We start from the raw sequence: 258,524 nt of genomic DNA, 5'->3' as shown, positions 1-258,524 counted from the left end.
GAGCCAGCCCGTTCATCGTGCCCATGGAGGGACAGCTCGTGACAACCAATGAACTTCAAAACATCTATCAATCGACCGAGAACATGGCGGTTTTTCTCGACGTTTTGGTTGCGCCGACGAATAGAAACCGCGCATCCTTCATCCAACTGTGCTGCAATATTAACATTTCTGAATGTTCGGTATTTTACTGCATTGTCCAGATGCTTCATAAAAGATTGATGATCCCTGGCACGCTCGGAAAGATGTTTAAGACCTCTAAAACCAAGTTTACACCAACGTGAGTCACGGGCGGTAGCAAAAAATAGGCAATAAAAACAAAAAAGTGCATTTTTGTCCTCGCTGTAACACAACCATTCGTGTTTTTTATACCAAGTTTCTGCGCAGAATGTACGCCGACGCTTTCCTACGTCATGGGATTGTTCCAGTGAACAATTTTTTGGTTGATAAGGCCCAAGACGTTGTACCTCTAATTTTTGTTCCAGCGGCAGCTGCGAAAACGGAGTGCGAAGTAGTGCATCAACCTTATTCATTATGAGGTCTAAGGCTAAGAAATGCGAAGCCGGAAAGAAGTGAGGAGCTCAAAAGGAATGTGGAAAATCGAAAGCAAATGGACTAAAATTCTCGACGCGACGCCGATTTTGCCCCGGTTGCTCATTGTATATCGTATTCTCCCTTTTATCTTCCACTCGCCGCGTATGTCTCGTTTGTTTTCTGTTTCTTTTACTAAATCATCGGGGCTAGCCCCGAAATTATGACGACACAATGCCGACATTTCTTACAACAACGTGTTGACATATTCACGCATTCCTTCTCGTTCGTTGGTTGCTTGAAGAGTTGATAGTTTCCTCGCCTTCGTTTTTGTCGCTTGTTTCGCTATTTGAATCAGTTAGAGAATTTTAGTCATTTGCTTTCGATTTTTCACATTCCTTTTGAGCTCCTCACTTCTTTCCGGCTTCGCATTTCTTAGCCTTAGACCTCATAGTGAATAAGGTGGATGCACTACTTCGCACTCCGTTTTCGCAGCTGCCGCTGGAACAAAAATTAGAGGTACAACGTCTTGGGCCTTATCAACCAAAAAATTGTTCACTGGAACAATCCCATGACGGAGGAAAGCGTCGGCGTACATTCTGCGCAGAAACTTGGTATAAAAAACACGAATGGTTGTGTTACAGCGAGGACAAAAATGCACTTTTTTGTTTTTATTGCCTACTTTTTGCTACCGCCCGTGACTCACGTTGGTGTAAATTTGGTTTTAGAGATCTTAAACATCTTTCCGAGCGTGCCAGGGATCATCAATCTTCTATGAAGCATCTGGACAATGCAGTAAAATACCGAACATTCAGAAATGTTAATATTACAGCACAGTTGGATGAAGGACGCGCGGTTTCTATTCGTCGGCGCAACCAAAACGTCGAGAAAAACCGCCATGTTCTCGGTCGATTGATAGATGTTTTGAAGTTCATTGGTTGTCACGAGCTGTCCCTTCGTGGGCACGATGAACGGGCTGGCTCTTCTAATAGAGGGGTATTTTTGGATATGGTGGAATACACCGCATCCCTAGATACAGTATTGAGAGATCATCTTGATGCCGCAACTGTTTCGAAAGGGACATCTAAGGATATCCAAAATGATTTGCTCGACTCAATGTATAATATTTATATACAACATTTGGCTCTGGAAATTGAGAATTGCCAGTTCCTTTCGATTCAGTCTGACGAGACAACTGACATCACGTGCGTTTCCCAACTGGCTGTGATTTTTCGGTTTGTGAAAGATGGTAAACCTACCGAGAGATTTCACAGCTTTGTACCAATCGTTGATCGCACGGCTTGCGGGATATCGGCTGTACTGAAAGAAGTGTTACAGCCTTACAACGCGAAGTCAAAATTGATAGCTCAAACTTATGACGGCGCGGCAGTCATGAGTGGGTCGAAACATGGTGTTCAAGTTTATATAAAAGAAGATTTTCCTCATGCGCATTTTTTACATTGTTATGCACACCAATTTAACCTCGTTATTAAAAATATGTGTCTTGATACCCCTCTCGTCCGTATATTTATTGCAAATGTTTCGGGGTTTTCTTCATTTTTTTTCCGTTTCGCCGAAGCGCTCTGACCTCCTTCGCCAGATATGTAGCCACCGTCTCCCAGCTTGTGCACCAACACGTTGGAACTTCCAATCACGCGTAGTGCAGGGCGTGTCCAAAATTAGGTCTGAGCTCATTGAGTGTTTCAATGGCATTCAGAGCTCTCCGGTTTGGGAAGAACGCTCTGTGAGGGAGGCGGCAGGTCTAAAGCGTCTGCTAGAAGATGGTGAGTTTTAATTTTTTCTCGCTTTTTTTCTCCACAATATTCTATCACGTGAATGTATTATACGGCGCATTGCAGTCAAGGCTAATGGATGGAGCGTCTGTGCAGTCGTGTATTTCAGACTTCCGCGATGCTGTATCTCGTATCCGGGAAACTATAAAATACGACGACACATGGAGTGCTTCTTTACGCCGCGGGCAAACAACGAAGCGTTTGATTTTGTCTGCAAAGAAATGCTGTGACATTCTGGTGAATCAAATAGGCAATCGTCTGCGCACTGAACACCTTGCCGCGTTCTCTTTGATGAACCCCAGTAATTTTTCAAAATTTGCACGTCAATTTCCCATTCATTTGTTGGCTACTGTCTCCAAATTTTACCCCATGATAAACGTGGGTAAATTGGAAAATGAATTGCGATGTATATACACCAATCAAACTTTTTTGAACATCACATCAACTTGCGCGCTCTATGGGTTCCTCATAGATAACACTCTAGTAACTACCTTTGCGGCGTCTGCCAAATTTCTGGACATCATTTTGACGACGCCTATTTCTTCCGCCGACGCAGAGCGAACATTCAGCACGCTGAAGCGTATTAAAACGTATCTCAGAAACACAATGAAGCAAGATAGAAAAAAATTCCTTGGCTGTTTTATCCATTCACAGAGACGTTATTTCTGGGATGCATGACTTTAATCAGTGCGCTATTGAGCATTTTGCTTCCAAGAAACCGCGGCGTGTTGCATATATGTTCAAGCAGTAGAAGTCTAGCAGCATATATATCTATGAGTGAGCGACGCATGTCCTTATCTTTGCAATATCTTTGCTTTCTTCATAGTAACGTTTTAAACCTTATTTTAGGTTTTGTCTGCTTTCCCGAAGTTATTGTTAATATGTCATTGTATTTATCTGGGTAAATATTGCCTTTCCTTTTGAAAGAGGTTTCAAAATAAACTATGTCTATATTTATTAATCCCTTGACTTGGACCGGTTTTAAAGACACTTTCTTATCGTTAAAAATTGTCGCTTTTGTCGATTGGTTGTTACCGATGGAATGGTTTTTATACACAATTGGCACCGCTCGAGAAATCTCTTGTTGCAGGAGGTGGATTTGTCTATTGATTCTTTTGTATCACGACGCACTCTGATTGTTGCCAACTTAGGTATGTCTAATGGTATTTCGGGCATGGACTATCTCCTAGAACATGATTGCATTCTTTACTTATCATCTGGACATATGATAATAGGGGGTCATGAAATCAAACTGTTTACTGAAAAGTCTGTACCATGTTGTCGTGTAACTGTTCGAGAAGATATTACGATACCGCAATGTTCTAAGGTTGTTATCCCTGCACAACTTATTCACCCATGGCCGAAAAGCATTGTGTCTGACGTTGCAGCTCTCGTTGAACCGCTGAAATCTTCTATCCTTGCTGATGGCATTCAACTGATTTCTACTGTAGTGGATCCTGGAAAGTCCACTGTTCCAGTTCTAGCGATCAACCAGAAAGGCAGACAACTCAAGATCAAGGCTGGATCTTTGCTTGGTATTGCACACCCTCACCTTGTAGCACAGATTCAAGTTGACGAATCCGATAATCGGGTTATAGCTTCTGAATTACCAGAACATCTACATGACATGGTCAATTCCGTTGAGGATCTAACCCCGAGTCAACGTGAACAGTTGGTCAATTTTATTTGTGAATTCCATGATGTATTTGTAGGACCAGATGGTGAACTTGGCCGTACTACAGCAGCAAAGAATAGGATCATTACAACAACACCACAGCCGATTCGACATGCTCCTCGTCGAATGGGGTGGGCGCGTAGTGTGACGACCCTTTTTTTTATCTTTTAAATGATGTCATGTGATAATATTGCTATATTTTGTATTATTACCGCTGAAGACCCTGGGGGCGCTGTGACACTGTCGATCTGTCTTTTGGTATCCTGTTAGCCTTTGCTGTGGTTTGCAGCAGTGCAGTTGTGGTTGTTTTAGTTGGATTTTTAGGTTTTTCTTGTGTCTTTTAAGTTAATGTTAGTTCTTGAGAAGGGTACCAAGGGTGTTTATTTTTGATTTTATGGTTTATGACGGGTTTGAATATTCTAATATTGCTCAATAGAATGATTTTATTGTTTGTGTGTAGTGCAATTGCAGTTGTTTTGCTATAGGTTGTACCGGTATGTTAGTCGTTGGTTGTACTACGGATTTGGTTATTGTCTTGTCAGTGCTGTTCAAGTGTTGTGTATTTTTGTTATTTTCTTGTACCCTTTCTGTTTTCTTGATTTCATTCGAGTATTTGGTTGCATTAAGGATTGTAATTAATAAATAGAACAAAATAGTATAAATTGAAGTGAATATTGGGAGGAAACTTGACGTCAGATCATATTGGAAGATATTCTGAACTTGGATAATTATTACATATACTGCCGGTACGCTACAGTAGAAAGATAGCCGAAGAAGCTGTTGATAATATGCTGGCTCAGGGTGTCATAGAACCCAGTGATCCCCCATATTCTTCTCCCATTGTCCTAGTTCCTAAAAAGGATGGTTCTACCTTGCCGCGTATTGAGGATATCATTGAGTCCTTAAACGGTGCACAATGGTTCTCAACTCTTGATCTCGCAAGCGGATATTGGCAGGTCGAGGTTGACCCTGTAGACCGCGAAAAGACAGCATTCAGCATCCCTGGGCGAAGTCATTTTCACTTTGTAGTGATGCCTTTCGGATTAACGAATGCTCCTGCAACATTCGAACGGATGATGGACAATATCCTTGGTGATCTCCTGTGGAATGGACGTTTCAATTTTCTGGATGATGTTATGGCTCATGGCAGTGATTTCTCGATGGCACTTTCAAATCTTCGGGAAGTTTTTATAAGACTTCGCCGTGCCGGTTTACGCTTGAAACCCTCGAAATGTAAACTTTTCCGTCGAAGCACCTCTTATCTTAGTTATCTTATTTCATTTGAAGGTGTCTGTTGCGACCCTGGAAATGTTGCGGCTATCAAAATATGGAAAACGCCCAATTCTGTTAGCGATATTTGTAGTTTTCTTGGTACAGCGAACTACTAGCGAAAGTTTGTTCAAGAATATTCAACGATTGCTGGACCTCTTATTCGATTGACCAGGAAGAATATTGCCTTTGTATGGAGTACTGAATGTCAAAAGGCTTCTGAAACTCTGAAACACTGTCTGACATCGTCCCCGATTCTTAGCTTTATGAGAACAATCGGCGAGTTTGTATTGGATACTGCCAGTGGTTTTAGAATTGGTGCAGTGTTATCTCAAGTGCAGGACGACAATGGACGTGAACTTTCTTATGTCAGTAAGACTATGTCTAAGTCTCGACGTAGATACTGTGCAACACACCGGGAATTAATAGCTGTGGTGTAGGCTGTTCGTCACTTCAGTCCTTTTCTTCTCGGGAGACCGAGAAGAAAAGCTGCGTGAACCTCAAGGAATGTTGGCAAGATGGATATAAACACTTGTCGCTTATGACTTTAAGATTGAACACAGACCTGGAGTGAAACACGGCAGTGCTGATGGATCGTCACGTCAAGTTCGCAAATGTAAACAAGAAGATTGTTCTGATTGTGATAGTAATGGAGATGTAACTGTGAGTAAAGTTATTGTAAGTGCAATATCAAAACAGCCCGGTCAATCATCATCGGACAGTTCCGATTGTAATTGGCTAGGTACATACACGGATTAGCAAATTAAATCTTGGCAAAGTGAAGATCCAGATATTTCTGCTTTCAGTTCACAAACCTGACACTCAAGAATACATGCCTGAATCAACAGTGACCAAACGTTTAATGTCACAATGAGATTTTATTTTTGTAGATAATGGACTTCTCTATCGTCGTTGGATTCCTGATTGTAAATCAGAGGAATCGCATATCCAATTGATTGTTCCATAAATTTGAGGCAGGATTTGTTCCATAAGCTCCATTTTTTGCGCACTGCAGGTCATCTTGGTGCTAATCGAACTTTTAAGAGTATAAGGCCCAGATTTTATTGGCCTGGATTCAAAAAAGACATTCTGAAATGGTGCAAATTTTGTAAGTCTTGTGCTTCAACAAAGATGCTTTACGGAAGAAGACAGGGAGATTTGAAACAACTTATATCTGGAGCTCCTATGGAGAGAATTGTCATTGATTTTCTAGGACCATTGCCAGTGACAGAAAATGGAAACCAACACATTTTGGTTCTGTCGGATTCTTTTTCTAAATGAATAGAATGTTTTGCTTTACCAAATCAGCGATCAGACACCACTGCTGATGCATTGGTTACTCAATTCTTTTCAAGATTTGGGGTACCAATAATTCTTTATTCAGATCAGGGAAGAGACTTTGAGTCGGATATGTGCAACTTATACGGTATTCAAAAGACTCGAACAACTCCATATCATTCCCGTTCAGATGGACAAGTTGAACATTTCAACAGGACTATACAAGAAATGTTGAAAACTTTTGTAAATGAGAATCGAAATGATTGGGACGACCATCTCCCATATCTTTGCATGGCATATCGCTCCACTGTACATGATAGTACAGGATATTTACCGAAGTTAATGTTTGGACGAGAAATCGAGATGCCTGTTGATGTTACGTTTGGCAAACCAGAACCATCAACTCATTCTTGTTACACTGAGTTTGTCGAATGGTCTTCCTGTGCAACTGAAAAAGCTTTTCTTCATGCTAGGCAACATCTAAATGCTGCTGCAACCAAACAAAAGCGAAATTTTGATCTGGGTGTAAAACCACTTACTTTCTAGAGAGATGAATTGGCGTGGTACTATTATCCACCTAAGCATCCTTGGTATTCCTTGGATTGGACCTTATCGAATTGTGGACTGTTTATCTAATCATTTGTATAGGATTCAGAAGAATTCGGGAACACGTTCTCGAGTTGTACATGTTGACAAACTGAGACCCTACCTTCAAGAAGATGAAGAAGACAATAATAATGATTTAACTTGATTTGATATTTTACCTGATGTGGAACCTATTATGGAAAACAATGAGCAGGTTGCTCATGACATATTTAAAGAATTACCTTTTTCTTCAAGGCCAGGCACTGTACCAGAAGAGGTTACAGTGGATGCGAACTCTGAACAACGTACTAGGCGAAGGCCTAGGTATTTGGATGATTACATTTGATTTAACTGTGATAATGCTTTTATCAAGCTTTTAACAGTTGATTGTTTGGATTTTAGATAAACATGTCATTTGAGTGTACAGTTCTTTTTGTCCATTACAGTTTCTTAACATTTTCATGGATTTTCAATTTTGAAGATGGAAAATTCCTTTGTAATTTCCCATCTGAAAAAGGGGGTAGTAATGAGACGACCACGTCTATAACTCTGTTTTGTTCTGTATGCCCATATTTGTTCTTACTACTTGAGTCACTAGAGAGCAGCTGAGTATCTTTCCCTTCTAGCTGTTTGTCAGAGTGCCGGCAGTGTGGAATTTCCTCTGTGTATTAGGTTAATATTATAGTGTTTTAATGCCTTAAATCTGAGTAATTCTTGTTGTAGACTGTTAGTAGTACTACAGGTTAACTGTTTCCCCAGTTTGGCATAGTTCTGTTCACTAGTTATCGTGTATTTAACGTTTCCGTAACTAGTCTACTTTCGTAGTTAATTTCCTGTATTAGGTTTTTGTGGATAAGATAGGATTTGTGTGGTATCTTTAGTGTCATACTAGTTATTCTCATGTATTTCTATGTTTTGCCTGGTTTTTGTATATTCCATTACAGGGTCAATAGTTCATGACTGTGACGTCATAGACCAATTCCTATTTGTGTTCTGTATGGTATCTTTTACTGTATTTTTATTTGTTTATTGTATTTCTTATTGGAGTATTTTGTTGTATTAAGTTCTTACAGGTGTATAATTAATCCAATTAGGTAACTTAGTTACTCTGCTGTAATTGGAATCGCAAGAAGATTATTTTGTGATCGACATCTATTGCAACTTCAGTGTCTGATGAGCTGGCAGAAAGAACCTGAGTGGTGATACCAATTACGCTACACAACCTAGGCTAATAGAAACCGCATTCGATTTTTTTATTTTTTTATGGTGCCGAAATTGTTAGCTTATATTTCCGACCAAAACGGTAGAAAGCCGGATAACAGTTTAGAGACTGCCAAGCATACAATTCTACTTCTCTGGTTGCACAAAATAATGAACAAATACTTGCCGACCAGCTGGAACAGTTAAGTACTACATGAAAATTTTATTGAACATTTTCGGCGCCATTTGGCCAAATTATTGCTGAAAATCCGAAGTTAGGCACTTTTACGATACTTGGCGACCAAAACAAAATGCTACTTTCCAATCTTAGTCAGGCGACGCCGGAAAATTTTTACGCGACCCACAGTTTGGGAACCACTGTACTAATGGTTGGCATGTCAAGGCATTGGTCAATACCGTGCCTGTTTTGTTTTCGATTGATACCGGTGCGGGTTTCTCGCTCATTGATACCGCTGTTTATTAGATGTTACAGGAAAATTCGGACATTCCAGAACTGCATCCTTTCCAAGTACCACTACGTACTGCCAGTGGCGTGCCTGTTTTGTTTTTGATTAATACCGGTGCGGGTGTCTCGCTCATTGACACCGCTGTTTATTCGATGTTACAGGAAAATTCGACATTCCAGAACTGCATGCATCCTTTTCAAGTATCACTGCGTACTGCCAGTGGCGAGTCATTAGTGTCTCATGGTGCACTTGATGTCAACCTGACAATTGAAAGCTGGTCTGTGATGCATACCGATGTTGTCCCCGATCTAGGGTCACGGTTGGACATTCTAGGTATGGACTATCTTGGCAAATAGGACTGTGTTCTGTATTCCTCGTCGGGTCGCTGTCGTGTGACCAACCCCGTGTAACTCCGAAAATTTGGTACCGGTGTTGAATTCGCCGCCACGCTTAACTTGGTGCTGACAGTTTATTATTGCTTCGAAAATCATCGTGCGACTTTCTGCGTTTTTCTGTGTTCTGACGGCGCTGTCTCGCGTCAAGATTAAGTGAGTGACTTATAAATATTCAAGTTAGTTGTGCAGATGGAATATTACACGATATACTTGACTATAGAACTGATAGAATGCAGATTACAAAACAAAATAGAAGAACAATCAATTGAGTGGGAAGGCCCTAGGACCGGTTCAGCCCTCGAAAGCACATTGACAATGAGATTTTAAATTCACTTTAAAACTCCCATGAGTAGATGTAGTCTAGTAGAGAGCCGCTTTGTGCTACGATTGCTCAGCATAAAAAAGAGTAAGTTGTAAATGTTCTTATAGGTACCCAATACAGTAATGATTTGTCAAGGAATGTAAATTTTGATAAGAGATATGTATTTTTTCGGATCATAAAATAGTTGCAGTGTGAGGATTTATGCTGTGTGATCAAAGCAGTAAGCAATAATATAAATTGACTGATAGGTGATTAAAATTGTGACGTCTATATGAAAAACATAAATTAAACAAACATATTTTAACTTCAATTAATTAGTGTTTTATCATGGAGTTCTACTGATTTTGATAATTTTTTCCCAGACTCATTCTGTCATTGTATACGAAGTCACCAGCTGCATATTACAACATAAGAGGTGTTTTACGTTTGCCATGATAATCCATTTTGCTTGATTTCAGGCTGGTACTAATAACTTTTTTCGCATAAATTAGATACCTAGTATTGCTATTATCTAAACATGGCTTCAACATATTATTGATTTGTGATCACTGGCAATAACTTTTTTGCTACTGCAAAATCCACCACATTTATTGAATGCATTAATATTTCTCATGGAACCGTTGCATTTTATTAATTCCAATTTGTTTTGTGGGGTATTCACATTTTTGTTTCAAATAATACTTTGTCAAAGTGGCTGTTATACTTATATATAAACACATACATGCTTAGATTGTAAACAAGGTTCAATTGTTGTGGGCAATTTATTTCAAAATACCGTAACTAAAATATAAATTTTTGCAGACGTCTCGAAACTCACTCTTGAAGAATGATTTGCTGTCACCAGATGGGGTTTTGGCATGGAAACACATCTAGAGGGAATTTATGAAGATATGTCTAAAAAAATACATTTGAAACAGCCATGTAAACTAACATGTTTAACTCAATAGCTTGATAAAAATGTCTGTTAAATATTAAGCACAGGTATAGCACAGAGAATTGTTTTGGGTAATAATTCATTTGTATTTTTTTATTAGATCTATCTCCTATTGAGCATTTAAATACTTGGATCATGATTATTATTTCTAAAATTAACAACAGTATTCAGGTCATTAATAACAGATGAACCGGGGAAGTTTTTCTTTGTAGGTTCTTCCTGCATCTGTTGCTAGGATTTCGGAAATGTCTGAATTTTAAGCAACTGCCAAGTTTTGCAAACTGCAAAATACCTTTTTTGACATATGCAACATCACTACTGACGTGGTACTACTCTTTGAAACATCTGGAGAAAAAAGACTGCAGTAGATCAGCTAAAATTTCATAAATTATTTTACACACTGGAAGTCTACAACAGGTGATTAGCTCAAGGGGTTTTTAACAAAATAAATGTTATACAGCTACATGCAACACATTTGGTAGTCATATTTAAAAAACAACAACATTTCATTGCTTCTCCAGCGTTTGAAGGGATCCAAATACTGGTACCTTCAACATGTCCACGGTGAGGGCGAAGCGCAGTTTAGTTGGTACTCCCGTATTCTGTGTACCAGATTGGGGTTAGGCCATAACTTTATTTCAACTTTCCTTATTCTAGGATAGGATTTACATATTCATCCCGGGAGGAAGGAAAGCCGATAAGACGGCTTATCCATATGACGAACCACAGCCTCTCGTACGGTTACCATTCCATATCGGGTATGGGATTAGTTAGTTACTTGTTTTTCGGAAGCATGGACTTGACGGTGGAGGAAGCCGTAACTGACCAGCAGTTACGTGAACCGTCCTACGGCGGCGAGGAGTCCAGCAATCCTCTCGCACTTAACCAACCCGCATGGGATTCGAACCTGCGAACACACGCAGAGTAATTAGAGGTGCGGTGGCGAGCGTATTCCTAACGCTTATCACGATGAGCCACACCGCCGCGCCAGTTCTAGTTCTATTACGAATTCGGGGATTGTGTGTGCGTTAGCCAAGTGTATATATCCTGTGCCCATGAGTTTCTGTCCCTTTACACAACTTGGTGTAATCTAGGCGAACAATACTAGTTACCTCCATATTAGTACATGCACTTATGGAGCGCTCTTTAGTTATATTTATATGTACAGCTGGGGTACTGCGAAACCAGACCACGCAATGAATTTGAGATCGCTACGCAAAATACTTATATACGGCGATAAAATTAGGCCAAATACAGGTAAATGGGGAAGCGATTCCGATGGGCCATCTTGCTAATTTTTTCTGGTCGTTTTTGTTCGCTTTTGACTAATACGTTGGCAATATTATTAACCCACGACTTTCGCAAATTTATAAAATTGCCAATATTAGCACCGTATGGTGGGCTGGGATATACTAGCGTTTGATACATAATGAGAAACTAATCAAGCTTAGGAGAATATGCGAGAAAAATCGACGCAAATGATTGATTTTTGTAAAATCCTATAAGAAATGCATTACGCGCCTCGCAAATATTGGAAGTCTATCGTTAAAACGAGAGAGCCTTCAAATGGTCCCGCGGAAACGAGAGAGAAGCGCACTCTATTTATATATATCTGTGGACTACCCTTGTTTTATCTGTTAAATAATGTCATGTGATATTGTTTCCATATTTGGTATTGAGGACACTGGGGGGTGTTGTGACACTGTCGGTTCTGTTCTTTTGGAGTGAGCCTGTTAGCGTGTGATGTGGTTGGTACCGGTACAGTGTGGTTGGATTCTGGTCATGAGTGTCTGTGGGAGTGCCCCTGGTCTCCGGTGGGTTATCAGTAGACTTACCACACGTCCCGCTTTAGGCGGGACAGTCCCGCTTTTTAGCGTCTTGTCCTGACAAGTCAGCCAAAAAATTCCGTTTTTGCGTTCAGCCATCCAGCATAATACACGAACATTGTAAAATTGGAACGTGAATTCCAATCCACTCAACGTTGTTGTAGTGGAGTCCTATTTGCACCCGTACCCGCCTTGAAGAAATATGCGCAATTTCCCAGCTTCTAGTAACTGCACAACCAAAGTAAAGAGGCAACGATATCCTTAGAAAACGAACTGTATTCATCAATCTCCACATATGAGTAAAATGTTGCTACAGCACAGAAACTTGAAGACCAACGATAAAACTAATTTATAACGACACGGATGCACTACAAACAAGCAATGAAAGAATGACAAAATAACATTCACAATGACAAGCAATAATAACCAATACTAAATAGGACCTAACTGAGCTAAATTAATATAACAGATTTCACGAAATCCGCACCCCTAATGTAAACTATATCCAAGACAAATCTCAATACTAAACGACACTTTCGCAATTCCACCGTGCCGTATAGAAAGAACAAAGTATCAGAAAAGCGTTATCTCAAAACCCGGGGAAAAGTTTCACTCGCTATGTCGTCTTCACTATGGCGCAATAATGAGTCACTGTCAACAGGAAATCAAGATAATGGGGATAGTACATAATTTGTCTGGGATTGTTAATATAATAGAGAAATATAAATGGACAAAAGTGTGAGGCGTGCGAGATCAAATCTAACACTCCGGCCCCAGATAATTTAGACATATAATTATCTCAATAAAAGAGGTGATCGAAGTAGCCGAACACAAAACATATAAGTGAATCAAAAAAGCAAATGATAAATACGAAATTGTGCATGGAAAAATGTGACCAGTGTGAAATGTAATATACAGAAACAAAATGAATAATCATCAATCAGACATTTAATCAAGTTCAAGTGAACTTATCTTCCTAACATCACGCATGAAGGTAGATTTGGAGGTTCGTACCTTCACCCTACGCACAATGCCTAGTCTATCAGGATAAACCTCATCCACAACAGCCATTGGCCAACTACCACGGGGAAGTATGTCATCACACATAAGTACTAAGTTACCAGGCTTCAGGTTAGGGGAGGGATGAAACCACTTTGAGCGTTTCTGAAGCAGAGGTAAATATTCCCTTGTAAATCTCTGCCAAAATATGTCCAACAACCGCTGGACATGTCTATAGCCTTGTCTATACTCATCACCTCGCAGAAAAACATCAGGGGAGAGATCAGGATCTAATTTACTTAGTAAAATAGAGTTAGGTGACAGGGCATGGAGGTCTCTGGGATCATTACTTACTCGAGTAAGGGGTCTGTCTTTTAAGATGGATTCCACTCCAGCCAAAAAAGACCATAGTGAATAATCGGTTAATGGTTTATCATCAAGCATATTCCTCAGAATCTTCTTAACTTCCCTGATCAATCTTACAACAACTCCATTCTGGTGACTTGCAAGAGGTGGTGAAAAATGCCATTGAATTCCATTTTGTGCAAAAGCATTGTCAATTTGTTTCCCATTTCAATTTGTAATTTCATCCTTGAGAGCTTTACTTCCAGCAATAAAATTCGTACCATTGTCAGAGTACATGTGAGCTGGTCTTGCACGTCGCGAGACAAAACGAAAAAAGGCTTGTAAAAATGCAGAAGTATCCAAACTTTCTGCAACCTCCAGATGAATTGCTCTAGTAGAAAGACAAGTGAATATAACTCCGTAACGCTTACGTTCGCTTCTGCCCAACTTGACCTTTATAAGACCAAAATAATCAACGAAGCTGTGAAAGAATGGTCTATTTCCTGCACAAAGTCTAACAGCAGGCATATCTGACATCCATTGTTTACCAGGTCTGGCAGATCGAATCTTGCATGGCATGCATTCTCTAAGAACTTTTGCCACCGCTGACTGAAGATGCAATATCCAATATTTTTGTAACAAATAAGCCTGTACTTGATTGCTTCCACAATGTCCATGTTCACAGTGGACAGTATCGATCAGAAGTTTAGTGGCATGGTGATATGGTGGTAAAATTGCAGGATTCCTATGATCAGGTTGTAATTCGAATTGACGAAGCCTGCCTCCAACTCGACAAACCACATATCGATTACACTGCAAGAGTTCTTTAGCAAACGGCGATTTAAGTCTTTTTCTGTCAGAAGGTGGAGGGCCCGAACTCATCATATCTTTAAAATAGCAAAGATCAGCAGACAACGAATCTGTTTGAATAAGTTTCACAATATCTATAGTTGCATTTTCCCGTTCTGCAACAGTAAAACAACCAGTAACTGGAGAATCAGAACGATGTAGCAATTTCCCAATCATGTAAGTGTAAGTCTTGAATCTTTGAAGCCATATCACAGAGGAAATAAGTCTTTCAAATTTAGAGTAACGTTCCAACAACAGCATAAGTCCAGGTTGTTGTGTAGTAGAATTCTTGTCATTGTAGGAAATTTCATTATAATTAACTTTCACTTCAGAACATATTTCAGAGTCCTCAATTGTTTCAGAAATATGTGATTTTCCCAATGGTTCCTTGCTTCTCAGAAACGGAGGTCCTTTGAACCAGCAATCAGCTTTGTGGCACTTATCGGGCATTAGTCCACGACTGGCAATATCTGCTGGATTAGATTATTCGGGATTATTCGTCTCGTAATAGTGGTAAAAAAATAAATGAACGATTATTATTATGTAAGACGGGATGCATGCACAAGACCGTACTGGCCTAAAACACAAATGTGCGGCATGCACCCTTTTTAACAAATATAAAACAAAAAACATTAGATTAAATATGTATAGTATGGTCCCTTATATAGACAGTTGTGCAAGGTGGGGCAATGGGTCGTTTGGTGTGGTGAAAGTGGTAAGGGTGGAGTATACAAAACTGTTTATACAGGGGAGTTTATAAGACAAGACAATATAATATATATAAATAGAGATAACACAACACCAAATAAACATATACATAACAATGAAATCAAAATTTAAACGCAAATACAGCGCCTTTGAGTGGTGAGACCATATAGTATGAATGGGCGAAGTATAAGAGATAAATTTGCGGTTCTTATGCCTACATGGTATGCGTCACTCAAGAGTGCTAGTAGAGTCTTTGATGGAATATATCCATTTCAGCAAAATGTGAACCATACAGATTTTGTTGAAATACTTCAGTTCGAGTGTCAAATTCTTAAGTATTCTTGTTTTATTTATAAAATTGAGGCCGAATGTGGTAAGAATTAAAGGAAAAATAAACTTAAAGAAAAGCATTTCAACAAAGCCCGTCATGATTGCATTTTTGCCAGAAGAAAGTAAATGTATAAAAGTACTATTTAATTAAGGCTAATATTTTATAAAAAGAAGCATTGTTTCCATGTCATGGATTGCCCTAATTGTATTAGGATCACAATAGAGTAATATGGTTTCATGGGGGGAAGGAAGGGAGAATATATTTGATTTTGTGCTGACCTATTTGAGAAAGAAAGGGCCCAGCATGTTACTTTGACGAAGAGAACTCTTTCTATTGATGACTGGATTCAAATTTGATGTAATTGTAATTTGTTATCTTTACCCTAATTTGCTGTTTTTATTGTCTTTGTCTAATTAAGCATGATAATAAGATTAGAAGGGTGAGTTAAAACATTAATTCAGTTCATTGTTTCATATTGCATCCCGCTGAGGTAGCCTGCGGAGTTTGAAGTCGCCATCTACTGTGTGGTGATTTGATATCCTTCGGAGTTTCCTGTTGGTGCTTTCAGTCCAAATAGTCTCGAGTAGCCCATCTTAGTAACCGAATTCCCTAAAAAAATAAACTCCGAAACAGTAATATGTTCAAAACAAAGATTTTGGTTAATATGATGATAATAAATGTTGTATAAGTTTGGAATGAAATTCTGAGTTTGATTTTGATTTTTTTAAGCCATTAGATAGGGAATTCCAAGCTTTTGGTCCACATACTGGGATAGGGATATTAAACAGGATGTATTTAAATTGTTGGCTGTTTTTGTAATAGCACCTAGAGATGACCTTGTTTTAGATAGAATCAGGTTTGTGTGCTGTTTCCAACACAATTTGTCATCAATTATTACACCCGAAAAGCGCGTCTGGTTAACCCTTTCTATATTTATTCCAATCAATTCCAGATTTTGTTGCGGCGTTAGACACTTTTGCTTTGGCGCGCTAAATACCATATATTTGATTTTTTCTAAATTAATAGTGAGTTTGTTCGCAGACAACCAAGCTTGAATATTTTCCAAGTCAGTATTTGCTTTGGTCAAAAGTTCAAGCAAGTCTTTGCCTCGAAGATATGGCGTTGAGTCATCAGCAAAAAGTATGGTATCAGAGTGATGTAGAGATTTTGGAAAGTCGTTAATAATGATTGAAAAACATAATGGAGCCAAAATAGAACCTTGTAAGGTGCCTACAGTCAAATTACAGTATGTGCTAGATCAGTGGTTCCCAACCTTTTTACCCCGGCGGACCGGTAAAATTAAATGTACTCGCGGACCGGCAAAAAATCGAAATGACCGGAACAGGAAAAGAATAACATATATTTGCGTAATATAAATGCAATGTCGGACACTCAATTGCTTCTAGACAAAAAAGGCACACTTAAAAATATTGCAGTGCTGTGAACTCATCATGCGTAAGAAAGGCACGCATAAAACATCTCACATAAAAAACAGTGCTTGCCAAATCACGTACAAACATAATTAACTCTAGTGATAATTTGGCTGCTGTTTTGTTTCCAATATATGTTTGCAAACGAGGCCTCAAAAAAGTTTCAGCAACACGTAGCTCTGCAACGGCGTGCAGCCGATATCTTTGCTTCATTTTGAAGCTATTGATGAAAATTTTTACGCAATAACTGGTTGAAAATACGGACAGGACAACAGTTTGATTGCGCGACTACTTAGCGATGGGTATTCGTTATCAAGAGATATCCGAAATTGTGACAGTGATTCGTTTTTAAATCTGGACTTTAAAGTAGAATCACAATTTTAATCAAGCGTTATCTTTTTCGTCGGGTTTATCATATTAATCCCTCTGCATCGACGCCTCAACCGAAATGAATTTACATTTCAATGACAAAGTCGTCGTTAACTTGGCACCAGGCTCAAAATCCTATTGTGTCTGCTCAGAATACTGGAAAAGATCTCGGCGGCCCATGCGTCTTGTGACCACCTGCAGGCTCGCAACAAGTTTATATCTTAATCGAATATTAATTATACTGTTCTTGAATGTTTTCTGGTTTACCAAAGAAATATGCATAACGTTTTATATAGATGGTCATATTAATCAGGAAAAGCACACAGAACAGAAAAAACACGCGTGCCGATTTTTCGTTTTCTGAATCTTGCGAGATTTGATGGAGCGCATTCGCGATGAATCGGAGCCGAAAAAGCGAAAAGTGTGAATACTCGGCGCCAAGATGTCGCAATATGTGTGCGAAAGAGAAAGCGTAATAAACAAACACAACCTCGGCTTCGGTAAAGCGATTGAGACTACACAACGAAATTTCTCGCGGACCGGCAAAAAAGCTTCGCGGACCGGCGGTTGGGAACCACTGTGCTAGACGCTACGTCATTGTATATTACTACTTGTTTCCTTCCTGATAAGTAGCTTTCAAACCAATTATAACTATGACCTCTAACACCAATATGGTGCAATTTGGCTAGTAATGTGTCATGGTCAATACTATTAAATGCCTTGGAAAGGTCCAAGAACATACTAAGAATATACTCGTTCTTTTCAAATCCTTCTAAAATTTTACTGACAAGTAGAGATGTTGCATGGCATGTTGAGTGATTTTGGCGAAAGCCAAATTGCTGGGAATAAAAGAAATTTTTTTTTGTCTAGGAAATGATTGAGTCTCTTGTACATAATTTTTTCTAGAATTTTGGAAAATGCAGAAAGTGAGCTGATCGGTCGGTAGTTTTTTACATCCTTTGCGTTCCCTTTTTTGAACAATGGAATAACTTTGGATAATTTGAACTGGTCTATGTATTTACCAGATTGTAAGGAGCAATTAAAGATATGCGTGAGAGCACAAATACAATTCCAGGGCATCATTCGTATAACTTTAAAGGGAATTCCATCTATTCCACAACTGGTTTTGGGTCAAAAAGATTTCGGAATATTTTGGACTTCGAAAGCTGTTGTCGGGACAAGGAACATAAATGTTTTACTGGGATGTCCCATATATTGCTTAAAGTCGTCCTTTCTGGTATGAGTAAACCGTTCGATCATTTTATTTCCAATTGTAGAAAAGTGCGAGTTAAAATGATCTGCTATTTTGACAGGATCCGAGGTTTCCTGGCCATTAATAGAAAATACTTTTGTTAGATTCGGTTTTGAATGCCAAAGCAGATCGTTCATAGTACGTCAGGTTTTCTTAAGGTCATTACGATGTCTACCTAGTAATGACTTGTAATAATTTTGTTTTTTAGCAGTTATCAATTTCTCATATGTTTTTTTGCATTCTGAATATTTGAATTTGGCCCTCTCTGATTTTTTAGTGAGATAATTTTTTATAGCCTATGCTTTTTTTCTGCATTTTTAAGAGTTCCTTGTCAAACCAATTATTGATATTTTTAATATTTCTTTTCTTTAGAGGAAAACAAGTGTTAAAAGATTTAGAAAAATACTCTGAAAAATACTCTGAATAAATTCTGAAGGCTATATCAGGATCTGTTTTGCTGAACACAACAGAAAAGTCACTTTGTTCTAACATGAGTTTAAAATTATCTGAATTTGAGACATTATATTGCCTGAAGTATTCGTTTTCTGTCCTGCAAAGTTTTTTTCCTCAATAGAATGCAAACCAGGACTGGCAGGTGTTCTGAAATAGGATCAACTATTATTGCACTACGGGGTTTACAATCAAAGATGTTAGTCCAAATATGGTCGATGATTGTAGAGCTGCTTTGAGTGATTCGAGTTGGCTTTGGCACTACCGGGTAAAATGAAGCCGAGTTCATCAGCTCACAAAATTCATCTACAGTCTTGTTGTTTGTTTCCAGAAGATTATAATTGAGGTCTTCCATGATAATACTATTTTTCGATAAATTTTGGATGAAATTAGTAATTAAATTTTATTAAATTAATTAAATTTTATTAAATTAATTAAATTTTAGATGAAATTAGTTAGCTAATTAGTAAAACTTATATGGTATCTAATCGTTGAAACTCTTCTCCTCGATCTGTCAAACTAGGTATTAGAACCTTGGGTGTCCAGCTCGATAACCAGTTTTGGTTCCCCGCGGCTTCCCTTCCCCAGTAACTTAAATATCATTTTTTCTTTATATTTTCGCATGTTTTTTTTTGTTTTTTACTGGTTGGAAAAAATAAACTTGACTTGACTTTTGGAGTGTCGATTCCAGAATACCAATAAATTGATTATTGCTTTGACTATCTGATAAGGGAGATCTGTAAATTGTTCCACAGGTCACAATTCTATCTTTCAAATAAATGTCTACAAAAATGGATTCAAAAATTCGCTCATTCATAACTGAAATGCCAGGTCTAGTCTTGAAAGTAATATTGCTTTTGATTTATAGGCCAACACCTCCACCCTTAAATCCCAATTCAATCCTAGAGTACGACTCACCGCATCATCGCCTAGTTCCAGAGCATGAGCAACGGGAGCCTTGTCCTCTTCAGGAACACTTTGTAGAACTTCTGGTTCATTGCTTAAAAATTTAGTCAAGTGAAAACCTCCCGTTGCCAGTACATCAGTAGTCTGTCGAACTAATGTAGATGTCTCCTCTACTGTATCTTTTGAAAATAATCCGTCATCTACATAAAAATTAAAGCAAATGCATCGAACAGCGGTCGGATACGCATTAGATAAATTATCTTCTGCAACCTTTCGTAGAGCAAAGGTTGTAATAGAAGGTGAGCAGGTAGTACCAAAGACATGAGATAGCATTCTAAATTGAGAAACAGGTTTTATGAGACCATGTGTAAGAAACCATAGAAAACGAAGTGATTGTGTATCTTCAGGCTTCACGAATATTTTGTGAAACATCTGTCGAATGTCACAAGACACGGCAATGGGGTTCAAACGGAAGCGTAGAAGAACTCCAACTAATGAGTTATTGAAATAAGGTCCTGATAGTAAATTCTTGTTCAGTGATTTTCCATCAAACTCTGCTGAACTGTCAAAGACAACACGAAACTTCGATTGTCTTGTTGCATGGTGTGGAATGAATCAGGTTCTCTCTGTAGGTGCCAATTCAACTTCTGGTATCTGTTCAGCATATCCATTCTTTATATATTCATCCAGTTTCTCAATATACTTTGTAGCAAATTCAGCATCCTTCTCCATTTTTCGCTTGACAGACATGAGACGTTTGAGAGCCATGTTATAGTTGTACGGTAATTTAATATCATCCTTTTTCCATAATAAACGAATTTGCAATCGTCCGTCAACACGCTTCAAAGTATCATTCATAATTTTCGTAGCTCTTTCATCATCCAAAGAAGGTTGTGTTGTCAATGGATCTGCATTCATATCAGCAAAATCATTTCCACAAGTTTGACAGACAGCAATTTCACGGTTAACATCATTCTCATCCAGGATATCATCATGCAATGTGGAACAAATAAAGAAAAAATCACAACCATTCAATTTGCTGCTAACCGTCCTCTGACAATCTGTCACTTCCGTCTTGGTATTGATTTTGCGATATAGTTCATGTTTGTCAATTGTAGGTGTCTGTGAATTATCACATGCAATTTATTCCTCCTGCAAATTGTGATCTTCTTCTGGAAGACTTTGAGATAACATGCAAGTATCGCATGAAGTGTCATTAAATGATAGCAATGGAAGAGTAGTAGAAATAAAATTCACGGCTACATCACTTTGTAAATTCTGTACATCAGATATCATAGGCACAGAAATGTTAATATAATTCAGGGAATTATTATCAGATTTCATTGAGGGATCTTTGCCAAAGAGACACCATCCAAGGCATGTAAGCAAGGCTCCTGAAGTGCCAGGAGGTCCGACTCGGGAATCAGTAAATAGACAATTACCCAGGGTATCTGCCCCAATTAATAGTTCAACATCGCCATCAATATCTGGGAACCTCAAACCATCCAAATGAGGATATTTGTCAATTATATCTGGCCTTGGCAATGAATTGCTGACGTCAGGAATTTTGTCAAAAGTTAAAGCATTGTGTACCTCAACAATGTTAGTATTATTCACGTTAGACGAAATGATACTCTTTCTCCAGTATGAACAGCAACGCCATTTGTAGTGCGTATCATGCAACGCTCTGGTTTACCAGAAAGGCCAATAGATTTCGCTAGACGAGTAGAGCAAAATGATCTTTGAGATCCTAGATCTAAGAAAGCAATTGTGTAGTGTATTCTGCCTTTAGATCTTTATAAACAAGCACCAAGTTTCCATTACAACACTACTTTATTATAAGAGTCGAGCACTTCAACATTAAGACACCATAGCAGTAACAGACTAAACAGCATGTCAGCACTTAACACGTGCACAGATAGAACAAGAATGACAGCCTCGGATATACAAGGTCAAATCAGTCTGGGTCAATAGCGTCACCTAGCGGTATTACATCATATAATATACAACACTTTTTCCCCCCTTCAAAAAAAATGAGAATGTCATTACATTTCATTTACATTGTTTCAATCAACCGCTCAGGCTTAACCCTAAGACGTTTCGGATAACGTGAAATTTCAACAGATGTTTCATCAGGGCACTGGGTTTCACTTTCAGTACTAACATTAGGATTAACAGGTAAATTTTCATTAGCACTAGGGATATCAACATTAGGATCAATTACATCAGTATTTGGAAACACAGAAGGCAATGAAACGTCATCATCCAAACTACTATCATTTGATTTCTCTAATTTCACTTTAGACATGTCCAATATTTGATCAATATGTCTTTTCCAGGTCATTGAACCAACTTTTACACGATAGGTTACAGGACTCAACTTCTCTACGATTATTCCATGAATCCATTTTCGGTTTGGATCTCTATAATCACGAACTTGAACACGATTTCCAACTTCCAGATTTCTAATAGACTTTTGCACTGGAGTTGTTCTTTTCTGCATCGAATTACTCAAATTAGGTTTCAATAAATCTAATCTTGTTCTCAGTCTTCTTTTCATGAATAATTCAGCTGGAGTACATTTCGTTGTAGAATGTGGCGTTGTTCGATAAGTTAACAAGAACGATGCCAACTTCTGATTCAGTGTTTCAGGTAATTTCTTTAAAGTTTTCAGTGCAGACTTGAAGGTACGCACATTTCTTTCAGCCTCACCATTAGAGGACGGATGATACGGACTTGAGAAGATTTGACCACCACGACCACCACCAGAAAATTTTCATTCATTATTGGACCAGCATAGTCAATATGAATTCTTTGCCATGGCTTCGTAGGCCATATCCATGGATTTCCAGGCGTTTTATTCGCAGGACTTCTTACTTCCTGACAATTTGAACAATCTCTCACTTTCTGTTCAATTCTTTCATCAATATTCGGAAACCGAACATGCAATCTGGCTAATGATTTCATCCGAACCATACCAGGATGATTTTCATGCAGTTCAACTAGTACTTCTGCAATATACTTTTCAGGAATAATAACTCTTATTCCCCACAGCAATATTCCTTCTTCCACAGTAATTTCATCTTTCCTCCTGTGGAATGGCAACAATTCATTTGTAATTTCCTCCTTTGCAGGCCAACCATTTATAGTATCAGCAACACTCGTGAGAGCTTTGGATCATTTTCAGTTGCATGGCGGAGCTTTGCAGGAGTTATGGGAAGCGTATGAACTTGGTTATGTTCATAATCGTTGCCTCTTCTTCCCAACAATCACGTATTAAGACTGATCTGTTTTCATGGGCAATCGGGATAATGCATCTGCATTCCCATTATTTTTCGTGTTTCGATAACATATTTCATATTTATATACAGACAGTTTTATAGCCCACCTTTGCAATCTGGTTGCAGTTAAAACAGGTATACCACGTTTTGGACTCAATAGCATAGTTAAAGGTTGGTGATCAGTCAACAATTTAAAATTTCGACCATATAAATACACATGAAATTTTTTACACCATATACAATTGCTAGTGCCTCCTTCTCAATTTGGGAATAATTTTTTTCAGCACTTGTTAAAGTACGAGAAGCATATGCAATAGGTTTTTCAGCACCATTTGGCAGTATATGAGAAATTACAGCACCAATACCTACAGATGAAGCATCAGTGGCAAGTACTAATGGTTTTTCAGGATCATAGTGTACTAGCACTTCAGATGACACCAATATATCTTTCAATTTCACAAAAGCTTTTTTACAGTCACTATTCCAATTCCATTTCATACCCTTTTTCAGTTTTTTATTGAAAGGATCAACAAGGGTAGACATTGCCGGAATAAATTTACGATAATAATTTACAATACCAAGAAAAGATTGTAATTCTTTTACATTTTCAGGGCTAGGGATTTCCATTATTGCTTCAATCTTTTTCGGAGAAGGGTGAATACCTTCTGCATTAACAATAAAAGCAAAATACTCAACAGATGGTTGCAAAAAACAACATTTAGAGCGTTTCAATTTTACACCAAATGAATTCAATCTATATAGGAGTTTATCAAGAAATTGCAAATGACTATCATCATCTTCTTCTGTGACAATCAAATCATCCAAAATACAACCCACATTTGGCAATCCCTGGGGAATTTTCTCCATAGTTTCTTGGAAAATACTAGGACTAGAAGCTGCCCCATATGGTAACCTTAAATATCTAAATAACCCCATATGAGTATTAATAGTGACATATTTCTGAGATTCATCATCAAGTAAGACTTGTTGATAAGCTTCTGATAAATCAAGCTTTGAAAATTTCTGTCCCCCATTCAATTTACTAAATAGGTCTTCAGGTCTAGGCAAGGGATATTCAGGGACATCCAATTCAGGATTTATAGTTACTTTAAAATCCCCACAAATTCTTACTGAACCATCAGCTTTCAATACTGGAACAATGGGTAAAGCCCAATCAGAACTTTCAACTTTTTTCAGGACCCCCATATTTACTAGTCTTTTCAGCTCATCCGAAATTTTATCACGAAGAGCAAAAGGAACAGGACGTGGCTTGTAGAATTTCGGAATGGCACTCTCTTTCACCCTTAGTTTAGCAGTTATACCTTTTATAGTACCAAGGGAATTACTTTTACAAAATATTCTCAAGCGTGAGCTTGGAACCAATATGACAAATACGATGCCAATTCAATTGCAATTGGGATAACCAATTTCTACCCAATAGTAATGGACCATTGCCACGAACAATTTGCAAAGGTAAATTTACACACTGTGACTCATATTCAACAGTAACATTCACTCTACCTAAGACAGTAATATTTTCACCAGTATAAGTTGTCAATACAACATTAGATTTCAGCAAAGACAAATGTTTAAAATTCTTTTCATACATGCTTTCAGAACTGAGTGACACCCCACTACCAGTATCTAATTCAAATTTACAATCACAATTTTCAATTCTCAGTGGAACTACTACTGGACCATAAGAACTAGACTTAGTAGTAAATACAGGACACATTTCATTTTGAAAACAGTCCGAAGACAGGTTATCATCATTTCTAGGTTGGATGTAGTCACAATTCGAAGACTTTTTACTTTTCAGAAGATTGGAACCTCGATAGAAGTTACGTTGCATTGAGCATTTTCGACTTATATGCCCAATTCGTTTACATTTATGGCACTTTGCATTTCTGTAGAAACAGCTTTCAGCAGGATGATTACTTTTCCCACATCGAAAACATTCTTTAAATTTTCGAATTTCAGAACGCTTTGCAAATCTTTGATTATTTTGTACTTTATGAACTTTTAGTTTACTTTCATCTACTGGCAATTTTTCAAATTTGCAACTTAATTCATTGACTTGTTTTTCTGCCAATTTCATACCAGTAGCAATTTTCACAGTATTCTGAGTTAGGTCAACTTCAGTTAATAATTTACGTTTCATTCGAGTTGATATTACTCCACTCACAAATCTATCTCTTAGTGAATCATTTAAGAACTCACCGAATTGACAATGTTCAGATAATTTCCTGAGCTGTGCCAGGAACTCATTCACAGTTTCTTCATCATGTTGGATTCTTTCATGAAATTTGACTCTTTCTGCTATCACCGATGGTTTGGGGTTGAGATGCTTGTTCACAAATTCTTTCAGCTGGACATAAGTTTTTTCACCAGACTTTTCAGGAGCACATAAGTTTCTGATCAAACTGTATGTTTGAGCCCCGCAAACGCTTAATAATATGGCTTTCTTTTTATCAGCACTTTCAATCTCGTTTGCTTCAAAATAATGTCCTAGGCGTTCAACATATTCAGACCAATCTTGGCCATTTCTATACTTTTCTATTTTTCCTAAAGTAGTAATTTCAGGTATAGTAATTTTTCAGCTATGGAATTTCAGGCTCATAAATTTCAGTCTATAAAGACAATTTCATCTGCTTATATTTCAGACTCTTCTTTTCAGGTACTTGTAATAACGTTGACTTGAAACAGTTACTGTGACACCGGCATGCAGCAGACCGATCCCATTGTAACAGTTAACGATATACGGCAGCAGACCAATCCCATCCTCGTCGCCAAATTGTAGTGTATTCTGCCTTTAGATCTTTATAAACAAGCACCAAGTTTCCATTACAACACTACTTTATTATAAGAGTCGAGCACTTCAACATTAAGACACCATAGCAGTAACAGACTAAACAGCAAGTCAGCACTTAACACGTGCACAGATAGAACAAGAATGACAGCCTCGGATATACAAGGTCAAATCAGTCTGGGTCAATAGCGTCACCTAGCGGTATTACATCATATAATATACAACAAATTGTTTTCTTCTTCTTATCACTTGCGTCAGGTAAATGTATCTCAACAGCAACAGCCATGAGTCGAACAAGGCACAAAGTGTTGAGTACAGACATAGAATTCACAGAAGTTGTTTCAGTTTGAGGTGCATGTAATGGTTCCTTAGAACGCGGCTGATGCAACGCAGGCTGCTTGGCTACCTGCTCCAAATCTAACAGAGTGTGGTGAAGTCCGCCACACCCTTCTTTTAGACACCTCTTCTCTGAAGTACAACTGCTAGAAAAATGTTTCTTAGATGATATGCAATTGAAGCAAATAGACTGGTCCTTTACAAAATATCGTCTGTCAGAAATGCTCTTTCTTCTCATTGAATTTGTTACAGCGCATCAGAATGTGATCGCCTTTACAAAGATAGCAAAACAAAGCAGATTTGCCATTCTTGCCAGAGTTAGTCGTTTTGTTGTAATTTTGTTTGAAATTAGGTTCCGATTTTGGCGTCCTCAAAGTGGTAAATGTAGAAAACTTCGATGGACGCTTGTTAATGTATCCTTTATGACCAGTTGATTTTGTCGCCAATTCTGCCAGAGTTCGACCACAAAATTTGTTGTACAAACGAGCTCTAGACTCAATGAATTTCAGCAAATGATTGAATGACGGGATTGTGAATGCCATGTGCCATTCATGACATAGCCAGTACGCATATTAGGAGGTAACCGTTCAAAGGTAGCAACCAGATATGCTGGAGCATCAAGTAAATTCCCTGCATTCCAATTGTCAAACACAATAGAACAGTTACGCATCTGTGATGATAATCTTCAAAGTCCTTTGACGTCATTTACACGAATTTTTGGTCCTTCAGTTAGTTGCTTTATAAATGTGCTGATGATCAGTGATCGATTGCTAAAATGAAATTCTAAAGTCTCCTTAGCTGCATGAAATGCTTGTGCTGGATCACCAGCAAATTCTACTTTATCCAATGCTGGCAAGCGGAATTCTTGTTGAATATTTCTTCCCAGAAGGGACAAATCATCTTTGCTGGCAGCTTGATGATGGATAACGTTAGAGGAAGGTTGTCTCATGACGGCAGGGTGAGGTAATTATGAGCTTGACATATAAGGAGGTATGAAAGATAGAATTGTGGCAGTATTTGTGCACACAGCATTTGAAATGGTAGGATGAGGAAAATATGGTCTTACAGGTCTTGTTAAGGGAGGTAACACGAATGTTATCTGCTGAGATGAGTTTGTATAAACAGGGCCTGGAGGCAAACTACTAACAGTGGTAATAGTATTTGGCCCAGCCTGTAGAAAACTACTACAAAATGTTGAAAAACAAGCACTAGTGTGGGCCTGCGATACAACAGGCATAGTTACATTAACATGAGAAAATATGTCTGGCCTATTGTAATCAAAAGACATAGTATCAGCTGGCGCAAAAAGCCGCTGTGGGACAGAAACCATAGATTGTGAATGCACCGGCCCCATGGACATATCAGGGACAGTAATAGCTGCTGTGCTAATCACAGTAGTAGGTATAATAGCAGAAAAATTATTGTCAATAAAATTAGGTGTAATGTATGGCAACTGTGAAATATTTGCATTAGAAAACTGATTAGAATCTACAATACTACATGGGGTTGAAGACTGAACTGCATTAACAGTATATAAAGGATAATACGATGGTTGTAAAACTTTAAAAGACGAATTCAAATAAGAACGTATACCTGTATTTTCCAAATTATTGTTAGACAAAAGTGGAACTGAACTAGGTCTCTGACTCACTTCAGTTTAATGCTGAAATGTTACATCCTGTGCTGAGATGACAGTGTCAGCATCCAAAACCGAATTGAAATTGGAAGAGTCTCTGTCACTTGCCAGTTCATCAAGTAGTTGAGCTTGTTGTTCTTTAAACTTTGCTTTCATCTCTGTTACTCTCTGCGTTTGTGTTGCTAGATGTGCTGCTAGCTCTCTTTCTTGTAATGCTTCAAGTTTTAACATTCTTGATTTCTCCAGTCTTCTATGAGATGATGAAGAAGATTTAGATTTCGACGAATGAGATATTGACAGTTTAGAAAAGTAGCTGATGTCGGCTTCTTTAACACAGGAGTCCAAATATTGGCGATAAATCTTGTCACATGATTTCAATTTATCCACAACCTGAGTCAGATGTAATTTTACGACATGTTGATCAAGTCCATTATTTGAAATATAATTCTCCAAATAAATTTTCCAACTGTTCAGATGATCGCATACTTTCTGATAATATAAAGTAACACTTTGTTGATTTTGCTTATCCCGAATAAGTTGTGCAAAAATGTTATTCAAATCCGTAAAAGTTTGTTCATAATGGTCATTTGCTTGACGTAGATAACCATTCTTTATTGTTTGACCCAATGAAAATTGTCGAGCTTGAACTGCAGGAATGGTGATGTCACCAGACGATTCATCAATAATATATTTATAAACATTTGAAGCCATTGTTGAGAATAGTGGTCAGATGTTTTTCAAAGTAGGTCAATCGAATATTAGTTTTATTTCAATATAAAATTGGAACGTGAATTCCAATCCACTCAACGTTGTTGTAGTGGAGTCCTATTTGCACCCGTACCCGCCTTGGAGATTTGCGCAATCTCCCAGCTTCTAGTAACTGCACAACCAAAGTAAAGAGGCAACGAGGTCCTTAGAAAACGAACTGTATTCATCAATCTCCACATACCCGCCTTGGAGAAATATGCGCAATCTCCCAGCTTCTAGTAACTGCACAACCAAAGTAAAGAGGCAACGAGGTCCTTAGAAAACGAACTGTATTCATCAATCTCCACATATGAGTAAAATGTTGCTACATCAAAGAAACTTGAAGACCAACGATAAAACTAATTTATAACGAAACGGATGCACTATAAACAAGCAATGAAAGAATGACAAAATGTCATTCACAATGACAAGCAATAATAACCAATACTAAATAGCAGTGGCGGCGCGTCAATAGGGCCAACCGGGGCAATGCCCCAGTTGTTTTTTCGGTATAATAAAAAATATTCGAAAAATACCTCATATCGGTTGCACAGACTGTCTACACTAGCCATATTCTCCCGACATGGTTCATTTTTCGCTCGCAAAGCCTTCGCCGAACGTCGACGGGGCGACGCCGATTTTGCCCCGGTTTCTCATTGTATATCGTATTCTCTCTTTTATCTTCCACTCACCGCGTTTGTCTCGTTTGTTTTCTGTTTCTTTTACTAAATCATCGGGGCTAGCCCCGAAATTATGACGACACAATGCCGACGTTTCTTACAACAACGTGTTGACATATTCACGCATTCCTTCTCGTTCGTTGGTTGCTTGAAAAGTTGATAGTTTCCTCGCCTTCGTTTTTGTCGCTTGTTTCGCTATTTGAATCAGTTAGAGACCTTTAGTCCATTTGCTTTCGATTTTCCACATTCCTTTTGAGCTCCTCACTTCTTTCCGGCTTTGCATTTCTTAGCCTTAGACCTCATAATGAATAAGGTTGATGCACGATTTCGCACTCCGTTTTCGCAGCTGCCGCTGGAACAAAAATTAGAGGTACAACGTCTTGGGCCTTATCAACCAAAAAATTGTTCACTGGAACAATCCCATGACGGAGGAAAGCGTCGGCGTACATTCTGCGCAGAAACTTGGTATAAAAAACACGAATGGTTGTGTTACAGCGAGGACAAAAATGCACTTTTTTGTTTTTATTGCCTACTTTTTGCTACCGCCCGTGACTCACGTTGGTGTAAATTTGGTTTTAGAGATCTTAAACATCTTTCCGAGCGTGCCAGGGATCATCAATCTTCCATGGAGCATCTGGACAATGCAGTAAAATACCGAACATTCGGAAATGTTAATATTGCAGCACAGTTGGATGAAGGACGCGCGGTTTCTATTCGTCGGCACAACCAAAACGTCGAGAAAAACCGCCATGTTCTCGGTCGATTGATAGATGTTTTGAAGTTCATTGGTTGTCACGAGCTGTCCCTCCGTGGGCACGATGAACGCGCTGGCTCTTCCAATAGAGGGGTATTTTTGGATATGGTGGAATACACCGCATCCCTAGATACAGTATTGAGAGATCATCTTGATGCTGCAACTGTTTTGAAAGGGACATCTAAGGATATCCAAAATGATTTGCTCGACTCAATGTATAAAATTTATTTACAACATTTGTCTCTGGAAATTGAGAATTACCAGTTCCTTTCGATTCAGTCTGACGAGACAACTGACATCACGTGCGTTTCCCAACTGGCTGTGATTTTTCGGTTTGTGAAAGATGGTAAACCTACCGAGAGATTTCACAGCTTTGTACCAATCGTTGATCGCACGGCTCGCGGGATATCGGCTGTACTGAAAGAAGCCTTACAACGCGAAGTCAAAATTGATAGCTCAAACTTATGACGGCGCGGCAGTCATGAGTGGGTCGAAACATGGTGTTCAAGTTTATATAAAAGAAGATTTTCCTCATGCGCATATTTACATTGCTATGCACACCAATTTAACCTCGTTATTAAAAATATGTGTCTTGATAGCCCTCTCGTCCGTATATTTTTTGCAAATGTTTCGGGGTTTTCTTCATTTTTTTCCGTTTCGCCGAAGCGCTCTGACCTCCTTCGCCAGATATGTAGCCGCCGTCTCCCAGCTTGTGCACCAACACGTTGGAACTTCCAATCACGCGTGGTGCAGGGCGTGTCCGAAATTAGGTCTGAGCTCATTGAGTGTTTCAATGGCATTCAGAGCTCTCCGGTTTGGGACGAACGCTCTGTGAGGGAGGCGGCAGGTCTAAAGCGTCTGCTAGAAGATGGTGAGTTTTCATTTTTTCTCGCTTTTTTCTCCACAATATTCTATCACGTGGATGTATTATACGGCGCATTGCAGTCAAGGCTAATGGATGGAGCGTCTGTGCAGTCGTGTATTTCAGACTTCCGCGATGCTGTATCCGGGAAACAATAAAATACGACGACACATGGAGTGCTTCTTTACGCCGCGGGCAAACAACGCAGCGTTTGATTTTGTCTGCAAAGGAATGCTGTGACATTCTGGTGAATCAAATAGGCGATCGTCTGCGCACTGTACACCTTGCCGCGTTCTCTTTGATGAACCCCAAAAAAATTTCAAAATTTGCACGTCAATTTCCCATCCATTTGTTAGCTACTGTCTCCAAATTTTACCCCATGATAAACGTGGGTAAATTGGAAAATGAATTGCGATGTATATACACCAATCAAACTTTTTTGAACATCACATCAACCTGCGCGCTCTATGGGTTCCTCATAGATAACACTCTAGTAACTACCTTTGCGGCGTCTGCAAAATTTCTGGACATCATTTTGACGACGCCTATTTCTTCCGCCGACGCAGAGCGAACATTCAGCACGCTGAAGCGTATTAAAACGTATCTCAGAAACACAATGAAGCAAGATAGATTAAATTCCTTGGCTGTTTTATCCATTCATAGAGACGTTATTTCTGGGATGCATGACTTTAATCAGCGCGTTATTGAGCATTTTGCTTCCAAGAAACCGCGGCGTGTTGCATATATGTTCAAGCAGTAGAAGTCTAGCAGCATATATATCTACGAGTGAGCGACGCATGTCCTTATCTTTGCATTACCTTTCCTTTCTTCATATTAACGTTTTAAACCTTATTTTAGGTTTTGTCTGCATTCCCAAGTTTCTGTTAATATGTCATTGCATTTATCTGGGTAAATATTGCCTTTCCTTTTGAAAGAGGTTTCAAAATAAACTATGTCTATATTTATTAATCCCTTGACTTGGACCGGTTTTAAAGACACTTTCTTATCGTTAAAAATTGTCGCTTTTGCCGATTGGTTGTTACCGATGGAATGGTTTTTGGAATGGCTCATCCTGTATCCGTAGATGGGGGTGACTTGGTACCGCAGTAGCTTGCCCCAGTTGTCAAAATGACCACGCGCCGCCACTGCTAAATAGGACCTAACTGAGCTAAATTAATATAACAGATTTCACGAAATCCGCACCCCTAATGTAAACTATAATCAAGACAAATCTCAATACTAAACGACACTTTCGCAATCCCACAGTGCCGTATAGAACAAAGTATCAGAAAATCGGTATCTCAAAACCCGGGGGAAAGTTTCACTCCCTATGTCTTCACTATGGCGCAATAATGAGTCACTGTCAACAGGACACAAGATAATAAGGATAGAACATAACTTGTCTGGGATTATTAATATTGTGACGACCCTTGTTTTATCTTTTAATTGATGTCATGTGATAATATTGCTATATTTTTGTATTTTCAACACTGAGGACGCTGTGACACTGTCGATATGTCTTTGGTGTCCTGTCAGCCTATGCTGTGGTGTGGAGTTGAATTCTTAATGTTTTAGGTTTTTCCTGTGTCTGTTTAATTGATGTTAGTTCTTGAAAAGGGTACCCAGGGTGTTTATTTTTAATTTTATTGTTTGAGTGTAGTGCAATTGCAGTTGTTTTGGTGTTTTGCTATAGGTTGTACTACGGAATTGGTTATTGTCAATGCTGTTAAAGGGTTGTGTATCTTTGGAATTTTCGTTGTACTCTTTCTGCTTTGTTGATTTTCATTGGAGTGTTTGGTTGTATTAAGATTGTAATTAATAAATAGAACAAAATAGTATAAATTGAAGTGAATATTGGGAGGAAACTTGACGTCAGATCATATTGGAAGATATTCTGAACTTGGGTAATTATTACATAGACTGCCGGTACGCTACAAAATTTGGCGAGAGCACGCCAGGATATCTTCTAAACATAATATGTCACGCAGAAATAGAAAGAACGCTCAAATGAAGGGAAAGGATGACTTCGTCGCTCAAATGAAGGTACTGGAGGCTAAATGGACAACAATGGAAGCGCGAGTAGAAGGGATCGAAAGAGCAGTAGATGAACTTGGGATGGATGTAAAACAGTGTTATGACAGTGCGATGGTACTTAATCAAGATGTGAGAGATTGGCGAGAGGAGCTGCAAGTGACACTGCATGGTTTTCAGTAGAACGTGATTGAGACATTAGTGAAAAGCAAAAGTGCCGAAGTCGGTTTGAACGAATCCGGAGGAATAGCTGAATGGGCAGGCGAAATGGCACCACAGAGATATGTGATGAGGGAGGACCAGAGTGACACGGCAGAGCACACTGAGTCAAAAGTCACACCACCTGACAACAACTGCGGGAGTAGACCGACGCCGGAAATGAAGTCTCCACCTATCATGCCCAGGTATCCGGTTGGTTTTTCTACCCCTATGACAAAGGGTTGTACTAGTGCATGTGGGATTATGTTCAGGGCAGAAAGACAGCCGGAGAAGTTTGATGGATCGGAGCCTTGGGGCTCATTTCTGTACCATTTTAAAGCTATAGCCAAGTCTAATGGTTGGGATATGGACACGATGGGTAGCGAATTGGGCCTTTGCATGGTAGGCAATGCCCTGAGTCATTTATTAGAATTGTCTATGGATGAGCGTAAATGTTTTGAGTCGATCGTACGCCATTTTGAGAAGTATTTTGGAGTGGAAGGTGGTATTGAAGCGCTTCGAGCCGCTTTTAGTCAGCGCGTAAAGTTGGCAAGAAAAACCTATAATGATTTTGGCGTTGCATTGAGACAGCTTGCTTGGCGAGCTTATCCATACTTGAGACCCGCTGACCGAGATGACTTGACAAAATCGCAATTTTTGCGAAGATTAGACGACAAAGTTCGTTTGCACATTGGTCTTTTGCAACCCGCCACATTGGAAGATGCAATGTCGTTGGCTACCAGATATCAATATTATGAGAAGTCATGGGAACCCGTGAAAGAGGTGATCAAACCAAGGGCTACTGTTGCAAAGATTTCTAGCGATAAGGCCGAGGTGACATTTGGAGCTGATATAATCCAGGAGATTTTAAACCGCCTGGCACAACTGGAGGCCTTAGTTGCGGAAACGTCAAGATCCCGCGTATCTCCGACTTCTCGTACCTCTTGTTTCAGATGCGGACAGGTGGGGCATAGGATCAGTGATTGTCGCAGTCCACAAGCTCTTACACTACCGTCCACACCATGTCCCCGCTGTAAGCAAACGGGTCATTGGGCTCGAGATTGTCCAAACAACACGGGTGCACCGACTTGTTTCCGATGCGGACAACCAGGGCATATTAGCCGAAACTGTTCCCAGACCACTGAACAAAGACCAGTAAGTAGTGCTTCCACTCCCAACCAGTCTTTAAACTTGGAACAGCAGGGATGAGGTCCGCATTCCCTGCTAACATGATTTTAGATGATGATATGGACCCACTTCTCTCTCGACTATGATTTCTTCTCTTACATGGACTAATGGATGGCATGTCAAGGCTTTGGTCAATAACGTGCCTGTTTTGTTTTTGATTGATACCGGTGCGGGTGTCTCGCTCATTGACACCGCTGTTTACTCGATGTTACAGGAAAATTGGGACATTTCAGAACTGCATTCTTTTCAAGTACCACTGCGTACTGCCAGTGGCGAGTTATTAGTGTCTCTTGGTGCACTTGATGTCAACCTGACGATTGAAAGCTGGTCTGTGGAGCGCACGGTTGTTGTCGCTGATCTAGGGTCACGGATGGGCATTCTAGGTCTGGACTATCTTGGCAAATGGGACTGTGTTCTGTATCCCTCGTCGAGTCGCTTTGTTCTTGAGGGACAAGATGTTACTGTGCAGCACCAAACATCGGTTCCTTGCTTTCGTGTAACTGTAGAGGAGGAGGGGGTTATACCGGCCCGCTCTGGAATTGTTGTACTCGCTCAGCTACAGCAGCCGTGGCCCGTCCAAAGACCTAACATAGTAGTCGTTGTTGAGCCAGTGGAGATAGGCAACATCAATTCGGTCGCTTCGCTGACGTTGGTTGACCCATCTAAGAAGGAGGTACCCGTTTGAATGAACAATGAGACGGACTATGATGCTGTCCTACCCACAGGATCTTTAATTGGCCTAGCTCAACCATACTTTGTCCGTGAAACAATGGTGGCGCCAGTCTCGGAAAAGGCGGAAGAATTCAATGGATTAACTGACCATCTTCAGGACTTGATTACATCGACGGAAGGACTTTCGGCTGATCAGTACCGACAATTGTCTTCTTTGTTAAGAGAGTTTAAGGACATATTTGTCGGCCCCGATGGAGAACTCGGGCGTTATTGAGCTGAGTGACAGTCTATACTCGTCACCCATTGTTCTGATACCAAAAAAAGACGGCACTACTCGTTTTTGTATCGATTTCAGATTACTTAATTCAATTACGTACAAGGACGCTTACCCTTTACCTCGTATCGATGACATCGAGTCCCTTAGCGGGTCAAGTTGGTTCTCGACGCTTGAATTGGCTAGCGGCTACTGGAAGGTGGAAGTTGATCCGTCGGACAGAGTAAAACTGCTTTCAGTCTTCCGGAAAAAGGACACTATCAATTTGTAGTCATGCCCTTTGGTCTATCCAATGCACCTGCAACCTTCGAGCGGATGATAGATCGAGTGTTGGGTGGAATTATCGGGAAAGGATGTTTTAATTATTTTAATGATGTAAATTTTAGCCCACGGATCCGATTTTGACACTTCATTGAGCAGTTTGCGGGAGGTTTTCCTTCGACTTCAGAGTGCTGGTTTGAAACTAGGGCTGGGCATTTCGAATCGAATATTCGAATCGAATAGAATAGTAAATTATTCGAATCGATTTAGAGCAAATTTTCGAATCGCCGCCATCTTGTTTTACTCTTTCCGCCAATGGTCGAGGTAAATTTCTCAATTTTATTTTTCATTGAAGCCATATTTTTTCAACACAATTCTGACTTACGACTCTTTTCTGTATTGAGGTATTGATGAAAATATTTTTTTTTTTTATTGTCAGTGATGTATTCTATGTTTTCAGTAATTTATGTGTCTGGAGGACCTAAAATACTAAGAAATTTACATACAATTTCATACCTTCCAAGTATTCGAGATTCGATTCGATTCGAAAAAATTATTCGATTTGATTCTGAAATCACCAGGTATTCGAAAATGCCCAGCCCTATTTGAAACTCAAGCCGACTAAATGCCAGTTGTTTCGTAGATCCGTTACCTACCTGGGGTACGAAATTTCTGCTGAAGGGGTTCGCTGTGATTCTCACAATGTAGCAGCTATAGTTGAGTGGGAAACACCTCAGGGGGTATCAGATGTTAGAAGTTTCTTGGGAACTGCCAACTATTATAGACGTTTTGTACCAGGTTATTCCACTATAGCGTCGCCTTTAGTCCGCTTGACTCGAAAGAATGTGAAATTTGAGTGAAGTGGTGACTGTCAGGAAGCATTTGGAATCATTAAGCGTCTTTTGACATCTGCTCCTATCCTGGCTTTTCCATTGGTTCAGGGAGAGTTTAGTTTGGACACCGACGCAAGTGGCTCTGGTACTGGTGCTGTGTTATCACAATTGCAAGATGGGGAAGAACATGTCATCGCTTATTTCAGCAGAACTCTATCCAAGACGGAACGCCGATACTGTACCACTGAAATGGAGTTGTTGGCAATGATTCAATCCGTACGACATTTTCGCCATTATTTGTGGGGAAGGCACTTTTTGATTCGCACTGATCAGGGTGCCTTGAAGTGGCTTTTAAATTTCCGAGAACCCGAAGGGAAGGTGGCTCGCTGGATCTCTACACTGTTCACGTATGATTTCAGCATTGAACATCGAGCAGGGACTAAACATGGTAATGCCGATGGTCTATCTCGTCAAACCAGACGCTGTAAGCGCCCGGACTGCCCAGATTGTGTGTCTACTTCACAGGAACCTGATATCAATGTTCGTGTACTAGCACCTCTGTATAATGCTGACTTGCCTGGGATACCAACAAGCTGTAACTGGATGGACAAATACACGGAGGAAAAGATTCGAATTTGCCAAGCCGAGGACCCTAATCTTTCTCCAGTTATTGCCTGGAAGCGCCGTTCATATCATAGCCACAGCCACAGGATTATATGCATGAATCTCTAGAGACCAAGCGTTATCTAGCTCAATGGCATTTGTTATAATCGACTGGTGAAATTTTGTATCGCAAGTGGTAACCCGAAACATTGACTAGTGCTCCCGTTTATCAATTTTGCATTCCTTGGGCATTGAGAAGAGAAATCTTCCAGCATTTACACAGTGCCCGTACCTCCGGACATTTAGGCTCTATTAAAACATTCAAGAGTGTTCGTGCTCGTTTTTACTGGCCTGGTTTTAAAAGAGATATTTTGCTCTGGTGCCGGTTTTGCAAACCTTGCGCTGCGGCTAAGATGACTCACGGGCGCAAACAGGGGGATCTACGACAACTGCTCTGCGGATCTCCCATGGAACGGGTCGACATGGATTTTTTGGGACCACTACCACGTACCAGGAATGGAAATGAACATCTTCTGGTGCAATCAGATTATTTCACCAAGTGGGTGAGGTGTTATCCACTTCCCAATCAGACTGCAGAGGTAACAGCCGATGTGCTGGTCACCCAGTTCTTCGCAAGATTTGGAGTTCCTCGGATTATTCACACTGATCAGGGTCGAGACTTTGAATCTCGGTTGTTCACCGAGATGTGCGACTTGCACGGTATAGTCAAGACGCATACGACACCTTATCACCCTCGATCCGATGGACAAATAGAGAGGTTTAATCGAACGATTCAGCAAATGCTCAAGCCTCATGTGAATGATCATCGAGACGATTGGGATGACCATGTTCCCTATCTGTGCATGGCTTACAGAGCTACAGTGCATGAAAGTACGCAGTTTACACCCAATCGTCTTATGCTTGGCCAAGAGATTGACCTACCTATCGATGTCATGTATGGGCGTCCGACTCAAACTCCTCTACATTCTTGTTATACCGAATATGTGGAATGGTTTAAAGATGTCACTGAGGAATCTTTTGTATGTGCCAGAAATCATTTGAATCAAGCTGCCTTGCGACAGAAGAGAAATTTTGATGTTCATGTGCAACCACAGAAGTTTGAAGAGGAAGACCTTGTATGGTACTATTACCACCCAAGAAGAAGAAGCTGAGTTCTCCATGGCAGGGTCCTTTTACAGTTAGGAGATGTCTCTCAAATCACACTTATGAGATACAACGGAATCCAGGCGACAAGACGCGTGTGGTTCATGTGGATAATTTGCGACCTTTTATTCATGAAGAGACCCAGGAACCAAGTGCTTTCTTAGATGATAGCCCGGCGGATTCGGGGGAAAACACACCAGAAGAGCCGGATTCGGGGGAACAGACATCGGAAGAGGCGAATTCTGCGAAACACACACCAGGAGAGGCGGATCTTCAGCCTTGTGAGGAAATAATACCTTGGTACGAGTTGCCCAATCCAGAAGGACAAATTTTACGGATGTCTAACCGTGAGCGTAGACAACCAGCATATTTTAAAGACTTTGTGTAAATATTTTGTGTTGACTACTGCTTCTTTCGTTGTTTAATTTTTCTAATGAAGATGAAAACATTCTTTCATAATGTTCCTTCTAGAAGAGGGGGGTAATGTGATTACCCTTGTTTTGTCTTTTAATGATGTCATGTGATAATATTGCTATATTTTTAACACTGAAGACCCTGAGGGCGCTGTGACACTGTCGACCTGTCTTTGGTGTCTTGTCAGCCTATGCTGTGGTTTGTAGCAGTGCAGTTGTGGTCGTTTTAGTTGGATTCTTAATGTTTTAGGTTTTTCTTGTGTCTGGTAAATTGATGTTAGTTCTTGAAAAGGGTACCCAGGGTGTTTATTTTTGATTTTATTGTTTGAGTGTAGCGCAATTGCAGTTGTTTTGCTATAGGTCGTACTACGGAATTGGTTATTGTCAGTGCTGTTAAAGTGTTGTGTATCTTTGGGATTTTCGTTGTACTCTTTCTGCTTTGTTTATTTTCATTGAAGTATTTGGTTGTATTAAGATTGTAATTAATAAATAGAACAAAATAGTATAAATTGAAGTGAATATTGGGAGGAAACTTGACGTCAGATCATTTTGGAAGATATTCTAAATTTGGATAATTATTACATAGACTGCCGGTACGCTACAATATAATAAAGAAATATAAATGAACGAAAGTGTGAGGCGTGCGAGATCAAATCTAACAAACATGTTCTCGTTACTGTTGTTTCTGTGTAGCGCAGCGCTAGCCTACTTACTGAAGGTGTGTGGCGTTTGTTTCCCGCTGATTCCCATTATTAGCGGACGTATCGCATGTAAAATCCATACCAATTAGTCTAATTTCGATTTATTTGTACCGGTATCGTTACCGTCAATTCTTTTCTTTTTTTCGAACTGAACCCGATATTTGTACAGTGAATATGCGCTAGAAATTTTGATAACAATATGGTCAATAAAGACAGCCGGGACAGCTATAAATGTAGGGCTATGTAGTAAAATAGGAAAATGTGAAGTTACAAAATCACAGCTAATGAGTAGTTGTCTTGTGAGGTGCCCCGCTTTAAAGTCACAAAAATATGGTAACCCTAGTTATCAGGGATGTTTGTTTGTGGTTTTGTGACTGCGGGATGGGGATTCGTTAGATGTTTTTATGCTAGACAGTAGACTGATATTATTGTTTCAGTACAGTGCCATTGCAATTTTTTTAGCGTTGTATTTTTGGTTGTTGTCAAGGAATTGGAGCCGCAAAGAGATTGATTAAAATATACAGCAGTTCCGCTGTTCAGGATGCTGGCAGAAAGAACCTCGGTGGTGATACCTATCTGCGCCCAATTGGGTACGCCACACAAAGCAGTTAATACGGGTCAATACCACACACATCACATAATAATACCTAACTAAAGAGCTTTGCTTTTCTGAACAAACCTTGGAAAGTATAACCTGACCCTTTCTCAATTGGTCATCCACACGCCGCAAACCATATTACAGAAAACCAGGCAAATCCGTTTTCATTTGTGTTATACAAATAAAACTTGATATTTATGCGCCATTGAAACTTCGGCACTAATCAACGGTACATTACTACTCGGGCAAGTTCCACAATTACCGTGGCTCGGACTGTATGATTTTTCACTCAATTTACACACGGTAGATGCCAACCCATGGCATATTATGTGAAATGCTCAAAATCTTGTAAATATGGTTATACCTCTCAAATTTGGACCGTTAAAAGAATATGACTAAATACTTCTATCGAAAAAGCATACTTCAAAGTCATATTAGCGATTGAAAGTGTGGGATATTTGCTTGCTGTTTATGTTTAATTCTATTATATATACGGTGGCGTATCTACATAAAATTGGGCCCATGGCAAAATTTGAAAATGCGCCCCCCTTGATAGTTAGTTCACAAATTATAATGACACTCAAGGGAATAAGTGAATTGTACGGTATTATTTGAGTAAAACTACGAGTTTGAGTAATTACCAATTCGAAATTATTTTATTGAAACATTTAACGATTGAAACTTTTCGCCCTTTTTGCGCCCCTGTCCAAACGGCGCCCATGGCACGAGCCATGGCTGCCACACCCTAGATACGCCACTGCGTATATATATATATATATATATACTATTACTCTGTATATATGTGGAAAGGCCTATTTTATGACAAAATAAATTAACAATAGCAGTGCATAAATTAAAATATATATGTCCTCGTCCTTAGTTACACAAAATATTTTCTACAAGCTGTTGGTCATATAATTAGTGAGTGAATATTTTATTAAAAAGTTAAAAAATCAAATTGAAAAAACAGTTTACTAAATCATTTTTAATACATACAAGTAGTATATGTGATATTTCTATTACAATATATAAAGAATAAAACTGAAAATTTTTAATCGAGAAAGTAATAACGCTGTTTCCATGGCGCATATATCGCCCGTACCTAAAATGATCAATGTGGTACGGACTGTGTGATAGTATAGGCAAAATGTACGGGCATTCCAGATGATCCATTACAAGTTGAATCCTAATATCTTACACTTATTCTTATATTTGCATCGCACTGATGTGTAAAATTATTAACAAAGAAATTGGCCATATTGGGTAGATAATTTGCCAGTCGCATATGAAAAAAGGGGAACATGGAAGGAGCCACCAGGATAATGTGAAGTATTCACATGCAAGAAGCTAATTTCCAAAACATAAAAAATAACTTGAGGTTCGATGAATAAACGGCGAAAGGTAAAATATTAATGAACGTGGTTCCTAGTAACATAAAAGCATTTTTGAAATATTGCTCCGAGCGCATGAAACCGAAGAGATTGCTTCGTCAAAGAGTTTCTTCGGATTCTGACGTAGTAGGCGACGAGGAATTTCTATCAGTGAACTGACATTCGTTTAACGCGAACGGTCTGTTGAGATCTATTTCCGGTTGTTCGCACCTTAAAAGTTGGCATATGTAATTATAATGTATTCAAGCATGACGATATTTATACCCCCAAGAAATGTAAATCAATATATACAAATTACTAGGTAATGGTGAATCAACACAAGGTTGGGCTACGAGAACCCTTTCCCGATAAGATCTGAGCTACAGATAGGTATGGGAAAAAATTAGACTCGTATCATTTTATATTTTTATAGGCTTTTCGAATAACAAATGCTGATTTTTGCACGTCCTATATTTCATGTTGTGGCTGACTATATATATATTCCGAAATAAAAGGAAAACATATAATCACTTACTTATATTTTCTATATGCTTTTTGTATAACAATTGCTGATCTTCGACGCTTAATGTATTCCATCGTATCAATAGTATCTCCCTCTTCTAACGGTTCTTTCGTTTTACATTTTAACATGAAAGATTCCATCATATCCTTTTTAAATGTACCAAGTTCTGGGGAGTCTCCAAGTACCTGCGGTGCCATACAAAATGACAAGTGGATGATCAAACTGTGATGTGTAGATTGTATACACTGTACTTCGATTTTTTTTCATATATTATAAAGACTTTTTTTACAGATATGAGCAATCGTTGCTGGGGCCTTGGAGATTTTCAAAATACGTGGTAGGATAGCAGCCAGTACGACCTATGTTCTGAATACTTAAGAGAGGGCAAATATTTGAACACCTTATCCAAAACTTATAATAACCATGAAGATATTCAATTGAAAATACAAATGAATCACTCGGATATCGATACCGTAATACCCGTGCTAGCGCTAGACTCGTAATTCAAATTAAACACCATCTTATGCCAGGTTAGTACAACAAACATATCAACACGTCGTACCTTCTTAAATCAGTGCACGTGACAGGGAGGCAAAATAGTGCTTATTATAATATTACTGCTGACTTTCTCATAACAGATGCATATCGTACATTAGATGTTTGAATTCCATTTCTACCGGTAACGAACAATTTTCTATTTAACCTTACCTTTTTTATAAGCGCTATTATTACTTCAAGACAGTGAACTCGCCCGTTTGGTGTAATTTTCATTCGAGCGTTAGCTATAAATGCCTTGTTGGGAAATGGAACTCGAAGAGGGAAGTCAAGATGATGTAGAAAATGTTGAAGTTGTTCAAATGTAATAAACTGTGACAGCCGATCGTCATATCGTTGCCATACCTGAAAATCAATTCGTATGTTGGAGAGCACAAAGAGGACACGGTCCGGTCAGGTCAGCTTCACAACTATCAGCCAGTTAAAAATAAAAAATAGAAATGACATCCAGCATTCTGATTACACCCTGGTTTGAAAATATTCAATATTTTAGGCCTGCTTTTTTCCAGGTATAGACGATTGGCTTTAGCCTAGCGGACAATCTTTGAAACTTCATTTCACGGAAAAATGTAGCATTATATACATCCATGTCTTCAGCTAAAACGTCACATCAGAATCAGGATTGTCACCATGCTTCCGTTCTCATAGACTTCAAAAATCAGATGTATTGTCTAACTATAACAATGCAGTATCTTTCTGACACTCTTATTCTATTTCAGTGTTTCCCAACCTTTTTTGGTCGCGGACTATTTTCTCACCGGCAAAACCCTTTGCGGACTCAATGTGCGTTTATTGCAACCGTATACTATGTGTGAACAGGCATTCAAAACGAACACAACAGAATTTTAACGAAATTCAACAATGACCTTTTCTGTCGCACAATATTCAATACATGACAACGACGAGAATTTAAGATGAATTCCTATTTTAACTTAATTGTGTTCATGATAATTCGCGGTTGCATCAAATTACGACAAGATGAAAGCATTACTTCTCTAAAATACAATTGCAATCTGTGAACATAATAATATGAGAATATATTTTCCGATTATACTTAGTTTTGATGCATATTTTTTGCGATCTTGCGAATTTGTTATCGCCGTTAGAAAAATCCTACTATCTGCTATAAATTTTTAGAAAGTACAACTTGATTTAGTACTTCTTAAAAATATATTTGAAGTATATTAGTAAATCAAAAATACATGTTCATCGCCATGGCTTATTATTAATTTTATTGTGGTCATTTTAATCTGCGGTTGTGTTTACAAAATAAAAGCAATATATACTACTCAGAAAATATGATGACAATCCGTGAACACTAAAATGCGTGGTAAAGTGCCCGAATATATTTTGTTTTGATTCGTATTTTTGTGAATTCGTCAAATCTGAGCTGTTTGTACAACACCTACGACAGTACAGTACGTACCAATGTGGAGGCAGTAAAGCAAAGAATCCTAAGGGAAAATGCCCTGGTACGGTAGCATCCAAAATTTCGGTATTTGCAATGTCTAAAAAGCGTTTTTAATCGGGCGCGGACCATCATAAAACAAAATTTATGGTGTTCTTCGTTTTATTTTTGGTATTTTGTATTGCCGCTTTTCTATTTAGAAAATTTGGGTTGCCACCATTGACACCAACCAGAAAAAAAAAATATTCCTCGTTGTGAGAACTCGCAAGAAACACCACTTAGGTATTTACCGAAGTGTGTGCAGATTCGTGTTCTCGTCGGAAATCCGCAAGTGAGTTGTGAAATCCGGTTCCATTACGTTTAAACCCACGTACATTTGAACCCACGACACTTGCACCTGCATACTATCTAACCTATGGAAATGTTGTTTTTGTTTTACGGATATTTGAACCCATGGGTTTAGCACTCGCATATAGATTTAACCCGCGGATATACACATGGGTTCAAATGTACATGGGTTCAAATGCACGGTCACCGTGAAATCCAATCGTCTGATTGAGCGCAAGTGACCTATCGCGTCACCTGTTACCAAATTTTCGACTAGTAAATTGCTATTCTAATAGTTGAATATTTGAATATATGCCTAGATATACTCAGTAACCAGTAATTATTGACTCGATTGATGTTATGTTACTAAACTTGCTTTTTATGTTTTATGTAAATTCTAGCGTAAATCGCAACGTGGCTGAATTCCTGGCTCGTTGCGGACTCATTCAAACGCTCCGCGGACTCATTTGAGACCGCGGACTCGGGTTGGGAAACACTGTTCTATTTGCTCATTCATTTCCTGCTCATCGACATCGACTCATGTTTCTAATAATTCAGTTGATCTGGGTAATTACTGAACCATTTCCCCAATTTTCATGTTACAGTACATGCAAATCTGATGTACCCAGAGTTTATAACAGGAACAGGTAACACCTGTTTTCGTAACTTACTCAACAACAATCTAGCGGCACTAAATATGCGCTCTACTGCTGCCGATAACACTTGTATGACCAATCAATATTCGCACACTGGTGAAGTGAAAAAACATTTAAAAGGTGAAAAAAAAGTTTAAAGACTAAGGTTAGCTCTGACGTAATCAAGTTGCTATGACATGGCTACTGTCCCACGGGGAATACAAATGTGTGCCATTCCCGGATATATCAACTATAGAATGAAGCAGGGCTTCTATCAGCTCGAAATCAATAACACGTGTATACTTTGTGATTTAACATTGAAATTTACGTTGATAAAATTTTCATTGATAAAATGAGGACGTAGCTCACAAATAGGAACAAATCTTAAAAATAAAACAAATTTAGTTTGCAAAGCGCAAGTCCAGAAAATAAGGATGTTGTTGGAGTAGAGCAAATAACTTAAGACACTCACTTCAAAAAATTGTTCGAAATCATCCGCAGTTAGCGGTTCGGAACTTTCTCTGGTGGCCACTTCAAAATTTTCCAAAATTATTGCTATATACATGTTGATTACTATCAAGAAGGTGATAAGGACGTATGTGACAAAATAAGCAACACCTGGAAAAATTGAATCGTGTTATTAGAATTGAGAAATAGCAATTATATCCCACAGACTACTGCTAAACCTTTCATACGTGTTCCAATGAGAGAATTTTGTAAATTCGTCTAGTCTAGTCCATTAAAAAGTTTAAATGCACTTACCGACCGTGGCATTTCCGCAATTGCCATTGCCGGTTCTGTTTGGAATATCAGGATCGCAAGACGGTGGCTTATCGCGTAGTATGGGCTCTATAAAAGTGTTCCAACCTTCTGATGTAGAAACCTAAAAACGATAAATCAATTCCCTAATTCTTAGCCAATGGATAATTACGTTACTGCTCACAGTACGGAACAGCATAAATTGGATATTGTAGCAAATTTATGGTAAGTTGGGAATTTCTAGAGTAAATTTTCTACTTGAGAAATTAGACTTCAATTAAATTTTGTCCACATCCGACATATGGCAAGTGATTAGAACGTCACATCTATGGAGGATTGTAAACTGCATGCCGGATGCCAAAAGCACAAGACAGGATCATTGCCGAAACACGCACACTTCGGCGAAAGTTCACTGTTGGTTCGACGTAGCTGCAGCATTTCCCACAATCAGAAGGTGGCCCGCTAGTGGGGATAAATTTTTGATCGCAAATGAGTGAATGCTGCCCGTCCGCTTTATTATGACCTTGCACGTAGAGTAGTCATATGATGGGGCTAATCAACCGAATGATATGAGTGGTAGGCTCACAATCTAGTTCCCTCACCATGCAAGCGTTATAACTTAAATTTAAAATCAAGTTGCAATAAAAAATGTCATAAGGCAGCGGTTCTCAACCGGGGGCCCTCGGCCCCTTAAGAGGGCTACAGGGGAGTTGGAGGGGGGCCACAAAGATGGGCTGAAATCTGAATTTACTTTTCACTTTAAAGAAATCTCACAGTTTTTTCTAGTTTGCTGCTCAACAAGGTTATTTCGCAGGGTGTTTTCGCTCTCTTTTGTGCAAATTGTTTTAACATCATGGGATTTGGAATCTATCAATGAAAATAACCCTATTAATACCTCTGGAATATTAAAGTGGGGGCCATGAGTGCTAAAAGCCTCCGAAAGGGGGCCACGAGTCATAAAAGGTTGGGAACCACTGTCATAAGGGATCATAGCCCTTCTCCGCACACCAGTAAACGTGGCGGTTACACTTACAGGTTATTTATAGTCGGTATATTAAACTAATAGCTGCAAATAGGTAGACACAGTTGACGCAAAATTGGATAAACATTATCTATGACACCCGCCTTACATTAGGCGGGATGCAAAACGCATTACGAAGACTACTTGCAGGCTCTAACAACTCTGGTTCTTCCACCAGAAAGACAAATTGACTGCTGAAAACCAATTGGTTTAATTCTCCCGTTTAAAAATACTTTACTTGAGCGTAACACCAAAGGGGAGATCAATAAAAAAGTAGACAGGAGATTTTAGTTTAAATTAATACATCTTTCGGTGAATTAAATTTACTTTTACAGCAGTCAAGTATTTCAATCAGGCAGAGAAGGCTTTGCAGGCGCTCGCGGACTCCTACAAGAAAAGCCATCTGCCTCGTTTTCCGGACAATAAAATTTAAATATTAAAATAGGGACTTACTTGAAAAAGTACGAGAAATGCGTTTGGAAAAGTTTCGAAATTAAGCAAATCATCAACACCAGCAATCTTCTGTACATAAGCGAACTGAGACATGCCCAAAATTGCATAGATAAAAATAACCAAGAATAATAAACTTCCGATGTTGAACAAGGCCGGAATCGACATCATCAGCGCAAAAAGAAGCGTGCGAATACCCTGGCAGAAGAAAATCGGTTAGTACAAAAATTTTTATTAAAGGTATCATAAAAAAGCTGAAGAGAACCGAGAGTCTGTAAAAATAGGGTGTCATCAAAATTTAGGTGCGATATCTATTACATTAGTATATTGCCATTTTTGTTGAGTTGAAGAATATTATTACCATCAAAATTGTTAGTCCCGTAAGAGTCTCTTATCTAGAACAAGTAGGAATTTGGTGATGTTTTGGCTATACCATTTTTAACTATGATCGGCATTCTGATCACAGGACATACATGCGTAACAAACGCGAATATACTGTATTGGAACAAATATCAAAACGATTGAAACAATTTTAAAAAAAATTTAGATGGTAATTAACTAATCACATTCTAGATACTACGTGACACGAAGCAAGTGGCACAATTGATACAAGAAGATTATAATTGATACAAAATAATCAAGTCCAAAGATTTTTACTTACTTTTGCTTCTCTGATGAGTCGCAGAATCCTAGTGACGCGAAATAGACGAATGATTCGAAACAGAGTTGGTTGCACGAAGTACTTCTCAATAGCGTCACTGAGCGCGCTAGCTGTGAAGAGGCATTTGACTGTGAGAGATAAGGCGAAAGTTGGGATTCCCGCGCACGCATAGAAATGTTAGCAAGTCGCAAATAAGATGCGGCGACGTGCGAAAAGACGCTTTACACGTTTAGTGCATGCAAGTGTTTCCGGCTACTCAATATAACAAATTGCGCCAAAAAGTTTGTTATTAAAAATGGCGACACCTTTCATGCCCAACGTAAACATGCAAAACAGAATTGTCGAATCAATTTTTTTGATCAAAAACGTGCACATTCATTGCTATAATAGCACCTCCGTCGCAAGCAATCTGACATTTAATAATTTATATAAAGACCTTGTGTATCACTAAGAATCGGTTCCGATAAATTCAAGACAGCTGAAAATTTGTCAAGTAAAGGCACGACGATATATGAAACTTTTTTTTTCGGCTGTTTAAGTTTAATGAAATTAAAAAAAGATATGCGACAAGCAGCATTATATGAAGAGATGTAATGAAATCACAGGGTCTACGTCTACGTGTTTGTTTGTTTGTGAAGAATGGCGAAAAGTTGTCCTATGATGTTACTCAACAAAAACTAATGTCGTAGAAACGGGCAGGGATTGTTAATATAATAATAGTTTTTATTTTCACAACTTGCCTCATCACCACACTTTGCAAAAATAAAATCATAGGAAATTCTAAAACGATGTCATTGGGAGTAATCAAATAAAGTTTATATGATTGTAACGACGAAATAGCTTATGCAATGTGCAGTAATAAAATGTAGTGTTGAGCAATGAGGTTTTATAAGAAAATTAAAAAGACGTATATCAACTAGAATTAGTAGATCATGCACAAGTTATAAAGTGTCATTGCTGATTTTGAACAAAATTATCGATCCTGTTCCAAACTCTTTAATGGGATAAACAGCAAATTAGATTTGGAAAAAAAAAAGTTTTCAAATGCAAATTGTGGTGCAACACGGCACGGCTTTGCGACAAACAGGACACTATCATTTTGCATGCAGATAGTCACATACATGTTTTAATCATGTTGAATTTGTACATTTCTTGAAATTATCATCAATAAAGTTTAGACATAGGATTTTTTGAAAATGACCCGAATAGCAATCAATATATAACTGGAGAGCAAGAGAGCATTCGTTTTAAAACATTCTCATCATAGCGGTTTTTTCTCTATTCACTAGATTTATGATGTATTTGTTTATTAGAAATAATAGGAAAGGGTTGATGCTTTCTAGATATTGCTATTGGCTGAAGGAAAAACAATCGTATTAACACGTTAATAATGCACCAGGCGTATTTTTTATACCTGCATAAATATTCCTATCCGAAAAGATGTAGTTTGCCACAATATCTGTACAAACATTATATTTGGTGCCGTTATCGCGGAAACAAAATTACTAAGAATACAGCGAGTGCAGTCTGCGCTACCGATGACGATGATAGTTATTCAAAACATTAAAATCGTATTTTTCGTGGTATGATCTATCTATGAAAAAAGCCGATCAGGGTATTAATCAAAGAAAAGCGCACAAATAATAAAAAAGTCAGGAATTAGCGTACACTTATTATTTAAGCATTTATGTTGCACCTGATGTACCATTACTATGCGATGCTATGGTGAAAATAATATATCTTGAAACCCGCAATACTTAGAATTACGAGTGTTGATGAAAATCGTTTACATAAGTTTTACATAGGTTTACATAAGAGAAACCATTGTTAGTATTTCTAGTCTTTATCATTGGATGCAAAGTTGTTGAACTTGTTGGGTTATCTCAGCTAATTCAAGCTAAGTCTTTAGGCTTGGACGTTCGCTCAACTCGCGTTGGATGGGGTAGCTTTTGAAGCACATTTGATCGCAGCCCATAACATACCCGGTCACCTTATTACGCAGTCAGGACCGTATTTATGAAGAAATTGCAAAAAAGAAAACGAGTAAATAAAATCCATATGGGCGACCGCTCGACTATCGCACCCATACATATGAGCAAAGAGGTATGTCAATTCCACAGTTGGAATGATATTAAGGCATATGCATACATCCACAAAATAACCAACAAGCAACAATAGAAAGTATAAATATAATATTTATGACCGTAAAAACTACATCAAATATTAGATGCAAATAGAATTTGTGACAATATTAATTAATGACATTTTGCTTTGTTCCAAACAGTGTTGCCGGTCCAAAACTAATGTATAAAAACGTTAGTCGTGGTTTATTAAGTTCAACGACAGTGCACAATTTGTGAATTGCTAATGCACGACTAAACGTCAAACATGAATTTTGGCCCGGTAAGGATCGTCTTAGTATGCCTCCTCTCGAGGCGACGATATACTTACCTATAATGGATACTACAACAACGATGATATCGAATACATTCCACGGAACCGTGAAATAATACCAACGAAGACCGATCAATTTTAAAACAGCTTCAACGAAGAATATGCCTGAAAACAGTAATATTACCCAATGTACAGATAGTTATGAAGTTATTCGAAAGGTTTGAGCCAGTTTCTGAACACCGACTGCCCATTGGCATATTTGCGATTCAAATAGAAATTAATGTATACCAGGCGGCACGGTATACGGTATAATCGGTAGCTCTTGGCATCTTCATCGCTCGCAACCTTTGTAATATGTTTTTAACTAAGAGTGAATGACCGACAAAGCCTAAATTATCGCAAGAGAATAGAATGAATATACTTACAAATGAAAAATAAATTGAAATTTCCCAAGACGTCGCTCATTTCCTGGCTCATATCATAATGTTCAACAGCCATTACTACCATGTTTAACAAGATCATTGCCATGACAACGATCTCAAACTTTCTGTCAGTAACTAAATCGTATATCTAAAAATCATGAAGAAAGACAAATTACATGCCATACACTACACCTTCGAGCCGTGTCATTATTTACGAAAACAAGTGGTAATTACAGTTGGTAATCTAGAAGCAATGTAGACTAAATCGTATTTAGGATGAGACTTCCATGCTACGACCTTGAATTTTATATACGATAACGACGTTGAAAGTCCTATATGCGGGAAATATTTTCTCAAATAATTTACACTGAATGGAAAATATTGTTCAGTTGTCGCAGAGATAGAACGAATACATCGGTAAATGGTTTTATAAGACAATTTTAATCAAGGTGTAAAAAATCAGTATCAAGTTGACACGTTGGATTTGTATATTTACCGCCTGTCCTCGGACAACAATACTTCTGATATTATGAAATCCTCACTTAAACATACCTTATTGGGGAACCATGAGTTAGGTCGAGGTATCGGTTTACTAGGTGCTTTTGCCGCCATTCTTTTCATTGCATTGTAGTAACGTTTTTGCTCATCCGTCAAAAAAACTCCGTCCTCTCCACCTAAACGAGACAAACGTAATGAAGAAAATGCCCTATTTTCGCATTACACGTGTTAGGCTCCGATGGCCTGTACAATCTCTTTTGAAAATATAAAGTATAGATTTAAATAAAGACTCCCGCGTCTAGGAATTTTTCAAATCTACATTCGTGTAATTTACACAAAGTATGAAAATCTGCCCGCACATAAAGGCAGAAAAACATCTTGGTAATACAGAGAAATCAAAATACCCAGCTTTGAGCAGACATGGATTATCCGATGTCCGTAATGACTCGCTGAGCAAAGTACTGCAAACGTCTATGCACTTGAGTTATTGCTTGAAAACAAATTGTCATCTCAGATACGATTACATAAAGAGGTGGAATCACAACGATGTTCCTGATTGATCCTGCCTTCTGTATTTGTTCAACCGAATTCTAAAGCATTTTTTTTTACAGCGGGAATGTTTACATTGTTTAATAAATACTGTAACCACGAAATGAAGTACTAAACATACCTGCACATTTAACTTTCTGCTGATTGAAATTATCTATGATGACACCAATGAATAAATTGAGGGAAAAGAATGCTCCAAAAATAATAAAAATGCAAAAGTACGCATAATTCTCAAATGAAACTTCATATGAAGGCTGCTGTTCAATACCCATAATATCTATTGCATTCGCCATAATTTCAAGCCATCCTTTAAAAGTTGCCACCTGTAATATTGTGCATATTATATGATAACTACCTACTAACATAACAGTTTTCGAAATTCATTGAATTTTTTGTAAGCACAAGCACGATACGCATTAATTCATTTTTTATTTAGACATGATTGATAATTAGGAAAATTTCTTACTTGCATAAGTGCCAAGAACCCTTGACCAACGTTGTCAAAGTTTATGCTCGGTACAATCCACTGAATATTCGATGTGTTCATTCTAGTACATGAAAATATTTCATTCGAATCAAAAAAGCGATGTAATAAATGAAATCAGAACTTTTGGGAAACATTGGTTATGGCAAGTATTGGGTTCATTATATAATGGAACATGCAGGCACAATTGCGAAGTCTTACAATGTCTGTTTTAAATCCCTTTTCCAAGAATTGCGCACACCAAAATTTACTTAAGATTTACAATTAATTTTTCTTTCACATACATGTGATATATTGTTGAAAATGGGAGAAATACATTGAAAGCCATACTTGAATGGTAGTAAAAGACTACCATTCCCATATGAAAACTAAAGAATGGTCTGGTACTTGGGATATTAGTAAATATTAATCATTATTGAGGGTGAACAATATACAGATTGTAATAATTTTGGACCACTGTACGATTGAAACAGATTTCTTTTTATGAAATTTTGGATTTTTTTACTCTCTATAAATAACATGATTTCAGACCTTGTGAAGCAGATATTTAAAACAGAATGAGACGATTGCCGATCCAAAAGTCATATCGAAATTCGAAACATTGACGAACTTACAATCTGGCACATTCCAAGCACTCTACTTTGTTCCTGACTGCAGGTATAGAAGAATCGTTGAGAGGGAATGTCATATTGGGGAGGCACATATCAGAAATTTCTAAAAAAACACTGTTGTTACTGGAATTATCTGGTCTTGGCAATATCACTCCTGAACTTCCAGTAAACATGACACATCTGCCAAATCTCCCACCAAAGAGATTTACACCAAGAATGCTGGAATTGTAAAAAAAAAAAAAAAGTCAGTACAAACCTATGGCAAATATAGAATATCCATGAAATGATAGCTTTCCCGGACAAGCCATGCATTAATAACATAAAAGTAGGAACAAGTCAATTATATAATATTACCTGAATATGAGCCATACGATAATGCAGACAAGAAACACATGGAATATTGAAGGAATTGCGCGAACCAATGCATCCACGACAACCTACAAAGCATTAACAAAGTATGCCTCATGTTTAAAACCTGTATATGCCCATCATATTTTTTACGTAGTATTTCTTGCTTAATTAATTTGGAATAGCAAATATTATTTTTAAGAAATATAATAAAGTTTTTATTTTGTCCCCGGTAGCGGTAACCGTCTCTTTTCAAAGACGTCGGTCACTTCGGCAACCTTTTGTTCCAAAATTCAATATTTTCCTCAGGATCTATAGTTTTATTTTATAGCACAAAATCACTAAATAAGTTGATATTACTGATAAAATACCTAGTCAATATTTTTAACAATTTTTCGTTGTCTGATTACTTTAAATGTTTCTGACACATTTTTTCAGTGTCACGCTAATTATATTAGCCGTCATTTTTTTCCAGAGTGGTTTCCCAAAATATAAGTTTTGATAATCAGTGATTAGGACGATCAAATTTTCCAAAAATTAAACAGTGCTCAATACCCGAGGAAAGCTCTGAGCATCCGGAACATACGGATTATTCCCTTTTAAAACCCAGTCAACAACTACATGGTTTTCATCCCATTTTACGGAGATAAATATACATGTCTGATGAACAACATGAGTCAGTTTACTTATCTAGCACGGCTATATCCCAATTGATGGCAAATTCAAAATAAATTAAATTTCAAATTCTGCTAACACAAAGTTTAAAATTTCACCAATTGCAAGCGAAATATGATATACTTGAAAGTATACCTTCTTTGAACGAATTAATTAGCTCAATATACTAAAACGGAAAAAAAAATCATAATGTTATACCATGGAAATCAAAGAATTGAAAAGTCACATGGCATTATAATCAATGCAGAAACGCCCCTAAAAATTTTCACAAAGACAGAAAAAGTAGCTAATAACGAGTGCGACTAATTTTGTTGAAATCGCCGAGTGTTTTCGTCAGCCTGACGTGGCTATTCGGGCCGTAAATATTAGTAATTTGTCTAACACTATTTCCTCAATTTCTCCCTATTTCACAAATATTTCTTTGCACATCTTGTGTCACGACGACATAGGTAATGAGTTAATATTTTTCGCCGGCAACTCTGTGTCCAGTGTACGTTTTTGAGCTAGCATCGGGGAAACACTGAAGAAAATTAAAGGAGTGAACTCAAATTTCCGACTGAAAATGAGTGAGAAGAAGTGAATACTAAGACTGTAAAACGGTTTTTTGAAATACTTCAAATAAAGCGAAAAACGTTTTAGAAGTTTCACGATAAATAAAGATTTGTATACACTGTTACCATGCTTAAAAATGACCGTCGCATCCGCACTTGATTTTTTTTTCAGATTATGATAATACATGAGCTAATCAATTTAGACTCAATGTATAGTATTTTCGATTAATTTTTTATTGTACTAAAATGAATTGTATGGCACATCATGGGAATTTTCTAACTACGATAATGAATGCACAAGATAGCAAAAATAGACATTGAAATTAAATAATATCAGCTAGTTTACACGCAGTTTTATGCCCGCATATTGCGTTGGTAATTTAGAATAGTTATGCTTTATTCGACGCAAATTCGATTCAAGTCGACGCAACCGCGAGTTACGTTGTACACAATTAGATTTTATTATAGCAAGATATTGTGAATGTTCATATCGGCCAGGGATTGAAATATTTTGCCCAACAGAAGAATAATTACCCGATTATTACCCACCAATTTGAATTCAAAATTCATTCGAACATCTTCTCTCCATTTATGGAGATTGCATTTTGGGTTTTGCATATATATTGAAAATTAGTATTCGATGTACAAACTGTGTAATTCTTTAAATTTATGAATCGAGGTGATAAAGTTTATGCACAAACCTTCATTCCCTGAAATCTTGATAGTGCCCTCAATGGCCGTAATGCACGAAAGGTTCTCAGTACGCGTAGAGACGCTAGTTGTTCGGACGCCCCCCCGTTCAATGACAGCCCGAGATCAAGAAGAGAAAACTGTAAATAATAAACGTAGTTGCATGAAAGGGTCTCTATGCGTCAATATCAAATCATGTTAAGTTTGAACATAGAAACATAGGTATCTGAACAAAAATGTATACTTACAAATACAATTATTAGGTCCAATATACACCACCCGTTGGTAATGTAATACTTGATACCAAATCCGGTCCATTTAATTAACATTTCAATGGTGAAGAATATGCAAAAAAATTTATCCAGGACATCCAAAACTCGAGCCATAGCTGGTTTATTCGGCAGATATATGTCTTCAAAAGCCTTATTGTGATAAAATATGAATAAAATATCAGCATAAATGTAGTTAGAGTTTTTATAATCTTGGTGCAGTGAAAGTGGCAGCATTTGAAAAATAAAATTACTTCTTTTTTGAAATTCATATATTGAATATTTAATATGTCTAATGTATCATTGAAAACTCACAAAAACATTAAATAACTCACCAAAGCAACGCTACTCAACATAATGAAGAAAATCACCATATTTTCAAAATATCGATGTACAGCAATATTATAGAACACCAGGCGAATTTTCCAAAACTTTCCATCAGTTTTATTTATCCAAAATGGAGGAAAGCACTGCTGAATTTCAATTTCCTGTATTGCAAGTTTTTATATCTCATCGTAATGAAGTGGTTAGAAAAAGTGACGGAGACCAGTAGCGCAGCCAGAGCGATTTTCCGTGCGATTTTCACAAGGATGATTTTGTTGAAATCTCCAATTGCTTTGGTCAGTTTGACGTGGTTATTCATGCTACGAAATACTACGAACAGGAGAGCAATGCTCAAATATATCGACACGGAGGCCAAAACGAAGTAGTACGGCCGCGGGTCACAGTAGACTACCGGTACCGCAGTCTTCACGACTTCGCCCGACCACCAGAACAAACGCGAACGCGGGATTGCCACTAGGTGCGAATTTTTTTTAATTTTGATCACGTCATCTCACAACGTAAAGGAGTCCCATAAAAACGAATAAATAAAAGTAATACCCTTCTAGCAAAAAGACAATCCTTAACCACTGAAAATTTTAATACAATTGGTCAGGCTGTTAATGAGAAAAGCGATTTTTTCACAATAAAAGAAGAAAAGAAATACGTTCAAGATGATCAGCAACAAAATTAAATTAATATAACAAGACAATTTAAATGGCCGAATCGGTCATGTATTAAAAATTTAGCACGTCAGAAAAAATCATCAACCGCTGAAAAAATCGGCTGTTTTAACGAGCGGCGCAATCGGGGAACTGTTTTCGTTGAGACATTGCATGGAATATATCGTATGATCCTATAAAAATTTAGACTCGAGTTAGTCTATGTTTGGATCGTTGTCGGGGTAGGGTGTGGAATACAGAAATAAAAAAGCCCATGAGGAAATATTCTCATCTGATCGGTGCTTGTATGAACAAATTCGAAACACCGCGGATAGCTTTAAAAATGTTGAAGGGAGTGTTTCACGTTTTTTTGCCAGCAGTTGTACGTTTGTTACGTGGTGAGAAATTATTCCTTCGCAAAAATGATATGGGTTCCAATTAAATAGTCTCTGTTCCCCAAGAGGTAGAAATGATTTATCTATGAAATGTGGATCAAGTGGTCATGGTTCAACGACCCTTCGAAATTTACTCAAATTTTGAGTGTAAAATATACCTTAGGCGTTTCTGATTCCTCAAGTTTTTTATCACCCTCCTCGAAACCCCTTTTATCTTTGCTGCGTCGAGAACGAACGCTCGAACTACTTTTATGAGATGATCTCGTTGAATTCTGGAAACGAAATATACCAATATTCGAAAGTATAAATATTCAAGTGAAATAATGGAACCATATATAGATCAAAGGCAATTCTATAAATTATGAGGTAATACTACTAGCTCTTCAAGTCACCCAAACGCAATCAAGTACTACAGCGAAGATCAGCTGAAACTATTTACATATGCTCAGTCATAAAGAAAGTCATGGCTGGAATTAAATGGCCGTCCTTGACTCAACCTCAACTTGAAGAGACAATTTTGAATGCCTAGTCACATCAGACTTGTAAAGCATAGAAAGAGTCAATACAGAGTTTTTATTACATGCGCATGAAGTGACTGTTGTTGTTCTCTTCTCATGTTATCATTTTCTTTTCATTTATTTGCTTTACAGATAATATTTCGAACTTACTTGCTTGACGGACGTAGATGGTATAGATTTGTAGCCACATATCAAAACATCAGTTTCTTCAGCACCGCTATATTTTCGCGCCACTCCGGCTACATTTTCAACTCTAACCGGGTCAGGAATGGGCGACTGTTCATTTTCAGACTGTCCACTTTGGCAGCGAGATCTACGTAAGAATAAATGAATGTGAGTAATAAGCGTATATTCCACGCATTAAATTTAAATATATTTTATAATTATAGTTCCAGTACTCATATTAACACTAGAATGTAATTGAAAAAAGGTTACCTGTTTTCTACAGAACTCGATTTATCATTTGCTACGTTTTCTTCATTTGGTCGAATTCGATCTTCATGCGAAGCTCTCGTATACTCGATGCTAGCTTTAAAGGGATGTCTTGGCAACCGCGGGAGTTCTATATCATCATCCCCATTTGACCTGGTCTCCGGCGGAGAAGGAGAGTCCACACGATTTTGAAATGCGGCGGCGGGTGCAAAGCCCACTTTTTCGCGGTTTCTTTTATCAGGCCGTATTCGGACAGCAGAGTACTCTCTATGACAACCGTCACACCTTATTTTCATATTGGAACTTGTCAAATCACGTCTGCGACGTTTTATAGTCCCGCTCGCACCCCGACTGTTGATGGAATGGCGATGAGAAGAGTGGCTGTGATGTTTATCGTGATTTTGGTCGTCACCGTCGTTAAGTGTTTTGATTAATTCTTCAGTTTTGTATTTTTCTGAACCGGAATTATCACATAAAATCCCTGTTTCGTCTGTCTTATCGCCACGCATACTCATACTAGAATGACAACTGTCTTTTTTCAATTCCGACAAATTTACTTTTCCTGAAAAAAATGCTTTCTTAAGTGCCATTGGTCTGTTAGAGCAGTGGTTCTTAAACTGGGGGGCGCGAAGTGCTCACAGGGGGGCGCGAGAGGTCACAAGATGAAATCGAAAATATCGCATGTAACTGCTCTTGAAACCGCGTTCGATAAAAAGATCGGCTTTTTCGCGGTATAATAAATTTTTCTGTATCGTAATATTCAATCTATGACAACTACAAGAATTCAAAATGTCTCACTATTTCAATTCATTTTTGTTCAAGGTAACTGGCGGTTGTGGCGACTCACGACAAAATAAACTCATCAGTCATTGCCGATCTAAAATACCACGCCAATCCACGGACATAAAAATGCGAGATCAACTGACCGATTATATTTAGTTTTGATATATATTGCGCTCATGCGAATTTGTTATGGTCGTTAGAAAGATCTGGTAAAATATCCCAGAAAGTATATCTAATTTGGTACAATGAAAATAAATATAAAGTATATTAGTAGATGAAAATACATATTCATCGACTCGAAATCCCCGCGGTACGGCTCCTGAGTCAGTCATCGAGATTACACCACTCGTCGAAAGACCCAACTTTTTCAATGGATATGTCATGTTTTTTCTGTTGAATAAAATATTTAATCCATGACCGATATAGATATTTAATGGTTGCTTTATTTATTTAATTGTGATAAATCAAATCTGCGATTGCGTCGATAAAATAAGAGCACCACTACCATAAAATACCACGGTAATCCGCGGACATAAAAAATGTGTGGCAAAGTGCCCGATTACATTTTGTTTTGATTTGTATTCCTGCAAATCACACCAATATGAGCTGTCCCTGCAATTTTTACAGCTTAAATAACGTCACGTTGATGAAAACAATCGAGATTTAAACAAAATGCAAATGCAAAGGCCTTAGCGACTTTATTTTTAGCGATCGAGGGCCGGGGAAACATCGACATGCATAATAACTAATAAAAAATGAACTGCTTTTGGATTTACATTAAACTTACATAAATTCATTCGCAATTCTCCATTTTGTAAACTGTATTTTTTAACCTGGTGGTTGTCCAAATGTATTGGTAGTGAATTTAGGAAACGTTAGGAAAGCTAAGAAGTTTGTAATTGTTGCTTAGTAAATAAACAGTAAAGTAAATAATTTTTGCATTGCTCAATAGTGATGAAGTAAACAATTGATTGAAATTTCACGTGTCTTATGTAAACGAAAATACATTTATGCATACGTTTATTGCGTGTTTAGTTTTACTTAAGAAATAGTTTGAATTTACCAGGTATTGCAAACTGAGCGGAAAAACGAGAATGTATGATGACCACTATTTGGCTTTGTGCATACGACAGTGAATGGCGAAGTTGTACTCCGAAGCGTTTTATGCCTAAACAATCCGAGCAATGACGCTAGGAGACCAACACTCGTACAGCACTTTTGTAATATATAGCAACCTGCCCATCACAGAAGCATTTTTTCAAAGCAAAAAGAGGGAGGACGCGAAGTTTGTGAAATTTTTCAAAAGGGGGCGCGGCTCAAAAAGTTTAAGAACCACTGTAGTTAGAGTGTTAAAATTCACAGCAAAAGGTTTTTTACCAGATTTTAAACTATTTCAAATATAAAATATGTGTACTTCAACACAGTACCGTAAATTAAAAACGTATCGTGTTCGGAGAACATAATTATATATCATCATGTCAAAATATATACAAATGGTTTACACATTAATGTTCTACTTTCAAATATGAATATTTAGATTAGAGTAACATAATTTGATACGTATTGAATAAACTAACATTACATAGATCATGTGGAAGTTTGGAATCCATATTCAATATCCCCGACCCCAGCATCTTTTTACCTCTATCTATGTGATTGCTTTTACGGAGTATAATAAATACCTTACCCAGAATTATACTAGGAGCAGTAACCGAATTAAGGCAATTGTTCTTAATTTCAGGCATATGTGGTTCGCATTCTGAGAGCGTCGCCGTTCTATTGGATGATAAATTCATTCCCAGATTTGTCCTGTATTCTTGTTCTCGTTTTTTCTTCTTCACAACTTCACACTTTTTGTTTGTTCTAGCTGTCTGCTGTCCCATACACAATTGAAGACGAATTTTATTGCAGCAGTGAGTAACGATCTGTCACAAAATCACACATTGATGTAATTACAGGTATTCCGCCACGAAAGCAATTTTTTTGAAAGCTATTCAAACTATAGTGTCAAAATCACGAAAAAATCAGTGAGCTTTATAATGTTTTCTATAAAAGCCGAAAATAACAGTCAAACTGTGAAGAATGTTCAAACCATTACTTCAGAGGCAATTTCAGATCTTGTTCTGAATTGTCCTATTTTGTGTAACGCAAATAACCGTGTTTTCGAATTTCATGCGAGTCTATGCCATTCCGTCATTCCGTTTTTAGCTTTCAATTTGAATTGGTTGAATTGCTACAGTAGAACTGAATAAAAACTACCGGAAAACTTGAGCTGTTCACTTCAATTTCGGTGTGACTTTTCGCGTAAAAGTGGGTACAGTACAACTGAGTACAACTGAGTTCAAACTTTGTGGTGGTATATGTTAATGGAATAAATTTATTCTAACCATTCAGACAATCATATTATGTTTAAATGAGAAATTTTTTTTTTTATGTAACATGGCTATCCTGTGTCATGAAGAATGATAACAGCCAACCAATGTCATTTGGTATGCCAATTAGGCTTCTCATCATAATTAACGTTTTAGGGTGATATAGAAGTATGAAGGAATTTTTCATAAACAGAATAGTCTTACGTTACAATGCCTTAGTGCTCTTCGCCCTTTTCCAATCCAGCCTAATATCCGTTGCCATGCTTCTGCTAAACTGTTTGGTTCAGCATCAGTGCGTTGTAAGGCATCACCACTGAATGAATTAAGCAATAATGCAAGAAACAAGTTGAGAATCTGAAACAAATTGAACTATTGTTTTAAATATCAATAATATATATCTAATTTTTATTTACGAATCGGTTTTAAAAAAATCTGAAAAATAAAAATCGGATAAAAGATCAATGTTTACATTTCACTACCACAGATTTTGCGAATTCGTTTTTTCATCGTGGTAAAACTAATTAACCTTAAAATGACTTGAACATCTATAAATTATATTCTAAAAAAAAGTATCTGAAATAAATTGAACTACTGTTTGAATATCAATTATATATATAATTTTTACTTTCAAATCGGTTGAAAAAAATCTAATAATAAAAATCATCGGATAGAAAGATCAATGGCTTGTCTACATTTCACTACCACCGATTTTGCAAATTCGTTTTTTTTCTCATCGTGAAAAAACTAACTAACGTTAAAATGACTTGAACTATGTTTGAACTTGAATATGCTGTGAAATTGGTGAAAACCATGTAGTAAATTCTTATATATCATTTACCGCACTGTTAAACTATTTAAATTTTCTCAAATTACTTATTGAATCGTCGTCGAAATTCCATTCATAGATAGAGAAATAAATTGGTCCGGTCCTAATCCGGTCATAAAAAGAAACTATCGATAGAGAAAGCTGGTTGACTAATTGACGTCAATTTGGTGGGGAAGATGTCAACACGGTTGTAAACAATTTTGATAAGATGCAAGCAATCCCTGTCAGCTTTCTGGGAGGAACGTTGGCAAACTGAATCCCCAGGTCCCGAATGGCAACTTGCAATTTGTCATATTGCATTAGTGAAAAGTTTATACTGCAAATATATTTTGTGTATGGGTGTTGTGTATGTGCCTCATATACAACTGACGCATTAATAATTACTCAACCGACATATCATATCATACAGTATTATAGATAAGGTTATACAAACCACTAAGTTTCCGATGACCAGTACCAAAATAAAAAGCGGAATACAAATTCCCGGTGATGCCACATTCATACAGGTGAACATATTCTCTATCCACTCCCCACACTGAATCCGAAAAACAACCATGAAAGCATGAGGGAAGTTGTCGAAATTCCATCTAGGCATATTATCCTAAAATAGTATTTAACAAATATATTAGAAATGAAGTTCGGTGATTCAATCGGGAAGAAATACAAACATGCTAGTTTCATATATCAGTTAAAACGTTCTGCATAGAGTTGAAATAAATTAACCCAAATTTAATCATCCAAGTGGCACAGTATGAAGCGGTTGGTGCGAACTACTTTATTGGGAATGGAAAACAAGTGATTTTTTAATATGAATTACCAAAATAAGGGTACAGTCTATCTGTGCAGCGATTAAATAATTACCGAAGGCAGATCTTCAAACCAGATACAACAACTTTTGTTGCGTCATTCCAGAGAAACTTACCCCAAACTCAGTTTTATATTTTTCTCTTAGTAATTGCATTCCAACAACTGCAAATATAAACAATACAAGGAGAAATACAATGGTGAGATGCCATAGTTTTCCTAATGTTCGTCCGATGATACGTAGGAGTTTGTTGAGTGTAGGCCACGATTTTGCGAGTTTTAAAATCCGCATCTGTACGAGAAAAAATACATACACGTCTTCATTGCAGTTAGACAAGCCTCATTCGCGAACTCTCAATATATAGAGGGGAATTAATCTGGTAATTCACTGAGGTAAGCGCGTTCGGGATAATATACAGCAAAGAAAATCTGATTTAGAAAATATTTGCATTGTCGAAGTGGTTTCCTTTGCCGAATTTCGAAGAAATTGAGCACAGGAATTTTGGATATGACTAAAACGATATTCTTATTTCAGAGAGGGCAATAAAGTAACAATTATTCAATTTTACATGCAATGGAGCGTTAAACCAGGTTGTTAAAAGGCCCTGTCTTATTTTCCTGGTGCTTTCAAGAAAATTACCTACGCTCACTGAACGGTAAATGCAATTAAATACGGCAAAATGTGACAATAACAAGCATATATACATGGCGCGCAAAACCTTGCAACTAAAGAAGTAAGGAATAAATAAAAACCTAAAATCGACTCACCAATCGGAAAGTTCGTAAAACAGATAGGCCTGGTATAGTTTTGAGAACAATTTCAAGTAAACTTGATATAACTACAACAGCATCAAACATGTTCCAAGCTTCTCTAAAATACGTGTGTGGACCAAGCCCAACAACTTTCAAAAACATTTCCAGCGTAAAGACAACGGTGAAGGCCTGGAAACATAATTTTTTTGTATCCAATATCTCATGAAAAATGATATGATTCCTTTCAAACGTATCTTACCATGATATAGATATTCGATTATGAAGAAACTTGTGAATTCACATAAAAAAATAAATGTATAAGGATGGCTTACGACGCATGATTTTAATAGGCGTATTTAAAGGGCAACTAACGGAGCGCGAAAAGAAATCACTAAAATCCAATACCAGAGGGGTATTAAATATCAAATTCTAAAACCACCTTGATAAAAACACTACGCGCCCCTACAACAAACAAACTTAAAAACGCAAAAATTGAACATGTGCTGTTTACTTTTCTTCATTTGCGGAATTTAACCTCTCTATTCATCTAGAAAATGTTTCTGAATTTTATTACCACAAACACGCAAATATTATCATTTATAAGACAGACATCACGAATTTAGTCTGTGACGTATATGAAATTTGAGCTTATTTGAGACTTATTCACGTCGCTTGAATAATAATAATTACGTGTGGTAATTTCCATATTGTGTACACATTGAAAGACAAATAATGCAAACAATCGACCCTCCGCATGTTTTACTGGTCTATTGCGTTTGGTACCGTGCCCAAATTAAATTATATTGCGAGTTAATTACATAGGTGCATCAATGCAAAAAAATGTCATTACAAAAAGCAAGTCTTACAAGATTAGCATTCTCCAACAGATTTTCGTGTGACTTCGGCATGGGGTGATATTCTGCCATCATGAACACAGTGTTAAGAAATATACAAAGAGTTATGAATAAATCCATAAACGGGTCTAGTACTAATCCTCGAACAAAACTTTGGAATTTCTAGAAAAAAAAACATAATTCAAATTTAAGAACAGAATCATTTAATAATTCGCATTGTATAAATGCCTGAACATGTCATTCACAACCCTTCAATCCCAACATAATATTCAGCCGTGGCACATAATTAATGTCACAATTTCAAATTTTGATAAACCAGTCACTATGAGGGGCAAATATAATTTCAAATGTCTGTTTTTTTCATCCACTCAGAATGCATAAAATTTTAATAAGAGCTAGGAATTGGAAACGTATGATTCCGGTGTTGTAGTTTTATATAATCAAATTATCTGTACAAAAAGCGAAATAAGAAATTTACTATACATTGATAAATTGTTCTGATCTGATAGTTTTCAACAGACTAATTATCCAACAAAATGTGAAACGTAAACAATATATTGTCCAAGCGAAGTCTACAACTGACGTTCTTTTAAAAATGTTGCAAACCCTTATAATTAGGCATGGGAAACATACCACCCATCGCGGACTGCAACAAGTCCACATACAAAAAACATCGATCCAACTGCGTTTGGCGCTCAATAAATAATGTCTGATAACTCGTTTTAATGGTTTCTTTCTTGTTCGGTTTCCATTCGTTTCATTAGAATCGACAGAAGCCAACGGAACGTTTCCTTGTCGCCCATTGACCAAAGGCACCTGCAAGATAGGAATACGAGTTATAGTCATTATAGTTTCTTTCCAAGCCATTGAATATGCTATATTTCAAAGTACCTCTTTAAATACTTCGGATATGAAGTCCGCTTTCGTTAGAATTTTAAACAATAATAACAATCACAAAATGATACAAGGTAATACGAGAATGCTGACATTTTTTTACACTGCTGAGAACGATAAATTTCAATGAAATCATCCTATTGTCATTCTATTTTGCTAAAATCTAGGCGCTTTGTCGGTAACATAAAGCTTATACACGTATATATGCATATACATCGTCTTTCTTCTTCGACCTTTTATTGGTGCTTTCTATTTAGTGTGCATTTGTTAGTTCAAATCAGGGGTGTGCAACATGTCGGTGGGTCATATAACCAACCTCAGACTTAAATAATAAAGGCATCGTCAAAACGCCTGCGGGCCGGCTGTTACACACCCTTGGTTTAAACTCCGACAACTCTCAATAATTATCGCGGCTTACGAACATGACTAGTCTAATTCACATCTGTTCCAGTTTCGCGGATCAAGAATCGTACCGAATGTCATATGGAAATTTGAGTTAAATGCCATTTGCTTGTGTTGCCATAACTAATATAAAAATAAAATCCAGGGTGGAATACACACCTCAAAATCGGCAATATCGTCATTAGCTGTCAGATTACGGTAAGGTGCAATAGTATCGGGTAAATCGTATTGTCCATGAATTTGCCTGTTACATTGACCTTTATGCTGAATCGCAAATGTACCAATGTCGACTGCACTGCTGCTGTCAGGTTTGTCTACAATGTTGAAAATATTCAATTTTATAATTTATAAAATTATGTGTTGAAATATGAAAAGAATAAGGATCATTTCTGATAACAACACAAATTTGAAATGCCATTTCAAGCTTATCTATGAATTTCTGTCGAAATATTTGCTTGAATACGAATGAATAAGCAAGAATACGATACCTAGTGAAGAGCGAGGATATGTCGCGCGGGAACGTCTTTTATAATTGTGCAGTGTCTGATCTTCTGCGTACGCAGTTTTCTTCTGGGTTGCCCTTTTCTGTAAAGTTTTGAAAGCCGAAGTGTGCATTCGGTCTATATCGTTCAGCGAAGTCACCGGGCCATATTCTTTATCGTTAGACTTCAATTCTGGTTTGTCCACGGCACCTGGCAAGGAATGGCGTGCCAAGGCAATCTCTCCGTCCGATTCCAGTTTGCCGCTGTTTTCGCAGGATTGGTCGTATAATTTAATGGTGTCGAGCACACCAGACATTGTAGAAATGTGCTCGGAGGATGCTGATGTCACTAACAGAGAAGGCACTTGTAGTGGTATACACGAATCGTTATCGCTTTTGTTTGTGTTACTTGCGGATTCCCTTGATCCGTCTTCCGAAAACTTTTTATTATTAGAAATAATGGTGGACGAACTTGGAGACGAACTCGAGGACGTCAATCTATTTGTTTTTTTTAAACATCTTGCTGGCGCCGGAGGAGATAACCAATGACACGTTGGGGATATTTCGGCCTGAACTACCTACAAAATTATAAAAATATTGAAAACGGTAAATTTACCCATGGATCTATTCTATCAATGAGGTTTTGACCAGTTCGAAAGGATATTGTGACAAACCAGGCGATGGGTTATTTTGTTTATATGTTAGTGAATATTCAATAAATACATACCCGTTCGGTCGCTTCAAATAAACCAGAAGTAGAAGATGTAGATCCACTAAAGCGACTTGTACAGTCGGTAGCAACTTGCAGAAAGCATGGTATTTCGTCGTTTGATTTCATGCAATCTGGAAAAAGATAACAGAATATCAAATCGACCTTTATGAGGATAATGGTCTTGTGAGAGTCAAGTAGACACGTTTGTAAATAAAATATTAAACAGGTTGTCCCATACCTTGATTACCTCGTAATGCTGGAGGGTCCAGTAAAGTAGTAGGTAAATTTTCTGAAACAGTACGGCTCCTGGGAGATATTCTGTTCCGCCTACAGTGCTCGCAAAATGACAGTGGGGGCAACATCACAGCCTCATCAGTTTTCGATGAAATATCGCTTCCAGAGCTGTAGATTGAGGATGACCTTCCCATCTCAAAATTTACATTGATGACGTCTAATTTTGTGTTACGAAGTTTCATGTCGACAGGGTCTGGAGTATTTTCAGCATATTTTGGTTCATGGACAGGTGTAACAAAAAGCGAAACCGGCTGTTCTTCTTTCTTTTTAACCGAAATGAAGTTCTCTGTGGAACCCAATTTTCTGTCAACATTATGTGAGCCACGACATCCTCGTATATAAGAACAACGATTGCGAAATGCGGGCATTTCAATTTGTCTGCTAGGATTTGAACAAGTAGTCTTCTCCGAATTTAAGACAAATGACGCTTCGCTGTGAAATACAAAGCATGTGTAAAACACAAGCCGGATGATAGTTTTGTCTGACAATATTATAAGAAATCGTGTTGAATAGGAATAAATATGGTGAGATAGGAGAATAGGCCACACTATTCCAGGTGCTTGAAAAATAAATCAATGTTATCTTTTATCAATTTAAGAGGGAGGGGTGGAAAAATCGTCAAGGTCATTAGACGAATTATGAGATTATATAGTAAATACAAGTGAATTGAAACGTTCAGTATAAATGAACCCTGCAAACTGCTGTACCGCATTACATAACTCAGGGAGCCATTTACAAAAATGTATAACACGAAAAAGTTAAAATAATAGAACATAACTCAAACGTCCTAGAAATGCCTTGGGTGCAGAATAATAAAATTTGTTTTATACAATATGAAAATTGTAGTGTTTTGCAGCAAAGTAGAAACCATTCTAAGAGTTAATCATTGCCATAAAATAAACGCACGTGGAGGACTTTATTCAAAGTTATTCATCTTATTAACAACCTAAAAGCTGATTTTGACGGAAACCACCTTGTAAAAGAATCTTGTCTATTTGGTTGTTTTGTCCTGCATGTTCTATGGTCCCTTCCGGAGGTCATATCTGAATGTTCTTTAAATAAACCATCTCCATACTTTTTAGTGTGTTGTCTGTATAATTGTTCTGATTCCTGATCTAAGCGAACCGGGGTCCTCCTATGACCATATCTAGAACGCTTACTGCTCCGATGACGTATTCGAATCCCACCAGCATCATTTATCGAAGTTAGCGACGTGGTAATCAATCCGAACCTACGAGTTCCTTCGGAGACACATCCACTACGTACACTGTCACATCTACTGCCACTTTCATCATCTTGTGTTCTAGAGCTGTTGTCATCGCTGCTTGCCTGTTGATTACAAACATAATTCAAACTAGCCAATTACCGTATTGGCATTCAAAACCGAAATTTATTCAATATTGAGTACTCCCGGAATGCTCAAAAGTAATCTAGTGATGAGTGAGATTATTTACCAATCAGTCGTTCTTATGTTTTCTCGAGATTTGTAAATAAGGTTCGGGCTTAAATTTTTACGATATAATAGTGGCATACTCTTGATCACACAGATATGGCCTGTGGTAGTCAGCAACCAACGTTTCGTTACCTTTTTCAACGTTTTTGTTATTTACCAATGGCATACTAGGTGTTAGGATTGTGTAGTTGTGACCCCATGGGTTACCCCACAAATTAATTCCATTTATTCATTTATGATTCATGCGTCTAGTAAGATTACCTAGCTATTCCGCGTCTATCTAGCTACCCTCATACCTCATGGCCTCTTCCGACAAAGACAATAATTAATTCACGGAGACAATACTCCTTCCGAGACAACAAATAATTCAAAAAATATATATATATATCTACCCTCCGTAACAATAATTAATTCGGGAACAAAATTACTTCTTAGATATTGGAAGAAAACCAAGATTTCAATTTAAGCTTACACTTAAAATATCAAGCCCTCTGAAATTGTTTCACTAAATATTACCTTCTATTTATTTTATGGAAAGTAAGGAGATAAACTCTTGGAAGCTGTCCGACAAACAATACCTAACCTGATCAAAACAATGAGAAATGTAAATTTCGGGCTCAGTTGACCACATTCTCCATGAGGCCCAATGTTAAAAATTGTTTTTGCCACATTATCTTTTCCCGCGTTGTATGTAATGGTAAATGACTGGTCTATTGCTGATGGGCAAAAATTTCACGAGATCTGATAATCTTCGCATCTGATAAAGGTTGATATGTTTGTGAAGTAACAGTAATAAAAACGAACTGTCATTGGTTGCCTACATACATTGGAGATACGGCAAACGACATTTGAAGGAGTATGCGGGTAACGAGAAAAAATGATCTGTTCACCCCGATCCCCCCACACATGATCCTGACACATGTGATTCGAAACAGCGCCTCTCTCGCGAGGCAATCCGTGTCTAATGCTTAGCATGATGTGCCAACAGTAACTTCTGTGTTTACTTCGCGGACCTAGTTACCGTATATTTATTGATGTTGTATAGGTTAGACTCGTTAGAGATCTCGGAATCAAGCACTGCACAGTAAGTTCACTATTAACCGAGTCCCAGTGTAAGGTAGTAAATAGTTTGGCAGAATTACCTCAAGTTCCCTTATTTCTGCCTTATGCTCTTCTTCTTCCTAAAAGAAAAATAATAAAAAAAAATATGACATTTTCTCTAATTAAATTTAGAATAGATAAAACAATATCTATTGAATTTTTCCGAATAATAACCACCCTTGAAATAAATATGAATAGATTTAATGTTTTACTCATTCTTCCCAACAACTGCTTCTCAATTAAAGTTATATTCAACTGGCTACGAAATGCAGCGTAGCTGTAAAGCGCAGTAACGACATTCTGGCCGTGGATTTGAAAGGATGTTTGTGATTATTCAATAGAAATGGACATGCTTTACAAACGTGTCACTGGTACATTTGGTTGCCATAAAATAATTGCTATATTTCAAACAACGAAAAAAATAAAAAAACCGTATGTTCGACATCAAATTATTTAATTCTATTTCAGTAGTTGAAGGACTTTCTTGATTGACCTGATACCAACCAAGCAAAATATTACCGCTCAGCGGTAATTGCCCAGTTCAAAACACGAGCTCATGTCTGATTATGAGTTTCAAATTTGTTTAGAAATATTCGTAGCATTCGCTTTCTACTCAGGGATATTGGCATCGCCCTTGACCCGTCTATCCAGAAAATGTTGACAGCATTTTCAGGTCGTCAGCATATGGTAAATTTTTAAAGTGGCAGTACATATCAGAGAATGAACTCGATAGCATACTAAAATCAATTTTTATATATTTCCTCAATTTATCACAGTCTAATAGTTTAAAAATGACTCACAATTTCTTCGTCCTCAACTACAGCTTGTTGCTCTTCATAAGCCATATATACAACAGCTAGTATTAGGTTAATAAGATAGTATGACCCCAAAAACATTACAATGATATAGAAGACAACGTAACTTTTCCCGATCGTATGAAGTGTCTGCATGAAATGGAGAGAAGACAGAGCGCTTTAAGCATGTCAATAAAACCGCAGTTTATATCTATTGTGTCATATATAAGGCGACTCGAAAACAAGTATTGTAACGCTAAATTGGTTGCCAAACGCGGTCCAAGGAACATTTATCACGTCTGGATTGTATTCGAAATGAGTGGCATTTCCGTTCGGATAGTTGCTTGAATTCACGTTAATAGCTTAAACTGTTTACGTAGCAATGCACATAGTTTGGCCTTATTTCGGCATGTAATATCCAACATATTCGATGACTTGTGTTCTTGTCTATAATTTGAGTGTTCTGGGAAGTCACTCAAATTACAGAAAAAAAAAACAATCATAAAACGTACAAATCAAGAAAATGAGGTTTACCACAGAGAAACATCGTCCTCAGGTTGCAACTATGTTTAAATACCATACATATTTGAGCACACGACTGAAATGGCATGTTTCGGTTTCGTCATAAAAATCTTACTCTGGCGCGCAGCCTTCACTTTCTTACTTACTTACTAATAAAAGTAACTTTGACCATTTTCTGACACAAATGTCGCAAAGATGTAAACCTCATGTAACTTATATTTTATCATTCGGTCTATCATTAAAAATAGGCCGATCTGAGGGAATACCACTCACGCATCATGCGCATTCAATGAACCGTAAAGCAAATACAGTACTTGTCGCAAGAAAATAATACATTTTTAAAGAGTTTTAACATGTGTGCCATACAAAGAATGTCGAATAAAAAACTTGTTCTGACATGCATACCACATTGCGCCCTTACAAAACTGGCTCCTTATATTTGAAAATCGCAATTTTATCAACCGGTAAGGGTAAAATGGACAATATTTAAACAAGAAGGCGAAGTCAATTAAAAAATTATCAAAAAATTAAATTAGTTTGCACAGCCATTTGCCAACGTCATAATAATTAAAACTAGCCTTATAAAAATTATTGTCATACCAGATAGAAGAGGCGGCTCCATGCATCTTGCGCAATGAGTCGGAATGACGTGAGGAAGGCCCAAAAAAAATGATCAAAGTTTGTATAACCGAAATCTGGATTTCCGCCAGCTTGCTTGCATTCGTACGCGATTGGACACACGGAGCTGTCAAGTATAAGCCAACAGTTAAAAAAATGACACCGTTCGCTATAACGAGTCGGTTAATTCCCAGGGTTCCTAATAAAAAGGGCCACTGTATTGTTATTTTTTTTAAATTCCACTGGTGAAAAGACGTTCGAGAGAGGGCAGTTAACGCTGAATAATCACGGTCGTGTCTTTTATATAGAAAGATTACCAAGAAAAACTTACTTCTCTCCTGACGTACAGTACAGTGGTTCCCGGTTCGGCCTATTTGATGAATTCTGGTAAAAATACATTCCACTATCCACTGATCTCAAGATGTAATTATTTTCATTACAATCCCATTCTTTCTCGACCTCTGTGCTCAACTCTTCCCGTGTGTATTCTCCAAAAATAAGGAAACCTTTTTCTTTGTTAAAAAATTTGATTGGATCCAGTGATTTCGTATCGGTCGCATTCGACCGGTCGGTGGAAGAAACTTTCGATAGTCGAAATAATACCACGCTTTTGCGGGCTCTCCAGCGAGGAATATTTGTTTTTCCATAAGCAATTATTTTCAACCATGTATTATTATGATAACAAGAATGATTCGAGAAGTCAACGGAAGAGTTTGACGACCTTCTCAATCTGATCGCCTCGTACATACAAGAAATATTACCTGCTAACACTTCAAAAGAGGTATTGCACGATACTGAAACTGCATGCATACTATTCCGTGTAGTTGCAGGACGTGCGTGAGTGAATGTGGTTGAATTAAGCATTATTTCGGCCGAGGGAACGTAAAATTTGACGCCATTGCTAACGCTGTCGATATATTCACAATTACTTTTAATTATGGAATCTCGGTGACTCATATGAATTGCCATGTTCAAAATAGAACATTGAGAAGTAGTCCGAATTTTTATCTGCTCGTACGCTAAACAGTGTTGGAAAACTGTATCACACGATTCTTTATATTCGTTTTTTTTCATTGTTGTCGCATTACTGTCTCTTGTTTTATTTATATTATTTTTCTTTGTACTTAAATAACCTCGATATTTTTCGGCCAAAGTTTCGTTTAATCGATCGAGGATAGTTGACGTTAAATTAGCGTCTTCGCTATTCCAATGTAAAGTCTCCACGAAGTTTGTAATTCCCTCATATATGGTTTCTCCTTCAACACGCGAGGTATTATAAAGTGGGATCAGTGCAAAAGGCGATACCCCCGGACTGTTGTATGATTGTTTGACAAGAGTATGTGTAAAATTTGAATCGTTTTTGAATGTTGAACTCGAATAGTCAGTTGAAGCTGCTACACTAAAATAATCTTCATGTTTCGGTGCCATATTCAAATCTACGACGTACATTGCGTCTGGCCCCACTGACAGAGAACCCGGTATTAAAACGCATTTATTTCGCAGAGTCCCGCTGAACAGTTGATAACCAACGAGAGCAAACACCGAAACACAAAATATAGTAAGAACGACGGCATCCTGAAGAGCACGTATCGATCTAAGCAGCGCCTTGACAATGCCTCGCAGCCCTGAAAATAAAACAAAAAGGTTTAAATGGCGGTTGTTAATGTGAATTTATTTACTAAAGATAGTAATTCATCCAACAGAGTTATGTAAGTAATACTTTATTGAAACAATTGCACTAAATTGGCACGCCATTATACAAGACAACTTTTCCTTCCATACCTTTACTATCGTATGTTACCATTGCAATCTCCGTAGATATATATATATATATATCGTATTCGACAACTTGAGACCGCTCCGGTATGTGGGAAAATCACAGATATTTCAAGATGCTCGCCCTGAGTAGTTTTTCATAATAATCGTGCTACAAGATGACATTTCGCAATCAATGCTATTACTAAAACAGTTTACGAGACCATATTCAAAATGGCGATTGTATGATCTCGTTTTCCTTGTGATAATAACTTAAACACATAATGTTTAAGAGTATTGTTTTTTGACTCAATAGTCAAATAATATATCTACTAATTATGGTGTTTTTGACTCCATTCATAAGTTATTCAAGCACAAGCTGCACTAGGCTGTAATGACTACGGAATTTACGCCAATTCCCACAGGATGTATTACTAATTCGTTCCAGTGTCTTCTCAAAGAAGAATCACTTCAACATGTTTATGGTTTTTACAGAACCGGTGCTCCATATTTTACACGTAATTAAGCTATGAAAATATTTATAGAAACAAACTTCTAATCTCATAACAATATCATCACGACATACGTGCGCGGAAAATTGAATATTTTGTCTGCATTCGTTATAAACGCGCTTTTAATTTCAAAACACGAGTTATTATTACACACCAGCAATTACGCACCTACTGGAGCTTCCTTTTTTGTATTTGTACAGTACAGTTTTGTGTAGTAAATTTTTGTATAACTATTTGTAATTTGTAACTATTGTATTTTGTATAATTATTATCTATATAAATACACTATAATAATATAGAATAACCGAAACTTTAAAAATGTTCGATGACGAATAAATTAGCGAATAACAATTGGCGGCTTATCACTTGAGATTTTGTACGGAATTAAATTATTCATTTATTATTTATTCAGGTATTTATAAAATATTAGTCACGGTTATACTTGCAAATTATAATATAATAAAAACCAAATTTTTAAATAATATGGATTTCCATATGGTTTTGAAAGTTCAGCTATCATTCTGTTATTGGGAAAGATTCTAGAATACCCTGTAGTATAAATAGAGAACTGTATCGAACTGCATCTCTAAATCAAAGCGGCGGTTTCAATATAAAACAGCATTATAGGGTGTCAATCAGGAATTCTGATCTGTATCTCATTGTCCACAGTAAGTTTGCTCGACCAGTTTCTAGTTTAAAGATTCACATAGGAATGGAACGCAGCGACCTTACATGGTTAACGTTTGTTGTCGTATTATTATATTTATTATGATTAAAATATTATGTTTATTTATTATTAAAATAATGCTCGAATAATTTATTATAAGTTTTAACCTCAAAAATGTAGTAACGAGGATATCACAAACCAATGCATTTCTAATTGATAAGTTTTTTGTCGACTAGAACTAGATTATCTATGAAGAAGTTTAACCGCAGGCGGTGAATGGCATGGAGCTTGCGTGTATCATTGGAAACAATGAATAACTATAGATTCAATTTGAACATAATATGATTCATCCAAACTTCGTTTTTAAGCAAGCATCACAAGAGAGAAGGTACAAAAAATTACAAAACACTGCAAATTATGATAATGTCGCATAGATGGTAAACATAAGTTGATGTCAATCTCTGCAACGTTTTTCTAGCTCTCCACTTGTTGTACATGGGAAATACATCTATCATGTATAGATATTATTTACCCTTTATATAATATACAGTCTTCAATAATCTATATCCATGCATCCAAGCAAAACTTACCAGGCACAACTGACATTGTTTTCAAAGCTCGAAGCACACGAAAAGCACGAAGAACGGAAAATTGTCCCACGAGATCTTTTAGTAATGCCGTAATTAATCTGCAATAATTATAGAATTGGCTTATTAACTTCGTCGTTCCTAAAAACCTGTATTTCCTTTTTCAAGATTATACAATTGTGTGGATAATGAAACTTGGCCTGGTCGATGTGATCTTTATTCAGTGTGTATACAGTAAATTTTCACCGACATTGCTACTATCGTAGATTTTTATCTTTTGGCTACAAATTCCATGAACTGTGTCGTAATTGAAGACATTGTTACAAGAATTTATTCGTTTTGTATCCCGCACCATCTTTTCCAACCTAGTCTTGACTCTTGAATACCCAAGGAGCTATGAATATACGAATACACTTGCAAACAATTCCGCGCTCAATATATCTAAACTTGTTTAGAAAAAGTCAATTTTTTGAATCGAAAGCTGACTCATGATAATATTCAATGAGAAATTTGAAAAATCTCAGCTTACCAATCCTCAAAAAGATAGTCTATCGTTTACTATTGATAATGACTCTGTAGCCATGAATAAATGGAAATGGGTATACGCCTGGTGAGGTACGATTTGAACATGTTTTCAGTTCGTTTATTAGCATGCGGTATTTAAAACATACTTACGCAAATACAATCACTATGAAATCCAACCAATTCCAAGGGTCGCGAAGGTATGCAAATCTATGCAATATAAATCCTCTTCCTATTATTTTTATTGCAGCTTCAAAACAGTATATGGCGGTGAAAACATGCCTATGGAAGAAACAATATGCAAACCGTCTGTTTAATCCAAATTAGTTCAAAAACAGTAGGTAAAATAGACAAGCATTCCAATAAACTTCATTTTCACCCTACGATCCGCATAACAGACAACATAGTCGTACTTTATGTAAAGCTCAATGCGTAGATTGACAACTATGAGCCCCATAACTTATCGTTAGTTTTATCAAGGTTGTTTGTGTCGCCACCAAAAAGATAAAAATGCAAGCCCAATTATACTGGGAATAATTTGTTACAAGGACCAAAACATATATTCACATGAACAATAAATTAAAATATACATCAGTTAGTCTTTGTCACATTATCGTTGGATGATGCCACGGGTTGACTGAGAATGAAATGCCATTGCATTTAAGCTGCGAACATACCACCTTTTCAAGACAAAATTTATGTTAAACTCAAATATCGATGACTTACCGGTACATTTTTTTACGAAGTGTCATAAAAAAATGTACCGGTAAGTCATCGATATTTGAGTTTAACATAAATTTTGTCTTGACAGGGTGGTATGTTCGCGGCTTAATGCAATGGCATTTCATTCTCATTCAATCCGTGGCATCATCCAACGATAATCTCAATCGTAATTTACTATCCCGATGTTAACAACCGCGGATGCTTCTAGAAAGAAGTCGATGGAACCTCATGAGACCAGTGCCTCAGCCATGGGGCCAAAAAAGTCACCAATAACGCGTGCGTCGGGGCCGCGCTCGACGATTTCCCGAATTATGATCATGTTATATACCAGAAGTGGCCAACCTGCTCTCGATCGCGATCGACTAAAATCTTCAAAATAGATCCCGATCAACTAAAATCTTCAAAATAGATCGCGATCGACAGATCAGTAATAAGGTTATACACAAAAATGAATGGTCACTGAATATGCAGATAACTGAACACACGCATACAAAAAATTCCACCACTGTCAATAAGAGGGATTTGTGGGCACATTATTATTAAAATCGACACAAATCGCGATCGCGTGTTGGCCACCCCTTTTTTATACCAATATAAAGTATGTTCAATCATTTTCTAGTATACTGTTACTTCAATTGTATTCTTTAGGATTTTTTCGCAGATCTTGAGATATTTCTAATGGCGATAATTGATTCGCCAGATCGCGAAAATACGAACCACCTCCCCTTCTCCTTCTTTAAAACCTCGGATATACCCCTATATGAGACTGTTCGGCACAGTATTCATTTAACCGCAGTTCTGACTCATATCGCACGGACAATTGAGGAGGCCGATCGAGATTAGGCAATGCAGCATGACAAATGGCAATTGTTACCGCAGGGACTAATCACGCAACAACTAGTGAAGAAGTCAGTATTTTCGATACAGCAGTTGTCCCAGCGCCAGTTTACAAATTATAGTTTTTTAATTGTCCTAAACCACTGACTTTACAGACTAATCCTATTGCAGTACGATGAGGTTTAAACCATTGTACCCCTCCTGAACAATGATATGAATGCCTGATGCCAGATCGTGGAATCAAGTCGTAGCGAATATGGTGAGAATGACTCGATTCCAGTGCTTACTACCAATTTCCGAGACAAACTAAGCCTCGACCGCTCAAGCTCTTATAGCCGATTATGCACACATTTAAACCATGCGAAGGCACTGGAAGTTATCCATAAAGTTTCTTGGGCTTAAATTTACGACACCATCAGAATACATGACTTTATGAAAATAAAAAAGCTTACTCCAGATAGTCTTCTATCCAGGGCGGAGGTTCCGCCAGCATCATACACACGCAATTGGCTAAGATAACCATCATTATAAAATGAGAGAAAAGTGGACGAATGAAAAGGTTGATGCAAAACTGTCGGATTTTACTTGTTCGATCAAAAATAAAGAGTGATTTTGACTCGCTGAAACGAAAAGTAGTTTCTTGCTGGTTGACAACGATGTAGGTCTGAAATAGAAAATGTCAAATATATTTAAATAACGATATAAATATTACACTGAGTACAGTACATTGCACGAGTTCATCAATATTCGACGTAATATAAATTTATATATGATAGTACCTATCACGGAATCTGTAGAAACAACGTAAACTAGATATGCCATCTGTTTACAAGAAGCAACTTATTTTGCCTCGAGGATGTTGCGCGATTTTGCGGGTCAATTACTCAAGAACGTGGCACGTTATGCGTAACCAGCGTGCTTAAAAATAACAGTCTTGGCAGCCAGTAGACTGAATGGTAAAAATAGTCTTGAGCGCAATTACAAAAGTCCAATTAATTCAATAATGTCTGAGCATACATTATGCAAGATATATGAGATTAAGATACCATACGTCCGCGGCGCCTTATAATTTGAAAAACGAATAAAAAATGATGAACTATATCTAGTTGACTAGCAACCCGTCATAAGTCATCAAGGGAAGGAACAGTTGTCACAAATATAGAATATTAAATAAAGATCTTCAGGTTTACAATTATCTACGCTAAATTACCATTGAAAGCGGAGGGGGGGGGATTTTTATATACAATCTGTGAAACTATACATTAGCGGAAAACTTCTAATCCTTGTTATGTAAATACAATAACTAACTTACTAGCCTACTTAACAATGACTATAACTTTAGTAAGAAAAGCCTTTCATCAAAAAGTAGAATATATGTAACCTGTCAACGAGCAAGGGAAGCCCTGAATACATAAGAGTCATATGGGGGCAAGATTATATTTTGTCGCCGACACTGAATACCTCAAACCAAACAATAAGTATTTTAAAATATATTTCCCGGGGCACAAACTGATCGCACTCAGGTGAAACCTGAAAGCATTGAATGACTATCCCTGTAGGGTGAAACGGTCACAGGTTTTTTGTATAAATATATGGTTTGAATTTAAGTTGAAACGATCAGTTTATATAATAAATTAAATAATAATATCCTCGAGGTTGAGGCACAAACGAATACTCCGACAAACAACTTTAGGCCGATGACAGTTTTCTTACATATTTATAGAATACCTTTTCGTCGAATAAGGAATGCCAAATATTTGTGACATTTCTGACAAGGCGACCAGACCTAGTTTTCGTTTCGTCGGACGACCACTTTCGTCTTCGTCGTTCTTGCAATTTTAGCATAGCTTGTTGGTGTTCATGCTGGAGGCGTCTGATTTTTTCTTTTCTGGCCCTTTTCCTTGCCGCATATAATTCCATAGAATCGTCGGATACTTGCGAATAGTGTTGTAATTCCGCCTCCGACTCGCTATCATTTTCACAGTATTTGGTAACTTCACCAGGGTCCGGCGAGATATCGAGTGCGGGTCCCATTATTGTTGCACAAACGTAGCATGGTTTTTTTTTCGGCGAATCTGTCGAGTCACCCAACATATCATCTCGGCGTAAGTCTTCTATACAGCCATCTGAGTAAGATCTAGTTCGTTGAAACCCTGGCTTCGGAGTAAACATTATCCACGATTTGTTTTCAAAATATATTACTTCTGGTTAGTCGTACTGCTTCTCCTGAATGAGACTCTAACCTTTCGTGCTTCACATGGCTTCTATAGCTTATTTGATAAGTTTTTATTTTATAACCTGTATGCTACACCACCTGGTATAATTGTAGGAATTAAATATCGAACATCCGTCTTTCGTTTCAAATCCAGCGAAGGTAATTATTCACGCCAACGACGTTTCGTTCAAAGCTCTGACGCGCGAATGGTAAGAAGCTCGTTCAGCCTTTCTCGATACCAGTTAAACGCATCAATGCACGCCAGCGCCACCTCTTCCATTTTTGACGGCAAGTCAGTCATAACAAGTGAGAGATTCGCCAACGGATTTGCTACGAAATACAATATCGGCCAGAAAAAAATCGAGATCGATGTTAAAATTGAGACGCATTTTCTTCGCTTATACGAGATTTGAAATAAATCGCATGTATATTTGTGGGTAACACTTTTCATGCACGAAATGTTATAAATTCCATCCTCTACCCCCAATGTAATCACAATGATCGAATAAGGGAGAATTAAATTGCTATTGTTTTAATCTACTCACTGTGTAGACTGAGTATTTACCGGGCGAGAGTAATTTTGGCGAGTTTTTTTTGTAATGTAGAAAATTGGAACTAAACGCAACTTTTAACGGCTTACGGCAAACCGAATATGCCGAATGAAAAAAAATTCGCTTGAATTTCTCATTTCACATAAGTCCGTCGGCATGCTACATTTACAATCATTTAAATTTACTTTTTTTCTATCGTTCCGACAGGTTCAATATCTAATATAAAGCATATAAGGACATCGAAAACATTTTATCATGAATTCTCGAGAAATTTACAAATTTACAATATTGAAGCAACGTAGTGTAACAGACGAAAAAAGTAACTGATTTCGTAAGAAAATCCGCAATAAAAATGAAATAACTCACGTAATACCCTCGGTAAGCCCACATTACATCGGAGTGGCAATGTAATACCAGATATTGAAATTTATGATATTGCATGGATTTATTGTGTACCTAGAATAGTCTCAATAGCATTTGATTAGATACTCAGACTAGAAGTGTATCAACCTGGCTCGCGTACCCCTTAGCAAAATCGAATTTTGGATGATCCAAAATCGATAGGTCCTATCAAGTTGAAATATTTGATCAGAAAAATTCTTCACATAAACTTCTTGAGATGTTATAGATTTGGGAATTAGCTCCGGGAGATGAAAATCTAAACGTACCATCGCCCCAGTGTGAATTCGAAGTGTATTCAACGAGTGTGATGTTAGACCATTACACTTTTTAAGCATCATCAAGAAGGGGGCGCCGACAATTTAGTGTACAAGAGGGTATTTTAAACTATAAAAGTATAAAAAGCGTGCTATATCGCCAAACTAGGAGTAAATATGACTTTTATTACTTTCACTGATTACGTATATTGTAGAGCGGGACAAAACGGGACACGCACAATTTCGCTTCCGAAATGCTTTAAAATACGAAAAGTAATAAGTACACAATTTGGTATTCCTATAAGATTGATCAGCATGATATTAGTAAAAAGATTGTTTGCCGTTTGAGGCAAATTCACGCAAGTCGCGGGTTAACCACCAGTAAAGACTACACACCGCAATTGCGGGGATCACGCAAAAATTGACAACATTTAAGTCGCGTAATTTAGATTTATAAAACGCGGCAGATAATAGTTCAAAGACGCTCTCACTCTCAGCTCAGGTGCTCGGAAAATTTTTATTATTATTCGCAGATGAATCTTGATCTAGGTCGAACCACCATAAATGAAACAAAAAAAAACAGTCGTGGGTTTTTAACACCAAAGTCAGAATACGAAGCGAAAAGCGTCCATTTAGACGTTTGTGAAGTAATATTTGAAGTCATTAAGTTAACATAATTCAAACCTAGCATATGAATATACGAAAATAATTTTATTTCACAACGGAACACAACAGCGATTTGCTTGAAAAGCAAATTAAAATTCAAAAATACTACACATATATCGATGTATTGAAATTCATGGCGGACATTGCGGCTAACTATATTCATTAGTTTCAAACTTACTCAGAGCAAAAACAAAACAAAACATGACACATTACTAATAGATCGTCATTTTTCCACAAAGTAATAGTCAATAACTTAATGATATAACCGCGTATTGACAACCTGGGCAATGTATTATTTGTCATCCCGCCTCTCAAATTCTTCACACTGACGTTAGCCTTAAAATACTAAAAGTGAACGACATATTATACTTTTACCGTTTTTTCAGCTTTTGAACACATTGGAGTAGATCTACACAAATAACAAGAAAAATAACTGAACCTTTGCCATCCATGGATGGACAATATCTGGCAAACATTTTACTCCATTGGGTCGTTTAAAATAAACGAATTGATGCCTGATTCGTCACGTTTTAATGAAAGGACTGATAAGCGGCATTGTTGTTAATTACACATAAAAACAATGCTACATTTTGAATCGGAGAAACTGCAACCACGATAATTGAACAACAATACAATGTCCTATCACGGATACGTGATCGTCAAAGGCGAAAGCACTCGGAATGTCGACAGAGAATATCACCTTTCAACATCTACTTTCATCACAATTATTAGCCACATAGAAAGTACATTTTTCAAGTCATCCGAATCACTAGGATTGATATACCGTTCACCATCGTTTAAATCAAGCCTAGACGTTTACAAGTATGGTACTATCACATAAATTAAGGCCTTAAAATACAGCCTATAAAATGCAGCACTCACTGTATTGACTTGTCTATCAACTTTTAAGCGCTGCTCTAGTACAACATAATCTCTGCGTACATTCGCCACTATGCGAAAAAATAGACTGCACGTAAATCGATTACACGATACGAAAATTCCTACATAAACTTTCCACCGAGTATCTTCTGTGTATAACTACAAACATCGCCATAGCCAAAGATAGAGTGCAATCTGTAAAGTATTTAAAGGGTTTTACATTACAGGCGAATGTTGGAGGACACATACTGAACACTTGACATCACATCCAAAACAAACCTCCTATAAATAATTATTGGTAAAAATAGCATCGATCAAATTATGGTTAATTTTAATAAAAAATATGTAAACCATTTTATGTAAGAAGGCAAAATTAGGAAAATATTCTTGCATTAAGTTAAATCAATATATTTTTCACGTATTAAATTTTGCACTGGCCCAGAAAAAATAACTTTAATCCTCAAATTACTTTCAAATTTTTGAGAAAAAAATTTGGGATGATGTTGGAACAATGATAAAATATTACTAAATAAATTAGTCTTACTAAAGTTATGTAATAAGTCCTCGTAGCCTCGTAGCCATGCTAATGATATTACAAGATGCAATGCATCCATCGCCGTTCGATTAGTTTTACTCATGCAACCCCCGTCGTTCATTGCTAATAAAGTTAAAATGCAACTTCGATCCGAATGATTTCAAAAGCTTATTATACAGCAACCAGTGATATCGCACGCTAGTAGTGTATTGTTCTTGGAATAATCCGAGTAACTTAATTACGAGGATAAATACGCCGTTCGTAAGTTTTAGGCAATTTTACGGAATAAACTTGAGTAGTTAGCGGCATCGTATAACCTTGTTTGAAACATCTTATCCTCGATGTATGTTGTCCATCAAAAACAACAATGTATATATCCGAAAGTAAAAGAAATGAAAACGTTCATTTATAAACTGAGGACATAAGATTAGAGGAAGCTGATAGATACTTGTAAAATTGCGAAAAAAGTTGTAAATATAGTCCTTGATAACCCTGAAACTTCAGTCTTGTTTCTGAATTGCTAATTGGAGGTCGAATGGATTTCATATTCACATAATTATTCGCCAGCAGTCAACAGTAATTCCACCACCAAACAAATGTTTAGATACTATCTATAGATATCTAATATGAAGTTGTAGGTGAAGAAGTTGGGGTTGAAAAACACATGACAAACCACTATTAGAATATAACCCAACATGTCCAATGTGGGTATTGTGTTTGTTGGCGTTCAGGGTTATAATGGAGAAACGGTGATTTCATGAGTATTTTATCATGTTATTGCCTTCATCTATATGATGTAAGTGGTTTCACGAGGTTCCGCCTAAATGCTTGAAAATAAATGAAAACCGAACTGAAAAGGTGGCGCCTGTATTCCGGATCTACGAAACTGCAGAGCCCGGGGCGTTAACCCGTGAGCGGACACGCAGGATTTATTTCTCTCTTGCGTAAGCAGGCGGGGTGGACAAAACGAGAGAACGATGTTGATGTCTAGGCCAGCGTTTCTCAAACTGTGTGCCGCGGCAATTATTGGAATTGGAATATTAGAAAATAAGCTATTCGTATTACACATAGGCATGCATGCATCGGACAAGCTTGTGAGACTCGAGTGCACACTATCCATTATTAGACTGATAATATTTTTATGTTATAATGCATTTGCAAACGAGACGTACACCTTCCGCCATGTTAACTTGCGCGCTTAGTTAGGCTAACAGGAAAGTAAGTTTGGACGAGTTTGTCTACCTGCTTACAAATTTCATTCTATCATAGGTGCAAAAGCTATCAAAAGAATCTAGCCATTTGCATCTCCATGGCTCTGTGAACACGTATTTTCGGCTCTGACTGAAATAAAACGCAAAAAAGTGATCGACGGAACCTCGTTTCTATTGTTTCTCAAAACAGGCACACACGTCGCATTTAAATTTGCAAAATAAATTTCGGATCAACTGAACAATCCCTCCTCCCCCCAGGGTACCAAACTGAAGAATCACCACCCCAACTAAGACCAACTGTAGAATCTCCATCCCAACTAAGACCATCTAACCCTAACCCTACCAAATAATTAGTCTAGGTCAAATGAAGGATCAACTGGTATGATCGGGTTAGGTGGGTTATAGGAGGGGGATTCTTCAGTTAGGAAACGGGATCAACTGAAGAATCTCCACCCCAACTAAGACCAACTGAAGAATCCCAGGGTGAGTCCAACTAAAGAATCTCCTCCTCAGGCGGGTCCGGAGGGGAGAATCTTCAGTTGATCCTAAATTTATTTATAGCACAAGTGTGCCGCAATTTTTTTTTTCTCAGTTCGCCGCGAGCCAAAAAAAGTTTTGAGAATTACTAATCTAGACACTTTTTACGGTCAGCAAAGCTTACTATTAATAAAGCGTCCGTTTACAGTAAAACGCTTCGCCGAAACGACAATGGCGTTCCAACAGTACATGTATCATTTGTTGTTGGGGATTGTATACTGTTGAGTTCACATAACCTCCTTCTTCACATTCTTAGTAAAGCCGTATCCCCGTGAAAAGTTAATGTGGAACTATTGCTCAAACGCGTAGCAGGAAATATAATGATAAAATAGAAATGCAACGGTATGAGAACAGACTTTAACATGTTACAACTTTTGCAGATAATCCACGGACAGGTTAACCAAGATAGACCGCAGTTACATTTATCGTTTTCTCAGATTTCCTAACAAAAGTGAACAGTTGTTGGTGTGATACACCTTGATCGTCCGCTGTTTACCCTACGTGTCCCACGTGATCGCACCTGGTTGAATTATTAAAATTTCATCGCACGAAAGCTGGTCAACCTTTCGATGAACAATCATTGCGTAGTGATGTCTGCTGTTAAAGACATGCAGCTTATGGAAGAGTAGTAGTATAATCCAGTAGCGACAAATCCTTCTAACGATGCCGGGCGATCGATCACGATCCGTTCACATGAATTAATTGAATTTGAAATGATAGCATGATTACCATTGGGCATTATGTCGCTAGGCCAAGTCAGAGTGTAACAATGCAGAGTTTTAGACAGCTCTATGATAGCACAAATGGAGTTTTTTATATAAAATAACTCTAAAGGTGTTTCGTATGACCTCTCAAAAAGCGCATTCGAACCTTCCCATATCCAATCCATTAGAATAAATAAAAATAGAAATACTGTATTGATTAGGGTAATACTATGCGATATGGTATGATATAAATATGTATAGTGAAAAAAAGGACATTCGTTTGGCCGTACAATGAAAATTCAATAATTGATGAGGCATTTCCGAACTGCACATAAATTTACAAAACATAGAAATTCGAAGAATCATAACGCTGAAATAAGCGACTTGATTTTTACATATTTTGTAAAAGTATGATTAAGGTATGGAGTATTAATATATATGTTCATCTGTTGGGTGTCAAATAAAATGTAATGTGACAGCCGACTTATATCAAAGCCTCAAAAGAATATGTTTCAGAAACAACGTGTAGGCCAACTTGATAGGAAATAATTAAAAGAAAATTGATACTAGGGGTAATTACATAAGGAATTATTCGAATTGGTTTACAAATATAACAGAAAGGTATACAACAAATTAGTGACAATAGAGTGACAAATGTTTATATTTCGGAAAGAACTTCCTTCAAACCATATATTGTAGTCGTGATTATGTGCGTAGAAATGGCGCGCTAAATTAATTCTGCCTAAGGCATTGCTTGTAAAACACAACATGTGTCTATCTCCGTTTATGAAATGTTTTCTAATGGAAAGGACTAGGCATGTAAAGTAAATCCTCTATTCTAAACTATAAATACTATAAAAAAAATTAATTACAACGAATATTTGTAAATGGAAATATTCAACAACAGTATAGCTCAAACATTGAACATCTTCCTAAAGTCTAATCCAACGCAAACATTATCTGAACACAAAGAAAATTGCGTTTACTAACCATTGAAGCCAAATATGGATTCTCAATATGCAACTTTATCATCTGTAACTGAAGTAATGCTTATTATTGAATACGTCATATCACTAGCATATACTATTACTCATCGTTTTGATTCTGGTAAAACTGAAAATACCAACTAAAAGTAGATATTACCTCTAGCCATTGCAATATAGTCAAAATTCGCCAGTGCAGTTGAGAGAGACAACGACAGAACAAGCGACGCACTACGCTACGCTTATTAACACTGACGTATACGCATTATAAATTCATTATAGTTTGTTTGGCTCGTACTCGTACTGACGCAGAGATGTAACCTTGTTTTACCGTAATTTGATAATTAGCCACAATTAGAATATGTACCCACTGCCTAAATACATTGCGTATGTCGGCCTCGCCAAGCTCAATTTTTTCAAATTCCAATTAAATTGCATGAAAATTCATTGTCTTTACAATGGATAAAAATATTGCTAAGATCTTGCACAAATTAGCCGCGCCCATATTAGCAGATTACCATGACAAATTTGAAATTGCGAAAGTGGAAACACCATATCGTAATAACAAGAGAGATATACTCAAATATGTGGACACGGAGGGCAAAACGACATATTTTATCATCAATTTCCCGAAAATCACATTCGGTAACTTACCAGCACCGGTACAGAGATTACCATCGCTTTTCCAGGTTCTGTGACGATGATCCATTCTTCATGATTCAGTCTCAACGTGAATTTAAATATCAAGCGAAGAGTCCCTTCTGTATCGCCAGCTCAGGTACTGCAGTCTACCGTTACCCATAAAAAACTTCCCTCTTTTGCTAAGCACGAGATCCGCCGACGTTCGCTGAGCACGAGATCCGGGGATGTGTGTTCGCGAAACCGCCACAAGTCGCGCAAATTTTGATGACGTCATAGCACAAAAACGAATTCCATAGAGCTTACAGAAATATTTAGAAAGTAAATAAACGCCTGGTGCTGTCGTGCAGTAGTGTGTTGTCTATCAATCCTGATATTTGACTACTAATCCGATTGGGTGTTACCGTCACGCTACGACATAATGATATTGTTATTGCCTATGTCAAATATCACTATCTCAAAACACGATTTCGAATTATTTGTGTGGGCATAAGATACAAATATTAATATTAAAACTTGATGCATTAGTTCAATATTTACGCTATAATTTGATTTCATATGCGTGAATCAACATCATCTCAAATTTTTTTCCCAAATATTTGAAAATAAAAAAATAAATATTGGTTTGTCATGAATTGTACGCCAATGTTGATAACTGAGGGGATCATATATTATATACAATCCCAAACTTGCCCAACGTGCCCAAGTACATTGGACTACAACGATTTGAATATAAATAAGGCCGACAAATGAATTCCAAGCGTTGTTTTAGGAATGCTAGTTGTGATTATAAGCAGATGGCAGCATTATGGACGAATGGTGACCGAACATAATGTCAAGTGACAGGTTACATTTAGTCAATAAGACTATGAATTACTTAGATATTCGGTAAAATTTAGATTCAGCCAACGTTTGGTATACTGTCTGATGGTACTATCAGCACGCTTTCATCTTAACGTTGGGTTACTCTGGAACTATTTCCGAATTTTCAAATCCACCGCATAGAAACAATCAAGAAACGCTTCTAAAAGGAGAGCGATATGATAACGTAAATACGCCGAGCTATGCGACAAGAGATCGCAAGTTCGATATACAAACATGGTTGGCACCACACATTCTCGTTTTCGTTCTATAGTCAAAAATGTTTTTTGAATGATGCTTATTTTCGACAGAACTGAATTGAATGGCTTAGCGAACTCTACGAGGGAACAAAAATAACATACTCGGAAAGGCACAATAGCATACAACCGGAGACTTTCCTTTGAAATAGGTTTTGTATGTACTTACCAACGTTAACAATAATATTATGATGCCAACGCGAATATTAGTTTTGTTTCGACGCGTTAAACGAAATTTTTTCGACTTCAAATATTAGAATTTAAATTTAAAAAATGAAAGGAGCATCTACAAAAGAATCGTAAACAAGTCTAATTCTTAATTGATATTAAAACAACTCTATTTAAAATTCAAGAAAATGAATCACTAAATAATTACGGTGTCTACTTCATTTTGGATTGTCGAATCAATGATATGAAAGGAAAATAATTTCACAAGACTCACCCCTTTCTCATAATATTTGTCTGGGTCTGGTAAAGCTGTGTATGCGCACGCAGGAGATCTATAGGTTTCGTTTTCTAAATCTTTAGTCAAGTAATCTGGTAATTTTTTCCCTTCTTTCAACTCAGATGTGGGAGTCTTTCCTTCGCCACTGGCTACGCTCAGTATTCCTTGCATCAATGATTTCCTATGTGCTTTGTGCCCCATAGCGTTTCGACGCTCTGAAAGTAAAAGTTCGTAATTTTTTTAATATAAGTTTGCTAAAATATTCAACACTTTGTCTACCAATAATTGCAATACCGGTATTGATATTGAAAAGCAAATGTTCTTACATTCAAGACGTTATTATAATGACAAACATAGTATAGGAAACGCCTGGTGTGAATAGTAAAAATTTTATATACATATTTTACATAATACGTAACCCATTTGTTTCGAGGATCGAGATCAATTAAACGAGTAAGTCTTCATGTTCGCTATGGTCGCGATCGAGACAGCGTGACGTGATTCGAAATTCAAGTAGGGCGAATTTTAAACTGTAATTTTATTAACCCACTACAGGTTGCTATGAATTATTATCTGAGCTTGGTAACTTGCTGGCAATGCAGAAATGAGGTATATTAATCAACTTCTGTTCCGATCGAGTGTTTTATTATTCGGTGTACGGTGTTAGTTGGGCTAATGGTGAAGATCCAGGTAATCACAGAAAACTTGTTGTCCGCAGAGAAGGGCGAAATATCTCACAGAATGAATATATATATATATATACGGCTATACACCCTCCTTTTCTATCACATTTCCATACAAAGCGAATTACACTCGTAATTATGGTTGGGATATGTGTTAGACATAAAATATGTCCAGGATTGTAGTCTACGACATCGTCCTACTTCGTAAAGGTTAAATATTGCCATATCTGTTAATTAAAAGGTGGAAACTATGCAAAGTCTCGCAGTTGGATTAAAATTTAGGTCCAGTTTTCAGTTTTGATTAAAGCAATTTCACATGAACAAACTTGCTTCCTTGCATATAATAATGAGATCTCTTTCAATCTTCGAGCTCACCGTTATAGCAAAAAATATTTTGTAAACAATGAGCAATACAACGAACGGATCGTCTAAAAGAAATACTGAAAGACGCGTTTAAATTACTGGAGTTCGTCGAAATAAAAACTCTTAATCTCACTCGCCCGAAAAGCGTAAAGCTGGCAACGATATATACATCCTACTTGATTTTAGCTCGTCGAAGAATTCTGATCTCGGTCAGATAAAACGTTACAAAAATACATTTGTGTCAGTGTGCATCGATATTCTTGAATAAATTAGTATGGCCATCTTTATTCTTGCTACAGCATCCTTGCATTATATGCATACGGATCCGCTTAGTATCGCGCAACCTCAACTGATGATCACGTTAGTTTCTTCGTGAGACTTCTGAATCCATAATGGGTCCTACCAAATCAGAACTCAACAACTGTCGCAAGAAACGCGTCTACATGTTTCTCAAAAAGGATTTGCACAATTTAATAAAATCACTCTGAAAGAAGCCCGACTAACATTTTAGATTTGTCTCATGAAGGAACTCCATGATCGGTGTTATCAAAGTTCTGGAAGGATTTATTGTGAAGTTGTTTAATTTACCTTTTAGGGATTATTCACTAAACTGCAAGATATTTATTCATTGATTAACATTTTAACTGGACATTTATTGCCATAGTTGAAATATGCTTGTCTGAAGACGTCTGATCTAGGTCAGACGAAACGTTACAGTGATACGTTTGTGTTAGTGTGCGACAAAACTCTTGAAACAGATAGTCATCTTATGCATTTCCATAATTCAATGGTCCCTTCCCTTCAAGCACATTTCCGTTGGTTTTCCTCATAAATATCGGATCATCTTCAACTCAGTTGCAGCCTCATCTGAGACTAGAGGGAATTTCAAACAATCCATCTCATAATTAAACGAGTCGTCGACGACATAATATGCATGTGACGTTTTATCTGCACTTCAATTACTTCATTCGAATGCGCGTTTGCCGCCGAACTTCGTTTTCGATACGATTACGACAGCCGTTGTAGTGCAATAATGTATCTTCGACGTAAAAGAAGAATGTACGATGTATCACAAATGTTCAATCGAAACATGATGAAAAGTAGTTTGCAAGTTATTTTTTCCTTAAAATACCCAAGGCGAAAAGAGACGCATGGAACCGGCTTAAGAGACGCATGCGGCTCGATAGCCTCGGATTGGCCACCCCTGGCATAGAGCAAGGAAGTTAGGTAGTTAGCCTGGCGTACCCCAATCGATAATTATTTAACATATATATAGCAATACTATTGTAAACTAAATAGGAATTGACGGATGCTCGGATTATTTTGTTTTGATGCGCTTGCGAAAAACACATTTTCGAAATAGGGGAATTTCTGCAGGACAATATTTGATATATTTTTCACACATGTAAATCAGAGAAACGAAAAGATTGCCAGCACAACGTAAAATTAATTTTTTTCTAAACATATCCCGCATCTCATGGGTATGTCACGACATAACATATGAGTTCCTCGCTTTTATTCAGTCCCATAGGGCAGTGGTTTCCAGCGAGGAATGGATTCTTCCGTATTGAGTAATTTTACAAGTACAAGGAAAGATTGTGATTCAAGGAAGTGGTTCCAGAGCCTTGTTGCATACAAACACAAATATATTTCCGTAACGTTTCATCTGACCAAAGGCAGACATTCTCAGACAAACATAATATAAAAATAATTGGAATTTCGTAACCAAAGCCAAATTATATAGAAGAAATAAATAGTCAGTAATTTATCCAAACTCTACCAATGGAATTATGAACCTACGCGTCTAGTAATGAAATATTGCCCTACTAATCGAGGTTTGTACAGATTTCTATAAAGTTAAAATTGGAATAAATAAGAATTCCCCGACTCTATGTAAAAGTTTCCGTCGCTGAATAGAAAATGGAAAAGGAAAACAATGAATGATGAGAAAAAGCTCGCTAGCTAATATTAAAGCTCACTTCAACCTATGAAACCCATTCAATACGTACAGATGTCGTTGGATGATTATTATTATTGAGCATACTCACATCTTCTGACGACAACAGGAAAACTAACATCACGCCAAAAATAAGATTGATCAGTAAACATGTAAATTGTACACATGCACTTACTTTGTAAAAATATTGCAGGGGAAATCATCAATGGCATGTTGACAAAGTATTTTGGGGTAGAACCATACTATCCAAACTCGTGTGGGTGATTGCTGCCGCCCTGCACGTTTCTTTTGAAGATATATTATACGCAATTGGCATAAGTAAAAAGACACGATTTGTCAACGAATCGAAACTCTATTCAGAAAAAGCTCCATTCGGCCAAAACAAAAGATAAAAACAATAGCATTTATATTCAGTGGGAAGAGACGATATATAGACTATAGTATATAATTGTACGTGAAATATAGCTTGTAATAACTGTTAACTATACTATGCCATTTGATGGAAGTGAAGCATATACCAATATCCATGCTCTAATTACCAAAGCAATCTTGGCCAAACTGTTTATGCGTTATTTTGTAAGAAAATTGAAGAGATTTGGATGAAAATTGAAAATAAAAAACTCAAGCAATTGCAACATTTGATTCCCAGGAGCTCAGAACGAACAATTTCGAAAGTCAATTCGAATTTCGAAGTGCGGTATTTACAAAAGCTAAGTTTAAAACGCTTGAGAATGTCCGGTAAATTAACCAAAAATCGAAAATATAGTCAGTCCTCTCTACACCTACACTTCCGGCAGAATACGCTAAAAAATATTCTGTATAAAGAAATTTTGAAATACACTTCACACCATGCGTGTATCGTGCGGTTCTGATTTCGAAAGTAATTACAATAAAAATGCTTTTGTTTCAGGATAAACAGACGTGGTAATTTGCACAAAACAGTTATTCACATTAAATCGTAATGTCTTTATGCACACCCACAAAATTTTGAGGCATATTCGCTATAACTTGAAATAGCTAAATTCCCTAGTCGTTCAATACGTTTATTAGGAATGAAAATTTAACGATTACTATTACCTCACCATGCATTGGTATGCCTGTAACAGTAATACGCCAAAGGGTGAATACGGTCGTACAGATCTAGCAATGTAAAATACTTAATATACAGACCAACAGTATTAGGAATGTATTTGATAAGTTAAAGTTTCACAAGCGGATACTGCAAAAACAAGTTTATAGGATTATTGTAAATTGTATTATTTAGACGGAGCGAAAAATGAGTATGTATTAAATGCACGTAGTATGTGTCAGGAAAAGAGGAAATAGCAAAAACAATATCAATAAAATCTGGATCTGAAAACATCGTAGTGCTAAAAATAGCCTATACTGTCCTTTTTGACATGAAAGTTTTTAAACAGAAGTTGATGAGCAATCAATCGCCCTGTGTTTGTCGAAATATCAATTTTGAGTGAGTCGCGCGGGAGTTACGCGATATTCGAATCACTAATACGTGCATAAGGGAGTGAAATATGAATCAAATTAAGGTCTTGTTTCATTACTCTCTACAACAGCCAACAGATAACTACGGCGAATGTGAACGACTAATCGCGGCTAGCTCACTAGGGCGGCACAGCACTATATTTAGAACCTCCTGATTGAAGTTGTCGCATATTTAATCTTTTCCGGTGAAAATTGCCAGATTTATAACCATTGCTGTAGTTTACGCACGATTTATCTAGACGCGAATATACAATAAATAAATATTCAACTGTATCTATGCCTGATGAAGTCAAACTTTGTTCAGTCAAAACGTTACAGAAATATATTTGAGTTAGTGTGTTGCAAGACTCTCATGGATAACTTAGAATAGTAAGTTATAATCACTCTTGCTACAGTATCCTTGCATTATATGCATACGGTTCCACCAGTGCAAAAGAATAGAAGAAGGATAAGTAGTTATTCCAACAGAAACCCAATTAATAGCACAAAAAAATAATCGTTTCGAAATTGATGTGGGCAATTTTCGGATTATTGGAAGCATTTATTTCACCGCAAAATTCTCATTTGAATATTCAATCCATGTTCATGCTAAATGGTATCATTCACTTCGCATCCATGGATGCATATACCAGATGCCTGGTTCACGAAAAAAAAGGTTAGGTCACTTTAGCAGTGCGATAAACACTGCTCAGCAAAAGTTAATTTCCAATTAAATAAATCAATTTCCAATGCTTAAATTCTCAACGTCAGTAGAAAAATAGCAGTTGCATTTTTAGGAATGTCCTACATACATATCTAAATAACGAAATATACAGATGCTGAAAAGGAAGGTAAGTACAGAACATATTGGGCAAAAAATATTTTAAATGAATAAAAATGCAGCTGCAAAGCTCAACAATTATATGGAATTGCTCATTGTGTAGATGTAAATGCCAGATTTGGCCAAAACTTCAGACAACTATTACACTTAAGAAAATCAGGCGATAATGTTAGAAACAGGTAAAACAAACAATTTACGTCTTTAAGATTTTAATTATAATTAAAATGTCATTCTTGCAAATATAGTAACGCTATGTAGTATTTGAAAAAAGAAGAAGATCTACAACGATTATATACATTTTATGCACAATGCACGTATGGTCGGGAGGCTTACTTATTATTAAACAGCAAAACCACTACGCGGAAAAATATTTAACCGACAGACAAAATAGCATATAACTGGAGAACTAATTTTCTTTTCGCCCTGAAAATCCAATTCCATAGGATGGACAGGATGCTTCCTTATTACATGGAAACGTAGGTGTTTGTTGCAGGCTACACTTGTAGGAAAGCAAATGCAAACTTTCACGACAAATGTTTGCGTCGACATCTAAAATAGTTAACAGACCAATACGCAACGCAACAGCAATTGTAACATTCAGCAGCACACAGGTAATTTCGATGCCCTATTTCACTGCAGCATTGTTTAATTATAGATAAATAAGTATAGCTGTGAAATGTTCTTATCAAAACATCATACAAGATGTATAATATAACTTACCAAAAGTAAAATGTAGAAGCGCTTCAAGTTTCCATAATGGATAATCATAACTGTCCTGATGTTTAGCTTTAATTCTCTGTCTGACCACCATATCGCAGTAATATTATCTTTCCAGTAGGCTTCGTTTTTATATCAAAGAATTCAATAGCAGGTAATATATCTGCTAGGCGCGTCTTGTCACCAGATATAATCTTAAAATATGCTCCAACCGAAAAATCTAAAAGTGTTTAGTCGACTATAAATGTTGGCATTTTGTTGAAAAGCTGGTTCAATCACGAGCCACATCCTTAACTATAATTGGTGAGTTAATGTTGAAAGCGATTCATAACGAAAATGAATTGTGTGAACGCCAGAGTAAATGACAATACCTAGAAATCCAAAATTTGACAACCAGCCTGCTGGTAATGAGAAATTGAATACTTGCCACTTCTACACGCAAAACTGTCAAATGACATCATTGGAGAATAAAAATAATCCGTGATTGGAGCATACAGAAAGCTAATTATTGAATCAATAAAATGAATGAAAAAAGATCCCCTGTGGCTTTCGTCTAAAGCGCGGCATGGCACACCATGGTGCGTAAGATTTAATGTGATTTCCGATCGATACAAGCAATTCAAAATCATTGTCTATGGCCGACTGAACCTATTTTAAGGCATCAAAACTGCACGATAGAGAGTGTGTAGTGGAGCATGGTGTGACATAACACATGATCCCTTTGCTCTGCTGCAAATTTCACAAGTGGTTTGTTTGCTCATTTGAAACCATATGTTGGATAAATGGGCTCTCTTGATAATAAAAAATTAAGAGAAAATCCAATGTGTAAAGAAGGAACTGTCAGGATGCAATTTGCAAGTATTTCTTCTGAAGCGTTTAGTGGCCCACCAAGTAATAAAAGTGACATCTTGTTATTTTTTTAATATATAATAATTTTACGATAAATTATGATAGGAAGCTGTCATAATTTAACGAACAAGGAACAGCATACCTTATCCAATCTAAATCTCCCTGAATGACGTTGAGGACTTGGAGTTAGAACCAGAAATCTTTAATCTACCTCTTCAACGTAGTCAATTAGTGCGACGGTGGGCGTGAAATGAATTTATTTGAGATTAAATGGAATTATCCGAGATTTCATCAATTATCACAATTGACTCAAGAAACTTGAAAAATCAGATATGCTTTTTCTTACAAGTATTTCGTTAGTCCAAATCGTAACAAAATATACCGAACGTTGAGGGTCTGCCCCTACGTAATTAAATTAACTTATTGAGTGAGGAATTAAATAATCGTTACATTGTAGCTGACTGTGTGTGATAGTTAAAGAACATGATATCGTCGAAATTACGGTCACCAGTGGTTGTATGCTGAATGGGTTTCTTGGCAGGGTTAATTTCTTGATAATATAATCATTATAATGGACAGCATACCAATTTAAATCTTTGATATCCCGTTACGCTGGCTACGCTCTCTGAAATTAAAATCAGCTGATTTTTTACTTTTTCTTTAGATGACTAGTCGAGTCCGCTAGTCCGAGTCCGCTGTCTCCAGAAACCATTAGTAGGCGATACTTCGCGACGTCGTCATACATATTCATGCCTGGGCAAACTACTATATTATAAAATCTATATACAGATTTCATTCAATAGAAAGTATACCTAGAATAGTGTATCATTCCGTATATCAGTGATGTCTCTGAGCTGTTGCCCTTCTCGATTAAGCGTCATTGATGATAGTGCATGGTCATTGTTTGTCAGAGACGACTATCAGTATTTCAGATGATATTTAATACATGTGTAATTGTTTAAATAACGTTGTTTGACTTTTTATTTTTCAGTACAGATCAGTTAAAAATTGTAAATTACGAATGTGGCGAACGAAACGTGGTTACGAAATGGCACAACTTTGCTGTTATTCAATAACAATCCGCGAACATAAAAATGTGAGGGATACTGCCAAATAATATTCAGTTTTAATACTTATTACCTATTATTGCGCCTTGCGAATTCGTCATCGCTGTTAGAAAAATCTCAAGTTCTGCATTTAATTTAGTACAATAAAAATACATAAAGAAGTATATTAGTGTATCAAAAATACATATTTAACGCCTCGAAATCTCCGCGGAACGGATTCTGAAACAGTCGCCTGATTACGCGACTCGTTTGAAGAGCCGACTTTTTCAACGGATAATGATCTATTTTGCGGAAAGTAATCAATCCATACGGGCATATTTAAAATGTTTTGTTTTATTAACTTAATGGTGTTTAATTTAACCTGCGGTTACTTCATCAAAAGAAAAACAATATAACACTGAAATACTACGGCAATCTGCAGACATAAAAATGTGTGGTAAAATGCCCGATTATAAGGCGTTTTGAGATCTCGTGATTTCCACAAACCTGAGCTATTCTTGCAGCACTGGATTCTCTCCATTTTGAAGATATTATCGTTAGATAAATTTCTTCGTCTGCGATAATATTCCACGGAGTAAAATTAATTTTAGTACAATAAAATATTGATTGAAATTATTTTACACTCATATACCAAGTCGCGCCAGGACCCGTCGGTAATTTTAGATTTGAGTAAAAGGTACTTTGCGCGCACAATTCACTGTGTTTCAATTTACAGTGGCTGTATCTTTCCGAAAATCGGCCAATCAAAATGTTGCCGAAATTTTCAGTTCACAATCTCTAATATAGTGTTTTTAACCTGTCGCGGGCCTCCTAAATCAAAACCAATGATGTTTTCGTTCTATTTATAGTATTTTATATCGCCGACTTTTATTCAAGAAAACATCCCGCCGCCGATGATTATACAATAACTCGTGTTCTCACTGGTTTCACAGTTCCGTGCGGGAAAAAAATACCATTGCCCCCGTGTGGCACAAGACATATATATATATACTTGAGAAAAATTTGTAATTTAGGGTGAGTAAACTCCGACGTAATGGTGTTTACGGCTATAAAAACACGTCAAGCTGACGAAAACAATCCGGGATTTTAACAAAATTGTTGATGGGGAATGCTAACGCCAAAACGTCGAATAATGCAAGTCACGAGAATGAAGTGTGGCCATATTCACTTAAAGTTTAAAGACCAACGATAACCATGTCCAGTTGTCCACCAATAAATCTAATCTTGAACTTAAAAAATATTGAAGACATTGGAGTTTCTAATCAAATAAAACCGAAGCTTCTCATTTTGAGAATTTTACAGTGGATGCAACACACCGCGCTGCTAGAGAATCTGTTTTCGTTAGTTTGCGAAAGCTGTAACGTGTTGACGAAGATTTATTATATGCCAATTTTTTGAGAAAATGAGAGAAAACGAATGGTTCACGAGAAGCAAATGGTTTAAAACATGTGTACAACTTGCGCATGTCAAAGTATTTAACGAAAAACGTTTCATATTATCCAGCACAGACATTAAATTCCGAGCTACATATGGCACGAATAGACGTCGAACGAATCTATACGTGTATTGGATACGTGTATTGGGTTTGCGGGCCGATGCCGATATCTATATTGCAATTCTTATTTTCTTGGTGTGGGGCATTTTAATATTACTTCACATTAAGTGGCCTTGCACTGCGCTTATTTTTTACCGCATTAACACAGTCGCAAAAAAATCTCTCCAACTCGGTTTCATCAAGCGGTCGTCAGACGAACACAATATCGTGTATGAATATAGCTTTTATAGACTGTAACATTCGGTACATTGAAGCACTTCATCTCCGATACGACTAAATAAAAAATACTTCTATCCACAGACATCACCAAAAACAAGTATTACAGATAACGAATTATCACAAAATACCTAGTAATTAGCCAATAAAGAACCTGCCATGATTCAAGCATCGACATGGAAGTGCTTAATTGCATCAAGTCGGTTATGAACTCTAGTGTACTCGATCAGCGCCCATGGCGACAGTTTCGGCTAGGAAACTTATAAAAGTTTAGGCAAGAAGATTAGGCAGCGATAGTGATAGAAACTTCCATTATTTTATTATTCAAATGTTCAATTTGAGTTTGGTGGTGATTTGCAACTGATTATTGGCCGTAACTGATACCTGCAAATCCTTTATTATCGCATTTCAGATCGAAGCTTTGGAAACTGGTAACTTACTGGTACTTAACTGGTACTTACTGGTGGCCAAATTCAATCGAGGAGGCATGATGAAATCCTCTTCACCGTCTTCCTTAAAGTCGTTGGTGGGTTTTTGCGAAGAATAACCGTCGGACCAGGAAACGTGTCTCACGCCTTCGATCGCTTGAGAAGGGGTCGGCAAGTACTGCACGCTGCTCTGGAGGCGCTTTTTAGTAGCTAAACGACTGAGATTCAAGCGTACGTTTTCCTCTCTCTTGGCAGAATCGATTTCTGCTAATCTTCTTTCGATTCTAACCCTATCCTGCAATAGCCGTCGTTGTTCTGCAACGGGATCTCCTTTTCGATTGAAGAAAAATCTGTGAAATGCCTGAAAAAGGGTATAATTATAAATACTGATTTCAATGACGCTAAAAGTCAATTTGAATTAAAAATAAGTTTTTAAAATAATCAAACTATGATTATTTGTGATTGGGATATGATACAGTAATTTCTATCCATTGCTAGTGAAATAATAACCAAATTTTCATCACGATCGAAGTTATGCGCATTGATATATTACAACATGCCATTTATGTAAAGTTTCTTTTAGTATATGGGATGTACTAAAGTTCCTAGGTTCTTAGGGTGTTCAGAGAACATATTCCGCAGAAATATGAGATTATCATATATAGGTTTTCCGTAAAGAACGGAAACCCACGAGGAATTGGAAACTAATTTGTAAATAAGTAATTCTACACTTTTACCATATTCAAAATGCAAAAAAATGGTATCGCAAATCTTTGACGTTGAGGAGGGCGCAGTTCAACAGGTCGCAATGCCAACTGACAAGCCTCGTTCAACCATTTTCACATTGAATGCTATTTATAATATAACTGAATATAGGATATACGAAGTTGAATGAATTTTGTCTCGCTCACTATTTTGTAATATACCGATCCGTGATATGTAAATTTGAGACAAGGAAAGAGTAAAAAGAACCGAAGCCTTAGAACATGTAAACCAGTAGTTCTCAACCGGGGGCCACGAAGCAGTTCAAGGGGGGCCACGACACAGGGCTGATAATTGATCATAAAGCGACTTCGTTTGCATATATTCCTTTCAAAATAAAATTCAGCGTTCACCGCTGTTTTATTGCCTGAATAGGTTATTTGAGATCGCAGGGTGTATTCACTTTCTTGTGTGTGAATTGTTTGATCCTAATGGAATTTGGAAACTACCAATCAAAATAGTTCGCCGGTAGGCCGTCTATCCTGTAGCTTTCACTAGACTGCGAGATAATCTTCGCTATCATAATATAGACGCAAGAACCCATTGGTAAATTCTTAATGCCCAAAATACGAAAATGAAACGACAACTACGTTGGCTTTGGCTTTACGAAAGTAAATCGAGATGACAGAGAATTGTCTCAATGCTTGCTTTGCCTGTATGTAATGAGCAAGGAATCATTGTGCCCGGTTTCTAATATAAGGAACCTCGTCCAACAGTCCCAAGCGCAAGATTCCCATTGATTGCATACTAAAAAGCTTTTACCTTCTTGTCTGTGGTTGGATTTTGCATTCCATAAAAGGTCGTTAAAAAACATAATACAATCCATCACGTTTCGTTTTATGGGATGGCGAACAGAGGGGCCACGAGAGAAAAAAGGCGCTGGAAGGGGGCCAAGAGCCATAAAAGGTTGAGAACCACTGATGTAAACAATAGACAAAATAAAGAAAAGTAGTTTAATTTAAATGTCACATTTGTCGATCTGTGCGCATAGACTTTTTACAGTAATTAAAAGATCGTGTGTGATTTGTCAAGCTTCAAAAGTTTGACAATTCTCTGCCGTACAATTTTACGACTAGCCTCTATTCCATGAATTTTATCTTCTTATTCCCACCATCTATCTCGCCCTACTAGCGCTGCGTTGACTTGAATTGTTTAAACTAGTCCCATGTCAACAGGTATATACTGACATATCTTCAGCAAAAGTTATTCTTACACATGTACAAGAGTGTCAGCGGTCGTTCTATTAATCAGACTTGAGTAAGAATTGACTTGGAATTTATTGCCATATGTAGAGATATTTAATACAATTGATTGACAATACAAAACAATACACAAAAAAGAAAAACGCAAAGAGTGGCGGTATAGTTACTATTTTTAGGTTTGGAAAACTTTCCATAAAACGATATAATAGTGCAACAGTCAGATATAACAAACTACCAATAGCTTTTAAAGGGACACAGTGATATACGGCACATATCCTACCCACTACTAGGGGTGGGTAAAATCGAACAATTTTTTCGAATCGAATAATTTGAATATTTTTAACGAATACCGAATAGTCGAATAACGAATATTATTTCCCGAACGTCGGTCGATACTCCCTTTGAAAATTAATGAAGACACTGAAAAATCGGCTACAAAGCGTTTTTTTACTGGTTAATTTCGTAATAATCGTTGATTGTTTTTGTCACCGTGGCCGTTTTTCCGGGGATATAATATATATATTACCGCCCCGTATTCGGGTCGGCGGACATCGAAGTTTATATTTCGGGTTTACCCGTGCGTTCACGTCGGCAACTTCTGTTAAAACCATTAAGGATTGATTTTGAAACCCAAAAAAATATTATCCTAATTTTTATCATTTGCGTTGGCTTTCATATTACTCATCAACGTTTGTAAGTTTACCGCCACAATATTAAGCGAACGGTGATATTATTATCGATACCGGGATGCAGATATTTATTAAGACAATACCGTAATTATTAACTTTGCTATGCTTTTCCATGGTGGGTATGTTACTTTACAGATAAACCTCGCAAAGCTGCGATTGCGTCAATCCCGAATGTTGATTTAAAATAGTGACTGAATAATTCGGCAATAAAGGCATTTCTGCATGGCCATATGACGAGATGGCGTTAATAAACACCGCTTCTTGAATAATAATTAACATATTCGACCTAATGCGACCTATAAAAAATTGCGCTTTTGTACTTTTGTGCCTAATAGATGGCCAGACGGTATTTATAGCCAACTCTTTCAAGTTCCGATGTTTTCTTTTAACAAACCCCGCGATCATTATAGCTAATATCGTTACCGAGTAATTCACAATTTTATTTACGGTATTTGCAAATTCACTTTTACTTCTCTTGACGATTTTGATAATGTCACGCCCCATTTATCAGTGCAAAAATGCTCAGAATATAACGAATGTGATAATTTTCGATGATACAACAATTCGTAAACGAGACAGTGCGCGCTGTTACATCGAAATTCACGATTGATTTTACGTTATGATTCCTACACTCCACCCACCATGCATCTCCGAGTGAAATGTTTACATTTTTTACATTACTTGGTCAAGAATGAAAGGAATCATTAAAGAATTATTGGAAAGTACATTAAAAGAACTATGTCCTGCCATTTCTTTTCTGGCCATAGCTTGTTCGTGTTATACTATGTATGGTTTCATTCGAAAGTTATTTCAACTTTTAATTTTCGTTAAACAAATTTATGTTTGGTGCATGCATGGAACGGCTAATCACGTGTCGCCAATCATACGGAGTTTAAAATCTGGGATATTTAATTTAAATACCTCATCAGTTTTGACGTTTCTAAATTTAGGGAACGGTGTCGGTACTTTTTTTGCAAAGTAGGGAATTGAAATGAACGAATGAAACGCAAAGAAAACAAATAACACCACAACGCAAAACGATTTTTCAAATTTGACGCTTTTGTCTGTTAGCGAGCGTTGTAGGTGAATTCTCGCGCTGTGTCCAAGCGAAGTGGCGCAGATCACGTGGTACCCGATATTCGTATAGTAAAATGCCATTCGAATAATTTAATATTCGATTCACTATTCGAATATTTTGCCAAGCCCTACCCACTACATATTTTAATAAAATTGGTTTATGATTGTTTAAAAAAAATGCTGGAACAGTCATCTAACGGCGTAGTATTCGTAAACCATTTGCAGAAATCTACAATGTCATAAATTAGGACATATCTAATCTCTGACTCTTATTACTCCCGTCCAAAGTTTTCGGATATGTGTGTTCAGCAGCACCTGACAATATACATGGCACAATAAGAAGCATAAGAGAATTTCGCTTCTTAACCCTAACTACATAGTCTCGTGTTTTTTTACCGAGTTTATCATGCTCCGAAGCGAACCCCGTGCATTCTTCGGAACTTTTCTATAGTTTTTTGCTCGTGTAACAATAACGCAATATGCTATTCAACAACGAATATAGAAAGATTTATTACTATCACATTATTTTCATGTGCCAAAAAATCGATGTCTTTTTGAAAGTCAATATATCCCAGTATGACGTTTGTCAAAAATTTGCAAATCTACATCGATACCAAACCTGATTACAGATTTTAAGGTAACTCCGCGTGCCATCCACGTTTCATAAACCAAAAAAGAAGATAATTGGGGATTCCTATTTGAGAAGTGCACTACTAGTTTCTCTAAAGTAGTTATGAAAATATTTTTCAAATATAGGTTCAAATATGGGAGTCGTCATAGGAGCATCATGGTTAGTCATTGGGGAAGTGGCATGTGCGTACAAAACAAGGGCAATTCATCATCAATAATGTATGAGAATTGCAAATTTCATCCTTTTTAAAAAAAGGTGTTATCAGTTGCGACAACGAAAAACGGCGTGATTCCAAGGTAAGTTTCACCATAGCTCCATGTCATCATAAAAATATCTGTTACATAAATGTGATTCAGAAATTCCTATTACAGCCAAGCAAAACCTCAATTTCTGGGGAAATGATTCACATCGTGGATCTATATAGTGAATAGAAACGTAAATATAGATGAGTCGAATGGGAAAGAGTCTGACACCTGTCTAGGTAGTAAAAATATATTTATATGTGTAGTGAATTTCCGGAACGTTTTTTGATAACCACTAGTTTTTGATGGAATTTTTAGAAAAGCGACAACAGTGTCACTGATATAATGGTTACCATACCTTATGTCCACCCGGCCCGCGTCTGTTTAATAACTATTTGGATTGTTGTTAATGAAAATTGTGACTGGTGTAAAAATATTCTAAACGCAGAGGTGCAAAGAAAAAGATGTATGATGCATCACTCATTTGGAATTAAAGTTGCAAATACTAAAACGGCTTGATATTGGATATTGGTATGCAGGGTTTAAGGTTTTCGTCACAACCGATTAGAGCAGGGGTCGGCAACCTACGGCCAGCGGGCCGGATCCGTGGGCTTACCGATTGAAATTATCACTACAAAATATTGGATTATAATTATGGTAGGCGCAAACGGAAAAGCACTTAACTGGTTTTCACAGCGTGCTTGCCATGGTTATCTCGCAGCACTGTAATCAATAAAAAAAACAATATCCAAGCGAACAGGCCGTAACCGCGTTTAAATTTTATCTTTCCCTCGCCACTTGAATGTCACTTCCAGCTTGTGTCAATTTCTTAGTAGAATTGTTTGGCGGTACCTTCTGTGGACTTCTGCCTTCAGTAAAATATTGAAGCAATCTTATGAAGTCGGATTTGTGACAAAACTAATAACAGGCGCGAAATTTTTTCTTGCAAACGCAAATTAATGTGCACAACACTCATGTGACTTGTAGTCTATGATTCTATAGAGAGAAATTGTACACAGATTATGAAAATTAAAAGTAAGAATAGGTAACATGTTCAAACCCCGTGGTCCTCGAATTGATTCAAGTTACTTGGTTTATTAGTTATGTGATTTCTGCAAAACTAATGTTGAAACTACTAGCCACCATTTCTATGATTGTAGTTGTTCAGCAGTTTAGGGAATCGCTAACTTGTGGATATAAATTAATGTATATACAATAATTGATTGTCTTTATACTATTATGCATGTGTATTTTTTATGATTGGTGTTGAACAATCCTGTAACTGCACTGATCAACCGTGTTTTTTATATTAATAATATATTAAACAACAAATGAAGAAAAACTGCTAGTCGACCTGACGGGTATACCCAAATATTTTCGGTTGAATAGCGCATCTTGTCAGGAAATATTCCTTTATATTAAAAGTTATAATTTGGTAAATGTCAAGATTTATGGTATAAACTGTAAACAGTCTCTTCTCATTGACAAATAAAGCATAAACAACGATTTTATTCTTCAAACGCGATATTGTCATACGAAATATTAAATTGCCATTGCCTAATATTCAAATGGTATGTGATAGTTCAAATGATATTTCTATCACATATTTTCATTAGACCAATAATTTCATGAGATATATGCACTGGATATCTTAAGCGGTGTGTGTTGACATTAAAAATTTCGCTGTATAAGAAACAAAAACTTACCGGGAATGGCATCCTTTCTCTCGATAGTTTGCAACGCAGTTAATAAAAAATAATTGTTGATCAAACCTACAAAAAATATTTTTATGGAACTATATAGAGCTGTAAGTAGAAAATAGGCTCATTTCATTTAATCCCAACGATAGTAGGTGATATAAGATAATTTTTAACGTTCGATTAGTTAACTCCAATAAATATAACAGGGTGATAAAATTTTGTCCTTAATTATATTTGTCTTCGACATACGAATGTGAACAAACATATTCATAAAATTGTTCATACCCGATAAATGCGATAGAACATATTGCAAATGAATCCACAGTCTAATTGTCATTGAATTCACGTGGGGTTGTTTGAATGGTATAAAATAGTTCAAACAAAATTTTCTCCTAATAGTTTATTTTTATTGGACAATAATTACATATTTCACGAGGTAGGTGTAATCAATTAAAATTATATAGGACGGTACATCTTTTACGATTTTGAAGCGACCATTTGATTTGAAACGGGTCATAGGAAAATAGGATTAGATGATGCGTCCTAGGTTAGCATAGGTGAAAATTCAATATAAATTTCCACCGTAAGCTTATGAAGTGAGATTTATAGATGTCTTGCGGAAATTCGGGCTTGCATGGACGGTTTTTGTAAACTTATCCATTTTCGGATATTTGATGGTCGTTTTTCTTTCTGGTCAAATATTTAGCTTGCTCTTATGAGCTTGTACGCCGAAATTCTAGAAAGTATTGATTTTTTAAACTTCCTTCATTTCCAGGCACAGTTTTTCATGCGGTTTAGTGCCGTAATTTTGAATTGTGCCTTTCCTGCTTATGCAGAGAATACGTATCTAAGTTAAGCATGGTTTATCGAATTTACATATCACGATATCTGCAGCAGCTATTCATAGATTTCATTGATTCTAGATTGCTATTGCTGTGAAATAGCATTTGACAACAGTAACCAACCCAGAAAATGTAGCTCCGAAATATTTTAATTCGCCTAACCAAGATATAACCTGATTAAAACTGCAAAAAGCAGTCGGCGAACATAATATTTGCATGTAGGACACTGTTCTTACTACCTGTGAATAAAATCGCATGCTCAACGTCAACTTAACTGAAATATCACAAATACGCATCATTTTAACCAGACCAGCCAGGGTTTGGGTTTCGCACCATTGTTCAGTTATTTTGCAGTTCCGAGTCGAGAGCCATATTGTAACTTGAAATGTCTAAAATAGCATCAATAACATACGAAGTAAAGTTAAATCATACTACTCTGAAGGTTAATTTAACATGCAGTAAATCGCTAGCCCTACTTTTAAGTTCAGATTATCTTTCTCTTTGACCATTAAACCAATCATAAACACAACGACAATAGTTCAACCCAACCAACTTTATATCCACGTACTTATGTGACTCATCCCAAGACTGACACATCCACCACAGTTACAGCAAAAGTCGGTCCCATGAGATTTCCCTTCACTAGCGTGTAGTGAGGTGCCAACATATCTTAAACTCACGTATGATCAAGCAATGCTCATTTGGATTGATCAGGCTTGGAACAGATAGAATAAAGCACATCACAGAAAAAGAATATCCACGTCTCGATATGGCAACTTTGACAAGTTAAAATTCTCAACGGTCGATTAGCCTAATTCACAACTGCAATGCCGCCATTTAATGCTATAAAACAAAGTATTTCTTTTTCACCTTTCAACTATTAACTATTTACGGTACATATATTGAATAAATAAAATAACGAGCAGTGGCGCACAAACTGAAAAATAATCCAATAATGACACGTTTCGGAACGGGTTATCTTGTATTCACGACAATTACAAAACGAAAATTGCCATGATTTTCGTGATGTCATTTACCACTCGAAGCCTATCAGTCTGTGTAGCATTGTATTTATTTTCCACGTATGAAAAACCACAATTATTTCGACTTCAAAAAACAGCGCAGTTTTTAACATAGTCAAGAAACTTCAATAATTGTCTTATAAAGTTATTGGATGAAGGATCTATCAAAAAAGAATAAACATACAATAAGTATCAACTGGCAACAAAGCCGATTTGTCAGATTTGCTTGGCGAAGTCTTGCTGGAATGCTGAAATGAGGACAGCTAAGAGTTTCCAGTTCTTAGGATAAGATAGGATTTACATATTTATCCCGGGAAAATGGAAAGCCGATAATATGGCTTGGCGAATCATATGGCGAACCACGGCCTCTCGTCCGGCTACCAGTCCATGTCGGGTATGGGATTAGTTAGCCAGTTTTTTTGTTTTCGGAAGCATGGACTTGTTGGTAGAGGAAGCCGTAACCGACCAGTGGCTACGTGAACCCCCCTACGGCGGCGCGTAGCCCAGCAAACCTCTCGCACATAACCATCCCCGCAAGGGATTCGAACCTGCGAGCCCACGCAGAGTAATAAGAGGTGCGGTGGCGAGCGTATTCCTAACGCTTAGCACGATGAGCCACACTGCCGGGCCTTACTTGACTGGTATCGTTTTATTAAACTAATTGAACAAACTTTGCTGCTGATGCTATATTATTTTCGAAGAATTGATGTGCCCGGTACGATAGCCAAAACAGTTCATACAGCTTTCAATAACGATTCGAGGTCGTGGGCGAGATCGCCGTTACCCTTGCCCAATATCGCCTACGACAATTCTGTAAGTAGAGTTGTTTCTAAGTCAATGAACTCGTCTCGAAAATTCTTTTCCGATACCAATATGACGTGCCGATATTGCGAACTGTTTTGCTTCGAACATTAGAGATAACTTGAATATTATTGTATTGGAATACACCTCATTTCCTGTAACAATTACAACACTCCACATTCTTCGTATAAAGATGTAACTCGTCTCGAAAATTCTTTTCCGATACCAATATGACGTGCCGAAATTGCGAACTGTTTTGCTTCGAACATTAGAGATAACTTGATTATTATTGTATTGGAATACACCTCATTTCCTGTAACAATTACAACACTCCACATTCTTCGTATAAAGATGTAAACCTATATTACAAACTTGCTGTAATGCGTCAATTGAATTTCCTTAATTAATCTCCTAAAGATTCAGATCTAAAAATAAAATCGTTGTCTAAGTAAAATATAAATGAAATAGAATTGAACGAATATTTTAATCTCTTGAATTCTTTCAGGTTTGAATTTGATTACACAGGAACAATCACAGGATTAACTGGATAAATATAACTGTAAATAGTTTTATTGAAGGGCACGCCAGAACTGATGGAAATTTACGTTTAGGAGCAGGTTATATTGTATTCGCAAGAATTAGTTACGAAACGAAAATTGCCACAATTTCCGCAATGCCATTTACCACTTGAGGCCTATCAGTCTGTGTTACTGTTGCATTTCTTTACCATATATAGGGAAAAAATGAAAAAAACACAATTATTACGATTTCAAAGCCCTGCGCCGATTTTAACATTCAAGAAACATCCTTAATCGTCTAATAAAGTTAAAACTACTATAGGCTATATATATATATATGGCCTTTTATTAGAATAATTATTTGGATATGACTGATTTGCAGATAAGGTTGTGAATTTCGAAAGCGTTAGTGAGCTACAACGACGCTGATTTTGTGATTGAAAAATTATTTACTACAGGGAAATATTAGACCGGATATGTATACCAATATATTCACGTTCGTTAGTGATACCAATCTGTATCCAAAATCTTCGAAACGTCCAAACAAAACGAATTGACTTTGCCCATAGCTGTTCATCGACACCACACTGCTTATTGGATTATATTGCACCTTTGAAATGTCATATATGCTAAAATATTATTATTTGCTAACACAATTTCACTCGATTCAACGCCAGCCAAATACACAATACAAGAAAATATATCTTATTCAACGATTTAAGGCTAAGCGTTAGGCACACGTTCGATATCGTGCGATTGCCAATGAGATGAAAGTTGGAATCTCCTGGTAATTGATTCCCGGTGTGTGCGGGAGGTGGTTCATAAACCGGTATTAGCCATCATGCTCATGGAATTAATTGGCCGGCTAACCAGTGCCACAATTTAATTGGTAACTATAGTTAGACAATAGATCAAGCCGTCTAGCCCTTTCTACCACCGCCATTTGAACATGAAATCATTTCCCAAACTTTGACAAAATCTTGAAGTGTCTTCACGCCTTTGGAGTGACAAATACTTGGTGTTGGTAGTTATTGTCTGGGGGTTCTAAAGTTGGTATCCAGCAACATACAGGTAGAAAACATTTTACCATAACTTCACAACTTTTGTCAAGTGATAGTAGAAGTTTTTGCCAACTGTTACAAAATGGTCTTTGGTAAAAAAAAATGTTATGCCAGGTGTTAGAATTACCCATTCGAAGTAAGTATATTTAGCATTCGTCACTATTGGACGAGAAATAAATTGGCAGAATTGCTAATTATCATAACCGAAGAAGCAAAAAATACCAACGTGTTCACTTATACATAATGAAGAAACCCTGGGGCATATCGAAATAAGTAAAATGATTATACCGTGTTTCCCCGAAAATAAGACCTATAGCCTGCATTTTAAAAATGTTTTAATATATGTCCTCCACTTAAAATAAGACCTAGTCGATAGCACGAATTTGCTTTGTAGCGCCATTTAGTACAAATACTTTGGAAGCACCTAAATTTCAGACCCCCGCCCCCAAAAATTCCTGATCGTAGCTTTTTTCCTTAAATTAACCAAGACGAAAATAGGCGCATAAAACCGGAGCAAGAGCCAAATGCGCTCGCGAGCCTCGGGTTGTCCACCCCCTGATCTAGGAGGGGGGGGGGGGGGGTGCGGGTCGCACCCCCTTTGGAATGTGTGAAAAACGACGACTAATAGGCGCGACTTGCCACGCGCCGAATAGAATAAACGCACAACACTTTATGGCTCCGGATGCCGTCAAGTAGAAGCGACGTGATTATGACCGAATAAGGCGATTAGTGGACCTTTCCCCGACCTTTGAAACACGTAAAATTCTTCCTATACTTTACCCATAGCAGAATTTTCGGTACTTATTTGGCTTTGCGAGTTGGCGCCTGTAAAATTGGGTATTTTCGTTTCAAACCATCATTCTGATTCATAGCATTCAACAATCTGTTTTTTAAAAGTACCGGTAAAGATTTTTAGCCTAGTCTATCGCAGCTATTCATACACTAATTTTTGATGACTGCAATTAAACTGGAACTCCTAAGAAGACAAAGTAATCATTGAATTATTTTATATACCGGTATATTTAAATATACGAAACACAACTAAGAACTAACGAATAGATTTCGAAAACGCGAAAACGAGGTAATGTTTACGACGACGCCTAAAAATCTGTCTGAGCGCGAAAAGTGTAAGCGGATGCGACTCTTTGCATCTTGCTGATTAGCCAATGTCACGAAGTAAACGAGGAGGTCGATGCTCGGGGAAACATCCATTCAGTCCGCAATTTCCATTTGAAGCCCTTGTTCCTGGTGAATCATGACATATTCAGTTTCGATATTCAAAAACATTCTGTATCACACATAGCAATTTTTAGAACATCAGTTTCTTAGAAACTTGAGTTTTGCGGCCTCCGATCAGACCACCTGTTACAGTCAAACTTGGTAATTACAAATTTCGGCGCTCCCGAGGTATGTGTACCAAGATGACGTACAACCTGAACCCTAACCGGTACACATACTGTGTTCAGGTAATGCGCCATTTAGTACACGTACTTTGGGAGCACCTGAATTTCAGAACCGCCCCCACCTGGCTACGCCCCTGATCGTAGTTCACAAGGTATTTTTTCCGTAAAATGACCAAGACGAAAATAGACGCATGAAACCGGAGCAAGAGCCAAATGCGATCGCGAGCCGCGGGTTGGCCAACCCCTGATCTAGCCGATAGCAAGAAATCTCTCCTACACGTTTTAAATGAGTAATAATCTGTGTTTAGCAGTTGTATATTTGAAAATCTCGTAATTCTCAACTTTGTAATGTTTTTTTGATAATGAGAATAAAAGAAATCCCCCCAAATTAAGCCCTAAGAAAACTTTGGGGAAACACGGTATTAACTCCCGCCTTCAATTCAAACAACGGATGGATATGCTGTTGTTATTTTTGGATAGTCGACACAATAAGGCTTATAAATATGCGAAGATGACGCACGAAACTGATATATAAAAATTAGTTACGATCTTTTTCTAAACTTCAATTTTCAATTTTTATGTGGAAAAATTTTGTTTGAATGCAGTCACATGCGAAAAACGTCGGTTGACTTGCCAATTGCCAAACCAGCGGAATTTAGAAATGACACAAACCCTAAGATTAAGTTTGATTAGTGAAATGCAAGCATTCCATCATTCAATTGAACAATATTATAAAAATTGACATGGTTCGCATTGGGATTGAAATATATTTGCTGCCACCAAGTCAACATAGCACTAATTAACATCATGCCATCAAAAGTCACAACTCATAAAGAAAGTGATATTGTTTTATTTCAACTACAATTTATTTGAGTATGTATACTCCTAGTCTCTTGAAAACTGGAAAAAAGTGTTCTATGGCTTTCGTATAATAGTTCATAAAATTGAAATAGAAGTTTCAAGCTATTTAGAAAGCAGACCAGGAGCGTCGATAGTCGAGCATCACAAACAATTCAACGCGACAAGCCAAAGTCTCGAAAAAAAAAGGGTCTCGAAATCTTACGCAAGGTTGAACTCAATCGATGCGACGTCCACAAACAACCCGATTGAATTAATGAAAAAAAAAAAACTAGAAGACGAATGTTAATACTTTTTGGCTGTGTGTCTTCGGGAATTTTGCGAAGCTGTCTTCATTCGCAAATCAACAGAGCAACAACATGGCGTAACAATATATGCTAGCCATTCGAAGATATTTAAAAATATGGACAGCGGAGTAAAACTAGTGGAAAATTGGAATGGCCACATGCCAGCAGCGCTTCTTGGGCACGCAAGTCTTCCGTATTACCGTCACTAAAAAGCTTTCCATTAATAGCTTGCGAAATTAAAAGTGTTTAAACTTCAAAACGTAATGATCTACGTTCAAATCGTCTAGGATTTATTATTTCGGTTTGTTTACCCAAACGTCTACCCATTTGTCGCCAATATTCAAATATGATTAAGCGAGTGAATCATTAGCCTGGGTAAAATACCTTTACATTTAACAGGCCAATGTGTGGGTGGTTTGTATATGTGGCTCATACCTACAATCGTAGTATAACTCTATGGTGTATATAAAGCTGTGAACGACAAAAAAGGGTTGCTTAATTGTAAGCACGCAACCAGTCATGCAAAATGTTGGAGCAATATATTACTTATATATAAATCTTTTTAAATTCCTGATGAAAGCCAAGGGATAATAAAGATAAACATATATAAATTAGAATACTGTCAATATTAGTCCAATTAGTTATGAATAAAATATAGTACTTACTTTTACTATATGTTTCCCAAAAACCTGATGCAACACTCGCTTCCAGTCAATTCCAAGACTCTTTAAACACAAAATCGTGCCGATTACCTGTAACAAAATTCAAATGTTTTTATAAGATATCAATAACAATTCCCAAATTTAGTAAACATCAAACAATAAACTGTTATATTTGTATAATACATAGGTAATGTTTACGACGCTATAGTCATATTATGTGAGACACATAGCAACGATACGGCATTAGTTCGTCGCGTTTGACATGAGTTATATTTGGGGATACTCTATGTCTGAATACATTCGTATAGTATCAGACGACCTCGATAAAATCGTAGAAATGCAAAACAACATTATTTTCATGTACGTCAATTCACGTCTGCTTTACGATATTTTCAGGTTCCAATTTCTCTTGTCCATTATAAATACCATTAATAAAAACCGGTAATTACTTGCGTATGTGTGACGTGGCTTGTATATCTGTCACCTCACTATTTTCATCAACTAAGTTTTTCCAACGGCTCAAAAACAATCGCTTCCATGAGGCGAATACAGATGGTAATCACTAATCAGTACCGAATCCTGCTCGCTTCGTCAAACTTTCTATATTGTTATAGTTATCATCTCCAAAGTTTCTCAAAAATTAATGCATATGTGTACGAGATATACGCAATTGACTCAACGAATTATTACATACAACGGAGTATCCCAGGCAAACGACATTGCTAAATGAATAGACGCGCTCATTGATGAAGAACTTAAATTTCTCTTTCAACTTCTCTATGATTTATTAAGTGGAATTTTCGAAACAAAATGCGAAATACATTGAAATCCTGGGCGAGTCGGACAAAAGAGGCTTTTAACTTTTGTTTTTAAGGTTAACCCAAGATTGCACCCGATTTGTAAAAATTTATGTCTTATTTATAGGAATGAGTTTCCAGAATGTGTCTTTTATGGTATGGTCCGATGACCAAATAATCGAGAATTTCAAATACCCCACGAATAAATGCAATATAAAAAAGGAAACTTGTTACCGAATGAAAAGATTTTCCTAAGATTACACTCTAAGTCAGGGGTGTTCAACCTGTGGCCCGCAGGCAACTGCGCCCACAGGGACATTTTTTTTTTAATTTAGTTCAATCCGGTACGTGCGATCAATTGCAATTCCTTTGCGTTGCAAAGTCTATGTCCGAGTCCAATTTATTATTTATGCCTATGGCGTTATAATGCCCCAACGTCTAGCTCATTGTTTTTGTGCCTGCCTGTATTGAATAAATGTGCGTCTCGCAGTTTCACCCAATTATTTGTATCTGGTATTAAAGGTTGCACAACCCTGCTCTAACAATTAGTAGGTGGAATATTTTTACACAGAATATATGAAATTGTATATATCACTCAACTGCCGTTTTCATATTCAATGTTCAAAATTAACTCGGTAAAGGTCAAAGTTAAATAGAAAAAGAAAATTGCGACAGAGTCAAGTCATGTCAATACTATGTAGATATAAAACAGACCGAAGGAAAGGCGCGAGACGCTAATAATTCGCATTCTCTAAGTCTAGATATCGAGGTAAACGAAGTGCTGCATGAGTGGTCAAAATTTTAGTGTTGGACTAGCCATAGAACATTGTAGTCATATTCAAACCAAACATTGTGCAGTATTTTATAATCATTATTACTAGTATTCCTAAATTTATTAAAAATTAAAAACACTGCATTGATAAACAGTCGCCTCGACTTAGTCAAGCCCAAAATTAATTCAATATTAGTTAAATTACAATTCATCGGATTCAAACTTAAGATCATTTATTTCCGTGGGTACAGACTCTAAATTCTAACCGCTTTTTGTACATTATCGTTAAAATATTACATACCACAAAATTTCGTCCCTTCCTGTATATTTCATTGATTATTTGTGCTGTGAATCCCTCCGGAATTCGTTTTGGGTTGTTTCAAAAGGAAATCGGAACAAAATTATGCCCTAACCCTGCTTCGAGAGTACAAAAATAAGTATACGGATATAAGTTAAGATTCAACATATCGACCATAAATGTGATTATACACTTGGTCTATTCACACTTCGAATGAGAATTTATCAGTAAATATAGGAAATTACATAACAAACCTTTTCATCTGTATGTTGAGAAAATATATTTTCTTACCAAAAACTTGCACCAGCTCTCGCTAGACCATGTAACAAAACTGCGAAATAAAAAAACGATTTAAGATATGTGTCCATTACATGAAGTACCAACCTTGCCGCAATAGCGTAAATGCAAAAACTCAATACTATCAGCATCAACCTGACGTTAAGTGGGCCTGATAAGCTCTGAAAATGATTGGTGAACTGCTACTGCTAAAGATACTGTTGTAACCCATGTCAAATACCGCCATGACGTCAGAGATAATGTAGGTATATTCAAGATTTCATTAGAATAGGAGATTTCGTGGAGCAAGATGAACACATAGAATTCCACAACACTTGAAAGTAGCATGCCACAGGCAGTGTATACTTGGGCTAAAAATATCGAATTGCGCTTTATTTCGCGATTGGAATAAGTGCTTATAATTAGTGTCTTCTATGCAAAATAAGAGGTGATCACATTTTCTTGACTAAATAAAACTGACCAAGAAACAGGGCAATGAGATCGACGGTTAACGTAATCGAAACGTGCTATGGGGGCAGAAGTTCGTGCATTTGAAACGATTACTTAAATAACTAATTGTCTGAATTACGAATAAAAAAATTACAATAACAATTCTTATAGCTCAATCAGTTTTTAAATTTCGGAAAAAGGGGGGAAATGCGACCTTTTCTGGCTGGTACAAAGGCGAAAATGGGCAAAACTCGATATTCGCCTCTCATATGTGACAAATCAAAGAGGGCGAAATGATGAACTATATTTGAGTTCCAATCCGGGTATGACATATACAATATATTCGCCCTTTAGAGTTAAATCTCTCGAATTATACAGACACATTATCAGAATTGCAAACCACGTGATGTGCCAGTTGAGATATCATCTCCACAAAAAATCGAAGATTTTTTTTAAAGTCTCAAACTTCGCCCACAAATCACGTTACCATGACTACCAGCAAAAATGTTTAGTAAACTTATTGCACCAGTACTTTGATAGAAAAGCGGGCAGGCAACAAAAGGTTGAAATGAATAAAACAAGAAATAATAATACGTGTTTGAATTACTCACTTCAATGTCTTGGCACATACTACAACAAAAACTCCCAAAACAGCAAAAAAACAGCTCAAACAAAAACGGCCGATCAGACTCAGATGTACACACTATCTCATTTGCGAGGACGTGACAATTAGCGAAAACTGGCGATGACTTTTCACAAGAGCGATCTAATACTATACCATTATGTTTGTTTGCTGCAGGATTCGGCAGAAAACGACTTCAGCGTTTAATAGCAAAACATGATACATCTAGAGCAGGGTAAACTCAAACCTTACAAACGAATAAATGGTAATTCTAAATTTCAATTTCTGCGCTACTTCTAATATACAAAGAATGGCAGTAATACTTCCGCAATCAATTAGAAGGTGTTATATTTGTGTCCATATAATGGCATTTGCGGTTTAGTCAATCCAACGCAGGTTTATTTGATGAGAAATAAACGGAATTGATAAAAGCGTGGGCTACATTCGGAAGCGGTAAGAATGCTTCTGAATATGAATAAATATGTTGATGTTTATGTTGTCGTGTTGTTTCAGATTGCCACAATGAGCGCACTGATCGTAATTTGATACGGATTTGTCTATAAAAATGTCGGATCGGGGTCTAACTTCAGAGATGTACCGATACCACTTTTGTCGCCGATACCGATCCGATACCAACTAAAAACGCCGATATTTCAAAAAAGCCGATATTGCCAATTTTTCGATACTATGTAATTATTACCTCAAGTGTGCAGGGCAGACGGGTGAAAACAATAGTCTTTGAGCATTATTCATAGTGCACATTATTTCAGATTGAAAATGGGTCATATCACATAATAAAAAATTGATGTTTGGGATTCCAGATGCGTTAATTGATTCAGACACATTATGTACTGACGCTAGTAATCCCAGTGTTCAATTAAAAAAACTCATAGGATCTGGCTACTGTGGGTGGTAAAATAAATGAGTGTTAACTTATCCTATCAAACTGCTACATTGAGCTACGTGCGCATGATTTTGTGTCAATATAACGTCGTATTTTACACATTGGAACATCCACCAATATTCGATTGGTTTATTTCTTCATAATTACCAGGTATTAAAAGTATCGATATGAAAATTTAGCAGCGAAAATAGCCAAATTAGTTGAGCTAGTTTTGCTGATAAACAGCTAAAAACGGGTCAGAATCTTTTCCCGTTTCTACTCACGGGGTTGGGAACGTGCATGGATCATAGTTAACGAGGTATAAATATCGCGAACATGATCCCTTCACGCAAAAAATAATTTTAACATCAGTATTCGCACCTATTTTTCAAAACATTTTGAATAAGATTAAAAAGCTAAATATATCGATTGAAGTTCCACAGGGATGAACAAATCGAATCGAATATATTCGAATACCACGACCTTTGAATAATTTATCCTACGCTGCCTGCGGGATACTGATGTAAAACAGTCAGAATTTTTACCAAAAAATGTGTTTGGAACGCTCCTAGTTGCTCTTATTTCAGTGTTTGCCTTGATACAAGCTAGAATTCAGTGTTTACATCTAAATGCTCATTAAATCCCTCTTATTGCTCAGAAGAACGAAAACTTAAAATTTCAATTCTATCACACATGCCATTTACTTATACCTGCTTTACTATGATAATAATATTATTAAAGCTCAATTCTTATGTCTTTGGATTTTAACAAAGTGAATAAAATTCATGTTTCGCGCGAATCTATTGAAACAATTTGAAATGGAATCACTTTCCACGTCACTATGGGATTGTGAGCACTAAGCAGCTATCACCGAATATACTAATACGCTTTCTTCAGTGCAGTGACTTAAGAAATTGAATGAAAATAAAAAAAATAATAATAATAGGAACAAACCACACAAATTGCCATAAAACCTCTGTACATACCACATCCAGATAAATTCATGATCCTATTTTTAAAAAACTCATATGGTTAATGTATCACTTGTAATAAAAAACGGATGTCTATATAAACGAAATTATTCTTTTTGTTTATATATGTAAAGAAGAAAGCATGTGTTGGTACAATATATTTGAGTTTTCGGTTCGCGTAGAAATAAAAAATGATCCACCACAAGTAAATACCTTCCTCATGCCTGAAACAATATTGTTCCAAGTCAAGGGGCTATTTCATCAATAACTCTTACAAATCGAGTTGATTACGTGCAATTTTCTCCTTAGAAAGAAATCAAGAAGAATCAAGGCGGTGGATGGGAAATCCAGTTTACAACCAAGACGAACCAAAAAAAAAGGGAGGCCAAATGTATTGAAATGCAGCAAAATTATTCGAACCATGAACTAATATAATAAATAACAAAATTTTCAGCAGTGCGTGTTTCAATAAACACTTGTGTACAATGGCATACGTATTACCTGCTTCACAAAGCAATTTTAGAATGAAAAAATTATTAAACCTGAATCCTAGTGAGTTTGACATATGGAGAAAAGTGTTACATATTTAAACCTCATGCAAAAAGACACAAAATACACCAAATATACACCATGACAAATGTATTAAAATGCAGCAGAATTACTGATAAATAACATTTTTCAGCAATGCACGTTTCAATGAACACGTGTATACAATGGTAAACGCAGGCGCGTAGCTAGGATTTTCAAAGAGGGGGGGTCATGCCTAATTGTATTTAGTTTTCATACCTATTTTTGCGATCTTGCAAATTTGTTATCCTGTAGAGCAGAGGTTCTCAACTTTTGATGTTACGGAGCCCTTGAAGAGGTTGACTATTTTTTCACGAAGCCCCACAAATAAATTTTGAAAATAAAGCGAACAAAAAACACATGTTGATATTTACTGATTAATATTCCTGAGTAAGTTAAAATTACTTTACCTAATTTAAATGCTAAAACTTTTTAATCTAAATTGCACGGATAAATTATATATATTAGGCCTGTAAATTTGACATACATATTAATGAACTCCTATTTGATATTTTGGAAGAGTGAAGAAGTCGCTCATAACATGCGCGATTGCATTTTGCTGCAATCACCGATTGTTTTCGTAGCGATGCGTGTTTTTTAGTTAGACCGTAACATCTACCGGTATGTGTGGGTGTTTATTCTCCCTTAATCACACATTTTTCTTGGTTGTTCCGCGAATACGATAATTACGTTTTTGTCTTTGTGTGGAATTGTGAGTTCAGTATGGAAAACAAGTTAGTATATATACTAAAAAAAAATTAATAAAGAGGTGACTCAGTAACCCAAATTTCATGATTAAAAAGCGGCATTATAAAATACTAAAACGGAAGAAAACATGATAAGTTTTGTTCTAGCGGACTCGCGACAGATTAAAAACGCTTTTTTAGACATTGTGAATCACAAACTTCGGTGTTGTGTTACGTTATCAATGGGAGTTGTACCGTAGTTACTGAAATCAATACAATAATTGTGCGCTCGATGTACCTTTTTATCCATTCTGAAACTACCGACGGAGCAAAATGTGATTTTTTAGGAAGATAATTATAAAGAATTTAATTTGTTATTGAAACCAAAATAAATTTCCATACTTCATTTTTTCGTTTACTTGACTTCATTGTTTTCTCCTTTGAGGTCCGCGGATTGGTCCGCAACAGTTCGTTAAATTAAGAAAAATTTTCCAGTGAAAATTCATTCCATCATCTTCTGGAATGATTAATGTAAAACCCAGACTTTAAACTTTCGACATGGTGTTAACAGGTATCATAATACCAGTTCAAATAGTACCTGATTCAAACGTATGCATTAGGTTAATGACGTTTCGCACTTGCGGAGGAAAGCGATATGTGTTTTTCATACAGAACGTTGCTACCTAATTGCGTAACGAATTAATTAGGGAACGTTGTTGTTTAACTCAAGTTTGCGCAGTGGAGATGTCAATAATTGGAGAACATTGAATGAAATAACTTATACAATTTTACTGGTGCACGATAAATTCTATCTAATGTCGAAAGCTATCTTTAACCTCTGCAAATGTGTCGATGTCATATTAGGTTAAAACAAGAACAAATCGAAGTTTTTGTTGTTATTTCAAAAGCTTTTCAAAAAAAATCCACGCTTTTCAATTTTGCAGATTATGATAATCGCAACATTTTATCTCCATCTCATAATTATAATTAGTCTCCTAGGTTGTCTTTCAAGCAATATAAAACTTATCTGCATATAATATAAGGTTCGTGAGATATGAGGTTTCAAAGTTGCATAATGGCATGATAAGATAACTATCGCAACTTTCACGAAACCGCACGATACCAGTATGATTCCACGAGGCAAATAGCAAAAGAAAAATGAAATTACCCGAATAAAATGCAAAACAGTAAAAAATCTTCAAACAAATTGACGAACGAGACCTTCTGACGAAGATAAAACAAACCGACGCTACCGCGTTCCCCCGATTCGCTGGACACGAAATGGCGTCCGATATGCATCATTGCACTCGGGGCTTCCACTTGGTTTATAGTCACTTTGAGAATGTCATGGTATAGTGAGAGGCTCTATCGGAAACACCACGCCCATTAAAATTTCGATATCAAAAATCTTGAATATGTTTATCATTAAAAAATATCAAAAAATATTCTATCCTTAAAACTGCACCAGTCTACAATGAAATATAACAAGAAAATTAGAAAAATGCCAATTTCTGCTCTGGTGATCACATTCCCCGTAAGAGGTAATGTTAAAATAGTTTTGTTTACGCCACTTTTATTTTTCGCCCGCAGGATGGGTTTGAATGACTAGGGTCTATTAAATACATATTCAGTATATCAGTAAATCAAAAATAAATTTTCATCGCCTCGAAATTCCCTCGAAAACTACTTTTTCTATAGATAATAATGATTTTTCCGTTGTGAAAAGTAACCAATCCATGACCGATACCGGCATATTTAAAATGTCTTGGTTTATTGATTTAATTGTCTTCAATTCAACCTGCGGTTGTGTCCACAAAATAAAAAAAAATCACTATTCTAAAATACCACGGCAATCCGTGGACATACAAATGTGTGGTAAACCGCCGATTATATCCAGTTTTATAAATATTTTTGCAATTTTGCGAATTCGACAGATCTGAGCTGTACTTGCAACACTTCTATCGTAATATTGCCACACAAATTATTTTTAAGACAAACCAGTTAGAAAAATTCCTAAGTCTACTATAAAATCTAATGGAGTAAAATTTATTTAGTACAATAAAAATTGATTGAATATACTTTAATTAATAAGCTTATAGCCTATATCATCACAACTCAAGAAAAGGTGGCGTTCTCAAACTCGTATAGCATTAACACGAAAATTTTCAATAGAGATTTAAAGCCATGGATAAAAAGGTAAATGCCGCGCACAATTGACTGTGTTTCGATTTTGATTACGGTATAGCTCCCAACGCCGACCAAACATAATGTGTGCCAATGTTTTTAAGCTGTTGCGGGCCTCCTATAACAAAACTTATATTGTTTACGGTTTTATTTTTGGTATTTTATATTGCTGCTTTTCAATCAAAAAAATTGCGTCGCGGATTCACTCCTTATTTCGTCTTTAGCGTCTCGCCGCCGATGAATGGGTAATAACTCTTACTGGATCCAAAGTTCTGCGCGAGATTCTAGTACAAGATTTAGAGTACAAAAATAAAGTAATTATCATCCTTGTTGTGGCACAAAGTTCTGGGAAATTTGTGATTTAGGGAGAATAATCCCAAAGGCCTAAACAACAGGCCACACTCACAAGAACAGTTGGCCATTTTAGCAAAATGCAATCAACGCGTTATTAGGACCCCCTGGATGCCCACTGGCATATGTATTACCCGCCTAACATAGCAGTGTTAGAATCAAAAAAATATCAATACCTGAATCCCGGGGAACTCGCAGTAAGCAAATAAATTCCCACTAATGAGTTTTACATACCGAGAAAAGAGTCACATGTTTAAACCTGGTGCAAAAAGACACGAAATACACCCAAAATAAAATGAGGAACTCTTGAGAGCCTGCAATACCACCAGAAGTCTCATGCGCCTAGTCACTAACATACATAAAAGTCAAGCATCCGTGAAAACTGACCTGTCAAGACATTGCTGAATATGTGCCATGTATACTAGGTTCGCCAACTATTTACCAGAACACATAGGACTCTTGAGGGACGAGGCTGATATCATGGAGACGCATCTTGGTCTTTTTCATAGACATATTTAAAATTATTCAGTACAGGAATGATGGCATGAATGATTTCCTATCTCGCTGCACGAGCGCCCTTTATGTCGTAGCAAATAGTGGAATGCACGGCTAACATAAAGCTAGACATCTATCTATAACTACTCTACATACATATTTCATGGTGAAGCAAATTACTGACTGTGCTGGTGTATAAACTTTTGACAAGATAAAATGCTTTTGGTCACTAAGTTATGACATACTATACTATTTTTAAATAGATACACCTAAAAATTTCAAGACATTGTAGAATAATATACAGATACAGTATTCTTGAACTCTACAGCTCATAAACTCACTGGATAGATTACAAGATACCACTTTTGGTATTACTACAGACTCTCACCTAAAATCCTATCTAATTCTATCTGACATAAGTGATAATTACCCAGTCATCTGCTAAAAAACTTTATTGATGCCTCGTCAAAAATGAAATATCCCCTCAACTGAGACAACAGAAATCCAAATGAAGTGGCAGATTGTATGCTTCAAGTCTTCAATGTTTCTGATGAAAATGAATATTTTCAAATTAATTCCTCCGAAAACTAACAACCATGCAACTAGTCTCAATCAGAAAAATTTACCATGGCTTATCAAAATGAATAAAACAGAATAACTGTTCAATAACCACAAACTAGCAGCCGAAATCACAAACCATGATATATAGAGGACTTCAAAATCGACTATAATGCAAGTGAAAAAATGCATCGGCTACAATTACTTTTTAAGATAACCAGTTAAAATCATGAAATAAATTTTTATATAATCTGAAAAAAAATCTGAATAATTAAGTAGTTCGATTATTTACATATTCAAGCTGAGTTGTCATGGACTGTCATCAGATTAGGCAGTGTGACAAATCTTTGAATTGATAACCAACTATATAAACAACTGATGAGAAACAAGCACATAAACCATGAATATATGTATATGTACACGCATATATGAAAATATACAAGCAAAGATGAGTTCGCTTTTGAAAATATTTAAAAGGTCCACAGCCTCAGTTTTCAGTACCATTGTGTCAGCTTGATCAAGATAACATCCCCATCTGCCTTCTTGAACTAGATAGCTGATAATATACCACCACCTTCGAATGAGATTCTGCAACAACCTAAACTTGTCAAGTTGCCATCCAATTTGAAAACTGCAGTCATCTCACTGTATAAATATGATGATATCAAGTTTTAAAATAACACCAATATCACAACATTAAAAAATAAGTGAACAATTTTGGTTCAACATAAAATAGATGAACAATTTTGGTTTTAATTGAAACATGTTTTGGACATAGCATATTTTAGCATCTAGGTAGATGTAGCTGTATCTAGGTAGATGTTAGCTGTAGCATACAATATGTTTGTGCAACACTTTTTAGACTACGTAAAGGCTTTAATACTGCAACTCAATATTTGTTAAAAAGGGAAATACTATGGCAAAGTTTTCAAATTTATACATAAAGTTGCCCGCAATTCAATGACAGGTCGTGGATATCTGTTGGGACTTTCTGTGCTCAAAAGAGATTTTAACTTCGGCAAGAGGCAACAATAAAATCGTGCTCAAATGCGGAGTTGCGAAAGGAAAGCATGAAAATATCTCGTAAACTATCTGATCTCTACTTCTTTAGCATTTTGAACGAACATCACATTGTGCACCCCCATGTGCACAACATACAAGGCACACATGTACAATGTGGCAGGCCATAAGCTTGAACGTGATACACGACAGGTTTAGTATGACATGATTTAGATATATAATATAATTATATATATTTATAACATTTAAATTCAGGGATGCGCATCACTATTTCTGCTTTGAAGCCCCAAATTACAAATTAGGTCCATCCAAAATGTCCTACAATCAGTGTTTTTTTAGGCCAATGAAATGATTCAGTAAATAGTTGTTCGTTCATATGCATTTTAGTTTGTTGTTCAAGAAAATTAGTTTACAATTATTCAAGCGTAGCATGGCACCCGACAAGATTATTTTAAATTGTCGGCACATATCTCCATTTGTATTGTGCAGCCCTGACTTCGGCACCAACATCCAAGGCATGGCTGCCTGCCACCCATCATGTTGTTTGAGTTAGAATTACCTATTTTCATAGTTTTTTTTTTTTTGATTATGTATTTGTGTTGTGGGTTTTTAGAAAAAAAATGTACCCAACTCAGGGTGGTCCAAGGTTATTTAGGGGGCCCACAAGATTTCAGATTTTGTTATTATGGCAAGGACACAACTTGCAAACATACCACACATTGTGGCCTACTCTCGTTTTCCACAAACAAATACTTTTCCTCTCATATCGACTTTGAAAATCTGATTGAATTGGTCAGCTTTCTTTCCAAACTCCTGTTTACAAAATGCTGCAGAATGATTGAACACTAAATTTCTGTAAATGTGAGGGTAATAATATCCATCAACATTAATTGATATTAACTAAATTTTGTGTTACTGTTTAAGCTGTACAAAATGACAATGCGACAGGAAATATATTGTTAGGCCACAACAGCAATCAGTAGAATCAGCATTATGAATAAATACATTATAAAATAAATCAATCCAGATATGTTTACACAAATCATGTTTGAGAAGATTCATGTAAAAATCAAACTGACCCCAGAAAAAATAAAATAAGCATAGCTGCCCATACTAACTACTGGAGTCAATAACACAACAAAATCAGTTGTAAAAATACCATGGGTAGTAGATATACAATACATAAACCATTAACTGTTGTAAACTTGTCATATTACTAAAAATTAGGGCATGCTTCGCAAAGTAAATATCAGATCGGCAACAAATGTAGCGCTCATGGCAAATTTTTTTTCAATAAGATGGAACTCTGATCTTGATATTATACATTGACAGATGCTGAAGCAAAATTTATCATGACCAAATTTTATGCTGTTGGAAGGTATTTATGGCTTGTGAGAAAAATTTACATTTGTATATTAATATTTAATATATCTTGTTATACGATACCAGTAACTGTCTAATAGAGAAAGAAAATTTTTAACCGGCAATTGTGAATTCTGATTCATAAACTTCTCTTGAATTAAATAATTCGTCTGACACAGTAATGAAAAATTAAGCTTTTGAACAAATGTTTGTCTGAAATCTGAATTGTCCATTTGAAATCTTTTGATAATTTGGCATGTCGTACACTTTTGTAGAATTGTGTTCTGTATCTGATGAAATTTTTGTAATTATACAACCATAGAAAATTAGTTCTCGAGTCGCACAATATTCAATATTTAATCATCGAACTTACAAATTCAATGGACCAAATGTCAAACATTTTGATTCATACAATGATTAAAGTGAAACATTTAGCAGAATTGGTTTCTGCTAAATCAATGGAAATACTTGTGTGTCGAATTTCAAACTCCATTAACCAGACTTTATTTATCAGAAATTTCTGTCTTTGTTTTTCCCAAAAAGAGTTTGGCTGTTACACCAATTCAGTTGTAGGTAAACTACTGTGTTAAAAAATGTTCCCAAAGATTTCATATTTGTGAAACCCCTTTTCAACTATGGCAGTTGTTTTAAACAACTACAACTTAAAATGTTTCAAATATCATGTCAACTGTTGCCAACATAGCTACTGCAAGAACAATCATATATTTAAAAATCACCAGTGGTGCCTGGGACCCCGTTTGAAATAACTTCCCAAAGTGCAATAATTTACCTTGTAAGTCTCCTGTTTAAAGTTCTCTTCTCTGATATCTGTTTATCATGCAAGGCAGCTGCATATATCTACTGGAAAACATGTCCACAATATATGTTGATAGGGATCTAAAAAAAGAGAAGGACATTCAATAAAGTAATATGTAGTAGTTTCTAATGTAAAAGGCATGTTAGCCACATAAAATATTTCTAAAAGTCAGTGAAAATTAGATGGGTTCAAGGAAAAGTGCAATGTGTTACATAAAATCATTATAAGTATTCATCTAATGATTTTGTGGTTGAGGAAATAACACAGGAAACAGCAGCAGCAATAATAAAAACATGTCCACAATTTACTTATAATTAGCATCAAAGTTCCAGGGTAAATTATAAATAATTCACAATAGAAAGGCAACCCAAAGTACATCTTGCATTTGCACAATGGCTGTCAGGTAGATACAATTGTTATGTCATTATTATGCAGAGTAGATTTCTAACATGCTGAATTCAATTTGAGTTATCTGTTTGCTATGTGTGTATGAACATTAGCAGCATAGACACAAAATTCAAATCCTAGTGCTATAACATGACAACTTAAACCCACTCACGAAACGAACATATCAATAAACGGTAAAAATATATAATCCACTTTGTCAGTATGGCAAAAATAGGGCATTAAGTGAGGAAATTGTAATGTACGATGCAAGATACTCCAGTGTGCAGGGCATGTTTATTTACCATATTACTGAGTGGTACCGAATGTGGTATTACATACATATTTTAATATTATACTGATTTTAAAGCATGTAGAAACTAAGGAATTCTATATGGTTTTGACAGTATAGTGCAGGGGTGGGCAACCCCTGACACACATGCCAAACTTGGCGCGCGAGCACATTTATTCGGCACTCGAGCGAGACCTTGGAAATGAGATCATTCTCCATCAGATAAAAAGTTTTAAGACTTCGAATTATCTGATGAAACTAGGTGTTCATTTATTTAATATAGTTTGTTAACATTCCGTTATTTATATAAACTATTTTTGTCCTTTCATGACATATGGCTACAAAGAAATATATTATAACGTAATAAATGAGCGAGCTCTCAAGAGATTTTGTCGAGAAGAGCGCAGCATTCATTTGGCTACATTCTTACATATTATAGTTCGTCTGTGCCAGCCTTTTTGTTCATTCCTGCTTGGTTTATGAAGTTGTACAGCTCATGTTGGTTAGAGTTACTTGCTTACTTATTGTATAATATATAAATTGATTTTGAAAGAAATATAAGCGATTAGGGAAGGGAATACAGGAGATGAACGCAGAAAACGAACTATTGCATGATTGGGATGCCATTCCCTTTTTCATGTCTTAAAAAGCTTGCAACTGCAACCTGTTTTAATCTGCATATCCTTGTGAATCTCTCTCTATTTCTTTGAAAGTTACAAACTATAAACCGTATGTAAAATCTCTATCAACGTTAATGCAGCCGCAGAAGTCTCACTGATATAGAATAAGAAAGTAATCAAATCTATTTGCTGGACTGATATTTCCCTGAATAGTGAGTGAATCTGTCTGTACATGTTTAAAAGGTTTATTATTGCTAATTTTCGCCTTGAATTTTGCATGTTTTTAATTTTGGTTGGCATGCGGGAGATTTTTGTCGTTAAAGTTTAGCCAATTATGGCACGCGAGCCGAAAAAGATTGTCCACCCCTGGTATAGAGTAAGACGGTACAAACAAATAGTATGCTCGAGTACCTTGATGATTGACTCACAGGTGACAATTACATATTGTGACAAGTATATAAACATTTTGCGACAAGTATATAAACATTGTGCAACAACTAGATTTGGCGACAAGGACAATAACCATGTTTGAAGATAGAGGGTAATCAAAGAAAAATTTGAGTTGATCCGTTATACGACAAATCGAATTTAACTAAGCTAATCAAAGATCTGATTTGAAACAAAATCAGCAATACAGGCTTTCAAGTTGACCCACATGACAACTCGACTCGTAATGTGATATGAAAATATTAGCAGTGAGGTGAAAACGCTGAAAACATGGATTGAACTCAGTTTAAATTTCCAAATGCATTTAATGATAAAGAGAATCAAAAAGTAGCGTTATTAATACAGATAAGAGACCTCGAATTGTGAGAACTTTATTAAAATTTGGTGTCAAAATTTTAGAGGATTAGTTTCTTCTGAAAAGCAATTCCTCATTTGAATGACATATTTCGACAACTGAAGCAATTTCGCCTTCCACAAAAATCCCAAACCTGTGAGTTTTATGAAATAGATTGATAAAGTTTTGACCTAGTTATAGATGGATGCAGAGATCGACATTTAAGATTTATTCTGCTATTTGTTGAAGAGTAAGGAAAAGTTTTGGCGAGAATGCAAAGTCTGATGCTCGCATATATGGAAACGATATTGAATGTAAACCCCATTAATACAGTTGTGTAATTTAACCATATTTGTATATTGTGCCAGACAAAATAATTATGATGAAATCAGATATGGTAGGCTTATACTCGATTGAAATTTTTTTGTATGTACAAAATAAACAGATATTATATAAATAAACAGAAATATTAAAATGTTTTATCACAAAAATGTCACATGAATAAGTTCAAGAAGTTGTATTAGCAAGTTTCTAGTCATAGGCCAAGAAACATCACTCTTGAGATAAGAATACAGCAAAAGTTCGAAAAGTTACGAATTTTCCCCCCAAACGATGGTATTTTGACGCTACGTGGAAATAAGAATTGCATTGCTACTGTCCTGAAAAAGTGATATCTAAAAGTAATTGTGAACAATGGTTAACTTAAATGTATTCCTACTCTGATAATTGACGATGTTCTACATCAAATGTTCCGAACTGGTATGCTGGTAGGTGTGAAATCGTGCAATTTCAAAAACTTCGATTGAAACTTTGAGTATGTCGCAACTCGCAACACTATTTATGGGTTTATTTTGTGATACGTTGTTATTTGAAGGTCCTATAATTTTAGAATTACATTATTTAAATTCTACCGCTACTGCCCTAAAAAGTCGTTATCTAAAAGTATTTATGAAGAATAGTCAACCTAAAGATTTACTCATACACACAATTGATGTGCTATCAGTGATTCCCGACCCCCTGTCTGCTTTCTAGCTGCTAAACACAGAAAGTTCTATTACAAGTTCGGACACTGTCTGTGTTAGCCAAGTGAATATACTCCCTGCCCATAGGTTTCAGTCCCTTTACAAAACTTGATGTGAAGTAGGCGAACAAAATTAGTTACCACCATATTGGTACACACACTTCTGGACACCCATATATTCGGTATTTCAAACATGTGGTATAAATTTTCCCGACCATGTTCTGGTTTCCACCAACCAAAGACCCCAAATACAATATTTCAAAATTATGAAATGACTTTTCGTAGAAATATTTCACCCAAACGCTGTGGCCTTCGCTTAGCCTCGCATAGTCATAGTTTTTATTTGTTGTTTCTCTGTCCTTTTTTTTCCATTTGCACCTTTTCCATTTATTATACAGTAATTTAATTCTAACATGTATTTTTTACAGGTTTTAACAAATATTTACAATTTATAAAATATGATGTCAGAGTTTTGTGGCGGTTTAGAACGAATTAGGGCGTTTATACGGTAAAATGTGTTCCTACTTACAAAATTTTCTGCTTCCCTAAAGAAATTAATTCTGTGAGAAAGGTTCTTATTCTGGCATTTGAATATACAGTGATGCCTCGGTAGTCCAACATAATTCGTTGAAAAGTAATACTAACACAAACACCATGATGGGAGAGAGACCATTTCTCGCAACACTATTTATGGGTTTATTTTGTGATACGTTGTTATTTGAAGGTCCTATAATTTTAAAATTACATTATTTAAATTCTACCGCTACTGCCCTAAAAAGTCGTTATCTAAAAGTATTTATGAAGAATAGTCAACCTAAAGTTACTCATACACACAATTGATGTGCTATCAGTGATTCCCGACCCCGTCTGCTTTCTAGCCGCTAAACACAGAAAGTTCTATTACAAGTTCGGACACTGTCTGTGTTAGCCAAGTGAATATACTCCCTGCCCATAGGTTTCAGTCCCTTTACACAACTTGATGTGAAGTAGGCGAACAAAATTAGTTACCTCCATATTGGTACACACACTTCTGGACACCGATATATTCGGTATTTCAAACATGTGGTATAAATTTTCCCGACAATGTTCTGGTTTCCACCAACCAAAGACCCCAAATACAATATTTCAAAATTATGAAATGACTTTTCGTAGAAATATTTCACCCAAACGCTGTGGCCTTCGCTTAGCCTCGCATAGTCATAGTTTTTATTTGTTGTTTCTCTGTCCTTTTTTTTTCCATGTGTACCTTTTCCATTTATTATACAGTAATTTAATTCTAACATGCATTTTTTACAGGTTTTAACAATTATTTACAACTTATAAAATATGATGTCAGAGTTTTGTGGCGGTTTAGAACGAATTAGGGCGTTTATAGGGTAAAATGTGTTCCTACTTACAAAATTTTCTGCTTCCCTAAAGAAATTAATTCTGTAAGAAAGGTTCTTATTCTGGCATTTGAATATACAGTGATGCCTCGGTAGTCCAACATAATTCGTTGAAAAGTAATACTAACACAAACACCATGATGGGAGAGAGACCATTTCAAATTTTTTTATAAAAAGGCCCTCTGGAAGGCCCTAGGACCTGGTATCTGAAAACCTAAAAAACTTATATTTTCAGTAATTAGAGAATGTATCGTTATCAAATCAATAAGGACCGTAATATAGAGCTGGGAATTTCAGGGAAAACACTTTAACCGTTAACCGGGTAAAATTAATCGGTTAACCGCCGCGTGACGTTTGACGTAATAATTTATAATTTCAGCTTGTTACGTCACAATGCTTATAAAGCAATTTCGCATGTTCTTATCCCGGTATCGCTTATAAAAATTATTCACGAATCTAGATAGTTTCCTGATTGCTCTGCTTCAAGAGATAGGCAGCGTGGTTCAGGCATGTTGAAGTATTTTAGAAAACCTGATTCTGTTGTTAAACGTCATTTATGTGACAATTTCTCAGTGTTCGATGTGCAAATTTTACTTCGAGATATATATCATAAAGAAAAACGGCATCAACTGCGCACTTGTTGTATGACATTGAATATCCGATTTTGGAATGAAATCGTGGACAATATATTTCGAAATCGACCCAAAACTGATTCTGAATTCATCATTGTCAAATTTCCATAATCAGCAATCTTGGTACTTCCATTATTTTTCACTTTTATTGAGTCCTTACCCACACAATTAGTAATATTTTTTTGAATTAAATGCCACAAGAGATAAATTTGCGTTGACGTAATCAAATTTGAAATTGTACGGTATGAAGATGATTTGTACCCGAGATGACAGTTAACGGTTGAAATAAATCGTAATCGCTAACCATCTGAAATCGGTTAACCATTCCCAGCCCTAGTAATATAGTTTTAATTCAATTATTCTATATACCGTAGTAAGTCACATTTTCTGTTTTTGAGTAGAGGGAAGGTGTTACCCAAATGAGAGCTAGGCATTGAATTTTGGTAAATGAATGACAATCACTCCTTGAATGTCAGCGCGTACTAGGACAATAAATTTTTGAATCTGAAATGTCTGCTTGCTATGTTAAAAATGCCGTGCAAGATTTAGTTGATAGATTGTCTTTATTAATAAATTTTGACATTACAGTGGTCACAAGAGCACATTACCGGTAATTACATATCTTAGAAACCAGTATTCACATGATAATGATAACAGTGACAAATCTTAAATAAGTTTCTACTACTTGCAGTCTAGGGATATTTCCAGAATGCCATTCTTATTTGTTTCTGGCTAAAATTATTCTTTTATAAAATTAATCGGCAAATAAATTTAGAAGTTCAGATGGGCGACTTGCTATACCATTGATAATTCAACCTTGGCCCTTAGGATCTTTGTTTGTCTATCATTCTCTGCAGTAAGGGGATTGTATCCAAGTCTCAATCAGACTCTTATCAGTTTCTTTGTCTGAGAATGAAAAGACAATTATCTCATTGAGTTCCCCGAGTGACTTCATCTTCGAGTTCACAATCTGTTCTGCATTCTAAGAAAGCACTTAGCATATCCACTAACTCTTAGTCTTTTTTGGCTGCTACTTAAACTGCTGTTTGGTTCCTCTTCATTCAAACCTCAACCTCATCTGGAGTGCTATGGTCAACAGAATTTCCTAATTCGGATCTTCCGTGATTTCTATGTTCTCTTTATCTGAAACTCCAGGTCTTAAATTTTTAGTCTATTTCACACACTGCAATATCATATCACAAAATTTCACTCTAGCTTTCCTAAAAACTTAAAAAGTATCAACTCAGAAGCCACATCCAACCACAAATTATAATGATACTGTATGTAGCAGCATTCAACTTTTGAATTTGTAATATACTTCTGTGTAGCTAAAACTCAACTGAAAATATATTTATTATGTTAATCTATAACAAAAAATGGTAATTTGTGTTTAATTTTGACTTCCCTTCGAAAAAACTGACTTTGCTCTTAATATTAAGATTTCACATCGACACCTATAACTGATTTTTTTATAGGGCCTTCCGGAAGGCCCTACCATTTTTTCTAGTATTGTCCAAATTTTATATATCATTAAACATTCTGTATTGCATTTTGTTTCTCAATAAATCAAGTAACCAATATGAAATCATGCTTCGTCTTAAAAAAAGTGCCTGCAATTAAAAAGAATACCTTTTTCGACACCAGAACAACAAAAATTAATCACATTTTCTGATCCTTTTGTCTGCGATTTAGCAGTTTGTCTATGGTGATAATAGAAAGGCCAAAAACTCGGAACCATTTCAATGTTTCGAAAATCCCGTATAGACGTCTGGTTAACTTATTTGTGCTCCCGGTCAAATTATCTACAACAAATGATTTTGTATATTACTCAGTTCTAAACTTTGTGCCATCGCTTTTCAATTATAATATTCGATATGTAAGGTCTACATGCAAGCTTCTTTCTTAGAGCCAGGTAAAAGAGAAAACGCTTCCTAAACAGGATTAGAAGTCTGGCGCTGGTAAATTATGTTAAGGTGGAACGCGCAGCGTTGTCGGGGCTACGCCCCTGCGCTAGGGAACAAAATTAAGAGAGTACAGAATTCTATCAATCACCAACAGTACAGATTAGAAAAAATAATTTGCACATTTCCTACGAAAAATTTGCAAGGCTGCAAAAAGTCAAATAATAAAGTACTATGGGTAAGTACAGAAGATACCTTCACACATAACATTTCAATTTCACTTTTTCATGACGGTGCTTTTTAATGCGAAGTTCTTCTTGCGTGATATATTATGCATCATTAATTTTATGAAATATTTACTGCATCTGACAACAGAATCTCTACACATTTAAAAGGTATTCGTTAACATGATTCCTTTTCAGACAAAGCCTATCATTAGAGAAATGTGTTTATATAATTTGCCCAATTCAAATTCTTCACGAAAATTTCTGAAACATTCAAGCAGTCCAGTTTTTCGTTCAACATTTACAATTTGGGCAAAACTTTCAGACGACGCAAAAAAATATGGATACATGGTGGTGCATCCCTTGAAACAGGGGTCTCGAACTTTTTGTTTGTGCAATGCCAAATTATCAGAGAAAAAACTCACAGCGCCTTATACGGAAAAAATTGCATATAACACCATAACGCAAAGACAACGACTTCAAACTTGTCTTTTTTTTTTCTGATAGAGAACGCTGCTGGGAAATCTCGCACAATTCACGATTGAGTTGGAGACGAGCGAGTTCGGTGTCCAAGCAGAGCGGTGCAGGTCACTTGGTATCGGATATTCGAATAGTAAAATGCCATTTGAATATTTTATTATTCAAATATTTTGCCCAGCCCTGGTTGTTACGTGTGTTGTTGTTACGATGACTTGGTATTTTGAATACGCGCTTAAGGTTTGTTGCCATTTTACCTTGCGTTGTTTGTGTGCGGCTCTTCATAACTTTGTCGTTCGAAACCTTGCCATTTTACCTTGCGTTGTTTGTGTGCGGCTCTTCATAACTTTGTCGTTCCATATCAATTGTGTTCAATGTAACTAACAGTGTTTGTGTTGACTTCGAAAAAAAAAAAGCACCTCTACTTTAAAATATCACAGCAATCTGCAGATAAGAAATGCTGCAGTAAACTGATCTACCGTAGTTTTGAATCATATTTTTGCGATCTTGCATAGTCGACACTCTCTTATTTTAGGCTGTCTCTGCATGCAAAATACCAAGATTGACGATTAATAAACTAGAAGTAAAATTGATTTTAGTGCAATAAAATATTGATATTTCTTTGTTCCAAATTTGTATTTGGTTTGATTGTAAATTTTGCTGGCATGCTTAAGAGCAGATCTATTGTCATTTTGAAAATAATTTCTTGTAAAATTCGTAAATTACAGAATTACGATCAGATTAAGTTCAAAGGATACATGACACAGATATGAGGCAAACTGATAATAGCTTTTATCAAAAACTAGTAGAGGATTAGGGTCGCAAATATAGTTCATCTTCAAGTTAATCAGGATCTGATAGCAGGTTGGCATGAATTTGTTGTCTGTTGAACTGAATCTTGTTGGTTGGATAATGCCTATTTTGATAGCAGGGTTGAGAGCAGTTCAAAACATTCAAAGACTACAACCTATTCTGGGTCGCACTACTAGAAGTTCCTGTACTACTGAATTTGGCAATATTGAAGCAGGTGGTACTGGTTGCTTTCATAGCAGTAGCGGAATAAAATCCCCCCCCCCCCCCCCCCCGTTTTGACACTTTGGTCGTAATGGGGACGTCATTCCGATATCGGTACCGCTTTGACCAGTGATTCCCAAACTAGGGTTTGAGAGTCGCATGCGGCTCTCAACAACCTCTCCTGCGGCTCTTGTTAATGCTTCAAAAATTAATTACTTTCGAAGAAAATATTTCATTGAAAACAAATCATTGAAATTAAAATGCGGAAGTCTATTAGTTAGTCAAATGGATTCCCCCGAGTTTATTTGCGTAGAGTTGACAAATCTACAAAATGCAATAGTGACGCAACAAGCGTTTTCGTGGCCACTCGGACACTTTTCACTTGGAAAGATTTTAGACATGGCTTTAATCATTGGCTTGTTTTCGTGGATTTTCAGTTTTTGTCGCATTTCTGAATATTATGTATAAATCAAATAAGTGAATGATTATTTTAATTTAAAAAGGGCCCGAAATATCTAGCAATCATCTCAAGCAGCTACAGCACCTTGCATCTTCAACGATGCCGACCCGCTTTGACATACTTAATAGAAATCAAAGCCAAAGTAACTGGTTTAAAATACGGAAAACAGTTTAGTTGCCTGATTACTTAGCTATTGGTATTCATTATCAAGAGATATCCAAAATTGTGACAGTGATTATTTTTTAAATCTTGATTGTAAAGTAGAATCATAACATTAATCAAGCCCTTTCTTTTTCATCGGGTTTATCATATTAATCCCTAGACAAAGTCATCGTCAAAATCCTACTTTGCATGCTCAAAATCTTGAAAAGATCTCATCGACCCTTGATTATTAGCGCGGCTCGTGAACACCTGCACAGTAGCAACAAGTTCATATCTTACTGGAATATTATACTGTTCTTGGCTGTTTTCTGGTTTAAACAAAGAGATATGCAAAACGTTTTATATGGATGGTCATATTAATCAGGAAAAGCATGCAGAACAGAGATTTTTAGGTTCCGGAATCTTGCGAGATTTGACGGAGCGCTTTCATGATCAATCGGAGACCAAAAAGCGAAAAGGGTGATTACTCGGCGCCAAGATGTCGCGAAAGACGACGCCGAGATGTCGCAATATGAGGCGGAAGTGCTGTACGCTATGTAAAAAAGCCACATGGTCATTCTTTGTGTAGCAAAATTTTTGTTGCTTTGAGAATATCGTTAAAAGAAAACTTTGACAGATCAGAATTTAAAATCAATTTAGTTTATTTTGTTTTTTTGGAGATTTACGAATTCGAGTCGCCACAGATCCTAATAACCAGTATAATTAATCATAATTAAGCTTTATAAATCTTTTCACGACCCACTAAGATTCCTTTTGCGATCCACCAGTGGGTCGCAACCCATAGTTCAGGAACCGCTGACCTAGAATATAATATGTGTCTAGATTACCATGCACCCTGTCCATTATATTGCATGGGATTATCAAGGAAACGCAAGTGTGCGAGTGTTCGGAGATAGCACACTAATATAATTTGGTATGTCATTGTTTTAAGTCAGTGGTCGGCAAACTTTATGTACTTGCGGGCCAAATATCAGCTTTTTTGGTAGAGCAGGCTGCAATTAACCCGCCTTAGAGCAATCGCCACATAAATTTCGATGCATTCGCACATTCTATTGCTGTGTTTAAAGCCTGCCACAATGAGATGCGTATGTGGTGTTTTTTAATATATTATGCAACAATACATTGTCTTTATTCACTTATTATCATTGTAAAAAAAAGGTTTTATGGCAAAAGTCTGCTATGCTGACTGGGCGTGGGCATATTTATTCCAAGTGTAATGCATTTTATATGAAGCTGCTCACAGCAATATGAGCTTCCAAACGTGCAGATTACACGTTTTGTACTGCCGCACATGAGCTGTGGCTCAACCCCAGGGTCTCGGGGTCGAATTTGGATGACACGCTTCGTAACGAGTTTAACATTAAATCCCTTAATATCTGAGATGCTGACTGGGCATATTGAGCAAACTGATTTTAAAATGCGCAAGAAAGAAATATATTTTTCTGTCCAAGCACTTTGGAATGTTCGACCCTCGTCGCGAACAATACATACAACTGACTCTACTTATCACAAAACAAGCGCCGTACAGCAGCACTCGTTACCACATAAGTCCGTGTAGAGACAATAATAAATTTAGGATAAACTATTGTTTTATGCATTAAATGTCGGGTTGTTTGAAGGCCGCAACAACTTAGCTCACGGGCATTTTTACATTTTAAAAATCAAAATGTACTCGAAATACATACAATTGACGCTACTTATTACAAAACAAGTGATGACAGCAGTACTTGTTACCGCATAAGTCCGTGTAGAGACAATAATAAATTCAGGATGAACTTTTGCTTTATGTATTAAATGTTGGGTGGTTCGAGGGCCGCAACAATTTGGCCGCATTTTGCCGACCCCTGTTTTAAGTAGATGAAAAACAAACTTTAATAACATTTCCTCAAGATAAAATATCATCTGAATTATATCATCGAGGTGGTGTAAATATTTTGAAAAAAATAAATTAAACAATAAATACTACTCTTTACAATATTCTGGACTGCCAATTTTTTGTAACAGAAAAAAATCTTCAAAAAATCAAAAATATAAAATGAAAAATTACCCTTTTAAAAGGTAAAAATCCAGTTCAATTTTCCTTACTTCAGTTGAAGACATCTGTTGATCTTGCTTGATATCTGTATATAATATATATCTATCATAAGAAGAATATCTTTATAGTATGCGAAAGAATATGAACAAAAAATAAAAGTTGATTCATATTTAATTGCAAATAACGAAAAACTTTCGAACAGGCCAGTCAAGGGTGGTCTAAAAACGGGTAGGCGGGCCACATGCGTCCCGGGGACACATTATGTGCGGCCCGCGAAGGTGGTTGGTTCCCAAACTTTGGGTCGCGACTAGGGCTGTCCAAGCGAACCAAATATTCGAAATCGAATCGCAAATTATTCGAATCTTTTTTTCAGCTAATTTTCGAATCAATAAAATTAGGTACCGGTACATAAAGCGGAAACCACCTTTACGGGATGTTTTTCATCGGGCAAGGGTGGCGCTCCGAGCTCAGACCACTCTCGCTACGGGCTTAATTGGTTTCCCGATATTTCTCTCCATTCATTTTGTGATAAACATGTCATTACTAATGCCCGCCCGGTGGCACGTGATTAGCCATTTTCATGCATGGTCATCATAACAAGGTATAATCGGTCATGACGTTTTTGAGAGAGAACAAGGAGAAAAAGGAGACAATTTAGGAAACGATAGTTCTATAAATAGAATCGATTTGAAGCTGTTGAGTTGGTTATCACAGGAACATGGTACAGGCAACTCAAAGCTGCAACAGGTGTTTTGGGATCCTTATGATGGCAATACCATCGTTGAATGGAATTTGTAATTTCTTATGATGGCATTACTGTATTATCCATCTATATACCAAGGCAAATAATTGCATTCTTGCATTTTGATGGCTGTTGTACACTAACAATATTATAGTCATCAAATAACATTGTCATCAAACTAGCTTGGAATTTTTAAATGCAATTTTGAACTTGAGCAACAGTTTTATCTATATTGATGGTTGTTATTATTTTGCTGAAATTTACACGAAAAAACATAAGACTAGTGAATAGGATTAAAATAGCATCTACAGGCTTTACATGTCCTATTAAAACTGAATCCATCAAAATTGAGATTGCAATTTTTGAATAGTGCAATTTTTACTCTTAACACTCAACAGTTTTTGAGACCCAAATTTTGGAGTTCTCCAATTTTTTTGACCAGTTCATACAAGCATGTGATCTCCTTTCATAAATCTGAAAACATTGTATTGCAAAGTACCAGCAGTAAGTAAGATGTAACTGCACATACGTTACCACAACATCGTAGGACAGGCGTTTATTGTATAATAGAAACAGATTTAATATTGCACAATAATATTCGATTATTCGGTTCGATACAGCGAAAAATTAGATTCGAATCAAAAAATTATTCGATTTTGGACAGCCCTAGTCGCGACCCCATCGCCTAATTTCTGTCAAACATGCGCACACAAGTGAATAGGATTTGGAAGTTGGAATATTAAAGTTAAAGTATGTATCGTAAAAGTGACTTTGGATTTTTCAGCAATAACTCGACCATTTATGGTCCAAACAGCGCCAGAATTCGAGAAAAATTCAGGCTTCAAGAAATCGAGTTGGTTTATTATTTTTGGTTTCTTATTTTGCATCAGTGTATTATCGGCTTGGTAGTTATCGAATAAACCAAGAAGAATTGGTTTATATGGAAAATGGTCCTCAAATTAGGCATTTGACAAGTACAGTATTGATTGCCGGGCGGCGTCCCAGCCGAGTAATTACACTTTAGGTTTCGATCAGTTGCGAAATCGCTTTGTTCGCGCACATGTCTAAAATCTACGAGTAGGTTACCAGTTTTGTACACATCGGCTCCATATAAAAGTAAACATTTTCGTGCTGCGATATTATGTATTTAGACCAGACGTTTCATACATAATTTTATCAAGTCCGTCTATGTTTCGCCGAAGAACCGTTATATTTCCAACCTGAGAGATTTTTACACTGTGGTTTTCACACAATGCCATGTGTTATCAAATCTTTTGAGGCTTTCCGTTTATCCGGCGCATTGCCGGACTCGCTTATATATTTTTTAATTCAATTTTCAACGTCCACCCAGCCGACATACAGGCAGGGATGGCCATTTCCGAATACTAAACTATTCCGAATACATTCTAAAATAATGTTTTCGAATTTGTAATTCCGAATACATTCTAAAATCGAAAATAACACATTTTTTTTCAGTTTATAAAACCCAGTAAAATAGGAAATAAGCTTCAATAGAAATATCAGAGTAAAGCCACAAACCAACAGTATATGTATACAAATTAATTAATAGTTTGTGGTTAGGTTATTATGTTTAGCATATTGTTAAGTCTGAAATTAGCAAAAAGTTAGAGCAGGGGTAACCAAACTACGGCCCGGCCGGATCCGGCCCGCATCGTCATTTTATCCGGCCCCCAATAACACGCAAAAATGGCCAAATATTTTTTCCAAAAAACTTTTCTCGAGCATCGTCTTCCTTGTTTATTTCGTAACATTGACCAATCAGCAAGATGCAAAAAGAGACGTAATGATGGGCCTTTTCGCATCCGCTCAGACACTTTCGTCACCCTGACAGATTTTAAGTTGTGGTTGTAAACAATACTTCGTTTTTGCGATTTTGAATGCTATTCATTAGTTTCTGGTTGTGTTTGAGAAATTTAAGTATGAATCAAATATGTCAATCATCATTTGCCTCTTTCGGAGTTGTAGTTTTAATAGTAGTAATGAAAAATTAGTCTAGAAATAGCTGTGACAAAATAGGCTAAAATTCTCCACCGGGAGGCAACGTTTTCAGCGACAGATGCACTCGTGGCACGTGCATTCCACAAAACTGTTTACGTCTTTGTGCTAAAATGACATCGAATGTGCATTTTGCGCTAACAGTACTGAAATCCCTCGGGTACTGCTTCAGTTTCACAAGTCACACTAATTTTGTACTGCTTAAATGCGGATATTCATGTAGGTAAGTTACAAAAAAATAAAGTTCATCCGATTTGAACAAAAAATGCGCCAGTGGATAGATCTGAGTGAAAATAAGAAAACAATACCCAGTTTTTTAAAAACGGTCAAGAATTAACGAAGATATCGGAATTTTAGTACCGCACGACAGGCCACTTTTCCATAAGGATTGTATAACTTTTTTGATAAGAACTGTTATAAATATGAAAAAAAAACATATCAATCACGAATCTTTCGATCTGCGACACATCTATAGAATATTGAGACTATTTCAGGTTTCATTCTTGCAACGTTCTTGACACCGTCGAAAGATCGTCGCAAATAAAGTTGTGCATGTTAGTTTGGCAGGCGTGCATTGTGGGTAATAATTAACGATGTTCTGATTGTACAAACTTCATAAAAATTGGTAAGTATCAAGTTAGGGAAGAAATACACACGTCCACATAAACTTTATTGGTTTTCATAGACAATATCATTAATTTGCCCCACGTATAACTTGAGCGTAATTTTAAAAGCTCAAAAGGTTGGGAAATTTATACGCTAATGAATAAAATTCAAATACCAGATAGATAATAGTTGTTTATTTTATCTAAATTATGTCGAAATTTCATGGAATTCCCCGCTACAGCAGATAGTCCGTAGTTTGTATGAGCCGTATTCCGTAAAGGTACTTAGCAGACGTGATGGGCACATATTTTGGCGCAAAAAAGCGGATTTTGTAACATTCCCAATTCATGTCTGCACCGTTTTGATAACAGCTAAACTCAGGAGTGTCGTCTATATAATATAGAAATCTTCTACATTTGTATTCCTAGGATATTCTCGATCTATATTCTGCGATATAATATAGAATTTAATATTCAAGTCTTCAGAAATGTAGAATATATATTGTGAATAAATTGAATGGATTTCCCAATTTTTGCGAATTTATTGTATTGCATTGACAAAAGCATTTGTCCGGCCCGTTTCAACACAGTTTGAGTTATACCCGGCCCGCAGTCAAAAAAGTTTGGTGACCCCTGAGTTAGAGCATAGGTTCTCAAAGTGCTCCGTACGGAGCCCCAGGGCTCTGCGAGAGAAACCCAGGGGCTCCGCGAGCTATTCAATTACTTTTCAAAACACTGACTAATTTTGTAACTGTTCATAGAAGCAATAACAGCTTGATGAAATCTGACAACAATATAGCCTCAAAATATGGCAAAGAGGGGAATTAAAAAATGACATTATTTATAAGCAGGAGCGCAGCCAGGATTCTTAAGAGAGAGGTGGTTCAAAATTGGTATCGGAAATTTTCGCGCAACATTCTTCGCGATTAAAAAAGTGGATAACGAGATTTCTGTTCGTGGATTATTCAAACCATGACCGATGCGAGCATTTACCGTGTCTCGTCGATATAATGTAATTGTGCTCATCGTTACTCACGTTTGATTCAAGATTACTATTAGGATTACTGAAATGAAAGAATACTATTCTAAAATAACATAAAATATGTGATAAACTGCCAACTATAAATAAATTGGAATCGTATTTTTGCGATCTTAGGATTCGTCGTAGTTGATTTGTTCTTTTGCACTCAAGATTCGTTTTTAAGATAGCGCCGTTTAAAAAATCACAATGTCTGGGCAACTTACGAACAATTGAACTTTATTTTATTGCATTCGACTCTGTCGGTAGTTTCAGATTCATGACTTGTATTAACCCTATTAAAAAGATTCAGCATTTAAATTAAGTAAAGTACTTTTAACTTGCTCAGGAATAGGAATCTGAAAGTAACAATTTTAACATTTATTTTGGGGCTCCGTGAATAGTAGTCAACCTTTCCAAGGGCTCCGCAACACCGAAAGGTTGAGAACCCCTGAGTTAGAGGATAGGTGACCACCATTGCCACGCGCGCAGCCAGGATTTTCAAAATCGGAAATTCCCATTGCTGTCTGTAACATCCGCAGCGATATCGCGCTCAAAGAGCCGTCTTTTCAGCGAATAATGACCCTCCTTTCACGTAAATTATTCAATCCATGACAACTGCGAGATTCTAATATGTCTTTATATATTAATTTAATTTGTCCAACATAACTCGCGGTTGCTTCTTCTTACGTCAAAATAGAAACATCACTATTTGGTCCACGGCAATCTGTGGCCTAAATGTACAAGATAAACTGCCTGATGTATTTAATTTTAATACGTATATTTGCAATCTTGTTAACTCGTTATCGCCATTAGAAAAATTCTAATAACTGATATAAAATCCTGCAAAGTACAACTTCATTTCATACAATGAATATACATATAAAGTTTAGCAGTAAATTGAAAGTACATATTCATCGCCGCGATTACTACACCTGGTAAAAGAGCCGACTTTAACAACGAATAATATAACAACGAATATATATTTTTCTGTTGTGCAAAGTGATTTTTTCGCGACCGAAACGGGCATATTTAAAATGTCTTGCTTTATTAATTTAATTGTTTTCAATTTAACCTGCGGTTGCGTCGACAAAATAAAATCCTCACCACCCTAATATGCCATGGCAATCCGCAGACATAAAAATAAAAATGTGTGGTACTGTTTTTATCCGTATTTTGCGAATTCGGCAAATTTGAGATGTGCAACACTGACTCCGCTCAATCGAAATGCTGCCACTCCGATTATTTTTTAAATAAAACCGTTCGAAAAATCCATAAATCTGCCGTAAAATTTATTTCAGCACAATAAAAATTGATTGAATACTTTAGACCAATGGTTCTTAAACTTTTTGAGCCGCGCCCCCCTTTAAAAAATTTTACAAACTTCGCCCCCCCCCCCTATTTTTGCTTTGAAAAAATGCTTTTGTGATAGGCAGGTTGCTATATATTGGTTGCTACTGTTGATCTCATAGTGTCATTGCTCAGATTGTTTAGGCATAAAACGCTTCGGAGTACAACTTCGCCATTCACTGTCGTATGTATAAAGCCAAATAGTGGTTGGTCGTCATACATTCTCGTTTTTCCGCTCAGTTTGCAATACTTGGCAAAGTCGAACTAATTATTAAGTAAAACTAAACAAGCAATAAACCTATGCTTTAATGTACTTTCTGTTTAATCGTTTACATAAGACACGTAAAATTTAAATCAATTGTTGTCGCTAAGGCGTTTGCGATTGCATTTTGTTTAAATCTACATTGTTTACGTCAACGTGGCGTGGTATTTAAGCCCTAAAAATCTTGATTTCGGTGTTTATTCTTCCTAAAGCCGAAATTTCCCTTGACATATTATTGTGCCGCGAAGACGATTATAATTACTTTTTTTGGTCTCGAATGGAACCATGACACCTCAGAGGAAAACGAGCTAGTTTTTATTATAATCATCAGCGACGAGATGCTAAAGATAGAATAAAGAAGTGAATCCGTAACTAAAAATTTTTTTTATTGTAAAAGTGGCATTATAAAATACTAAAAATAAAACGGAAAACGCCATGAGTTTAGTTTTGGGGTGGACCGCTACAGATTAAAAACACTTTCTTAGACATTGAAAATCTCATAAATTCCTTGTGCGTGCTGCACACCAGTAGTGTTCTAAAACTACAGACTTGATATAAATTTTACTCCGTGGGATCGCAGACTTAGGAATATCTGAACGATGATATCTTGAAATTAATCGAGTGGCGGCATTGCGATAGAGCGGAGCAAGAGTTGCAGGGACAGCTCATATTGGTAAAATTGGCAAGAATACAAATCAAAACAAAATGTAATCAACATTTTTATGGTTGCGGATTACCGTGTTATTTTGGAGTACTGGTGCTTTTATTTTATCGACGCAATCGCAAATTTAATTTATCACAATTAAATGAATAAAGCAATCATTTTAAATGAGTATATCAATCATGAATTGAATATTTTATTCAACAGAAAAACCATTACATATCCGTTGAAAAAGTCGGCTCTTTTTATGACTGGCGTAATCTCGTGGACTAACTCAGAAGCCGTACCACGGGGATTTCGTTTCATGAATATGTATTTTTCATCTACTAATATACTTTACATGTATTTTAATTGTACTAAATTAAATATACTTTCTGGGATATTATACCAGATCTTTCTAATGACGACAATGAATTTGCATGAGTGCAATATATATAAAAACTAAATATAATCGGGCAGTTGATCACACTTTATTATGTCCGCGGATTGGCGTGGTATTTTAGATAGGTAATGAGTTTATTTTGTCGTGAGTCGCCGCAACCGTGAGTTACCTTGAACACAAATGAATTAAAATAGAAAGACATTTTGAATTATTGTAGTTATTACGAGACAGAAAAATTTATTATAACACGAAAAAGCTGGTATTTTTAACGAATGCGGAGACCGTTTCAGGAGCCCTTACATGTAAATTTTCGATTCCATCTTGTGACCTCTCGCGCCCCCCTGTGAGCATCTCGCGCCCCCCAGTTTAAGAACCACTGCTTTAGACTGATTATATTATATACATTCTCACAACACGGTGAAAGTTGCGTTTCAAACCTTGTATAATGTTAACACAAAAACTTTCGACGGCAATTTAATTAAGGTAATGGATAATCATGCAAATCCCTCCCTCAATTAGTGACGATATGTTTCTAAAAGCGGACCAAACATAATCTGGAAATTTTGTGATTTTCACTGCCTAGAAAAGCTTTTTTTAAACTGTCGCGGGCCTCAACAAAACATATTTTGTTTATGGTTTCATTTTCAGTATTTTAAATTGCCGCTTTTCAATCAAAAAATTTGCGTTTTCTTTAGAAACTCGCCGCCTATGAACGTATTCATCGGATTCACAATTCTGTGCGAGTACAAAAACAAAATCATTGTCATCGATATCGTGGAACGAATTTGCCTTTTAAAGAGAATAACACAAACGTAAAGGCGTTTACGGCCTAATCAACACGTCCACTGATAAAGCAATCGCGCGCAAGTTCCTATCGAGTATGTTTTAACTCAGCGGAAACGTCTTGAAAGCGGCGTCGAAAATGTGTGACGTCACACAAATATCCGATATTCTTATGAACAAATACATTCGAATACTTTATTCGAATTGGCCATCCCAAATTGCTCACATTGAGATAATTAAACTGATAAACTTACTGTTTTTAGAAGTTGCTCAACGTTTCTAGTGGGGTCGCGAGTATCTGTAGGCTTGGATTTTATGAAAATTGGGGTCGCGAAAAAAAAGTTTGGAAACCATTACACCAAGCCATTGTCAGATATTTGTATTTATTGGCAGAAATTTTTTAAGTTTTATTAGCTATTCCAACTGGGGCTCGGATCCCAAAATTTGGCCCCTTTTCCTAAGCAAGATGTTGGGAATGAGATTTGTTAGAATCACGATATTTCAAGATTGTATCTATAAACGTCAAAGCCAGTGGTTCTCAAATTTTTTTAGTCCCAGAGCCGCATTTCAAACCTCAAAGTTATGAAGAGCCGCACACAAACAACGCAAGGTAAAATGGCAACAAACCTTAAGCGCGTATTTAAAATACCAAGTCATCGAAACAACAACACACGTAACAACTAAGGCTGGGCAAAGTATTCGAATAACGAATCAAATATTGAAATATTCGAATGGCCTATTCAAATTACCAAGTCATCGAAACAACAACACACGTAACAACCAGGGCTGGGCAAAATATTTGAATAATAAAATATTCAAATGGCATTTTACTATTCGAATATCCGGTACCAAGTGACCTGCGCCGCTCTGTTTTTTTGAAAAGTCGTTGTCTTTGCGTTATGGTGTTATATGCTTATCTTTGCACTTAATTAACGTATCATTTAAAATTCCATATTTTGCAAAAAAATGTACCGACCGTTCCGTAAATTTGAAAACGTCAAACCAGCTTAGGTATTTAAAATAAATTTCCCAAATTTTGAACTCCGCATGCTTGGTGACATGTCATTAGCCATTTCTTGAATAACCGAACATAAAGTTGATTAAAATCAAATGTTAAAATGACTTTTCGGCGTTTCATTGTAAAAAAGGCAATTTTAGGTCGTTAGAAAACTCTAGTTATATAAATAGCATGGATTTAAAAATAACCAAAGTTTTTCCAAAACCTTTCCTTCTACCTTTAATAAAGCACTTTGTATTAGCTCTTTAGTGATCCTTCCTTGGCCAAGTAATGTTTCGAATATGTAAACATTTTACTCGACCATGCATGGCCGTTATGCCAAGAGAAGAATGTATCATCGAAAATGATAACGATTGTTAAACTTTGAAGCATTTTGGCAGTAATAATTAGGCCTTGAGGCATGACATAATCAAAATCATCAAGTGAAGTGCTGAATTTGCGTATTCCGTAAAGAAAATTGAGCATTACTCAGTAAGTAATTTAGCTACAATAACCATCGGGGCGTTGTTTTGTTGAAAAAAAAACTTGAAGATTTCAGTTATAATTAGCGTCTGACCCTCTATTAGGCACAAAGGCCCAAAAATGCCTATATTGGCAATTTATTTAATCGCTAATTTACCGTATTTATTCGATTATAACGCGCAAAATTTTGAACTGAATTTTAGGCAAAAATCAATGCTGCGCATTATACACGAGGTCTGAGAAATGCGGTATTGAAAATGTGGTTTTAAACATCTGAAATGTGCGTGCGCTCGCGCATGCACATTCCAATGCAGGACGATTTCGTGCAAGCACACGCACATGCGACAGCTCAGCGTGCGTTTGACATTCGTGCAAGCGTTCGATTTCGTGCAAGCACACGCACATGCGACAGCTCAGCGTTTGACATTCCCGCTGCGTTGAGAATATTTATTTGCCATTATCGTACTGTACTGTAGATACCCATTATATATTACCCATTATCTATTATGGCAAGACAAAAACGTTCTGCATATAGGGCTGCATTCAAACTGGAGGTTGTTGATTATGCGGAAACTCATGGAAATAGAAAAGCTTCTAGAGAATTCAATGTACCAGAGACAAATGTCAGAGATTGGAGAAAGCAGAGGGTTGTTCTAAAAGATATGAACAAAACAAAGAAAGCGTGGCGAGGGAGACAAGCCCGGTACCCAGAGTTGGAGAAGGAGCTTTATGATTGGATAGTTGATCAAAGATCTAGTGGGTACATTGTCACTTCGCTCCATATTAGACTCCGTGCACAAAAGATTTGCAAAGATTCAACCTTTAAAGCATCTAATGGTTGGGCACAAAAGTTTATGAGAAGGCATGGACTTGCACTGCGCCAGAAATCAGAATCAGAGACTGAATCCGATTTTGAAGAGTTTTGAATCACTGTGTGCTTTTAATAAATTTTTGTTCATGCTGTGAGTTGTTACCTTATGTGCTTACCAGTAGTTAGTAAAGAAAAAATAAAAAAAAGAATTTTATACCAATTTTCATTCAAAATTTAAAGGTGCGCGTTATACACGAGTGCGCGTTATAATTGAATAAATACCGTAAATCAACATTCACTTTAAACAGGCACGGTTAATTTACAAGCGGTGATAAGGAAGACCAAATCCAAGGCAGAGGATAGAACTCGAATAAAATTAATTTGGTTTCGAAATCAGCCCTTAATGTATTCAACAGCTGTCGCTGATGAGGACGCAAGGGTATACTAGAAATATGAAACTCCGATATCCGGCGACCCCTTATTCTTGCAAAAAACGAGAAAGGGCGGGAATGCAGAATACCAACTTAAGGATATCACTGCCGAAACGATCGCGGTGACAAAGACAATCAGCGGTTATGATGAAATTAACCATTAACCAGTAAAAAACGCTTTATTGCCGACTTTTCAATGATTCTATTAATTTCCAAATGGAGTATCGACCTCAGACGTTTAGGATCCCTGTTACGTATAAAAAAATATTCATTATTCTACTATTCGGTATTTGTTAAAAATATTCAAATCATTCAATTTGAAAAAAGTTTCGATTTCGCCCACCCTAGACTAACAGCCATTTAATTTGGCTTTGATTTCTATTAAATTTGTCAAAGCGGGTCGGCATCGTTGAAGATGCAAGGTGCTGTAGCTGCTTGAGGTGATCGCTAGATATTTCGGGCCTATTTTCGGTTACTGAAACAAAATTAAAAAGCTCTAGAAATTGAAATAATCATTCACTTATTTGATTTATACATAATATTCAGAAATGCGTCAAAAACTGAAAATCCACGAAAACAAGCCAATGATTACAGCCATGTCTAAAATTATTCCAAGTGAAAAGTGTCCGAGTGGCCACGAAAACGCTTACTGTTGCGTCACTATTGCATCTTGTAGATTTGTCAACGCTACGCAAATAAACGTACGGGGGAATCCATTTGACTAACTAATAGACTTCCGCATTTTAATTTCAATGATTTGTTTTCAATGAAATATTTTCTTCGAAAGTAATTAATTTTTGAAGCATTAACGAGAGCCGCAGGAGAGGTTGTTGAAAGCCGCATGCGACTCTCAAACCCTAGTTTGGGAATCACTGGTCTAAGCGGTACCGATATGGGAATGACGTCCCCATGGACCTTTCTTCGAGCATCGACTTCCTTGTTAACTTCGTGACATTGGCCAATCAGCGAGATGCAAAAAGTGACGTAACAATGCTCCCTTTTCACATCCGCTCAGACACTTTTCTCACTCAGACAGATTTTCAAACGTGGTCGTAAACATTACCTTGTTTCCGCGTTTTTGGACTCTATTCGTTAGTTTTCAGTTGTGTTTCGGAAACTTATTAAACATAAATCAGATAATTCAATGATCACTCTGTCTTCCTAAGAGTTTTAATTTAATTGCAGTAATAAAAAATTAGTGTAAAAATAGCTGTGATAAACTAGGCTAAAATTCATTTACCGGTACTTTCAAAAAACAGATTGTTGTATGCGATGAACCCTGATGATGGTTCGAAACACATACCCCATTTTACAGGCGCCAACTCGCAAAGGCACTCTCAAAATAGCCCCGGAAATTTTCTAATGGTAAAGTATAAGAAGAATTTTCTGGGGGTCAAAGGTCGGGGAAAGGTCCATTACGACCAAAGTGTTAAAACGGGGGGGATTTTATTCCGCTACTGCTATGAAAGCAACCAGTACCACCTGCTTCAATATCGCCGAATTCAGTAGTAGGCCTACATAAACTACTAGTAGTGCGACCCAGACTTGGTTTTAGTCTTTGAATGTTTTGAACTCCCCTGCTATCAAAATAGGCATTATCCAACCAACAAGGTTCAGTTCAACAGACAACAATTTCATACAAACCTGCTATCAGATCCTGATTAACTTGAAGATGAACTATATTTGCGACTCTAATCCTCTAATGGTTTTTGATAAAAGCTATCATCAGTTTGCCTCATATCTGTGTCATGTATCTTTTGAACTTAATCTGATCAAAATTCTGTAATTTAGGAATTTTACAAGAAATTATTTTCAAAATGACAATAGGACTGCCCTTGAGCATGCCAGCAAAATTTACAATCAAACCGAATACAAATTTAGAACAAAGAAGTATCAATATTTTATTGCACTAAAATCAATTTTACTTCTAGTTTATTAATCGTCAATCTTGATATTTTTCATGCAGAGACAGCTTAAAATAAGAGAGTGTCGACTACGCAAGATCGCAAAAATTTGATTTAAAACTAGATCAGTTTACTGCAGCATTTCCTATCTGCAGATTGCTGTGATATTTTAAAGTAGAGGTGCTTTTATTTTTTTGTAAGTCGACACAAACACTGTTAGTTACATTGAACACAATTGATATGGAACGACATTTTAAATGCTCATATTAGTCACGAATTGAATATCTTGCAAATCATTATCACTGAAAAGGTTGGCTGTTTTCAAAAGTGGCTTGTGCGCGGTGACTGTTACAGAAGCCATTGCATGGCAATTTCTGATTCCGATTTTGAACTACTCCACCTGACAAATGAAATCGAACAGCTGCCATCAAAAGTTTTGCACACTTTCTAATTTATGATTGACCGAAATCGGATTAAACTATTCGAATACTATGCTAAATGAAAAGAATGAGGACATTCCTAGTCACACGTAAAGCTGGGCAAAATATTCGAATAGCGTAACGAATATTGAATTATTGGAATGGCATATTACTATTCGAATATCGAAAACCACGCGACCCTCACCGATTTGCTTGGTAACGGACTCGCGCGTCTTTAAATCAATCATGAAATGCGCGAGAATACCTACCTACACTGATCATCGTTAAAATCCTTTTGGATCGGCCCACCAATAATTGATACCCTGTGTCATGTGGGTGATGACTTTAGATCAACGGTTCCCAAACTATGGGTCGCGACCCATTGGTGGGTCGCAAAAGAAATCTTAGTGGGTCGTGAAAAGATGTAGAAAGCTTTGATTAATTATACCGGTTATTAGGATCGGTGGCGAGTGGCGACTTGAATATGTAAATCTTCACAAAAACAAAATAAATTTAAATTCTAATCTGTCAAAGTTTCCCTTTTACGATCTTCTCGAAGGAACAAAACAAAATTTTGCTACACAAAGAATGACAGTGGGGCTTTTTTACACATGACACATTTGGACACTGTACAGCCCTTTTTACAGTGTTTCCCCGAAATTTAGACAGGATTTAGATTCATTTTCTTTAGAAGAATAACACTATGTTTTTTTTTTTTGAAAGAGGTCTTTTGAATTAATTTATCAAAAATTGAATTACATTGTAGAAATCACGAGATTCTTAAACATTATATAAAAACCGACAGCCATAGTTTTTATTTGAACTCCTACATTGCCTCCTGTATTACCTATACAAAAATCAGGTGACAAATATCATAATTGTGATTGTGACATCACACAATTTTGAATAGAGTGCGATCTTCACCTTACCTCAGGTCATTGAATCTTTCCTCTGCCACACATTTTAAATTCATTTTAATTAAGGGTAGGGTTTAATTAAAATCATTTTTAAAATTCAAATTAGGTCTTATTTTCAGGCCAGGACTTATTTTCGAGGTAACACGGTAGTTTAACGATGATTAGCCATTGCTGTGTTCTGTGTTATGTCATAACGGATTTTAATGGGTCGCCATAAGATGTGGTAATAAATAGTGGGTCGCAACTCTAATAAGCCACTGAACCACTGCTCTAGATTATTAATCACATGCCCCTGAGGCCCCTTCCTATAGTCTCCAATGCAGGCCAGAATGGTCCGTCTTGAAGCTTGTCATCCGCGAAAATCACAACAAAAGTTGTTTTGTTTGGTCATGCCTGATTGTAACTTTTTGGTGATAATTACTTCACGCCTTCAGAATTTATGATAGAAGGTTGATCTATACACACTTACATGATTACATCATTCACATTGGAAACCCTTTTCTCTCTGTACATCGAGGTTTGGAAGTGAGGAAAATGACGGTCCGAAGTTAAAGCCATACATATTATAAATTACTAAACTAGCAAAAGTCAACATACAACCAATTGACATTTCCTATAGCTCCAGATTCCCAACACCCAATCTCAAAAATCACCCTTCATGATCGTGCAGTCCACAAACCATAGAGTACACAACAAGATTCTTGAAAACCACAAATATTAGAAACATCGCAAAGAGGCTTATTGCTGAAAATCTAACAAACTGGAATGAGGATTTATTTCTTCAAGGAAAAGCCTCGTAAAACCAATATGGTTATGCATATCTATGAACTTTGAATGGAAAAGACAGAATAAAATAATGGATACTCCAGAAATTCTGGACGAAGGCTATCATTAAAAAATAATATAGGTCGGACATTTTTCCATCGTGTTTTCATTTCATAAAATTATCATATTTATCTTATTTGTTCAGTACATCATTTTTCCTGCCATAACGATTTTTATATGTATTGTGAATTGTGCAATCTCAAATTTCATTTTATTTTCATAATAAAAGCGTTAGTTATGAAGCGGTCACTTTCCATAACTTGGGGGTGGGAAGGCAAACTTCGTCAACCATAAAACATGGTTGGCGCCGTGTTGATACATTGTAATGTCGCGATAAGCTTTCGATTTTGTCATTCTCTTAAAGTATTTGAAAGTGACTGTTTACTATTCGAATATCCAGTACCGCGGGACCTATGCCGTTTTGCTTGAAAACAGTAATTGCACTTCACTAAATCGACCCCTTGAATCACGCAAAAATTTGCGCATGGCACTTGGTAGCAGACAGAAGCAACTGATTTGAGGAATCTTATTTGCTCAACGTTTCAATTCCTAATTTCGCACGAGGCGCGCCAATACAGTTCTGTTTAGAATTTAGAATTGTCAAGTTTATGCTAATTTTTGAGAGGAAAATTTCATTTTAACCAGTAAAATTGCAATTATTGCCAATTTATTTATTCAGCATTTCAACACAAAATACCATTCATGATTCACTGCAATGACGACTTTGCAGAGTTTTTATTTGAAGCAAAAAAATATAACCAAGTTATAGGTCAACTATAGTCTTCATAAATATCCGCATTTCGATGTCAGAGAAGATAATATTGTTCGCTTGAAATTATGACGGTTAATTCACAAACAATGATGATGAATAGCGAAGCCCATATTCCGATAAATATCAAGATGAAAAAGGTATTTGAATAAATGATTAGCAACAAGTTACAATCAATATGAATACCGTATATGCTCGTTTTACTGTCCGATCTGGATTAAGGGCCAGTTTGAATAGCCGCCCGTGTGAGGTTTTATTACGGCCTTGTTTGTTTTTGTGTCACCTCTTTACGGCCGGCAGTAACCTTTCCGCGGACCGGCGATGGGCCGCGGCCCGGTGGTTGCCAACCACTGCCCTATAGCATTTCAAGATAGTGACTCGTGTAAATAAAACCAGTGATATTCGGCAAATAGAACAATGCTTAAGAATTCCACAAAAAAAGCATCAGAGATTACATGACGCCATCAATACCCAATACCGGGGGCAAAGACTGACAGGATTTACAGCACTGCAGCGAAAAACTTCTTGCGTAACCATAATAGTGCGTAATGGTACCATCCAGGGCTGGGGAGCGGGAGCTGGAGCCATGGAGCCGTTACATTTTGATGGAGCCGGAGTCAGAGCCAAGCTTTTCATAACAGATGGAGCTGGAGCCGGAGCTACCAAAAATTTAGTGGCTGCAGGCCCTAAACATCTCTTTTTTTGTTTTTCGAATTTATAATTTTTTTCTGATAGCGTTACAAATGCTGTAATCTTTCCTTTTCAGATGTTATAAAAGATGTTATGGCCTAATGTTTATGGCGACGAAAACAATTGACGCTTTTCACAAAATGCAATGCACATGTGATAGTAACAACAATTGCCCTTCAACTCATGATACATACACAAATTCGGGCAACCTAAAATATGATAATGAAAGCGTTGATATTCCAGATACACAAAGCGAGAAAACCAATTAATTTAAACTGGCCTGACGGGGAGGCAGTATTTTATGGTCCAAATTGAATAAGCAGACCCAAAATAATAAAAAAAATTCCATCGTCGACCAATTAGACGTCGTACCCCGCTCTCAAATCAGGCCAAAAGTTGGTTTTAGAATCCAGGCGTATAATTATCAGCCGCAAGCCGAATTTTCACATTGGAGAGGTTTATAAGATACTAAAATAAAACGGGAAACACTATAAACTTTGTTCTAGGAGACTCCAACAGTTAAAAAAATGCCTTATGTTGTTAATCTCATTATTTTTTTTGCCTACAACATATTATTTACCGGTTGACTTTGAAAATTATAGTCACTAAAATAAATCTAAACGCAATCAATCTTGTACGCGATATACTTTTTATATATTCAAAAAATAACGATGGAAATTGATGAGACTTTTCTCCAGAACATGCTATGATATGGATCAAAACAAGATACAATGGGGTACTTTGCAAGACATTTTTATGCCAGGTGACTGCCGCTGTGCATTTTGGAGTAGTTACACCTTTCTTTTGTTGTAAAACGACTCAATCTCGAGATATGTTGAACAGAATTAAAGACATTTGAAATGTATTGGATAGGCCTATTCAACGCCTCGAAAAAATCATAATATGTTACATGGAAATGCCAAAATCACTTCTTTGAAAATCCCTGGCCATTAGGGTTATTGAGCTTGATCACAATCATGAAAAATTGCATTATTATCATATTTTAAGTTGCCCGAATTTGTGTATGTATCATGAGTTGAAGGGCAATTGCCGGTACTGTCACATGTGCGTTGCATTTTGTGTAAAGCGTCAATTGTTTTTGTCGCCATAAACATTAGGCCATAACATCTTTTATTTCAGTGTTTATTTTTCCCTTAATCACAATTTCTCAAGACATATGTTTTGTGTCGCTCACCATATTTGTGAGAAAACGAGTTATTACATAATCAACAGCGATGAAATTCTAAGATAAATAAAGAAGTGAATATGCAAACCAAATTTTTCTGAATAAAAAGCGACATTATAAAATACTAAAAATAAAACAGAAAACACCCTACGTTTTGCTTTAGAATGACCCACGGCAGATTTTATTTGGCCGGCATGATTGCCAGTTATATTGAAATTAAATTAAAAATGAAAGACAGTTATTATGGGTTAAATATTATGTGGTAGAAAAAGTCATTAGGAGCTATTTTACCGAATGCGCAAACGCTGCGACCATTCCAGAAGCCGATTTTTCTTCCCGTCTCATTGTGGGGTTATATGCAGGGATGGCTAATTCGAATAAAGTATTCGAATATCCACATTTTGTTTGGTACGCGTTTAGAAACATATCGTCACTAATTGAGGGCTGGATTTGCCTGAAGATCCATTACTTTGATTGAATTGCCGTCGAAAATTTGTGTTAACAGTATACAAGGTTCAAAACTCGACTTATACCGGGTTGTGAGAATGTATATAATATAATTAATCTAAAGAATATTCAATATCGATTTTTATTGTGCTGAAATAAATTATACTCTTGAGTTTTTATGGCAGATTTATGGATTTTTCGAACGGTTTATCTCAAAAATAATCGGAGTAGCGCCATTTTGATTGAGCGGAGTCAGTGTTACACATCTCAAATTTGCGGAATTCACAAAATACGGATCAAAACAATATATAATTGGTAGTTTACCGCACATTTTTATTTTTACGTCCGTATTGCCATGTTATATTAGATTGGTGAGGATTTTATTTTGTCGAAGCAAATGCAGGTTAAATTGAAAACAATCAATCATATTGCACAACAGAAGAATATATGTTCGTCGTTATATTATTTGTTGTAAAAGTCGGCTCTTTTAACAGGTGGAGTAATCGCAGCGATATGTATTCTCAATTTACTGCTAAACTTTATACGTATATTCATTGTATGAAATGAAGTTTGTACTCTACAGGATTTGATATCAGTTATTGGGATTTTTCTAACGCCGATAACGAGTTGGTGAGATTGCAGAAATACGTAGTAAAATTAAATACATCAGGCAGTTTAACTCGTCTCGTACTGTTAGACCACATATCGCTGTCAACCGAATAGTAATGTTTTTATTTTGATGTAAGAAGAAGCAACCGCGAGTTACGTTGGACTCATAAACTTAATATATAAAGATATTTTAGAATCTCTTAGTTGTCATGGATTGAATATTTTACGTGACAGGATGATCATTATACGCTGAAAATACAGAACGAGCGCGGAATTGCGGCGGCTGTTACAGGTGACAATGGGAGTTTTCGATTTTGAAAATCCTGGCAGTGGTGGTCATCTATCCTCTAACTTATCGCTAATTTCAGACATAACAATATGCTACACATAATAACAATATGGTTCAAATGAATTAATAAACAAATATACTGGTACCGGTAGGTAGAAGAATACTCTAGGCTTAAATATTAGAATTTGTAAAGGCATAATGGATATTCGATTGTTGTTGCTTGCTTTAGTTGCCTGTATTGTCAATGCATTTTATTAATCTAAGAAATTATACACAATTATCTGAATACAAGTAGAATTTTTGTCAATAGACTTGATTATTATCGTAATATCATGGTACCAATGATAGAAAGCGTCAGACAACTCCTTGGCTATATTTTTATATGGTCATTTGTACTAAGTGTACAGTTTTAATAAACTGACTGTGTCACAAGTTGCTATTATTTTTATTGATAGCTATAAACTATCAATTACTTTGTGTACATATACTGTTGGTTTGTTGCTTTATTCTGATATTCCTATTGAAGCTTATTCCTTTTTTACTGGGTTCTAATAAACTAAAACAAAAATGTGTTATTTTCGATTTTAGAATGTATTCGGAATTCCAGTTCTGAAAACATTATTTTAGAATGTATTCGAAATAGTTTAGTATTCGGAAATGGCCATCCCTGGTTATGTGTAAAACCCTTAAATGCTGGGTAGACCGATTCGCCCGGAAATACAGCATATAATAACTCTCAGTGGATTCACAAGTTACATTACATTCCTCCGGAGCCGGAGTTGGGGCCAAAGATTGAATACACTGCGACTCTGGAGCCGGAGCCATCATGATTTCGAACCAACTCCCCAGCCCTGGTACTATCGAAACCTTTGTGAAGTGATCGATAATGGTCTAGTGCGAGACATGTTTGTGAGGTCATTATCGGTCATCCAAAGATCAAGATGAGTTTCGTGAATACCAGGCGATCAAAATATCACAACCGACAACATGTTCACAATGAGTTTCATCACAATTTTGAAGAAGAACTGAGGAACTGAAATATAAAAACCTAACTTCGATGTCCGTCGCTGCATGAGAACCAATACTTGAGAAAAAGTGGTTTAATAGAGTTTACAAACATTAATTAGGATGACATTAACGATTATGACAAAATTAGAAAATAAAAAACGCTTCGTTGTTACCAAGGGCGCAGCCCGTGTAATTATTGATTGCAATTCCGGAAGGCCTATTTTCCCTTCTCTCCGCGAAACAGACATGAAAAGAATTTAACTGCCGTTATAGGCGCTCAAAAGGAGAGAAGGGCTATAAGCTAATTTTAAGGACTTTCTTTTCCTGACTCAATCACTTTTATTAATACAAATCACAGCGCATCTAGGAGCAAAATAGCATTTATTAACCATAATTTACAACGAGTTACGGATAAGAATTTACCAACGGGCAACGGCTATGGCTAACTGATAGAAACAACAAATGTGAATTCCTCTTGCGTCATATTTTTCAATTCCTGATTTTGCATAAAGCGTGCATAAAGCATAAAGCGCATCCCGGGGTCAGTAATGATAATATTGTTCGATTATTAAAATTGGGACACTATTTACAAACTATATACAAAACCTACACAGAAGATACAAATCAGAATAAAATTAATTTGTGTTGTGAATGCACTCCTCAATAGTTGTCTTTAACATCTTCGCCGATGTGAACCCACAATTCTGTCCGAAATATAAAAACCAAACTTTGTATCCGCCGCTGCGTGAAAATTAATATTTGCTATTATATAAAAAAAGTGCTTTAATATAATTTAACAACATTAATTCGAATGTTGACCGCCGAAACGATCGCGGAGACAAAAAATGTACTGCATCTTTCGTTTATGGCAAAGTTATTATGAAATAAAAAAAAATGCTGCATTGTTACAGAGTTTTCAGTCTTCTAGAAAATCCTAAAAAAAAAATTTTTGTCACGGCGATCGTTTCGGCGGCTGACATGCCAACTAATGTTGTTGAAATGGCAATACTCAATATTCGGTGTTCGTAAACGGTAAACAATTATAACGCCACTGGCATTCGCGAGTTGTGCTTCTCTCTGAAAATCAATTTTCACTATTTGTATCGTTTTATTTCTAAATACGCGCTCTCGTTGTATTTCTTGTGCATTTTAACAAGTTGGTATGTGCATGTGCAAGTCGGTATGTAAATATTTATCACTGGGTTTACACCATTCGCGAAAGTGTGGTTACCAGTGTTAACTCTAAGCAAATTATGAGTCGAAAGTGCTTCGCAGTCGAAAAAAAAAGTGCGAAAGTGCTTTTGCCGATTTTAACAAGTTAGGTGCCCTAGCCTTTCATATAACCCAATTAAAATGGCATAGATACTCGAAAAAGCGGTCCTCCGGTTAATATTATGAATTAATGAGAAGCCTTTTCCGAGTTCCCTTTAAGCGAATTCATGTTCAATTAAAACAAGCGAATTCATCGGCAACGAAATGACATCTGCTAATACCTGCCCCGACAAAACTTTCATGCAATGTATCACGGTGTCAGTTGCTTACTCGCGTAAACAGCAAAGACTTCACATTTGTTACTCTTTCCATCTAACAGACACGAGACAGGCTGAAAACCATATTAGTTACAGGGTTGATCGTTTGTACAAATTCCGTGCAAAATAATCCCCCCCCCCCCCCAAATATAAATAGCAATCAACTAATTAGGGTTAGGTGCGCTGGAAATTCAACTTTTCGATTTACCCCTAAACCTAATCTGATAATTATTAATTTGTGATTTTGAACCACTTTGAAAGTCGCCACCCACTGTTTTAAAAGATAGGTTAACCTACGTTCCCTCCGAAATATTACCGCGAGATACTCCCCTGTTTTAGGAGATAGGTTGACCTACTTTCCTTTCAAACTTTTTTCTCCGAAATATTACACAAGATCACTTTGAAAATCCTCCCGTTTCGTGAGCTAGCGTGACCTAATTTCTCATTTACATTTATATTATACTATTTCAGAGCTTACCCAAAGACAAATAATTTTTAAATGTCGACATGCCTTGGTTTGCGTGCGAGTTAGTTTAAATCGGGCAGAAACATCATATATTGGCAAAATGTTTAGTAATGTCAATGTCATGTACTTGCAGCATTCATAAGTAGCACTCTTTGTAATGCTGCTGACCTAGTATCAAATATTCGTATCACAACGCCACTTGCGAGGTTTCCATATATTTCAATTACACTTATAGGAACGATGACACCAAAGAGTTTTCTTTTGCGAAGGTACACTAAATATAACAAGGGTGATTCTTGAGAAAAACATGAATATAAAAAATAAACGAATGATATGATAGTGGATCCCAAATAATTTTGAGAGTGTCTCGAAATACCAATCCATTTGATAAATAATTTTTATTCGACCACATGACCGCTGATATCCTGAAAATTAATGTTGAAAGAGAATTACGCATTCTCAGATATCGGACATCCAGTCGCGATATTCAATCGTTTATATGCACAAATCTCACATTAATAGTAATTGCTACCCAAGTTTGTGAAGTTTAGAAACCAACAAACAGAAAATAACTAAAATTCAGTCGGCAATAAATTCGTCGCCAAGACGATGCCATACAAAACAAAAAGATTTGGCCGCGAGAGTTACGTGCGTTGTTTTTTAAGCAGAATGTAAAAAAATTTATAATTAATAAACGGGAGTTACGACGCCCTTTACACATCGTGTGTATTAAACTTCCCTGGTAAGTACTATTATTATTGTACTTATACACCTGTTGGAGTATTTCGGACAATTTCGAATTTAAAATAAATGAAAACCCGACATATAATAAAGACGCAAAAGAAAAATGAACATTTATTGAAAAAGTTATTATTTAAGAAAGACAACATGATCGTACAATTCCGCCAAAACCTCGATGTTCGCAAGTGAGATGATAAATAAATACTTCCCTGTATTCGATCAATTAACTTTAGCGTATCGTTGTTCTGCCAACAAACAGCCGGGTGCAAAATATTTCCGTCCTGTGATATGCTCACAAATATTCTCGATATTAATATCATACCCTCGCGTATGTACTTTCTATTAGCTCTTTAGTGATCCCTTCCATCCTTGGCCAAGTCATGTTTCGAATATGTGAACATTTTATTCGACCATACATGGCCGGCGGGATGTTAAAATTGTAAACAAGAGAGAGGTAAAATCAATCGCGAATTTCGTTATAACGGCTCGTTTACGAATTGTTGCGCCTGTTATCGTCGAAAATGATTACATTTGTTGTATTTTGAGGCATTTAAGCAGTAATAATTAGGGCATGACATCATCAAAATCGTCAAGTTGCAAATTCCGTAAATAAAATTGTGAATTATTCGGTAACGAATTCAGCTTCAATGACCGTCGGGGTATTGTTTTGTTGAAAATTATTATTAATGTGAGAGCGCCAAAAACACACAGTCCATACCGATGCGACTGCAATTTATATGGTCGCAATTGGTGTGGCGCGTTTATTAATAGTGTAAAATAAATTGAACGAATGTCAATTATAACCAAGCCTGTCAGCGTGTTTATTTTCTGTGGGCAGGAATCGTAAAATACCATCTTGAGACAAATTCACTTCTCTTATAAAATCTTAATTTTCAGTTATTATCGTTATACAAATAACGTGTGGCAACTTTTTAATTTATCGTCGACCAAAAAACTGCCCCACACTCGTCCAAACGTGTGTCGAGCTTGAACGACAGGAACAGATTCATCGACGACCTTAATTAGGGAAAATATGTATTTTATTGGGAATGCAAAATAAATGTAACAAAACGCATTTTTTTGTGATATAACTTTGTATTTTCGGAAACGGGTTGCCGTGAAAGGTAAAATTTGATCTAAATTAATCGCAAAAACGTTTTATTTTAAATGTAACAAAACACACTTTTCGAGATACAACTGTATTTTCGGATACCGGGTGTCATGAAGAGTAAAATATGATCTGAGTTAACCGTAAATAATGTTTCATTCCAAATGTATCATAACGCATTTTTTGTGATATAACTTTGTATTTTCGAAAACGGGGCGTCACGAAAATTATTAATCTAATGTTTTATCTATCATCTAACTAACGTCTGGAACACATCATTTTCGGGGAGAACTCTAGCCCGCGAAATGTCATTTAATTTAAAATAGAGAATGTTTCACGCATTTCAAAACGGAAAATCACCAGTAAGTGGACAGGGATTCAACCCTCCGGATTCAGTATTCTATATCCCCGTGTCAGAACTTTCTGAAGAATGGAACAAAGAACCCGTCAAACCGCCGCGGAAGAAGGGGAGTATTTTTTGCACTAATAATTAGGGAAGAAATTGGTGAATTTGCAAATTCCATAAATAAAATTGTGAATTGCTTGGTAACATTTTAGCTATAATTATCGCCGGGGTATTGTTTTGTTGAAAACACGTTGAAACTTGAGGGAATTAGTTACAATTAGCGCCTGACCTCTATTAGGCACTCGAGCACTCGAAAAAAAAAGCACTCGAGCCCAATCTTTTTAGCATTAAGTCGCATACGTAAAATATCCTGTAAAAGAAGTGCTGTTCATTAACGTCATCTCGTCTTATGACCACGCAGAAATGTCTTTATTGCCGAATTATTCAATCACTATTGGGCAATTCCACGGAACTAGGGACAAACTTGAAAAAAATAAAAGTGTCCAATCCCAAACAAACCATATTATCATGAAATATATCTTGGAGTTTTGTTAACTTAATTTATTTCACAACTATATTCGATAATAAAAAAAATGAAGCTTGTTGAAAGTAGGTGGGGCATTGACCTCAATTTCTAGCTTTTTGAGCCATTGGCACAAAACTTTAAGTTTTAACCTAAATAATTCAAACACAAATGAACATGAATTATTTGCTATACTAGAGTGCTATCACCATTCTCAGGATACATTCAGTTTTGTATAATACTGCCCCTTGGTATCTGTGGGAGCAATTTACTGATATCGATTTTTTGGTAACGCGAGTAACGTTTTTTCGACATTTTTTACGGTTTGTAAAAAAATACTGAAATTCATTTTTTGCCAATATACCATCATCCTATGTACACACACACAGCCAATATGTGTGCATTTTAACTTACTATGATTGTATATATTAATTAATATTCAATGTCAAATTTTGTAACGCAAGTAACAATTGTAACGTAAGTAACAAAATCTTATAAATCAGACTCTAGTAATCAAAAAGATATAATATATGGAAAATTATGGTTTTAACATAAGTTATAAATAGATAGTTTATTTTGAATTATTATTTATATATTTCCTTATAGTTAATTTCAGAGAATACCTAATTTTTGGCACATCACTTAAACAAGTTAGAAGAAATAGGTTGCCACTGGCCACAATAAAATGCATGATATCTGGCAACCCTAAATTGTAGATATTATTTGTATATTGTGGTGGTGGAAACCTTACCGGTACACAAAGACCATTACCAGGTACATTACCCTGCACTTTTTGGCTATTTTAGATGTTTTTATCCCATTTATTGCAGTAAATTATGTAGTCTAGAATCTAGATTCAGCTGTTGGGAGTTAGTCAAAAAGTACCAGTACCGAAAAAATGCCTTTGACTGCAGCAGAGCGACAGAAGCGGTTCAGGGAGAGACAAAAGGCAGAAGGGAAAATAGGAGAATTTAAGTTAAAACAGAAAGAATATGTACGGAGAAGTAGAGAACAGTCACGAAACAAGGAAAATAATTTATCTGTGAAAGAGCAAAATATGATTAAGCAAAAGCGAAGAAATGCAGTAAAGATGCGTGTTGCCAAACACAGGTTGATGAAAAAGCAGGCCAAAGAAAACCATGCTCCATTCAAGAGTGCTTTGGCATTTGCAAAGGCTTCTGCAAGGGCAAAGCGAATGATGCGTACTGCACTGCCTAGTACTCCAAATAGACAAAAGGCAGTAGTTCGAAAACTATATTGGGAAATTTTGGATAAAGAACAACAGGGCAATCCATCAACTGATAGAAAACGTCGTACCGGTATATTAGAATCTACAGTTAATGCTGTTGCAGATTTTTATAGGCGAGACGATATCAGCCGGCAAGCACCTGGAAAAAAGGATGTGATATCAATAAAAAAAGATGGGTTTACAGAAAGGCTACAAACACGTCATTTAACATCTAGCATCGCAGAAGTATATCAAATTTTTCGTGATGAATTTCCGCATTTAAAAATAGGACGAAGTAAGTTTGCAGAACTTAGACCAAAAAATGTGTTTTTAAGTTCCAGATTGCCTCATAATGTTTGCCTTTGCAAATATCATGAGAATTTTATTTGTGCAATTAATTCTTTGCATAAAGTGATTCCGGAATTTCCATCGTATACCACAAATATTGTAAACACATTTGTCTGTGCTAGTCCAAATTTAGAATGCTGGAAAAATGTATGTATGCGATGCAAGGATGGTGCAGGATTTAAAATGAGTTGGGGTGCAGTACTGGAAGGTTTTGAAAATAAGTTTGTGAGCTGGTATGTGTGGGAGAATAGTGTCAGTGATTCTAGATTGAAAAAGGTTCAGGAGGAGGGTGATGTAAATGATCTTCTGGAGCATGTATATCAAATGTTACCGCAGTTTTTGGAACACTCGTATATTAAAAGGCAGCAGTCTATGCGTTACAAGTTAGATCGAGATAATACTTTATCAACTTCGGCATCGTACAGTAATAGTGAAGCATTAATTCAAATTGATTTTGCTGAAAATTATACTTGCGTTAACCAAGATGAGATACAGAGTGCACATTGGCAGCAACAGCAAATTAGTATTTTTACAGCTGCAGCGTGGTATGGGGGAAAAAATCATTCAATGGCAGTGGTGTCAGATTATCTTTGTCACTCAAAAGAAGCAGTAATTCCAATTCTGAGCAAAATTTTGTCCACATTACCTAGTTTTATCAAATCTGTCAAAATTTGGTCAGATGGTCCCAGCTCCCAATTCAAAAACAAATATATTTTAGCGTCTTTGCCGGCCTTGGAAAGTGTGCACAATATATCAATATCCTGGAATTTTTTTGCTACATCGCACGGTAAAGGTCCAGTCGATGGTATCGGTGGTTCAGTTAAAAGATATGTATGGAATCAAGTCCGATGCAGAAAACATCATGTCATTGATGCAAAATCTTTTACAGAAGCTACCATGGCAATACAAAATATAAAATGCATGGAAATTACGCGTGAGCAAATTAAAGAGATAAGCTATAAACTGGATTTAGAAAAAATTTTTGCTGAAGCCTCGTCTGTTCATGGTATAAGCAAAATTCACCACATGGAGGTTAAAAATGGTCAACTCATCACATCATTTTTAACAGGAGATATTAATGTGGATGCAGCTGAAAGAAGTACGCAAGGCTCTAGTGTAAAAATAGGAGATTGGGTAGCTGTTCGCTACGAAGGAAATTTATACCCAGGTGAAGTTACTTGTATACAGAATAATGAATTCAAGGTCTCGGTAATGGAGAGGGATGGTAAGAACTGGAAATGGCCAATTACCCAAGATTCCATTTTCTATATGAACACAGACATAGTTGAACAACTGGAGAAGCCGATTCCAATCAACAATAGAGGGCACTATGTTATTGCGAACTTCAGTGAACTCGAGCATAGAGTAAAAGCTATTCTACATTAATTCGATTTTTTTACATTGTCTGCAATTTCATTTAACATAATATATTTTGTTATAATGTTACTACACGTAAAAGAACTGAAATGTTTAGCATATACCTCTTTCTGGCAATATAAATAAAAATAAACCCTGCTATAGTAAAAATATCAAATGCATTACCTTTGACTGTTTGTTAGTTTCATTCATTTTTTGTTTTATTTTTCATGTTATTGTTCTTTGCCAAGCAAATAGTTCTATATTGCTAGTTTGTTCTTAAAACACTATTTTATTTTCAGAATTTATCTTCTAATTATGGATTTATAATTTAAACATAGAAATTTAAGGAAATTAAATGTTAAATATTGACTAAATGTCAAACTTGGCAATAAACTAAAAATTGGACCATGATTGTAACGTAAGTAACGTAACGCAAGTAACGGACCATTTTTTGTTCCTTATGAAAATTTTAATATTCAAATGAAAGTTTTTCACATAATTTTTTTTGATTTCACATCTGAAATATAATCTCTTCTGACATGGGAAAAAGTAGTTAGTTAGTGGTATTATCTTGAGATGGGGAGCATGTCAAAGTTTTGTCCAAAAAACTAGTGTCATTTTTCTGTAACGCAAGTAACGACGCTTCGCGACTCGTCTATGTGAAAGTAGTCCATAGTAGAGCCATTTTTATGGTGCCTATGTTACAAGCCCAGGGCCATATACAACTACAAACACTATGACTTGAATGCTTGTAATAGGCTTTTGGCCAAGTCAGTTTAAAATTTTGAAATTTGCACAGATGTAACGAAAGTAACGCTGGAATTGGATATCTATCGCCGCCAAAATGATCGGTGACAAGAACAATTAGCGATTACAACGGAATTAACCAGTAAAAAGTCTTTGTTGCCGATTTTTTAATGTTTCCACCACGTTTATTCGGTACTCCTTAAAAATATTCGATTCAAAAAAATATTGAATTTTGCCCACCCAACCTCGCATATCAACGAGAAATAGTTGTGTAAATATCGCAAAATTCCGGAAAATGCCACGTCCTTTCAACATTGTGATTACAATAAAATGGCCCTTAATGGTATTTTGTGAATTTGGTGATTTTGCAAATCTGTGACATGCTGCTAAAAGTTTCGTCTGATTTGAAAATCGTGCAGTTTGGTCACAATTCATCCAAAGTGACTATAACACGTAACACTTTTATAGTCATTTTGAATTCATCGATATCATTGATAGTCACATGACCACTCTCGTTCAAAGAAACGCACTGCCTATTATTCCAACATCTGGTTTCAATCACCGGGAGCGTTTTTTGCGGGAGAAGCGGAATCGGTGTGCTTGTATAATAATCATATTATAAACAAGAATTTTGCCGTTAATGCAAAAGCTTTATCTCCTATGTCTGCATCTCATAGGTTAGAATTCCGGTAAATATTGTTATGATATGCAGAATTGAGTTACAAAAATACTAGTATGTTACTTATTTGTCAACTTAATACTCGAAAATATTTGTTAACCCTTTCCATGCGATTTTTATTTTTTATAAAATAATCGTATTTGCTACGCCGACTTTATGCATTTGTACCCCCACAACTAATCGATCGACTAACGAAAAAGTAATGATCCTCTGCTGCCCACTGACGGCTCGTTGAAAAGCTTATTCAAAGAGCTTGCAATTGGCAATTAAAAAAAAATATTTTTTTTAAAAGGGGTGGTCTGAGTCACAAACCGGATAGAAAAAAGGCATCATTTTTCTTGGGTGTTGAAACTTCAAACCGTAATAAAAAATAGAAATATTCGCTAAATCCTTTACTGTTACCGCTTCTTGGTTGGCAAACAATAGCATAATATTGCTGTAGCAATTTCGCTATCTAACTCAAAATACTTTGGTAGATGGAAGGGATAATATGTCTTCTATTACCACCCAAAAAACACCGAAATTTGCATAAATTTAAAAAACACTCCCTCATTCCACCGCAAATAAAATTCCCACGGTAAACGAAAGCCAGATTTATCGTCGCTTATGTTAATCTCGAAGAAGACTTCTTATCAATAAACTGAAACCCGGAAAAACTAGACCAACAGTTTGCGACCGATTGCTAAATAAAACAGTGGAGTACATCAACGTACCCGCCGCAATCTAGCGAGTTTTGTCGTGGGTACGTATACGTGCCCACCGCACGGAAAGGGTTAAATTTGAATTTTTATTCCATTCGAAATCGGAAAAAGTGCTATTTCTCTTCAAAATCGGAAAAAAGTGCTATTTCGCAGTCCCTAAAAAAAGTTGCGAAAGTGCTTCGCAATTTTCGCAAAAAAAGTGCGCTAATAGTGAACACTGGTGGTTACATTTGTTCCTCTCCGGCAAATAACTAGCTGATTTAGGAAACAATAAAGAGCGAACAAAGCGTCATGGTTACTGCTGATTATGTATTAATGGTGGACGATTAGCAAGTAGATGCTGGAAATAAGACATGCTAAATATTGGACATCTGGCGAAGGGAGGCAAGGTACATGCAAGTATAGAATTTGTTCAACAGACTTTCACTGTAACTGATGCACAATGTTCAGTTCTCTAAACGCCTTTCGGCGCTATGGATTGAACCTTTGGGCCTTTGGCTTACTCTTTTAATTTTACTGTTACCCCTCCTCCCAAAATATCCTAGCTGCGTCCTTGTGCAGTACGGCACACCATCCAAATTCCAATAATTCCCCTCCATTTGGTTCAATAAAATAACACTCCAAGTGTCTCCTAAATGAGGAGCGTCTGGCACGACGGCAGATGCGTCATATCGCGCCATGTTTGTCTCAATAATCTAAATCAATCGCAGCCAGCACATGACCAAAATTGCTGTTTTTTGCAAAAACTCTCAAATGCCACATTAAAAACAATTTTTTCTCACGTAAATCAGATTTTTTTTCCTCGGGGAATTCAATGATGACGTTTTTAGATTGCGCTTTTTTGAAATATTTTGTGCAGCTTCATTATACTCTTATTTTCACCGATATTGAGGGACAACAATGTCCATACGTCTCCCATAGGAAGGGTGTCTGATCATAAAAAAAAAAAGGGTTTCTCTGAAACGAGACAATGTCGCTCGATCTGTATAGTGTGCCGTACTGTTGTGCACAACACATGATTAGCCATCAAACACTCTTTGTATTTACCTCGCTTGTCACCTTCCAAATATTACAGAATTAACTTTTGTGTTAATGGTAATTTATCAGTTCAAGCTGTGGGGTGCTCCGACTATATTTCTATCATTAATGAATGGCAACTCTCCAATAATAGTTTTTAGACTCTTCGGTACTATTTCACCCCACCTGATGTCAATAATTTCCTTTTATTGTGCTCTTGTCAATTCATTTGTGTTTGTTCTTAGTAGTCTTCTTTTTCTATTTTCTGCTATAGTCTTGTCAATTTAGACTTGACACCACAGTCATTTGTCCATTTATTCTTGATCTAAATGTGAAACATGGTGTAGTGCATTAATATATTTCATTTACCCGCTCATTTCTGCATTTACAGATTCACAATAGGTATCGATACGGTACCGTACCATACCGCTGGTGTTTACCGGTATTGATCAAGGCAAATAATCTTCATTTCAACACTTATTGTGCAAATTTTGTTATTGTACGGTACCTGATTTACGTCATCTGTGATCATTGTCTAGCACAGGATGGTCCAAACCCAGGCCTGCGGGCCACATGTGGCCCACAGCGTCATTATCTGTGGCCTGCGACGCATTTGCGCAAAGGTAAACAACAAATCTCATTTAGAGTTTTTCGTCATAAAAATAACCAAAAAAATATTTTGATGTCACTGAATTGAGTAGTGTTATGGCTAGCTGAAGCAACTAGCAAAGTTGATTTATGTGCTTGGGTTGTCTAAATTGTTTTCTGGCTTTCCAATTTTTTGGTGGGAATATATATGAAAACAAAATAGGCTTCATAGACAACTAAAAATTGAATAAGGAATCTATTAGCCTAGGTTGGCTATGCATGTTAACTGAATATGATTCCTGCCGGATCATTTTTGCAACCAGCCTAAACAGTATTACAAAAACTTAGGAATTATCCTCCTGTATCCCAAATTTGGTAAAACTCGGTAATCAATCAATCTGCAGTTATTTGCAAGTTATTTTGTAAACATGAGTTTGAAAAGAAAACTGACCAATTCAAACAGATTTTTTGACTGGATATGTATGGCATACCATACCATAATGCTTGCATAATATGTCTGCAAGTTGTGTTGATGACAATCTAAAACGGCATTTTCTATGTTATGAAAAGTTTGAAATCTTACACTAAGCGTAATTATTGTAAGATTTTCGCACGTTTACGTGAGTTTTTTGGTGTTTTTTGCATGTTTTAGCTTAATAAATGACAAATAATGATCAAGGTGTTTGGACAATAGAAGTGTTTGTTTTGTATTGCACTGTTTACCCATTCTAGGCACTATTGTGGCCTGCGAATAATACAAAAATAATAATAGGGCCTGCTAGGCCGACAACCTTGGACCAACCTGGTCTAGCACTTCACAGTAAACCAACGTGGGTGTCTAGGTCACCTTCAAAATTCCCAACTATTTCTCAGAAAAAACATATTCGATTCAGGTACCTACCTATGCCAGTCTTCCGGTAGAAAGGGGATTCCTCGGTCATACGCTGGTCTTGTGGCTCGTTTAATACTCCATAATTTCTAGTGATACCGGTAATCGATGATAGCCTAGTTGGCTGATTGGCAAAATTCATACATGCTTAACATTAACAATAATTATTAACTACCCAATCTGTTAAAACAGGTGTTAGAACCTTGGGTCCCCCTCGGCTTCTCTGGAAAAAATATACTTGATTTGGAGATCGTAAACTTTTAAAGTGCATACCGGTACCGTACTTGCATAAACAGTGAGTACGGTGGTTTTCATAGATTGACTTAGGCCATGCCGTCCAGTTACCGTACCAGTCCATGTCGGAGTACTTATGGAAATATTCAATCACTTACCGGTACCGGTACTCACCGTATTTCAGATGCCGTACCGTACAGTCTCGGTCCGACTGCCTTCAATGTAGACCGCAACATTTATGTTAGTAAATTTAAAAGACAAATCGGCTGAACCAGCTAAGCTAAACTGGGCGCATCGCGTTTATCAAAGCTATTAAATGCACCACCGGTATAGGCCCTATGCCTATATAATATTTGACTTGAACGTTTAGATGGCAAAAACATGGATTGATTTATGCGACGTTGCCAGAAATAAATGTAGTATATGAGTCTTCGTAAGTCAACTTCATCAACACTAAAAGCGATTCAATATAGCTTAGTGTTTCTATCCAGCACTTTACACAATAGATAGAAATGTTCTACATAAATTTGAATTCTTATATCACACAAGGATATATCATTCCGAAGTAAAAGAGAGGAGTTCTCACTTGTACGCTGCAATGCAGTTTAAAATTGAAACTGGCAACTCTACTTTGCTTATCTGTAGCAGAAGAGTAACCTCTAAAAAACGCGGCAATATTAGTCAACAGCTTAATGGTTTAGGGGTTAAGATTAAGGTCCCGCTAAATGAAGGGCTCGGGCTCAGGCCCTAAGTATAGCGATCTTAATTGTGGGAGTTTCCACTGCTTTAAGTTGGTTATTCCTTAATTGCATTAGCTCCTATGGGAAAATAAATCTAGAGAAATCTGAAGGCCGAGTAGAAGGGCGATTAATTAAAGTAAGGCGGGAATGGTTGCGAAGGGACAAAGCAAAGAAAGATCGATAGCGACCCCAACTGTGTGAGCATCCACTGCTATAGATGACCTGCAATGTAATTGCATTAGCTCTTATGAGAGAATAAATCTGGTGAAATTAGAAGTGCGAGCCGAGGGGCGACATCTCGCGATTACGAAAGTACAGTAAGACGGTGATAGCTGAGGGGATATAGCAATTAGAAGGCCGCTCTGATTACTGAACTGCTGGCCTTGTTACGTTTTATTTTCTACAATCAAGTCCATGCATCTGAAACGAATAATTGGCTAAGTAATCCGATAGCCGACATGGACTGGTAACCGGACGAGATGCCATGATACGCCATAGGATTATGGCGTGTTGTCGGCTCTCTAGGATAAATTGAGCACAGGCGTCAACCAGGTGTATACTGTATAGTAGTGTTGAGCACAATCAGGAGTCAGGTTTTTTAGGATCAGGAGTGCAGTTCTATGCTGTTCCCAGGAGTTTCAGTCGACGTTCTTTCTAAATTTATTTCAAATTGAGACATTGTGTAAATCAAAGACATTGCTGCATTAGGAAGGATACCGTACGACATTATAAATATACCGATTTTTGTGATGTGTTTATACCGGTACCGGTATATAATGTGTGTTATAGAATACATTAATTACCGGTATAGATTTGATGATAGTGAACTTGATAACCAAAAAAATAGAACTGTTTTAAGTTTAATAGAATTCAACATAGGGCAACAATTAAGTGTATATTATGGTTTATCTGTAAATAATAGTGTCAAACATAGTTTACACCCTCATAAGAATTATAAACTCATTATAGAATTTATGAAAATGCATAAAATGACTTTACTAGAAGCTAGGCAAGAATATCATAGAGCAGTGATTCCCAAAGTGGGTGATATCAGCCTTTGGTGGGCGAAAAAGTCGAAGGGGGCGATTTCGCGAAATCTGTTTTTGTTCGGCGCATCATGCACTTAATTCTGTACTCTGTGTGCATTCGCAGGCTTGAATCATGTGGGCGATTATTGCACGCGAAAGGATTGCTGAACTCGTCTTCACAGTGCGGTACAGTAGTTTGCGTATCCCAGTGGTCAGCAAAATACGGCCAGGGTAAAATAATTTGGCCCGGACGATTCACTGAATGGACCTTTCTCCGACCTTTGACCGCGGAAAATTCTTTGTATACTTTTAACATTTTAAAATTTTCGGTGCTCAGTTTAAGAGTGGTTTCGCGAGTTGTTGCCTGTAAAATGGGATATTTGTTTCAAACTATCATTTTAATTCATACCATTCAACAATCTATTATTTAAAAGTATCGAAAAGAATTCTTGCAATAAGGAAATAATATTCGTTTCGAGAGATTCATCACTGCTTTATTTTTGTGAGAACGTATCTTCTTAAAGAAAATCGTTATCAAAATTTCAGAAACCATGCAAAAATATTCACTTCGATGTTTGGAAGTACATATTTGTGCGAACAATTATTTTCGAAAATGAGCATTACAAAGAACAAGCAAAGAATTGGGATTAGTGATGCCCATTTTTGCATTTAGAAAATGTTCCAATCTTGGCGTCGTAAAGCTATCAAGTGTGATACAGCAACAAGACAGTGTCACATTGAATGTCCTTGTAACAATTTTTTAATAAGACGACTGAGTTGAGTTCACGAATTGTCGCAGTTTTCGTCCTGTCCCATTTTTAACTTTCAAAAAATATATTAGACCCGCAAAAGACTAGCAACCCTAAATTTTGTCCCACGAGCGACATAATCATTGCCGACCCCTAGGCAGTAGCCGATAGTCGTCACAGCTTCTTCCACATCCGAGTCCATGAATCCAAAAACAAATGTCATTATTACGAACTTTGTTTTCATTATTTTAATGTGGAATGGGATGAATTTAGGGAGTGAAATGCAATGAGGCTAGAGTACACGGCGGTTTTGAGGAGGTAGAACCCTGGTTTCTTTCATTTCCAACCTCTTATATGGTGAAAAGGGGGGTTTTCAGTCATGCTACTATTGCTATCAAAACAACGAAATTTCTATCAGTAAACAGGGTAATTTTAGATATAAAAAAAACTCGCTGAAGAACACCGAGTTGAATGAATGAAGTTGTATAAACTACTTTAGGGGGGCAGTGGCGTAGCCAGTCCCAAATTTGGGGGGGGGGCAAATTTGAAAATTTTAGAAATTATATTAAGTTTAAGACACCCCTTCTTCAAGCGCGAAACAACGACAGTTTATCAATAAGCAAACTGATTCAATTTAGGTGGGCTACAGCCTTTTCCATAAATTTTTTGTAGTCAATGCATGGTCTTGTAACAAAAGCAGTGTCCCTGATAGTTCTATGCTTCTTGCATGACGATGCATATCTTACACAAACCACCCCCATCACAGAGTTGGGTGTAAACTAACCAACTGCAAAATCTGTCATCGTCAAGCCATTTTTTGAGAAATTCACGACGACTTTGTCTAACGGTATCCAAAATCGTCACGTTTTTCGGACCATCCGAAGTTAGGTGCCTGTATTTCTCTGCATCGGTAAGCTGCGTATGTCTCTTAAGAATAATTCCAAGATCGTTTGTTTTTCCTTCTTTGAATATTAGTTTATCTTCGGGAATAGAAGTGATAGACGTAACTTCCGTAACCGGTGCATCCACAGCCTGAGTAGCGCTTATTTATTTTTTTAAAAATAATTGTAATCGTATAAATGACGATTATGAAAAAAAATGGAATTATGGAAAAAATGAACGGTGATGAATTCTTCCTTGAAACAACCATGAATAACATATTAATAATGTAGCCTACTATTGGTAATTCTTTTTGATATTATTTTATTTGTTATTTTTCATTAAAAAAAAAATAAAAATTTATTTCTAGAATAAAGATTAATTATTAAGATAAATCGTTTGGGTTGCTTTCAGCGTTTTCAATTTAGTCTCTCTCCACTGTACCCACACTTACTGATCGTGATCACTGTGATGTAACAAATCTACTTTGTATTTCCCGTGCTTCGGTTTGTCACGAAGAAAGATAAAACAGCCGTACGTTTTTTACAAATAATTCAATCCTGTAATCAGGTGTTGATTTAAGGTAAGGTAAAAAAAAGTAAGGTTGGTCTAAAGTAGTGCTTGTCAACCTTTTTTGTAATGGTACACCCTTTCAACCAGTTCTTGAAATCTGGTACACCCTGCCGTCCTCTGCATTTCGTACAAGATCTGATTGTAATTCACCAGTTATGTGTTCTGCTAAGAGCAACCTTCTGCCTTTCCACTTGTGAATGGCCCATATTCGAAAACCAAGACTCTGATATTCAACATCCAGAAAATAGGCTCCGAAGTTTAGTAGTAGCACATCATGAGGCTTACCGTGTTTCCCAGAAATAAGACGGTCTTATTTCAATTTACTCTCTAAAATTATCACTACAGCACTAAGACTTATTTTGGGGGATGCCTTTTATTTTCATTTGTTACAAACATAATTACAAAGTAGAGAATTTCGAGATTTTCATATATATTACTTATAAATAACACATTTTTATTTAAAATAACTGCTAAATATAGACTATAATCATTTGAAACGTGTATGTCTTGCTATCGAATAGGTCAAAAAATAATTCGCGCTATCGACCAGGACTGGGTTTTATTTTAAGGGTAGGGCTTATATTAAAATCTTTTTAAAAATAGAGGCTAGGTCTTATTTTCGGGGAAACACGGTATGAACAATTGATCTCCTCTTGGATTTCATATCTGCGTTTCAATTTTCCCATTATTAGGTCTCAATGAAATATTCCAGACATTCAAAATCGGAAAAATCACATTTTAATACATTATTCTGCCACTATTACATTTTAAAAGACTCAATCTTGCTACTACAAAAATATCACATCCTTTCCCCCTCGATAACTTCAACTGATTTTAAATATATATGTCTGTTAGATGAGACAGGGGTAGAACTGTAGAAGCATATCATGTGATAGTGTGTATCTTACAACATTGGGTACGGTACACCCTTCAAACTTTTTGTACACCCTGGGGTGTACTATACACCCGGTTGACGAGCACTGGTCTAAAGTCTTGAATAAAATTAATACTTAGGATAGCATCTTACGGTACCATCCTTGTCTTGGCATCTTGGTGTTGTTTTACTTATCAGTCTTACGGTGATTACAGATTTAAGATTACTGCACGGTACCGTATTAGCAAGCCACTGATAGACGACAATGTCTGAAATTGGTGATATTGAAAGAAAATTTGCGTCGGGAGATTTAGTTGAAAGAGGCAGTTGGGAAAAGTAAAGCATGGGAGAATTGTGTTTTGTCGTATGAGAAAGACTGGAATATATTCTGGGTATATTGTTTGCAAAATATGTCAAAAAGTTCTCAAGCACAATCGCAAGTTTCTTTTCATCAAATAAAATTATAACGCCCTCATTGAAAGAGAGTTGACCAATGCAGCAGTATCTTTCATAGCATCAGATATGAGACTGGTACGTGCCATTGAAGGTAATGGTTTACTAAAACTTATAAATGTTAGCATAAAAATTGGGAAGCTCAAGGCCAAAGATATTTTGCCATCTCACTTCACTGTACAGTGAGAAATTGTGCTAGCGAAGTGAAGTCAAATATTTCTACAAAGTTAATCAATGCTATTTCTGAATATGGTTCAATTGAATTAACCACGGATATGTGGACTGATACAAAAACCAGGCTATATAAGCCTCACTGTTCATTATTTTTCCAATGCTCACATTCTAGTCCCTCAGGTGTTGGCAGTGGAAAAGTTTCCAGATGAAGCTAAAACTGGAGTTAATATAAGAAAATGCTCGAATAAATAATAAGAAGAAAATAATAAATAAATTGTGAGTTTCTTTCCAGTATATGGCACAACATTTTTTCTATGGCACTGATCAGGGCAGTAACATAAAACTGGCATTGGCAAATGTCAACCGTGTCCTTTGTTGTTGTCATATGCTGGCAACTGTGTTACAGCATACTCTTCAATTAGAAAATAAAACAGCACTGAAGAAGAATTTGTGTATGTGGAAAGTAATTGAGCAACAATCAACTGCATAAAAACCCTAGCAGCATACTTTAAGCGCTCCGGCTTGAATAACGAGCTTAGTCATTGTCTTCCACAAAGCAATGGAACTCTAGTTTCATGATGCTGGAATCGTTCAGTAAAAATGACACTGAAATTCACAATGTTCTTGAAAGTGAGGATCAGCTTCGTAGAATTGATATGGCCAATGTTAGAATTTTGATTGAATTTTTGTCACCATTTTATGATGCCTCAAAATATCTTGAAGGCGAATGCTATCCCACCATACACAAAGTCATGCTATGGCTTGAGAAGTTGAAACGTCATTTACAGGTTAAGTTTAATGACTCAGAGATATCAACATTTTTGAAAAAAAGTTGTCAGGCATGCCTAATATTGAAATTTGAAGTTCTCTATATACATCATTTGGCCTATTTTTGAACCCTAAATTTAAGTCACTGATCACTGTAGATGAGGAGAAAAAAAACAGCATCCATGTTTACTGCCGTAATTTGCTTGAAGCATTATTTCACCAAACTTCCAGCAGTGCTGCTACTCATGATAACGACCACTGTTACCTTACCACCTTTCAATGCGAAAAGCGCCAAGACTCGATTGATGATGAATTTATTGATTGGCAAAAGTGTCTTGAGCAGCCACCAGTAATGGATGAAGTATCGCTTTATGTTTCATCTTGTTTTGAAGGACCAGGAGCTACACAATCTAATGAAGCTCGTGGTGACTTCAACATATTGAATTTTTGGCAATTATCCAGCATAAAAAAGCGCTTAATCATTGCTTTGTCGATTGGCAATAAGTATTTTATCTATTCCTGCATCTAGTGAGAGAGTGTTTAGTGCTTGCGGAAACACAGTTACCAAGAAAAGGGCAAATTTGTCTGCTGCATTCTCTAATTGTATTGCATTCTAGCATGAAGAAGTGGCATGCCATACATACATCTGTATAAGACTCCAATGTTTTAAATTTCCTAAGCTTGTATTTTATATTTTGAGAAAGTGATTTTAATGCTAAGATGTCTTTGAATTCATAAAAATAGAGCTGACTCAATTTTGCAAAAATTAAAATTAGCAATAGTGAGTTGAACGATTTTCAGCGTTAGAAGATAAATAATGAATGTAAATGCATCAACAGCTCAGTTAGATTGCACCACTTCATCAGAGCAGCAAAAATTTCACAGGTGTAATAGCAGTTAAAGAAGTTTCGTTAATTTATTATTTGCATTTAGCGTAATTTACCTTGCAACTTTATAATTTTCAGTTTTATGCCAGTCATTATGGATATTTCATAAAAAAAGTTATACTGGTTTATACCATCCATTCTACTGATTTCAGATATAGTTTGAATTTTTCAAATGATTTATTTTATTGTGATTTTGATTTCATGCTTGTGCGACTTGCACAAGCACTGTGAACAATTCGATGCAAGGTTCCAATATATCATTTTTTTTTAAAACTAAAATTTTGTTCTGTTTTTTTTAGAATATATCATAGTGTAATAATCTATAGTTGTTTTCAACCAAACTCAAGTTTACATGAATTGCTTGGATTACAAAAGTCACATTAAGCACCAAAAGAGACAGGAGTCATAAATTTCCAGCTTCGGAGTCGTACTCTGATTTTCATTTCTGGTTTTCGGATGAGTCTGAAATTCTTGACTCCGCTCATCTATGGTGTATACTCAGCAGTGTTCACTATTAGCGCACTTTTTTGCGAAAAGTGAGAAGCTTTGCAACTTTTTTTAGGGACTGCGAAATAGCACTTTTTTCCGATTTTGAAGGGCAAAAATTCAAAGTTGACAATTATTTTCGTGCGAGTATGAAGTTGACAAATGAGTTGCCTACTAGTACTTTTGTAACCCAATTTTGCATTACATAATGATATTTGCTGGAATTCTAACCTATGTGGTGCGTACATGAGATGCAGCTTTTGCATTAACGCTAAATTCTTGTTTATAATATGATTATTATACAAGCACACCGATTCCGCTTCTCCCGCAAAAACAGTTGGCGGCATCTTTGAAACCAGATGTCCGAATACAACGCAGTGCGATTCTTCAAACGAGCGTGGTCATGTGACTGTCGATGAACTGTGACCAATGTACACGTTTTGCAAGTTTGGCGGGATTTGTTCCTTAGTGAATTTATTGGAGCCATTCAGAAAGTTCTGAAACTCGATACGCATTGTTTTTTTGTAACTAATGTAAACCTAGGCCAGTATTTTTTGAATTAAAAGAAACTTTTAGCAGCATCTCACAGATTTGCGAAATCACCTAATACATAGGTCGTATTAACAGCCATTTTATTGTAACTACGAATGTCAAAAGCACGTGCCATTTTGCGATATTTAATATTATCTATTCATTCTCTATAAATCGAACTTAGAGACCAGAGTCAAAAATTAAATGCAACTATTTCTCACTAATATGCGAGGTTATGATACTAATGTCGAGAATATTTGTGAGTATATCATTGGACGGGAATATTTTGCACCCCTGCTATTTGCAGCACAACGATTCGCTAAAGTTGATCGATCGAATACACGGGAAGCATTTATTTATCATCTCACTGGCCAACATCGGGCGGAACTGTACGATCATGTTGTCTTCCCTAAATAATAACTTTTTTAATGAATGTTTAAATTTTACATCTGTGTATTAATTATGATATGTTCTTGTTGGGTTTCATTCATTTCAAATTAGAAATTGCCCGGTATGCCCAAATAGGTGTATAATTATAGTGTAATCGAGTAAGTCTAAGGAACTGAGTGCTCAGCCAGGATTTTTCCAACGGGGGTCTTACGTAAAATTAAATACCGGTAAGTGCTTTAATCGTACAATTTACAACTCCGTAAGACGTCTGTTAAATACGTTCCAGAGTTTCGTGTAGCTCGCCTCCCTCTGTATTCGTTTGGTGAGCCTATTTCAAGAATATACTTGCTAATCTTCGATCATTATTTAATTCGCAATCAGGTGTAACCACGTAGCGTATTTTTTTTTTTCAAAAATGAGATATTTCCGGAGAGAAACAAAGGTTAAAAATAAAACGATAAAAATAGTGAAAATTAATTTAAAAAGAGAAAAGTGAAACTCGCGAGTACCAATGGTGTTACAATCGTTTACATGCACAAAAACATCGATTGAATGTGTATGAAATGTGTGAAACTATTACTCGTGGTAATTCAATGTTAATCTTTTTATTGTCATTCTATGAGTATTTACCTGCACATGATTAGAGACGGGCAAAATCGGATTTTTTTCCAATGGAATAATTTGAATATTTATTTTTATTTAATAGAAACTCGCCAAAGACTGAAAACTCGGTAACAAGGCGGTGTTTTTACTTCCTAATTTTGTCACAATCGCGGATTATTTTTTGTCACGGCGATCGTTTCAGCGGCCGACATCCTAATTATTGTTGCAATTTTTTCACAAGTAATAATTCTCACGCAGCGGCGCACATCGAAGTTTTTTTTTAATTTCAAGCAGAACTATGAGTTTACATCGGCGAAGATGTTAAAGACACTGTTAAGTAGTAAACGCACAAACATTTTAATTTTATTTTGATCTCATTATCTGGTTCGATAACAGTTTGTAAATTACGGCCCTAGTTTTTAGCGAACAATATTATCATTACTGACCCCGTCATGAAGCTAATAATAGCTGACTTTTTATGATTTTAATTTCTATCGTTTGTGTTATTTTCGTATTAAATAATAAACAAGAGAGCTGTGCTCACATATATGGACACGTTAACCAGAGCGAAGCAGTATTTGCCTTTGACGCCACCGGTACCCACAAAAAATTTCGAGTTTAGCGTAGAAATAATTTACAGAATCAAACCGGACAGCCAGTGTTCCCATTGATAAAATAATACAGCGAAATTTCAGATTTCGTGCGAAATTTAGAAATAAATAAAAGTAATAGCCTTCTGGCAAAAAAAATCAATCTTTACTCACTGAAAATTTCAAAGCAATTGGTCCAGTATTCGAAGAGAAAAGCGATTTTTTAATGATAATGACGAAAGAAAATAACAATAACAACAAAATTTTGAAACGATCGTTATGGCCACTAAACTTGTTCAATAAAACACTTTGCGGAATCGTCATTTCGTGAATACTCAGTGTTGCTTTGAATTAAATATACTGAATAAATAAATCGGCAATAATAGCATTTCTACATGGTCAAAATAATATTTCCACCCAAAATCTCCGGAATTTCCATAGAATACATTATTTACCTGTCTTACTTTATCTGGTTTGTCGTTTCTAAACGTAAAAAACGGATTCCAAGCGCTTGATTTCACCAGATCGATAGGCGCAGAAAGAAAAAACACCACAACTGAAAGATTTTCTATATTTATCGTTTCTGTCTGTTAGCGATAGTCGTAGGTGAATTCTTCCTCGTAACTCTTACTTCGAAATTAATGTTAATAAATTTTATCTTGCGTTTTAATGCGCCGTGATTTGAATTAATGAAAATGATTGTGTAGGGAGTTTGCAGAGAAGATCTTAAATTAGCGTATAACCGACCTTTTATGACTATTATTGAATTGCAGTGGCGGCGCGTGGTCATTTTGACAACCGGGGCAAGCTACTGCGGGAACAAGTCACCCCCATCTACGGGGACAGGATGAGCGCTGTAAGTTCTCCCATCATTTTATGAGTATAAAACCATTCCATCGGTAACAACCAATCGGCAAAAGCGATAATTTTTGACGATAAGAAAGTGTCTTTAAAACCGGTCCAAGTCAAGGGATTAATAAAAATAGACATAGTTTATTTTGAAACCTCTTTCAAAAGGAAAGGCAATTTTTACCCAGATAAATACAATGACATATTAACAGAAACTTCGGGAAAGCAGACAAAACCAAAAATAAGGTTTAAAACGTTACTATGAAGAAAGGAAAGATATTGCAAAGATAAGGACATGCGTCGATCACTCATAGATATATATGCTGCTAGACTTCTACTGCTTGAACATATATGCAACACGCCGCGGTTTCTTGGAAGCAAAATGCTCAATAACGCGCTGATTAAAGTCATGCATCCCAGAAATAACGTCTCTGTGAATGGATAAAACAGCCAAGGAATTTTATCTATCATGCTTCATTGTGTTTCTGAGATACGTTTTAATACGCTTCAGCGTGCTGAATGTTCGCTCTGCGTCGGCGGAAGAAATAGGCGTCGTCAAAATGATGTCCAGAAATTTTGCAGACGCCGCAAAGATAGTTACTAGAGTGTTATCTATGAGGAACCCATAGAGCGCGCAAGTTGATGTGATGTTCAAAAAAGTTTGATTGGTGTATATACATCGCAATTCATTTTCCAATTTACCCACGTTTATCATGGGATAAAATTTGGAGACAGTAGCCAACAAATGGATGGGAAATTGACGTGCAAATTTTGAAAAATTTTTGGGGTTTATCAAAGAGAACGCGGCAAGGTGTTCAGTGCGCAGACGATCGCCTATTTGATTCACCAGAATGTCACAGAATTCCTTTGCAGACAAAATCAAACGCTTCGTTGTTTGCCCGCGGCGTAAAGAAGCACTCCATGTGTCGTCGTATTTTATTGTATCCCGGATACGAGATACAGCATCGCAGAAGTCTGAAATACACGACTGCACAGACGCTCCATCCATTAGCCTTGACTGCAATGCGCCGTATAATACATCCACGTGATAGAATATTGTGGAGAAAAAATGAAAACTCACCATCTTCTAGCAGACGCTTTAGACCTGCCGCCTCCCTCACAGAGCGTTCGTCCCAAACCGGAGAGCTCTGAATGCCATTGAAACACTCAATGAGCTCAGACTTAATTTCGGACACGCCCTGCATCACGCGTAATTGGAAGTTCCAACGTGTTGGTGCACAAGCTGGGAGACGGCGGCTACATATCTGGCGAAGGAGGTCAGAGCGCTTCGGCGGAACGGGAAAAAAATGAAAAAAACCCCGAAACATTTGCAAAAAATATACGGACGAGAGGGTTATCAAGACACATATTTTTAATAACGAGGTTAAATTGGTGTGCATAACAATGTAAAAAATGCGCATTTTTGCAAATTTTACATTTTTTGCGGAAAGGCCAAATTTAAGCGGCGGCGATGCTTTGCCTGCAGAAGATCGCGATGACTATGGAACCGTGATCAAGAAATTTGATGAATATTTCACAAAACGTGACCCGCAGCTTATGTTGCGTGAGAAATTTTGGTTGAAATTAAATCGGGAGCCTGACCAGACTTTCGATGCATGGGTAAACGCAATCCGTCAGATGGCGCAAGAGTGTGAGTTTTCTTCTAAGTTTTCCTTTCCATTTTGTGAATGAAGCAATGCGCGATAAGCTGACGTTTTCTTGTCGCGACGATGCCACGAAACTGAAATTATATGATGCAGGTGCCTCACTTAAGTTAGAAAAAGTGATACAAATCGATCCATGAAAGAAGCAACCAGTCGAGAACTAAAAGAAACAAAGACAGCGATGATTGATGCCATAGAAGAAGAGGACAAAGACCAATGAAGAAATATCGAGGTCGGGCTAGGATAAGCACTGATCAGAGCAAGACCAAATGCCGATATTGCAAATACAAGCACCATGACGGAAAAGATAACTGCCCAGCTGCCCACAAGAAATGCAACAAATGCCACAAGGTTAGTCAATTTTATTCTGTGTGTCAAAGCAGAGTTCTGATTAATGTTGGGGAAATACGAAGCCCTAGCAAGCCGAAATCTGATTTTGTGGGTACTATAAATCGATCTAGAAAGCGTATGAAAAGGAATTTTTCTAATGATCCAGGGTGGTTTATTAAACTAAAAACTGGAACCCAAATCGAAGAACTTGGTTGGTGCATAGATACTGGTGCACAAGTTTCGGTGATGCCCGAAAATGTGTATAAAATGGCTTTTGGTGAAATAACAGTGACCGATAAAGAATTATTCGGAGCTGGTGGTGTTAAACTAGACGCAGTTGGCTGTGTGGAGATGATGAAATACACCGCTTGGTGAAACTAGATGTTATCGAAGCCATCGACGAACCAAGTGAGTGGTGTAAGATGATATTTATGACGTCATTATTAATGCTATACTTGTCACCTTTGACCTTGCTTGCTTGCTCTCTCTCTCTGCTTGTGCTGCTAGATGTTGAGTGCTGTGATCTATGATGTCTATGTTATATCTATAATATACTCAAGCATCCTGAATAGTTGTGTATTTACCCACAAACAAACATGGTGTCAGAAGTGGTATTGATGTAAAGTTGCTTGAAAAATTTTCTAAAAAATCGCGTCAGTGAGCAATCAATTAAGGATGGCTGATTCGTCGTTGAACAGACCAGATCCTCTGATTTTTGATGGAAATGTTGCTGAAAACTGGAGAATATTCGTACGTGAATATGATATTTTCATCAGAGCACTGCACAGTGATAAAACTGACAAAGCTAAAGCTTGCATATTGCTTAATTTGATTGGGAAAGAGGGCAGAGAAAAAGAAGAATCTTTTACATATGAGGCAGCTGAAGGTGACGTTCCTGCTGAGTCTCGTGATGATCCAGAATGCCTGAAGAGAAAATTTGCAGAAATATGCCTACCCAAGTCAAACATAGGACTAACAAGACATCACTTCAACACAAGAGCACAGATGCCAGGTGAATCTATCCAATCATTCGTTGTAGACTTGAAAAACAAAGCCAAGTCTTGTGAATTTGGTGATCTCAAAGATGAGTTGATTAAAGACAGAATTTTGACTGGCGTTCATGATGATAACCTGCGAAGGCAATTGCTAAAAGAAGCTAATCTTACATTGAAAAAAGCTATTGATATATGTGTAATATATGAACTTACAAATGAGAGAATGAAATCCCTATCGATGAATGCAACGAAAGAAGTTGATTCTGTATCTCATCATAGAAGAAACACACGCTATAATCCGAAATTTAGACGTAACAAGTTCGAAAAGAACAATAGAACATTTCGTGCAAATAATGACAAATTTTATAAGCCTGATTGTCATTTTCAGAGTGTGTCTAAATTTAATTCTGCTTGCCAGTATTGTGGTTTAAATCATACTAAATCACGTGATTCTTGTCCAGCATTTGGCAAGAAGTGTAATTTTTGTCACAAAATGAATCATTTTCAAAGAATGTGCTTTATTAAACGTGGTCAATTAAAAGAATGTCATAGATCTTCATATGATGTTCATGGCAATCAAAACCAGACCCCAGTTCATGAAGTTAATGACATGTATACTGCTGATTATTTTTATGTTGGTTCATTTGATTGTGTCAATTCAGTTAAGACTACTGGTCCTGATGAAGCTTTTGCTGGTTTATATGTGAATAACAACCATGTCAAACTCAAAATTGATACTGGTGCTAAGTGTAATGTCTTACCATTGCATATTTTCAATTGTGTCAGATCTGATGAAAAGATTGACAAGAGAAATCCTGCATTTTTGATTGGTTATGGGTCTAGTAATAGAATTCCTACAATTGGATCTGTTGTTATAAAATGTATTTTCCGTAATGTCCCATATTTGCTTAAATTTCAAGTTGTTGATAGAAATGTCACACCTATTCTTGGAATTAATGATTGTTTAAATTTGAATGTTCTTTCTTTGAATGTGCATGAGTTGAAACCCCAAAGTGTTCCCTCTGTACTTTCGCCCGAGTCCGTTCAAAAATATGTTGAAAATAAGTTTTCTGATCTATTTGATGGTAAGCTAGGTGAATTGCCTATTACTTATCACATGAAACTTCGATCTGATGCACAGCCAGTGATCAGACCTCCCAGAAAAGTTCCTGTTGCAATGCAGAAACTTGTGAAACAAGAATTAGATAAAATGGTTGCCAATCAGATTATTTTACCAGTTGACGAACCAACTGAATGGGTGTCAAGCATGGTAGTCACAAAGAAAAAATCTGGTGTCATTCGTATTTGTTTAGATCCTACTTTATTGAATACATATATTTTACGTGAGCATTATCCAATGAGAAATATTGAAGATATTGTTGCCACAATGCCCAATGCTAAATATTTTGCTGTATTAGATGCATCTTCTGGTTTTTGGCAGATTAAGCTTGATCATGAATCCTCACTGAAAACTACCTTTAACTCACCTGTTGGTAGATTTCGTTTTTTGCGTATGCCATTTGGAATTTCATCTTGCCCAGAAGTGTTTCAGAAGGCTATTGATCAACTTTTTGATAAGCTACCCTGTCGTATTGTTGTTGATGACATTCTAATTTGGGGCTCGACTGAGAAAGAATTATTTGATCGTATTTTGCTTATACTTGAAAGAGCTAGAGAAGTCAATTTGAAATTGAATTTGTCCAAATGTAAGTTTATGACACAAGAAGTTGAATATTGTGGTCATATTTTGACTTCGAATGGTTTAAAACCATCTCCTCGAATTACCCAAGCTATTCGTGATATGCCAGAGCCTACCGATAAACATTCTTTGCATCGTTTTATTGGAATGATTACTTACCTTGCTAAGTTTTTGCCGAAATTGAGTGAACATACTGCTAATTTACGTTTATTGCTTAGAAATGATGTTGAATGGTATTGGAATGAAAATGAACGTAATGATTTTAATATGCTCAAAATTACGCTTTCTAATATGCCAATTTTGAAATTTTATGATTGTAACAAAAGTGTAACTTTAACATGTGATGCATCCCAGAAAGGGTTGGGAGCTGCTTGTTTACAAGATAATGTACCCATTGCTTATGTGTCCCGTGCATTAACGGATACTGAAACAAGGTATGCACAAATTGAAAAAGAACTTCTAGCTGTTGTTTTTGCTTGTGAAAAATTTCATCATTATATATATGGTAAAAAGATTTTAATTGAATCTGATCATAAACCCCTAGAATCTATATTGTCGAAACCTTTTCTGAGTGCACCTCTCAGATTGCAAAAAATGATGTTACGTTTACAAAAGTATGATTTGAAAATCATTTATAAAAAAGGTACTGAAATGTATATTGCTGATACATTGTCACGAGCATATGTTTCAAATGATAAACTTGTTGATATTATGCATAATTATGATGATTTTGATATTTTGACAATTGTTTCTATTTCCCCACCAAGAGCACATGAGTTGGTTGAAAAAACCAGGACTGATCAAACATTACAAGAACTGATTAAAATTATCAAGCATGGATGGCCTAATACTGTAAAAAGTTTGCCAGTCCAAGTTCAGAAATATTTTCCATTTCGAGATGAACTCATTGAACATGATGGTGTTGTGTACAAGTCAAATAAAGTTGTTGTTCCCGAGTCATTACAACAAGAATACATTGCACAAATACACCGAGGACATATAAATGTTGAATCCACAAAGAATCGTGCACGTGATTATTTGTTTTGGTGCAATATGTCTAAAGATATTGAAGAAGCTATTTCACATTGTTCTGTTTGCAATAGTCTGAAGAATCATCAACAGAAAGAACCATTGAAATTACATGAAATTCCTGATCGTCCATGGTCTATTCTAGCTACAGATATATTTCACTGGTATGGAAGTGAACACTTAGTACTTGTTGACTCTTATTCTGGATGGTTTGAAATTAACCACTTGCCTGATATTTCCTCATATACTGTTATAAAGAAACTGAAAGAACATTTTGCTAGATTTGGCAGTCCAGATGTACTGTTCAGTGATGGTGGTCCCCAATATTCGTCGCTTCTTTTCAAAGAATTTGCTAGAGAATGGCAATTCAAACATGTTATGAGTAGTCCTGAATTTCCTCAAAGCAATGGACTAGCTGAAAATGCTGTAAAACAATCTAAAAATTTATTGGAGAAATGCAGACGAGATCGATCTGATCCTTACCTTGCTCTATTAAATATTCGAAATGTGCCTAGAGATAAAATACTTGGTTCTTCTGCACAACGTCTATTATCACGTCGAACAAAAGGTGACATACCTATATCAAAGAATTTGTTGAATCCTGAAATGAGAAATCCAAAAGAAGTGCATGATCAATTGCTGCACAAAAGAAGCCAACAAAAGAAATATTTTGACAAGTCTTCAAAACTGCTACCTAATTTGAACACTGGTGATATAGTGAGAATGCAAACTAAAAAAGGATATGACAAGAAAGGTATCATATGCCAGAATCATCACTTACCAAGATCTTACATTGTTGAGTCTGATGGAAGAAGATATCGTCGCAATCGAAGACATATCCTTAAAGCAAATGAATCTTACTATCCTCGAACAGAAGAAGATATCGATTATTCTAATTTATCTGATTCAAATACTGATGTTCCAAGTCAATCTAATATTGTTAATGGAAGTCCTAATTTTGTGCCCAGTATGACTTTTACTAGAAGTGGAAGGAGAATAAGGCCAAATCCAAGATATTACTCTAGTGATTTTGTGAAGTGAATATTGCATTTTGTAGCTTTGCTGATTGATGACAAATTGTTGTAAATGAGATTTGAACTTTCCAGTTGGCATTGCTATTATGTGCATATAAGTGCATTAGTGTTGTATTTCATGTGTTGATATTTGTTTAAAGAAAAGGGGATGTAAGATGATATTTATGACGTCATTATTAATGCTATACTTGTCACCTTTGACCTTGCTTGCTTGCTCTCTCTCTCTGCTAGATGTTGAGTGCTGTGATCTATGATGTCTATGTTATATCTATAATATACTCAAGCATCCTGAATAGTTGTGTATTTACCCACAAACAAACAAGTGGTGCGCGCCGATTGTAGTCGTACCAAAACCCAGTGGCGCGTTGATTTAACCAAGCTTAATGAAGCGGTAAATCGTGAAATATACACGATGCCCACTGTAGAACACAATTTGGGAAGAATAGCAAAAGATTCAGTGTACACCAACTTGGATGCGAATTCCGGATTTTACCAAATCGAGCTTAACCCAGAAAGTCGTAAACTGACGACGTTTATTACGCCATTTGGAAGATTCATGTTCCGGAGGCTGCCTTATGGGATTTCATCCGCCCCAGAATTCTACCAAAAACTAATGAACCACATTTTGGAAGGATTTTCCAATACGACTTGTCACATAGATGACATCATTTTGAGTACTGACGCTGTGAAGCATGATGAATGTTTAAAACAACTTCTGGATCGACTCCAAGACATTCCCTTGAAAATGAAGAAGATTTTTAGTCGCCATGGTATTTGTGACGTATTATTTTCAGACAATGGTCCACAGTTTGATTCAAGACTGTTTAAAGAATTTGCTAAGAAATGGAACTTTGAGCACATTACGTCATCACCGAAATAAAGTCAGTCAAATGGTGAAACTGAAAGAGCTGTCCAGACGATGATGAATATCTTGCATTGCTGACATATCAAAATACATTGCATAATGGATATTCGCCTTCACAACTGAGTATGGACAGAAAGCTGAAAACTAGAGTACCATGCCATCCAGACGAACTTATACCGAAAGTTCCGAAATACCCTAAACTTTATCAGAGGGAGAGAGAATATAGGAGTAAAATGATTATAATCGTCGACACATAGTTGTTCAGGGAAATGACTTATCACCAGGCGACAGAGTTTGGATACCAGATTTGAGAACTGAAGGGAGAGTGTTACGCCGACAATTTGATCCAAAATCAGTTTTGATTGAGACTTCTAAAGGTACAGTTCGGAGGAATCGACGTACGACTAGAAGAATGTTAGGAGATACTCCGGATGCAGAAGATGTTTTTGTACCAACACATATATCGTCCAGAGTAGAAGATGAGAACCATAATTCTTCAAGAGACAATAACGTACAGCCTAGTGTAAGGAGGTCAAGTAGAATACCTCGATCGCCAAGACGATACATTGTAGAAATGTAATTTCTAGTCAGACAGGTGACAAGCTTTACATCGAGGAATAATCTCCTAAGCTTGTATGCTGCAGAGGTAGTCTACCCTCTAGTAGCTAGAAAGGGACTAGGATTTGATTATATGTTTATGACGTTTTAAATGTTAATATTGAATATGAATAATGCGTGATATTAATCACTTTAAAAAGAAAGGGAGATGTTGAATCATGATTTACAGCAGGGGTCACCAACGCGTTGCCCGCAGGCACCAAGTCGCCCGCGAAGACGATATGAGTCGCCCGCAGGTCTGTTCCAAACTAAGCTTAATAACGGAGCTTATGAGTAAGCTACATCAATTAAATTTTGTCCTGATATTCTTGTATAAATCACACTTATATGGGAACTAGAAATGACACTATATTAATTATTGTAACCATCAACCTTATTTTTATTCGACCTCGGTAATGTGACGGGTCAATTAACACTCTTCCAATTATGACAACTCACTGAGATCACTTTTCACGAACCCACGCTTTTTCTTGTCGTTGGTTAGCGGAGCAGTATACAATTATTGATTCCAAAGAACAATCCATCATTTTCACGATGAGTGGGAGGTGGATATATTTTTACCACCATAAAAACAGCCTGCGTGTGTCTCAATAGTGGGGCGATTTTAGCGACGGCAAAGCGGAGAGATATTTCACATCTTGTCACGCTAACTACCCACTGGTCAGCACAGTACGGACAGAAAACGCTCGCGAGTCAAATCATACAACAATCCTATTTTACAAGACCATCGTTTGTTGCAACCTATCCTTTCGAATCAACATTTTTGACATGAACTCAGGATAGGAGGAGATTTATCCCGGGGGAGAAGAAGATAGCCGATAGGACGGCTTAACCATATGACAAACCACGGCTTCTCGCCGGTTACCCTTCGACGTCTGGTATGGGATTAGTTAGTTATTTGTTTCCGAAGCATGAACTTGATGGCAAAGGAAGCCTCATCCGACCAGTGGTTACGTGAACCACCCTACGGCGGCGAGGAGTCCAGCAATCCATTCGCACATAACTATCCCCGCATGGGATTCTAACCTGCGAACCTAACGCTTAACACGATGGGCCGTAGCGCCGCGACTCACTCCACCAGGAACAAACATGGAACACGCCTCACTGATGAAAATCTGCAAGACTCGCTCAGAGTTACAGTGCCAAGTTACACGTCGGAGTATTATACTCTGCAACATTTGATAGTCCATTTTATATTAGACTTGTGTAGGTTGTTGAAAATCAACTTAAAACACTCAGTTTTGAAATACAAGTGTTATTGATAGAAATTTATTTGCAACGTTGTGAATGCGTTTGATTTCCTGAAGAATCCTAAAGTTTATTAGTGTCTATACTTCACTACATACCAGTAATTATATCAATAATCGAAGCTTAATCGAGCAACTGACTTTTTTAGAAGTGTACATTGAACTGGTAGCCCGCAGCTTAATCTGTACCCAAGAAGTAGCTCTCGGCTTCGAAAAGGTTGGTGCCCCCTGATTTACAGACTTGTTTACGTTGACATCCATTAAAGTGATTATGACGCAATAATTGAGAAGTGGCGTGAATACGCTTGTCACTGGCTTCTTTGTCTGAGACTGCTCTGTAATTATATCGTACTGAATCTTACTGTATACTGTTTAATAAAGGCCGTTCGTCCGGCTGATGAATATTTGGATCAAGCTTATTGTGTGCATAGAACCTCGGTCTAATCCTGACAACAATAAATCTTGACAGTGTGCTTAGCAGGTGTCATTTGTTACCGATGAATTCGCTTGTTTTAAACAAGGGTTTAACTTTAAAAACGAAACTCCGGTTAACAGAAAGGCACCTCTTCAATACGCAATATTAACCGAAGAAACCTTTTTTCGAGTATCTACGCTGTTTGAAAATAATTTAAGCAGAAACAATTGCTAAATCGGCAAAAGCACTTTCGCACTTTTTTTTTCAACTGCGAAGCACTATCGCACTCAAAATTTCCTTAGAGTTAACACTGGTGTATAGTACACCCTAGTGTTGAGCACAAACAGGATTCAGGACTCCGAAAAACAGGACTCCGGCAGGGTTTTCAACAAACAGGATCGGATCAGGAGTGGGAACATTCTTGGTTGCCCGGAGTCAATCAGGAGTCCCAACTAAATCTATAATATACCGTGACCGATAGAAGTACCGTACGTCTGTACGTACCGGTGCAGGCATAATTTGAACGGACTTGAATTATCTGTACCGTACATAAATATTAATACATAATCGTGCTTCTTCAGGATGCTACCGGTACCATATATGAATCTGTGTTTACCACTTCTGTATCGGTACAAGCCTGAACTGGGTGTTTTGGTGTTCTGTGTTTGGATGCGGTTGTCGGGTTGTAGCGAATACCGGTACCGGAACTCACATGCAGACATGCCTGTACCGGTATGTGTCGTGAATTTGGTGTGTATTACCAAGGAAATGCATCCTATACCGGTACTGTTCACTGTTATGTAGAACACTCACTGTATAATCAACAGATGGAACATGCTCTTGGCGAAGAATAATGTTGAATACTTGAATGTAATTGTGGCTATGAAGCATCAGTTCTATGCAGACTTTGCAATATTCAAATGTGATTGTAGTGAACACTGAATTAATGGGGTGAGCAAGCCTCAAGCAAAATATTATTCTATGACTATAACTAATTTTTTATACGATCCCTGAATTTTGTTATGTCATTGAACATAGTAATGAGTGTGCGCTAGTGTGACTTTGCAATGTTTAGATGCTGCTGTAGTGAACACTATAATGCATAGTCAGTCCCCCCCCCCCATAGTCAGTGGTTTTAGTTTTAGCAATGTTCAAATGTGAGTTTGGGAAACATAATAATGAATATTTTCAGATATTCTCAAATGTTTCAAATGTCAGGATGGAAAAACATCATAAAATACATCAGCGCAGCACGTTTTTGATGTTGCTGCTGTAGTGAACACTAAATTTGGTCAATATTAGATTTGTCAACAGGAGCGAAACAGGAGTCATAGTTTTCTTTGTTCGGAGTCGGACTCCGAGTTCGAATTTTGATTTCGGATCAGGACGGAGTCGGAGTCTGAAAATTCTGACTCCGCTCATCTCTGGTACACCCCTGGGTGTACCGAATGTAATAAGCTATACATTAGACCAGTGATTCCCAAAGTGGGCGAAAACGATACATAGGGGGGCGATTTCGCAAAACCTGGTTTTGTTCGGCGCATCGTGCACTTAATTACTGTTATCTGCGTGCTTTCTTAGGTTTGAATCGCGTGTGAAATATCATACGCGAAAGGAGTTGTCTCCGTGGTAAGGCACGGTACTTTGCGTATCCCAGTGGTCGGCAAAATACGGCCGGAGTAAAATAATCTGGCCCGGGACGATTCACTGATTGGATCTTTCCCCGACCTTAGACCCCGGAAAATTCTTCCTATACTTTACCATTTTAAAATTTTCGGTGCTTATTTTAAATGTGGTTTCGCGAGTTGTTGCCTGTAAAATGAGGGTATTTCAAACTATCATTCTAATTCATACCATTCAACAACCTTTTTTTTTATAAAATTACCGGTAAAGAAATTTAGCCTAGTTTATCACAGCTATTTCTACTCTAAATTTTGATTACTTCAAATAAACTAATACGGTAAAGAATTTTAGCCTAGTTTATCACAGCTATTTCTACTCTAAATTTTGATTACTTCAAATAAACTAATACTCCTAGGCAGACGAAGTGATCATTAAATTATTTAATTTCCTTTAAATTTCCGAAACACAACTAAAAACAAACGAATATAATTCAAAAACCGAGAAATTGAGGTACTGTTTACGACCACAAATGAAAATCTGTCTGAGCGAGAAAAAAGTCTGAGCAGATGCGAAATGGGGCATTCTTACGTTCATTTATGCATCTTGCTGATTGGCCAATGTCACGAAGTGAACAAGGAAGTCTATGCCCTGGGAAACATCCAATATACAGACGAAACGACATTTTGACGATGAATTAATTTTATTTATAATATACGCTCGAGAAGTAAATTACATTTTTTACGTAACAGAATTTATCGTGAGACACGTTTAGACTAAATTATATCATATCCTAACAATTTGGTGAACAGCTACTCGTTTAACGAGCCTACAATTCAATTATATTTAGACAAATGGCAACACGCAGAAAAGTTGATGCTGAGTGCAGGGGTTCAATATCGCAGTAAATATTCAAATATATTGCAATGCAATAGGGAAACAAGAGAGCTATGCTCAAATATATGGACACGTAGCGCCACCCAATGGCAATAATTTTGATGACGTCATAGCAAAAAAAAGTAATAGCCTTCTGGAGAAAAATTTTATCTTTAACCACTGAAAATTTCAAAGCAATTGGTCCAGTATTCGAAGAGAAAAGCGATTTTTTAATGATAATGACGAAAGAAAATAACAATAACAACAAAATTTTGAAACGATCGTTATGGCCACTAAACGTGTCCAATAAAATTCATATTCTATTCGAGAGATTCATCACTACTTAATTTTTGTAATAATGTAACTTCTTAAGGAGAATCTTCATCAAAATTTCACAAACCATGCGAAAATATTCACTTCGATGTTTGGAAGTACATATTTGTGCGAAAAACTATTTTCGAAAATGAACATTACAAAAAACAAGCAAAGAACTAGGATTAGTGATGCCCATTTAGAAATTGTTCCTTAGCGTCTCAATGCTATAAAGCGTGATGCAGCAACAAGACAGTGTAACATCAAATGTCATTGTAATCATTTTTTAATAAGACGACTGGGTTGAGTTCATGAATTGTCGCAGTTTTCGCGCGCTGTTCCGTTTTTAACCTTCAAAAAATATATGCGACCCGCAAAAGACTATCAACCCTTAATTTTGTCCCGCGAGCGACATAAAATTTGCCGACCCCTAGGCCGTAGCCCATAGTCGGTCACGGCTTTCTCCACATCCGAGTCCATGAATCTAAAGCAAATGGCTAATTAAATATATGGATTGGTGATCGGACTGGAGGCCATGGTAGGATGAGAAATCGAAGATGAATTTTACCGAAGATCGTTGTATATATATCATGTAATTCGGTGCAGGTCATCAGGCTGTAGGGATGAATGAGATGTACGAAAATCATTATTAAAAGTTTGGGAAAATTAACTTTGTTAATTGATTTGGGGAGTTAAATGCTATACGGCAACTACACGGTAGTTTTCGAGGAGGTAGAATCTTGGATCCTTTCAATTTCGACCTCTTATATGATGAAAAAGGGGTTTTCAGTCGTGCTACTATTGCTATCAAAACAACGAAATCGCCTTTTCACCAGTAAACGGGGTGATTTTAGATTGTGTCTGACGAAAATGTCACCGAATAATAAACGAGAATATCGGTCAGAGACCGAAGACTTATCGATCGAAAGTTCCCCCAAAACAGCGCTCTTACTCCATAGTGACACCATGTGTCCCATCACTAATTAATCAATAACTCGCTAATTATACGACATAATTCATCCAAAATCAATAGGATTCTGGTCCGACATATGATGAATGCACATGCAGAGGGAGCAGATTCAATCTCGTTTTCGTGAGATATCGCGTGCATCTAACAGACAGACAAATACCTATCAACATACTTACCGTTTAAAATCTATACGTAATAAAAATGGCTGAAGAACACCAAGCTCATCCATCTCATTGAAAAAGACTATAAAATATGCTTTGTCTTCTTATTTGGTCTGTAATATATTCGTTTCTAACTTTAAATTTTTTTTTGTAGTGCTTTGGGCGATGAAGTTGTATAAACTACTTTAGGGGGGCGATGGTACAAAACGTTTGGAAACCACTGCATTAGACGACGACATGGTATTTTCAAATGTATTTAACGAAAATTCTCAAATTTCGCGTGACGTCATAACCACGTGACAAAATCGCTCGACCAATACTGCAGGTATATGTATGTTTCTTCGTCTCGTAAAAGCAATATAAAAGAGTAAGTAATTATAAATACTGAAGACGGGATGTATGCACATGACCATATTGGCCTAAAACACAAATGTGCGGCATACACCCCTTTTGATATGTATAAATTATAATAGGGTAAATCAAATACGTACAATATGGTCCTTTATACAGGCAGTTGTGCATGTGGTAACAGGGATAAGGGTGGAGTGTACAAAACTGTTTGTACAAAGAAGTTTGTTAGAAAAAACAACATCTATAAATAGAGACCCAACACAACATGAAACACACTGCATATGAATATAGTAAAAAAAAATTAGGAATTTGGATGAATGTACAACACCATTGAGTGATGATACCACATACTATAAAACGCGTGAATGGTCAAGTTTAAAGGGTGTGTACATATATGGTATGCACCACTCAAGGGCGATAGTGTTATAAGTGGTCTATGGCTGCTCTGGCCAAAATGTGACCCTACAGGTTTTGGTGAAATATGATAAAGTTTTGTATCAAATTACTCACTATTGTAAGGTTTTTTTTTTAATTCTGGATTCAGCCAAAAACGATGAAGTTTCAAAAAAAAAAGAAAAATTAATAAAAAGCATTACCACAAAAACCTATGAACCTTTCCCCGACCTTTGACCCCCGGAAAAATCTTCCTATACTTTACCATTGCAAAGTTTTCAGAGCTATTTTAAGAGTGCTTTTGCGATTTGGCGCCTGTAAAATGGGGTATGTGTTTCAAACCATCATTATGATTCATCGCATACAACAATCTGTTTTTCAAAAGTACCGGTAGAGAATTTTAGCCTAGTCTATCACAGCTATTTTTACACTAATTTTTATTACTGCAATTAAATTAAAACTCATAGGAAAACAGAGTGATCATTGAATTATCTGATTTTTATTTAAGTTTTCAAAACACAACTGAAAACTAACGAATATAGTTCAAAAACGCGAAAACGAGGTAATGTTTACAACCACGCTCGAAAATCTGTCTCAGTGAGAAAAGTGTCTGAGCGGATTCGAAAAGGGGCATTGTTACGTCACTTTTTGTATCTTGCTGATTGGCCAATGCCACGAAGTAAACAATGAAGTCGATGCTCGGGGAAAGGTCCATTATGGTTGCATTTCAGCCAGAAGATTAGAAAGGTATAGACTAGAGTCACTAGAGTATAGGTATAGTGGGATAGGGAATGATAAGTTATAAAGAGAAGCAATGGTAAATTAAACTAAAATAATAAAATTATATGGTATCCTGGGATGAGCAGAAGGAAAAGTGTGATTTGGTGATAGGTAGCAACAATGGAAATAAACTGAACAGCATGCTACTCAAACAAAAACCATTGTCCCCACTTCCTACTATTTGTGCATTGAAGCTTTCAGTGTTGAATTCACCTTAAAAAAATAATCTCCAAACAGTAACATGTTCAAAGCAGAGAAAATTGCTAATATGATGATAATATATATTGTTTAAGTTTGGAACAAAATTCTGAGTTCGATTTTGAATTTTTGATGTCATCGGGTAGGAAATTCCAAGCGTTTGGTCCACATACTGCGATTGATTCTTGTGAAATACTTTTACCGACAAATGGAATAAAAAAATTATCTTTATTTCTGCTGTTTGAATTCGGGTTTGCTTGGAACGGGCTGTACTCTCCAATGTGACAAGAGAACATCATAGTACATAGTTCGAATTTAGCTAAATCCACAACTCGTAGTAGCCTATGCTCCTTAAATAAGTCATCATTTTTTTCGCGATTTGAGAATGGACTGTCGTCTGCCGTGAACTGTTTTGCGCGTTCGTTTCCTGCAGTTATGTTTGAAAGCATATCTATTTTGTAGCGTTAGTTGGTATAGCCTATGGTTGCACGGCATTTGTTTGTTCCTGCAGCTTAATAGTGCAAGGCATTATGATAATATGTTACGATGAGACAGGGTGTTAGCACTGCAGTATTTTTGGTTTGCCTGGATCTGTAAGTTTTTTTGTCTGTCATTTCCAGATTTTTAACAGCATACGGTACTGTACGTAACGCGTATATAGACTATAAATAATCTCCTTTTTATTGTTGTGCAATAATCCTTATAATGGCGTAGTCAGCTTCTGTATATAGCATTCAGCCATTCACCACCCGGATTTAATACAAAAAAACGCTAGCCTACTTTGAAAAACTTAAGATGTGTCACTTGGAAGAATGGACCTATATTTCACCACAGGATGCAAGAGTGGATGAAACATCTCTATGACCAAATCAAATCGTTTTTTATTAGCCGTCCAGGCAAACGGGCACAATAAAAAATTGAAAAAATATGCATGCCTTTGCCCAAAGCGGACAGGATGGCCGCGAAATGACCATTCGGTCTACTTGTCAGCGGCTACCTTGCAATAGCTGTATTAATTAAAATTTAAGAAACGTACACAGGTAAACGCTTTTATACTAGGACAGCATTGCCTCGAGGTGGCGCTACAAGGCGATAGGTTGCCATGTTTTTTTCGAATTAGGAATTTCCCCTATATATTATTATTTAGACGCAATGCTGTTCTAGCAGTTAGACGTTTTTGAAGGAGAATTCGTAGAGGAAGTTGAGTAATATAAAATATACTTATAATAGATTTAACTGTAGATCAGTAGAGACATACTCATACTGACATCTGAGTAGAAAAAACATTTCATAAGTGTAAAGGTATATCAAACAAAATAGAATCATAATCATGTCCATGAGACACTGAAGTCATAAATGTACTGAAGCATAAAATAAGGGTAAAGTAATACATGTTTATAAAGAGTACAAAGAGAATAAGTGATTGCGTAACTGTTTTTTAAAATTGGGATATGTCAAGTCTTTAATGCTGGACGGTAGATCATTCCAGATTTTTACACCAGTGTATCTGAGATTGTCTTGGGCCCGCTTCGATTGACATCTCGGGACAAAAAGGGACCCTTGAGATGATGATCGAGTGCGATGGCTATGCATAAAATACTGAGCTGTGAAAAAATTATCAAAAGCCCTTGGTAATAGATTTGAAGAGAATTGGTGCATTATTTTTGCAACTTCAAAAAAGCATAAGTCTTTGAACTTGAGTATTTTATTTGTGGCAAATAGAGGGGTACAACTAGTACGAGGTGTAGAACTGGATAATATTCTTAAAGCTTTATTTTGCAAAACTTCTATTCTTCTAGACAGTTTAGTGGTAATTGAGTATCCCCATGCAACAAGACCATACTGAATGTGAGTTTGAAAGAGGGAAAAGTATATCATGCGCAGAACTTGTGTGGGAAGAAGTTTGCGAACTTTACCCAGAATACCAACAGCCCGTGACAATTTTCTAAGCACATCTGTCACATGTTTAGTCCAATTTAGGTTTTCGTCAATATATATGCCTAGGTATTTATAAAAGTCTACTCTTTCAAGAGACTGATTGTCAATTGTAACTTGGAAAGCTGTAAATTTGGATTTTTTGTTTCTAGAAATTATGAGAAATTTTGACTTAGCGATGTTAGTCGACAATCTATTACTAGCCATCCAGTTTTGTACTTTGATGAGTTCCTCATTTATTTTTTCCTGTAATGATGACATTGATGGGGCACTGGTGGACAATCCTGTGTCATCAGCAAAAAGTTTTTTTTGTGAGCAAATTAGAAGCATTCGGAAGGTCATTCACATATAAAAGAAAAAACAAAACACCGAGAATGGAGCCTTGTGGGACGCCACAGGCAATAGAGAGTTTTGACGATTTTGTGTCATTTGATAATTGAACAAATTGTGTTCGATTGGTTAAATAGTTAGTTAGGAGTCGCAGTGAAATACCTCGTATGCCGTAATGTGATAATTTGTGCAGTAATATTTTGTGGTCCACTGTGTCAAATGCTTTTTTTAGGTCAATGAATACACAACAGATACTTTGTTTTTCGTCTAATTGTTTATGAAAGTAATTAACAAAATCAATTATGGCATGGGTAGTTGAATGTCCACTTTGGAATCCAAATTGGGATTTATTCAGCAAATTATGTTTGGCAATGAAGCGAATAAGCCTGTTATGTATAAGCTTTTCAAATAGGAGGGCGAAACTGGAAAGAATTGAAATTGGTCAATAATTTTCAGTTTCAGTCTTATCTCCTAATTTGAAGACCGGTGTGACTCGTGCACATTTAAGGATATCTAGAAGTACACCAAGATCCATTGCAGCATTGTATATAGTAGCCAATGGGCTACATATAATATCAGCAATTGTCTTGAGAAAATAATTAGGTATATTATCCGGACCAACAGCTTTTCCATTTTTTAGGTCACTTATTATGCTGAAAACTTCCATATCTGTTGATGGTTCAAGGAAAAGCGAGTGTTGGAGAGACGAGCCTAAAGTATCCATAAATGGCTTTGTTGATTCAATTGTGGAAGCTAATTTGGTTCCAATGTTGGAAAATATGCATTGAAATGATTGGCAATTTCAATTTTATCAGAAATTATGGTACCGTTGGTATCAGTTAGTTCATTAATCACCAAATTGCTTTTGCTTCTATTATTTACAATTTGATTTATGCTCTTCCATGTTGCCTTAACATCACCTCTACTTTCCCGGAATAAACTCTGGTAGTAAAGTTGTTTGGATTTCTCTTTTGCACGAGTAAGGATTCTGCTATATTTCTTGTAATATGCTAAGAAATATGGAGATGAATTTTGTTTATTTTCTTTAAATATCTTTTTTTTGTGACTGAATGAAATTTTCAAGCCTTTTGTTAGCCATGGTTTGGATTTTAAACGTGCTTCTCTTCTGGAGAGTTTTTTTTAATGGAGCGTGTTTCTCAATCAGTGCTTTAGTCAAATGAAGAAAATTATTGAAGATAGGATTAATTGTTTCACTACTAACTTGCCGTATATTATTATGCCACTGCTCAAATAGAATTGAAGCTTCATTTCTGAATTCATTTACTGAAAAGTTTTTCATGCACCTTTTGTAGTATATATTCTTTTTCGCAGGAAAATTAAATTGATTTTCTATTTTACATATAATAGGGTAATGATCTGTCATGCCACAGTGTACTACATATGTGAAGATACTGACGCCAAGGAAATTGGAATAAAAATGATCTATAAGAGTTTCAGTCGAGTTGCTTATACGCGTGGGTTGATTCAGTTGACCAGTGATTCAGTTGACCAGAGGTTAAATACCCTGACGTATATGAATATCTCATCAATACACCTGGAATATATACAAAAGAGGCCATGAAAAACAGGAAGAGTTAGGAAGCATACAAAATTGAACCGTTCCAGCGTTCGGTGTACAAGCTATTAAAAATTTGACAGTTGAATGTTTTTTGTGATTAGAGTATACTTGGTCTCGGGCAAGTAATCGTTTCGGTCTATTGATAAATATTTCACAGTAGTCTATGATGCCAATCTTGGGGAGTATTGTCGAAAAAGTGGTGGTAGTATTTTAATATTTGCTCCACAGTCCAACAAATCAGAAACGACTTTCTGTTTTGGATTAAATCAATCCAGCACCAGAATGCGTTGTCGAGATTTGATTTAGACAAATCAAATATGTCTGCTATTAAAATGTCCGTTTAAGCGTAGTTTCATAAGGGTCATGAGCATTTGATCCACATATTATTTCATTTTATAATAGCACGGATCTGGCAAACAGTGGCAGTGGAAATTGAACATAACATCAAATGTTTCTACTGGTAAACCAGTATAGTAAATGAATTACTTTGGCTTTCAGCTCAAGTTCTTGTAACTAAAAATGTTAAAATTTTCTAGTTTTTCCACTGCCTCATTTCTCTCCATTCTAAGCTGCAAAATTTTTGCCTCGAAGTTTTCTAAATTAACTGATTTGTCTAAAGCTTCATCTTTCTCCTTTCTGATTCGTGAATTTTTCTCCTCGAGTAACTCCAATTGATTTTCTTTGGCGGTTGCATTTGACTCACTATGAAATGAAGCTGCAGTATCGACTGGTTCTAGTCATAGTCAAGTTTATTTTTTCCCATTCAGTAAAAAATAACATACGAAATTAACAAAATACAAAACTGAAAACACTGGGGAAGGGAAGTAGCGGGGAACCAGGAATGGTTATCGAGCAGCGACACCCGAGGTTCAATATCTAACTTTACTTTTTTAAAGAAATTACGTTATTAGAACACTTTTAATATGAATGACCAGGCTTTGGCAGCTAAACCACACATAACATCACAGTGACATGAGACTACCATAAATAGTACATGGCAACATCTCTAATCGAGCCCACCATAACTTATGGGATTCCCCGATTGACAGGCACTGAAGTGTGTAAATTGATTGAGGTATACTAGTTGCTATGGTAACGTGAAATTCAAATCGGTCGAGTGGAGCAGTTCAGGCCAGGCATTGATAAACACATGATGAGGTGATAATGAAGACAGGTAATATAAGTCTAATAATAATATAAATAGAATAACCAGATCAATGATGTACTAAGGTAGACGAAGTAGTGCACCGGTGCGGTACCGTACCGGTACTATGTGTAATCAGTCATGCAGAGGTGTGATACATCATTGTATACATATGAATACACCCACACACAAAAAAACATTCCGAGTCAAGTTGTTAAAAACATCCAGAAAAAGTCGACATGAAAGTATTCTTTGAATTGGAATGTGAATAAGGCAACAACATGCCTTGTTCAGTCTTGAACCAGAATAACCATAGCTCAAGACAGTATTTTAATTTCACTGTTTAAAAGTGGACTCAATAAAGATAAATTCGATATTATTCATTTGTCATAGAAGAAGACATAATACTCATTAGGTCAGCAGGTTGGTGCAATAACTTTTTTTTATTTCCAGGTGGTGGTATGGTTACAGCAACAAGAACATTCAATTTGTTGCAAACATTCGAAGTAAGTCGACAAGAAATTTCTTTTCATGACTGATTTGGAAAGTTGATAGGATATCGATATGCATCATTTCTTGCACTTTTTGAAAAAATGATGAAATTCAACTTTTGCTTGGAATATCCCAATACACTGAAAGAAATGTTGACATCAGCACCAGTCTTATCGTACCCAGACTCATCGCTTGCATATGTTGTGGACACTGATGGCCTATACCAGTGTTTCCCAAACTTTTTTCTGACAGCTACCCCTTAGACGACTTTTTAAGTAGCAAACGCCCCCCTGACAAAAAAGTCGAAGCAACTTTATTCTCCATTTATCATTAGTATATTGTGAAAGTTGAGCCTGGTGAAATACCACCAGCTTGATAATATCTGGCTTCATTTCAGTTGAAAACAGTCTTGAGTCTCGTCTGACACTGTTAAGGGAATCTCTCTTGACATGTAAAAGTGCGGTCACTGCACTAAATACACGCTCCACCATGAATGAGCTGGCAAGAGCAATTAAAAAACTTTTGACGGGTCTCACACGTGGGGATATTTCAATTTGATTCTGTTGCAAAAAAAGGAACACTGAAAGACTTGAACATGGGTTTGAAACTATAAAACCAGTAACCCAGTATAAACCCATAAACTTCTGTTTGCGTATGATCATACTTGGAAGTTTTGCAAAATTTTCAACCATTCACTTATTTTTCTGCCGAAGCGCACCTTCTGCTGTTGGGACATGAAAATTAAAGTATTCAAACGGTGAATACAGAACATTACGTGGTTGTGCCAAGAAAAATCAGGACATGATTTGAGGGATTGATAGAGATTACCAGCAGTAGTTTCAGCATGACCCCTCATATATCAAATCAGACGCATCAATGGCATCCCGTGGGAACCTTAATTATCGGAATGGAACCTCTCAGATTCTGATATGTAAGATGTTCGAAGGACAATTCTTAAACGATTGGTAAACTCAAAGCTGCAATTGCAGAAATAAAATAGAGAAAAACCCAAAGAAGAGTGATTGACAATGTTCCAAGAAGAATGCAATTTTTTTTAATGTCGAGAAGAGCATTTGGAACATCAACATAATTTTCGTGCAAAACGTCCTAGATTTTCCGACACTTCCAGGTACAAACATACGCACACAGAAGTTCAAGTGTAGACAAAATGAAACAATTCACTCCATTTCGTAGAAGTAATCGAGAAATTGATGGTTCCGTTTTTTGGGATCACGCTGTATAATACTGTTTTTAATATAAATCAGTTAAAAATGCTGCTTAAGCGAGAAGTTTCCAACACCGAAATCACAAGCAAACTTGTTTGAACCAAAACATAGGAGTAAATGACATAAATTATCACACTTCTTGCGAGCTCCCGTATTGATGTCAGCGCCCCCCGATTGCCCAAATCGCCATCAGCGCCCCCCAAGTTATCGTAAACGCCCACAAGGGGGCGTTTTCGCCCACTTTGGGAACCGCTGGCCTATACCAATACTCTTGACGACCAGGTTGCACTCCCAAAAAGACGCTGTTTTTTTTTGTGATATGTTGCAAACAGTGTGGAACAATAGATGCACAGTACGAACAGATGTACAGTACCGCAGTACGAACTGATGCACAGCACGGTTTTCTGAAATAACACGAAAACAAATAAATACACAAATAGTAACAAGATTGGGGCAGTATCAGTAGGCCTATACTATACTAATGTAAACATACTTAAATATCATTATTACGTCACACAATCACTTTAAGACCAAATATGGCATCACTGACGAATATAAAAAATAAACACAAAAGTTGACTCTGCCGGCACTTTCAAGGCCTGACAGGAAAACAAATACAGACCATGTACAACTTCGAATACAAAACTATATGTATAAACTTACTTGACGTTGTGTCCTCAAGAGTTAACTTGAACATTGAATCACAATAACTTGCCTGAATTATTTATCAATATTACAATGACAACTGTGAGGAATATCAATAATACACTATTATTAGTAGTACAACTAAATACCCTATATATCCCTAACACTACAAAGCCTAAGTCGTTCATTGATTAATTAATTATAAACCCTAAAATACCACTCTCAGACGGACGTCAACTTGCGGGAGAATTAATTGTTTATTAATTTTTTACATTTTGTTTATCGTATCAAGAATGTTAACACTAGTAATTGTAGAATAGCTCATGTTGATCATCTTCCTGTGACAATTTACCTAATATTAATGCCGATTTCCCAGACAATATTGCTATTTCCAATGATGATATACAGGATGTTGTTATTCCTGTTGGAGTTGAACCAGGAGTAAACTTCAATCCTGATTTGCCTGTTAGGGATTTTGATCATCAGACTGTTACTCGTTCTGGTAGGACAAGGCGTAGACCTGCCTGCTTGGATGATTTTCATACTTGATTTATGCGCTGTAACATTTTGTTTTGAATTACATTGGGAATTGTGCTATACTGTATATGTAGTGTTTTTAGATAGGGTTTATTTGAATTTGTAGTTGGGAATTTTTATTGTGTATTTTGTAAATAGTATGCTGTATATTTGCCATACTTTCAGGAATGCTTTCTACTGTTTTAGTATTTTGTTTTATGTGTTTCATATTTTGCTAATACCTGCTGATTGACAATTTGTGTTTTCTACGAGTTTTGTATTCTTACTGTGTTTATTACCTTTCTTCGGGGGATGTTTTTATTTTTTGAGAGTAAATTTTCTCTAAACAAAAGGGGGTATTGTGGCGGGACTGGAATTGTCCTATTTTTTATTGTTCTGTATTTTATTTATATTTAGTGTCTAGTTATGGCATATACATTGGTGTGTCTGAGCCCTAATTCGCCCAATAGTTGTACTCGACTCCAACCACCACCGCATATGTGAACTGCTTCGGATTCGCAGTGTCTGCCTTCTTTGCTGTCGCTGAGTAAGGACCATATTTTGTCGCTCTTATTTTATCTGCTTTAAGCTAGGATTTTACACTATTTTAATAAAGTCTCTTCGTTTGCATCGTGAACTTCGAACCTATTTGTGTGTCCTTGCAGCACATTGGATCTTCTGAACTAATTATTACAGTATTACTAGACTGTATCAGTGGCGAGCACCTACCGGTATTCCGGTTAAGTCGTACCGTTGCATACGGTAACTCAGTCGAGTAATTGTTCCAAGAACTGAACTGGGATTGACTCAAAGTTCCCATTTCATCAAAAAAATTTTAGTCGATTATACAGAATTTTTTCGTATATCTTGGCAATTTGTGACAGTAGGGAGATTGGCCTATAATTGTTTGGGTCATGCTTGCACCCTTTCTTGTGAAGTGGCACTACTTTGGCTATTTTCAATATATCTGGATACACACTTTCATGAAAACTTTGATTAAAAAGCTTTGATAAAAGGAAGATAAAACATATTTGGCAGTTTTGAAAAGTCTTACAGGTATATAGGATAGGATTTACATATTTATCCCGGGGGAGAGAAAAGCCGATAAGACGGCTTATCCATATGGCGAACCACGGCCTCTCGTCCGGTTACCATTCCAAGTCGGGTATGGGATTAGTTATATTGTTTGTTTCTGGAAGCATGGACTTGGTGGTGGAGGAAGCCGTAACCGACCAGCGGTTACGTGAACCACCCAACGACGGCACGGTACGTTGATTTACTCCACTGTTTTATTTAGCGATCTGTCGCAAACTGTTGGTCTAGTTTTTCCGGGTTTTAGTTTATTGATAAGAAGTATTCTTCGAGATTAACATAAGCGACGGTAAATCTCGCTTTCGTTTACCATGGGAATTTTATTTGCGGCGGAACGAGGGAGTATTTTTGAAATTTATGCAAATTTCGATGTTTTCTGGGTGGTAATAGAAGACATATTATCCCTTCCATCTACCAAAGTATATTGAGTTAGATAACGAAATTGCTACAGCAATATTATGCTATTGTTTGCCAACCAAGAAGCGGTAACAGTAAAGGATTTAGTGAATATTTCTATTTTTTATCACGGTTTGAAGTTTCAACACCCAAGAAAAAAAAAATGCCTTTTTTTCTATCCGGTTTGTGACTCAGACCATCCCTTTTAAAAAAAAATTTTTAATTGATAATTGCAAGCACTTTAAATAAGCTTTCCAACGAGCCGTCAGTTGGCAGCAGAGGATCATTACTTTTTCGTCAGTCGATCGATTAGTTGTGGGGGTACAAATGCATAAAGTCGGCGTAGCAAATACGATTATGTAATAAAAATCGCATGAAAAGGGTTAACATCCAATTATTCAATTTGTTTTTCTATTTCTAGTGAGGTGATGCTACGAAGAAAGAAAGACTCTTTGATGCTTGGCCCAAGGTTATACATGTGACTATTCAAAGCTGAACCTGTGTTAGATGCAACCTTAGGACCGACTTCCAAAAAATGTTGGTTCAGTGTACAACAACTGGCATATCCATCAGTAATCCATGCTTTCGAAAACAAATGACTGGCTAACTAATCCCATACCCGCCCTGGATTGGTGACCGGACGAGAGGCCGTGGTTTGCCATATGATTAAGCCGTCTTATCGACTTTCCTCTCCCTCGGGATAAATATGTAAATCCTATCCTCATTTTTTCACCATCCACTATGATATGAGATGGAAGCTTGTTTTTCTTAGAGGAGTTGACAATTATTTCAATAATGTGAATCCGTGTTTTTGGCAGCTAGAAAGAACCGTTTTATAGTGTAGCGAATGTGCATTGTGTAACTATGAATTATAATGTATTTACCCTTTCATTTTAATAGTGTGTTCCATTTCCCACAATAGGTCATTTTATTGTAGCAACACTGATTACATGTACTGCCTTTCTCGTTTAGATCCACTTCTGTTTTACTGCGTTAAGTGTGATGTGTTTTGATTCACTCCTGATTTACTGTGTTAAGAGTTAAGTGTGTCTCAATTTTATCTGTTTTCGGAATTTGGATTGTGCATCTTCCTATAAGATACAACAACGATTAGCATCAACACTGTGTGCTTATTATCGTCTGAAGGAGTCCAGATTGGAGTCACATTCCATAACGCGTGTCAAAACAATAACGCGGGAATCGAACTTAAACATATAGGGTGATAGTCTTTATCTCATCATCAGCATCTCATCTCTTTCTCCCTATAAAAGTATTCTTGTCATACAGTCAGTCAGTTCTCTGGCAATCTGGTGTCATAAAATCCATACCTACCGTACCGGTATACTTCGGTACCGTAACGCAATTCACGCTAACACTCTGTGTGACTTAGCATGGTAGTTTTTCTAACTCGTTTATCCCTAAACTTCCTATCCGTCTAAATCCGATTCTGGATGCGTTCTGTCGCTCAGCAACTTAATTGTTACTTATCTCACGAAAGCGAGGTTCAATCTACTCCAAATTGCATGTGCATTCATCTTAGCTCGGATCAGAAACCTATTGATTTTGGATAGATTATGTTGCATAATTAGCGAGTTATCAATTAATTAGTGATGGGACACACGGTGTCACTATGGAGTAAGACCACTGTTTTGGGGGAACCCCCAACCTTCGATCGATAAGTCTTCGGTTTCCAACCGAATTCTAGTTCATTGACTGATGTTGGTATACCCGCAGGCAGAAATTTTTTTTTTCTTTCCTTCAAATCTTATGTGTTGGATGTCCATGGAGTATGAATTCTGCTTCAGCATTTGTACTTGGGAGTTTTTTTTTCTTTCATTAATTCTTCTGCAAATAAAAATTATAGCTGGATTTGATGTTGCAAGTGACAATATATAACAATTTAATAGCTGCCATTGTACGGAAGTTCAACAAATTGATATGTTGAACCATTTTTTTTTTAACTACGGGTACCGGTCTAATTGTATTTCCCCGCCTTTTTTTACTCATTCTATAATGATATGTTGCCTTTTTTATTTTATTTTTCAATTTTTGACTCATTTCAAATGTTGGTGTCGCAGACCTGTGATGACCCCGTCTGTTTCTTGCGATGAAAGCCACCTGCTGTCAACTGTGATTAAATCCGTTGCTGTATGGTATAATAAGCTGTGTGTTAAATTTGTGTATGATTTCTTGCATGGCGAAATGAACGAAGATAAAAATTTTCGTACAGGAGGACAGCTCAGTAATGTGGTGAACTAATTTTAAAACTTAATACTAAAGGAATTTTCCCGAATTAATTTTTTTTTCTCTCCCTCAAATGCTACCGTGTATGAAGATTTATATCGTTGCCTGCTTTCTTGGATGACTAAGTTTCTCTTTGTATCCATTGCATTCTTCTATTGCAAATTTTACTTTTTGACTCGTCTTAAATCTAGGTGTCGCTGACTTATGATGACCTTTTCTGGTCCTTCGCGACTTCCTGTCAATTGCAATGAAATTCGTTACTGTAATGCATATAATGTAATTTGTTATCTGTTGTGAATTTTTGTTGCGATTTTTTGCACGACGAAATAAACATATTGTCTTGTTTAGCCTTTGCAAGACTTACATAATTTATTCCTATATTTTTGTATTCTCTTATTTATAACCAATAATTTTGGATGGATTTTATCAATGCTAAATATAATTTCTGAAGTCATAAAATATTATAAATTCTAGAGAGTTCTAGCAAAAGAATTCGACCCAAATATTGCACGCAAGTGAATAATTCTCATGTGATATGATGAATCACCCCTATTTTACATGGATTTTGCTAGAGGTATCGAGCAAAGACTGTTTGAAGTGTGAAACCTTATAAATATGATCTCATCAAACAAAAGAAACAGCTAACGGCTAACCTTAAGAGATAGAAGTGTAATTTGTTTATGCTGATTTAAATTGTTGTAATAGATTGTCGAAAGAAATAAAATTGTACAGTGGTGACGCCGAATCTTGGGATTTATTACCATGGATCATTGCCAACAATCGTAAGTCTTCTTATTTATTATATAGATAGTTTGGTAGTGCAATTTTGTATTTTAAAATTTTTCCTGTATTATACTTATTGTACCTTGTACCTGTTATTGCTTAGTGTGGGCCAGTTTATATTGTATATTGTACCGTATAAGATAAATGCCAAATTTACAAAAAATGTTTACGCGAAGTAAAACTCGTAAAGCATTAGGTGTAAATCCTTATCAGTTAACACATCTAACTCCAGAAGTGACCAAAGAAAATGACCCACAATTCGGACTCCAAAAATTGAACATTTCTGAACCTAATTTAATTGGAAACGAAATAGACGATAATCATTGGCAGAGTTCCACATTAGAAGAGATGAAAATAGAGAGACATGGAGCTCACGCAGTGTGACGATACCGATGTAGATCAGGAAATTAATTTTAAATTGCCATCAAGTAGGAAATTAAATGACCAAACCAACCCATTTTTTCACGATGAAAATAAAGTCGAAGAGTTTGGAATGAATTCCAAAATATCCCAGATAACTCAACCTAGAGCAATATTGTATGAAAAACATAGAATTCCTACAAGACCGCTCTGGGAGAACAATGTAAGAAACTGGCTCTATTTAACAGAAAACGAATTTACTGAAAATCAAATAGTTAGTGATTCCCAAAAGAAAAACTATGTACTTCGTTGCTTAAATTCACCACAACTTGATCTTGTCAGAGCTAGAATGCCTTTGGATGAAAAGTATAATAATTATGAAAAATTGAAACAAATTTTGTTGGATATTTTTGCCCCTGATTCTCGCGAAAAATTACAGGAAATATTTTCTGGTCAATTACAAAATGAAAGACCAGATATCATTCTTAAACACCTGAAAGATACTTTTATAGTAGGGCATGAAAATAGTACACAAGTTCAGAATTTTATAAAGAAAGTGTTTGTAGCATTGTTACCTGCTTACATAGCTAACGTATTATATTCGGATATAGGAAAATATTCTTGTGAAAAATTACTGTGTCGTGCAATGCAAATTTATGATTCATCAGACAAACCTTCCAACCATGTAACAACATCGTATTAAAACGATTTCTCTGAGCAAAATAAACTGAGTCAAGTCAACTAATCGATCTTGTGACTTCCTTGGCTAAAAATGTTGAAAATTTGAATAATCAAAACAATAAACAGCTCTAGATTTGAACCTAAATTTAATCAGGTTCCTAGATATAATGCTCCACCACGACATCAAACGAGACAGTATAATTCACAAGATAGAAGGCCGTCTGAAACGAGAGGTTTTGATGGAGGCAATATGAGGAATTCTAGGAATACGTTCAGCTCGAATAACTATAACTGGAGCGGAATTGTGATGGTAATTTTTGCTACTTCCATAATAGATTTGGAGAAAATGCAGTTAAATGTAATGCACCATGTAGCTTTCCCAGAAAACAAAATTTTTTAGCCAAAGGGGGGTAGGCTTTGCTGGTTTTAACAGCAGAGAACTCCTACCCAAATTTAAGCATGAAACGAATACTGTACATAGATTTAAGAAATGTGATATTGTAAATAAAAATATTCTACAGTCTCCTGGCGGCAATAAAAAATTATTTTTTGTATACGAGTCTTTTTCTAATGCTAAATTAGAATACACATGATACACATGTAACGTTAAGCTCAAATTGTGGCCGTATTTTTGAACCTCTTATCACGGCAAATGGCACCAAATTATCCATATTAGGTAATAAAGAAATTGAAATGTGTTTGGCAAATAAGCCAAAATTTATACATAATTGTGTTTTAGCCAACATAGAATTTGATGGGATACTGGGAATAGATTTTCTTGTCGAACATGAACTGGTAATTGACTTAGCAAATAATTGTTTAACTAATCGATCACAGAATCTCTCAATTCCATGTCATAAAACTTTGGAGTAAGTCCGTACAATTCACCTCTGAATATCGTCCCGAAAAAGGACAACTCTATTAGACTCACATATGATTTCAGACGTTTGAATCTAATTACAAGAATTCCAAGGTATCCCTTGCCGAGACTTGAGGATTTTACGTCGGAACTCGCCGGGTGTACGGTTTTTACAAAATTAGACCTCGAATCTGCTTACTCAAATTTGAAAATTAATCCGTTACATCGCCACAAAGCGGCGATATCGATCTCAGGGTCACAGTTCATACCCATCACCATGGCGTATGGATTATCAGGGTGTCCGGCTACCTTCTCCAGGTTCATGGCCGAAGTTTTAATTGGATTGAAAAATGTTTTTGTTTATCTCGATGATATACTAATTTACACTAAGACAAAAGAGGAGGAAAACTTGAAAGTAACTGAACAAGTACTTAAAAGGCAGGGTTAACTTTAAAAATAACTAAGTGTGAGTTTGGCAAGTCAAAACTTTCTTATTTGGGTTATGAACTTGATAAGCAAGGAATCCGACCACTAAAAGATAAAGTTGAGGTTATAAAAAGCTTTCGAATACCACAAACTGTCACAGAATGTCGCAAGTTTATAGGACTTTGTTGCTTCTACAAGAAACACATACCAAGATTTTCCGAAATCATTCATCCGATTACTAAAATCGTTTCAGATAAAAATCGCAAACACCAAAGTCCAAACTGGACAAAAGAATGCACTACTGCCTTTAATAAAAGAATGCCTAGTAAACGCATGCAAAATAGCACATCCAAAAGTAGATGTGCCAATAACAGTGATATGTGACGCAAGTTCGTCTGCACTTGGGAGCGCTGTAAAGCAATATGTTGATGGACGGCAGTCGGCGTTAGGTTTTTTTTCTAAAACTCTATCAAATCGAGAAAAAAACTACACTATTTTTTCTAAAGAGCTTATGGCTTGTTATTTAACTATTAAGCATTTTAAGAATCTTTTGATAGGTCAACAATTTCAATTACTATCCGATAATAAAGCGTTAATTCAAGCTTTGAAAAACCCCACAGACCGGCTGAATTCCAGGGAAAACAGGCACCTAGATTATATCACGAGTATGTCTAATTCTTTTTCACACATACCCGGTTCAAGTAATCCAATAGCTGATTTTATATCTAGGTATGTAAACACTGATATCAAAAATACTAATAATGAAAACGAAATAGAAAAAGTAAGTAAAGTTGACAAAAATTCCACTGTCGGGGCCAAGGCAAGAACAAGGCGAAACGCATAATAATTCATTTTTCAAAAATAGCGATTCCGGAAGCCTTGTAAGCACGCATGAAATAAACAGCTCGATGCTACCAGACCATGACGCGACTCCGGTGACGTGCGAAACCGCTGATGCATGTGTAGTACAAAATAAAACTGTAAATATTATTTATCAACAACACGATGCTATACCATTGACAGAAATAGCTAGGGAACAAGAAAATTGTAAGGAAATACAACGTTTGAAGGTCAACCCAGGTCACTCTCTTAAAATTGCAGAAATAGCAATAGATAAAATGGGTGGAATGATTTTATGCGACGTGTCTTCAGAATATAAGAAGGCCAGGCCTATAGTACCTAAAAATCTACGTAAAAAAGTTTTTGACAAAATACATGGTCTATGTCATCCAGGTATCAAAAGTAGCAACAGTTTAATTTCAGAACGTTACGTGTGACCACAAATGCATGCAGATATCACAAATTATGTGAAATCTTGTTTAAAATGTCAGAAAAACAGAATCTTCAGACACACTGTGTCTCAACTTTCATCAATTCCCATCCCCAATGAGCGTTTTTCTGAAGTACAGATCGACATTGTCGGTAGGGATGGGCAATGTAGAATAATTTACTATTCTAGAATATTCTAGAATAGTTAAATCGAATCCAGAATACCGAATCCTATTCTATTTTCATACTTATTCAAATAGAGGGAATTTTCCTGATTGCTGGATTTAGATGTCAAAAAATTATAAATGTATTACTATGAATGTATTATTTATTTGGAAATGTCCTTAACATTAGATTTGATACTAAACAGGCATTTCCCAGGACTATGAAATCTAAGAATATTACAATATTTTTGCTTTCAATTATTCTAAATGTATGTAATCTCTAAATACTTATATGCTAAATTACGCTTTACACACTTTAATAGTAAGCGGTTAAATACAAAAATAGATATGAAACGTCATTAAATCATTATTAATGTTATAGAGTGTCGAGTGTACAAAAGCACACCCGCTGAGAATTAATTAGATGCAGGACCAGCGTGTGGCCACTGCAACCTATGCGACCGGTGTAAAATATTAAATTTAACCACTATCAATTAAAATCAACTTATTATTCTGTGCGATCAAGACGTGCAAAACAAGGTTCCCGTAAACGCGATTTCGCAGTTAGTTATTAGTTAACATCATCTAAAGACGAATTCAATTTCTATTATTATCGTTACATATCATTATCTACCCAGACTTGGCCCTACTCAAACTCAATACGTAACTATTTTCGCCAGATGTGGCATCTTTTTTTTAAGTTTATCGGCCAATAAAATTACTACAGACTCTCGATCAAACGTGCGTCTATCTTGAACGATAGAAACGGACCGAAAGATATGTAATCTTTTGGGAGTGAAATTTAAATGCGACAGATCGTCGTGTTATGCGATATAACTTTGTATTTCGAAAACTGGTGTAATAAAAGTAATAAAATTATTCCAAAATAATATTTGATTTAAATTAATCGCAAGTAATGTCATAATATTTTACGCCTGGCTTTTGATTTACATGCATCATTTTCTGGGGAAAACTCGCCGGTCGCGGAAAATCATTTACAGTAATGTAAAATGAAGCAAGGCACGCCTGTAAACAATTGAAGATTGTTGCAATCAGATTATCGGAATATCGCCAGTAAGTCGGCACAAATAATTATTATTATTAAACCCTCGCTAGATAGCAAAGCAGGAAAACGCAAAAAAATGGTGCAATAACGAGTCTTCGTCGTAAGGTGTACCTTCACGACTCCTTGTCCAGAATACGCCGATTGAGATTACTGTGTTTGATGTTTACCGATTTTACGGGTTCTTTCCGAGCAGACGCAAGTCTAGTTAAACGAGAGAGATTTCCACGCGAGAAAGAACGCTCGTCTTTAATTGATAAATTAGAAATCCGAAATACAAAAATTGACGCCCGGCGAAAACGCAAAAATGGTGCAATAACGAGTCTTCGCCATGAGATGTACTTCGCCGACTTCCTGTCCAAAATACGCCGATTGAGATTACAGTGTTTGAAGTTTACCGATTTTACGGGTTCTTTCCGAGCAGACGCAAGTCTAGTTAAACGAGAGAGATTTCCACGCGAGAAAAACGCTCGTCTTTAATTGATATTTAGAAACCCGAAATGCAAAAATCGACGCATGGCGCCGGAGAGGCGGAAACCGAATCCTGTTATCGGATCCTGTTGGATTCGAATACTTTGGGATTCGAATCCTCCGGATTCGGTATTCTATATTGCCCATCCCTAATTGTCGGGCCATTATGTTTGAGCTCAGGTTATACTTATATTTTTAGTATGATTGACAGAACCACACGATGGGTGGAGGCTATTCCAATAAAGGATTTGACAGCCTCAACTCTTATAGATACCTTTTTATTACACTGGGTTGCCAGATTTGGCTGTCCAACTGCTATAAGAAGCGATAATGCCGCCTCATTTAGAAGTAAAAATTGGTCTCAATTTATGAATTTCCTAGGAATACAACATAATTTTTCATTACCATATATGCCTCAAAACAATGGGCAGATAGAACACATTCACAAAGAATTAAAACTTGGCCTAAAATGCCATGAAAATCCCAGTGAATGGTCATCAAATCTGGGCTACGTTCTTTTAGGTCTTAGATCAATTCCTGTGTTAAACGGATTTTCATTGGCTGAGCTTGCATATGGTAGAACACTAAGACTCCCAGGAGACTTAGTGGAAAGTTCTAATATAAGTCAGAATCTTGACCCATACAGTTATGTTTCTAAATTAAAACGTTTTTTTGGAAATTTTAAAGCTCTTCCAACGAGGAAGAAAATAAGGAGTAATGTATATATTCCACCAAAGTTTTTACATGTAGCCACGTGTTTCAACGAATAGATCACGTAAAGAAATCTTTGCAACCCAATTATCAAGGGCCATATGAGGTTATATTTCGGAATAAAACTTGTTTTACTATAAAGAAAAACAGAGGAATTGAAAAAGTTTCCATTAATCAATTAAAACCAGCCGAAATTAGAATTTTTGATACAGATACAGAAGAACTTTCTTCTTCTACTAAACAAAATGATTTTCCTTCTAAAATAGAAAATTCACCGGTAAAAAAGATTGTTACTACAGATTATAATAATGAATCAAATTTTCCAGTGGTTACGAATCCAACGAAAGAGGAGACAGAGAAAACTAAAGAGGATCAGAACCAGACCAGATATGGCCGGACAGTACATCCTCCAATCCGGTACGGTCAGGCGGCAATGTGCCAGATCGAAGAAACCGAAGTGTAAAGGACGATGATGAAGTAATCTCCCGGACCGATAATTATGACAGAAAACTGGTCTACGTGAAACATGGGGAAGTTGTTGGAACAGAACATATTGCAGACTTGGAACAATGGAAATTTCTGGGTATCATTGCCAGAACAACAAAATAAATCAAGAGTACGATATATCCGATGATAAATTCTGTCAAGGGCAAAAATCCGAACACATTGTTAAATGCCAAGCTAAAATTTATCATGCACCAAAATTGCATACCAAAATTCAAATTCGAGCTTGTCAAACAAGCATAACGGAATGGCGAAGCCATTTTTATTTTTTCGGGGCTAAAACTCATTATACTAAAATAATACCTGGCGTACCAACTGCCGAACAAAATTGCCGAAACTGGTTTGAAACCCGCGAATCAAATCAGTTTGGTAAATTTGTTCAGAAAACTAATAATTTGTGGGAAACAGAGAATAATAAGCCGGTCATAAATTATAAATGGCCTACGACTGATTCGGGAGCAACCGAAAACATTGCTCTAATATACTCCTATGTAATGTACGACCATTTAAATTCGAAAATTATATTTCCACTAGCTGACAGCGCAAATTGCTCTATGAATCAATCTGCCTGTCAAATTGGCAGTTATACACTTTTATTTGACGCTTCAAAATTTGAAATGTGCCGGAATAAAATGGAAGAAATAAATTCCTCGCTAACCCTGCATATAAACAACACTAACCAAGTGTTTGCTGTAGAATTGGACGAATTACATATGACTTTTCATTCATTTTCAAAATGTAATGAGTTGACGACCAGATGCTTTGGCAGTATCTTCTGTCTAGAAAACGAACTTTTGGTTCAAGCTAATAATTGTAGTTTCTCAGAGAAAGTCGACATGATCCGCAAATTTGCAGATCATCCCGACATGCAGATCATCCCAACAGCCCTGACATTGATGATACAAAATGTTGCTGACTCTCAAACCGAGTTGTCAATGAAATTACGAAGCCAAATTTTTAAACTCGAATGTAACGCTGAACGACTATTATCTAAAATCTTGGCGAAAACATACCCTTCTGACGTTTTAAATGAAATTCTTGGGACAAACAACTTGTTTGCAGTAAACAGAGGAGACGTAATGGGGGCCCTCTGGTGTCAACCTATAAAAGCGACCATTTTAAACATCCTAAAATTACCTAACAACCTATATTCTACCCGTCCTCTGGTTAATTATACTGATATATCTAATAACACCGTGAAGGGCCAACTTCTAGGCTCTGGAAGACTTATTCCAGGAATTCATTTTTACAGTACCGAACTTCTAGAGTTTGTTACGTTTAAAATAAATAACACGTATTATAGGTACCAAAAGGGGATCCTGCAAAACATGACCTCCAAACCCAAAAAAATTCATCCGTATCTTACAACGAAAAAAATAACTCCTGATGATATAAATTATCTTACTTCATTATCTTAAGTTCTTTGAAAACGACATATCCAGTACCAATGATATTGATTCTATGTTAATGTCTATAAATCAGAATTCTGCATTTACCAGAAGTCTGATTGATTATGCGAATTCTTTTAATGACGAAAGTGAAACCACTGGTGCAAAACATATTACGAACATATTGATATCTTTTTTTTAGTGGTATAGGCAATCTTTTTATTAGTACTGTAATTTTAATAGGACTAACCTTGGCTATTGTATTTGCATATGGCAGGACTCTGACTGGTAGTGGAGTCAAAAAACTTGGCCGGTCGAAGATTGAAGAGAAAGCTTCTTGATGAACATTCATCTACTTCGGAAAGGCGTACAAGCGATTCTAGAGATCATGAAAGTCAAAGATCACCAATCCATCGCCGTACCCTCTCTGATGACCGAAACGGCAATCGTTCAAGAGAAGGTCCCGGGCGTCCGTATTTCACCCCACGGGTCACTCGTAGCCAAGCCGGAGCAAGAGGTGCTCCTGCATATGGGCGAGGCAAATCGGGAAATGCGCAACAACAAGCACGCGCAAGGAGTCCCATTGAGCAGCCCACTACGGCTCAACCCAAAGCACCGAGCCAAAAAGGGGCCGAAAGTAGCCTAAATAAAAGAAAGTGCGAAAAGTTTAATGGCACGAATCGCACCAGCTGCCGCCAAATTGGGCACAGCAAGCCAGACCGAAAATGTGCAGATTGTATCTCTGTCGTCCAATAGCGACATCGGTTAAATAAAAATTATGCTGGTCGTGCGACAAAAGACTCATGACCTGATGAATGACAGGTTACGTAATCGAGAAATTATAATTGAGAAATATTGAAGTACTCTTTTCATACCAGTTTTATTGTTTCACCCGTGTATCGTGTCTTACGAAATCATGAAAATGTGGCAGTACCGACCTCTTTCCATTTTCAAAGTCTATAGTCTTTCTTTTCTGCTTCGCCTATTTATTGTACGTTATATTTCACTATTTTTTCTCGTCTATTTTTAGTGTATATGATATTCATTCTTATTATTATTGAAGTGCCTTTTTTTCCCATTATTTTATTGTTTCTTGTTTTCGTCTAATTATCATGCTTTAGAGTTAGTTGGGGGAGTTTGATAATTTTTTTTACAAATCCTCAAATAACATCCACTGAAAGTATTAAGAGTTTTGAAGACCTGAATTTTTAACAGGAATAACCACTGATAACGCAAATAGCAATAAAGCTTTCCTCGTTAAAAGAACCGTTTTGAAATTTTCTATGAATTTTTAGTTCGTACATTGAATAAATTCAACTTACAAACAAATTTTAAAGTCGTGTGAGTGAGAGGAAGGTAATATTAATATGTTACTCTTACTCATCCACGCATTTTGAATCACACCAAAATAAATATCTCTTGAAATAAATTATACAAACAAAATTATATGTGTTCCCCCCTGATGTGTCTTTATCAATGTTCGATTCCAATGTTGCCTTGATTTTATTACAATTAGTGCCTAAGTAACGTTTTATTGTTTTTACTATTGGTGTATATATTAATTGTGTAAAAATCTATCAATTGCTGTTTTGTGACGTAATATTACTTATATTACTGATTATCTTACATCCAACAGTTTTTTTGACTTTACATCTTATATTGACATTTCAATTTTATTGGGACCTTTATTGACATAATAATTCCATCATCATATTGCAAGAGAATTTAGGACTTATGCAATTATCGGTTAATTTAGTATGTACTTTTTAAAATTTTCGCATGTGGGCTCGGGAAAGTGTAACAAATTAACCAATAATTTTGGATGGATTATATCAATGCTAAATATAATTTCTGACGTCATAAAATATTATAAATTCAAAAGAATTCGACCCAAATATTGCACGCAAGTGAATAATTCTCATGTGATATGATGAATCACCCCTATTTTACATGGATTATGCTAGAGGTATCGAGCAAAGACTGTTTGAAGTGTGAAACCTTATAAATATGATCTCATCAAACAAAAGAAACAGCTATCGGCTAACCTTAAGAGATAGAAGTGTGATTTGTTTATGCTGATTTAAATTGTTGTAATAGATTGTCGAAAGAAATAAAATTGTACAGGTAAACCTTTCTGATCCTTGGCTGTTATATCAAATTAACAGAGATCTCAAACTCAACTGAACAAGTAACCTATACTATATTCTGTTTGGAGTCAGAAAACAAACTTACGCTCCAGTACTAAGTGATTTCTTAGTAAAAGCTTTTTTTTGAAAAATTAGAATAATTGGGATAGCAAAATCAGTTGTGGTTCTTTAATAAAATCTGTCAAAGGCCTAGGAACCTGTGTCTTGGTCCTGTTAAAGAGAGTGTTGGATGAAACAGCTCGTCTTTTTTTGTAATCAAATTTTGTCTGAAAACATGGCGGGTAGGGTGTCTGAGGTATGGGCCTGCCAATACAGCAATATCGTGTCGGTACTCGGTAGTCGTGTCAATCAATATAAACGGAAATAGTGACCTAGGAAAATGGAGTGTATAATAAGAATGTCTTTATTTTTTGCCATTCTTTCGTGTTTCTGCAATGTAATGTATATCTCCTGCCAAATCAGATGACCTGCCTGGATCATCACAGATGGTCGTTTCCCCAGAAATTATACGGCATTGCCAAAAGCCCCCGTCCAAGAGTACAACTCTTGCAAAGGTAGATAGAAAAGAATTTAATTAAGAAGAAACAATTAAGAAAAAAAGTAAAGCAAGGTAAAAAAGCGGGAAGACAGGAATAATCATATAATTCGTCAACAGTGATTTAACAGTAGCATTGTTAGACAGCTCGGAAATAATGTTGTCTGCTGTTGAAAAGATCCAGCACTCCCTAGAGACAGAGCAGTGACATACAAATTTATGGGGACTGTGAATGCAAATGAGACAAAGCTGTGCTGCAAATTTCCAGGATATATATGAATTCTGGCTATTCTATGATTGATGATAATTTGGTTACATATTACCTATGCCTTATTTAAAAAACAGCTTTACTGATTGTAGAAACTGTGTCTACTCATGGGGTTTGGGATTGAGTAAAATTGTATAACACAATAAGCACTGGGTTCTAGTTTTTTGATGGTGGCCCATACCTGACACTGCCTGGCACATGCCTCAAATGATAAATTTTTTTTGTGTAAATTACATTTTTGTGGAAAAATACTTTTTTTTTCCAAAACTAGTTCTGAAAACTCCAAAACAATGCTGGGAATAGTTAGCTGTTTTGTTAGACATTCAGTGGGTAAAAGAGTGAATATTTAGTTCAAAGGGCCAAAGCGGTGTGGCCCCCCAAAGTTTGGTGGCCCATACCTCTCCACTTTCCCCTACTAGTGATTGTTTTATATTCTACTCTATTGAAATGAAAATGGTCTAATGAAGTAGCTGTTGTTTCAGTGACGCGTGTCGGTTTGTTAATGCCACAAAGTAAACCACAAGAGTGGATGCTATGCACATACCTGGTGACATTATTGTCCATTTGATATTTCATCAAATCAACGTTAAAATCTCCAATAATATATGTACAATTTCCACTGGAATTCACTAAATTTGAAGCTTGTATAAATTTATCTATAAAAACATTTATATGATGGGTGCCTATAATTATATGACTGCAATAATAAGATTTTCGGCATTGCAGTTAATTTCAGACTGATTGATTTCAATCCATAACTCCTCGCATCCCACTAAATTTAAGCTAACATCATCACGTATGTGGTATTTGATACATTCTAAAATATATAAACCTACTCCTGCTTTAGTAAGCCGGAATCTTTACGTATAAAATAATATCCCATAATGGGAACATCTAGAGAGGCCTCTCCCAGTTTGGTTATGTCAGCTCCCTATTATGTCAGGCAATCTTTTACTGGGACCTATTAAATACTCAATTTGTAGACTATTTTTTGTAAGCTCCCTACATTAAAATGGAGTTTGGCAATTTCTCAGCAACTTCATTCGGATTAATATAATCGCCTCAAGTAACCAAATCATCTACATCATTTAATTTTGAGGTGGGATAGCATTGGTATCCTATTGCAGCCATTACTGGTAGACTGTTTACTAGGCATAGATTACAATAATAGGGTGAGCTAGAATTTATCAACAAATGGAAGCTTTCTTGGGTTAGTTTAGAGCAGGTAAAATGAAAAAAAAATAAAATAAAACGTAGATTGCAAGAAATATGATTGACATCATCTGTGACTAGAGTATGACATTCTTTACACTTTTTAAAAAGTGACATACACCAATTCCATAAATTAGTAGAAAATTTGGTAAAACTTATATCTTGCCTAATTGAACTGCAGAAAGTGTAGGACATATTTTGAAGTTTTTAAAATTGCATGAGAAGGTACAATTACGGCTCAAAATAATTGTTTTTTCTTCAGCTTGATAATTGATGATTTTCTGCCTAATTTTCTTCAGTTTTGTAACATAAGCTCTCCTGATGGGAATTTGCCTTGTGTTGTCACTTCGTGACAATTTCTCGACTTTATTTTAATTATTTGATATATTTCAATTATTCTATTTGCCTCAAAAATTGAGACGTCACTTTGGGGGTAGGGCCCAATAATTTGGCAGTTGATAGTTGCTTGTTGTTCTTTCGCAGCACTTCAAGAGTTCTCGTCACGGAGTGACATAAGTATGCCATTTTTTGAAAATATTATTTTTCTGTTCGCGTAGTACTATAATATTGGGTTTAAACTGCAAATTCTTCCGCACTGCACTCTACTTACTTTGGATCTTACCCACAATGAAAATTGAATGACATGATTGATTGGCAATGGCAACTTTTTTAAAACTATCGACTCGATGACCAAAATATTTGACCTAACATGTGCCGGTTTTGAACAATATGAACGAACCTATTGTAGACTGCCTTTGGAAAAATATGTAATATGGCAAAATGCATTGTTTTGCAATATAATTAGACATTTTTGTAAAAGGAGTAAGTGAATTCAAATAATTCACAAACAATATTACATCTGGATTTTGGTTTATATCCATTTATCGGGTTGACTCATAGGATGGTAAAAATATTGTGAAATGTAAAAGAAATATGTGTTTGTCAAAAATTGAAGATAGTTCCAATTAGAAAACGCCAGTGCGTCACTCATTGTCACCAATAATTATTTTTTCGTGCCAACTATATCATAAAACTGGAAAAAGCAAAAATGATACAATAACGTGTTTTCGCAGGGACATATTTATCACTGTCTTCTTGTTCTGAATATGCAGACTAAGAATACTGTGTTTGGGGCCTACCGTTTCTATGTGTGCTTTGCAAGCAGAAACAAGTACTACCTAACAAGAGAGACTTCAATGCAAAAGAAAATGCTTTTCTATGGTTAATAAATTAGATATCCAAATAACAAAAATCGTCGCATGATGCAAAGATTCTTAAACTGAATTGCATTAACGAATCCTCCAGATTCGGAATTTTGAATTGCCCATTCTTTGTCAAATCACTACAATAAGATACCAGATATATAGGGTGGAATAGTTATGTCTGTTTCATGTTGTCTGTGCAACATAGCTTTTTTACTTAACTATATAGATTATTAAAGTTAGTGCACTCGTGTAGCATATTTATATGAGGGAGACACAAGCAGAATGACAAAAAAATATAATGTTTCCCAATTTTTTGTTTAAATGCTTTGTAATTTCAAACAAATAACCAATTTTGATCTAATATAACTGATTGTTCAACATTCTTAATACCATTTTAATGATAAGGAATTTTTTCATGCTACTAGTTGGCCGTATAATTGGGCTGCTTCCTAAAAAATGTTTGTTGTACAATAAATTTTGCATAAATGTAGAGATTAATATCTCTAGAATACAGAGAGGGAGTGGTCACTTTTTTGTGGCTTTGGGGCCAGGCCATGGAGAAATTGGGGCCGGGCCACAAACGATTTTACAAAAATTGAGGTCGCGGAAAAAAAAGTTTGGGAACCACCGCCGTAAAGTGTCCGTAATCAGCCTATAAAAATATTCAACTTACGAGCCATTTTTTCATCCTTGAATGTATTCTGGATCAAAATGTAATCAGACAATGAATCGACAATGAATTTCATCAATTCCGGTATGTCCGAGTCCACACTATAATCAGTGGAAAGTTGCAGATGCCGTAGCTTGTAGCATAAGAGTTTCTACCGCCTGTCCCAACAATTTTTCCATGGACTGGATTGGAGCATGGCTTGATCTCTGAAAATTAAGTTAGTGTTACCCAATGTATAGTACATGATTGTCTTCCAGATGATAAACGTGAACGAATGGCCTATACTAATTACCAGAATATAAATTTTTCATTAATATTATTTACCGTATTTTCCGGCGAATAAGTCTACCCGGCGAATAAGACGAGGCCTGTTTTTAAGCCTGAAAAAATGGGTTTTTGCATATAATCGGTTAATAAGTCGGGGTAGTAAAATCACATCAACGTCGGGAATCTTAAATTACCATGCAATGCCTTTCGAGCAGTCGCCGCGTTTGCGCATTGGTTAAAATAGCCTATAATGATTTTTTTTTGTAGCGTAATATTCAATCCATATATGATAATGCAAATATGATAAGCATTGAAATTCCAGATTCACAGCACGAGAATGTAGATTTATTTAAACTAACCAGATGAGGACGTAGTGGATGCTATCGTCGAAGGTATTTTATTGTCCGGATTCAATAATAAGGCGACAAAAAAATGAAAATGATCATACTCGCCTAATGAGACGACCCCCCCCCCCCAAAATCAGGCCAAAAATTTGGGTCTAGAAAAGCGACTTATTCGCCGGAAAATACGATATTAACCACATGATGTTGTACTAGGTAATTATTCAACCGATATATCTAGCTATTGTGCAATATTTTATGGCACAGATATGCAAGGAGCTACTATCAAACTATAAAACAAAAATACCTGTTTTGGGCATTGTCCGCATTGAAACATTGAGATGCTTGAAATGACACAGTGTATGATTGCGTAAAAGAGGGAATTGCAGCAGGTGAATTTTCCAGTCCATTGTCATGGGGCCTATTATAAAAATGGTATATATTATTAAACTTACAATGGTAATGTAATACTGACACTTGACAGAATATCTAATCAGTAATAATTATTTAGAATGACCGGAAAAAAATGGATATTACACAAAATATGTCCAAATATTTGTAAAGAATGTGTCGTACAATACTTCATGCTTTTAGAGTCGCTGGGCATTGTACAGAGATGGGCTTCGCCCAGTCGCCCGAATCTTTTTTGCTAGCGGTCTACTTTCCAATTCACTTTAAAATATAATAACACTTAATTGAGGTTGGTTGGGTAAGCTTACATAGCATAGGCCTATACACTGAAAATAAATCATATTAATATATACCCAATATAATTCCATTGAATTTTAAAACAAAATAGATATTATTCAGAAATCAGTAATTTATTTCTCAACAAAGCTGAAAATATGAACTAGAGCAGGGTTGGGCAAAGTTCTCGGACCGCGAGCAAAAGTTTTGCGCACCTAGACTGGCGGGCCATGTCGCATCTCGCATGTGTGGCGTAAAAAGTTTTACTTCAGAAACAAAATTTTATTTAAAGTGTTATAAAAACAAAAAGATTACTGGATTAAGTCGTCCAACGGGTTGGATTTGGGCTGCGGAAATGTTTGCACTTAGACAAATAAAGTAAATATAAAAAATCATATCTAGGGATGAAGGACCAATACCGGTACCGTACTCGATAACAAATACTGGTAAATAAGAGATGGCAACCTCAGAAAGTTTAACAAAAAATGCCAAAAGACCTAGTACGGTAACGTAACTCATCTCGTTCTGTCGTTACCGGTACCTACGGTGTCCAGGGATATATACCGGTATGGAACTTTTACCGGTAGTCTACTCGATAACGAATACTGGTAAATGAGAGATGGCAGCCTAAGAAAGTTTAACAAAAAAATGCCAAAAGACCAAGTAGTACAGTACCGGTACCGTACAGGTACCGTAAAAGCGCCTAACTTCGGACAAAATTTTTGAACGGCCATATCTTGGCTAAAACGCGCCGTATATTGCTAATTTTAATTATTATAGGTTGCGCTGTTATATCTACATCTATTCTCATCTTTTTTAATGTTGCATAATTATTTTTTCGGTAAAAAAAACGGAAATTTTGCCGAAAATTGACTGCCCGGCATTCAACGGCGCAGAGCGTCGCTCCTACTGAAGCTATCATCGTCAAAATACCATCATTCGGTAGAGGGCGACAACAATGTATATAATTTATTTGAATGATCGCAAGATGTCGTACGAGATTTAAATAAAACCTAAAATTCTGAATTATAAATTCCGTAAGAATATTAAGATTTCACGCAGCGTCAAAAATACGTCAACCTCACGTAGATTATTTTTCGCTCACTTCCGACACGACGTCACACTGCGTCGCGGAAATGAATTTTGACGCCAGACACAACGGAGCCAATATGACAATTTCCGTTAAGATAAAGACGGCGTTCCAATGTAATATTTTTGTATTTTGTTCGGTCATGTATGAATATATGCCAAAATTACATTAATGAAAATACATGTCACACTTAATCGATGACGTTAAAAATCGAATATATAAAACTATGATAATTCCAACGTCCATATGGCACAGTGCACTGACTTAACCATTATTTTATGATTAGTAGTCGAAATGACAGTTATTGAATACGGCCTGGGTGGATTTTATTCACTCGAAATTAACCAACAAATAAACGGGACCTACATGTTTACAAGATTTAGTTGAATTTTAAATTAAACTTTACAATCGGATTTACCGTGTGTTTGATATAAATTATCATTTATAAAGATAACCGCGCAGAATAAAAAAAAGCTATCCGTCGAGAATATTAATACTTCAAAGACTTCGATAGAAGCCCGTTAAAATACCTCATTGTGGATTGAAACGGTTTGCATCAGATATATTTACGTATGCATTTCCTGATTAAAATGACTAACGTGTTATTATACTCATCTGAAGTATCGAAAATAACGAACGAAAGATGTAAACATAGGACGACGGAAGTTTCAAATAATGCATTTTCGTCGTGACGTCAATGTTACGTTACGACGACGATCGAGCGTCTTATCTTCACTCAACGACGTGATTACGTCATCCGCATCGGAAGCCTCTTTCTCTCTGTGCGTCGCCGTTACGCAGTGAAGAAAATGACTGTCCGAAGTTAGGGCAGTGAAGGATAACGGTCAGATGGCAAGAAATATCGATTATTTCAATAGTAAAAATAGTCCAATTGAACCGAAATTTGCAGGGAATGTAAATTACCGCACGAATGTTTTACCGAGCAATTTTGGCACCGTTTGGACAATAAATGGCCGAGTTATTGACGAAAATATAGTAATTTTGTCCGAAGTTAGGCGCTTTTACGGTACCTCATCTCGTTCTGTCGTTACCGGTACCTACCGGTACGGTGTCCAGGGATAAATAGGTACAGAAATATGTGACTTTTACCGGTATGGTACCGGTACCGGTACCGTATCACCCTTATGAACCGTGATCTGACAACGCACTTAGGGTACCGGTACTGTACCGGTACGGTACCGTAAAACCGGCTAACTTCGGATGCCTTGTAACTTCGGATGAAATTTTCAATCATTCATATCTCAACTAAATTTCGTCGTATTGCGCTTCTGTCGGTTTCTATAGTAAGGCCTTACATATCTGAATCTGCCGTAGCCTCCAATCGCTCGATTTGATTTTTTATCATTCAAAAAATCATATTTTACCAAAAAAATGACACCGTTTTTTCGAGCGGCTCAAATCGTGACTTCTACAGACGCTACCTTCGTCAAATCACCGCCAAGCGCTAGAGAGCGTACACAATGTATACAAAAAAATACAGTGATCACAAGGTGTCGTACGAGATTCGAGTGAAATCGATTATTTTGATTTAAAAATTACATCAAAATATCGACGTTTTGATGATTACGTACAGCGTGACGTCAACGACGCAAATCCCGTTCTCTCTCTTCGTAGCCGACGTCACTTTGCGTAGCTCGTGCGTTACTCGCTGCGACATTTGAACGCCAGACATCGCGGCGCCCAGTTTTGTGAAATTTAAAAATTATGCTTATCCATGATCCTAGTCACTAAATCCTACAAAAACATCACTATCGTCTCAGTCATATGTTGTTTATTTAAAAATATGGGTATGCATACGCTTAATGCATATGAAATTTGTCGATTTTTGTTTTTGCATACTTCCTCCGACACCGATAGATACCGTAGCAATTGGTAATACGTTAGGCCTGAAACATGTATCTATACGATCATAATGATTAGATATGTCTGTAGATTAGATATGTCGGCAGATGATAATAATATCTTTAACAGGTGAGCGTAGAACTCTACATACATGCACACAGCAGGAGGTTGGACCACATACAGGTGAGGCGCAAAATGAAAAAAAGTGGCAAAGTTTCTTTTTGCCGTTTTTATCCGTTTATTGTCATTTGACTTTATTAAGTGAAACGAAAGCGAGGATCGAAAGTCACACCGGGCAGGAACCTCTGCCGAGCCGATCAACGGGGAGCTCTGAGAAAATCAGAAAATATGAAAAGTGATAATCAAGACGAAACCTGCTCTGCTTGTGGATTATGGAATGATCCAAATGGAAGTACGGAAATTGAGGTGGAATGGGTCGGTTGCGAAAGCTGCAGCGAAACACATTGGTTCCACAAGAACTGTTGCAAAGACCCGTCTAACCCATGTGGAAATGATTACAATTCTTGATTTTGCCAGCGTTTCCTTCAATTCATCTGTTTATTTTTAACTGTCGAATTTTTGTTCATACCTTACTTGTTCCATATTGCTTTTTGATTTCAATTTTTACTTTTGCCAGTGTTTCATTCGCTTCATCCGTTTATTTTTAATTGTCTAATTTTTGTTCATTCTTTACTTGTTCCATATTGCATTTCAATTTCAACCTACACCAGTGTTAGGTACTTTCAATTCTTCCGTTTTTTTTTTTTTGTTAATCCTTTTCTTGCATTGAAAATAAACGATCATAAAAGAACGAACTAGCATTTTGCAATAAATTAGGAGTAGTTAGTGAAATATATACGAGTTATAATAAAGGACACAAGAGTAAATAGTTAAGCTTCGCGAAGCGGCAAGAGTAACGTCACGTAGTAACGTCACGTACAAACGTCAGTATTCAACACGCAAGACAGGTCGTGGCGGCGTAAGGTCTATTCAGCGACGTTGTCACGCGTCATTGCTTACGCAGACATTTCTCTCTCACGACGAGTTGACGCAAAGAGAAAAGTGGCCATCCGAAGTTAGATAATTTTAGAATAGACGAATAAAGACAATAATTTCAATGAAAAAAGGCTTTGATGGATATGGAACCGACTTTATCAAGACGAGAATAGCCACAATGTATTATATTCCAAATTTGGCTTCAGTTGAACAACATGCGGCGGAGATATTGTTCAAAATATAGTGAAATCATCCGAAGTTAGCCGGTTTTACGGTACCATGAGATTAACTTACACGGTTACAACTATCTCTACTTTCGCCATTCATACTATGATAGCATTAAAAGTTCAATTTCACTGTCCCATCCACGGCAAAAACCTCGCAACAGGATATCGATTACGAAATACGAGTACCGCCTCAAAAGCCCATATATACCTAAGTTGCGCAACAATGGAAATTGGCCGCCATTTTCGATCAACATCGCCTGCGAGGTTACGGCAGTTCTGCGTGATCCGCGGCTAGGCTGGTGCCTTCTGCTATAGAATTAAAGACCGTTCGGCTCTTAATTGCAGCGGGAATAGCAAAACAGTGCAACTATTGAAGGTTTTATCAGATGCAGAGAAGGAGGAAATGGGAAAATAATTGTAGGCGACGTAAAGGCTGGAAATCTGGCCCAGGCAGTTCCTTGTGTGAGGTTAGTCAAACGAATGGCCTAATGTCAAACTAACACCAGGAAAGATAGGTTGTACACAGTTTTAGGATGATGTCATATTTAATTATTTATGTCACGTTGCCGATTCGACTCATTTAAGTTAGCTCTGACCCCAGGAAAGTTGAGAGTTAAATTAGTAAGATTTTCTAAATGCTGGCTTCAGGTGTCAGGTTAGGGAAACTGTTTTCAAATCTTCCTAAGTAATGCAAAGTCAGAACATTGCATTGAATGTTTCAGATTCATTGTCACGATTGTTTAAAGCACTGCGGTAACAAAAATTCATAGTAATTAGCAGCATTATGAGTAGACAATTCGGTGCTTAGTGGAAATAATGAATTTCTGAACTGAATGCGTGTTTCGTTAAGTCACTGTAAATTATATTTTGTGTTAAAAATGGGATGCTGAATGCTTGTTATTTCGAAAGTACGTTCATTGTGTAACCTACAACTCATTTCTTTTTCAGACTCATTTTTGAAGAATACCAATTTGATTCGAAGAGTACAGATAAATGGAAAAAATCTAAATAAAAGGGGATGACAATATTCGATGTGCCAAATCCACCAAATCATCAAGACCTGAATTAACTAAAATATTGACTGACATGAAGTTTCAAAAAATAACAATAGCCCTACAGACAGTAACCAGACTGGATTCCATGGCAGGTGCACGCCCGAGGGCGCTAGCGCTCCGCAAAAATGCACGCGAGCGAAATCAATTTTGCACGCCGAAAATTTGCAATTGCTCACCAATGTAAATCGGTTTAAATGGTTTTAAAATCAATAATCCAGTAATATAAAGATGCCAAAATATTATAACTCCACAGTTGTCGACAAATACCAGCCTGCAAGATTTGGTCTGATCGAAATATTGCGAAGCAAAAAGACCATGGACCTTTCCCCAAACTTTGACCCGCGAAAAATTCCTCTCATTGTTACGTCCTTTTTTGCATCTTGCTGATTGGCCAATGTCACGAAGTAAACAAGGAAGTCGATGCTCGGGGAAAGATCCATATCGTGTTGAATGATAGGAATCCCGTGAGAATAGTTATGGACGAAAAGATCGCCTCCGCACCAATGGCCAAGTACGGCTCTGATTCAGCGTATTTTTCATACAATACTTTTACACGAATGTACTGAACAGTACCGGTATCTAAAGTTGCTCAAACACTCCCAAAATTAGTGACAAAGTATGAAAATAATGTTTGGGGTCAAAGGTCAAACGTCAATTTTGCTCTAATTTGACGTATTTTTTATCCATTAATTCTACGTAAAAACACTACCAAATTTAATGACAAAGTATGTCCATTTTGCTCTGGTTCAACGTATTTTTTATCCAATAATTTTACGCGGATGTACTGAACAGTACCGGTATCCAAAGTCGCACAAACACTCTCAAAATTAGCGACAAACTGTAGAAATAATGTTTGGGGTCAAAGGTCAAACGTCCATTTTTTCTCTGATTCAACGTATTTTTTATCCGATACCGGTTATTTTACGCGGATGTATTGAGAGGTATCTGATGTCAAAGTCAGTTGCACGCGAGTGCAGTTGTTTTGCACGTCGTGAGCTATAATTGCACGCCAGGAATTCTTATTTGCACGCGGGAATTTCTGATTGCACGCCCGATTTCTCGTTCAAAAAGGCCATGAAATCCAGACTAACCTACAGTGAGTTGTGAATGCTAAAGTAAACTCTAATTGCCAGTTTGAATGTTTGTAAATCATTTCTTAAACGTTTTAGGTTTGATTGAAACATCCGACTCCAGGACGAACCAGTTGTGTCTTAAACTTATATTGTTGGGTCATATAAAAAAGCACAAAAATGTGAAAATTGGGGGGGGGGGGGGGGATTTCCCTCTGATCGTTTTTTGCGATATGAAACAACATAACACTTTCATTATAACACGGGGGTGCCATTTTTTGCGTTTTTAATCATCCACTCATATGTAGTCGCCATCCCTTGGCTGACATGGGCAGCTCGTGATGGAACTAAGATGAGGAAGGTCAGAATAAAATATGGGCCTAACCGTCACTTGGTACAAATACTGCTGAAGTTTCAATTATTGTACCTTTTTCATGTCTTTGGTATTTAATTGTTAAAATTTTAATCGTTGATCAATCGAATAGCACTTCTTTTCTATGTCTTTCATATTAAGGTATTTACATACTATTCTTGATCAATTAAATGGTCCATTTCTCATGTCTTTGTTATTTGATAAGTATTATTTCTTTTTATTGGTTAATCAAATTATTTCCAAATTGATCTGGACTATTAGTTTATTTGTAATGGTTTCATGAATCATACTGTAACACCAAGGATTTAAACAAAAATGTTCACTATTCCTATGATGATCATTGCTCGCTTTGTTTTGTAGACACGATTCCCATAATGTGAATTATTGAATTTTCCTATTGATTGATCCTGTGTGTGAGTCAGAAACATTCTCAAAACCCCACCTGCTAAACCTTATTGATAAGTACATTATAAGTATTAACATTTTTGGAGTGCAAGTTCGCAAAAATTCCAAACATATATAAAAAGTTCATGCATTTTTTAAACATTTTCAGATTATGACAAACCTATGAATAGAATTCCTCTCTCCCTTTCCACTGTGTTACTTTTTTAATACTGTGTAATGTGTATGTCCACTGAGTTGCACTTTATTTTATTTATTATTTTTCACGTTCAGACACATTCTCATCACATTTATTTTTTTGTCCCTGATCCACTTTGTATATATAGCCAATTTATTTATTTTTTTCTGATTATTATCGTCCAAACCCCATTGAATTTAGTTATCAGTTAAGTATAATTTTCCATCACATCCCCTCATTTTGTTCACAAATTTATTGTAAAAATATTATCGTAATAGTTCAAGTTTTGCCACTAGTCATTTTTCAGTGTTAATATTAATCACTTCAGCGTATATCGCCGGATGAGAACAGAAGGGGCCTAGGTCACATTTTTGGAAAATTAACTTTTTTCAATATTATGGGGTTTTGAGCCAGCTAAAATTTTTATTATTTGAGAAATTGTAGGCTCTACAAGGTGGTGGTCTTGAAATCCTGAATTTTTCAATAATAAATGTAAATAAATACAATGTAGAGCATGGCTCGAAATTGAAGCTGAAGTGCCAAAAAATATTGATTACAAAGATATTCTCATGCACATCAAAATAACCAGAGCTCAGGTCTTTACTAAGTGTGAATATCTAGCTAGATATTCAAAAATGGAAAAAATCCAAATTGTTTTTGGCGTTTTTCTCAAAATTGTGGTTGTGGCTATTTTATTGATGACTGTATTTTTTGGTTGACAAAATAATGAAATCTTTCTCTCATTGTACTACCATGTGTAAGGACGTTTACAATTCAGTTATGCAGCTGGAGTGTCTAAAAAAGGCGAATTTCTAATGTAACATTGACATCAATATTTAGCTACAGTCCCAGTTGACGTCGCCTTCACTGTCGAAAAATTTAGTTCGTGTTAGTCATTTAGGCCTGTTGTACTGTGAAACTGTGTGTGTCTACTATTCTAATGGGAAAGTCAACATGGAGGTTTTGTTGCGCCATCAGGGTGCCTTGGTTGTCAGCAAATTCCGGGACGCCAGACGTCAAATTCGGGATTGTACCGGCCATTCCCGAGACGGTTGGTAGCCCTAGCATAATCAGGTCCCGAAGAGTTTAAGATTTTGCCTACTTTCCCGAAGGCTATATGTGTGTGTGTTGACTTGCATTGCCTATATATTTGTTTTAGTGTTACGGAAAATCGAAATAAACTTCACTTTACTAACCGTGCGTTGCGTCTATATTATGTTTGTTACCAAGCGGCGTGGATTCCTAATGTGAGTGCTCGTATTGAGTTCGATAATGATTGAGACATCCTATCGGATTTCTGCGCCCTCGGAATATAACTAATGATTTAAATCTGCCCCAATAGCCTTTGAAAACTACTAAAATTAGGCTTGTTTGCGTTACACTACTCGAGCCAAATGATCGAAAATGGCGTCCATATGACGCCATAATGGGACAAGTTAGTGGCACGGGGTTGTACCGCCTAAATGAATGGCGACCTCATGTGCTATATTCGAATCGCGCGCCCATTTCATCGCGTAATGGCGTGTTTCGTTGAATGCCAATCATGGCCTTACCATGGTAAATGGTTGTAAAACCGCGTACAACGTTGGCCCAACGTAGTTGTGCTATCTGGGTGGATACTGCCACAACCAAACTGGAACCAAATTTTGATGTTTTAGTTAAAAAACAGCCCAAGGAATTTGTTGAGATTGCGGTTAAATTTTGTTTTGGCACGAGGTTTATTAATTTCCACTTCTGCTTTTGTAACACTGTAAACATTGTTCATAAAATATGACTCTTAACGTCATACTCGCATGGCCCTTGATCCAAGGCCGGAGTTGGACACTATGCAATATATAACAATCTTTGGACTAAAGATATGATGAATAGCAAGCATATCTTATTACAAACACTTCCAAAATAAAAAAAATCTTAATAAGAAAGTCTTGTAAATAGTGTATATAATGAATAAACGAGAGATATTGAATTATCTTACACCGTAACTGAGCGCCCGCGAAGCGTGGCCGGCCCTGTATTTTTCAGAATTGAATAAAAATAATTGAGTAAAGATGTGATACGAACGATTTGTTTATTTTCCTGAAATGCGCTCTGCCGGCCCTTTCAAATGAGCCATGAGTGCCATTCTGAATCGAAACCAACTGGGAGGAGAAATCGATACATAAAGGTGCCATGGTCGCTTACACTCTTGGTCTTTTAAGATTTACATATTTATCCCAGGGGAGAAGGAAAGGCGATTTGACAGCTTAACCATATAGCGGACCACATCCTCTCGTCCGGTTAACATTCCATGTCGGGTAAGGGATTCGTCAGGTATTTGTTTTTCCGAAGCATGGACTTGATGGTGGAGGAAGCCGTAATCGGCCAGCGGTTACGTGAACCACCCAACGGCGGTGAGGAGTCCAGCAATCCTCTCGCACATAACCATCCCGCCTGGGATTCGAACCCACACACAGTAATTAGAGGTGCGGTGGCGAGCGTATTCCTAATGTTTAGCCTGATGAGCCACACCGCCTTTTACTACTCCATATGATGTTATCGCAAAACAATCGAAGGAATGTATATTATGTATTGTTCAGGTTGTCAATGTTTTACGTCCGGAGATAATTTTCATTGCAAAAACGGGAAAATTTTCATCGTATTCCTTGGCGAAAGCACTGACATCAAGTTTGTGTTTTTTTTTTGTGAATGCGTGTTGGTGAGTGGGCACATGATTAGGCTTACCATACGTCCCGTTTTAGGCGGGACAGTCCCGCTTTTGCGTTCAGCCATCCAGCAAAATACACGAACATGTTCTCGTTACTGTTGTTATTGTGTAGCGCAACGCTAGCATACTTAATTAATTTTAATTAGTCCTGTTCGGACGTTCACGTGAATGCAACATTGAACCACGTTTTTTTTAAAGGTGTTATCTACAGAAAAGTATGCTTGTGCGAATAAATAAATTCTTTATGCTTGTAAACGGCAGACTACCGGTATTTTCATTATTCTTTATTCCTTTTGCTGTACATAAAAAAACTAATTCGGATCATTTGTATCGTTAACGTCTATTCCTTCCTTTCCATTTTTCGAACTGAGCCCGATATTTAGAGAGAGAATATGCGCATGAACTCTCGATGACAATATGGTCAATGAAGACAGCCGGGATGGCTTAAATGTAGGCCTATGTAGTAAAATCGGAAACCGTAAAGTGACAGGAAAAATAAAAGGAAAAATACAGGAAAAAATAGGTCATATTTCACCCCTCATGTAGCCACGGAGTTTGAAAAAAGATCACTGAAATATAGCGGTGTCCAGGTCTGGGGCATTGTACCACCTGACATCAAAAATTGTTCAGCATATACTTTCAATAAAAATATGAAAAAATTCTTGTTATCCAAGTACCCTGATCCGTATACTTCTGTTTAATATACTGTAATTGCCGTTTTATGCTGCTAAAGTTATTGTGTAATAAATGATGAACTGCATATTAATTGCATATCTAGTTGGGCATACTTAATTGTGGAACACGCATTAATATTCCATTTCTATTTCAAGTATTTATGAATGTTGGTGATTGTCACTGTGTTTTCCAAGCTTCCATCAAAGGCCATCTCGTAAATTAATTTAATATCCTTTTCATATTGTTAAAAATCACTGTATAAGAAGTGATGAATTGAACATTTAATTGTGGATCATACATTGATACTCCATTTCTAATTCAAGTATTTATAAATCGTTATGAATGTTGGTAGCCACTATACAGTATTCAGTGATTGTCACTGTGTTTTTTTCCATGCTTTCTTTTCATAAATTAATTTACCTACCGGTAATAACCTTTTTATATTGTTGAAATTCATTTTGTAACTAATGAACAGCATATATAATTGGGGGCCATACATTAATATTCTAGTTCTATTTCAAGTACCCTTGGTATGAATACTTGTGAATGTTGTTAGCCTCTTTGTAAATTAATTTATTAACCTATTTACATGTTAAACTAATTATATAATAAGTGATGAACTGCATTATCAATAGCATATTTAATTGTGAATCATACATTGATATTCCATTTCTAATTCATATTTTTATAAATCTTTATGAATGTTGGTAGCCACCATACAGTATTCAGTGATTGTCACTGTGTTTATCCATGCTTTCATTCCGTAAATTAATTTACCTAATAACCTTTTTATATTGTTAAGATTCATTTTGTAACAAATGAACTGCATATATAATTGTGGGCCATACATTAATATTCTAGTTCTCTTTCAAGTACCCTTGGTATGAATATTTGTAAATGTTGTTAGCCTCTTTGTAAATTAATTAATGACCTGAACCCCCAGGTTGCAGCAGTGCTTTATTCTACGCCTATGTGGAACCCGGTTAACTTAAGCCTAACAAACAAATAATTCTTGCATGCTGAAACATTTGAAGGAAACGTAGTTATGTCAATTTTTCGTCACTTGGCGAGTCTTCCGCAGAAGAAATAAATTACTAAACTTTTAAATAGCATTCCTGTCTCAAAGCTGTAGAGCCAGGATAAAATTTAGCACCTCTTCCGAATTGATTCTATACTTTTTCCATTTCTTGAATGTCAGTACATTTTAGCGGTCATTTGAACAAATGAATATTGGTTATTTTTGCAATACAAATTTTCAAAATAATAAAATGTTAAAAATGTAGAAGCCTGCGGCCCGGAACTTGCCAGGGATAGGTTTTCAGCTGAAGTGTTTTCATTTCATATGTTTTCACTCTAAGTAGGATGTGGGTTCTATAATTTAAGTCTGTTTGTTGTTATGCTGAGGTTTTAGGAGAAAAATATCAGATTCAATTGGTGTTGTAGACCAGGGTCGTCGGCCCGCGGGCCATATCTAGAAGCATTTCTAGGTGTTTGCAAAAATAGCCTGTCAAGACAGACCATAACTCGTCGTGTTGAAGACCTTGGGAACTGTATTGCGGGAATTTTAATTGCAAAAGCAGGAAATTTTTTATTGTATTCCTTGACGCTGACATTAAGTTTACTGCTCAGTTGGTTACCCGCTATCTTCTTGCGGGTGGTTAATGATGATATAAAATTATCGTGGAGACCGCAGCCATTGCCCCTGTTAAGGGTACGACTGGAGGCATTGATTTTTTGAGAGCTGTCATAAATATGATCAAGCGTCTTGTCTTTGGCTAAACTTTCGGGAATAACCACTGATGGCGCCCCGTTGGTCCAGTATTCGAAGAGAAAAGTGACTTTTTAAAAACGTGTCAAAGAACAAGAACAACATAATATTGAAACGATCGTTATGTCCACTACGTGTCCAATAATATATACAATATACACAAAGTTAATTCGGTATAGACTGGGGGGAGCGATACGACCATAAGGTCATCGCAGTCAGTTCCCCCCAAGTTCACTATTAGGATTCACAGTTAAATGTATATAAATAAAAGTCATTGGAGAGTTGACCAGAACTCTTACAGAATATTTTTGAGATTAGGCTATATGATGGTTGAAGCAATGGCATTTTCAGGTTTTAGGTCTGGGGTTTGACTCCTAGTAGGTCCATTTCATAACATTTTTTTTTTGTTTTAATTTTATCGGCCACAACCCGATATTTCTCTAGCCTTCATATTGCGATGAAAAAGGGTGTCTCTCCTAATGCCAAGGGTATATATCATGCATGGTCATGACTGACAAGTTGTTATTGGCAGTATATATTTTGAAAGAGTACATAAGGGAAAAAGAGCAATTTAGTATCCATAGAAAACGATAGTTCCATCAATGCAAATCAATTCGAACATTTCAAGTCAGTAATCGGGGAAGCACACATTGAGGAGGTTTTATGATGGCAATACTTAGTATTAACCATCTATTAACAAGACAAATAACTGTTGCATTTTGATGGCTGGTACAGTAACAATAGGTTCATCTAAGGATAATATCATCATCAAACTAGCTACATTTTTGAAATTTTTGGGCAACAGTTTTATTTATATTAATGTTTATTAAAAAATTGCACAAATTTAGACTAGTGATAACCGGGTTAAAAGAGTATATACAGGCCACACATGCCCTATTAAAACTAAATATATAAGAATTGAGTAAATAAGGTATTGGGAGTCTCTGTAATTTTCAACTTTCAACACTCATATTTTAGGAGGCATGTGATTTCCATACTCCATTGATAACTCTGGAAACATAGTTATACAAAATATCATCAGTATCATTTTAAATGTAACAGCATAATACGTTATTACAATATCGAAAAGGGATTTTTGGAGGATATTCGTACCGACAAATTATACGATTCGAATCAAACAATTATTCGATTTTGGACAGCCTCATGGAGTAAAAATAAATAAATAAAAATAAATTAAAAATCTAATGAAACATTTGATATTGCAAATATCAATCCTAGACAGAGTATGGCTAGGTCATTTTAGAGAAAATTGGACATTCCAGAAGATTTCAATCTTGTTATTTTCAACATGTAAATATAATAATGTAGCAATGCAAGCAATGCAATAATCGAATGAAGTATAAAATCTGATTAACTAATTTTGGAATAAACTTTTCGAATAAATCTCATTTATAAAAATGCAATTTTAAAGAGAAACAATACAACAGTCAATAAACATTTAAGATAATTCTACAAAAGATTGTAAACATATAAGTCAATTGGAAAACAAAAATAATTAAAGTGAGCATCGTGTTTAAGTCTCGGCATAGTAAATAATATATTTTAAAGTCGGTGCTACACAATGCAGGGCATACAGATGCTGAAGTCATCAATAGTTTAAGGTATTGACTATTGATCCAAGGTTACGATTTATCATAGGGATGTTAGAACTGCTCCTGTTACTATTGGCTCAGTCCTACAAAAAGTTTTGAAATACGCAGTGTCAATACTAGCAGCATATGCTGACATATTACCAATCAAATAGATTAATGGATGATGATCGAATAAAACAGCATTTCAGAATATGAAATATTAAAAGCATGGTGTTTGGGATTGCACACAGTGTAATTGTAATTATAATATGAGTATATATGAACAAAATGCATTGATTCATAGATTAAATTTAAGGTTAGGACATAGTGGTATCATAACAAATGCACAATATAGGAAATAGTACACAAAGCAGATAATTTCATTTGACCACATGTTGCAGAATCATCATATTTTTGGCAGAAGTAAAGTGAATACGGTAAAGATGTAAATATATACATGCATAGTTCAGATAAATCAGTAACAAAAAGTTTCTGTTTTGTATAAATGCAATATTTAAGAGAAAAACTACAACAGTAATAGGCATATATCATATATAATTCTACTAAAGGTTTGTAGGGATTGGGAGAAGCAGACCAAACACAAGAACAATAGTAAATATATTTGTATAGTGAAAAATAAGTTGATCTAGATGTTATACTGTACACGGTGTAAAAAGTAGGGTCATCAATAAATAGTTTAACCTTGGTCAAAAAATGTGAATGCACAAAATGGAGGTGAAATTGTTACTATTGAAAATGACTTTCAGGAAACCTAATTATAGAATATGTAATGTTAACACAAACAGTATAAGCAGATACATAGTATTCCTAATCACATAACTTCAGGATTGCACACAGTATACAATTATGATTACAATTATGATGAACACTGTTCATTGAATTGTTTACATTTCAAGGTTATGGCTATTATAACAAATGCAAACCATAGGTAATTATCAGTTGTAGGTAATACTACATCATGTTTTGCCAATAGTTGAAGAAAATAAAATGAAAAAACAAATAATTATGCAAGCACATGTAAATTACAGGATTTAATACCAAAAAGACATGGTAATCAATAAAAACAGTTATATAAACTCCCTACCATATAAGTCCAAGATCAACCAATCAAATCCAACGGTGTGTGGGACAGCATACAAACGGTTGGTTGTATGCTTAGGGTATTAACCTTTGGGGAATTTTATGATGCAGTTATTAATAAATGTCTGATAATAATATTTATCGATGAGATGTTTCATATATTTATACTTAAAACCATTGTATGATGATTCTTTGATATTATCAGGAATACTGTTCCAAATACATGGACCAGTGAATTTTATGGATCTCTGAGCCAAATTTGAGCTTGTTCTATTAACAAAATAGGCTCCTCTACCAGCCGACCGAGTATTATGTCCATGGATATCACTAGAGTTTGTGAAGTAGTTTTCAAATGCATCCGGCAAAATACCACATTTAGATCGAAACATAAATTTCGCAACTTCAAATTTATATACATCCGCAAGTTTGAGAATACTCATCTGTCTGTATATAGGATTTAAGCTTTCACGCATACGTGCGCCACTCATTAATCTTAGGGCACGATTTTGAAGTACACAAATCCTATTGAGATAAGTTTTACAAGCAGAGCCCCATGCCACAATTCCATATTGTAAATGGGAATAGAAGAGTGAAAAATACACAGTTTTGCACAGATTAAATGCCTCGTTGCGTCGGACTTAAACCAGGATTAGTTAAGTAACCGCTAAACTAGGTTTTTGATCTAAATTCGGATCATTTGTATCGTTAGCGTCTATTCCTTTCTATTTGAATCTGATATTTAGACAGAGAATATGCGCATGAACTCTCGATGACAATATGGTCAATGAAGACAACCGGGATGGCTTTAAATGTAGGCCTATGCAGTAAACTCGGAAACTGTAAAGTTACAGGATAACAGCTAAGGGGTCGTGTCTTCTGAGGCGTCCCGCTTCCAAGTCAAAAAATATGGTAACCCTAAGTTTACTGCTCAGTTGGCAACTTGCAGGGAGTTAATGATGATTTAACACAACTGAACAGCTTGCAACCATTACCCCCGAGTACGACTGGAGCTAAGATAAAAATGATCAAGCGAGTTGGCTTGTCCTTGGCGAAACTTTCGGGAAAAAACAACTGATAGCGCTACCGCATTTCTGATTACCCTTCGTGGTTCGCAGGTTCGAATCCCATGCGGGAACGATCATGTGCGAGAGGATTGTTGGACTCCTCGCCGCCGTAGGGTGGTTCACAAAACCTCTGGTCGGTTACGGCTTCCTCCACCATCAAGTCCATGCTTCCGAAAACAAATAACTGGCTAACTAATCCCATACCCGACCTGGACTGGTAATTGGATGAAGAGCCGTGGTTCGCCATATGATGAGACGGCTTTCCGGGATAAATATTATGTATGATAAATTTTATGACTGGATAAAAATGTAAATCCTATCCAGTCATATGCCAAAGCATATGTATATTTATGCATGTATTGTGTGTTTCATCACAAATTTTGGCGCAAACTAATCCCATACCCGACCGACATGGGATAGTAACCGGACGAGAGGCCGTAGTTTGCCGTTTGGTTAACCCGTTTCATCGGCATTCCTATCTCCTGTGATAAATATGTAAATCCTATCCTAATAGCATTGTTAACTCAACATCTTATGTATTGAGCTGGTTGGACATTGTTTGTCACGTAAAAAAATTCTAGTAAAAATTACAGCCAAGAACATACCAGTGGATAACTGCCTGAGGCTTGAAAGTTGGTACTGATTAGTCAAATTCACGGAAGTAAACAAGGAAGTCCCATCAGGTTCAATCATACACAGCGTGTCAAAACTCCCGGATGTCGACGAAACGCCCGGATGTGTATGTGCGTTATACATGTACGGTACCGTAGCTTTTCACACTACTAGACTACATGGCGTTGTCATACTGGTGTGTTCAGCTGTATGGTGGGCAGGAGAATCATTGCTGCATTGAGTGTGTTAGAGAAAGATAATGTACAGGTACCGGTATCCGTACATGTATATGTCTACCGCTATTATGACAGTACAGCCTGACAGCAGTGTGGGATAACCGGTATTGAATTAGACTATGTTGAGCTGCAAAATTATGTGAAGTTTTGAAATTCATACCGGTACGGTACATATTGCAGTATTGTGGGATTCTTAGAGATTTCTGAATACTGCTTCAAAGGCCTATTTTCTAGGTTGAATTTAAGAACCCTTTCTGGACTCCTTGCCGCCATAGGGGGGTTCACGTAACGTACCGGTACCGTAAAAGCGCCTAACTTCGGACAAAATTTCTGAACGGCCATATCTTGGCTAAAACGCGCCGTATATTGCTAATTTTAATTATTATAGGTTGCGCTGTTATATCTACATCTATTCTCATCTTTTTTAATGTTGCATAATTATTTTGTTGGTAAAAAAACGGAAATTTTGCCGAAAATTGACTGCCTGGCATTCAACGGCGCAGAGCGTCGCTCCTACTGAAGCTATCATCGTCAAAATACCATCATTCGGTAGAGGGCGACAACAATGTATATAATTTATTTGAGTGATCGCAAGATGTCGTTTGAGATTTAAATAAAACCTAAAATTCTGAGTTATAAATTTCGTAAGAATACTAAGATTTCACGCAGCGTCAAAAATTACGTCAACCTCGCGTAGATTATTTGACGCCAGACACAACGAAGCCAATATGACAATTTCCGTTAAGATAAAGACGGCGTTCCAATTGAATATATTTGTATTTTGTTCGGTCATGTATGAATATATGCCAAAATTACATTAATGGAAATACATGTCACACTTAATCGATGACGTTAAAAATCGAATATATAAAACTATGATAATTCCAACGTCCGTATGGCACAGTGCACTGACTTAACCATTATTTTATGATTAGTAGTCGAAATGACAGTTATTGAATACGGCCTGGGTGAATTTTATTCACTCGAAATTAAAAATAAATTTAATCTTCAACAAATAAACTGGATCTACATGTTTACAAGATTAAGTTGAATTTGAAATTAAACTTTACAATCGGACTTACCGTGTGTTTGATATAAATTATCATTTATAAAGATAACCGCGCAGAATAAAAAAAAGCTATCCGTCGAGAATATTAATACTTCAAAGACTTCGATAGAAGCCCGTTAAAATACTTCATTGTGGATTGAAACGGTTTGCATCAGATATATTTACGTATGCATTTCCTGATTAAAATGACTAACATGTTAATATACTCATCTGAAGTATCGAAAATTAACGAACGAAAGATGTAAACATAGGACGACGGAAGTTTCAAATAATGCATTTTCGTCGTGACGTCAATGTTACGTTACGACGACGATCGAGCGTCTTATCTTCACGCAACGACGTGATTACGTCATCCGCATCGGAAGCCTCTTTCTCTCTGTGCGCCGCGGTTACGCAGTGAAGAAAATGACTGTCCGAAGTTAGGGCAGTGAAGGATAACGGTCAGATGACAAGAAATATCGATTATTTCAATAGTAAAAATAGTCCAATTGAACCGAAATTTGCAGGGAATGTAAATTACCGCACGAATGTTTTACCGAGCAATTTTGGCACCGTTTGGACAATAAATGGCCGAGTTATTGACGAAAATATAGTAATTTTGTCCGAAGTTAGGTGCTTTTACGGTACCGCGACTGGTCTGCTCGGCGGTGGGGCGCATCGTGCTAAGTGCTAGGAATACGCTCGCCACCGCTTCTCTGATTACGCTTCGTGGGATCGCAGGTTTGAATCCCATGCGGCATGATCATGTGCGAGAGGATTGCTGGACTCCTCGCCGCCGTAGGGTGGTTCATGTAACCGCTGGTCGGTTACCGTAAAAGCAGGTAACTTCGGAGGATTTCACTATATTATGAACAATTTCTCCGCCGTTTATTGTTCAATTGAAGCCAAACTTGGAATATAATACATTGAAGCCTTTCTCCTCGCGATAAACTCGGTTTCATATCAATCAATACTTTTTTTCATTCAAATTATTGACTTTATTTGCCTGCCGATCTGTATTCCAAATGTTTATAACTTCGGATGGCCACTTTTCGCTTTGCGTCACTTCGTCGTGAGAGAGAAATGTCTGCGTGATCAGTGACGCGTGATAACGTCGCTGCGTAGAACTTACGACGCCGTGATTCGTTTTGCGTGTCGCACACTGACGTTCATCTATGACGGCCGTTTTTGTGATTATTAATTCTTCCGGGTCGGCGGACATCAAAGTTTCATATATCTGGTGTACCCGTGTGTTTACATCGGCAACAGCTCTTGAAGACAAGAAGGACTGATTTCAAAACCCAAATTAATTTTGTTCTGATTTAATCTTACGTGTTGGCTTTGATCTTACTTATCACCGTTTGTATACTATTAATCGTTCGAGTTTAAAGCGAACGGTGATATTATTATCGTCGCCGAGATGGAGATATTTATTAAGACGATGATTGATGTTGTTATGCTTTGCACCCGCGATTGTGCGAATACTGAATTTTTATTTATAATAATGATTGAATAAATCGGCCGTTATGCATTTATACTTGTCATAAGGCTTTTGGTCCTGATAGCGGGTCGGACACTAATTATAACTATTTCCCTCAAGTTTTAACTTTTTTTTTGAACAAAACAATACCCCAACGGTTATTATAGCTAAAACCGTTACCGACTAATTCACAATTTTATCTGCGGAATTTGCGAACTCAGCACTTTACTCGACGATTTTGACAGTGTCGCGCCATAATTATTACCGCTAAATGCTTCAAAATACAACGCATGTAATAATTTTGCCCAGCCCTATTCCTGACGTTTCGCAAAACTAAACCATTTATCTCTTGACTATTCTTAATTTCATGAAAGTGCTATATCTTGCTATTATGATCGTTTCAATACGAAACAAAAATGAGACAACATGGGACAAATGAAAATAAAAAACGGACGAATAAAATAAGTCGTATAAGTAAAAATGGAAAACAATTTTTAATACAAAACAAAAATGAAACGAATGAAAATAATAAAAAAGAAAAATGGATGATGAATTACGGTAGGTAGTAAAAGTAAAAAAAATGGAAGTGGACAACAATATGGAACAGTGTAGCTTGTGGCCGTGTTGATAATTCAGATATAATGTATTCACAGGCAGATAGACATGAAACGGATAAAAACGCCAAAAACCTCCAATCTCCTGCTGTGTGCACCTGTGCAGAGTTTCATGCTCACCTGTGCAACATTCTACTCTTAATATATTATCATCGCCGATCATAAAACCTTGTCATTGTGATAGTATAGATACGCGTATCTGGCTGTTCATCAGCCTTACGTATCAACAACATCTATACGGTCGAAGAATGCCGAAATGTTAACACACAAATTTAATGTGCATTAATCGGATTCACAATAAATAAACAGCATATGACCGGGGCTATAATTAAGTTTTTGTAGGATTTGGTGACGAGGATCAGGTAGGAGTTTTCACTTTATATTTAACTACACGTGGCGCCACATAGTCTGGCGTTCAAATGTCGCAGCGAGTTACGCACGAGCTACGCAATGTGACGTCGGCCTTAAATGGAGCGAAATTGAATCACGTTGTTGACGTCACGTTCAGCGTAAGCACCGTAACGTCGATATTTTGACGAAATTTCTAAATCAAAATAATATATTTTACTTGAATCTCGTACGACATCTCGTGATCACTGTAATTTTCCTTGTACATTGTGTATGCCCTCTAGCGATTGACGGTCTTTTAGTGAAGTTAGCGTCGATAGAAGTCGCTATTTTAGCCGCTCAAAAGCGAGGTGTCAATTTTTGGCAAAAAGGTGATTTTTTGTGTCAAAAAATAAATCCTATTAGGCGACTGAATATGATAAGAGATTAAGATATATAAGGACTCTCTATAGAAACTGCCAGAAGCAGAATATGACGTAATTTAGTCGAGATATAAACGATTGAAAATTTCATCCGAAGTTATAAACCATCCGAAGTTACCTGCGTTTACGGTACGGCTTCCTCCGCACATCAGTAAAATAGGGAATAAGCTTCAATAGAAATATCAGAATAAAGCCACAAACCAATAGTATACAGTACGGCACACTTTATAGATCGAGAGACAATCTCTCGTTTTAGAGAAACCTATTTTAACGGTGATCGAATATCCTTCCTTCGAGGGACGTCTGGCGGATTTTGTCTCCCGGTATCGATAAATTGAAGCTGCGCAGTAAACTAACAAAAAGCGCAATCTAAAACCATCACCATTGAATTCCTTGTGAAAAAATAATCAGATCTACCGATGTAAAAAAAATTTTACCGGTGCGTTCGAGAGAAATGAGCATAAAACGATTGACAGCGTGTGACGTCACTGAATTCGAAAGTTACGGTATACAAGAATAATTTAATTCAATGCCGCATCGATGTATTCATATGCCACAAATGTTAATCTATACGAAAATAATTTAATTCATATGCCGCAAATGATCAACTTGCGTAATTTACACAATAATAAATCGGCAAGAATCAAATTAGCAAAATAATGTAATATCATGCCGCATCGATGTATTCATATGCCGCAAATGTTCAATTTGCGTAATTTATACTAGTATAGATCGATGAAAAACAAGATTCAAACTAATCGCGAATAACTTCGAAGTATATGGAATACGAGAACATTTTAATTCAATGCCACGTCGAGGCAATCATATACCGCAAATGTCATTTGCATGATTTATGCAAGAATAGATAGGTGGAAAACAAGAATCAAATTAATATAATGCTGCATTGATGCATTCGTATGCCGCAAATGATCAACTTGCGTAGTCTGTGAAAAACAAGAATCAAATTGGCAAAATAGTTTAATCCAATTAATCATCGAGGCTTTTATTTTACTATGGATTGTTGATGCTCAAATTTAAATAAAAATCTCGAATATAATTATTAAATGATTTCCTAATCGTTGTGCGTTCTGGAAGTTTCAGTTCTAAATAACCGAAGATGCTATGTTAAATTGTTGTAATTACAGGTATTAACGGGCATACAAAGTTTCACTATCGATATTAACTATTGAAAAAAAAACTTCGATATCGTGCATCGTTTTGACTTTGTTATACGACAATTCAAACGATGTCATGTAGTCACAAACACTTATAATAAAATTAGTTGGACTCGTAGACGTATCAATCGAAACGCATAATTTTGTAATCTCTTGATATTATTTAAAAGTAATTATTTTATTCACAGACGTTTGCATTTACGCGACATTATTTTAATTAGGCACTACCAACAGTAGACTGAATATAATGATTCAGAAATACATCGTATATTTAACAATATAGGTCAGTATACATCGGTAAAAAACGAAAATCAAATAAGCAAAATTCGAGAGCCGTGTCGATCTGTGCGTGACTTTCTTTGACGTCATATCCAGACATGTGACGTTCTCACGCATCGAGCTCGCAGACGACTCGGCGCCCCCCGTTTCACAGACGCCTATTCATTTTTGGCTCTTCCGGAATGTAGACGCAAATCCGGATTCGGGATAGTGTGCCGTACTGGTATATGTACGCAAAGTAATTGATAGTTTACAGCTATCAATAAAAATAATAGCAACTTGTGACACAGACAGTTTATTAAAATTGTACACTTAGTACAAATGACCATATGAAAAGATAGCCAAGGAGTTGTCTGACGCTTCCTATCATTGGTACCATGATATTACGATAATATTCAAGTCTATTGACAAAAATTGTTAATATGTGTAGCATATCATTATGTTTGAAATTAGCAATAGACGATAAAAATCAGCAATAGACGATAAAAAATTAGATAAAAGTAAAAGTAACTGATTATAGAATCGGGAAAGCGAACAAAACCTAGAGTAAGGTTTGAAACGTACAGATTTTAGATGGAAAAGTATTGATAAAAGAAGTAGTACGTGTTCGCTCACCCAAAAGTAAAAAAAAAATTTATATGTAACACTGCCCAGTATATGTAACACTGACTCCGCTCAATTGAAATATGCCGCCACTCCGATTATTTTTAAGATAAAATCGTTTGAAAAATCCATAAATCTGCCGTAAAATATCAGACTAAAATTTATTTCAGCACAATAAAAATTGATTGAATATTCTTTAGATCAAATATAATATATACATGACGTGATTACGTCACATGCATCGGCATTGAAAGGCAATGGCCAGATGTCCAGAAAAATTAATTCGACGGGTTCGAAATTTGCAGGGAATGTGAAGTACTGTATGAATGTTTTGCCAATTCTATTGTATATGAAGGAATTTGCATATAGTAAACAATGGACCTTTTCTCGACTTTTGATTCCCGGAAAATTCCTCCTATACTTTACCATTGCAAATTTATCGGGGCCTATTTTAAGAGTGGTTTTGCGAATTGGTGCCTGTAAAATGGGGTATTTGTTTCAAGCCATCATTCTGATTCATTGGATACAATAATCTGTTTTTTAAACATACCGAAATAGAATTTTAGCCCAGTCTATCACAGCTATTTCTACACTACTTTTTTATTACTGCAATCAAATTAAATCTTCTAAGAAGACAGAGTGATCATTAAATTATCTCATTTAAATTTCCGAAACACAACTGAAAACTAACGAATATAGTTCAAAAACCTGAGAACGAGGTAATGTTAACGACCATGCCTGAAAATCTGTGAGTGATTTTGTGAGAAAAGTGTCTGAGCGAATACGAAAAGGGGGCATTGTTACCATGAGGTATTTTAACAGATACAAATAAATATGGCAAGCAGTGTTAACGAGTGCGAAAGTGCTTTTGCCGAAGTTAGGTGCCCTAGCTTTTTTATTTCAAATTGCATAGATACTCGAAAATACGCTCCTTCGGTTATTATTGCAAATTAAAGAGGAGCCTTTCCGTTAAAGGAGTTTCGTTAAAACCCTTATTTGAAGCAAGCGAATTCATCGGTAACGAAAGGACACCTGCTAAGAACACCTGTCGCAAACAAAACTTTCATGCAAAGCCTTGCACACTTGTGTTAATCCTCACATCTAACAGACAACGATTGATACATGCCGGTTGGAATCGATATTAGTTACTACTGGCCATAGCTAGGGAGGGGGATCAATCATGAAATACAGCCTCAGGTAAAATTCATTTAATTTGTAATAAAATTCCATGGACCTATCTCAATTTTTTTTCCAAATTGATTACCTCTGTGGTCGGCAACCATTTTCAAGTGACAGATCGGTAAAGCCTGACCAAAATTTTACCGGACCACCTTTATAGAAACGAACTAAGTCTATGCAATAAATTATATGCATTAGGAAATTCATGTTGACAATATACTAATAACGATGGTGATGCTATTTAATGCGATATCTGTATTTGTTTGATGGCCATTGTTCCCATATTCGAGATATGGTCGACATTGATCTAGCCTATTTCGTTTTTGTAGTTATCAATATTGAAATTCAGGCCTCATATTGATAACATTTCGGGAAAGTAACAATGCCTGTATCATTTTGTTGTGGAGATCCTATTCGGACCGATGAGAGACATTTTTATACGGGCGTATAGAAAACAATTGACTCAGCATTATTGCGACATTGCAATGGTTTATGAAGTCAGACCTGCTGCTCAATAGTGTTGTGCGGTGGTCGGCAAACTTCATGTTCTTGTGGGCCAAATATACACATTTCCGGAAGCGTGCGGGCCGCAATATTTCCGCCTTCGAACAATCGCTACATTAATTAAACTTCAAATTATGGCGCATTCGCTTTGCTGACCTTCTATTGCTGTGTTGAAATCCTGTCCCAATGAGATGTGTATGTGGCGTTTTTTTAATATATTATCCAACATTACATTGGTTTTGTTTACTTGTTATCAATGTGAAAGATGTTTTTATGGCAACTTGTCATCCAAATGATGATCTGACAAGCGAGTACGAAAGTTAATCTAAGTGTAATGCATTTTAGATGAAGGTGCTCAAGGCCATATGTTCTTCCGAACGTGCACATTATTACACCTTTTGCAATGTCGCACAGATGAGCTGTGGCGCAGTCCTGGGTCTCGAGGTCGAATTTTCGACGACTCGTTTCGTAACAAGTTTAACATTGAAACCCTTAACAACTACGATGCTGACTGGTCATATTGAACAAACTGGTTTTGGAATGCGCAAGAAAGAAAAATATTTTTCCGTGCAAGCACTTTGGAATGCTCGACCCTCGTCGCTCCGTTTCCCAGGCATTTTTAAAATCAAAATTAACTCTAACGACATACAACTGACGCTACTTGTTACATAACAATCGCTGTGCAGCAGCACTTGTTACCACATGAATCCGTGTAGAGACAATAATATATTTGGGATCAATTTTTGTTTTATGTATTAACATTCGGGTCGTTCGAGGGCCGCGACAAATTAGTTTGCGGGTCATCTTTGGTCCGCAGTTTGCCGACCCCTGGTTTTGTGTTGGTTTCGTTTACTGTTGGGTTGCTGTTTTTTAGTCGTAGGGTTTGTGGTTAGATTGTAGAGGTTTCATTACAGCTTTGTCTGTTTTTGTGTCACCCCGCCGCGGACCGGCGATAGGCCACTGGATTACCTTATACATCACATATAAGTTGACCCCTGAAGTCGCTGATTCAGCAAATTCGTTATTACTGAATGTTTTGGGTGACTGAAAAATAAATATCGATCTGTGATATGTTTTTAGGCCACATTCTTCCGATTTTTCCACAATTAGCAATTTCTCATTAAGAAACCATGAATATTGAATAATTTTTCTGAGTGAGTTACAAGATGATTACTGAACGAGTACCTGACAAACTTTTGCTTTCAATTTGTATATTTTCGGGTAGTATCTTATTTATAGGAACGCCTGGTGTCGCATCCCAACTTCGGTCCGAATGTCATTAGCGTTTTGCAGGAGAAGTGGAAACGCAGTGTTTGTATAAAACATCTATAAACAGGAATTTTGTTGTTAATGCAAAATCTCAGATAGCTTTATCTGCCATGTCTGCACCACGTGGCTTATGCAAATATCGTTATGTAATGCAAAATTGGGTTACATAATTACTGTAACTTTATACTCTAACGCAGCGATTTCCAAACTATGGATGCGACCCACTGGTGTATAGGTAGAAAACTTTGATTAATTATACTGGTTATTAGGATCGGTGGCGACTCGAATACGTAAATCTTCAAAAAAAAAAAAAAAAATTAAATTGAATTTAAATTCTAATCTGTGAAAGTTTCCTTTTTATGATCTTAATAAGAAATAAAATTTGCTACACAAAGAATGACCATGTGGCTCTTTTACGCATAGCAGTTTTGTACACTGTACAGCACTTCTTAACATGTATCCCCGAAATTTAGACAGGATTTAGATTTATTTTCTTTTGAAAAATAACGCTGTTTTTTTTTGGAAGAGGTCTTTTGTGTTCATTTATCAAAAATAAAATTACGAGACTTTTTAATAAGCATTATATAAAAACAAACATCCATTGGTTTTATTTATATTTCCTATACAAAAATCATGTAACAAATATCATAATTGCGACATCACACAATCTTGAATAGTGGTGTAATCTTCACTTACCTCAGGTCATTGAAACTTTCCTCTCTCACACATTTCAAATTTATTTTCAGGGGGTATAGGGTTTAATTAAAATCCTTTTTAAAATTCAAATTGGGTCTTATTTTCGTTTCCTCCATCAATGTTTTATTATTAAAGTTAAATGGGTCGCCATAGGCTGTGGTAATGAATAGTGGGTCCCAACTCTAAAAAGTTTGGGAACCACTGCTCTAACGCAAATTATTTGTCAACTTTAGAATTTATTGCTCCAAAAACAAACGAAAAATGGTGATTTTGCATTTTTGGTGTCTCTAAAAATAACTGCAAAGGTGTCTCGCACTTTTCGCAGAAAAAGTGCACTAACATTGAACAGTCCACAGTCTTGAAAATTACCATATCGACCCAGAAATTAATAATTTGAATATGAATGATCACAGCCCTGACTCCTCAACTGACGGTACATTATAATAGTTTAGTTATTGTTAAATTAATTTAAATCTGGTTTATCAATTTTGAGTACTAATATGTTAGCATTTTTTATTTTATTTGTGCGGTTGGCGGGTCAGTGATTTGCAATCCCTGCCCTATACCAAAGTTTTGAGCAGCTTCGGCCTGGTATTTTGGTGTAGTTTTTGAAGGATTTTATTAGCACAAATAACTAGAAAAATGTCCCAAGCACTGACATGGTCCTCATGTCCTTTTTCTAAGGTCTTTGTCTTAGAAAATATTTTTGTCCTTATTTCTGAGAAACGTCTTCTACGTCCTAAGAAATTTTGACATCTGTCCTCATATTAGGGGTTTGTGTTCTTATATCGAGTTTGGTCAATTTGAATGATTGATTTGCTAGAAATGATATTAGAACCTCATTGATTGCTACGCACATTCATGACTTAATAACAGCAAATTAATTTCCACAATGACAAGACAATAGCCTACTGGCAAAGATCAGTTTGTGTAACTTGAGTGAAAATAATGTTATGAACAGAGATTTGCAGTTGACAAGTAGAATAATTTAAGATCTCATACAGTAGCCTACTAATTTAGTTTTCTGCCGTTCTGAGTGAATGTCTTTTCCCCAAGCATTTCCGCAGGTGTCGAGAATCAGTAATTCAGACAAAACACGAATATACCGATATATCATACTTTAAATTTAGTTATCTTATTATTATGTTTCCCAGATGTCTTTATTTTTGGGTTCATATCGATGGTATCGTACGGTTGGAAGAATCTGGATTCTTAAATGAGAGAATTAATTTTCTTTGGATTATATTTTTAGTGACTGCATTAAACCGAAGATTGCTTAATATCTAGCCACAAAAGCTTGTTTCATTCTCGGCATGACCATTTACCCGATTTTCTTTGTTTTTTTAGAATTTGATATTAATATTATGTGTACGGTTGGAAGAATCTAGATTCTGAAATGAAAGAATTAATTTTCTTTGGATTATATTCTTTGTGAATCAACACACCACCAATATGAGAGAGATTGCTGGTTTTAGTGAGTTCGTTATCACCAACGCAGATGCCATTTACAGGGAAATCGGCAAGCTCTTTGACATAATTTTTGCATGGCAGTCAGATGGGGGTTGGGAATAACATACCTGCTGTATTTTGTAGACCTTTGTGGTTGCGCGAAGATTTTCCGGGGTCGCATAATTTCTGTTGAACATGCGCGCACAAATGACAGGGTTGGAAAGTGAAAATTGTGCTGGTTGGCAGGTAGGCCTATTAGTAAATGCAATTGAGTGACAGTTTTATGAGCGCCGATAGTATTTTTATAGTTTTTTCGATCATGTTAGATCCGAATTGGTAATTGACCAAGTACCTGCAGGCCAATCCAGTGGTCCCACCTGACACAAAACAACAATAAGTAGTAGCATAATAAAAGGCACTTACTAAGATGTGATCCCGTCCTCATTTTACCGAGTCTGTCTATGTTTCGCCCGAAGAACTGTGGTAATTCTGAACTCTGATTTTTACATCGTGGTTTTCATGCGATTTCATGTTTTATAATATCTTCCAAGTTTCTCCTGCGCATTGCCGGAGGCGTTCGAATATTTTTTGTCTAATATTCACCGTCCATGTCCACTTGCAGTCGATAGGCACATTGAATATACTGATTTTTGAAGTTGCTGAATTTACATAAAAATCATAATTTGAGATGTGATAATTTCTTCCATACGTCTATGTCAGGGGTTCCCAAACTTTATTGGCCGTGTGCCAAAATTTGAATCGGAACGATGTTCCCGGGCCGGAAGTATGTAGTGCCCCAAAAGTGTGCAACGGTTCAGCTGAGGTTCCGTGGATTCAAATTTGACATTTTTTCGAAAATGTTTGTTTGACTCATAAAGGCACTTTATGTCGTATTTTTTCAGAATTGAAATATTTCCTTGGCTAAGTGGACAAGTTTACAGCAAACTTTTTAATTTCACCAAGGCGGTAAAGGCCTTCCTATTGAGACAGGCCTTGTGCCAGTCTGGAAAGTATGGCCTTTCCGTCACAATCTTAATCGTCAAGTTTACGGCAAACTTTAATTTTACCATGGGCTAAATTTTTTGGAAACCACCCTTCTCAATGGATGGTGATTAAAAGTTTTCCGAAGTAAAGATTTTGCTTTGGAAATCTTATCGATGTTTGAAAGCATTTACATATGCAAATCACTTTTCCTGTTATGAACAGTTAGAAATATTACACTAAATGTAGATATAGAAAGTCTTTTGCAGGCTTTGGTAAGTTTTTTGGTTGTTTTTGCATTGTTAGCTTGATAAATGACAAATACTGATCAATGTGTTTCTTTTGTATTGCACTGTTTACCTATTGGCACTAGTGTGGTCCCTACAGCAACAACCTTTGACCACCCTGATCTAGTCTAGATTGACTTTGTATGGGCAATGTGATGTTAACCCTATTAGCAAATTTAAAGTGCGTTATGCACAGAAAATTCGGAGGTTGCAATTTGTAGTTTTATCACTTTCTAGTGCAGATGTTTTCTTAGCTTGTGAAGGATTAGAATACGCGGCAAATCACCAACTTGCAACTTCACCTTTTAATTTTGACGTTCTAAATCAGCGTTTCTCAAACTATTTCGTGGGAACGGGGATCAGAATTTTTACTAAATTGGTTACCATGTCGATATTGCCTGTACTTCGACGCCTCTGGGTTGTAAATTTGATCCCCAAACAGGCGGTAAAGGCCTTCCTATCAAGACAGGCCTTGTGCCAGTCTGAAAATCGCGCCTTTTTGTTACTTTTCGATATCTTTAACCATAGTCCTAATTTTTTAATTGTCGAGTTTACAGCAAACTTTTTAATTTCACCACAAGCTAATTTATTTGGAAGCATCCAAGATGTTGTGAGAAGTGGGTTTTGCAAGTTGACGCAATCCTCTCTGTTCATGAGCAAGAACTTGGTGGCATTGACTTGGCCTGTAAAAACTAATGGTTAAGCCACAATTGGTGCTGATTGCTGCAAGCCCACTGTTTTATGAATTAAAATTTGAACAATTTCAGTATTTTATACTTTATTGACCTGCCTGTTTGATGTTTTTCTGGACGCATGTATTGATATGACTGTCTGTTGATTTGTCAAATTGACTTTTTTACTAGATCAGGGAGAAGTGGAAATCTGGAATCAACGAATTCCTAGCTTTTTAAAATCAAACGGGGCATTTTCGCAGTTAGATTTCGGCTTGCGAAGTACCAACGCACTTCTAATTCTTAAAGTGAACACTGGTGAGCGTATTTGCATACTTTAATTCTTAAAGTGAACACTGGTGGGCATATTTGCATGCCTTTGGTAACCAAGTTTGGTGCTCCCGAAGTATGCGAACCAAGATGGCGGACATCGGAATGTAATATGTGTACTAGGTTAGGCCATAATTTCAGGTATAAATACTACGGGAGGCTCTTGGCTAGTCTTCGAACTGATAATAGGACTAAAATTGGAAAAAATTATTGCCCAACCTTTTATCCATGTTACGTTCCGATGTCCGCCATCTGGTTCGCATACTTCGGGAGCACCACTAGTTTCAATAGGCTTCGCACACATCTTTATGAATGGGCAATGTAGAATAATTTACTATTCTAGAGCAGTTGAATTGAATACCGAATCCTATTCTATTCTCATACTACATTCAAATAGTAGAAAATTGCTGGATTTGAATGTTTAAAAATTGTAAATGTAATATTTATTTGGGAATATCCTTAACCTTGGATTTTATTTGATACTAAACAGACATTTCCCAGGGCAGTAAAATCTAATAATGTTACAATATTTTTTGCCTTCAATTGTTCCAAAATCCTTAAATACTGATGTGCTAAATTAGACACCTTTAAACAATTTAGTAATGAGCGGTTAAATACAAAAATGGATATGAAACGTCATTATTAACGTTAGAGTACCACGTGTACTAAATCATACCCGCTCAGAATTCATTAGATGCAGGACCAGCCTGTGGCCACTGCAACCTATGTGGCCGTTGTAAAATATTAAATTTACTCACTATCGATTCAAATCAACTTTTTATTCTGTGCGAGCTAGACTTGCAAAACAAAGTTGCCGAATTAATTTTCTATGATTATGGTTGCATATCATTATCGACGCAGACTTGGCCATTCTCAAACTCAGTAGGTCTCCCAGATGCGGCAACTTTTTTTAAATTTATCGGCGACTAAAATACCAGAGACACTCGATCAAACGTGAGTCTATCTTGAACGATAGAAACAAACCGAAAAATATGTAACCTTTGGAGGAGGGGTCGGCAACCTTTTGTCGCTCGCGGGCCAAAATAAAGGTTGCACGTTATTGGCGGCCGCACATATTTTTAGAAAGTTAAAAACCGAGCAGATGGCCGGTGAATGAAATTTTTTCACGCAGATCAGAAGTTAAATTTTAATCAGCGGCGAAGACTGACTATTTGAATAGTTTTTGCGCCATCAAATCATTTGTACTTCGCATAAACTTTGCCGCGTTTTGTTGCCATTTGTCTAGATATAATTCAATTATGGGCCCATTAAGCGAGTAATTGTGAATTATATATACTTGTTAGATCATAATATAATTTAGACTACACGTGTCTCAAAATAAATTCTGCTACGTAAAGAATATAATCGTCAGGACAGCAGTTTTGTTACTATAATCCAGTGAAGCTCCGCGGGCCGGATTATATTGCTCCGCGGGCCGTAGGTTGCCGACCTCTGCTTTAGAGAGTAAAATTTGAATGTGACAGATTGTCGTGTTTTGCGATATAACTTTCTATTTCGGAAATGGTGTAATAAAATTATTCATAAATAATATTTAAATTAATCATAACATTTAACGCCTGGATTTTGGTTTACATGCATCATATTTTGAGGGAAAACTCTCATGTCGCGAACAATCATTTAATGTAAAATGAAACAATGCTCGTCTGTAAATAATTAAAGATTGTTGCAATCGGAATATCGCCAGTAAGTCGGTACACGGTCGGTTCGTCGTGAGGTGTACCCAGGGCCGGATTTACCAATAGGCCGGGAAGACTGAAGCCTAGGGCCTCGAAGTTCGGTTTTGAAATTTGTAATTCTTTCAAAAACCTGACAGTTTAAACCCTACCCATAATATATATATCAGGCTTTTCAGAGTAGAAAATTCTATACACAACTGGTTTCAACCACGTTGTAAACAGCCATTATTACGTCGTTTGCATCATAATAAAGGCAATTATTATGCGCATTCTGCTGAAAGCTTCCTATGTTGAAGTACCGTAATCTACTCCGCAAAAAAACAGTATCCGTAGTTGATATAATGCTGAAATAACTAATGTTATCGACTTATCTTATTTTTAGACGCTAACCTGTGTTTAGATCAAGGAATAATCTTATTTCACTGGGGCCTCTCATGGTCTAAATACGGGCCTGAGTGTATCCGGTATTTCGCCGACCCCTTTCTGGTCCAGAATACGCCGATTAATATTACAATTACACAGTGTTGGATGTTTACGGGTTCTTAGCGAGCAGACGCAAGTTTAATTAAACGGGAGAGATTTCCACGCGAGAAATAACCTCGTCTTTAATTGATAAATAAGAAACGTGAAATACATAAATTGACGCATGGCGCCGGAGAGGCAGGAACCGGATCCTGTTGGATTCGAATACTTTGGGATTCAAATTCGGTATTCTATATTGCCCTACCCATCTTGTTAAAAACGGTCGGGGCACATTTGAATTTATTATTTGGTTGCAAAGTATTTACGCATTCAACAATTTTTACAATGTCTGGGCTCTTATGCAACATTTTCACTTGAAAAGACTTGCTCGATGACCACTGGTAAGTAAGTACTGTTCTTCTAGAAATATTTGCTTGACATTTAAAATTGATTCCAATCAAACAGGTTGCAGTTGTGAAGCCGCGTTGTGAAGAAATGAGAATAATATGTTGGGTCATATCTAAGCTCTGTTCTATTTCAATTCTGTCACAATTTTTTTTTTTCGGAGTTGGACGGTGGACCTAATCATACGTGGCTCAGTACGTGATAATTTTGAAAATCTAGCTATTGGTGTTACTGTATTCGCCTACGATTGGTTAATTATAGTTTTGTTTAAAAACGCAGAAGGTGGACTTTGAGGCGAAATTTAATCCCTGAATGTAATAAAGATTTGCATCTTAATTAGCAAAAGAAAATCCTTCGCGCGTTCCATTTGTAGCGTGACGTTCGTCTATATATAAATGAATTTTTCAAGTCCAAAATATCTTCTAGTATGATTTAGTAATTAATTATCAAGCTGAAAACTTAGTACAACCAAATATGATATCATTGTTTTATACCGATGGAAAATTAAGGTGTACAGTCCAAGATTGATTGGGGGTTATATTCGATAATTTCAGTGACAAATTGAAACCACGAGAGCCTTCGTTCACTTCACTATAGAAACGTTGATTATTGGGAATCAACCGCATTCTTTTGCACGAGGAGCGTTTTTTGCACTACATAGGTTGTGATCATGTGGAAAACCAAGTCCGGCTGCAAACTTTACCATTTACTGCAGTTTACCATTTGAGGGAATTGAACTGCATACAGATAAAACTAGCGGAGCTTTTGATAATGTCATTTGTTTAAGTCAACGTACGTCCGCGAATCTGTGTTTTTTACCCTAAAACACGTGAAATCGAAGCTTTGGTCTGTTCTGACTGGCACTTGTCATCATGTAAACCAGTGGTTGGCATACTTCATGTACTAGCGGGCCAATTATACATTTCCGGCAGCGTGCGTGCTGCATTCATTTCCGCCTGCGAACAATTGCCACATTAAACTTCAAATTATTGCACACTCGTTCCTTCTATTGTGGGGACACAAAGTGACGTTTGTGTTGCCTTTTTTTTATATATATGTGTAACGTACGGATTGGAGTCTCAAACTGCGCTACTTTTATACCCAACCACTGTCAAGTACCACGTCCCGGTTATCCTACAATTTGCAATGCAAACTCGTAACATTCAGTCCCCACTCACAGTCATGAACCACTGAACTTTGAACCCCAACACCTCGGAAGATCACACGAACTGACAGAACTTTGTTGTAATATGCCACTTGAACACATGATCGAATAATAGGGTAATAACACTCACAAAGTGCACACAGAGTTTGTGGACTATACTGAATTTGTAGATTGTGAATAACACACCGCGTTTGTGGCTCAACTAAATATCAGTTTAACTAATACACACAGAGTTTTGCGTTTGATTTCAAATATTGATAGATTCCGGGATTAAATAACTAAATAAAATACAGAACAGTTAGTAAATATCAACACACAATAAATCCCAGCCTATCCTATATACTAACATAATGATTCCCTACTGGATAGTAAACTAACAGCATTCATAATACCGGCAAAGCAGATAACGGCAGATTGCGCCATCACAGCTGGTCTCGCTCACGCAAGCAGAGAGCAATACAAGATACTAACTACAGAGCAAGAGTCGTCGTCGGTCGATTGCCGCAGCCAATAGCGTGCAAGGTAAACACATATTGCACCATAGCTAATCTCACTCTCTCGAATACAAAGTATTAAATAAATGCGACCTGCGTCCATTACAATATGTGTTATCAAACAATACAATGTCGTTGTTTTTTTACTTATCAACAATGCGAAGGATGTTTTTTTTGTGTCATGGCAAAAGAGTTAAAGTAAGATGGCAACTTCGTTTCCCGCATTACACGTTTTGCACTGCCGTACAGATGGGCAGTGGCGCAGTCCCAGGCCTCGTCGAATTTAGTATTTGCAATGACACGTTTCGTGGTGACGTTTAACATTGTGAACCCCTTAATAACTGCGATGGCTGACTTGGCATATTAAGCAAACTGGTTTAAATATGCGCAGAAATGAAAAATATTTTTCGCCCGAGCACTTCGGAATGTTCATCCCTCACCGCAAACTTCCCTCTGTTTCCGGACACTTTTATATTTTAAGAAGCAACCAACATCAGGTACACGACATACAACTGACGCTGTTTACAACAAAAAACCGCCGTATCATCTTGTTGTAACGTAAATCCGTGCGGAGACGATCAGAATTCTAAAATAACTCCTCAAAGGTATATATGTTGTTCAGTTGTGTCGTTTTTCACCACGTGGATCTTTGCAGTAATGAGGTGAGATATGCAGCTTCTGGTCTCTGACTGGTTGGCCGCACCTGATCTTAGATCGTTGAAATAAAAATGGCAGGCACGCTGTCGAAAGCTGAAGGACCGACCTGGGCGACCAAACTAACATAAGCCGAGGCCACAAGGAAACTGGTCTAAGCTATAAGGATACCAAAACTAGCCTAACCCAAGGTAAGGGCAAGAGCGATACGGAGATTACAAACCAAACCTGACCGAGGTCGCGAGGGCAAAAATAGGTGCAGGAACGACCAAACTAACTTGTACGCAGGTCAAATAGGCGAGCAAATTAAGCTGAGAGACTACAAAACTAACAGGTAAGGCCCGTATAGGTTATAGCTAGCGAACAAGTTAAGGGCGACGGACGAGAAAGTGCTGCTTCGACGGCATCGGCGTCTAGAGCGGCAAAACGAAAAAAGTTAAAGTACAAACGCGATGCTAATGAGCAAACCATTGTCTCGACTAATATGCAGGGGGCGTCCTTCGAGCGTCTGGCTTGAGTGCCCGCCGACCTAATAGGACGGTAGCATTGTTGTTCCCAGGTTAAATGCGTCGCCCGTATAGACTAAAGCTAACGAGAATCGAGATCTGTAGAATGTAAAAAGTACAAAAGCCATGCTAATAAGCAAGCCATTATCTCGACAAATTTGTGGGAGGTGCTTGAGGACTCATCTGGCTTGAGAGTCTATCGGCCTAGGAGTGGCAAAGGAACAACCTCCGTAGTGCCTCGTCGGCGGCATAGGAAAAGTACGAGCCGAAAAAAGTTTTAAAGTACAAACGCAATGCCATGTTACAACGTCAGCTGATCCGAGACGGCCGCAAGGTCGAGACAACGAACCTAACATAAAGTAATGCCCGTATGGGCTAAAGCTATATATAGAACAAATTGAGCAAGCCAAGAAAAGTAGGAACTAAGCAAAGTCAAGTGTCGGCAACAACCCGAAAAACAGACCGTACGTGCAAGCATACTAACCTAACCCTAGGTAAGGCATGTCAGAGCGAAAGACAGTAATTTCGAATGAGCCAAGAAAGAGCGGTGCGGGGCCGGTCGGAGCGCACCCTTTTCTCGGTGGCTGGCGGGCGAGAGAGTGCTGCGTCGCCGGCATCGGCGTCGAAAGAAGCCGAGCCGGAAAAAGTTAAAGTACAA

The 258,524-nt window shown here is 36.6% G+C and overlaps 5 protein-coding genes and 2 long non-coding RNA genes across 26 annotated transcripts; 4 read left to right on the top strand and 3 right to left on the bottom strand.

Annotated features, from left to right (window-relative positions):
* Window positions 1–13,844: 13,844 nt before the first annotated feature.
* Window positions 13,845–14,915, bottom strand: LOC120341362 (uncharacterized). The gene has a single exon (XM_039409852.2). The coding sequence runs from the start codon at window positions 14,913–14,915 to the stop codon at window positions 13,845–13,847; it is 1,071 nt and encodes a 356-aa protein (XP_039265786.2).
* Window positions 14,916–40,260: 25,345 nt separating this feature from the next.
* On the bottom strand, window positions 40,261–168,706 carry LOC120340681 (sodium channel protein type 3 subunit alpha-like). 13 transcript variants are annotated; one of them, XM_039409008.2, is made up of 51 exons: window positions 168,180–168,706; window positions 166,877–167,015; window positions 148,480–148,615; window positions 136,307–136,379; window positions 124,880–124,986; window positions 123,441–123,580; window positions 122,209–122,352; window positions 121,580–121,696; window positions 113,956–113,995; window positions 111,801–111,887; window positions 98,074–98,401; window positions 87,883–88,100; window positions 77,199–77,410; window positions 75,340–75,468; window positions 74,668–74,765; window positions 71,475–72,768; window positions 71,126–71,270; window positions 70,010–70,153; window positions 69,251–69,289; window positions 67,629–67,984; window positions 66,600–67,087; window positions 66,377–66,492; window positions 65,657–66,227; window positions 65,328–65,482; window positions 64,506–64,688; window positions 63,885–64,034; window positions 63,034–63,207; window positions 62,384–62,557; window positions 61,895–62,062; window positions 60,840–60,989; window positions 59,951–60,188; window positions 57,484–58,042; window positions 57,199–57,361; window positions 56,689–56,802; window positions 55,488–55,640; window positions 55,132–55,305; window positions 54,895–55,023; window positions 52,974–53,056; window positions 52,623–52,838; window positions 51,991–52,072; window positions 51,646–51,847; window positions 51,030–51,151; window positions 50,481–50,625; window positions 50,113–50,220; window positions 47,662–47,789; window positions 47,004–47,198; window positions 45,533–45,653; window positions 45,243–45,388; window positions 42,554–42,745; window positions 41,858–42,030; window positions 40,261–41,553 (listed from the first exon to the last, which is right to left on the bottom strand). In XM_039409008.2, exons 8-51 carry the CDS (start codon window positions 121,585–121,587, stop codon window positions 41,442–41,444), a joined length of 8,982 nt encoding a protein of 2,993 aa, XP_039264942.2. In that variant the 5' UTR covers window positions 121,588–121,696; window positions 122,209–122,352; window positions 123,441–123,580; window positions 124,880–124,986; window positions 136,307–136,379; window positions 148,480–148,615; window positions 166,877–167,015; window positions 168,180–168,706; the 3' UTR covers window positions 40,261–41,441. The 13 variants fall into 13 exon arrangements, with proteins under 13 accessions (XP_039264942.2, XP_039264940.2, XP_077975922.1 ...); XM_039409006.2 differs by lacking the exon at window positions 123,441–123,580; XM_078119796.1 differs by lacking the exon at window positions 123,441–123,580 and having other exon boundaries at window positions 66,609–67,087.
* Window positions 161,510–166,226, top strand: LOC144432038 (uncharacterized). The gene has a single exon (XM_078120050.1). The coding sequence runs from the start codon at window positions 161,510–161,512 to the stop codon at window positions 163,571–163,573; it is 2,064 nt and encodes a 687-aa protein (XP_077976176.1). The 3' UTR covers window positions 163,574–166,226.
* A 34,215-nt stretch (window positions 168,707–202,921) lies between the features above and the next one.
* LOC120340596 (uncharacterized) lies at window positions 202,922–216,939 on the top strand. 5 transcript variants are annotated; one of them, XR_005569332.2, is made up of 5 exons: window positions 202,922–203,455; window positions 204,309–206,913; window positions 208,110–208,265; window positions 213,245–213,534; window positions 215,088–216,939. XR_005569332.2 is itself a non-coding variant. In XM_078119731.1 (4 exons), the coding sequence occupies exons 1-3, from the start codon at window positions 206,894–206,896 to the stop codon at window positions 213,389–213,391; spliced, it is 315 nt and encodes a 104-aa protein (XP_077975857.1). In that variant the 5' UTR covers window positions 205,726–206,893; the 3' UTR covers window positions 213,392–213,501; window positions 215,088–216,939. The 5 variants fall into 5 exon arrangements, 2 of the variants coding, with proteins under 2 accessions (XP_077975857.1, XP_077975856.1); XR_005569333.2 differs by having other exon boundaries at window positions 202,922–203,665; XM_078119731.1 differs by lacking the exon at window positions 202,922–203,455 and having other exon boundaries at window positions 205,726–206,913; window positions 208,118–208,265; window positions 213,245–213,501.
* LOC120340595 (uncharacterized) lies at window positions 205,592–226,515 on the bottom strand. 4 transcript variants are annotated; one of them, XR_013480276.1, is made up of 4 exons: window positions 226,386–226,515; window positions 221,763–221,876; window positions 220,851–221,053; window positions 205,592–205,732 (listed from the first exon to the last, which is right to left on the bottom strand). It is a non-coding gene; the product is annotated as an uncharacterized LOC120340595 (long non-coding RNA). The 4 variants fall into 4 exon arrangements; XR_013480277.1 differs by lacking the exon at window positions 226,386–226,515 and adding an exon at window positions 224,264–224,897; XR_013480278.1 differs by lacking the exon at window positions 226,386–226,515 and adding an exon at window positions 221,993–222,204.
* On the top strand, window positions 224,898–225,956 carry LOC144431933 (uncharacterized). The gene is made up of 2 exons (XM_078119729.1): window positions 224,898–225,278; window positions 225,358–225,956. Exons 1-2 carry the CDS (start codon window positions 225,203–225,205, stop codon window positions 225,621–225,623), a joined length of 342 nt encoding a protein of 113 aa, XP_077975855.1. The 5' UTR covers window positions 224,898–225,202; the 3' UTR covers window positions 225,624–225,956.
* Window positions 226,516–226,555: 40 nt separating the features above from the next.
* Window positions 226,556–234,044, top strand: LOC144431934 (uncharacterized). Its single transcript, XR_013480280.1, has 2 exons — window positions 226,556–226,785; window positions 227,267–234,044. It is a non-coding gene; the product is annotated as an uncharacterized LOC144431934 (long non-coding RNA).
* Window positions 234,045–258,524: the final 24,480 nt, after the last annotated feature.

This window comes from Styela clava, chromosome 14 (genome assembly GCF_964204865.1).
Source record: "Styela clava chromosome 14, kaStyClav1.hap1.2, whole genome shotgun sequence".
Classification (NCBI taxonomy): Eukaryota; Metazoa; Chordata; class Ascidiacea; order Stolidobranchia; family Styelidae; genus Styela; species Styela clava.
This window is presented reverse-complemented; position numbering and strand designations above follow the sequence as displayed.

What these genes read in the sequence shown, in the direction of transcription:
- LOC120341362 (XM_039409852.2), bottom strand. Translation starts at nt 14,915, where the DNA reads ATGCCCGATAAGTGCCACAAAGCTGATTGCTGGTTCAAAGGACCTCCG.
- LOC144431933 (XM_078119729.1), top strand. Translation starts at nt 225,203, where the DNA reads ATGATAATAATATCTTTAACAGGTGAGCGTAGAACTCTACATACATGC. An exon ending in GGAGGTTGGACCACATACAG is followed by an intron (nt 225,279 to 225,357) that starts GTGAGGCGCAAA and finishes GACTTTATTAAG; the next exon opens with TGAAACGAAAGCGAGGATCG.
- LOC120340681 (XM_039409008.2), bottom strand. An exon ending in TGGATAGAAGACTATCTGGA is followed by an intron (nt 75,469 to 77,198) that starts GTAAGCTTTTTT and finishes TTTCTTCCATAG; the next exon opens with GCATGTTTTCACCGCCATAT. An exon ending in TGCTTGGAATGTGCCAGATT is followed by an intron (nt 52,073 to 52,622) that starts GTAAGTTCGTCA and finishes TTCATGTACTAG; the next exon opens with AATGAACACATCGAATATTC.
- LOC120340596 (XM_078119731.1), top strand. Translation starts at nt 206,894, where the DNA reads ATGGATCATTGCCAACAATC. An exon ending in ATGGATCATTGCCAACAATC is followed by an intron (nt 206,914 to 208,117) that starts GTAAGTCTTCTT and finishes TCAGGTTCCTAG; the next exon opens with ATATAATGCTCCACCACGAC. An exon ending in ACTGGAGCGGAATTGTGATG is followed by an intron (nt 208,266 to 213,244) that starts GTAATTTTTGCT and finishes CAAATTTTCCAG; the next exon opens with TGGTTACGAATCCAACGAAA.
- LOC144432038 (XM_078120050.1), top strand. Translation starts at nt 161,510, where the DNA reads ATGCCTTTGACTGCAGCAGAGCGACAGAAGCGGTTCAGGGAGAGACAA.